The 259,936-nt window shown below is 39.5% G+C and overlaps 1 protein-coding gene across 2 annotated transcripts; it reads left to right on the top strand.

Moving 5' to 3' along the window:
* The first annotated feature begins 16,499 nt into the window (after nucleotides 1–16,499).
* Nucleotides 16,500–217,200, top strand: FER (FER tyrosine kinase). 2 transcript variants are annotated; one of them, XM_075079858.1, is made up of 20 exons: nucleotides 16,500–16,564; nucleotides 30,231–30,338; nucleotides 33,083–33,341; nucleotides 37,527–37,700; nucleotides 41,122–41,221; nucleotides 68,638–68,821; nucleotides 71,329–71,466; nucleotides 72,404–72,523; nucleotides 78,817–78,939; nucleotides 83,321–83,510; nucleotides 108,976–109,068; nucleotides 115,930–116,133; nucleotides 119,965–120,087; nucleotides 147,980–148,036; nucleotides 153,248–153,363; nucleotides 154,938–155,032; nucleotides 173,580–173,703; nucleotides 208,199–208,353; nucleotides 211,871–211,993; nucleotides 214,607–217,200. In XM_075079858.1, the coding sequence occupies exons 3-20, from the start codon at nucleotides 33,135–33,137 to the stop codon at nucleotides 214,747–214,749; spliced, it is 2,469 nt and encodes an 822-aa protein (XP_074935959.1). In that variant the 5' UTR covers nucleotides 16,500–16,564; nucleotides 30,231–30,338; nucleotides 33,083–33,134; the 3' UTR covers nucleotides 214,750–217,200. The 2 variants fall into 2 exon arrangements, with proteins under 2 accessions (XP_074935959.1, XP_074935960.1); XM_075079859.1 differs by lacking the exons at nucleotides 147,980–148,036; nucleotides 153,248–153,363; nucleotides 154,938–155,032; ... (2 more) ...; nucleotides 211,871–211,993; nucleotides 214,607–217,200 and adding an exon at nucleotides 126,019–128,997.
* The last annotated feature ends 42,736 nt before the right edge of the window (nucleotides 217,201–259,936 follow it).

Below are 259,936 nucleotides of genomic sequence, written 5' to 3'. Positions count from 1 at the left end.
GTTGACTGTCCTCACTGTGAAAAATTTCCCTCACGTGTCCAATCGGAATCTCCCCAAGAACAACTTGTGTCTATTCCCCCTTGTCCTCTCCACGGGACTCCTTGTAAAAAGGGAGTCTCCATCTTCTTTGTAGCTACCCCTTAAGTACTGGTACATGATGATGAGATCCCCTCTGAGCCTCCTTTTCTCAAGGCTGAACAAACCCGGTTCTCCCAGCCTGTCCTCATATGGCAGCTTCCCAATCCCTTTGATCATCTTGGTGGCCCTTCTCTGGACCCCTTCCAGCCTGTCCACATCCTTTTTGTATAGAGGGGACCAGAACTGTACACAGGACTCGAGGTGTGACCTGACAAACGCTGAGTAGAGCGGGATGATGACTTCTTTCTCTCTGCTGGTGATGCCCTTTCTGATGCAACCCAGCATCCTGTTGGCCTTCTTGGCCGCAGCAGCAGCACACTGTTCGCTCATGTTGAGCTTCCTGTCCACCAGGACCCCCAGGTCCCTTTCCACAGAGCTGCTCTCCAGCCAGGTGGGTCCCAGTCTGTGCTGCACTCCTGGGTTATGTTTTCCCAGGTGCATGACCTTACACTTGTCCTTGCTGAACTTCATATGGTTCTTGCTGGCACACTTCTCCAGCCTATCCAGATCTCCCTGCAGAGCAGCTCTCCCTTCTGGAGTGTCTACTTCCCCACTCAACTTGGTGTCATCAGCAAACTTCATCAGGCTACACTTGATCCCATTATCCAGATCACTTATAAAGATATTGAATAACATTGGGCCCAATATTGATCCCTGGGGGACTCCACTAGTGACCGGTTGCCACTTGGAAAAGGAGCCATTTATCACCACCCTTTGGGTGCGGCCTGTCAGCCAGTTCCCCACCCACTGCACAGACCACTTGTCTAGGCCATAATACATTAATTTCTCCAGGAGGAGTCCATGGGGGACTGTATCAAAGGCCTTGGAGAAGTCCAGGTAAACAATGTCCACTGCCTGCCCAATGTCAACCAAGCAAGTCACTTTGTTGTAGAAGGCCTGTAATATTTTATGCACTGGTGACGTACAAAGAAATCCAGTTATAAGTCAGCTAATGCGTAATTTAAATTTTATGAATAACTAAGTCATATGTGAGACAATTCTTACAGGAATTCATTATGGTAAAGAAAATGTGGCCACCTGCATCCTCTTTCCCTCCAGCGCTTCTGCAGAATACTTGCATGTTGGTGTCATGTAATTTTGCAGAACGATATTCTTCCAGTGAGACAATGATCTAAATGAGACCGGTCATATCAAGTTTTTTTCAGTGATATCTTTCTTCCTCTAATTGTCCTTGCTTTTTAAAGTTTCTGTGACCATGGACACTTTTGGGTACCTTGGGCATGCCTGAAAGGGGATCTCCATGGCATTACAGAGGAGGGTCTTAATGAATTTGGATTCAAGGACTGGATTCTCTTTTCATAAAGCAATAAACTTACTAAAAGCCATAGAAACAAATAAAAAAAGGCCAGATTTTCTAGCATCCCCTGGACACTGACCTCAAATATATTACACAGATTCAAAAAATCCAGTAGCATATAGTTTTTCAGAAGAACTTATGTCTTGCAAGTTAATTCAATCACTTTGTAAGTTTTTGTTTAATTGTGTGAAATGTAGAGCTATTATACTCACTTTTTTTTTTTTTTTTTAACACACCATTTTAAGATGGATGGAAAATTGATTGGTCAGAATTCCTGTATGGGAGGTTCTCGTACAGCAGGTGACAAGACTAAGCATCGTACACTGGTGATCACACATAATAAGTTTCACAGCGAAATTTCTTCCTGGTATTTCTCATGCATACAAAAGCTGCCATAAGATACAGCATCTCATTCATATGATGGTACCGTGAAACAGCACACAGATTATATATCCAGCAGGATGCATCCCTTCACAGAGATCAACAGTAGCTGCTATCTAAATCTGTCAGGTAACAGGTGGTATCCAAGGAAAAAATTTATAATTTGATTTCTGAAGTGTAACATGAGGTATACTGTCCTGAATCTGTCAATCAGAGAAATATAAATTTTGCAAACACACATCTAGAAAAACAGTACAAATTCTCATAAAAATGGATGAAAAGTACTTTTCTTAAAAAAGAAAAAAGTCCAGGAGTGACAGGAAATATAAAAATCCTCTCATTACCATAAAATACTGTTAGTTACAGTAAGACAGTGAACCAACAATATCATTAGAGCGCAAGCAAAAAAAAGATCAGTGGAAATTTAGTACAAATATCAAGCTTGGAAGAAGTGAAGCAGAAGGTAAAATAAAATCTAATAAAGTAGAAAATTAAGCAGAAAAAAGAATTCAATTGAATGATACTTTCATGATATGTCAGTGGCTGGAAAAGTTATATCAGCAATAAACAACAGCATAGCTCTGGGTATGTTATGCCATCAGACTGCACGGCCAAACAGCAAATAAATTTCTGCAGCAGAATGCTCTCACATCATTGACACACAGTAATCCTTTGCTCTTCCTTACCTTTTCAATTTCACTTAAAATATTCTTCTTTTGTATCAGAATTTGTATCAGAATATGATATTCCTTGCTGGAATTCCTTGCTGTGAGAAACAAGAAATGTTCTTATCGTCAGGGATAAGAGGAATAAAATAAGTATGGAATGAAATGGTATCAGAGATTTTGGAAGAGACATTTTGTTACTAATATATTTCTGGTTGTGTGATTTAGTGCAAAATTCAAAGGCAGACACAGTTCAAGGGTACAATTTTCAAAATGGGGCACAATTCAGCTTGACAGCTTATTGTCAGTGAAGGATCCCTGACAATTTTTCAAGACATCTAGTATTAAAAACCATACTAACCAGTTTCCAGTTTGAAATTCTTGTTAAAAGCAGATTCCCTTTTACAATTTTTAATAAACCTCTAAGAATTCTTCACTTCTTTTCTTGAAGTGTTACTGCTACGTGTAGCTCAACTGTTCATTTTGTTTAAAAGGAGCCATATCGAAGAACGGACTAAATAATTCATAACTACAGACCTCATTCCCTCAGGTGTAACACAAGAAAAACTTCCTAAATCAGATCCTACTCTGGTTAAGATGGCCTTGGCTAATCTGGTAGCGTAAAGAAACTTAAATTTCCCCTGGACAGGTACTTCCAGTCCTATGACACTTCTTAACATCCCAGTATGCGGCCATGGGAAAAAAGTACGTACTTCAGCCACTGGCTTCTGGAACAGTCCATTGGGACTATGATCCAGAAGCCTTATTAACAAATGATGGATGGAGGGTGAACCCTACTGACTCAGCTGTGTCCAAGCAAAACAACTTATAGTCAACTCTGTCATCACTATTAGTATTATCTGCCCTCAGTAGAAAGCCTGTAACACATCAGAGATCTTGAGCATCATACAGTTTGTATGTCTAATGTTTTATGAAATGTGTCATATACCAGCATGCAGTCAGCATTGGGCAAGATGATTTCTTCTGCCTGAGTGATGCTGACACGCTGATGTTCTTCAGCGGCTGCAGTGTTAGCAAATAATGACGGAGAGCAATGCAGGTAACTCTTAAGGGGCTCATGGCCTGGGATATATTTAGGGAATTAGTAGTTAGGAAGTACTTTTTATACTACTCTGAGGAGATCATTGTGACAAGGGGTAAGTTTTAGGTCACTTCAGCATGCACAAATTGGTGCCCCTTTTAGAACAAACATGTGAGTGAGAAACCCTCTTCCCTTTCTCCCACCCTACAGATGTGAATGTACCCTGAAACACCATGGAGTGCTACTCCATGATGTCACTCCATGATGCCAAGTATACTCAGAGGCTTCATCCACACCGGTAAATTAAATGTGCCAGGAAATGTGAAAACTGTCCAACTGGCACAAAATTACTGCAGCTATTCTAGAAGAGCCTCTATGTGGGTCTCCAAAAGAGGGGCTGCAAGTAAACTACCTGTCAGAGAGCGGAAGGCCCCCATGAATTCTGACTGACAAATCACACCTAAGGATAATTTTGGGCAATGTTAGGCACAGGACAAAAGTATGCCGGGTAATATACTACGATAGGCATATCCAAAGAGTTTAGTAGCCTTAGGATTTAATAGCTGTGAAAGTAACCTTCATGGCTTATCACAAATTACTTTACCCACAGATGTGACTGAATTGCTATCACTGTGAGTCAGAAGCAGAAGACTGAGTGCGCAGTTTTAATAGCATTTTTTGTTTCTGGGGGATGATCAGTACTATATAATTTTGGAGATTTTATTAGTAGGCATTCCAGTATTAAAAGTATTCTAGAAAGCATTACATGATTTATGCAGTCTTAATGCCCGAATTCATAGCTATCACCTACGAGCTTCAGAAGAAAGTTGAAAAATTTAATATGCAGCTGGAATGTGGGGCATTTATACTGCTAAATCAGAGGTGGATTCTAAGCTAAATTTCATCTAAGCTAAATTTCATCTCCTCTTTTCTCAATAAAAGTGTGGGTGATTTTATGTGAAAATTAAAAGAATGGCTACCTTTTAATGAAAAGAAGCAATTTAGTAGGTGAACAGTTGGAGTTTGATAGTTGTCTAAGATGGTGACCATTTTACAGTTTCATGGTCTTATTGCCCATTAAACCTTTACTCACTCTCAATTTGTTAAATTACAGTTAGGAAAAACACTTCTGAGTCATTACTTTTAATCCAGTTCACCAGGTAGTAATTTTCAATTGTAGCTGTCTACCAGTTTCTTCCAGGGATAGAATAAGAAAGATAAAGCAAAACCAAGATGAATATAACACGGAACTTCGGAGGTGTTCTAGAGAAATGTTATAGTCTTTTACAAGAACAAACTTCTCAGTTTGCTCACTGGTGAGATTCAACATCCAATATCTACAGAAGCCAATTTGTGCCAAGTGAGTGATGAGATTCCAGATGAAAACAACAAAGGATTTATTCCTGGATTTGATGATTGCTGCATCTCTAAGCTATCAAGTGAATTTAGATTTAGGGATGGATGTGACTCGGTAGCTTATACCAAATTACGAGATTCTCTGCAGTGTCATCCTGTGACAGCTGGCCACACGCAGATTTGAAACTGGACTATTAAATATTCATGTGGCATTTCAAGATGAATGTGAGAAACATTTTTAGATACTGCTATTGTTTTAAAAAGCTGAAGAGTGGGGAAAAAAACAGAAAAGACACAGCTATTACTGCTTATATTTAAAGTTACAAAATGATTTCTGTACTGCATGAAAAACAGAATTGCAGGGAAGAGAAGAATTTAGTGAATTTAGTGAAATTATGTTTAATTGCATAGAAAGACTATCTTAAAATAAACTCATTAAAGTTGCAACATCAAGTACTCATCTTGGGCTAGTACTTTTTAATATCTTCATCTACAACATAGACAGTGGGACCGAGTGTACCCTCATTAAGTTTGCAGATGACACCAAGCTGAGTGGTGTGGTTGACACACCTGAAGGATGGAATATCATCCAGAGGGAGCTGGACAAGCTTGAGAAGTGGACCCGTGTAAAACTCATGAGGTTGCTTTGAGCAACCTGATCTAGTTGAAGATGTCCCTGCTCATTGCAAGAAGGTTGGACCAAATGACCTTCAAAAGGTCTCCTCCAACCCAAACCTATGATTCTATGATCCTATGAAGTATCAAGTTCTTGATTCTCAGAACTGCTGCTAACATGCGGACACAACATAAGGCCTGCATAAGAAAGGCAGGGACAGAATTCAACTCCCATGACCAACATTCGTTTGTCTTAACCTTTAAATTTTGGAACTGCTTTCTACCTTTGCAGTTTGCTGCTTCGTTCACTGACTATATTGCAAGCGTGGCAAGGCTTTGAACACCCTCTCCAGCAATATTCTTGTATCCAGGTTAGGGGGTTATGGATGCAACAGCTATCAAACTGGGGAGCAGCTCTGCTGGAAAAGAGCTGCAGGTCTTGGTGTACAGCAAGATGTATATGAGTCGGTTGTGTGCCCTGGCAGCAAAGGCCAACAGCATCCTGGTCTATAAAAACACAAGCATGGATTAAGGGAAGTGATTATCCTTCCTTACACAGCACTTGTTAGAGCACAACTAGAGTACTACTGCATCCAGTTGTGGACACCCAGAACAAGAAATGTTGGCAAACTGGAGTAAGTCAAGCAGAAGGCCAGCAAAAGGGTCTCCATCTCCCTCAAATATCCCTTCTTGGTAATCTCCTGGTAGGGCATTAGTTGACCTTAGTAGCTCTGATCAGCCTCATATGGGACCCTCACCCAAGATATGAACTACCACCCTCCCCCACAGGTCTCCATTTAAGCTCAGCCCTGGGCCTTTGGCCCCTACCCAGGAGTGCTGGTCTCCTGCCACATCTGCCCATAGGCCATGCCACTGCTGACCTGTGGGCTGATTTCCTGGCTTCATCTTGGACCTGCCCCATCCTCATAGATTTGTGAGATGCCCTGGACTTGGGACTGCCCTTCCTTCACCACCCCCAGCACCTGCCCTGCTATCTTCCTGGGGTGGTAAGATGGCTGGAGAGACTCCTGCCTGGCTAGCCCTGGGGTTCCCCTTGGTTTCCTGGACTCGGAGATACTGACCCTTAGAAGCAGCTGGCCTTCACTGTGCTCTGGCACCTGGCTAGTCATGATTACATTTTGAGGTGGCTTGTTCTCTGCACTCACGTACAACTCAAATGCTTAAATATAGGTGCCTGGGAACAAGGCGTCTAACCTTGGCATTCACAGTTCTCCTAATTATTGTAGAGAGGGTTCAAGATAATAACACTGTTGTGTCTTGCTTGAACTGAGACAGAATAATAATGTGAGACATTGATAATTACAAATGTTTGTTTGGGTGATCTATAGAAAAGACAACAATGGAAATCTTGGATTATTTATTTAAAGATCCAGTTAGTCTTCTGCAATAAGTAAACTCTCCATAATGCAGCAAGACCAGTCTTACTACATTCATTCTTTTCAAGGTTAGGCATGTTGTTGCATTTATAAATTATATAAAAAGAGACCCAGCAGAAGCAAACAGAATGTGTCTTTAAATGTGCTAGCCCAATTATCTAAAAGGATCATAATAAATCAGATCAAAGCAATATAGTAGAAAACAATACAGCAGAAAAAGATTACTTTTTAGCTAAGCACAAACACTGTTACAGATATTTAATATAAACTAGCCAAGGAATTTTTGTAATTTGATATTTAACAGTAAGAGAGGAATGCTGATAAGCTACAGACATTTTATTATTTGCACTTACATCAACAAACTTTAGTGCAGTTTCTACTAAAATGGTTTCAATATAATCCTAGAATACCTATTACAGCATGGAAAAGTGTTATGTTTTACAAGAAACACTATTTATAATTATATACAATATGAATAAAACAGAGATGAGGTTAACATTCATTAAAGAAAGCAAACTATTTTGATAAACTTTTCCTTTTAAATATCTTTTGCTGACTTTTGCATTTAAATAATGAAATTGAATCAAGTCAGAAGCTTGTCTTATCCTGCTTTGGATTCTAGAGGACACAATTGATTTACTGTAGCCGATTAGACAAGGGCAAAAAAGTAAAAACTACTAATCAATTTGTTACAGCTTCACCTGCAGGTGTTCAAAGCTGGAAGATGGATATCTGCCTGTTTTTCATTTGGTGTGTATTGCTGCAAGCTGTGGAATTCATAGTGTTGGCTGTTGGATGTGCTCCTACTCCACCGATGTCGTTACACATTGGCTTCAATGTACAGGGTATCAGTACCTTACAGGGAAAGCTTCCCACTATGTGGAATAATGATCATTGTTGCATAAAACTCCTGTTTGTGAGTCATACTGCTGGTTTCAGTGAGGTTCACTGACCAAAGGTCCCATGAAAAAGTGTGTGTGTGTACTTGCTTATCCTTAAAAGATTGTGTAGGCCTGCCAGGGGCTATCTAAACTGTATAAATGTGGTACAATCTGCTAAATACTCATCGAATGTCCAGTGGCACAACATGTTAGATCTGCCAGGAAGCACCAGCTTAATTTCGAGGCCTATGAGCTAACCAGGTTGCTATGATTTTACCAGCAGCATTTAGTAGTTCAAGAGTTTTTATTAAAGTCTGAGAAAGCTATTGATCTCTTTCTCTTTTTTTTTTTTTTTCCCCCAATTCACTTTCTGAGAGAATCTACTTGTTAATATATGTATGATTATTCACAGACCTGACTAGCTGGTCCTTCCAGGCAAAGAAGGTGTGAGCTCTTATGTAGTTGGAAGAGGTTTGGGATGGACTCTGAGAGACAAAAACTGTGTGGCAGGTAGCTCTTTGTACTCAGTTATTATTGCTGTGCTATGTAATACTTAAAAGACAATTTCAGTTGTGAAATACACTCTGTTTCAGGAACAGTAATGATGTGTAAAGTATCCCAGGAGACTGAGCTCCAGAAATCTAAAGCAGTTTCTGATAAGAAGAAATTCCATTTTAGAGACCTTCTAACAGAAGTTGCTGTGTCTCTCCATAAAAGCTTCAAAGTAAATAATGACAGAATTGACATTTTTTGCCCCGGGAACTCCACTGTTGTCTCTTTCTAAACTCTCCTGCTCTGTAGTTTGCAATGACATGTTGACCCTCCAGGTACTGTAACTAATAGGTACTGAAGAACATTGCCAGATAGGACAGTTCCATTATGAAAAGACATGGGATTTTAATGAGGTGTTTCTGCCATCAGGGCAACAATAATACTTTGGCTTTTTCCTTAAGCTCTATTTAGGTAGCAAAACCAAAATTTTAAAATATGGGGCAACTTCCACCCCACTTGGAAAAAAACCTCCAGAATACAGAAATGAGAAAGTGAGGAAAAGATTTCTACGGGTTTTAATACTGAAATTAGCCTTGGCATCGGACGAAGGTTGAAATAAAAGTAATTTCATTCTACAAACCAGATGTGTGCAACTTTGTTAGGTCTAGGGAAGAGATTCAGCGGAAGGCTTAGATGTATTGGTACAATAACTCTGAGAAACACCTCTCTTTGTCATTCACCCTTAAAGATGTCAAGTCCCTTAACCAGCTATGGTGCTGTGGATACCAAATCATACAAACTCTTCATCCTAAAAGTTTTTCCTTAAAAAAAGAACACCTAAGAAACATGTAATCTTATAAACTCTCCCTACTGTTTCCTGTCTGCCTTCTTGGGGTTTTCAAGTTAACCAAGATGCTGACCTTTATATTCTTCTGCTGCTTACATTTTAGAAAGACTGTTGTCCTTCACCATAACAGATATAATCATAACCCATTCAGATGGATTAAATTAACAACCCGTTCTGAAAAACATGCTGATGTCTCAAGGCAAAGGCTCAACTTCTAGATCATGGACTAACAAGTCCTGTCTTAAAGATTTTTTTGTTTGTTTGCAGGATTTTATTTAGGCTTCTTAGTTTTGTTCACAATATAATCCTACCAACAGTTGTGTCAGCACAACCTGGTGGACTAGCATACTGTAGCATGGGCGAAGGAATGTGCATTGTGGTAGAAAGGCAGAAGTACCTTAAGCTGGAATTTGTCCTCAAGGTGTTTTTTTTTAATACACTGACAAGTGTTTTGAAGGCCATGATTTATTTACACATGTAAGTAGCTTAGCATGTGAATTACACTATTATATTGTCCTCAGAGCAGACATGGCAGTGACCAAATACACTGAAAAAGAGGTGGATTTCCTGTCCCAGGCTTGGAGGGCTTGTATGACACCACTAAAGATATAATCTCAGCCTGCTGCTTCAGGAATTGTGCTCTTTAGTGGCAATAGTAGACTGAGGTATTGCTACATTCATTCCCCCTTCCCTGACTGCTCATACCTAGCCTTGTGTGGCTGAGTTGTGCTGGCCCAACTAGTTGTCCGGCTGTAGTGTTAACCAGATAGGGAACACATTTGTTTTAAAAAGCACAACAAGACTTGTATGAATATATTATGTGTATTTGCAAATAATAGCAAGACTATTTTTAGCTGGGTCATCTCCCTTATCTACTTTGCAGAACAGTTGCATAAACACTTCTGGGGGCAGAAGTGAGGGAACATCATTCTGAAGACCGAGGAGGGGAACACATGGTAGTGGAAGGGTGGCAGAGGGAGCAGTACTGACTTGAGGTATTGCATCCAAAAATTTCACATCATGGATCTGCAGTCTGACAGAAATCTCAGTGTGCTTTTACTTAGGTAGACCAATGTATAGCTGTCACGCTTTCTTGTGGTTGGAAAATTAATTTACCTTAGCACTGCTGAACTCTTTTAAGGTGGCTTCTGTACTGTGTGAATTGTAAACGTTCACACCCTTCTCCAATCCAGGTAAGCAAGCAGCAAGATAGAAATCCCATGACTTTCAAGGACAGAACATTTAGCTGAGACATTATTATTCTTCAAGCTTAAAAGTAGTAACTAGCTCTTCAGTCAGCAACTGAAGGGGAATTTGAAACAAATTTTCACAGCAGACTGCACGTATTTTTTTACCAGTCAGGAGCATAATATTATGGATTAGCAATGCTTGCTCCATAGACCTAGAGGTAGGAAAATGAAAACAGTGTCAGTCTGTAATGCCATCTGATGTGCAGGATGAAACAAGGACTTGTCATATTAGGAATGCAGGCCCAGTGTTTGTAATGACTTTGCATAGACTCTGTAATTATTTTTCAAATTGGTCTAAGTCCTCAGGAACCTAGCTGTGGGACTTCTGTCCCCACCTGTATCTCCAGTTGGTGCAGTGCATCATTTAGATCCCACATTTAGATTACAGTGTGTCTGCTCCAGCACTTGAGCAGCATATCTGTGACCACCTATTAGGTTGCAGCCTATGACCCTAACTAATGATAACAGCAGTAAATTTATCAGGAATTTATATAGTCTTAGGCTATCAGAGATTTGAATGCTTGTCCTTTGCTTCAGATTATGAGTGGCCTCTCCATTACATGCTTGTTTTTTGTATTTGGACAAGGATCAGTAGCTCTTTTTAAGAATGAAACCATGACTTGAATTCCCTCACATGATTGGTAATCTTTCCTTACATCTGCTCAGTTTTAATTCATTATTTTACAGTTAAACAGAACTTGCTAGCTTCTTTTACTTCTCTAAGAAGTTCTGTGCCAGATTCCAGCTTACACACAGCTAAAAACCAAATTGTGTATGCGCACATATACATGTGCCTGCCTATTTGTATATATATAGACACATATATATGTGCCCATATATATATTTACATCTATGGAAAGACCAACAAATACGCTTCCTTCCGTTAATCCCACCATCTTCTATTTAGCCACCATGCCCCAGAGAGACAATTATTCAAAGTAATGTGTACAGGGATAGAAAAGCAATGGCAGGTACTAGGATTTAGGAATGGATATATGCACCATAGCTTATGACTGGGAAAACCCTGTCAGGTTTTTCTAAGGAAAACTCCAGGCACCTTAAACACAAAATATGTAGTTTTAAATAGCACAGTGTGTATTTGCAAGGGGTCTGAAGGCAGCACTAGTCAGATCGTGGTGTTGTCATGGCAACAGACATTGAAATTCAAAATATGTAGTACAAAATGGGGGCGGGAGAAAAAGAAGGGTAGAGAAGAGAAAAATAGCAAGTAATAATGAAAATCTGTATAAAGAATATGAAAATTAGACTTCTGTACCCAACAATAGAATAACCAAAATATCCTTATTCTGCATAATATTATTTTCATTTTTTACCTTTCCATACAACAGTTTGAAAATGCTGTATAAATATTAGCCATCTACACCTTCAAACATCCCTCAAGGAAATTATTGATGTTGCCATTTACAGATAGGAATACTGAGGCAGAGAGAGCTTTGTGTAAGTAGAATGTCTATGGCAGAGGTGAAAAGAGAGTTCAGCTGTTTGCTGAGCTCTGTGGTCACATACTCTTTGTTTCATTGCATTAACATGCCTGACTTTTATGATGTTATTATCTAGGTATGTAATAGAAGAACCAGAGTAATTTTCGTAGTAGTCGTGGTAACAGTATTCTCTTTCTGACACAAAAGCTCCAGTGCTTTAATACACAGTTTGTGTAGTTATTTAAACTTTTATCTATTTCTTTACAATAATAGCAATAGTAAATAGGGAAAGAGTAACATGGTAAACCCTAAATGTTTTTTTCCAAAGGTATACAATAGTTTAGAAAAAGATACTCATTTGTGCCTAAACTCATCAAGGAACTGCAGCAGATCTAACTCAACAGGAAGGAATTAATATGCCCTTGTTGGGGATTAAGGAACCATATCGTTGGTCAAAAGCCTGAGATCACTGGGAAATTTTTTATCCCTCACAGGCATCTCGCTGCAGTCTTTTGTTCTGAGTATACCTCTATAATAACTTTTCTGTGTTTCTGACCTGTGTATAATAGAATTGTTTAGTGTATCCAGGAGGGTTTTTTTAATGTTGGATTTTGCAATGACTCCCGTTTTACTTTAGTGTTTTGAAGGAGTGATAATGAGGAACTTTCCTTCTCTCTCTTTCCTACATTTATATTTCCCCTCCAGGCATGTAATTTAATTTAAAGTTGTTATCATTCTTGAAGTAATATAGAGCTACAGTATCTGTCCCCTAAGAATAACTTTAAGGTTTTTCTACATGAGTATCAGCAGTATAACACAGATAACTTGCATGTCACATCCAGTAATTTCAGGCAACAAGCCTTAAACAAAGAAATTAGATAAAGGTAGAAAAGAAGTATTCAAAATTATGAAAATGTGCTGCCTGAATTATAGACTGGTAGTGTACCAGAAGAGTTGCAGCAAACAGAATAAAAAAAAGAAAAGGGTCCTTGAAACCTAGAGCTTAACTGAATAGGAAAAGAGCTTTAACAATTTAAGGAGCAAATCCTCCAGTATTTCTAGGGTCACAAAGGTGCGCGAATAGATTATGACAGAAAGACTGAAAATTCTCTGGTAGTTGGGAAGCCAGCAGGAATTAAAGGATGAACTTATAGAAGATGGCTCATGTGAGAGCAGAAGACAGACCCAGGATACTAAACTGATTTTTTCAGGTATTTTTACTAGACAGCTGCTATTGCTTCAACTAGTTGAGCCTTGAAGTGATCTGCCTGGTAGGTGGTGAGGTGTTGCGCCACAGAACTCGGCACGTGTGCAGGTGCTTGCCCAGTTTCTCAGAAGGCAATTTTGCAATAGGGTCTGAAACAATGCTTCAAAGCCACCATTGTCCAAAACAGCAGGTTTAAAGTACTGATGTTGATCAGCTTTGGTTGATCATCTTTGGCTGATCATCTATAGCATGAAGCTATAGATGTAACATGCAGGATTTAACATGCAGGAACAAAGGGGAGAGCGTGGGAGAAAGTATCTCGAGGATTGACAGAATGTGCTGAAGCAAAAGCATGTTAATTTTCCTGATCATTTTAATCTCCTTTGGATACTTTTAGGACTCAGCCTCCCCACTTCTGGAGTTACAGAGTGGGCCGTGGGGCAGGCCAGGTAGGAATGGGGCAGAGGAAATAACTTGTGGGGCTGAGTGGAGGAATGTGTGCGGAACCAGAAGGCAGGGGCAGGGAAGAGAGAAAAGAATTAGCATCTGCAGCCTGGTATAAATAAAGTGGTTAATTTGGCTTTTAATTGTAAGTGCTAATGTACTTTTAAAGCTTTTCATATTAATTTACTAATTGCACTTTCTAAATAAAATTACCAATTTGATTTTCAGAATAGTTTATGTATGTCTACACCATACTGCAGTGACTACAGTATAGTCCTACCTTTTTTATCTTTATTTAACAAATATCTGAAAGCTTTGGGAAAAAAATAATTTTGTATAACAAAGAACAAGGAATCCTTCCTTCCTCAAAAGTCAAGCAGGTTCATCAGTAAAGTTTAAAAAATTCTAATCAGAAAACTAACGAGGAGAGATTTTTCTTCCATTGTCTACCAACTAGTTTTCATCAGGTTCAAGGGTCTCAAGGCCAGCTAAATTACCAAACCATAGACATAATCATAGAAGATCTTCTTTAGGCAGGTGAACAGCTTGACTGATGAGATGTCTGTCCCATAAAACATGTTATGTTTGACTATAGCTGAACCAAGACTGAATCAGGCTATTTGCACCTGCACTTGCCATAACCATGTCACTGATGATTTCTTATACTGAATTTGTTATTTGCATCTAAGTTAGGATTTTTTTTCCCAAATGCAGCATTGTTGAAAAGTATTCAAATGTAAATTACATCCTAAAAACCCACTTCCTATTACAGCTTAATAGCTTTTGGCTTTTTTCTCCATTGACCGTATAGTGTTATGCAAACTTGCTTCAAATTGTATACAGGTCTCAACTTGCCTCAGGGTGCATATGGATGAGTTACAGAATCACAGAATCACAGAAATGGTAGGGGTTGGAAGGGACCTCTGGAGATCATCTTGTCCAACCCCCTGCTTGAGCAGGCACACCTAGAGCAGGGGGCACGGGAACACATCCAGGCGGGGTTTGAATGTCTCCAGGGAAGGAGACTCCACAGCCTCCCTGGGCAGCCTGTGCCACTGCTCTGGCACCCTCACAGGAAAGAAGATTCTCCTCATGTTTAGCTGGAACTTCCTGTGTTCCAGCTTGTGCCCATTGCCCCTTGTCCTGTCATCGGGCACTACTGAAAAGAGCCTAGTCCCATCATCCTGACACCCACCCTTTAGATATTTATAGGTATTGATGAAATCTCCCCTCAGTCTCCTCTTCTCCAGGCTGAACAAACCCAAGTTACTCAGCCTCTCCTCATAAGGGAGATGCTCCAGTCCCCTGATCATCTTGGCAGCTCTCCGCTGGACTTGCTCAAGCAGTTCCCTGTCCTTCTTAAACTGGGGAGCCCAAAACTGGACACAGTACTCCAGATGTGGTCTCACTAAGGCAGAGTAGAGGGGGAGGATAACCTCTCTCGATCTGCTGGCCACACTCTTTTTAATGCAGCCCAGATACCGTTGGCCTTCTTGGCCACCAGGGCACAGTGCTGGTTCATTGTCAGCTTGCCCATCAGCACTCCCAGGTCTGTCTCAGCAGAGCTGCCTTCCAGTAGTTCAGCCCCCAGCCTGTACTGGTGCGTGGGGTTGTTCCTCTCCAGAGGCAGGACCTTGCACTTGCTCCTGTTGAATTTCATGAGGTTCCCCTCGGCCCAGGTCTCCAGCCTGTCCAGGTCTCGCTGGATGGCAGCACAGCCTTCTGGTTGTATCAACCACTTCTCCCAGCTTGGTATCCTCAGTGAGCTTGCTGAGATTACACGCTGTCCCATCATCCAGGTCCTTGACGACTATGTTGAACAGGACAGGACCCAGCACAGACACCTGGGGAACACCGCTAGTGACAGGCCTCCATCCAGACTCTGCCCCATTGATCACGACTGTCTTTTACAAAAGAAAGTAATACTATCTCATTTGATAAACAAACAGGTTAATAAAGAAAATTATTTCTATAAGATGTTTTGGAAGAAAGAAGCATACATGGCTTAAACAGATACAGAAAATTGCACACTGCAAAGTTTCACTGGTGTTTTTTAAACACTCTGGTCTAAAACCAAATTCTAGCTTAAGACACTGTGGATTGGAATATGATTGCTCTGCCCACACCCTCTTTTTTAGACTCCTTCCTAAAACCAGCAGCTGGCAACCCCTTGAGAAAGGGTATTGGTCTGTAACTCTAACCTAACCCATTAAGGGGTTCTTACGTTCTTATTCATGTATGAAATGCAATGTGGTGTCAGCCTTAATTCAATTGAATTTTTCATTTGCTTTAAACCATCTGTTACAAAATACAGTATACAACACTTTAATATTAATGAAGTTTCCCTAAACCTGTTAAGTTAGTGTAACAATAATAGGTCTTGTTTTCCTTTTTCCTCTTTTATTTTTCCTTTCTTTTCTCTCTTTTTATTTTTCTTATTTTACTTTTTCTTCTTCTTTTCTGCTTCCCATTCCTGATGCTGAGTTGGCAATGTAGCGAAACATCAGACTTATTGTCTATCTGTCCATAAGCTGCAACGAGGAGAGTTATTTTCTCAAGATTTGTCATTTTTCAGTCTCACACATTTCTGTTAGGTTCACACCTACATTTCCATAATCCAGTGATAACCGGCACAGAAATGATACAAACGGCGTAGGTTGTGTCTTAGTGCTGTAGCTATGCAAATATTCCTTACCAGTAATTAAACCGTGAATATAACCTCCTGTAACCGCTCTCCGCTATCCCTAACGCATTTCTAGGCGCGCCTTTTACCACAGGTAGCTGTGCACGAGGAGAACCGTTGCTGGGAAACGGACGCAGCACGCGCCAGAGGCGGAGCAGAGTGGGGCGGAGAAGCCCCGCCCCCCAACGGAGCGCAGCGACTCCCATCCAATCGTGCCGTCCCTCCCACCCATCCTAGCGAGGGAGGCCTCGCTGACTGGCCGACCCCTGCAGCGCGTCACCAGGAGGCGGGGAGCGCCCGGATAGGCTAGGAGGGAGGGGTGGGCTGGCGCTGATTGGCCCGTGCCGGTCACGTGGCACTGGTGGGGCCGTGACGCCCGTGGTGGCGGAGGGGCTCGGCTTGTCAGGTAGGTGGGTGGGTGCCGCGCGTGCCGCCGCCGCCGCCGCTGGTGCCTGCGCCCCGGGAGCGGCGTCTGGGCCGGGGGGGCCGCCCCGCCCCCGCCGTGCCGCCCCCCGCCGCCCTCCGCCGCGCTGCGCCCCGCCCGGCGGGCGGGCAGCCGGTGCGGGGGGGCGGGTAGGCCCCGCGCGGGGATCTACCTGTGGGTGCGCAGGGCGGGGCGGGTACCGGCGCCGCTCGCGCTGTCTTCTGAGGGGGCGGCGACGGTGGCGGCATCCGGTCGCTTCCTGCGGCGGCGGCGCGGGCGGGCGTCAGGGGCGCCTCTCGCTCTCCCAGCGGCGGCGGGGGCGGCTCCGCCCCGGCAGGGCAGGCGCGGATCCCCGCCCTCGGGGCTGCCGCCGGGCCGGGGGCGCGGGGCCCTGCGCGGGGTCGGGGCGGGCCGGGCCGGCGGGCTGCGGGTGGGAGCGGGAGCACGAGCAGGGTTGAGCCGGTCCCGTTCCTGCGGCGCCCGTCCCCGACGTGCCCGCTCCTCCTGCGGCCGGGCCGGGGCTGGGACCGGTGCCGCCAGTCCCGGGAGGACGCGGCCGCTACCGCCGGAGGCTTTGCCGTGCGAGGCCCCCGCCTCGAACAGATGCGACGCCCTGGCTTTGGTTTTGTTTGTCCCGGTCCCCCCCACCCCACCCCACCCCACCCCACCCCGTGACAACGCTGCACAGCTCCGCGACTTCAGTAACTCACCCGCTGGAGTCGGAGCCTCGGTCGGCGGGGCCTTCCGGGTGCGACTGCCCGGCTTCCTTCGTGTACGGTTTTACGCCTTCGGGGTTTGGTATCCGCGGGGGTCCTGAATGCTGGCATATTTGGTGTTTGAAAACGAAATACATAGAAGTGCATTAAACATCCCTTTTCATGTCGGAGTATGTTTCTGTTTTGTTTGAATTTACATGAGCATACACCCTTGGCAGTGACACGTCCAGTGTGATGAACACCTAGGGTTTTGTTTTGCTTTTAAACGGGCCAGCTCGTCTTCTGTTTGCAGGAAAGCAGCAGTGCTTTCCCGGTAGTTGATGTAGCTTTTCCCCACTTTGTAACAAACCTGCGCAAAGTGACTTTGATGCGATGCTGTATATTAATGCAGCTTCTTTTAGCAAGTTGCAATGTAAGAAAAAACTGGGTAACATATGAAACTCTTTGAGCAAAATAATTTACTGGGTGTTATTTTCAGTTAATTGTACCTACTAAATAATATATAATAGAGATGAGTGATACAGTTTACTACATGTACGTGCTAATCTTGAAAGACTCAGGGAGGTGGGGTATTCACCCTTCTAATCCGCTCACAGAGCAGAGTGCAAATGATGGGCATATAGGTTGAATTACAGTACTGATTATTGTTGGTGGGACAGATGTGTCCGTTTATGAATTCCTTTTTAATGTTTTGAAGCAAATTGTTAGTACTATTACAAGTTTAAAATAACACAAGTGGAACACTAACCCCAGAAGATTTGAGCTTTGGGATGTTTGAAGGAGAAGATTGCGTCTTGTATGTACACAGTTACTTTTTAACTGAGCAAAACCTCTCTTAACCATCTCACCAACATAATTTCCTACAACTATATATCACGACTGAATCTGTCAAAGGAAGGTTCTTTTTCAGTTGATATTTTGGATTGCCTGTGTATAATGTGATCATGTAGAAGCCATTCTGAGGAGGCACTTGAAAGTAAAGACAGGCTGAAGAAGGGGCAGGAGGATTTTGAAGTAGAGTGATATAAAGGAAGATAAGAAGGGTGTTCTCTGAGAGAGGGGGAGAGGTAACAGTTGCTTCCCTGGAATAAAGAGAATAAACAAGAGCAAGCAAGATTCAGCTATGTGGGGCTGCGCTGCAGTTGGGTAACAGAGGATGTGTGTGTTCAGAGTTCAGTTCTCCATGCGACAGAGAGGAGAGGTGCTTTGCTGATGCTTAACGCTAGACGCGAGCCTGGGGCAGGCGTGAGCCGTCTGTCCTTTGTCCCTGGTGAGACCCCCTCTCCCTGCTCCGCTTGCCCCCTCCGCTTGCAGCCGCTTCTCGATGTTCTTTCAGCTGGGAAGCACCGGGGTGGAAGAGGAAGGTATGTTGCCCTGTCAGCCTGAAGGCGGAGAAAGCTGGCAGCAAGCCCGGAGTTGCTCCGTACAAGGAGATGGGCTAGCAGCATGAGGTCATCACTTCACAGGGAGGAGGGTTTTTTTCAGTGTGTGGGAAGTGGGCCTAGGAAAAGGAAAGGGGATTCTTTTGCTGGGGGCGGGGAGGGAGGAGCAGCCAGGGAAGAGAGGAAAGGCTGAGTTCAGAGGAAGTAAACTGTATATATGCTTCTATCTTAAGATATAACTGTCCACTTAGTGCTCTCTTAATTACAGTATTGATGTCTTTGCCTTATAAAAGTGGAATTTGAAAACTTAGCGGAGAGCATTATTGTACAGTAGTGATAGTCTTGGAACTGTTGAGTATTCACTGTTTTATTAGGGAGTTAAATGGTTTAAAATACTGTGCATGTGAATATGCAGCAAGTTTCTGCTGTATAACGTTTGCATGAGGTAACTAGCATTTCTGTGGAAAGAGGTATTCTGGAAACTTTACAGTAGTGAATCAGTGGAATTTTTAGCTTTTTTTCTGGGGTTTGAGAGGAGATACCTTTCTTTTTAAGAGCTACATGTGTGGTCACATACAGTGCATAGGACATTTTGGAAATGGTTCTTAAAAAGCAACAAGACTGCTTCTGAAATTTTTTGTGTGTGTGTGTGTTTGGGTTTTTTTCTCTTTTTTCTTTCTTTTAGACAACTTAATGGGATGGAGTTTTTTAATTCCTGTCATGTCATAGCATGAAATCATATCTGAGTATGACTTCCAATCTTTTCTAACGCCTCCTGCAAATTTAAATGCAGAGTTCAGGTTGTTTCTGAGTGTAATGAGTCTGAAGGGAATTTTTCAGTCCCGCGTATTTCCCTGATGATGATAAAAATAAATTCCCAATAAATTAAGACTTAATGCTGTTATTAATCTAAGTGAGTGAACTGTACTTCATAACATCATTCTACTTTGGATCTCAGATTACCATTTGCTCTATAGTTGGTCGCCAGCTTCCTTTGCGTTGCTGCCTTTCTACACTTGAGGGAAAGTGCCAAATGGTTTAACTACATAAAATTTCAAACTTTCTTTCCCACATCTGAGCTTGTTACTAACTGGCTTGCAACACAGAGATGAGTGTCATAGCAGTGTGTAGAGACAGCTCTTCATACTTTAACCATATGGTGGTTCAGCGACTGTTTTCTGGCCAGTTTTACAGGTTTGTCAGAATTCCTGATCTTTGAAATGTATTAATTGGCTTGTTAGAACACAGCTCTGGTTGCTCAATCTTGTCTATGTTGTCAGCTTGCACTGTGAGTAGTGAGAGTATTTCATCAGGCTTTCTGATGTGGTTGCTCTTATTTTCTGCTGAAGGGGGAGTTACTACTTGGCCTGAATCTTGCCCTTACGTTGTTGATAGGGTTATTGTGGAATAACAGCAGTGGTTGTGTACTGTGAGATGTTTCTGTGATGTAGCTCTCCATTGAGTCGATCACATGACACTTGAACCTGTTAAAGGAGGAATAAAAACATTGCATGTGTACTCTTAATCTGTCCTTTGGGTATGCTTTGCAGTATTGCTTGCACAGTACTGTAGTCCATTTGGAACTCTGTCTTATTAAGTGCTAGTAATGAAAATACTTAACAAATAACTCCTTAACAGTTTATTATGTATAAGGCATTTTTCTGTATGGTATTCAAATCTAGGTCTGAAGACAGTCCTTTCACAAGCTCTCTTATAATTGTTATCATTTGATCTTATTGTCTCACAACCTTTTTTTCATATTATGGTTTTGGAAGCAATTTTTTTTTAACATGAGGAGCGGAGATATTAAGACATTAAGCTTAAGCATCGAAATAAATTACTGTAATTACAGCCCAATGAAAAATCAATTACCTTTTAAGTAGGGGCAACCTACAAAAAGTTTGTGAATTGTTGCATATTATGTAACCACTCTGCCAGAAGCAGAATCCAGAATAGTGTTAAAGTGCATTAATCACGAGCCCTTTGTTCCCTGAAATTGCCTGTTTAGAAACTGGGAGACATACAATTACAGCAATGAGCGTGACAGAGTCGTGAAGATGAGCCCCACTGACAGAATGCTGAATCATCCCCAGAGCACTCAATCCTCTGTAATAAATGAGTCAGGCATTTATGGAGAAAAGCACTGTGGAAGTAATTACATGATCACATAATGCATATTCCAAAGAGGGTGACATTTATGTTTTCATCCTCAATTTGTGAATCTCTTAATTTCAGTACTTGATTTGTCAGCTTTGCTGCTTATCTCCAGCTCTGTTTATGCCTTACTTTTTGCTTTAGAAAAAATTGGAAAATCCTATTCCGTACGTTGACACCATATTGTAATTTACATGGTTCATCAACACATTTATGTTTGCTGTTTGAACTGAGAATGGCAGTAATAAGTTGTTTCTCTCAGTACAAAACAGACCAGAGTGGAAATGGGCATGTATTTAATGGTGATTTAATAAAGGCAGCAATAATTTTATTGAATATTTGGTGCTGCAGTGCTCAGAAAGATAACAGCTGGTGGAGGTTGTTAGCTGCTGGGCTAGTAGATCACAAAATTCACCCTTGGTGAACCTATAAACAAATAAGAGTAGGGATAAACCTTCTTAATCTTTGAATCTCCAAAGCTTGTCCTATCTGCTATTAAACTGTATAAGTTTGTTAAAATCTGTTTAGTGTAGTGTACTGCCACTGTGTCTGTTACAGTACAGCTTTTGTGAATTAGGCAAAAGATTTCTGCTATGTTTTGGGTTTCTTTCAGATAACATCTGACTTCCTGGCTGTGGCTTCTGCTTTGAAATGTTCACGAATGTAAAATAGTACCCCACAGTATTTGTATCCCAAATAAGTTTCAGGAATTCCAGATAAGGGGTACAGTCAAGTGAAATGCTAGGTTTTAAAAATGTGACAACTTCAACGCTGTAAATAATGGTATTTTAAACCAATTTTGCCATCCCTTCAGCAAAATGATGGGAGAATTTCTTTTGTAGCCAGTTTTAAGGAAACTCATATAACTTTGGAGCACCTTTTTACTGATTAAAAGATATGAAGCACAGGATCAGCAAAACGCACGTGTTTATTGTTGAGTATATTTGTTGCATGTTGATGCTGTGAATGGTGTTTCTCCCAAGGAGGATAGCTTTTCCATAATTTCCACAATATTGTTGTTTACCAGTTCAGCAGCTGCGATAACTGAAGTTCCCCAGATAGAAGGAAATGCCTGATTTGCCAGATACAGAACAATGTTAACAGTTGAAGCACGCAGTCGAAAAACCAAAGAACTGTAAAGAGTTAAAGGTCTATGAGGAAGATAGAGGAAGGCCTTTTAATACCTGGTTCTGCTTTTTGGATTAGGTGAATGTTGAAATTGGAGTGGGAAATCTCTCAACAGTGAACACGTGAAGTAAATCGGAAGCTACTACTTTAACGAATTTAATTGGCATCTAGATAATGTAATTTATCGAAATGATTTTTTTTTATATGAGGAGGTAATTACACATATTCTTACTGAGGTCAAAATCTCAGTTTGATTTAATCTTTGTCTTCCTCCATGGCCTTAGTTTTCCATGCTGCATGCTTTCTATCTCTGCTTTTCTGGAGCCAGCTGGTGCCCTCTGAAAGGAAACCTGCCCACATCCAATGGGATTGTTTTCTCCAGGCTCTGCTCCAGCCACAGTATGGACGCACACTGCAGCAGACTTGTGTCCTATGCAGAAGAGTCTTCCAGAGGCACCCTACCCCTGTATGCCTTGTGTCTTCAAACCTGAGGTTTCATGTTTCCACAAAGGATGCAGTGCCTACCCTGCATATGATGCTGCTAAAACATCATTCCTATGAGCTGTGACATGGTGATCTCTTGTGCTCAACTCTTTAATCACCAAAGTCCCCCCGGCCAGTCTTGGGGAGCCTAGTGGAGATGCAGGGCTTTGCAGTGTGGATGTGGTTACTCTGCTTTCAGTGGGTGGGAGCTGCCATTCCAAAGCAGTGATTAAGCAGGTGGTTCTTAACATTTGTACATTGCAATAGGATGGCTTGTGTCCCTTTGTAGAATTTTTTCTCATATTAAGTTGGAATTTCAGGTTTAAAGATGCAGTCAAATTCCCTTCAACTGTCTCAGAGTTGTACACTAAGGCAAGAATTCTGAGGGACCTAAATAACCCTTGCCTACAATGCAAACATTATTATCACCCTTAATGTTTTTTTTTGTTTAAGAATATCCATGAATGGTGCTATGTCCTGAAGAGCATTGGCCTCATAAATGAGAAGTTAGCTGCTTGGTTTCATTTCTGGAAAGTAAACTTCATACACAGGATGAAAGACTGGGGATAAGGAGAAAAATCTGTTGCTATAAAGATCAGTTAGGCTGGATCTTATCTATGCAAATAAATTTCCATGTGAAGCGTCCAAGTGTACATTTTTTTGCTCATGTGCACTTCAGTACCATTTTTCCCAAGATGTGGGAGGTTAAACATCCACAACTTCTATATGTTTGTTATATCATCCGTTAATTAAAGCTTGATCTGTTTTTATACATTTTCAAATGAGAATAATACCCTTCAGAAGGAGTGTTCTTTGTAGCTGGGAAGGCTGATGATACCCAAACAAGACTGACTGGATCTAAAAAGAGGGGGTAGGTTTCTTCATGTATCTTGAAAAGTTAGCACTGGTATGTATTTGTAAAATGTGTGTATTAAAATTCGTTATTCACTTTAAGTATTTAAGAAGGTGCAGATGCATAGTTTAGTCACTTGTCGTTCTCATGACTCTATGTGTATAGTGAGAGTAACTGTATCCCATTTAACAGAGAGGGTTGTTACAGGGAGTATCTTCTAGGATATGGAATGTATGAAGGAGAAGTCATTCAGCTCAGGAACACCAAACAGACTTGAGGCAACATTTTTCACTGAACATTTTTCACATCATATAACATGATACGTTATATGTCCTGCAGTAAAACAGTGTGGAGTATCAGCTGTTGGGGAGGGACAGGACTCTTTTCCTCATGGATCAGAGTTCCTCATGGTCTGGTTTGCTGTACAGAATACTGCGTAATCGAACTACGTTAAATGTGGCACTGCAGTGGTGCCAAGGAGATACGTGACCTGAAGAAGACTGAATGAACACTGAGTTAACTAAGTAGGGGGTTTAATGAACCAGAAGGATGTAATTAGTTTAATGAAGGAGGAAAGAAGCAGCAACACCCTGATTCTCTTTGAATTTCTTTTTGAAGGGTGATAAATACTTGGAACTGTATTATGTTTCTCCTGAGGAGACCAGTATTGTCATATATTACAGACTAATGGCAAAGTTTTAATCTAATTGTTTTGGCTGCAGTGAGAATTTCTGGCTGATGTCAGGTCATAGGAAGGAGCTAAACTGCCTCTAGACTTTCAAATGTTTCACATTCTGTGGATTTCTGGTTTTCTATGGTTGTCCTTAAATCTCAAGAGGTAATACAGAGCTTCTAGAAGAAGCTCCTAGCAGTGGTCTGGATTTTTAAGTGTAAATGTGCAATGGCGCAGATAGAAGAGTTTTGGCACCTGAAATCTTTCCAAGGAGGAGTCTGATGTGATGTTTTGTGGTGATGAGACATGCTCAGTACTGTGTCATTATTGTCTCCTCCTCAGTTTTCCTTGAAGAGGTACTTCAATAGGCAGCCTTGGGATTGAGGGTTTGTGCTTGGATTTTTTTTTTTTGCTCTGTTTCTGTTCATTCTGACTTGCCATATATTTATCTCAAAGCAAATGGGTATCAAGATATGAAACATTACTTTCAGAGGTTTGGGGTTTTTCTCCAGATAAGGAAGATTGCTTCCTACCTTTGAACTGGAGAAGTTGGCCTCTAACTGAATGAAAGAAATCAACAGAGAAGTTAACTGTGCGTAGACTAACTCCTTAGTCAACAATGTTATACAGCTACTTCTTCATTTCAGTGCTGATTCTTGCTGCCCCTTTTCCTAGCAGTTGTTTCTGACTTCGCTATTCATCTAAGTTAAGAAATTTCTTGAAAATGCAACACTGTAGTTGTCTTTTGTTGCTCTCGTTTGCTCAGAAGTTTCTTTATTATGCTATATAATATATACTTTAAAACGAGCCTGAGTCAGTGATGTGCGTTTGTAGGTTTTTTCAATTTGTCATTTTAGCATTGCACGTTTCTTTGTAATTCTAGGAGAGTTATGTCCTTTAGCTGGTAGAACTTGTAACAGGGTTGAAGTACTGGAGTGCAGTGCCTGCCACATGAGAATCATTTTTATCAGCCTCATCCTGCTTATCTGTTTTTCTGTTAAGATCTAGTGTGGAGGTAAATGTTGCGACACTGCAGAATTGAGAGTTCAGTGAAAATTCGTTGATGAGGTACTCTTTATTGAGGCTGTGCTCTTCTTAGGCTTTTCTTGCAGGTTGGAACTTAATTTAAGAAAAGTTTAATTCCTGGAAAAACACAGGAAGGAAAGCTTTCTTCACCTGTAAGCACATGGAAGGTAACAAGAAACTAGGTGCACTTACTCTTTCAAAGCAAGGGTGTGTGTGTGTCTACGTGGCACTGCCTGTTTCAGAGTTAACAAGAGCACAGTGCTGAGTCCTGAGGCATGGTGGCAGAGTGTGGCTTGTGCCAGCCAGCCTAAGTCTGCTCTTCCTAAGCTTTAGCTGCCCTCACCTTCTTGTATTCTTCTGCCTGGTGAGATCCAGTCTTCAGCATCTGCCTTGCTATTTACCTGTGACTGTGAGGTAGAAAATTCTACAGGATGGAGGCAAAACTGCTTGAGTAACTGTGCCTAAAGAGCACTTACCACAGGGTTCAGTACTAAATGGCAGCTCTTCCTGCGTGTTTTTCACGGGAGGCCTGAGATGATAAAATAAAGGGCATGCTGAGGAAGTTTTCAGGCCACGGTGAGCTGAGAACAACCGCAGGGTGTGGTGGAGAATGAGATTACTATATAGAATAATCTTGGCAAATGGGAGACATTATCTGGAACAAAGCATAGTGTCAGTGAGCATGAAAGCAACATACTGTCTGTAGGCTGGACTGCATGTGTACCTGATGTGGGAAGAAACACGGTACGGTGCAATTCTGTGGAAAAAGACCTGGAATTTTTGTATCATAAACCTAAGGAGGACACTGTATGATGCTGTTGGGAAGAGGTTAAAGCACTTGGGCAGTAGCTCAAAAGTAATTTGAAGTGATCTCTGTTCTCAGAGTTGGTGGGTCCTACTGTAGTCCACTAGTTTAGGTTCTGAAAGCTAAATGAGATGGGGAACAATTGGAAGGTGTTCAGAGGACAGCAGCAGTCTAGAAAAATGATTTAAAGTGAAAGATTGAAATTTCGAATTAGAATTGGTTAGTCAAAATAGGATATTCTGTTTGCAAAGAAGTGGCTACTCTCTTTTGTCTGTTCCTCAGTCATGGGGTGGGGATGGTGAGATTTGATCATTGAGAAACTTTTTCCTTATGCTAAGGGCAGGGGAATACTAAGATACCCCAAGAAGATCAAGTCTTGACGAAAATCTTTCTGCCACAGGTAACCAGATGTGGTTCTTTGGTGTAAGTGGAAAGAATTAGGTGGTGCATTTAGATTCTAAGCCTTACACCTACGTGATTGTTACCGACCTGCTTCTATCATGTCTCTTACCCATATTTGCACATGTGAAAAGAATTCCAGCAGGTAAATGAAAACTTTGTATATCCAGAAAAAGAAATGTGTCTTGTAATTCTAGGCAGAGGGTCTGAGAGTTGTTTTCTGCCCTTTTTATGTGGTTTATTTTCTGTTTATTTGCTTTTTTTCCCTCTTATACTACTGACAAGTGTAAATCCAATTCTTTGATGGAGCTCAGTGCTTCTTAGTTGCATGTATTTTTAATAAGATCATAGCTGAAAGAGCTGCTAGGGAAAACTGGTCTCCATGCAGCTGCAGGGGTAAGAAAGTGAGCGTGTGCTGTGTGAGGATGTTTGTATGTGACAAAGTGAAGTCTGTCTAGCTCAGTACTTGCTACTGTCAGATAAGGGGCTGCTGGCACAGATGCAGAATAATAGTTCCTGTCCTGCTTTTGCAGTTTAGAGACATCTGGAGATTGAAATTCTGCTGTTAAACGGATCTGTTTTTTAAATGAATTTTTGTAATAATTTTTGAACCTGGTTGTTTCTTGGTCTCAAGAATGTCTTTAGGCATAGAATTCTCTCATTTAATTATTTACTAGGCAAAGAAGTACTGAAGAGCAACTTTTTAAAATTTCACTTGATGCTCCCATGTTCTTCTGGGAAATGCTTCAGGCATCTGACATACCATGTCACTTTGTGCTATCGTGATTATTTTGTTGTGTACTTTGATCTGACATCCTGTCATACTTATCTGTTTTGTGAGTGAAAAAATTCCTTTTACTTCCTTTGTGCAAAAGCTGCTCCATAGTCTGATCAATATTACCTATGCTTTTTTGGTGCTTTACATTCTTCATGAGATAGAATCATTTGAAGGTACAGGAACACTGCAAATGTATCAGCAGTGTAAGAATATGTTATGATCTCTCTTCGCTTCATTAAAAAAAGAGTCTGATATTCTGGGTGGTTCCTAACCTGACCACTTCAAAGCACTGGACAAATGTTTTTGAAGACATGTGTTCAGAGACTACTAGCCCTTCTTCTGGTAGTGGCATTAAGTAACGTAGGATTCTTGCTTCCAGTGTGTTACATTTCATTTACTGACATGTGACTTCATCTGCTGTTTTATCTGCTTGTTGCTCAGTGTTCTGGGGTTCTGCTGCAAATTTTTTACTGATGTGTCAGTTTGGATCGCTCATAATAGTTTCATAATATTTGCAAACTTAAGCACAGATGATATGTGAAATGACAGATATCCAGGTGACCATTCTGAACTAGCAGCCCCAGTCCTCGCACAGATTCTGGTGAGACATCTGGCGCTCTCTTCTGTGAATCTTTTGTCTCTTAAATCTTACCCTGCAAGATCAACAGCTTCCTATGAGACACCTCAGCTGAAAGTCTTGTTCACTACTGCTTCCAATACCTTTATCCACAGGATCCTTCATTTCTTCAAAGAACTCTTCAAGTTGTGAAGCATGACTTTCCTCTACAAAAGCTGAGTTGCTCTTTTTTTCTCCCTATTATTCCAGTCTACAAATTCTGCAGTATGGTTTTAGCCACCTTGCCTGGTGTGGAAGTCAGACTGTCTCTTTTGTGCTTCTCCTGATTTCCTTGTCAAGCTCTGAAAAACTTGATGTATTTTCCACTCTCCATTCCTCTTTACTCGGGTAACCTTAAGCTGAAGTTTTTGCAGAGTTAATAGTTTGGCGGTTTCATATTTGATGCTTTAACAGTTCAGCTGAATAGTGTCTGGCTTTGGTGAATTCTTACTATTAATCTGATATTTTTAAATGCCCCTCTGATGCTTCATTTTGGGAGAATGCCTTATATATCCCCAGTCTAAAGAGGATCTGGGGTGGGATTGGCTTTGACTGTCTCAGCAGTAATTTCAGAAAACAACAGATTATCTAGGTTTTCTACTCTGTCCTTACCTCCCTTTAATTCTCTTTTATATCTTCATTATTTAGTGGCTTATTGCACTGAGGTAGCAAGCTGTCTGTAACCATCAGATTCTACTATGTTTGAGCTCAGAAATAGCAACAGGAATTTGGTAATATTTTATTTCTCTCTTGCAGATGGCTGTGTAGTTCGCTGGCAAGCTTTTACTATACTTCCGCGTACTAGCTTGTATATGCCTATCAATTAGACCAGTATTGGACTTGTATTACCAGTTTTAAATTCTACTACTAATTCTACTAATGATTCTACTTTAAATTCTACTAATGTGCAGATGGAAATATGCACATAAAAAAAGTCAGTATAAGTTGGAATTCTGAAGAGAAGTTGAGTTTTTATTTTGTTTTAATATTGACAAATAAAATTCTCCTTTCTAATATATGTGATAGAGTAGCTCTTTAAAAAAAACAGGTGTGCTTTTTGTCTGTGTGCAGAGTAGAAGATACAGCTTGTCTGTGTTTAAGTGGCTCCAATCTGTTGTTTCATTTAATAAATGGAATTTTCACAAGGGGTTCGTTTTACCACGTGCAGTTTTTTAACATCGGCTTGAAATCTGAACATGCCCAGGTGCTGGTGGTAGCATGTGTTTTACTTTCATGAGTCCCGTTTGAACCGCAAAAGGGGTTAAAAATAGTGTTCCTGTCCAGAGATATTCTAGTGTTTTCAACTGGTTCGTATTTGTGATGGGAGGACTGGAGCCAAATTTACTATAATGTTTTTCTCTTGCTTGTAATTTTTTGCTGGTGAAGACTTTCTCTTGGGCTTTGCAACAAGTATTTTTGTATCTGTTATTAAGTGTGGTGAATTTTGTAATGCTTCTAGCCTGCTGCATTTTTTTCCTCTTTTCGTATCTGCTTGCATAGCTGCTGTTTCTTTGCTATGACTGAATGTAAGCACCACAGTCTTTTCTATTTTTGGTCATGCAGAATGGAAGTTTTGTATTTATATTAGGCAGCACTTCGTTTCTAGAATGTCACTAAGTAACCAGAAAGGAATACTATATAGTGTCTGCTTGAATATGAACTAAAACTATCCCTTTGTGAAATGTTATAAATGTGTTCATGATTAGAGCTTTCTTTTAAATAATGGAGATCTTCGAAATAGTTACCCTTTCATTACCCTTACTGTGTCTGTTTTTCAATTTTGCTTAATGTGTGTTTTCTTACAAGGGCATTGCTAATCCAATGTTGAATGTCTCATCTAAAGGTATAACTTTAGATGAGGCATTCTGGTATGAGGTCGTGAGTGAGCAGTTAACATTGGTCCAGATGTAGCTTATGCAGTATACCTTGCACTTGTAAGCTATATGCAAAGCCTGTTTCTTATTATTTTTTATATATGACATACTTTTTTCTTAATATAAAACCGCAAAGATCCAGCCTTGTGTTGCAGTTTGCTTCACCCAGATTGCAGTTCAGAGTTACAGCCTGAAATTTTATGCTGCAGTCATCTTACCTTTCTGACCTCATACTATTCCAGATATTGGAGTAATTAAAGCCATCCAAGAAATTTCTGTCTTGATCAGTCCCTTTGTCATGTTGCCACTTGTTTTCTTAGTCTAGTGAAAATACCACTGCTAAGTTTGTCTTTCATATGATGAATTTTGGTCTTCCATCCTTTTGTTTTTGTTATTAATAGGCTTCCTTTTTGTTTTATCAAAGGCAAAGTTCAGAAATAAATGAAATTATCTAATTTTCTGGCTACAATACACTGTGTCATAAGAAATTCCAAGAACTTAAAAAATAAAATCTTCGGTTACGTATGTGGAGACAAAATTATTTCTTCCCTGAAAATTCTGCGTATGAAGTGATAGTGTACTACTACTTGCAGTCATTTGACAAGTCTGCTCTTTTGAACTCTGTCTCCTTTTAAAAACACCTGTCTTCTGGTAATAATATGAAAATGCAAAGCAATTTACCCAAGTTTAAGTTTTGCAATGTATTTTAAAATGCTGAAATAGTAAAAAAAGAAAAAGTTTGATCTCTTTTTCTTTCACAGAGTCCCCAGAAAATAAAAAGCTATATCAGGAAGTGAAAATCAGAAGAAGTAGCTGTTGAAATAAAGAGAAAGATACTAAGGATCATTTCTTGAGGAACATTTTTTAAGGTATGTGGTATATATATGGCATCTGACTGCACTGTTGTGGTGGTGGTTGAGACAAGTCACAAACTTTCTTCAGTAACTATGCTTAAATTTAGAACTTTTCAAGGTTTCTCGTTTGTGTTATATTAGTAAATTTACAATGAGTGTTTACTTCCTGTCAGTGATTAGTTTGTTATTTTGAGAATGACTCTAAAAAGAAAATAAGTCTTACTTTTGTGGAATTGGCTCTGAGACATATATTAACTGTTAAAGCTTACCAAATATTGATTGGCTAATTTGATATCCAGTAATTTTAATAGTAACATGTGTGTGTATCTCACATTTCAGAATAAAAAAATACACTAGCTGAAACTGATTTGTGCTGTTTGATGCCACTGAAATTTTATTGTTTTCACAAAACATGCTAGAATTCCATTTGAGAGTTCACTGGCCTGTCAAATTATGCAAGCATTGTTCATGTGTGGAAAAAGAGATAGACCTGACGGGCATCTGCCAGAGCAGGAAAGAGTAAGCAATTCCTGAAGGTTATTTCCTGGGTGAATTTAGCATATCATGTGTTCATTGTGTTGAATTCTCCATCTAGCTACCTTAAAATGTGATGCCATCTGTTTTTTTACCTTTAAGATAAAATATTCTCTGGTGGATTTTTTGGGAAGGATTTTCTCCCCAGAATATCTTTCACACTACGTTTTCATCTTTTCAACATTGGAGTAGAAATGGAGTATGCTTGTGCCTCAAACTTCCCTTATCTCCTACTGGTTCCACAGCAGATCTTCTCTGTGTTCAGATTTTCTTGCACTAGTCAATTTTGCCAGTAGTCTGTGGCTGCAAAATCTGGATGGAAATCTGTCTGTGTCTTACATGTTCAGTGTGAATGTTGTAATGTTGTATGGTAAAGCCAAAAAACGGGACTATTAGTATTTCTTCCATAATCCAGTAGCTGTAAACATGGGGAAGCACAAGGAGGATCACGCCACAAATAGCATCCCAACTTGCTGTTTAAGGACAGCAAATAACATCTCCCAGTGTCACGGTTGGAGACAGAGTGCTCATCTAAATGGATCATTGTCCCCAGATGGTTGTTGTAGGTCCCTTCGGACTGAAATATTCTATTCTATTGTTCTGACCCTGTAGGGCAGCTGTCAACTCATCTGTGCACACTAAGCAGGGAGATAGTGAACGTGAAAAATACCTGTCTGTATTGCGGCCAGATATTGTGCCTTTGGACACTGGCCTTTTGAAAGGCCTTGACTTGTCTCTATTGTATAGATGCATAGTAACATGGCACTATTCTTATTTTCTTTATAGGATCTTTGTTTCTTTCATTAAGTAGCATGGCTTGTGTTTTGAGAATAAACATGTAGTGGATGAGGCTTATTTCTGTAACTTATGGAAGAGCTAATGGAGGCAGGGAACTGCAGAATCTTCTGAAATTTTGTGTGGTAACTGAAGCCAATAATACTTTTTTTTTTTCCTGCGTGCTTAATATGCTGAAAATCCTAGGCACTCTGAAAAGTCTGTCTTTAAGACTTGTACGTACCAGTATTAGCTGGTACAATGTTGACAGTAGTTTGTGTCTCACTTCTTGATGTAAAATAAGATTATTAGTCCTGCTTTGCTCTGTGAGCTGTTAGGAAGATAAATCTGTTAATGTTTGTAAAACACTCTGCGAATTTAAGTGGCAATTTAAAGCAAATGAAGAAATTGGTACTTCTGCGTTCAAAAGAGCTAAGACTTGGCTGGAGTGCAGGAATTAGTGAATAACCAGTACGCAGGCTGTGTTTGCTCTGCAGTCCAGAGCTATAATTGCAGCTGAGGTAAATTTATCTTACCTAGTTTGAACCTGATTAGTATAGGGACAGGTTAAGAGGGTTCGGCCCACATGACAAAACCCATGTAAGGGTGTGGAAATTACTTGTATGTGTGGGTTCAGATCTTCCATGATGTGGCTGCATGTTTTCCAGTGGCAGATGCAGGTGTTTTAGACCTAGCTCAGACAAGTGTCCTTGACCTGCAGTTGCGTTACAGGATTTTGTAAGGCAGCATTTCTTACCTGTTTATCAGATGTTGTCCATTTGGTACAGTAGGGGGAAAACTGTGTGAAGTTAAGGACTCTGCCCTGATGTGTGTCCCAGGGGAGCAATGGGTAGTTGCATGGGAAACCTGATTTGGGATATTTTCTGATTTCTGGGAGGTTGAATATGCAAGTTTACTAGCCTGCTAACACAGTGTTTAGGAGCAAACTAGCTTCTTACTAGTTGTCGATTTATCACAGATGCAGTGCCGGAGAGCTGATGTTTTATTTGGATTTTTCTGAGCTCTTACGAGAGTAAAAAACCAGAAACAAATGTTTTGGGTCGCCAGGTGTGGAACAGTGTTCTTGTCTGGAGATACTGTCAATTATAGTTATTTGATTAAATGTGTGGATTGGTCTTTAGTATCTGTCTTAGATGCTTTTATGTGTTCCTTCTTAACTACACTTTAAGTTAGGGAGGTACATTTTGCAGATGGAAATTGGAGGACAGTTCTGCGGTTGAGATCTCTTCTGAGAGATAGAATCTCCATCTGAGTCACAGGTGGGTGTTCAAAACAGTGCTCTGACCCTCCTTTCGGTTTATTTTGAGGAGGTATATGTATGTGGTTAATCTTATGGTTAAGTTATTTCAGGGTTTAGGCATTAACTGTTGCTCTTTGTCACACTAGAAGTTTTTCTCTTATGTATCTCATGAATCTTGTTCTGCTTTCAGATGTGGTGAAGAGCCTGTATTTTCCCCTGTGTGGTATATAGTGCCTTAAAAAATGGGGTTTGGAGGTGACCTGAAGTATTCCCATGATGCTTTATTAAAACTACAAGACTGGGAACTACGACTGCTGGAAACGGTGAAGAAATTTATGGTAATGCGAGTAAAAAGTGATAAGGAGTATGCTTCCACTTTGCAGAATCTTTGTAATCAAGTAGATAAAGAGAGCACTTGTCAGTTGGATTATATCAGCAATGTCTCCAAGGTAAGACTGAAGTATTTTAAATTCGGAATATTGTTGGAAATAACAGTGCTGGATTTATTTTTGTGTGTTTTAGTTTAAGTTGGATTCCTGTTCATTCAGCTTTTTGAGAGTTAATGTTGCCAAAGTATTTAAAGTGCGTTCCTTCTAGTTCCTCAGTGGAATATGCAGAGTTTGAGCTCCAGTCTTGCTTTGAAAATAATAACTGAACTAGAATCAATCCTGAATTCTGAAATTCAGTATTTTAGGTTCCTGTGTTGAGCCTGCTACTTTGTTTAGTGTTTTGAAAATAGTATGCTATAGTAAGCTTTTATTTTAAGACAGTTAAATTGAAACTATTGTTTGTTATATAGAATTTGTGACCAAAGTAGAAAAACGCCAGGAAACCAAGCCAAAGCCTAGCATTCCAGCTGTTATTCACACTGCAGTGCGTGTTGTAAAAACAAAACATGAATTTATGATATTTCTCATAATTGTGAAGTTATTTTGTATCAAATTTAAAATAACTGTGTTGACTTTTCATAAAGGTAAGGCTGTCCTTCACCCGAATTATTACTTTTCACATTTAGAGCAAGCCCAGTAAAGGTACCGATGAAGCAAACTTCCCTATTTCACCTGTTTGTAAGCTTCACTCCTGACTTGGAGTAGTCCCTATCTAGAGAAAACAATTGTGTTTTAATGGCTTATTCAACCCTTGGCTCTTCTGCTGTAGCAGTGGTTACACAGTCCCTTCAGTCTGGCATGAATCCTGATCTCTCTGCAGGAAAACACCCTTTCTGGGTTAGGCTGAATTTTAGACAAAGCAGTTTTTATGTAGTGGGATTCTGGGGTGGCTGCCTGAATACTAGCTATGGCACAGCATTAGGAACGTGACTGCTCCTTGTGCAGCAGTCTAGATTTGTGCTGGATTAAAATGGCAATGTGTGTGATTTGAAAGCTGCGCTGCTATACCTAGCTTGCTCCAGCTGCCCCAAAAGTAACACTGCACAGTGTTTATCTATAAGAAATTCTGTTGTCGCTTCCCTCTACCACAATAATTCTTGTCTTGTGAATTCACGTACTACTTTTTTTCATCTGCATGTTTTGGTGGTGTATTTGAAAAGCTTTTCACCCAATTGTGTTTCTTATAGACAATTTGTTATAGATTTTTTTTTTGCTATTTAAGTTGTGATGATTTTGGTAAATAAACATTCAAGCATTGTCATTAGACTAAGATAGGCAGAAGCCAGGTGTTGTCTTTAACCTTTCTACTCTTGGATCCCAACATATTGTACAGAATTATTAGTGATAGACTACTAATTCTTGCTACTGCTGCCCCACTAGAATTGTTCTTATGTGCTAGCTAAACTGTCTTGCAATTCTTTTAGGCGATGAAGCAGAGCAGATTAGGGCTGGAACAGTAAAGGACCATTGGCATCAGAATATTTAACATTATAAGGTATAAGCAATCCTTAACCTTCACGTAGCTAGCTCAGTCTAGCATGGTTCACGTCAGTGACATGGGAAGTTCCTGTAAGCAAACGAATTTTTAAAAGCTGAAGATCTGACTTAAGCCGTGTTCTTTTTGGATTGAAGAGAGGCACATGTGTCGCATTTTGAAATCTTATGTTGGACATAGGCCCTCAGGTTGTTCTTTCAGGATTATTTTTGTTCCTTTTTTCTTTTTTTATTCTCTTAAGAGGTGCCATTTTCCTCTCAAGCCCCATCCCTGATCTCTACATCTATATATAACAGCAAAAATGTTCATATGCTATTGACAGATCTTTTGTAGGGGCTTGCCTTGAAATTTCACTGTCACCTTGGATTTTAAAGTTGTGTAGTGACACATTGTCTTATTGGTTTTGGCAGTTAAAATGTCTGAATTATTGATTACTTAACTCACCTCATTCTAATTTACGTTACTATTTCATGATACTTTTTCTCGCTTCCTGACATTTTACAGAATCAAAGTATGACCCAAATATTACGGAACATAAGTCTAGTATATTACGTCTCCTAAGATTTAAAATACCTGTATATTAAATTTTTGGTATTAAGTGGCATCAAAACCAAATACCAGTCTGTCTAATACTTCATGGGTTGGTTTTGGTTTTGGTTTGGGTTTTTTTTTTTTTTTTTTTTTCTTTTTAAACTGTACAGTAAGAGTGAGCACTTTGAGAGAAATGGTGTTTAGGAAGATCTGTCCCATGTTTTGTTCATGCAGAGGCAGCAAACTTGCTGGAAGGCATAGTGGCAGCAACCACTAATGCCAGAAAAGCAGTATTTTTGAGTGCTTCCCAACAGCTCTTGTGTGTGTATATGTCTAAAAAATATTGTTAAACCAAACAATATTATATTTTGTTGCTTTTGATGGATTGTGGTTATTTTCTGTGAAAGGAAATGCTTTGCCTTTTCTGCTGTCCCCACCCACCTACTTTTCTGTCCCATATAAATTTAAACTTTTGAAGTCTTTCCTCAAGTATATATTTTTTGCTTTAGCTTTTCCTATTCTAAAATAATAAAATATCATACAAAACACAGAAATCTTGTTTAACTGATGTTTTCACAGTGTGTAAAGAGAGATGTAAAGCACATGAAAATGTGCAAATCATTTTTTTAAACTGGAAAGAGAAGTTTTCGCTGTGTTTCTGACTTACTCAGGTTCATTTGGTGAATTGTAAGCTAAGTATTTCTTTACAGTACTTGTCCTGTTGCAAAATGTTTTTGCTGTGATTTTCAGAGTTGATTGGAAATAGTACTTGTCTCATCACTGACAAATCAGTCTTAAAGACAATGGAGAACTGTGAATACGTTTTTACTTCTGAGAGCACTCTTATGAACTGTTCTATAAGCACAAGATGCACTCCTTGCAGAGAAGTATTTAATGATGTTTTTATCCTGTGCAGCTTTGGTTTATCCTATGCATCCTATGCTTGTGATGCCATTTGGAAAGTGTACTTGTAATGGAGACATGAAACAGTTTTGAGCCATAGCTGGGAAGCTTTAGGCTGTGACCTTTTACAAAACCACACTTGAAGTAGTCTGAGATAGCTCTGTACCAGCCTGTGGGATGCTTACAAGCTAAAGGAAATGTTAAAGATGGTTTAGTATGTTCAGGAGTTAACTGTCTTTTGTTTCCTTCTCTAGAATGCAGCTGGGGTTGCAGCATTGACATGTAGAGATGGAAATATGTATGTATGTTTATATATGAGATGTAAGGAAACCCCAAAGCTACCAAATAAATTAATTTTCTAAGTTTTGATGATCTAAAGTAGATTTCTGTCTTTAGTAAGAATAAGAGAAATGCTACTAAAGCTAGCATGCTAGCGGCCTTCAAAACCTGGTAATTGTACGGCAGGTAGCCTTTCTGATATTTTAATATAGCATAGCATTCAGTGTCAGGGAGTTGTCGTTAAGGAATCCAACACTGTTGCCATCAACAAAGTGTGACAGGGATCTTTAGAGTAACAAATGCCTTTATTTGAACTGAACTTCAACTTTGTGTTCCTATTTGTGATGCATTGGAAGTCTCTCTGTTCACCTTACAGTTCTTAATCAAAATTCAAAGCCACACAGAGTATATTAAACTGTCCTGAAAACTGACTGACAGAATGACCAAGGAAGTTATTAAAGTAAGGGTAAAGAAAGTTGTTGGGTTACTAAGACAGACAGCTTGTGTCTCTTAACCTGTTATCACCTTATGCTTTGATACTGGTGGCCTGACTTTGATGCTGTCCGTTTATGTGAAGCAGCTCACGAATGGTATCATCTTAAACATTAACTACTCAAATGCATATGACTGTGATGTATTTAGACAAGGGCAGAGAAGTCAACTTGAACAGATAACTGTGGCTGGGAAACAGAAGAACAAAGGACATGGGAAAATGCTTGTCAGGGGTGTTGAGGATGTATTTCAAAAAAGGCTGTAAAGCTTTAATACATGTTCATAAGGTCTAGGATAGTGATGGAGGGTGACCACACAATATAATACTGTATTTTTTACTCTGGTGCTTTTTTATGACTTTGAGTGAATTCAAGGAGTGATTTTGCTGTAGCAGGAAGAACTTTATTTTACAAGATCTCAAGCCTAAGTTGTTACTCGATTGTTATAAACAGTGATGCATCTTTTCCCACAGCTAATGTTCATCATTTGGTTACTTGTAAGCCAGAATAAAAAAGTGCTTTTCTGTTCTAACTTTTTTTTTATAGTCTTGGTTGCTCGTGGTACAGCAAACAGAACAGCTGAGCAAAATAATGAAGACGCATGCAGAGGATCTTAATTCTGGGCCTTTGCATAGGCTTACAATGATGATCAAAGATAAGCAGCAAGTTAAGAAGAGTTACGTAGGTGTTCATCAACAAATTGAAGCAGAGATGTACAAGGTATTTTATTCAACTGTGCTTTATAAATTTATTATAGTTCTGTATGTTTAAAAAGTAATATACTGAGAGTGGATTTTTTTAGTTCCTCTGCTTTCGTTTGTGCTATGGTAAAAGTAGTGATTTGTGATATGTAGAATGACTAGTTTAAATTTTAGTTATTTTCTCCACATTTCCTCTCCCCTGCTAGCTGACAAGGCAGAGATAGAAAACTTTCTTCTATATGAATTTCTGTATGGAAAAGAACAGATAGCACTGGAAATGCACTTGTTCCAACAGAGGATGATTCTTTGTGGCACTTCTCTATTTTGTCTCCCTTCCTGTTCTCATTCCACTGTACACATCCCTCAGACCAGGGCACTGAAAACTTTTGTTAGTGAATGCTCTTGACAGTCCAGGCTGTTTTGGGTGGGGACAGGATTTTAGTCCCTATTCTAAAATATAAATCAGGTGTAAACCAAACATTAAGGCCGCAGATGGAGCTCTTCAGGGCCTTTTCTGTTACAAGCTGGTTGTCCTGCTTATGTTGAACGCAGGGTATCTAGTCAGTAAAGCTGGAAGAAAGATGAACAGTTTCGTTCAGGTGCTCTTGGGGAAGTTTAACTGCAAATGTCAAAAATCAGACTGATAGTCTGAAAGGTCTGCTGACAGAAGGAAAAGCACTGTTCCTTCTTTTTTCCAGTAGAGAATTTGATGTTTGGAGTAGCGTAATTAAAATGTAACATCTGACTAGTACAGTACAAATGTCATGGACTGATGCATAGAAGATTCTTGGGCAGGTTTTGAGAACTTTAAACTAATACTAAACATATATTAAGTTAATGTGTTGGCTGTAATAGGACTGCTTCCATAATATGCTGGGATCTTGGCATCTTCCCCAGGTATTGACTATGGGGAGTACATCCTTTTTGATGCATGGCCAGTAGGCTGTCTTATCTGATAAAATTTCCAAGCCAAATAATCACTCACAGCCACTTATAGATTGGTGCATCTGAAAGCAGTCAGGATGGAAGAAGAGGATAAACTGGTAGCATACATTAGAAATAATAGAGGTTAAATATATAGAGAATTGGAGAAATGGAGAAAGAAAGAAACATAATAAAGAGAGGCTAGATGAAACAAGGCTGCTGGAAGTTCAGGTATTCTTTTAAAAGACACTGAGCAAAACTTGTTTTTTCCTGTTAACTTATTAACTTTAATAAAATCTGTAATAAAACTGTCTGTTCAAATAAGACTTTTTTTAAAAAATACGGTGCATATTGAGCACTCCCCAAATGATTAATTACAGACCATGTTGATTTTCATTAATTATGGGCTGCATGGCCATGCAAATATTTTGCATCCTGATGAATAAGCTTGCATTATTGTTTTTTTTTTTTCCTTCCTGATTTTCCTAAGAAGCATTTGAATAGCATTCTGATTAGATATGATATTTCATTGTGAGCTGACATTGTTTGTTCAAAGGTTTTGTGTCACCGGAGCACTTACAGAAGGGTTCCCAGAAATGAAAAATACTTCTCATGTTCTGTGGTATTATTTCTGCTTTTGTTACACACAGACACAAAATACTTATTATTTCCCAGGACATTATCCAAACCTTGTTACTACTAGTGCCTGCCCAGACCAGATCTTTAGGATACAATGGCAAAAAAAATGTGTTTTCCTTTAGGTGAAATGCATATGTGTCATCCTTTCCTATTCCATTCAGCTCTACAATGAGGAATCTTTTTGATAAAATTCCTAAGGACAGTGAAATACCATGCCTTTTACACAAATGTAGTAAAACTTGTATCTTCTAGATTTATTCCAATTCCCATTAAGTTATTGGATATTTTTTCTTTCTTCATGAAATTTGAGGAGAAACAGTACAGTTAATACTAGTTAAGTGGGCAAGACTTTTTGATGTAAAAACTGGGTTTAAGATAATCCTTGACTATCTTAGTTCCTTAAGTGTTATTTGGGGACAGAGGTGCCCTTGGTTTTGTTTTTGTCTGCTGGAAGAACACAGTCTAAGAATCACTAAAATACATTTTGCGATTATCACAAAGGTTTCTTAATACTAGTGGCCTATCTTTTATTTTCCAGTTTTCTGTAAGAGAAGCAGTTCCTTGCTATTCATGTCTTGTCTTCACTACTTCCTAATTTCATCTTTTTCTTCCTTTTCTCACGGTGTCTTCATAATACAAGTTTGTCACAAAGTTATTTTTTCCTGTATTAACTCTACTAGTCTATGATAACAACAGATGTGAGTATAGTTTACAGTGTGTAGAAATATGAGATGAGAGTATGGGATTCGTGTGGTGAAAAGTTCCTGCCTTTAAATTAAATCTTTATACAGTTGGCCCAGAAATAGAAACTGGTGATAGCACCTTGTTGGCTCTTCGAGGAATTCCATTAAGTTTCCAGATGTTCTTGAGGGTGAAAGTAGGGATATCTGGGCGTTACCTCATGAGAAGAGGGCAAATTGTGAACTCCAGTCTTCTTCATGCCAGCTGCAAGAGGAACAGTTTTTCTGTAGAGTGGACTTTCTTTTCTGCACATTGAGTGAAGGGAGCACTTCTGTTAAATTAAGTTCCTCTTCCACAATTGCCCATTGTGAGTGTATTTTTCTCTTTGTCATACTTTTTACTTTTCTTCATTATATATGTCACCTTTCTGGTATTTCAGTGGCTGGTTTGTTATTAGCTTTTGTTTGCAAGTTCAAGATCAGTGATTATTTCTGAACAGTGCACTAATTTTGTCACACAATGAGTGAAAGTTGAGGATAGAATAGACAACTTTATCAATTTTATTTTAATTTTTTGACCAAAAATATCATGTTCGGATGTCTTGTTCATTGGAGCTGCTTCCACTACAAAAAGATTCTTCAGTGCTGTATTCCACTGTAGTTTGTGGTTTTTTTTTTTAATTTGTTTGTTTAGTTTGGTTTCTTTTCCTTTGTAGGGATTTGTCTTACATCAGATAGATAGGTTCATACACAGTTGCTGTTTCTAAGCTGCTTGTGTGAACTGTAATGTCTAGAAATTCTTCTACTTGCCTTTTTTTTAGATGCTAAAAGAATTCCTATGAATAGAACTTTTTCATCTAGTATGATTTATTAAGCATCTTTTTGGTGCTTTGTTTTTCCTTGTCATTGAAATGGAATAGTGTTTATGATTAGCTGGATTTCCTAAACATATTTTTCATTATACTGATGTGAATGGGGATTTCTGTTTCAGGCCTCTTATTTTATTTCATGCACTTATTGATTTTAATTCTGTTACACTATGTAATAACCTATTAAGATTATCTCGAGCCAATGGGAAGTGTTAACATCCTTATTTTGGAAAATAAATCAGGTTAATTCTATTTCACTAATACTATGAGGTTTTTGTATGTTGAGGGTAAGTATTTTTAATACTTTTTATATTTCTGTTTTCTAAAGGTTACAAAGACAGAGCTAGAGAAACTAAAATCTAGCTACAGACAACTAATAAAAGAAGTAAATTCTGCCAAAGAGAAATATAAAGAAGCTGTCGCTAAAGGTATGACTGACTTGTTTAACTTCATCTCTTTATTAGTGCCTTTTTCAGACCTGCTAAAACTCTAAGAGTGAAATGGTAATATTTTTACTTTGAGCAACTCAATTACAATATAAAAGCTCATTTAATATCTTAAGACAGTCTAATTGTCATCATGTGTGCTTGTTGGCACTTGTTAAAAAAATCATAAAGGGTAGCCCTTCTTTTAATAAAAATGGTAGTCCTTTTAAGTTCTACTATTATTCCTTCAAAGGATGTATTTGAAATGTAACATTACTCAAATGAACTGTTAATAGTGGCAAGTGGGTTGCAACTCCATCTCATTTACATCGTAACTGCAGCCTACTTGCGCGCTGTGACCTGTTATGGTTGCTGCAGTGGCATCAGCATCAGTTCTTGACAGTATAACGGATCAGACCTTTGTCAGCCTTAAGCAAAAGAGGAAAAGAATTAATTTGCACACTGAGATATCTTAAAGATTTTCTGGGAATGACGTGTCCAAACTGCATGGATTTTGTTTGCTGTTAAATTCTGCGAACGATTAGGTAAAGGAGAGCCTTTGTTCTATAATGTACTGAAATACCTTGTTAATAATTGTTCTTACCTGCCTTTCTAAGATTCTTTTCTTTCTTTAGAGAAAATTAATTGGATGGCAGTATATATAAATATATAAATTCCAAGATCCATCTTTAAGTTTTTGTATGACTGCCTAAACTGGCAGTTATTTTCCTTGATTTTGTTACACTGTAATTCACAGTGTAATATAGTAGCTATCAGTGCTCAGAGGAAGATTGTTTCTTCCCAAATTTGTCTGAAGTTTGGAGTGGTAGCCAGTAGGTGAATATAACAACAAACCAGCATGGGATAAGAGAAACTTAGCACTGTTTAGCTTCAGCTTTTTATTTTTTTACTGATGTTCATATTCACTTAAAAATGTAAATACTTAGTTAATTTTGCGCAGTTCCCTAAGATTTTGCTACCTGTCACTTTAATTTGGTTACTTGTTTTATCCCCAAGTAACCACTAAACATGGGAACATATAGTAAGCGACATGGAGAATATAATAGACTTCTGTGATCTTAGTATGTTCTTTTTATCCTGTCTTCCTGTTAGAGCTCTGATCATTCTCCCTTCCTTTAGCACCAAACATTGCCATTGAAATCAAAGGGTGTTTTGGCTGTCAGCAGCTGTAATGTTTTGATGTGGTTCTGATTAAGTGAATTAATATTTCTTCAGATAGGCAACAAACACAAGCTGTTTTTAAGACACTTACTTCTGTGGTTTTCCTTGACCTTCTCTTTCGGGCTTCCACTTAGTATTTATCTTATTACAATTAGTGCTTAATTTCACTTTCCCTTTCTTAGTGTAAATCTGTTTTAACAAACACCGATCTCCATAAAAATGTTGCAGGTTTTTCTCCCAAAAATTGCAGAATTGCTTCTCCCCTGTCGCATCTCGGTTCTTGTTTACAAATATTTGTGTAGTTGGTGGACTACTACAGCTGATTTTCAACTGCAGGTCAGCTGAGCGGTTTGAATTTTTAAGCCATGGTATTTTCGTAGGGTTTCAGAGCCCCCAAGTTGTCAAACTGGTTTATGAAGTGAACAAGTTAGGGAAGTCTTAAAATTGTAATGCTTCATAATTCCAGGCACTAGTTCAGTAACTAGTGGTTATTCAAATTATATGGTATCAGGAAATATGACTTTTGTTAATACACAAACTGGTTCAGTTTTTCAGGATTTCAAGAATTATTGAAAACAAGTGAAGGAACAGTGGGAGGGCATAACCAGGTATTGGAAATAAGGTGAAAAATGTTTTGTAAAGCAAAAAAATGATAATCATTGCAGCCCTTGTGAGAAGTGTGTTAAAAGAGCCAGACCAAGTCCACTTCCATAAAATGCTGTTCTCAGAAGGCTCTGTTGCTCTGTCAAACCAAGTTTCCATCACAGCGTCTGGCCCCACCTTTCTGGAATGGAAGGAGACAACTACTCCTTAGGACGTACTATTTTGTCTTTGTCCTTGGGCTTGTGCATGCTGAATTTCCTGTAAGTTCGTGTACCTGTACAAGCTGGTCAACGTGAGAAGAATGCAAGGCACGCAAAGGAATGACTTGGAAATTCCTCTGTTTTGCACGTGTAGTGATTTTGAAATTTAGTGACTTTTGTTCTGTTTTGGAATAGCAAAGCCATCTTCTAGTGAGACAGTAAGTTTACCAGAGCTGCTAGTGAATGAGGTGCAAGTGGTTCTCTAGTTTGGGAGGAGAATTCTTTTCTTGTTTTTCGGTTGAGTTGCTAAAAGTGATGTTAAATTCTGGGCTAAACACACACAGTAGAGGGTATTAACTGAAAAGGGTAAAGCCTGGCAATGTTACAAACAGTGGAAAGGTCTTCTGCAGTAGTAGTTATTTTTATGTTTTTCTGCAGTCATGAAGTATTCTCAGGTAAACTCAAATTACTGTATGTCATACTTTCCACCAGCTAACAAGACAGTCACTTTGAATCAATTTGTTGATGCTTTTATGCAGAGTTATGGCTGTTTTCACTTTTTGCTGAAAACACTAAGAGGACATGTGGAAGGAGTAATAAGAATAAGGGTTAAGCACTGAATAATGGTACTGGTTAAGTACAGGTTTTGTTTGTGTTAGGGCAATGGGAAGGCAGCTGGTGGGAATTTTTGCGTAGTTTTGTAGTGAGGAAGAGGGAACTGGTTTCTGAAGGGTGCAGGAGCTTCATTATGGAAGGCTTTGTGCTCTCCAGATCTGGAGATAGACGGAAGTGTCTGACATGCTGGCTCAGGAGCTGTTCTGGGGAACCCTCTGCTAGCGCTGCTTCTGCTTGGACATCAGGGAAGCAGTGGGACAGTTGTGTTGCAGAGGGTGCACCACTGAGCCTTGGCTGCCACTTGGTCCTTAGGCTGGATTGCACTGCCCTGTTGTGGCCACCAGTGTCTGCATGTTGTCTCAGTCAGAATTGACTGATTTATCTTGTTCTAGCCCTTACCCCATTTAGTCATGCGTTGCTGCTCCTTTCTGGACCAGTGATTACCATGGAAATCACAAATGCAGTCTGGTTGGTTGTTCTTGGGCTTGGGGACCGCAGGTGTCAGACAGTCTGGCTTGTGTTGCTCAGTTGGTTGGAATTTTTTGCCTTTTTTTCAGTCCTTAATTTTTATGTTTTTTTTTGATATATGGTGAGAGTAAGCAGGCTGAGAGGGGATAAAGTCAGCAAGCTGAACTAGTCCAGTGCATCTCTAATGAGGCATACTTCAGCAACTCGGACTATGGACATATTGATTCCAATAGAATGCTTTGTTTAAAAAAAAAGAAAAAAGCAAAGTATGTACTGAGAATGCACAGCATGTTCCTTTGCAGAATTGGGATATTAGGGCATGGTGGAGTCACTGGAGCAAAATATAAGATGAAAGCTTTCTAGACTGTTTTTCCATAATGAAATGGACAGCCCTCTGAAATCCTTTGGATGTGTGATATTGAGAAAAAAATGGTGGAAACTTCTTAGAACAGTGGTTCAAAATAACACTCACAAATTGTGTACAGCTCTGAGCCTCCAATGCTGTGCCGACTTCAGTGATGCTGGGTAACAAGGTAAATAGAGTGTGGCATGCTGCTGTTGCTGCTGCAGGAGGACACATCAAAACAAAATTTATGCCAAATGATAAAAGACAGTGTGTGACTAAAGAAGAAGTCACAGAGCTTCTAAAAAAGTTTCATAAATAATGGGTAAATAATACAAAATGGAAACTGTAGAACAGTTGTAGATATCAAGTGTGATACCTCATTACTGTTTGAATTTCATTTGATTTGATCGGTAACTGCTTCCACTTAAGTTGGCTATTTCCACAATTATTTTTGCTTCTGCAGAATTGTGCATCTTTGTTAAGTGGAGTTCAGAGTGTGTCTGGGGGTGTTTCTAATGTTTTCAGCCTTGGTTTTTCTGGTTAAACACTACATATTGCTATATTAAAAAAATTAAATAAGGAAATTATGAGTACATGAAATCATAATTAATAAATTACTGTTTTCCTTTTTTTAAATTGAAAAGTATTAATTCTTAACAGTTTAGCATCTATTTTTGAGGCTGATTTTGGTGTTAGGTGTTTAAATGTGAAATAGTTGCTCTTATATCCGTTAATATTGCAGTTGGAATAGAGCCAGTGTAGCTTTGGGAGGTTCATACTGAATATTAATACAAAATAATCTTCAGCAAAATTTACAGTTTTCCTGTAAATACGTCTGTTACAGGTATTTATTGTGTTCCTGTTACTAGTTAATTACTGATTGAATGTAGAAACCATGTTGCAACATTCTTATGTGACAGAATGGACCTGAAGTAAATAGTAAAAGAAAAATATATTGATTTAATATTACAAATTTAGTAAGTATTTAATTTCATAATTTCATTTTATGCTGCTAGAGCAGAATAAAAAATATTGTGCCAGATTTCCCTAGGTTGGCTCGCGTTTCCTGACAACGTTGTGATTTAGAGGAGACTAGAAATATTAACAGTACACCTAGCACGTAGTACAACGTTGCATCTGCTGGAAGAATGTTTTCCGATCCCTGCCATTCTTGTGATTTAATACCTCAGAATTGATGTGACTTCTGTGGTACCTACTGAAGATGCATGACAGCATAAGCTATAACTATGATAAAAAAGTAAGCTGTTGAAAATGCTTTCATTGAATCAAATTATTGTCCTACTATCCTTTGTAATAGCTAGAGTGGCCAGAAAATACTTTTATTAGGTAGCTGATGCATTCATTCTGAGATGCCTGTAAAATTGTGATTATACTACTGTATTTCCTGGTGGCATGTGTTGCCTTTAGTTGTTGCTGAGATCAGAGGAACTCCTAGTACGGTATTTTTTGAGTTTATTTTTGACTCAAACACTCACATTGTTAAGACAAAACAATTAACACTGGCTCAAATGGTCTGTCTTATTCACAGATGTCAGCAGGCTGGATGTATTTCAAATTAATACCCTATTGTAAGCATTTCAGCGCATAGACACTAGCAGTGCTTGCAAGGGCTAGAGTTGTTTCTTGCGTGTAAAATAAAGCTTCTAGAACAGGAAACCTGGTGGAGTGCAGAGCCAAGAGATCTTTTGACTTCTTGTGAAGTGTGGGAGTAGCTTGGACATATTCTTTCTGCTGAACCTGGAGGCAGAGCCCTAGGATGGGCTTTCCTCAATTCTCACAGACCAGCACTCATAAGTCTCAGCGAATTTACTGGTGGTGCATATTAGCTCAAACGTCTGACAGCAGTTCAAAAGATTGCACTTTAAATTCTGCCATTTCTATACTATGTTATTTGTTTATCTTAACATTAAGCAGACGACTGTTGAACTAATTCTTAACTCAGAAGTTTATGTTTGGTATTCTGTGATTTTGGAATCTAAGTATACACAAATAGGTTCTGTCCATCGGAAAACTACATTGTTCTTCGCAGTCACTAATTTGTAAAATAAGGTTTGGGAAAAACTACTTATCCTCTTCTTAGAAATAAGATGAGTGGAAGAGGGAGTGGGTGATTATATTTGCTGAAGAAACACATTCATGAAAGCCTCTTGCAAGACATAAAGGGAAAGAAGACCTTAGAGATTAAAAGCGAAGGTCCTATCTTCTTCCTGACTATCTTTATGATTTTGGTCTTGTAAAGCCCATGTTAATTAAGAGCACTGCATTTGTATCTCTTTACGTGGGGATGATGATAAGGCTGATCACTCAATAATTTCCAAGTTTCCTTCCTGAGACAGAACTAAGAGTCATAGCTATCCTAGTTTAGTTGCAGAAATTTACATAAAAAGTACTTTGTAGATCAGTATCAATTCTATTTAAAGTCTCCTGACTTCTCTATTTGGATGCAAGCTTTGCTGCCCTGGTCTGCATTGCTCTGCCCAGCACTGGGCACTGATGGACGTCTCTTCCGGGGGACGGGGGGAAGGTAGCCAGGCTCAGACAGCCCGCCTCTATCGCCTTTCTCTCCCTTCCCAGGCAACAGCTACCAAGGGTGACAAGCTGCTGCTTCTCCTAGACATACACAAGTCTGTGGGACCTGATGAGATGCCTCCCAGAGTCCTGCGGGAATGGGCTGATGTAGGTGCCAATCCACTGTCCATGCTATTTGAAAAGTCATGGCAGTCAGGTGAAGTCCCGGGCGACTGAAAGAAGGGAAACATTGTGCCCATCTTTAAAAGGGGTAGAAAGGAGGAGCCGGGGAACTCCTGACCTGTCAGCCTCACCTCTGTGCCTGGGAAGATCGTGGAGCAGACCCTCCTAGAAGCTATGCTAATGCACACGGGGGACAGGGAGGTGGTTTGAGAGAGCCAGCATGGCTTCACCAAGGGCAAGTCCTGCCTGACCAGCCTAGTGGCCTTCTATGATGGAGTGACTACGTAGGTCAGTGGACAAGGGAAGAGCAATGGATGTCATCTGTCGGGACTCCTGAAAGGCCCTTGACACGGTCCCCCACAGCACCCTTCTCTCTAAACTGGGGAGATACGGATTTGATGGGTGGACTGTTCGGTGGATAAGGAATTGCTTGGGCGGTCGCATCCAGAGGGTAGTGGTCAATGGCTCGATGTCCAGATGGAGACCGGTGACGAGTGGTGTCCCTCAGGGGTCTGCAAAAGCCAGGTCCCTCGGCCTCTCTTTGGGTGCTGCGTGCCCCAGACCAGAGTCCTGCAGGTACCAATGGCCAGCAGCATTCAGAAGACACAGAGCAGGACCTGAACTGCCCACAGGACCAGTGAACGCCCCTGCAGAGACGCTTACGTGGTGAAGGCTGAGTTCTGGAGACTCCTTTCATCATCTTGGTGGTCCTTCGTGGGACCACGTCTCCTCCGGTGTGTCCACGTCTCTCTTGTACTGGGGAGCACAGCACTGGACACAGGACTCCAGGTGTGGCCTCACCAGTGCTGAGGAGAGGGGAAGGATCACCTCCCTCAACCCGCTGGCAATCCTCCTCCCAGTGCAGCCCCCGACGCCGTTAGCCGCCTTTGTGGCAAGGGCACGTTGCTGGCTCATGTGCAACTTGGTGCCCACCGACACCCCCAGGTCTCTTTCTGCCAACCTGCTTCCCAGCCAGGCAGCCCCCAGCCTATGCTGGCGCCTGGGCTTGTTCCTTTCCTCCCCAGCTGCAGGACTTTGCGCCTCCCCTTGTTGAACATTGAGGGGTTCCTGCCCTGCTGCATCGCCGCACCCGCTCTCCCACCGGGCTGACCCCAGCGGCCACAGGGCCCAGCAGACACACGAGGAAGCGGTGGCCGTAGCACCAGAGGAGGGGTAGAGAGCAGCACGGCTGGCGAGAGCAGTGCCCACGGGATTGAGAGCAGGACCGAGACTACTCCTGCACTTCTCATGCTTTCCTTTGCTTTTATTGGGTGCTAATTGGAGCTGAGGGGCCAGGATGACAAGGGGCTGGTGTGTGCCCCAGCTGTGGCTCGGCCCCACTTTAGCTGGTCCTTGAGGCACCTTCCCAGCATCACCGACGACGGGGTGGCTTCCTGGGGGGCTGGGAAGGGTCCTCGGAGTTGCCGGCCCTCCTCTTCGGGGCTCGTCGGGGTCCCCCACGGGAGTGCTCGCTGCCCCAGCTACGTGTGGAGGGCCCGGGCACAGCCTCCTCTGGGTCCTCCTGGACCTCTTCTTGCTCCCCATGGGTGGGAATGGGAGCGGAGGGGGTGCTGCCGCTACCCCCACGAAGGGCTGGGCTGGGGGCAGGAGAACCCCCTTGGGAGGCAGCGGGGCCGGGGGCAGCCGCAGGGCTTCCCTCCCGCTCCTCGGCTGCACGAGCCTCCCCCAGCTCCAGCACACGTCGGGCCTCCCCGCTGCACCGGCGCAGGACGGTGGCAATCAGCCGCTGGACAAAGCTCCTTGTGCGCCTGCCCAAGGAGGCCCGCAGCAGCTGGACCAGGGCCTCCTCATCCAGGCCAAAGTATCGCAGGCTGGATATGGCGAGGCTCTGCGCTGCTGCTGCTTCCTGGGCATCGTCAAGGAGCTGCCCCAGCTCCTGATGCAGCCAGGGCAGCAGGGGTTGGAGGACAGCAGGGTAGACCCGGAAGAGGGATGCCCAGACCGTGGCATGGAAGCCGCCCACTGGAGCCCAGGGCAGCGGCCCCGCGGCTGCTGGCCGGGGTCCTGCCGGGTGACGGAGGCTGTGGGCGGCTGGCTGTCCAGGAGCTCCTGCTGTTGGCTGGACGACGACTGATGGTGCTGCAGGCGGTGGGATGATGTGTTCCGCAAAGTCGTCGTCCGCCCGCACCGAGTGCACGATGGAGCTCACCCTCCTCTTGCAGAGGGGGCACTCGGGCTTGCTCTCAGCCCACCGCAGGATGCAGGTGTAACAGAACTGGTGGAGGCATGGCACCACGTAGCTGGCCCCCTCCCAGCTGTCCAGGCAGATTGGGCAGCGGTTCTCCAGCTCCGTGCCCATGCTCTCCACGTGCTGCGGTGGGCTGCGGGGAGCTGGTGGTGACAAGCCGCTCCCTCTCACTGCCGCTGCAGCAGCAGGTGTCAAGCTAGGAAAGGAAGAGAGGACACAGTTGTTGGCTGGCCCGACGAGGGGCGGAAGAAATGCCCAGGTCCCTCAAGAAGAAAACCCTCCCAGCTCCCCAGGGTGAGGTTTCCCCGTACAGCTCACCTCTGCTGCGGTGCTGCGGTGCTGCGGGGAGCTGGCGGTGACAAGCCGCTCCCTCTCACTGCCGCTGCAGCAGCAGGTGTCGAGCTAGGAAAGGAAGAGGACACAGGTGTTGGCTGGCCGGACGAGGGGCAGAAGAAATGCCCAGGTCCCTCAAGAAGGAAACCCTCCCAGCTCCCCAGGGTGAGGTTTCCCGCACAGCTCACCTCTGCTGCTGCGAGCGCGCCTCCTGGGTGCCCCGGCTGCCGGAAAGTGGCAGGGCCGGGGAAAATCCTCTGACGGCTCTGGGGTCGGGCACCAAGGGCTGCACTCAACAACTCCCTGGGCACGACCTCAGCACCAACCACAGCCTTGCACGACACTCCAGACCTCGCGTACTCGCTCAGCCGGAGTGCAGGCACGAGCCGGCGGGCTGAGGCTCGCTGCCCGGATATAAGCACCGAGGGACACCTGGTCACAATCCGTCGCTCGGGGACATCAGAACCCCATCGCTCAGTGACGTCAGCGTCCGTTGTGCGCGCACCACGGGCCATCCTTGCCTGCGGCACTCACTGTGGCAGCGCTCTGGCCCCAGGGGCACACGTGCCTGGGGATACTGCAACGCCACGGCCCCTTCCATCCCCCATCGCTTCTCTTGTGCTCAGCATCGGTGCGTCACGCCAGCCACCGAGGCCTTGGACGTGTCTTGCCGGGGCCCCGTCAGGTCGCTCTGGCCATGGCAGGCGTCGATAGGCTCACGTGGCAGGAGGCTTCCTTCAATAACACCTCCTGCCTCCCTGGGAGGGTGCAGGACAAAGTCACACAGACTCTCTCCACGGCCCAGCGTTGCTGGCCAGCCCTCTGGGATCCCCGGCTTCCTCCCATGGCACACCAAAGGCAGCACTTTGATGGCTCAACGAGTAGGAGAAAATCCCCAAACCAATGCCCCCAACCCCAAGCTCTGGGAGTCCATTTGCCAAAGGAGGTTGCACCCCTCGCCCGCCATGGAGACACCACAGGACACGGTCACTTCTCCAGATGGGTTTTTGTCTTCATTTCCTGCCACACCGTGGGCCAGGGTGGACGTAGTGCTGGGGCCCCAGCTCGGATGTGGGACCGGATGGGGCCCAGCTTTCCCCAGTTGGAGTCTGCAGGGGGATGGGGTGAGCACTGAAAATAAGAACCATACTGATAGACCTTGGGCTGCCCGGTGCTCTGACTTGGAGGACCACAACTGTGGGAGTAGCGCCTTTCCGTTTGTGGACACCGAAACTGTAAGGGGCCAGTGGTACCCGTTGAATGTTCCTAAGTCCATGGGGCCAGATGGGATTCGTCCCAGAGTACAGAAGGAGCTAGCGGGTGTTACGGCAGGACCCCTCTCAATCATCTGCCAAAGGTCTTGGGAGTCTGGTGAGGTCCCACTGACTGGGAGCTCCTCAGCATTAGTCCAATTTACAAGAAGGGCGTGAGGGAAGAGCCAGGAAACTACAGCCCTGTTAGTCTCACCTCAGCACCGGGAAAAATTATGGAGGAGATGATGCTGGGTGCTGTTGAAAGGCGTTTCAAGGACAATGCCGTCGTCAGGCACGGCCAACAGGGCTTCACAAAGGGAATGTCCTGTTTCATGAATTTGATATCTGTCTACGATAATGTCACCCGCCTGGGGGATGAAGGCAAGGTGGTGGATGTAGTTTTTTTGGATTTTAGTAAGGGTCTGGACACTGTCCCTCACAGCACCTTTCCGGACAAGTAGTCCAGCTGGAGGTGAGCAGGTGCATGGTGCGCTGGGTGAAGAACTGGCTGAACGGCAGGGCTCAAGGGACTCTAGCGACGGGGGCTACCTCTGGCTGTTGACTGGTCACCAGCGGTGTTCCCCAGGGCTCAGTCCTGTTTGATATTTGTATCAGTCACCTGGAGACAGGAGTTGAATGCACATTAGCAAGCCTGCTGTTGATACTAAACTGGGAGGTGCTGTTGACTCTCTCGAGGGGTAGGAGGCTTTGCAGGGGGATCTAGATAGATTGGAGCATTGGGCAACGATTAATGGGATGAAATTTAACAAGTCCAAATGCCGGATTCTGCACCTGGGAGGGAGGAACTCTGGGCACAAGTGTAAGTTGGCAGAGGAGCGGCTGGAGAGCCGCCCTGCAGAAAGGGATCTGCGGGTGCTGGTTGACAGCAGGCTCAACAGGAGTCAGCGGTGTGCCCTGGCAGCCAAGAGGGCAAACCGCATCCTGGCGAGCATCAAACACAGTCACAGCCAGCCAGCCAAAGGAGGTGATTATCCCACCGTATTCAGCGTGGGAGCGGCCTCACCTTGAGTGCTGTGTGCGGTTCTGGGCCCCGCAGTTCACGAAGGGTGCGAAGGCACCTGAGTGTGTCCAGAGGAGGGCAACAAAGCTGCTGGAAGGGCTGGAAGGCATGTCCTGTGAGGAGCGGCTGAGGACACAGGGTTTGTCTAGTTTGCAGAAAAGGAGGCTGAGGGGCGACCTGATTGCTCTCGATGGCTTCCTGAGCAGGGGAAGCGGAGAGGGAGGTGCTGATCTCTTCTCCCTGCGATCCAGCGACACGACGCCTGGGAATGGTTCAAAGCGGCGCCAGGGGAGGTTCAGACTTGACATGAGGAAACACTTCTTCACCAAGAGGGTGGGCAAATTCTGGAACGGGCTTCCTACAGAGGTGGTTGATGCCCCAGGCCTGTCAGCATTTAAGAGGCATTTGGACAATATCCTTAATAGCATGCTTTAACTTTTGGTCAGCCCTGAAGTGGTCAGGCGATTGGACTAGATGATCAGTGTAGGTCCCTTCCAACTGAAATATTCTTGCCTCATCTAGTCTTATGGAAGTCAGAAGCCAGGCTTAGCATGGGAAAGAGGATATTGAAAAGTTGTGTCACCGATTTTTTTCTTGGGATCATTTTAAAGTATTGTATGAGGAAATGATTTTCATAATCACTATGCCATTTAGACATGCCTAGCATTTTATGATATAATGGGTTTAAGCAGATCATGTGGGTTAGGAATGTCCTAAATTGAGTTAAACAGGTAATGTAGAATAATTAGATTTATAGTGAGTTCTACAAGCTATCTTTCCTATTCAGTGATGAAGACTGGTAAACTTGAACGAAGTATTAGGAAATGCTTAATAGAACAAATGGATATTTTAGAGGGTAGGCTCTAAAAGCAGGGGGCAACAAATTTTTCTTAGGAATACATTATAAATTGTGTAACATAATCTTTATTATTGGGAATTAATTACCCTGAATATACATAGTTACATTGGCTTGATATATATACCTACTGTAATGGTAGTCTTTTACTGTGTCGTATCTAAGTTCTAATATTGTTTGCTTTTATTTAAGATGTGCTTAGTCCGTACCAAAATTCACTCAAAAGAAAGATGATGCGGGTTCCCACTCATATCCGCTCCACTTGATTGTCTGTGGAAGCAGATTTAAGACAAGCTTAATATTTTATTACTTTAAAAAAATGTTTTTAAAATAAGATGTATTTGAAATCTTTGATCACCTCATTCATGAGTATAAAGAATGTTCAGTAGAATAATGCAAACAAATACTACAAAGGAATATTATTTTCCAGGCACAATGAGATAATGCTCTTTGAAAATGTGTGTCTCCAGAGTAGAAATAAATAAGGAAGTGACTGTACAGGAGGTTTTTTATTAGTAAACAAATGTGGAGACAGCAAAATATTCGGAAATTACCTCTGTTATCAGAAATAATATGTGGATGAAAAGATAAATGCAGTTCTGGGAAATTACTGGGAAAACTGCTATCATAAACATTGGGAAATGTCTAATAGATCACTATATGCATTGAGAGCTTTATACTTCAGTGCTGGTGTTTACAGGAGTAAAAGATTCTAAAGCAAACCAAGGAAGAAGTGGGTTTTTTTCTGTCTGAAACTTTATTACATGTTGAAGATTTACATGGTTTCTCAGAGGAAGATTGTTGCTTCATTAAAAAAAAAGAAAAAGAAAAAAAAGCAAAAGCCGTGGTACTCCCATCTTTTTTTCCGTTTTAAAGTTTTCTGAAATCAAATGCTGTGGTACTCTAGTGAGGTTATAATACAGAAAATTAGAACAGCTCTGAAGCTAAGCTTCATGGCTTTTCCTGGAACCTTGCCTGTACTCTGTTTAATCCTAACCTATAAGCTCTCTGTTGGCTCCTTGCCCAGCCCCAAGGAAAGCTTCATGTGCTCCACCTGCCCTCTCACATAAAGTGCAACTCCCTCTCCTGTCCTCCCAGCCTGCCTTTTCCCAAGAGTCTATATCTCTTGATTGCAACACTCCAGTCATGGGAACCATCTCACCGTGCCTCCATAATCCTGACAAGATCACAGCCCTGCAACTGCACACAGATCTCTAACTCATCGTGTTTATTCCCAGGGTGCACACAGTAGTATACAAGCGCTTAAGCATCGCACCCCAGCATGTTGAGGTCCTGGAGAGTATTTGGGGGTATTGGTTTTCCACAGTAGTTCCTTGTAGGAACCTCCTTGCCCACATGCAGGTGCTGGAGCCGACTTCACCCAAGCCCCATCTTGTTGACTTCGTGATCCCTTCCAATCACACCGCTCCATGCCCTTTGCTCAGCAGTCTTGTACATCAGTCCCTCAGGGCTGTAGGTCACCCTCTCCCTTCCCTGTCATTCCCAGTTTAAAGCACTCCAATGATGTCAGCCATCCTATTGGCAACAATAGTTTTACCCTGCTTAGTAAGGTGTTTCCTATCCAAGCAGATGGTCTACAACCCTCTGGTCCAGTGGTTGTAGAACCCAAAACCCTGTTGCCAACACAAGGTCTGCAGCTGCTTATGGACCTGTATTGTCAGCGCCCTCCTCGCACATTTTCCCCTCACTGGCAGGATTGAGGAGGACACCACCTGGGCCCCCATGCCCTTGACAGCTGCCTCCAGAGCTCTGTAGTCACTTTTGATACTGCCCTGGTTTCCTCAGCACTACCATTGGTGCCCACATTTATTATAACATTGCCTCTGCTATTTTTTCCCTCTATTTATCCATTCCCAGAAATTTGAGTGGGTTTGTTTTTTGTGCTTCCTGAACTAGAGAGGCAGTTATGAGAATTCTTGACATATGTTCTTGTCCTCCAAGTTTCTCTGGAACTGTTAGTCGTAGTTTTATTTATATATTAAGATTTTCTTCCCCCCTATTACTCATGTGTAGATTTTCAGATTGCCCTTCTAATTTTCATTTTGTTTGTCCTGTAATTCTGCTTCCACAGTTCTAGCATATTTAAGGCTTCTCACTGTGTTTCTATTGGGGGTATATAATTCTCTATTGTCATGTCAGGTGTGTCTGTGCCTGCTTTTGAAACTAAATTAAATTCATTGTCAAAAACTGGACTTGTGTAATAAAATTATATTCTTTGTCAGCTGGATGTTATATTCATTAGTGTTTCTTCATGGGACAGCATTCACTGTGCACTGAAGCCAAAGGTCATGTTTCAGTGCCAGGAGCTATAAATCCAGGAAGTTAATTCATCAGTTGTGAGCTATGTCTTGTTGTGGTTTAGCGGCAGCTCAGCCCCACACAGCCGCTCGCTCACTCCCCACCGGTAGATGGGGGAGAGAATCAGAAGGGTAACGCTCGTGGGTTGGGATAAGAACAGTTTAGTAATTAAAATTAAAAGAAACAACAGTAGAAATGCAATGTAAAGGAGAACAACGAGAGGCACAAAGCCCCGGGGGAGGGGGAAGGGAGGGGAGAGGGGGAACGAACCGCCGAAACAAACCGCACGCGCCGCAGCCGCTCGCCGCCCGCCGACCCGACGCCGCGCCGCCTGCGCGCTGCCACTGCCCGCCCTCAATATCCTGGTCATGGTGTCACATGGTATGGAATGAACCTGCCATTGGCCAGTCGGGGTCAGCCGCCCCCACCATGGCCCCGCCCCTCCCAGCCCCCCCGCCACGCGGCAGAGCGCGGGAAGCTGGAAAGGTAGCCGACCCCCACAGTGAGGAGAATTAACCCCTTCTCAGCCAAAACCAGCACATTCTCCACCCCTTATTCCATACCATTTACACCATGCCCAGGTCCCATATGATGCAATACAACCATACCAACCACCACCCCTCCCCTTCCCATCCTTTAACATAATACACAGACATCATTCCCTTAGTTCATGGACCTTCCCTGTAAAATGTCCTTTAAAATGTCCATTGAGTTCACTCGGTCCATGACTCTGGGCTCCATCTGTCGTATCAGTCTTTCCGGGTGGGAGAGATGGTGTGTGTGGCGTTGGGTTGCTGCATACCGAGTCAGTCATTGTTCCATCACTGCTACACTTAGCTTGTTTCACAGATTATCTTCCATGGGTTGGGCGACTCGTACTCTGATATCATTGATACAACACAGAGGTGACACACAGTATTATATAGCAGTTCACATTGTGCCATTCAGTTCATTGACTGTTTTCACCCAGAATCAAATCCCCTTGAGGCACACATTGGATTTCTCCATCCTCCCGCATCACCCACCAAGTGCACGCAGGTCCTCGAGCAAAAGCAGTCCCACGAATGGGTTTGCCTTTGCCGGAGGCAGGAAGAACCCAGACTGTTTTGCCCAGCATACTTTTTGTGTGCACTACAGTGACTCTATCCCCTTCCACAGTATGTAGGATTTCTGACTGGGCAGGGCCAGCTCGGTTGGCAGATCCCCTCGTGTTGACTAACCACGTGGCTTTTGCTAAACGTGTATCCCAGTGCTTGAATGTCCCACCCCCCCATTGCTCTCAGTGTAGTTTTTAACAGTCCATTGTACCGTTCAATTTTCCCAGAGGCTGGTGCGTGATAGGGGATGTGATACACCCACTCAATGCCATGCTCTTTGGCCCAGGTGTCTATGAGGCTATTTCAGAAATGAATCCCATTGTCTGACGCAATTCTCTCTGGGGTGCCATGTCGCCACAGGACTTGTTTCTCGAGACCCAGGACAGTGTTCCGGGCAGTGGCATGGGGGACAGGATATGTTTCCAGCCAGCTGGTGGTTGCTTCTACCATTGTAAGCACACGGCGCTTGCCTTGGCGGGTCTGTGGGAGTGTGATATAGTCAATTTGCCAGGCCTCCCCATACTTATATTTCAGCCATCGTCCCCCATACCACAGAGGCTTTACCCGCTTCGCTTGCTTGATTGCAGCGCATGTGTCACATTCGTGGATAACCTGTGCAATAACATCCATGGTCAAGTCCACCCCTCGATCACGAGCCCACCTGTATGTTGCATCTCTCCCTTGATGGCCTGAGGTGTCATGGGCCCACCGAGCTAGAAATAGTTCACCCTTATGTTGCCAGTCCAGATCCACCTCAGCCACTTCAATCTTGGCAGCCTGATCTACCTGCTGGTTGTTCCGATGTTCTTCAGTGGCCCGACTCTTGGGGACGTGAGCATCCACATGACGTACCTTTACAACCAGGTTCTCTACCCGGGCAGCAATATCTTGCCACAATGTGGCAGCCCAGGTGGGTTTGCCTCTGCGCTGCCGGTTGCTTTGCTTCCATTGCTGCAGCCAGCCCCACAGGGCATTTGCCACCATCCAGGAGTCAGTATAGAGACAGAGCACTGGCCACTTTTCCCGTTCAGCGATGTCAAAGGCCAGCTGGATGGCCTTTACCTCTGCAAAGTGGCTCGATTCACCTTCTCCTTCAGCAGTTTCTGCAACTTGTCGTGTAGGACTCCATACAACAGCCTTCCATCTCCGGTGCTTTCCCACAGAGTGACAGGACCCATCAGTGAACAGGGCATACTGCTTCTCATGTTCTGGCAGTTTGTTATAGAGTGGGGCTTCTTCAGCACGTGTCACCTCCTCCTCTGGTGATAATCCAAAATCTTTGCCTTCTGGCCAGTCCATGATCACTTCCAAGATTCCTGGGCGACTGGGGTTTCCTACTCGAGCCCGCTGGGTGATCAGTGCAACCCATTTACTCCACGTAGCATCAGTTGCATGGTGTGTAGAGGGGATGTTTCCTTTGAACATCCAGCCCAGCACTGGCAGTCGGGGTGCCAGGAGCAACTGTGCTTCAGTACCAACCACTTCTGAAGCAGCTCAAACCCCTTCATATGCTGCCAATATCTCTTTTTCAGTCGGAGTATAGCGGGCTTCGGACCCTCTGTATCCCGGACTCCAAAACCCTAGGGGTCGACCCCGGGTCTCCCCTGGTGCTTTCTGCCAGAGGCTTCAGGTAGGGCCATTCTCCGCGGCTGCCGTGTAGAGCACATTTTTTACATCTTGTCCTGCCCGGACTGGCCGAAGAGCTACTGCATGAACTATTTCTTGTTTAATCTGTTCAAAGGCTTGTCGTTGCTCAGGGCCCCATTTGAAATCATTCTTTTTCCGGGTCACTTCATAGAGAGGGCTTACGATCAGACTGTAATTTGGAATATGCATTCTCCAAAAACCCACAACGCCCAAGAAAGCTTGTGTTTCTTTTTTGCTAGTTGGTGGAGACATGGCTGCTATTTTGTTGATCACATCCATTGGGATCTGACGACGACCATCTTGCCATTTGATTCCTAAGAACTGGATCTCTTGTGCAGGTCCCTTCACCTTACTTTGTTTTATGGCAAAACCAGCTTTCAGAAGGATTTGGACTATTTTCTCTCCTTTCTCAAAAACTTCTTCTGCTGTGTTGCCCCACACGATGATGTCATCAACGTATGGAAGGTGTTCTGGAGCTTCTCCCTGTTTTAATACAGTCTGAATCAGTCCATGGCAAATGGTAGGACTGTGTTTCCACCCCTGGCGCAGTCAATTCCAGGTGTACTGGACACCCCTCCAAGTGAAAGCAAACTGTGGCCTGCACTCTGCTGCCAGAGGGATTGAGAAGAATGCATTAGCGGTGTCAGCTGTGGCATACCACTTGGCTGCCTTTGACTCCAGTTCGTATTGAAGTTCTAGCATGTCTGGCACAGCAGCACTCAACGGTGGAGTGACTTCATTCAGGCCACGATAGTCTACTGTTAGTCTCCACTCTCCATTAGACTTCCGGACTGGCCACATGGGACTGTTAAAGGGTGAGTGGGTCTTACTGATGAGTCCTTGGCTCCTCAGTTGGTGAATGAGTTTATGGATGGGGATCAGAGAGTCTCTGTTGGTGCGATATTGCCACCGGTGCACTGTTGTGGTGGCGATTGGCACCTGTTGTTCTTTGACCCTCAGCAACCCCACCACAGAAGGCTCCTTTGAGAGACCGGGCAAGGTAGACAGCTGTTCAGTTTCCGCTGTCTCCAAGGCAGCTACACCCAAAGCCCACCTGTACCCTTTTGGGTCCTTGAAGTACCCTCTCCTGAGACAGTCTATGCCAAGGATGCACGGAGCCTCTGGGCCAGTCGCAATGGGGTGCTTCTGCCACTCATTCCCAGTTAGGCTCACTTTGGCCTCCAATACAGTTAGCTCTTGGGATCCCCCTGTCACTCCAGCAATGCTGATGGGTTCTGCCCCTGTATAGTTTGATGGCATTAAGGTGCACTGTGCGCCGGTGTCCTCTAAAGCTTTATACTCCTGTGGGCTGGATGTGCCAGGCCATCGGATCCACACAGTCCAGTAAGCCTGGTTATCCCTTTCCTCCACCTGGCTGGAGGCAGGGCCCCTCTAGTCGTGATCATGGCAGTCACAACTCACTTCCTGTAAATGTGAATCAGGAGTCCCTCTATTACACTTAGAAATAAAATCTGCGCTTCTACTCCTCTGTCTGGGGACTTGCTCGCTGGAAACTGGAGCAGCAGCTTTCCTGGAAGAGCCTCCCTGAGTGACTGTTCTTCCTTGCAGTTCATGTACTCGTGCCTGTAGGGTCGAAGTAGGCTTGCCATCCCACCTCATCATGTCCTCTCCGTGGTCACGCAGGTAGAACCATAGGGTGGCCCGTGGTGTGTATCCCCTTCTTTGAGCCAAAGGACGCTTATTCCTAACAGCTGAGACACTGCTGTGTCGAGGTGGGGAGTAGGACAGATCTTCTTTGAGTTGCTGGACCTCTTGGGATACTTTCTCCACAGCAGAGACTAGCGAGGAAGAGATATTTGTGTCGTAATCCCAGAGTCTATCTATCACCTCTGCCACCGTTGGTGTCTCATCATCTTTCCAGGACATTACTCCAGTGAGTTTGCATGTGAAGGTGGTGCGCTCCGTACAAACTTCCGCCACATGGGTTGTGTGCACTCGGCTTCATCTGGATCTTTGGATGACCGTTGATTGTCCAGGTCACCATAAATCACCTCAAACACAGCTAATTCCCTGAGATACTGGATGCCTTTCTCCATAGTTGTCCATTTTCCTGGGCGATATGCAACATCATCTTTAAAGGGATACCTTTCCTTCACTCCAGACAGGAGTCACCTCCAGAGGCTGAGGGCTTGTGTTTTTTTCCCAATTGCTTTGTCAACGCCCCCTTCCCCAGAAAGGGATCCCAATTGTTTGGCTTCTTTTCCCTCTAGTTCCAGGCTACTGGCCCCATTATCCCAGCATTGGAGCATCCAGGTGACAATGTGCTCACCTGAACGACGGCTATAATCTTTTCGCATATCTCGCAACTCGCTTAAGGACAGGGATCGGGTGGTCTCTATTTCATTTATTACTTCTCCCTCCTCTCCCCGCGATGGCCCTGGTTCTTCATCATCCCGTTCTAAACGAGTTGATGTCCGCTTCCAGTATTTCCTCTTGTGTATGGGGGCAACTGATACTGGTACGGGTTTATTTTCTGAGCTAGCTCCGGTACTTGTTGTGGGGGTTTGAGTGGCTGCAGTGCCTGTCGTCAGGGCTGGATTGTCTACAGTGCCAGTCACTTTGCATTTCAACCCAGAGACCTTCTCTTCCCCCTGGGGGCACTGAATACTGTTGAGCAGGGCTCGGTATGCATGGGGCAGGCCCCAGCACGTTGCAGTTATCTGTGTCTCTCTGGAGTTCCCAGGGTAACAACATACTTTCTCCAAATATTCTACTAGTTTTTTAGGATTCTGCACTTGTTTGGGGGTGAAACTCCAAAACACTGGGGGTGCCCACTGCCCTAGGTATTTGCCCATGCTATCCCACATGCCCTGCCACTCGTAACTATCAAGCCTCGGGGCAGATTTCTGGGTGATACTCTTAAGTTGCTTAGTCAAAACCAAAACAACATGCCCCAAAACTAACAATAAGTGCACCTTAACCACCCAAGGATGTTCAAGATACAAAAAGGTTGTTGTAACAAAGGCACAGACATCATAGAACAAAGTTGCAGAGGTACTATGCTGTATTTCCTCCATATAAAGTCTCTCCGAGGAGGAGGTATAATTCCTAATTGCCTCAACAAGGTGGTATCCAAAGTACAGTAACGGTTTCAGCAAAAACCCCAAATACCAGATAAAGCTGAAAACGAGTGTTTGCATAACAAATATGGTAGGCAAAACATCACTAATCACAGCAGAACACAGCAGACTCAACAAACCAACACCGATTTTTAACACCAACTGCAGAAAGGACAACACGGTGCTGTGACCAGCAGCTGTTGTTATCTCCAACCCTTGAGCCCCAGGTTGGGCACCAAAAAGACTGTCGTGGTTTAGCGGCAGCTCAGCCCCACACAGCCGCTCGCTCACTCCCCCACTGGTAGATGGGGGAGAGAATCAGAAGGGTAACGCTCGTGGGTTGGGATAAGAACAATTTAATAATTAAAATTAAAAGAAACAACAGTAGAAATGCAATGTAAAGGAGAACAACGAGAGGCACAAAGCCCCGGGGGAGGGGGGAAGGGAGGGGAGAGGGGGAACGAACCGCCGGAACAAACCGCACGCGCCGCAGCCGCTCGCCGCCCGCCGACCCGCCGCCGCGCCGCCCCCGCGCTGCCACTGCCCCCCCTCAATATACTGGTCACGGTGTCACATGGTATGGAATGAACCTGCCATTGGCCAGTCGGGGTCAGCCGCCCCCACCATGGCCCCGCCCCTCCCAGCCCCCCCCGCCACGCCACGCGGCAGAGCGCGGGAAGCTGGAAAGGTAGCCGACCCCCACAGTGAGGAGAATTAACCCCTTCTCAGCCAAAAGCAGCACAGTCTTTACAATGATCTCCATTGCCTCTTTTGTGAACACGTTGTCATCACTTCTGAATGGCTGAAGATCATTGGTATCACTGAAGTTCCCAAGAGTGCGAGGCAAGGGGCAGTCCTTCTTGAAATAGTGTAACAGTGGACTCTAGATAGACTTTTTCTGAGGTTTATGATAACTGAACAGGAAATTCTTTCTAACTGTAAACATTCCAAAATGTGCCTAATTCTGACAGATTTATGTTGTTTTTACAACCTATTTAGTACTTCAGTTATGCTTCCTCAGAAAGCAATTATGACATTTATTGTCTTTTAAGAGCAAACACTTAAAGATGCAAAGATTTGAGAGAGCATCTCAAGTATGAATACATGCTTAGACTTTGACAAGTTTTTAGCTTTCTGTGTCTTCTCAAGTTTTATTCTTCAATTTTTTTTATCTTTTCCTGTCCTCAAAGGTCCCAAAGAAACAAATCAAATAAAAGCAAAGCAAACTTAAGAACAAATAGCTTCATAACTGATACTTCTAGGCGGTCTTCTAGACCTTCTAGACTGAGAGGAAAGAATGTAATCTTTCTGAAGAGCAGGATATCATTGGTATAGGGTTTTGTCCAAGCTGAAAGGCTGATTTGTTACATTTGCAATGAAAAGGAAGTTCAGGGCTTATGGTAATGTGTATCCATGGAAGTATAGTGTTGAGCTTCTTTGCTGGCAGCTGATCTAAAATGCAGACATAAAGAAATAACTTCTTGCGGCTTTCAGTTTTGGAATCCTTTGTGACATCTCTCTGCATTTAACCAACCCAAAATGTTTCTCGTTGAGCTTTTGATTTTGAGGGGAAAACTTTGTATTTCATGTTAGTCAAACCTGAGTTTTTCACTGTATGCTGCTTCTCTTTGAAAAGGTCTTTAAGAAAATAATTTTGTCTTTTGACCATTTAGTTGCCCATAAGATATAGCAGAAGAGCTGTAACTACAGCAGCTTAACCGGATTTTCTGTTGCAGAAACGACGTCAGTAGATGTAACCCTCAGTCATTAGTTTAAGCTATGCTCTCATGAAGCTGGCTTTGAAATCTGAACAGCTAAACTTGTACCAAGTCTTGACTTGAGTCTTAGATGTCACGCTACAGGTAACATTCAGGAGGTGAATCCATGTCCTATGCAAATTAATGAGTGCTCTATACTGTATTCCAAAGTCAGAATTTTGCTGTTTGAATAAAACATCAAAATCTATACCACAAATTTGAAGACCTCAGAAGAGTTACATTTTACTGAAATCAGTGATAACTAAATGCAGTGAACATACAAAAGAATATGAGCCTTGACTTAAAATTTTTGACCAACCAGAAAAAGTTTTAAGGAGTTAAAAACCTGAGCTGCTCAGTATAATTATTTCTTTTGATCCAAAATATGTATGAAAATTTTATGTATTTGCAATATTTATTTTCTGAAAGACAGTTTCTTTGAGGCATTTGCACTGTACATCGGTGCTTATTTAAAAAAAGAGGAAGTGAACATTATCAGCTGAAATTTTCCTCAGTTGGTCTCGGTTGTCCTATCCAGTTTCTGTTCTCCCATCCTAGGTGAATATGGGGCTACAAGAGACTAATACGATTGTAAGAACTTTGGGATAGTACATCTGCCTTTTTAATAGAAAATGCCCTAAATAATTTGTTCTTGATGGCTCTGTGTACTGCATGTAGTAAGTTCTTAAAAGAGTTTTTATTAGAAATTTAAATACTTGACTCTCTAGAATGTTTTAAACAGAATGCCAGCTTTTTCTTTGCAAATGTCAAACTTTCATAATCAAATTTTGCAAGCTTCATAATACTGTTTATGGTGTGGCATATTGTATACACAGTTTCTATAAACATTAAACAGTTTTGTCAACAACTGATGGCAGTAGAATTATAATTAGATCTATTTATGAAATTCATTATACAGGTAAAGAAAATTGGATGTTTTCCTCTGTGCTAATTGACATGTAGAACAACTGAGTACTCTGCCTCACTGCATTTTGATGCTTTAAAAAATAAAAGGCAATATGGAAATAATACTGTAGCTGTGTTTCTTGTACTAATTATAGGTCCAAAGGCTGTACTTAAAAGTTGAGTGTATATGATCATTTGACTTATTTTGCAATTGGTTGAGGTGTTCTGTGGAGGAATAGTGTATAACAAAGGAATTTAGTCCTCAAGCAGATGGGCAAATGGGATAATTTAGCCATTAATGAGGTTTCTGAAAGGGAGATTGTATTGATAAATCTCTAGTTATGTGGTTGTGATAATTTTTAATGTAAATTTTCAGTTTAGTTTAACTGTTGAAGGCTGTTTTTTGTTGTTCATAGGTCAGAAGCCTGTAGTGCTGGTACACGGTATAACTTGACATATGCTGATTTTTGGTAAGCTGTAAGGTGATAGGGGATGTATTTTAAAGACTTGCATGGGCAAGTTGTAAGTTTTAAGCTCTTAAACTAGTGCACATGGAGATAATTTTGAATTATGTAATCTAGGGCATGCTTGAGTAGGAGTGGCCAAACATACAATAAACCCAAGAAATAATCCAGCATTTCTTCCTCTGCTACCACGTTGTCTCCCTCTTCTGTTTCCCTGGCCAGTGTATCTCCCAAGGGAATGGGCCAGGACAAGCAAAACTTGGTGGTTCCAGCTCTTACTTCCAACTGCCTCATTCTCTCCTCTTTCATCGAGTCCCTATACTGTAACTACTACTTGACCTCTTCCCCTCCAAACCCTCTTCAGTCACCTTCCATTATTTCCCCATGTTCACGTGCCTCTCATTTTCCCGAAAGCTTATAGTGTATATGTCTTGGTCTGCAGGTGGTCAGGTTGACACTGTAGCCTACTGTATTTAGAAATTGAGTGTGTATGATACTTCAGTTTATTCTGAAATTAGCTGAGGTGTTCTGCTGTGGACTAATGTATATAGGGAAGGAATTCAGTCCTCAAGGAAGATGTGAAAATGGGATTGTATACCATCCCATTATATTAGTACGTTGCTGTCAGACATGCACATTTTTGGTGGTATCTAACTTTTGGGCTGTTATTCTGGGCATGATGTGTTAGATTCCCCCCCCCCATGATCTATATTTAATTAAGAAATAAATAGTGTGATGGTTTTATGTTTTGGGGAAATAAAAAAATTACTGTGTTCCCATGAAACATGAGTTTTGACTGTTTGCTGAAGACAAAACCTGTTATCTCTGGCAGAAGTTATAGAGTTGAGATTGCTGTCTCTCCAAAACAATTTTACAGAAATTTTAAAAGTTTCATTAATACCTGAATGAAAAAGACTTCTCTGGTGACAGCTCTGGGGAATTGTTTTGCCTTTGTTGTGCAGAGTAACTTTGTTCGTTTAGTTAAACTATAGTGTAAGAAATCTGTTCCTTCCACATATAAAATTAGGTCAGCAGTTAGATTATTTCCAGTTAAATGACAGACATAATATCCTTGTAAAGTAATTTTTATTACTGTGTTTAAAATGTAGCTGACAGTGGTTAGGTAGCAAACGTCTAGAGAGCCATATGAGGGGACAAATAGACAACTGTTTCAATTTCATGGTAATTTGTTAACTAGGGAGTTCCTGAGTCGTCTAAGTACCTCTTCAAGATTTTTTGGGTGTACACATGTCCATTCACTATTAAACCATGTAAGTTTTTAACGCTTACAGTAACTTTGACCAAAAAGTCATAGGTTAGCTACATGCTAGCTGAAGAAGGTCGTTTGTTTTTAATGAAGTACATACTATTTCCATATAATGCCTTACAGTTGTTACATTGAAAGAGGCTGGGAAGGTGTGTTAACTCTGTGTTCCCTCACACATGTTGCTCCTCAGTCTCGTCGTGCTTCAGAAGTCCTCAGTTTAGTCATTCCTTTTGGATTCCTTGTGTTTCCTACCTTTCCGATGCTTGATGCCCTTCTCTAAACCTTTTTTCATTTCAAATATGTCCTCCTTGAGGTGAAGGAACTGCATATTGTTTTATGTGGGTTTAGTCAGTGGCATATAATGCTGTCTAGTCCTTTGCTAAATAACATCATGTCCAATGGCTGCTGAACACTGAGTTAACCTTTCCATCGATCTTTCTGTACTAAGCCCTAGATTTCATTCCTGAGTGCATTCAGGAAGCATGGATTACTAAGCTTGAATAGTTTTTTCCCTGTATGCATCTCTTTAAATATCCACACTATAATTTACTATTTTGTAATTTAATCAGTGCATCTTAAAAGTTTTTTTCTAATTCTTCACTTTTTGTTCCCCAATTTGCTTCCTTCACAGAACATGTTCATCATCATCTCTATCACCTCATGTATAAGGGCCCAACTGATATTCCTGTGGCACTCCATTGACTGCCTACTTCTTCCTGTAAAAACTAATTATAGTATCTCAGCTAAAACTTTGTCAAGTTCCTCTAAAGTTCCAAAGCGAAACACCATCCAGTCTTCATAACTTCTTATTTCATTTCTTCTCTAACCTCTTCCTCTGACACCTCAGAAGAGAGAGATTCATTGACTCTTTTGTAATGAGGCATTTCAGCCTGGAAACCTCTGAAGGTCTTCCATAGCAAACACAGACGCAAAAAAAATTTCATTTTTTCCTACCAGCTCCTTTTATGTAGTGACTGTCTTTTATGTCTTCTGACAAGCTTGCTGACGCCAGTGTGTATGGAAGAGGATTTGTTACTGTTTTACAAGTTTTTCCCTCAACTTTTTTTTTTAATGTGCCTTAATGTGTTTCTGTATTTTAATTTATTTGAGTTCACAATCCTTTGTGTATTCCTCATATGACACAATTTCAGTTTTTCAAGGTCTGCTCTCAAGCCTCTGTTCTGCCGATTAGCTATGAATGCCTCCTTTTTTCTGAACTACTTTGAGATAGGTGGTAAGAAAGTTACAATAGAATCTTTTTTATTACTTACATTATTTTAAGATTATAAGAAATGTAGCGGTCTGAATGAGATTGCTTTAGTTAGTGTACATTTGTCTGTGCAGGTAGTTGATAATCTGCACTTGATAATCGCAGTCACAGGATTAATTTAAAATGCCTTTAGCTCCTGAAAAAGAAATGAGACAATTCATAAATATCAAGAAGACAACAAGGATATGAGTAAGAGGTCATGTGTCTCAGTAAGAAATCTTTTCAAAATAATCTCATATTCTTTTATGACAAGGGCAATGCATGATCAAACTGAAAATATTCTAGTAGAGGTGCAAAACTGTTTGCATAAAGCTGCTTGGAGAAAGGTTGTTAATGAGATCCTGTTAGAATAATGTATGCTATGGGTCATTGCAGGATGTGTGTTGAGGTTAAGTTTGGGTGTTCTTTCAGTGTTTCATTACTTTGTTTCAGAGTTTATTAAATTCCCAGGCATCACTATGCCTTGAAGAGTTTAAAAGTGTATTGGAGGGCAGCTGTAGAGTTAAATATAATTTGATAAACTGAGAGATGAGTCTCAAAACAATAGGGCTACTTGGCAGGATCAGATACCAGAGCAAAAGTAGTCAGTGATGTCACGTTTGTATGGTGTTCAAAAAAGATATGCTTTTTTCTTTTTCTTTTAAAATTTTTTTATGGGCTGGAAGTATGTAGAATGTAAAGTTGTTCTTTGGCTTTGAGCCTTGACTGATGTTGCATTTCTGTAAGTTTGTGAACGAGTCAACTCCAAAAAGACAACAGGACTTAAACAGGAGGACCTGTAGGTCTGTTAGTAGGAAGTTTAGAAGATTGGGCAGAAGAGGAGAGTATGTAATCTAATATATAAAAGATGGATGGCAGAGGATGGTATTTTTCATACCCATTTCATGTATGAAGCAAGTAAGTAAGAGTTTAAATTAAAGCAATAAAGATTTTTGTTGGAGAGTGAAGGGACAGGTTGGTGGGGGAGTGCTTTCAGCTAGCATAGCAGTAGCCGTGAATGGTACTAGGACGTTGCAAAGTTATCTGTCATTGAATATCTTAGGAAAATTATAAAAACATGTGCCACATTGTTGTGCAGTTACTGTGGCAAAGAATAGAATAGGTGACCTCTAGAAGTACCTTGTAGCTCTCGGGTTCTTCAGGTTGAACTGGTCTTGCCAGCATGAACTTGAGCACTTCTAGTCTCTAATGATGTAGATCTGAGATTGTGGAGTCAACGTCCTGGTTAGGGTACCGACAGTGGTAAGGAAATGTTAAGCTGTAGTAGAGAAGCTGCCCATTTTGGACAGGAGTAATAGCATGAGAGTTCAGCTATTCATATGTAGACTGCAGCATTGCTTTATTGAGATGATGTGTAGCAATAGAATTTTTGCTCACTATATGTGACAGATTTTAATGAATCATGGATCTGGCCTAGTAGGACATCTTTTACTTTCTTCATGAAAAAATGTTTATTTGCTTGGAGGCAAATAAAAGATTAGCTTTGTGATAGTCGTGTGTATGAGTTCTCTTCTTTATTCTTCATTGTTATTTTTATAACTGTGCCTATAGTGGTTTTCATACACTTAAAGAATTCTCATGTTTCTGCTCAAAATACAGCAGTTTTTTCTTAATTAGGCTTTTAATTAGAAGACCAAGATATTTGGTCTTACTAATGACCTGAAAACAGTCAGATTTTACATTCTTCAGAGAAGTATCTTCGAAAGACTACACTAAAGATGCAAACTTATCATAAATCTACTAGAATTATGTAATCTACAAGTTTGTATACTTTTAAATCACCACATACATTTTTCTATTTTGTTTTCTATTAGGAAAGGAGACAGAGAAAGCCAAAGATCGGTGTGATAAAGCCACTATGAAGCTTCATATGTTGCATAATCAGTATGTGTTGGCACTGAAAGGAGCACAGTTACATCAGCACCAGTATTATGATACTACACTTCCTCTGTTACTTGATTCACTACAGAAGATGCAAGAAGAAATGATTAAAGCCCTGTAAGATGTATTCTTATTTATTTTTAACTTGTGGAATTTTATATGTGTAGTATTCTAATTAATTTATAGGATTATTTGAAAATGATAAACTGTGATTAATTAATTGTATGTCAAAGAATAATGGAAAAATGCTTTAATCTTTCAATTGACAATAATTGTGCATAGAAAAGTCTATCCAAATAATGCAGACAGTAGTTTTGAGTGGTTACTTAAACATTCTAGCAGGACACCATCTTCTCATAAAACTTCAAAATGTTACAGATTAACTGCAGTGTTTATAGCTGAGCTCATGCTTTGTCCATCAGCTGGAATACTACGGCAAGCTTGTTGCCTCTCTGGTAGTCTTATTTTTATGAAATTCCACTGGCAATAAATCTGGTTTGAACTGATCTGCTGTCTTCAAAGCCATTGTGGAGAAGGGCCAGGCAGATGAATGGTTAATCATTTGTGTGAGAGAAGTATAAACCTGATCTCACTCTAAGGTATCCAACCTTAAAAATACAATTACCTTTTTCCTGAAAGATAATTTTTTACATCATTACAGATGATGTGCAAACTGATGATCTCGGAGAACAGACCATGAGAACTTTAAGCCTTCTTTTCTGGTTTGTAACCACCATGCTGCCTCTTTGTTTTTCCTGAAGAACGGGAGTTGATTAGGGACTCTGTTCTGTAGGTCTTTTTCAGGGGGGTTATTTAAATCACTTAGCCTAAAAGAAAGAACAGTTACTTTTTTTGGTAGGTATTGTTTGTTTAGATGTAAGGCACTCTTTAACTCATTTTCTTACCTTGTCTGATGTCACATTCATTTTGACTTAAGCACACAGGAAGTGAGGGAGAGTTGGAGGTTTCACGCGTAACATGCTTACATGGTGCAGGCACTGTTAGCTGCCCTATGCAGTATCATGTTACTTCCTGTGATTCTTCTGCAGGTATTGACATGAAATATACCTTTCCAGTAGCCACTATACAGTCCTTTTAACCTAATTTTCTGTTTAAAAACACAGCAAAAGGCTACAGTTAAATGTGTGTTCTGTAATTAAGGTGATTTTTCAGAATTTTGAGGTATGATAGTGTACTGAAGAGTTTTGTGCTGGAACAAGAACCTATTGAACCTGCTCACCTTTGCTATGTCTGCAGTAGAAACCTGTAAAAAGTATTTTTGTTACTACATAGACTTTTTTTGTGAGCTCTGAATGCATTTGAAAATTACTTCTTTCTAGTATCTTCGGTGTACAAAAAGAGGTGGTGATTTCAGGTGCAGAGCTTGGTGTAGCCATCTGTGTGAAACATGCTTCCTTAATAATCCTGATTTTGAAGATTAATTAGTTTGGTAAACTTGAAGAAGTACACATTAACATTGCTAATGATTTTTTTTTTTTGTAATTGACGTGGATTCCCTTTCTTTTCGATATGGCATTACTGTAGTTGATATTCGCTTATCTTTTCATCACGCTCTTTAACCTGTTTTGTGGAACCTTTTCATGCATGTTGTTCACAGGCAAGTCAAGATTTAATGCCTTCTCTTGTCTGTTTTCTCCTCAGAAAAAGTATTGAAAAAATCCAGTCATATATCTTTTTTTTACAGAGTAAATGTAACTTGAGATCTTATCTAGAAAAAAATCTATTGGTACTTACTTCTCTGCGTGTTCCTCTGGGTTGGCCAAAATTCATCTGTACTTTAAGAAAGCTCACCATACTTCAGAGTCTGGCAAGCTAGCAACTTTGTCAAGGATACAAATGAAGTAGGAAATGATTATGAGGGTTTCTTTATGGAAAGCTAAAACTTAAAGAGAATAGGAGGGTGTTCTGAGGATGTGTCACTGGATGCTATTAAGAGTAGTGGCACAATATTACCTATGCATTTACCATTCCCTATTGACTTGGGTTTTCACACTCAGAAGTAGGTAAAGACAAGGTACTTTATTACTGGAACTTCTTGCTTGATTTTGTTTCTTCTTGTAAATATATACTAACTTGTGATTTATGCTTATTTTTATCAGAATGACCAAATCATAAAACAAAGATATGAAAGAAGAGAGTTAAAACAATAAAGAAAACCAGTTTTTAAAGGAAATGCACACTATTTTGTGGCTCGCTTTGTCTTACGCCAGAATATATTTATTTTGTTGGAATATGAAAAGATTTAGTTTAGGTTATAACAAGCATGATAAGTTCTTTTTGAAGAACAGCGTCATCAATGAGCTGTTTATATTCCTTTTCCTTGTAATTTCTACAAATTTTAGTTTGACTACCCTGTATGTAGATGCAATGAAATCAATACAAGGAGCATGGTCTTAGAGACTTCTCACTTATAGCCAATCTGTAAAGAAAAGGCCACAGTTGATCTGTTATTTCTTTGAGTAATATATTGTCTTATTTTTTCCCTTGTTAGCCAGTTGCAACAAGAGTTTGTAGAAAGAGCAAATTGAAAGTTTGAAGCATCTTCAATGCCATCTATACCTTCAGTGCCATGTTATACACTAGAATTTTTTTTTCCTCTCTAGAAAAGGAATCTTGGATGAGTATAGCCAGATCACCAGTCTTGTAACAGAAGAGATTGTGAATGTCCATAAAGAGATCCAGACCTCGGTTGAACAGATAGACCCTAACTCTGAGTATAATGACTTCATAGATACTCACAGGTATACATTTTTGTCTTGGTGTGCATGTTCATGTTTCTTCTTGAGAAAACCATGCATTAAACTGTAGAACTGCTTAAGTGATCAGAATTGAATTTGTTTCTGTTTGGTTCCTTTCACATTGTTACTTCTAAAGCTTTTTCCTCGTTTGAAAATCATTCTACTTGCATGTACAGAAAGGTGGCTGAACATCCAGTTTTTAACCTGACTGTTTCTTTAACCATCCATCTCTGTGGCTGGCTCTAGAGAAACAAAATTCCAGTTACTGTTATTACATGTGGAGAGCCATAACTTTGGTACTGACAGCAGACTATATGTGACAGTCCAGATTCAGTGTGAGCTAATTTACTGTGTATTTGGATGCAGTTTGTATTCTGGGGTAATCTTAAGTTTCTCAGCTTTATTTCTCTTATTGTCCAAACTCTAGTTTAAACTAAACTCTGTGTACGCTGCAGTCATTGCAGGTCAAGCAGTGCCTGAGATACAGAGTATGCAGATAATGCAAGAAAGTCTATTACTTTTAAAATAAACTTTATTTGCCATTTATTGAACTGTTACTCGGTGTTAGTATATGGAGAAATAGTCCTAAGACTTCTTGCATTACCTTTTTTGTTGTTATGTGCGAATTGATAATTGTCATATGCAGGTTTATAGCAGGGTCAGCTAAGAGTGGAACCATTCACATTGATACCCCTTGAGGACCTGGGTTATGCTATGACCTTGATTGGAAGAATTTTATGCTATTTTGTTATCTGGTATGATTTTAAGACTGTGTTCTTTATTCAAAGGAAGAAGAATATCCAATTGCTACATTTTCTTTTATATCATATGTAATTTTAACTATATACTAGTTATGAAAATAATTCAAAACATAATGATTTGCATGATGATGTACTCAAAGATACATGTTAATTTTGAAAATATTTATTTACTAAATTAGGTCATCAGAAGTTGTGGAACAAGAAATAGAGTTTGATACATCTTTACTAGAAGAAAATGAAAACCTTCAAGCTAATGAGATCATGTGGAATAATCTAACAGCGGAAAGTTTACAAGTCACGTAAGTCTTTCTTTACAAAGCTTTAATCTTTTGGAAATGCTGTTACATATTATCTCTAGGCTCACTTGGATCATTGCATAGCTGTATCCTCATTTTTAAGGTCCAGTTTCCAAAAACAATATTTTTACACTACAGACACTTTCTCCTGCTGGTTTTATTGTTCGTTTGCACTAAATACGCCTCCCCCATCCCCAAAAAAACTTGCCAGCACTTTCAGTATATGTTCCTCTCCTTGCCAGTTAATTTATGCAATGCCCCAAATCCATCATGAATCCTCCTTGGGAACTCACTGATTCATCTTCCCAAAAGTGTTTCCACATTCAGTACTCTAGGAAAAATACTGAAATATTTTGATGAAACCACTGAGTACAGTGATGCAGTGATTTAAATTGTGGTAGAGAAGATTTTCATGAATATATTTATTTCACTTGTAAGTGCTTGCTTTCGTTTTCCAAAGGAAATTCATATTCATGATTACAACCTTTAAAATTCATTAACTTACTAACACAGATGTAGCTGTTATATTGCATTTCATGGAGCTCTTAACGATTCAGGTTGATAGACTACCTCTCTATGTATTTTTAAATATATTGCCTAATTAAATCTTTTCATTACTTCTACCAAATTCACCTTTAATCATTTGTTACTTGGGAACAAATCTCCTGCTGACGTTATTATGTTATTACATTATCAGCCTCAACTTACAGTATGAAATGGTCCAATGCAGTCACTTGTGAGATTGCAACTATTAATTTTATATTTAATTTTTGATCATTGATCATGGCACTTTAAAATGGAAAATTCAGAATTCCATTGGTTGATGATGTTTTTGTTGTGTTTCAGTCCACCTTTACTAATTTGAAGTTTTCTTCCTCTAGAAAGCATAACTGTCGTTAGGGTTTTTTAAGTTTTTTAAAAATTTTCATGTGCTTAATCAAACTATGAACCTTATTTCTTGTAGGTTTTTCTGAAAACCAAAATAATAGTGAGTCCCAATAGCAGTGAGGTATTTCAAATGTAAATACATTGCAGTGTTTTTTGCAGATCATTCTAATCTCTGTGTTTTCTCAACATGACAGAATCGCTCAATTTTATTAATGGTTTTTCAAGGTCATTAATCATCCTCTCTTTTTTGCTGTGCAATCTGATTACTTTTCATAAATTTATTCCTTAAAAGGTGTTGAAATAACCTTTTTAACATGACATTTTAGCACCCTTTGTCAGACTCCTCCTTAGTCCTGAAGCAGCTTCATTTTTCTTATGAAAGGATCCCCTGATAATTAAACGTTCTCCCTTCCATTTAAACATGATTCTGTTCATAAAATATTCTGCATCATTACTAAATTGAGATTATTCCTGCTTAAACTATATAAGTGTTGTATGATTAGATATACTTTAGCACAGTAACAGGAGAAAAAATAAACACTAAATCTCCCTTTTCAAGAATGTATTATAATTTTTCAAAGATTATGCCTTCCATAACTCAAAAAGAGAAATAACTTCTTGTTTGGCTTCTCTTCTGTATCCCATTGTTTAGAAATAAGACATCAGCATGTCTAAGCGAAAGAGGTGAAATGCGGCTTTTCTAGTAAATTATTCTGATGAAATGCATATTTGTGTTTATAAATGTGTGTCTGCATATTGCCTACATATATACATTTTCAATACAATAACCAGTGTGTCCTGTTACAAATCTTAAATTCATCCTCTTTAAGTTCTTTTCTGAATTTGAGAGCGAAATATTATGGTGTGATATTATTTTTGGAACAGGAATCAAATAGCTCTTTTAAGTGTTGCTGTCTTCAGGGTGTTCACTTTCTGGTATGGATCATAGAATCATAAAATGTCCTGAGTTGGAAGGGACCCACAAGGGTCATCAACTTCAGCTCCTGTCCCTGCACAGGACAACCCCAAATTCACACCATATCTCTGAGGACGTTGTCCAAGTGCTTCTCGAATAGTGTCAGGCTTGGTGCTGTGACTGCCTCCCTGGGGAGCCTGTTCCAGTGCTCCACCACCCTCTGGGGGAAGAACCCTTTCCTAATATCCACCCTAATCCTCCCCTGGCACATCTTCCTGCCATTCCCTCGGGTCCTGTCATCGGTCACTAGAGAGAAGAGATCATCACCTGCCCCTCCTCCTCCCCTTGTGAGGAAGCTGCAGACCGCGGTGAGGTCTCCCCTCAGTCTCCTCTTCTCCAGGCTGAACAAAGTGACTTTAGGTGCTCCTCATACGGTTTCTCCTCTAAACCCTTCGCTAAATTTGTGGTCCTCCTCTGGACACTCTCTAGTAGCTTTATATCCTTAATGTACTGTGGTGCCCAAAACTGCACACAGCACTCGATGTGAGGCTGCACCAGCTCAGATTAGAGAGGGACAATCACCTGCCTACAATCACGTGCCTGCAATGCAGGGCTTGATGCACCCCAGGACACATTTGGCCCTCTTGGCTGCCAGGGCACGCTGTTGGCTCATGGTCATATACTAGGACTTGGCAAAATAATTTAACTGTATTAGGTCAGACCGAAGACCAACTTAACCAACTTTATTCCTTCTTACATTAGCCAACAAGGAAAAGTCTAGGTAGGAGAACAAGAGCATGATGATCATGCAGTGCCATTTCCTCAGAATAATATCTCAGCCTGCCATGATTTTTAGCTCAGAAATGTTTAAGACAGAAGTAGTATTTGTTCATAATAGCCTTAGAGGTAGTTTGTTATAGCATTAGAGGTTTTTTTTCTTTGGTAAATTTTTCCAGTCAGTTTCAGTATGTACAAGTATCTGCTGTATACATAATTTTAGGTCAAGGAATTCCAGAGATCAACTTCATATTTATGAATTTGCTATTTCTTAGTTTCATTTTATGGCTCTTAAGCTCTTGTTGTGGAATAGAATAGGAACAATCTATTCCTTTCCACTCATGATATTGTAAACTTCTGTCATACTCCTGTAGCTTTAATCTGTCCCTTCACAAAACTTACTCATATCCTTTATCAAGCTTATCATCTTTATTTGAGTGTGTTCAAGGTTACAGTTTTGTTTTTGAGATGAATGACCAGAATTGCTCAGGTAATCCAGGTGCATAGTTTAGAGAGAGGCATAATGAGGTTTCCTGTATTCTTGTTTTGCTTTGTTTTTAATGAATTCCTAAAGAGTCATTGTTTGGTTTCTCTGGCCACTGCAGTGTATCAAGCCAGTGTATTCTTACTGTCTTTGACCTTTTTTTAAATTGCTTTTTAGTGCAGGTGAGAACCCTTCCTTTTAGAACTGCTTAGCTCTCCCTAACTGCCTTTGTCTATGTACCTTGTTAACTGCATTTTAGATACCTTTTGTTATAGTCTTGCTTTAAGACCACTACAGCCAAAAAAAACCCTCAGGTATTTGCACCAACTTACTCTGTATGACTAGAAATTTGCAAGTAAGATAAGTGTATTATATGCTTTGTCCATAGATTATGACTTTTTACAAATCCATTCTGTATGTGCTGAATCAATAGAAATTTGACTGTTGATCTTTATATTGAGATCATGGCCTTGGATCATCAAAATACTACATCATTATGTTTCCGCAGAGGGGAACTACCTTCAGTATCTACCAAATATAATCAGTCCAGTATACCTAGTGGATTTATTTCATAGACTTTTAATAGATTCCAAGATGTATATTAATTCAGAATCAATAATTTTTAGTTGAATCAGCTGTTTTACTGAGTATGTGAGGGAAAAATGACAGATTTACATACATTACTGTCTAAAGGTTTTCATAAAATATTTTTTAAGGGAACATGATGAGAAAACTGGCTTAACTTTTACATTTTTAGGTAAGTTTATATTTATGAATAAAGTTTTGACAGAGGGAGATAGGTAAAGGTCAGTGTTGACTAGCTAACCATTCTAAGTAATGAGAGAGGTATGGTATCTCTTCACAAATATTGTTGATTGTCACTGACTAATATTGAGATATTCTGAAAAGTGTAACAGTATGCTTTGAAGATCCATACATTAAAAACTGAGAGGAGGCAACCATAATGAAGTAAGAGTTGATCAGTGTGCGTATGAATTAATAGTCAAATAAATTTTAAAAAAATCTCCTGAAATATAAGTTCTGTAAGGGCAAGCATTTATTTTTATTGATACTTGAGGCAGAATGGTGCTAATGACTGAAGAAATACGGAAGGTAGCTTTCCAAGTAGTCAGAAGATGTCTGCTTTCTAGATTTTTTTGGTCTTGCTTTATGTGTTCTCATGCCATTGAAACCTGACAATTTGGGACAATATGGTTGTTAAAACTAATAATGATTATAGTCACTAGCTGGTTAGTAATAAAACCCCTTTTGTAAACTGATTTTATCCAGGAAACAAATACAAGGCCACAAGAAACTTCCTTTGACAAACCACAACCACGATGATTCAATGCAGATGCAATGTCAGGTCTAGCCAGTTTGAATGGAAATTATTGTTTAAAACAAAAAATAAAGATTGAATAGAAGGGGGAAAGTTAGTTTAGTGGGTATTTGATTGCTTTGATTTGTTTTCTCTAAGATAAATACAAACATCCTAAGGTATCTCACAAGTTTTAGGGAGAACTACATCAACTTTCTGTTTCACTCTGATGCTGCAATATAAAATCTGATATTTTTGAATTGATAAAATATTTTAATATGTTGTTTCTGCAGGTATACACTCATACCTTTCAGTGATGAACAATCTTATTAACTTGGTTTTGATTTCTTGAATATTGCTGCTTGATCACTGCTTCCTGTAAAGCAATTGTTAAGCCAATTCTATGTTGATTAAAATGTTGCTTAGAAAGCTGTTCAGAAAGCAGTATCAGCAGTTAAAAATTGCTAATTTTTTAGCAAGATGTTAAAAGTGTTAGTTGATATTAAATTGGAGAGTCAGTGTAAGAAAATTGTAATTACTGAGAAGTTCAGCATAAGGATTGTGATAGCCTAAAAACAATAAAAATGTTTATTAAAAATGGAGCTGTGCAGATATTACCTTTGAAAGAAATATTTTAATTGTTTCCCTTACTTCAAAATAAACACTTGCAGATGATTGTTCATTTGGGAAATAAACTTTTATCGTTCCCTATATGGCTTTTTGATAGTAATTCAAGTCTTCCAGGAAAAGATCCAGGACTGCCTGAATAGAATCTGTTTAATCAATACTGTATAAAATATAGCAGGTGGAGAGAGAACTAATTCAAAATTTAGAATCAAATAATTCAGTTTTGTATATATGGACATGGACCATGGCTCCTCGATATTTAGAGTCCGTGTAAATTACTCTCAGTTGACCTTCTTTGCTACTCCCAATCTGGAATGGTTTTGGGCTATAGATCTGTGTAGTGGTAAGTACTATATGTATGTTGGCTTTTTTCTACTTACTTCAGTAGCTTCTTTATTAAAATTGGGCTTGAAAATACAGGGGAACCAGAGTAAAACAGTTAAAGATGGATAGATGAATGCCAAGAAGGAAATGAGGTGTACATATTTATTTATTTATTGATTGATTTTTAAAAAATGTCCTCCTGGCTTAACAGTTGCTTGAAGTCAACATGTATATTTTGATATGTACTTTAGAAGCCATCATTATGTGAGCCATTTATCCGTATTGTTCAGAGTGCAGATGTTATTGTACATTTGTTGACTTTTTGGTTATTGGAATGTTTGCCAGCATAATTGCAAAGTGTCAGTAATGGTTTTAATGTGCAATAACCCCTCTCTCTCAGTATTGTGTGTTCTTGTACAAGTTTTATCTTTCCTCTGAATTAACCATTACCAAAGGTTGTGTGAATTTAAGAAAGTTAATTGTAGAGAAAAATATGCAGATCACTCCTATAACAGAAAATGCCAATTTGTGTTTTTGTTATTTCTAGAGACAAACACAGCCCAGCTACTGATTCTATGTATTTATTTAATGTGTACTTCAGGAACTGGAAGGCTTTTGTCTTTCATAAAGCATCTCATGAATTAGCAATGTACTAGGAAAGCATTAATTCGCAGAACTCATCACACATTCTGGAAAAAATTTTCTTGGTGGAAGAGCCTGCAGGCAGCAAATCATTCTGTAACCTTGTATGTATACAGAGGCTAGCATGCGATCTGTAAAAATAATTGTGAGAATAATATAATCTAAAGGTATATCCACCAAAAAAGATCACCAAGCACTGAGTAAAATAATTTAAAGAGTAATGCTCCTTTTCATCTTCAGGCAAAAAAAAATTAGAATGTTCCAAAATATATATAGTTTGTGCATTCACAATGTCGGTTTCTGAAATTTATGTCTTACAGGTTAAAAACAGTAATAGAAGAACTGATTCAGACACAGCAAACCCTTTTGAGCAAAGAGGAACTTGTGTTGGAACTAGAGAAAAAAATAGAAGAGTCCTCTAAGACTTGTGAAAAGAAGTCAGAGTAAGTCGCAATGAAATTTCAGAATATAATAATTTGAGGAATTGTATCTATAATGCAGTTCCTAAGACTTAAATAAGAAATAACCTCTACTAATCTTGTTCTGCTTTTGTGAGAAGTGATAGTTGTGAAAAGTAACAATAAGTTAGTTTACCATATCTAAAATTACCTTTACTCACTGCAGATCCCAATTTATTGGAGAACTGAGCAGCTCCATTAGTTCAATATAATTGTCATAGTGTTAGGATGGCTTAAGAACTGGGCCTTTGGTTAGCATTAAAACTTCAGCTTGAGGGAGGAAGAGGAGTGTGCTGGTTTTGCCTGGGATAGAGTTAATTTTCTTCACAGTAGCTGGTATAGGGCTATGTTTTGGATTTGTGCTGGAAACAGCGTTGATAATGTAGAGATGTTTTAGTTGCTGCTAAGTAGTGCTCACACTAGTCAGGGGCTTTTTCAGCTCCCCGTGCTCTGCTGGGTGCACAGAAGCTGGGAGGGGGTGCAGCCGGGACAGCTGACCCCAGCTGGCCAAAGGGATATTCCATACCATATGACGTCATGCTCAGTATATAGAGCTGGGGGAAGAAAAAGGAAGGTGGAGCACGTTTGGAGTGATGGTGTTTGTCTTCCCAAGTAACCATTACATGTGATGGAGCCCTTCTTTCCTGGAGATGGCTGAACACCTGCCTGCCCATGGGAAGCAGTGAATGAATTCCTTGTTTTGCTTTGCTTGTGTGTGGGGCTTTTGCTTTACCTATTAAACTGTCTTTACCTCAACCAACAAGTTGTTTCACTTTTAGCCTTCCAATTTTCTCCCCCATCCCACCGTGGGGGAATGAGCAAGTGGCTGTGTGGTGCTTAGTTGCTGGGTAGGGTTAAACCACAACAAGGAGTCAGTTCAGATTGTCTCTCGGTTGGGCAGAGTTCATTGTGTAGATATAATTTTGTGAAAGACTTTTTCAGAGTCATGTGCAAGACATGTACTCCTTGTGCAATAATATGTTTGGAACTCGTCAGGCTAATTCATTGCATTTTCTTTAAAAAACTGAATGTAGATCCGATACCCTGTAGTACTGCATTGTAAATAATGAAGGTGAGGGATTAATGAGTGTTTTACAGTGCCATAAATAAAAAATTATTTTAAAGAATCATTCCTGGGCAAGTTCTTCAGGGTTTTTTCTACCTCTGGTTAGCAAAAATATTCGCATCCCAGTCTAAACTGAAGTTAATACAAGAGATAAACCTTCTGTCTGTGTTGATGTTTTTCTGATTCTTGTTGCAATCAATCATAGCCTTACTAACTTGGTCATAAATACTAGTTTGCAATACCAGTGAATTGGAATGCAAGTCCTCAAGTAATCCTGTCTTCATTCACTGAAGAAGTCTTGAAGCTCTTCGTTGGAGACATCTTGTTACTTGATACATTGGACAGTATTTCACTCGCATCCAAAACTTTATATCTCTCTATCTCTCTATCTATCTAATTATGATATCAATGTGTTAATTAGATACTTTGCTGTTCTTTCTTTGGTGAAGTTCACATCTGCTCACAGTATATTTTCCAATTTATTGGTTCTTGACCTACCTTTCTTGCTACTCGTTACTTAAAGCATAAACTGTATTTGAACTAGATGAGTTTTCTGGTGTTTTTTTTTCCCCCACCAGTATTGTTTGTGCCATTTTCAACTTGTAACTGCAGTGCAGAGTGATCAGGATGTTTCTGCATGTACTTATGGTCCTTAGAAGATCTCATCCAACTGTTGTATGTTCTTGACCGCTGTAATAGCATATGGCACTGCCATCAGTGCTGCAAGGCAGGGTGAAAGGTCAAGGTAGTTCACCAATAAATGAAAGCTTGCCTCTTGAGCCAGAGGCCATTCTATTGGTGCAATGAAAGTCTATCATCATGTTCACTCCAAATGCAAGAGCTCTAGACCCTATGTTATTGTTAAGCCTCATCCAAGGTGCTGAGCTTCACACTTCAGTGCTGAGGAAGTCTCCTTGTCTGCTTTATCTGGGCAAAATGATGGTAAAAGTCTGCAAAATCATGTTTTCTGTTTCTTCCTTTGAACCGGTTTGGACTTCAGCTGTCTCTCCACTACTTTCTGACACAGCTTCAGTACCACAAGTTCTGAGTTGTTTACTCACTTTGTAGTGGCAGTCTGAGTTGGGGCATGGAAGCATTTCTCTGTGTCTAATTACAACAACACTACAAATAGATCTTTGCATGTACTGCACTTTTTCTTAGGCCATGCACAGAAGTGTAACTCCAGGCCTCTGATTTTGTGTTCCTCCTCAATATTTAGCTGTATTGGTGCTATTATCCTGGCCCCAATATACCTTTCTGCCTGAAACACAGAGTGTGTTTTAATTATATTTTATTTATATATGTGTATGCCAAGCATACCATCTGTCCCCCTGACATGATAGCATGTTGAATATTTATTTTTTGGTTTGGTTCACCTTTTTACTGCTTCCCAACCTGATGCCCTCTTCTGGTCTTGCAAGGATTCTTCACAAAAGATCTCACTCTGTGATGTTGCTAGTAGCTCTTGCTAGCCACAAGGACTATAAAGTTTGCCATCATGCAAGCCATAGGCAGATAATTTTATTGGTTCTAATTCCTCATGCATCAATGAAATGGGGAGCATTCTGTGCTGGATTTGGGTAAATGGATTAAGCAATTATCCATGTTGCCACAGTTCGGGAAAAAGAACAGCTTGTGACCTTTAACTTGCAGGGTGTGTCTTGTTATCTCTGGATCATGAGTTGAAACCATGCAGCGTTTGGGATGTTGTCATTCTAGCCAGTGTGTATTCACCAAAGCCCTGCTGATGGTGGAAGGCCTGAATTTTCACAGGGTGATCTCTTTTTTTTTCTCTGATAATGAGGACCAGATAAAAGAACATTATCTTGAAGATCACTCCAGGATAATTGTTCATTTCTTTGTGTGATGCTCTTAAATGTGTGCATTCTCATGCCAAACCTCAGTTTCAGGTCCTCTAATTATGTTTTCATACATCATATTTATCCTTTTTAGATGAATGATAATTCTGCTAGTTGTAAGGAGTTCTGTTCTTTGGTTACTTAGTAAAATGCTAGGGATATGGTTTTTATCTTTTCTTGCCAATGAGGATTTTATGATAGATGGTTCCCTGATCCCCTTAGAACCTGTTTAAATAGTCATTTGGCTCAGCATCAGTTTGTGAAGGAAGAATCTCAGTATGAATGACTTCTAAGTTTCTTTTTTTTCTCCAAGGGTAGGGCTTGCAGGAGGGTTTGTCTTCCAGGGATTATCCTGAAGACCAGAGTGACAGAATACTGTGATTTTTTTCTTCACGCTGTCCTCATTCTTCATAGTTTTGGTCCCTCTACCTCTAACATATGAAGGTCCCTCTACCTCTCTAACACACGAAGGAGTCATATGTTCTTGCAGATTGTAAGAACTCTGTGTCTCTTTATGGACCACATGTTGCTGGGCTCCCGCTGAGTGCTTTTAAGGGTGTCTGTATGGTACTGTGGATGATTCTGTCTGTTAGGCAGCTTCTGTCCTATTTGGTTTTGGCAGTTCTTGGGGATAATAGAGTCATGTAGGTACATGTAGATATTCTAAGTAGTCTGCTTGTCCTTCAGTAATGCTTGAATTATGACTGTCTTTGAGTATTCAGGGATATAAGGGATATGAGGGGTATTCAGAGAAGAGCCATAAAAACATGCAGAAGACAAGAAAAAATAGCTTTTAGCTCCTCATGGAGTTAAATTTATTTAGCTTCATACAAAAAATACTAGATTGCATTCCAGAAATCCTTACCCAGTAGAGGACTTTTCAGTCCAGAAGAGAGAACAGATATCTCTAACTTGACAGTAGATGAATTTATACTGGATGTGAGGTGAATTTAATAGTGCAAATTATTATTAAAACAGTGTGGATTGCAGAGGATCTCTCATCACTGGAAATCATAAGATAACAATGTACTTCTGTAAAGGATGAGGAATCCTAGTGTTTATAAATTCAATCAAAAGTAGATGAAAATAGTAGTTTCATCTATATTTATTACAACATCATTTTTATGATAGATTGAGAAAAGAGAATTGCAAAGTATGTGTTTGCTTGCATTGTCTTGTAGCTTTGAAAATTTTCAAAATTGCTTCATGTGCTTATACCTTTGAACAAATAATTTGGTTGAGGAATTTTTATGCTTTTATAAAGTTTCGTAAAATTTTCTTTGTTATATGAATGGATAAAGTGAAAAAAAGAGAAACCAGATTCCACTATTGAAATTGAAAATTTTTTTTGTTTGTGTGTTTTTTTTCTTAGGTTTTATGAAACAAAGTATGTATTTTAAATAATGTATAATTTTAAATTGTATGTTATTTTTCTTTACAGTATTGTACTCTTGCTGAGCCAAAAGCAAGCTCTGGAAGAACTTAAGCAAACAGTTCAGCAATTAAGATGCTCTGAGGCAAAATTTGCAGCCCAGAAAGAACTACTGGAACAAAAGGTTCAAGAAAATGATGGGAAAGAGCCACCACCTGTAGTAAATTATGAAGAAGATGCCAGATCAGTCACTTCTATGGTAAGTTTTACATCTGTTTTACTGAATTATGCTGCCTTGCTATTGTACGTCAGTCCTGGGATCAGAGTCTCAAGATAAACTTCACTTTGCATCTGTGGAGCCTTGTTTAGAAAAACAGTTCAGTTGTGTGATTTTTTAAAGTTGCAATAACTTTTAACACCCTATGTCTGTGGACTTAGTTTGGTCTTCTGCACAGCTGATGCCTAGATTCTCATTAGGTTGTTTTATAACCACAAGTGTAAATCCTTAAATAGATTTAGTAAACATGACTTAGTAGCTATTGGTAATTTCATTGGCTTTGTAGATAGAAGACTAACAGTAAAAGCTGTTGGAATCACTACACACATTGTGTAATTGAGAAATTAATCCTATGGACTATAATTACTCTTTTCGTTAAATAGAAACGAACATGGGTTTCTTTGCAACTTAGTTTTAAGTGTTTACATGCTCTTAATAAAAGGAACTTTTTGTGCTATTGATGGGACCCCATGCAATTTAAATGAGTACTTTACTAATGTTTTCTGCGTTTTCCTTTTCTCAGTTGCATGCAGATATGTGTTGAGATAGTAGGCTATATAAAAAAGGAAACAAACAGTAGTGTTTGCTTTTATGGATTAGGTTTGACATATATGAGATGCTTGTGACTTGTTTTCTTCAGAGGTTTAGCCTGCCATTTCTTCTGGCCCACAGAGCAGTAGCTCAGTGAAATGATAATGAAATGGCAGTATCTGAAAGGAATTGTTTTTTCTTCCATTCTCATTTTACAGTTATACTTAATTGTCCGTTTTCTCTTGCTTCCAATACTACTGTTTAATATTTACAAGGCACTAGCAGGTGGTTGCCATTTTCAATGGTACAAAACATTGTTTTACAAACCTTATATGCATTTCATGATCTAGGAGGAGTTGATAAAGTACCAAAAGATGAAGGAGAAAAAAAGGATCAGGATAATGGTTGCGAAAGATTAGGAGGCTTGGAATCTTTTGGGGGTAGGCTATCTTGTTGGTTATTTAATGTATTATCCTGTCGTTGTGCTAGTGAGTATTGTGTGTAAGCGTTAGTTGAGATGATGAGTCTAATCAAGAGAATGGTATTGTTCCACCTCAGTTCAAGATTGCTAAAGTCTGTCTCTGGTGTCCAAATCTCTGTTTCAATGGGTGGTGGAAAATAATCCTTGTGTATATGTACAATACACAGTGAAGAATTCTGACATCTTAATTTTTTTTAAATAAAAGTCATCTATGATAATTTATGGATTCTTTTGCTGGAGGAGGTACACACTGAGATTTCTAGAATGATGCAAGAAATACATTTTTGCATATATTAGATGTACCAAGAGTAAGAGAAATTCCAGTATTTTGGCTTCAGAGGATTTAGTCTTATAATATGTATGCACCATGAAAAAAATGGAATATGACTTAAATGCTGGGTGATTTTCCTTGAATAAGTACTTTAACACAGGCAAATACCACTTAAGTGTCATTTAACTATTAAGTTGATATCCTGTGCTAGTAAAATTGCCTAAAAAGCAGTAGATGCAGCTGCAATCTAAATTAAACTTTTTTAAAAATGCTGTGCCTTGAGAGGGCAGTCTTGACTGTATTTCAAGATGAAAAAATAATACACTGATGGGCTGTTCATATAAATAAGCATCCTGGTGATTTTTCTAATTGGATTTTTTTTTTTCAGTAAAACTCCTTAAAATTATACAGTAGCTAAATGACAAGAAATTAAATGTTCCTGCTGCTGATGGTCGTTCTGGTATCATTCAGGAGAATCATTGTTTCTTCAGCTATAAATCTGTTTAGGTTTCTCCTCTTTATCTAAAAGCAGTTCACCTAAATGTTATATGATACTGCATTTGAATATGGTTATTTATTCCTCCTCACAAATTAATTGTAAACACTTGTTTTACAAACTCTTTTCCTAAGAATGACAAAATCACATCAACTTGTGCTGTGAGCATGCATATGAAGTACATCTTCACGCATTCAGTCAGAAGTGGGGTTTTTTTTGTAACTTAAAACTAAAAATGTGATATACAAAACAACTCTGTAAAGTTTCATGTCTCTAAGTATTTATATGGTATCATATAAAACCAGCTGATTTCATAGTGGAATAGTGTGCAAAATGTTTTATTTTCCATCTCTTACATTAGGTAACATTACAATAGACTACTAACAAGAAATTGAATTCTTAACTGCTGTTTGATGTGTTTTTATAGGCAGTGTTATGTTACATGTGTATTATAACTTCCTTTGCTTCCACATTCTTTTTTGTTTCTATCAACTGTAGGAAGTTTCATATTTTTTTAGTGTCTTCAGTATGCTTTGGTTTGGTCAATATATTTTATTGTTTGTAGACTGTTAGCTGTGTATTGCTGTTTTCAGAAGAAAAAAGGAAACTGCTGGATGATTCTGCTTTGTTCAATCATAATAGCGTAGCAAGGAGTTAACACAGTTCTATATTTGGTTATTCCTGAATATTGCATTTAACAAGTATGAGGAAGATAAAATTTTTTTTTGTTTGTTTCTAGCAGTTATACCTTTCTACTGAGATAAACATGCAAGACAGATAATTTTAATGCTGACAGTGCTACAAGTTTAAGATAATGTTTTTGAGCTCTTTAGAGTTATGCAGTTATGTTACTATTTACTGTGTATTCAGGAGAATTATAGTTCACTTTTTCTTCTACACTTAGATTAAAGTAAGGAGATAGATATTAAGAAAAAGCTGATTATTCCTTGTAAACAGCCGGGTTTTTTCCAAAATGCTGTAGTACCCGAATTGTTCTATATTATGCCACTTTACAGAAGTTAATCAGCTGGAAGCTTGAACTAATTTTTCAGTGTTTAGGCATTCAGTCAATGGATGTATGGCCTGTCATTTGTCTTAAGAGACATACGATATTCTTGCTATTAATATGATCAACAGAGCATGGCAGTAGTCCACCATAATTAGAACAAAGAAAACAACAACAAGAAAACTTTTATGTGTCTAATGATCTGATTAGAAATAAAAACATCAGGAGTATTTGAAATATTACAGTGCCAGCTAAACATTTACTCAGGTAATTAAGTACAATGACAGTGGTTTGCATTTCATAGTAAGACTTCAAAATTACAGCATCAGTATTGACATGGAAATTGTTACAGAATAGGAGATATTCAGGGGCTGCAATAGTTTTAGTTACTATCAAATAGCAATTCATTTTGTTCAGCAACAGTACAGTGAAATCTGTATGCCGCATTAATATGCCTTTTCCTTTTTCCTTACATGATAAAATCAAATATTATAAAGCTAAAAACCCATTATTTTTAATAATAGGTATTTAAAACTGTGTGGTTTTCTCACTATAAAAATGTTTCATATAGATCTATTTTGCATACTGCAGCATTATACTGGAACCACTGATGAACCTGAGACTAGGTATGCAGGCTCTGCAATACTTGAAAGACTTGTCGGCAGGTGGAGCTCAGTGCCAGAAGACTGGTTATGACTGAATAATGAAAATTTCTCATCATTACACTTGTTCAAAAAAAGCGTATGAGACACAGAAATGCAGAGGGAAAAATGTGTGTTCTCAGCTATCTAATGTCTAAATAATCGGAAGTGGTGGTTTGGTTTTGTTTTGTTCTGATTTTTTGAGTTCTTTTTACAAATAATAAAATACAACAGTAATGTAGAAAGCCCCTAATGCATGGTCTTCAACAGCACATAAGCCAATTAAAAGAGCTGTGCAGCTGTACTACCCATGGAGCAACGGTACGAAGTCACTGTTTGTTCTCCATACCCTCCTTAAAGGACTTCTAGTCGAGCTTGGTTGTCTGGATGGAAGGTTCTAGAGAACAGAAGAGACAGGATGGGAGACAGTAATGTCTCTGGTAAAATGCACTTATGAAAGGTACACAGGGCAAAAGGAAGCTGGAGTATCATGGTATCATGATACAGCCAGTGGATGGGTCTAACTATTAATGCACCATTCCAGGAGAGTGCCATGCTTAAAACTGTGCACAGTGGGGTAACAGAAAATGGCTATTAGTAAGAGGCTTTACATTTCTGAATTCCAGTTTTATCTGTTGTAGCAGAATTATCCAAAAAGAAAAAAATATAAAAGCTCACTGCATATGGAATTGGTTTTACTATTCGTCATTCCTTTTTAAAATACTTCAGAGATCCTATTCTCAGTGATTGCTTTAAAAGTAAGATAAGCCAGCTTTTGGTGAAGATTGTGGTAAATAAAAAAAATCAGTTTTCAGTGGTTATGGAAGAAGAAATGTTAAGTGCATGAAACAGTGCTAAAGTGCCAGTTTCATTATTTGTAAATTATTCTAAAAGTACTTCTCATTTTCCTAATGTGAATGCTTTATATTTCCATCCCTGCTTTCAAGAATCTGTGACTTGGTGCTGCTTCTATAGTGTGATCAACAAATCAATAGTCTTAAAGGCTTGCTCTGCAGGTTTGGGCTTGAGGCAAATATTTTCAGGATTCTCACTAAAATAATAGTAATTGAGAAATCTAATCAATTTGTACATTTTGAATTTTTTAAAGTCAGTTCCATAGATATGAAAGAGCATTTTCGAGAGTTTGTTATGTGATTGTAGATACTTCATTAATTGCATTTTAGATGATGTATCATAAAGCCCTGAAACATAACCAGCTGAGAGGTGTACCCACACTCTAGGGGGTCTCCTTTTCCCATGCTGACTCAGGCTCTATAGGATCTTTAGTTTTCAAACAGATGCAGGGAAATGGTTAGTTTCTGTGACAGCCCATTGCAGCAGTAGCAGAAAGCTTGATGGTAGAGATAATCTTTTTTTTCTCACTGACTCAGAAGAATTGAGGCATTCCTACACTTCATAATGCATCGCCAAATCACTTGTTTATCTGTCCATGTAAGTAATGCCCTACTAATGGGTGGCTCATGACATTAATATAAAACTAAGATTATATGAGGGCATGCATTCAGAAGTGGTAGAGGAGCCGTTCACAGTTAATTGATATATATATTTATATAAACTTTGTAGACTTCCACTGTGCCATTCCAAGATTTTAAGCTTCTTGTCAATAGAAACAGGGCCAAAGTAAGTCTGTGCAGCACTGGTATCCTTATCCTTTCTCTTACTCTTGTCTCAGCAGAGTAAACACTGCTAGTGCAGTCATGTTGTAGAAATTGTGCCTATTAATTCATAGCAGACTTGGAAATAAGTAGTTGTATTTGTTGGATGCCTGGACAGCTGAAGTTCAGCTAAGTCATCTGTACTTTGGGCCACTTCCCAGGCTTGCTGGCTGGGACCTGTGTTTCTGGCTTACAGCCAGACCTTAATATGGAGCAAAAATGCTCCAAATGTCGGATGCTTCTAGGAAGTGTGGAGGGTGAACTCTGTTCCTCTTTCTCTCAGAGAGTGTGTTCTAGCTTCTGTTTCTTCTCTTTGTAAATCCTACTTGCCTGACAGAAATCAGAGGAAGAACAATCCAAAAGATACTAAGGTAACAGATAAATTTGGCCATACTTTGTCCCGCATGGGTATAACTGACTGGTCCAGAATTTGCAAGAAGGGAGGTCAGTGGAGCTGTCAAGCCTCTTTTCAGTGAACATGCCTGGAAACTTCTGAAGTAAAAGATTCATGTGTCATTAATCTTTTCATCGACAAAGGCTCAGAAATTATATATTTCTTAAGTTTAGCATATGATGTAACAAAAAGTATTAAGCAATAGCCTAGTCTTGGGAAAAGGCAAAACTAGAAGTGTGAGAGAACTTCAGGAGGAATTTTGAGGGATGTGGCTCGTTCAGAGTAAACCAAACTCTCAGAGTCCTTTAAGTGCAGAATCAGTGTACCCTTTCTGTATGAAGGAGGGTTTATGTACTTGAAATAAGTACATATGCTTGTCTCAAACTGCCAAAAATATTTCAAGAGCTTTCAATATTGAGGAAGAAGGCTTCATCATAGTAGTATTGCAGCATTGCATACCCACTTGGGATTTATTATTTCAGTCAAAATCTTCTCTGTGAGAGCTTCACTCAGAAGTTTCCCTTTGATCAGAAATCACATACTGGTATCCAGCGTGTGTTTCAGTGTATGTTGGAATGTTTCTCTGTGTGCTGGGAGGAAAGTAGTAATTCTCTGCCAGAGTTGTCACCATTGGCTTCTTGCATCTTTTTTCACAGCAATGGGACCGAATTAGTGTGATTATTAACTTCTCGTATTCTCTAGGCAACACACAGGAAATAAAGTGATAGTATTTGGCTTTAAATAATCTCTCTCCTTTTCTTTTCTTCTTCTTTAAGTGGCGGGTTAAAAACAGCCATATTCTTAAAGGCAATTATTATGCTTCTAAAAGTCTTAAAATCTACTATAAAATATTTATTGGAAATAGAATGTATGGTTTTAATCTAGTGCCACTGATAGTTTATTGCCAGATTTGAAGCTTATGATTTTATGGTTTGCTTTGTGGCTTCTGCTCTTTTCTTCCATTTGGGGAAGCTCTTCCTTGCTATGGACTGAGGAAACAGAATGGCAATATAATCTGTTTTTCAGACCCCAATGCTTAAGATACATACCAGATAATTTTTTATTCTCCTTTTTGTTTTTTACTGTTGGTGATCTTTAACAGTGCAGTAAATGAAATAGCCTATTTCAGATATCACTGTTTTTTTTCTCTTTGGGTCATCTTGCAGTAAGATAGATGGAAAACATTTCTGGTAAACTTGTGATCCAGGTGCCTGAACATCAACATTAATGCCATTTTTAGATTGCTTTTTAGAAAGTATCCTGCATTTTTAGAAGGTATTCTGCCTGACATCAAGCTGTGACTCATTTATGCCAGTCCCGTGTAGATGTATTGGATAACATAAGCCATAAAAAATATTGGATACTAATATCCAAACAGGTGAAGCCTATTTTCCAATGACACTTTGAATTTCTTGGCTCAAAAAATCTTTAACAGTAGGGAAAGCAAAACTCCCATGTAAGATGTGATAGTCACTGTAATCCAGTAAAAAAAATCCTGAATTGCTTACCTCAGCTTCTTTTTAGGGAGGGCTAATGTCCTTAACCTAAACAGGAAAGCAGGTTTGGAGTATCACAGCCAAGATTCATGGAAATGTGTCATTCCTGAAAAAATTATTGAAGGCTTGTCTTTTGGAGTACTTCTGGAACTCTGATGAATTTGCTTGTTTTCTGGAAGTTACTGCATAATTTTTCTGCAAGCAAAGTAATTTTTTTAATCCTCCCACCCCATCCCAAGCTTTTTAGTTGCAGAAAGCAAGAGTTTGCTTTCTGGAAACTGTGTTGTAGATCTCTACAACTCAGAAAAAAAACCCAAAACAAAGTAAGAAAAAGCAACAACAAACCCAAACAAAGAACCAATGAACAAACAAAAACACCCAAATTAGGGAAATTAGGGAAAAAAAGAAATGTCCTCTTCCAGAATTTATGATGATTCCTCAGCTAGAGAGAAAGCAGAGGAGGTTGTTCTGAGGGAAAAAAAGTTCAAATCTAACATCTGCAAGATGCTGAATTTAGATCATCTCTTTACCAGGTGCTCCTAACTGCTACTTGGTTCCTGATCAGCATTTATTTGAGTGAATAAAGTTCTTTGTCAAATAGTTTCTATTAACGCATCAGGGAGTTATTAAAACCAGTTGGGACAGGTATTTCATCTGACTTCTTATTAACCCTTGGCAGCTTTATTAAGTTTCATAAAACTGATATTTTGAGAGAAATGAGATTATAGATATTTGGTGCCTCAGTGTATCACAGGAACTTGTGATATATGTGTGTGGCGGGTTGACCCTGGCTGGACGCCAGGTGCCATCAAAGCGGTTCTATCACTCCCCTCCTCAGCTGGGCAGGGGCAAGAAAATACAAAAGAAAGCTCATGGGTTGAGGTAAGGGCAGGGAGAGATCACTCACCAGTTACCGTCACAGGCAAAACATACTCAGCTTGGGAAATTAGTTTAGTTTATTACCAATCAAATCAGAGTAGGGTAATGAGAAACAAAAACTAAGTCTTAAAACACCTTCCCCACCCCACCCTTCTTCCCAGGCTCAACTTTACTTCCAAATTTTCTACCTCCTCCCTACCCAGCAGCGCAGGGGGATGGGGAATGGGCATTGTGGTCACTTCACCAGAGGGTGAGAGGGAGATAGAGTGGTGGAGCCAAACCCTACCATCACTGGGGCCAAGGCAGCAGATGGAGGCTCCACAAGAAGTAGCAGAGAAGGACCCGGGGGTGTTGGTCGACAGCCAGCTGAACATGAGCCAGCAGTGAGCCCAGGTGGCCAAGATGACCAGCAGCATCCTGGCTTGTGTATCAGGAATAGTGTGGCCAGCAGGAGCAGGGACGTGATCGTGCCCCTGTACTGGGCACTGGTGAGGCCACACCTTGAATATTGTGTTCAGTTTTGGGCCCCTCACTACAAGAAGGACATTGAGGTGCTGGAGGATGTCCAAAGAAGGGCAGTGAAGCTGGTGAAGGGTCTGGAAAGCAGGTCTTATGAGGAGCGGCTGAGGGAACTGGGGTTGCTTAGCCTGGAGAAGAGGAGGCTGAGGGGAGATCTGATCACTCTCTACAGCTACCTGAAAGGAGGTTGTGGTGAGGCTGGTGTTGGTCTCTTCTCCCAAGTAATAAGTGATAGGATGAGAGGAAATGGCCTCAAGTTGCATCATGGGAGGTTTAGATTGGATATTTGGAGAAATGTCTTTACTGAAAGAGTGATCAGGCATTGGCACAGGCTTCCCCTTGCTGGAGGTGAATATGTCAAAAAATGTGTAGATGTGGCACTTCGGGACATGGTTTAGGATGCATGGTAGTGTTGGTTTGATGGTTGTACTTGATGATCCTAGAGGCCTTTTCCAACCTTAATGATTCTATGATTCATCACACGTTGTCTGTGTTGCTTCTTTCTCCTCAGGGGGAGGACTCCACACACTTCCCCTGCACCCAGTATGGCATCCCTCCCACGGGAGACAGTCCTCCATGAACTTCTTCAACATGACTACTTCCCATGGGCTACAGTTCTTCACAAACTGCTCCAGTGTGGGTCCTTTCCATGGGGTGCAGTTCTTCAGGAGCAGACTGCTGCAGTGTGGGCCCCCCATAGAGTCACAAGTCCTGCCAGGAGTCTGCTCCAGTGTGGTCTTCCCACGAGGTCACAGCCTCCATTGGGCATTCACCTGCTCTGGCGTGGGGTCCTCCTGGGGCTGCAGCTGGATATCTGCTCCACCGTAGACCTCCATGGGCTGTGGGGGGACAACCTGCCTCACCATGGTCTTCAACACAGGCTGCAGGGGAATCTCTGCTCCTGTGCCTGGATCACCTCCTCCCTCTCCTTCTTCTCTGACCTTGGTGTCTGCAGACTTGTTCCTCTCACATATTCCCACTCTCTTTAGCTGCAATTGTGCATGTTTTTTTCCCTTCCCCCATTCTTAAGTATGTTATCCCAGAGACACTCCTACTGTTTTTTATGGGCTTGGCCTTGGCCAGTGGCAGGTCTGTCTTGGAGCTGCTGGCATTGGCTGTATCAGATATAGGGGAAACAATGGGCATCTTCCCAGAGAAGGCACCCCTGTAGTAGCCCGCCCAGCCTACTACCCAAACCTTGCCATGCAAACCCAATACAATGTGAATAAAATTGCAGGGAAGAAGTTTTCACAATTTCTTCCTTTGAGATTTGATTGCACTTTAAAATCTGGCATAGGTGGTATCCACAGATGTGATAGGAAATGAGTCCTAAATGGTGGTTGGGGTGCAGCAAGGGCTAGCAGCTCAAAGAGGAGGGGTGATCCAGAAGATGAAGGCGACCCCAGGCTAGGCAATGTCCTCATTGATGAGTGCCATCCCACAGAGTCTGAGCACACTGACAAAGCCAGATGTTAACAGAGTCCATGGCCAGCTCCAGAGACAGCAGAGCAATGAATCAGTTTCAGAGTCCAACTAGGAGTCCAGTCACGAGCAAAAGGAGAAGGGATCAGAGGCAGGGCTGAAGACAAAGCTATAATGTGGGTCCATTCAGGACACAGGACTAAATACAGGACTGGAGAGAGCTACAACATACATATGAGGATCCATCTAGAAGGCAGGGCCAGAGACAAAGCTGGAGACAAGTACCTATGATACAGCTCAGGCCAGGACTGAAATGGGGCTGGTGGGCCCATGGGCAGGGGTGGTGTGAATTTCCATGTGAGGCTGATCAGGGTCACGGAAGCCTAGCGGCGCCCTCAGGACCCTGATGTTAATATTCCAATATATGCTTACTTACTTGCCTAATGAAATAATTGCTTTAGTTTTTTGGTCTAACTTTGGATGAGAGGATGAATGAGAGGATGAGAAAGTGGAGCCAACTTGACAATTTCAAGATGTATGTGCTTTTTTACAGGTTGTCAGTGTTAGTATAGAATTTACAGAATCATAGGGGTTGGAAGGGACCTCTGGAGATTATCTTGTCCAACCCCCTGCTTGAGCAGGCACACCCAGAGCAGGGGGCACAGGAACGCATTCAGATGGGTTTTGGATGTCTCCAGGGAAGGAGACTCCACACCCTCCCTGGGCAGCCTGTGCCACTGCTCTGGCACCCTCACAGGACAGATTTTTTTTTCTCATGTTTAGCTGGAAGTTCCTGTGTTCCAGCTTGTGCCCATTGCCCCTTGTCCTGTCATCGGGCACTACTGAAAAGAGCCTAGTCCCATCATCCTGACACCCACCCTTTAGATATTTATAGGTATTGATGAAATCCCCCCTCAGTCTTCTCTTCTCCAGGCTAAACAAACCCAGGTCTCTCCGCCTTTCCTCACAAGGGAGATGCTCCAGTCCCCTGATCATCTTGGTAGCTCTCCACTGGACTTGCTCAAGATGTTCCACATCCTATATATATATAATTCATTGAGAGAGAATATTTCCATGAGACTGTGGCTTTGCCTTTTTCAACACATGTTGCCGCAGTGATGTGTTGGGAGCTAAATCAACACATGAGTAGTATAATCAAGAAAAATACAGGATACACATGATGTAGCCTGAAATTTAAAGCATTAGTAGCTATATCTTGAAATGTTTGCTTTTGATGTGCCTCACAATTACTTGTTTTATTTCCAGATCTTGGCTTCAAGTACTAAGGTAACATAAAATCATTCAGTGTTTGGTTTTATAAGTAATATAAACTTCTGTCATTCCCCCTTTAAATTAAGTTTACTTAGTTTTGCCAGAACTTTGTGACGATGCGGACTTTCACAATGGCTAACAAAACTGAAATTATCTCACTCTGGAAACCTGTATTTAAAATTAGTCAGTGACTGTGATAAAAAAGAAAACAAAGAACTGTAGGTAGGAGAGAGAAATGGAAACTTAAATATATTGGGGGTGTGTGTGCTAAAATGGGATGATTGACAGTCTTCACAATTTCTGTATCATGGTAACCTGAAGTTTTAATCTTTTGTGCTAACAGCTCTCTAGGGAAGCTGAACTTGTTAATTGGTATACTGGATTCATTCTGGGTGAGGAAAGAACGTTGCAATACAGGACAAGCTGATGTGAATGAGCAGGCATTACACTGAGGTGACCATATACCATTGTACTAAAACAGGATGTGAATTTTGTATTACTTTGAAGTGAGAGAACATATATTCAAAGAATTCTACTACTAAAAAAAAATTTAAAAAGTAACTTCTGGGTTAACAAAAAAGAAACTTTTAGGTACACAAGTTTTTCATTAGACTGAAAGAGAAGTCCCGATCCTCAAGGAAAATGAAGGTTCAGAACAGCTGATATAAATCCAATTTTCTTATGTTAACTACTTTTCTGTAAAAGTTAGCTGCTGCTGTAGTGTAAAGGGGAGATGTTGTCTTGAGGAGGGACACAAAAAGACAAACCTGCAGGTGGGAATTGTGAGCATTTCCTACCTAATAGGGTCTCATTACAGTGTAATTATACTTGTTTAGTGATCGTTGATGCCAGTCCCCAGCTACAATAATATGTGACTACTACATAACTACTACTAATGGAGAGATGGTTTGTCTTCAAGTAATTTTTATATGGGACAATGAAGTAGCTTTTTGAAAAATATGACTGTTTTATTCTGAGGCTGTTCTTGCTGGGATCATCGTATCTACAGTTCAATCTTGGCATTCAGGTGTCTCAGGAACAGTGTAATAATGAAATGTAGCTTTACAATATGTGATGAAAATTAGTGAGGAAATAAGGATTTGCAACAAAGATAACCAAGATATCATCTCAGTTACTTTCTTCAACGTACTTATTAAGACGTTGATGCATTGAGTTGCACATAACTATACCCATAATGTGTAGAAATTATTGATTCCTTTTTTGGGGTGAGCAAAAGAAGTTTCTTCTGTAACAGGGAAGACTGGTCTTTGATTTGACAAGAAGCTTGAGGATGCTTAATGGGTACAACTGATGAATTTTGAGGAGAGACCCTTTAGTTGGACAGTCCCCTTTTAATGAGTAAGGACTAAAAGATGTGAAAGACTCCTGTTGACCACGGAGCATAACAACTCAAAGTCTTTTTGTAACTCTGCAGGAGAAATGCTGCCTAGTTTATTTTGGCACATTATGCTTGATAGAATTTATGAACTGCATCTTGTATAGGATTGAAATCTGTAACTCTCTGGTACCGTTACTGAGACTTGCATACTGAGTCTTTGCTCCTTGATGTCTGTATTTTCAGAATAGTCTTCTTTATGTTTATGATTTATACAGCTGTGATCTGAGCTATGATGTGAGTTTAGTGGACCACAGACTTTAGTCAGAGTAGAATCTGAACACTGCCTATTTATTGGGTTTTCATTTTTGTTCTTCCATTGTTTAAATTGGCAGATATTTGTGGTGTTGTTCACTTAATGTGTAAAAATGTCTAACACTATGTGGGTTTGCTGTTTCCTTTATTTGAAAAAGTAGTGGTCATTTGTGTATTATGCATGCCTGTTCTGAACAAAAATACAAGTATAGTTCCAGTAGTTATGCATGTATATATCATTTATAGAAATAAAAACTTAATTTTAAATTGGTACCCTAAAAAGATTACTCATTAAGTCTACCTCAGATATTCTGCTAAAGTTGTGTGCTGCAGCTGTCACAAAGTTGCTTTATCATTTTATCTGTTAATATGCAAGCTGATTTTGTTAATAAACTGATGCAGGGATCTGTGAAACCAAAAGCAAACATCACATTCTGACTGTGTTAGCTGTCAAGCAGAAATACCTGATCAAATATGAATCTAGTCGTACTACAAAATCTTTCTGGTTATGAAAGCATCAGTTTTATTCTTTAATACAGCTAACGTAAATATGGATCTGGCTAAGAACCCATTCTGTCCCATGTGACTGAAGCTATTCCGGGTTAACTTTGTAAAGCTTTAGTTTACTGTGAAACAAATGTATCCTCTCACAATGTAATTTTTAAAACAGGATACAATTGCCAGTCGGTATTTGATAACGCTATTCATTGAGGGAAGATGAAGGCTTTACATCCTGTCAGATCACATAACGCATGTGATGCTATTTCACGTCGCTTGCTGTAGCATTTGCCAGGGTAGCTTCGTTAGGGCCAATCAATGAGTCATAAGAGGGATCTTCATTGATAGGTGCTGGTTTTTGGATGGCAGTGTGGAGAGAACAGAATCCCAAATATTACCTTAAATGGGTGAGAACAGTATGGTAATAAACTTACAGTCAGTGCACCTCTGGTGAGTCCATGTAGTGGGTAGCTCGGTGGGTAGCTGGGGAGACCGGTTTCTTCACAGGCCTCTGGGAACTTCCTTTGAGGTTAGGGGGAAACTTGAGGGTTTCCCCCCTCCCCCAGTGGAGTACTGTCTTCTGTGAGTTGGCACTGACCTCTGCTAAAGTTGGGTTGCAAGTCCTTGCCTACAGCCTGGGAATATGCAGCTATTCAGTTCTTGGTGTCCTGTGAACCCTGGAAGGACTTACGGTTATTCATGGATTTCAAGGTCATGCAATATAGAGAGGATGTTCTTGTTCTGTATTCCTTCCTTACATGGTGACTTCTGGCCACTGTTCCCCTAGCAGCTTTTGGCACTTCAGAGTATAGCTGCTTCAGTGCCTGTAATCCTTTCCCAGGGACCAGACTTTCTTGGGCTGAAATGCCTAAAATCTGGGCCCCACCACTAGATTTGTCAGGCACGCTTATTTAGCAAGCATTACTGTGTCTATCTGTGACTAAATGCAACCAAATCAAAACTACATCTTTTTTAATATATATTTATTGAGATCCAGAAAGACTGTCATTCCTTCTGTTACTACATAACACTTTCTAATCAAAGCAATTGACCTGTATTCTATGTGCAGTCACTAACACCATGCTGTATTCAGTTCATGCTATGTTTATAAATACCGTCTGTGGATGTCTTCTGGGCCCAGGTGGCACAGTGCTCTGATGCACAGACTACTTGCTCCTGTAGCTTCAGTTTTCACTTCATGTAGCTGGTACAGCATCCAGTTAGCTGTTGCAGTTGTCTGTCAATGCCTTGTCCTTTGGATACAAAATGCTCAACTCTAAAAAGATGTAGTCCTCCTCAGAAAACTTCCTTTTGGAGGAAACCTTTCCTTGAGTTAAGGACAGGTGAAACTTTGATTTCAGTATCTCTAGGAAGAAACGCCCAAACCGTTCTTCTTATTGATCCCTTACTTTTGCTCTGTATTCACTGCATTTTTCTGGAATATCCTTAGAATAGCCTCCATGGCAGCAATAATTCACCTGCTTGTAGCTGTGATTTTTCTCCTTGCTCCCTTCTAATCCCATCCATATAAACCGGCAGACAGATTTTCTGTATGAGAGATCATGTTTCATCAGGATATTGACGCCATTGTAGTCAGTGGGGCTAGAGGAGTTTTGCTTGTGCAGATCAGGAATAAAGGATTGAAAACAGAAAACAGTTAATGCTTTGTGCCTTGCTGAAATCTGGCTTGGCTTCCTATCTGGAATGTTCGAGGTTTAAAATAACCAGAACACAAGTTTTTGCTGGTACTGAGAAAAGGAGAATGTTTCTTAGTGTGCAGGGTATGTAAGTATACATAGATTTCTGGCAAGCCTGTTACTGTTATTTTAGGTCTGTGGTTAGTAAAGATAACTTCCAGTTGCAGTTGGCATTCTTTAGTGCGTACGCTGCTCTCCAGGGATTCACCAACATGCTTGTGGTAGCTGTGGTTGATCTTCATTGTTTCCTTACTTCAGCTACTGACTGTTGCAGGGACCATTAGGAATTGAGAGTTTTGGCCATTCTGTGCAACAGTTTCCTGTTCAAAAGTCTGGATCCTCACATAAAAATGCCTGGAAGTTGTATTTATATCTGCTTAATCTGCTGGGTCCATTGTGTAGTGCACTGTATGCGTAGTTTTAGTCCTTCAGCTACCTGCACTATAAAATTGTTCATGGGTCACACAAAATGTAACCTAGGGGTTCTTCACCTGTGGCTTTGTACTATTAGCCCATATAGCTGTCTTTCACCAAATTTTTCGTCTGTTAAATTGCCCTGTTTTGATGTCTCTCCTGAACATAGGTTAGCAGGGATGACTCTACCTCTTTCTATTTGGTCACTGGTTGTAATGAAGCTCTGTTAGTACTTATGTGATATTTATCAGTTTGAAGAGCTAGACGTTAACTCTTTTGAAAGTTAAGCTGTCTACTAGCCACCTAAAACTTTACCATTCAGTTGAGGAAGTGCTATTATGCAATATTGTCCTTTGTGAATAAGTGCCAAAACCTGTCTGCCTTTATACTTTATGTGGAAAATTGAGTATATGAAAACTACAGGACATAGAATTTATTTTCTACACTAATGTCCATCTTCAGTGGAGGAAAACTGATCAGTTGATGTTTTATCACAATTTAGTCAAATAAAGATGAAGTTTTTGAAATACTAGTAGTGCAGCATAACAAATGCATGTATTTTAAAGAAATCCATTTCTTCCGTTACCTTATCAGGAATTTTCTTTCTAGCTCAGGTTTTGGTTTTTGTTTATTAGCTTGAAAGGAGGATGGCAAGATCAATCTCTGAGTGTGTGTGTGTGTATGTGTGTATATAACCACTTTTAAAACTTATTTCACATTGAAGACTTCGTCGCTTCAAAAGGCAGCTATAGTGTTGATCTTGATTACAACTCTGGGGCAGCAGTTCTAGCATTACTGTATTTCTCTGTTCTTCTGTAGAATTTGGGTCATCTACGCCTGAAACTATTTCAGCTGGGTGTATACAGTAACAAAGTACAGAATAAAACAAGCCTCTTTGCATCAAAAATGCTCCTAAGAATTGTTAACTTAAAATGATTTGTGGATGCACATGTATTTCTAGCTAATAAAGCACCTGCTTTTCATAACCATCTGACAAACTGTAATGTTTAGGTGATGGAAATATAAAATTTCCTCACAGTTGTTTTGCTTTGCATGTTTTATGATCTCTTAATATTTTTTCTCTAACATATTTTGAGCTTTACATTGTTCTTAAATTTATGGTTATATGCTTGAAATTTCAAGTCACATTCATGAAACCTCGCTGATTCACTGATTGCTTATTCTGATGTTGTTAGTATATATAACTGCCAAGCCATAAATGTTGGTTTCTAGGCTAAAAATTATATCTGTCTTAGGAAGATGAAAATGTTTGGAAACAGGGAGACTATTTGAAGAAACGTAATACATTCCCACTCCATTTGTATACTCTTACCTCACATCCATTCCTGACTCTGGTTCAGGTTGTTGTGGTCACGTCTGTGGAATGGTGGCAGTAAGTTCATTCACTGCTCTTTGGCTTTTTGTGGTTCTTGGGTTTCTCAGTGGCAGCACAACCTGAATGTTGGGCAAGATGTTCTCCTGGCAAATGGTGACTTTGACTAGCAGCTAGTTCATTGTTTTGGTTTTTTTGGATGGTGAGCTGCCAGAGGTTGCGAGAAGATGCACGTTTTCTTGCCTTTGTGAATATTAGGTACTACGGTACAACTAGGAGCACTCAGTACAGTCTGTTTTATGTTCTCCCATTGCAACTACAAGGGCTTACACAGAATTATAGCAAGAGAGGCCTTGTGTGTATATTCGGGAATCTCTTACTGTGATGCGGCAATGACAGCCCAGGAGAAGAAGGATCATGTCATAACCAGGTACTTCCCTTGCAGCTTTAGCAAGTACAGACTGAAATTTGATCATTTTTGATTACTTGAAACTAGTAAAGTGATAGTGTAAGAATTAACAAAATATTTGTAGATTCAGTTAATAATAGAATTATTGATTAATAAGTGATGTTGAAATCAGTGAGACAATTCTTATCTGCACATTTACGTACCAACCTGAGGTATTTGTAGGACAGAAGCCACCATTTTCCCTGTGACATATTTCCCCAGTTATGTAAGATAATGGCATTTAAACTTAATTTTTTAAAAATATGTATTAATTCTAAATTTGTCTATAAGCTTTCAGAAGTCTGAATTAGTTTGTTTTAAATTGCCTTTATTGAAATAGCTTCTTTATTTGGCATCTTTATACAATCAGTGGATGGAGATGTGTTAGGATTTAGTGGTGTACGGATACATTCATTAAGCAATGCAGGAATTCCTTACTGAATTTCAGGGACCTCTGTGTCTGCCTTGCAAAAACTTTTGTCTGGCTACTTCTCCTTCCACAAAACCAGCTATTGGACAGGTTCTCAGTGCCTCATCTTAGGTGCAGTACATTTAGTCATCTTTTTCTCTAGAGCACAGTTAACATTCTTGATGATAATTAGGTGAAATCAAAATCCTATCTTTCTTTTAAAAATGAAAAGGCTGTTTAATATGTAATAATTAAAGTGTACCATGTCCCTGGAAACAGTATTGCTAGTCCCCATTAAGAGGTACTCTACTTCCTTAAAGACCTCTAATACGTGTGTTTGGAAGATTTACTAATCATTTCAAAGATGAAACTGACATTTCCCTGACATTTCATACCTAGCTTGAAAAATTGGTCCTCTGAAACTCTAATTAAAACAGAAAACAGTGCAAGGAACTTGACTCTACATTCTGTTCTGATATATAGTAATTTGAAAAGAGAGCAAAGGGTCAGTCATAGTATTCAAGATCCTTTTTAAAAAATTAATTTATTTACATAAAGTGTTTGCTGAAATCTGAGGCTTTCCTAAGTAAAATCTGCCAAAGACTTCCAGATTTTTGTCTTCAAATAGCTCACCAATCTCTTGTTTAACACTTATTGTTATTGCTCTTTCCCTGAAAAACAAAAAATTACTTTCCAGCCTCTGATGCACCTTCAGAAATCTGGAATATAGTTAATTGTATGCATATAAGTTATCACAAGATCAGGAAGCTTTATCTGGAAATAAAGCAAATATTTTTTGATGGTAAGTTGAGTGAATTCCTTGACTTGCTATAAATGGTATGTATTATTTGTAAAAGCCTTTTTTTTTTTAATATTAGCATCATATTGTGCCATTACCTTCCTGCAGACCAGATTGTAGTAACAGTGCTTGATTTTACATATACCAGTAATGAACTCTTACTTACCACTTGAAATAATAAATGTTCCTGAAGATATCAGGTCATTATTTACTTAGTGATCAAAACTAAAATATATGCTAGAAATTTTCAGGACAGGAACAGACAGTAGAGAAGAAAATTACACCACTGTGTAAATTGATGTTCACCTGCTTCCCAAATGCCGTAGAACTGCAGAATTTGAATTGGAAGAGAGATCAGGGAGGCCATCTCGTCCAACTTCTTGCTCAGAGCAGGGTCATCTTTTATGTTGTATCAGGCTGCACAATGCCTTGTTGCAACTGAGGTTCTAGCAGCTCCAGTGACAGAAGTCTCTCTGGGCAACCTGTTTAGTATTTTATCAGTGTCCTTATTGTGAATCTTTTTTTCAGTATCTAAATGGAATTTTTCTTGATGCAGATAGCATGCCGCTGCTTGTGCTTTTGCTGTGTACCACCTAGAAGAGTCTGGTTCCGTGTAGATCGCTTTTATTTTCAGCTCTTTAAAATACAACCTTGATGTAGGAGCATTCAGAAAGGCAAAACGATGCTCACATACCTGGAGGAGCTTCTGCAGAATTAGTGAATAAGTAGATTGTGCTTTTCAGACTTGAAAAAGCAGACTAAAAGGGAATGTGATAAAGATGTATACAACGTGTTGGGTGTTGGGTGACATGGAGAAAGTGTATAGGGAGTAATGATTGTTCACTGTTTCTTCAGAAGCAAGAAGCAGGGACCATCAAATAACTACAGTAAGCAGATGATTCAAAGCAAGCAGACAAACATGTTCTTCAGAAACATGTAATTATATTGTGCAGCTGGTTGCTACATCAGTGGGTTGTAATAGTTTACATAGATCCAGAAAACAGCTGAATAAACTTAGTGAAGGAAAATCCTTCCATGACTGTTACATGTAGAAACATCACAACTTACATTACTAAAGCAGATTTTATACCACAGATCTTCAGAGGACAAGGGTGTGGTCTGAAGAATTATCATTCTCCTTTTCTTACAGGCCATTAATGCCGCTGGCATGGCCTGGGATGTATCTTTGGTCTGAGAAAATGTAGCTGTTCTTAAATTTCACACCAATAAGTCTTGTTTTTCAGGCTACCCACTGCATTTCAGAAGGTGGAACATTAATTTACATCCAGTGCTGTGTTTTACAATATGTGTATGTCAATTATGCATCATTTCTGCTGCTTTGGCAGGTGTTACTTGTGTTTAAAAAAGAAAATGTTACCTTATCAAAAGTTATTTTTGAGTAGCTGTGTTGTTTAATTGGTTTCACTGTGTACCTGAGATATTTTTAATTAGCTTGGAATGTTTTAATTTTAAATAACTCTATGTTACATCTTCATGGCTCTGCACAGTGCTGCTCTCATTTCTAGATATCTACAATAGCAAACTAAGAAAAAGCATATTATAATTCCTGGGAAGTTGCTCTGAAGATAGATGATCTGCTCAGCTCAAATAATCAGCTCAAATTCAGCAAGCAACTCATTTCCTGTGTGAGTGCCATGTTAATAGTTTAAAATACCCTGTTTTGCTTGGTAGAGATAAGATTTTTTATCTGGTTTTCTACATGTGGTCTTTCTGAGATACCCAGTTCTGTCATGGATGAGAAAAAAAAAAAAACAAAAGCCACGTGAGGTATGAGATTAGTCCTATTTTTGAAATCAAATCATAGACTTAAGGGACATCAGGTATGTTCTACTGTATGTTCAAGTTTTAATATGTGTCAGCATTTACATGTCCTTTAGTGTGTGCTAATACCCACAAAACAGACACACAAAGATGTTAATTGCTCTGGCAGATACTGTCTGGTATGTCTTTTTGACCTCTGAGTTCATGGACACATAGAATCATAGAAAGGTTTGGGTTGGAAGGGACCTTTGAAGACCATCTAGTTCCAACACCCATGCCATGGGCAGGGACACCTGCCACTAGATCTGGTCACTCAAAGCCCCATCCAACCTAGCCTTGAACACTAACAGGGATGGGGCATCCACAGCTTCTCTGGGCAACCTGTTCCAGAGCCTTGTCAGGCACAGAGGTGAAACCAACTGCCCTGTGGTTCCCCGGGTCCTCCTTTTTTCCCTTTTTAAAAACTGGGGTTACGTTTCCCCTTTTCCAGTCAGTGAGAACTTCACTGGCTGCCATCACATCTCAGATATGATGGATAGTGGCTTAGCAACTTCATCTGCCAGTTCCTTCCAGACCCATGGATACCTCTCATCAGGTCCCATTGACATGTGTGCATTCAGGTTCCTTAGATGGTCTTGAACCTTATCTTCTCCTACAGTGGGCGGTTCTTCATTTTCTAGTTCCTGCCTTTGCCTTCTCTGACTTAGGCACTGTGGCTTGAGCAATTGCTGGTGAAGACCGAGGGAAAAGGGTCGTTGAGTACCTATTTATAACAGCTATATATACATGTCTGGCTAGGTTTTTTAGCAATATTCAATATATGCTGCATTGTCCATTGTCCCTCGTATTGCTAATCTTCCACCTTTTGATTAGTAGAGATAGTGTTACTATCTGCCTGTCCCTTAGAAGCATTAACTGTTTTATCTTTATCTTAGATCTCTCTTCAGCTTACTTCCTTTCTTTTCTAAAAAGAATATAGGTTATTTTTCTTCTATAATAGCATCTAAGATACAGCCATTTTCCTGGATTTATACAGCTAAAAGGCTCGTTTGGGATTTTTAGTTATGCAGTTTGATTTAAGCAAAATCTTTTGCCCTGGTGTCTTGCTCACATTCATTCAAAATACCATTGTGAATTTGATTCTTATGGCCTGTCATTTTGATTGTGTCACTCTTCTGGGTGGATTGTGTTATTTTTCATACACTCTATGTCTGGCAAAAGGCAGATTTCTGTCCACAGGACCCTAACAGTTGTAGTGCATGACCACAGAAGCTAAATTCTAGTGGAAAACCCATTAAAATGGACAGGATGTCATGTTGTATAATATTGCCCAAAGCGAACATTTAAAACACAGAATCTCAGTTTTCTTTATATCACATATAAAGATGCACCTGAGGAAAACCTCAAGCAAAATAGGGAGTGCTTCACTTGCATTTTTCAATTGGCCTGAATACTGTGCTTCTTTTTGGGTTCTTGTGCTTTGTTTTTCCTCTCTGCATCTTGTCGGAACAGAAAAATGGAAAGTGAAATTAAGAGTGCCAGAGTGATTGTCTTCTGCTGTGACACCTCTTTAAAAGAGCTAAGGTAATTGTTTTAAGTATTAAGAAGGAAGAAGAGAACTGGAATGAAAAAGCTGACTGAGGTGTATACAACTAGGAACAGGGTTTCAGCATTCCTTGTTTTGTGGTAGAAGAACTATAACACTGCCGAGTCCAAAACCAGTTGCTCGTAAAATATAACAGACCACTCTAATCTGATGGTTACAGTAGTTGCTGTCAACCAGTTTCTCAATAAAAGAGTTATTTGGCTTAGTAAATCCCTTCTATATTATTTGGAAATAAAAGCAGTAGTGCTTTGCATTATTTACCAAAGGGGTGAATAACAAGAAGTACCATCCATAAAACAGCTGTTTGTATTCCGTATAGATGTTCATCAGTCTTGCATCATTCTCGGGTAAGTAGTTGGAGTTTCAGCAGTTTTTCCAGGTGTACCTGTCCAATGGATAGAAAATTTATGACCTGTTCTAAGTGCCAGTCTCAAGTCTGGTGGAGACTCATTTTAAATCATTCTGGAGAGTGATCAGAAATATGGCTAGTCCTAAAACGGAATTATCAGTCAATGCATTCTTCATAATTCCTTGTATGATGTGTTCTTGTGCCATGGAATCATTTAAACACAGTCAAAGAAATAGATTAAAAATGTTCTCTAATGACAGTATATATTTTCATACATATCTAGCTTCTTAATGATAAACTACAATTCATTCTGCAGTAATTCAGTCATTGCATAAAATATTATGGCTCACAGATTAGTTTTCTTTTTAATGAAATTGGAGTAGTATAAAATAAAGGAAGTGACAAATCGTGCTACCATTTTGCTAATATCTCTGAAAGTAATTCATTTAATCTAAAATGAAACTGAATCAGCTAATATGTTTTAGTAGCTGCATCATGTATGCTAGCAAGTGTACTACTCCATAATGCTCTCTACAGCATCCCTGACACAGAACTGCTAATTGCTTTCCAGTGTCCGTCTCAAGTTTGTTAGTCAAATAGTAAGGTGTCTTACAAGTTTGACTGAAGTGTACATGGTGACTGCCTAGCCAGCATGGTTGTGCTGTTGGGTCAAATGTTGGATGTCGTTGGAATGAGTAGTGTGGAATTATAATGAACTTTTCTTCCTGAGGGTGCAGAGAGTTTCTGCTCTTTGTTGGCTTCCTTCAGACATTTTAAATAACTTAATATCCTGAAATAATCCTTTCTTCTACTAAATCCTTTGCTAAATTGTAATGGCCTTGGCTGAGATGTTCAGAATTTAGTGTGGCTAGGGTGGAGATCACTGAAAGACAGCCCTGATGTGCATTCCCTTTTACTTTGGAAAGCAGACTTAAAATAACACCCTGACTTATCTAGTAAGACCATACGCAGACACACATCTATATATATATAACAAAGTAGATGGGCTGTTCTGGTTTGTATTCTTGTACTAGTTCAGGAAAAAATTTAGACCTAATATGCATAAAAAAATCTCTTCACATGGTTGAATATTCTATTCTATGTGAAAACTGGTTTCCTGCAAGATCTAATGGGTCCTTATAAGGTTGTCTGCAGCTGGGCAATGGCAAAAAAAAATTCAGTAAAAGGCCACTGTTGCTGCTTTTCAGTTTTATTCAGGTTGCCCTAAAAATACTTAAATGAAATAAATAACCTCAGTACAGGCTGCAGTTATGTTTGTCATGGGTTTGATAATGCCTGCTGTGCAGACAAATTATGAGTCTTCATTGCTGTAAGATACAGAGTAGTTTCAGTATGTCAGAGCGAAAATGCTATGAATATACTAAACAGTGCTTATAAATTGCAGTTTGAGCAGGGCATGCACTACATTTTGAACAGAGCCAACGTTTATCCCTTAAATCTACATTTTAAAACTCATTCTATTTAATGCAAATATTAGCCTCTATATATCTTTCGGTGGTGCTTATCAAAATCCTCTGGTGGGGTCCAGTCCATGAGTTTCTCTGGTACGTTGAGTCAAACAAACTTCTTGTTAAAATTTTTTTTTTTGATAAGGAGAAACTGATGAATGTAGAACCTTGCTTGTAGTTTGATGTTATCATTAGATAAGCATGCTATTATTGTAAAATAGAAAGAAAACTCGAGTTTGTTTAGGGGAAGTGTAGTGGAATTCATGCATCTTTTGGTAATTTATTTTTTCCTGTCATATAAGAAGTAAACATTTAATTGCAGTTAAATCTCATGGCTCACTTCTGAAGAGATGTGTGAAATGAGTAGATCATTCCACACCCAGCAAGCATGCAAGCAAAATTAGTCTCTGTGTCCCTCTGTTGTTAATGAGATTTTTTTTGGCGTGTGTATAGCCAGATGAATTAATCAATATTATAAAAACAACAATCAGGACTCAGCACCGTGTTTTTAAATAACAAAATCAGTTGGCATACAATATTACTTGAGTGTGATAAAAGGAATAAAAATGTTACTGGTGAGTAAATAGGCACATAGTTAATGAGTATTTCAGTGCCTAGTGAACTCCCTATTAGGGTTTTGACTGTTTGACTGGTTTTTGCACTCTTTTTTCACAGCATACAAATTAAGGCACATTGCAGAATTTTGCTACCAAATAAATAAATTTATTTTACTAAGGCAGTGTTTAACCTATATCCTGCAAGCTAAATTGTATTTGGGAGTAATTTTCAAACACTGGTATATTCTGTATACAGAATAAATAGATTTTGTTGCTTGTTTGGAAGTCCAGGAATAAACTGAAGCTGTATTTATGGCATTACCAGATTTTCATTTCCTTCAGTCAAGTTCCAAAACTTGGAAGCATTTTTTCTTTGAAACACTTCCAAACAGTTGTAGTCTGCCTCCATTATCAATTCCTTAAAGTTTAGGTAACCTATAGCTAATTAGAATGAGATTGTTAATGTATGGTCTCTCTGCTTCAGGTTTGATTACTTCACAAGTGTTCACTAAAATATTCTGTCTGTTTATGAGAGTGATTTACAATAAATAAGCTAACTTTGTCAGTGTTAAAAATACTTTTTTTTTTTTGGGGGGGGAAAGATTCTTTGATATTAATTTTGAGAAACGATGGTAAGTCAGAGATTAAGAAATATATAGTGTTTGGACTAAGTCAAGTTATGATAACCTTGGAATTTACGTTGATGTATGCTGAACTAGAGATGCTTAAAGGCTGTTTCAATGTTCCAGTTAGAGGACTTGTCTTAACAGATTTTAAAATCCAGACAGTGGCTGCTGCTAAGGTTTAGGGTAGTGCCAGAAGTAAAATGGATCCTATAATTTGCACTGCTTGGTACTAATATTTACAAGTAGTGTATTGTTAGAAAAGCACATGTTACTAAAAGGGAACACCACCCTCCCCACCCCCCCACCCCCATTATAAGTAAGGGTAATGTACATATGTATTTTGAGTTTTACTGTGTGGGCTTTTTTTATGATATGGTTTCAAATCAATGTTCTTTCAAAAAAATAGGTATTTCAGAAGAAGTGAGAAATATGTCCTTTGTTTTTAGGGTACAAAAGAATTTGAGTTCCCTTTACAGTTAAAACTATAGAGATACTTAAAAGAACGGAACAAAATATTTAAGGAATTATAGAGTTTGTCAGCAGTTAAGTTGATATGAGTTAGCTTAATCTCACTCATGTTAACACTTACTGGATTGTATCTATAGAGGCTCAGCCCCTATCTTTTATTTAAGTAAAATCCAGGAGTCTACATTCCACATTCTTCAATAATTCAATTACCAAACTGATTTGCTTGTTTTCACTGGAGGTACTGCTTCTTCTCCTAGGACAAGAAGGACAAAGTCTCAAGGTTTGACACTATACGTCATTCCATAGCTGGAATTATAAGGTCTCCAAAATCCATGTTGGGCTCATCGTCGGTGAGTAGTATCAATAATGTAGTGTTGTAATACATTCTGTTATTGTTACAGCTTAAATAGGATTTTTTTCCTGAAGCGTCATGCATTTCCATCTATACAGACAGTTACATTAAAATAATGTTATAAAACCACTGTTCTTATGATGATAGCTTGGCATAATAGTATGTCAGAACAACTGGTTGCACCTTAAGAAAAAAAGAGAATTTTTATGTTCTTTGCAGCTCTCAGACTGGTGCTATACTTTTAAGAGTACTCTTCCCAATGAGTCTGATTTACTGGAAATGCAGTACATAATGATATTCTAAAGTACATCAGATGGTCATGTGTGTTGTACCCATTGTTGCAATAATTATATTCCCCATATTTGGTATAAAGGCACCAGTATATAAGAAAATTATTATTACTATTACTACTACTTCCTCAATAACTGGTACTATTTAAGTAATTAAGCATTATACATCTTGCTTCAACCGCAACTAAAAATGGTTGTGGAGTATCTCTTACTTCTGGTTGGCTTTTGTTAACGATCCTTAAGGGATGGAGAAACTTTTTTGTTCCTTTTGCTTTTGTATTACCTCTGTTCGTTTTCATATAGAAGCTTGCAAGGCTCATTGGAATACTTGAACACCTGCTTAGGAAGGTGTCAGATTTTACTTGAAAACCTTTGTCCTGTGTTTTCCTGAAGTGGAACAGGTGATCATCCCAACCCTCTCAACAACAAAAAAGCAACCATAAAACCCAAAACAAAAAAGGAAAAACCAATTAAAAAAAATAAAACACACCAAAAAGTTGGGCAGAATTTTTAAAACTTTTAAAAATTGCCTTTTAATTGTGATCTTGTCACCTGACACATTACCTCAAAATAGCATTTTTGAGAAAACTGTAGATAGAATGGGCCTGCTATTTTATACTGCAGGATTGCATCCAAGCACCCATTAAAGCACCCAGTAAACTTTATTTAAGCTAAACAATGTTCAGAATGTGTGGAAGAGATTACAATTACATATATAGATATACAAGTATATACATATATATACATAGTAAAATTCTATATGGTTCTAAAGGAATGGAATAATAAATATGATAATGAGATAAAATTAGGACAGGAAGGCTTTTACTGTGAAAAGTAATAGGAAAAACCATGCTAAAATTTTAAAATGTCCCTGGAGATGAACAAAATCTCCACATCATGATCTTTGGTTTATAAAACTTGTAATTGATGTGAAAATGCAACATTTCATAATAAAAGCATATTAAAATATATATTGCTGTGACCTCTGGTCTTTGTGTAGGTGAGACATAGCCTTCAACTTTGTCTATTTGTATGTGTTATACAACTTATGATTTTTTTTAAAAAATAAAACTACCTAAAAGTGCTTCAGAGAAAAATCAGAAGAGAAAACAATTCAAGAATGGGATCAAGATAAAATGTGTAAGATTAAATCAGGGGGAGTCAATGTCAAAATTTTCATTGGCTTTGATTAAAGTGTCATATTCAAGTGTCATTATTAATTCCATGGAAGTTGGTATAAACCTGGGTGTAGATTTATGGTAGGAAGGATTGCTGAAGCATTGGAATATGTTTTGAGAAGTAAGATCGGAGTTGGGTCGTTTGAGGCAGGAAGCGAAATCTGAGTAGCAAGTGTACTCTTGATTACTTAAATGAGCTTCAAAGTCAGAATATATGAACAAATCAATTTTCAGTTTTGCTTTGTGTTTTGATTTAATGATTTCTTGTGTGTTAGAAAATCTAACTGCACATACACAGCTAAAATTGCTTCATGAATTAGTACTTAGCTCTTAAGGTGGTCAGCTGCTCGGGTTTTTCCTGCTGACAGTTACATAACCATGCTTATTACTAGATGTATAAACGGGTACTTAAAACTTATTATCCATCAGCAAAGAATACAGTGATTACTGAAGGTATATTATAAAATAATAACAACATACATAAAAGAATGTTATTTTTTTAAAACAGACCAATGCAAAAAAGTATCTCAGAGCAGAGTAGGAAAAGGACCAGAACTGATTGTCTTATAGATTATAATCTAAAAATATGATGATAAAAACCTGTTTTCATATTATATGTTTTAAGTATATTGAAACTTTAAAAGTGGAGCCATATCTTGGTTTAAGTGTAGTGCTATTCTAGAAACACTGTCTGATATTTAATTGGTGGTAGGAGTTGAATTTTACGTGTAATGAGAGAAAATGATTTTTTTGTGTCATCTGAAGAAGGTCGTAGAAAAACCCTGTGCTTCCAAAAGTAGCCAGGAGTTTAACTGTTACTTATGTGTTGGCACTTAAATAATTTGCATGTCCTCAGAATGAAAAGTTAAAAGGGTAATATAGGGAAAAAGTATAGTTTGAACACAAAACAGTGAGGTTAGCGGTTCAGGTGGCTTCTTTTGGACCAAGCCCGTTTATATAATAGCAAGAGACATAAATTTAATCAAAAGTGGAAAGAAAACAAAAGAGAAGGGGCAAGTTTCATGTACCTGTAATTGCAGTGCTATGAATGAACTGAATGAGGACTCTGAATGACTTGGATATTGAATGCCAGATTCTGCCCTTCTGCCTATTTTTTTGCTACTGAGGCATTTGAGCTTGGCACAGATATCTGTTACTGCTTATAGGATAACTTTTTTATCATTTTTAGGATAATAGGTGGAATTAAAAGTAGTTTCATATGTGTATTAGCACGTGGGAATGAGCCAGGTACACTGAGGCTAAAAGCAGCATCTTCCATAGGGAATCGTCTCAAATTATCAACCTGAACATATTGTTTCAAATATCAAATCACAAATTATCAACCTGAACATATTGTTTTCCTTTTCCATCTGTGTCTGTGTCCCTCTCTTACACTGGGAGAGACAAAATGTCTTGGAAAAATGTTTTGTTTGATTAAAGGTGGAAAATAACAAACCTTGAACTCAGAATATATGTGAAAATACAGTAGTGAGTAAGCTACTAGTTTAATAAAATATTATTCCCATTATTATTTTCTTTTCAGTGTAAATACAGGAATAATATCTCATTTTTTTGAGTTAGAAATAATACACTGCTGTTTGCTCAAATTTTCTCTTGGGATAAGGGCAACATCTGGGGATTGGTTCATTTTACTGTTGGAGGAAAACTGGGTTGTTAAATAGGGAGAGAGAAGGGGGCTCAATAAGTAAAGAGGACAGTAATAGGTCCATGAGGAGCGTGATGAAGTACATAAGTGCAGTTCCCTCCTCTCAGAAGGAAAAGGGTGGTGAAGTATATAAGGGCGCACATCCCGCACCTCCTACCTGAAATAACTCGTGAGCTAAATATGGCAATAAATTGAAATCTTGAAGGAAAAAGGCAAAAAAGGAGGGGGGTGGGAGGGAGAGTAGAAATTTTGACAGTGTGAGTTCCTTTCCTTCTGTATGATTTCGTTAATTATTTTTAGCTTCCAGTCAAATTGACAAACAAAAAAACCCTTAAAAAATAGTTCTTTCTTTAAGCTGTTGGATCACTAACTGGTTCTGTAAGTGTGTACGTACAAATGAGCAAGAGATCTCATCCCCCAAGAGAAACTATAAAACATTGAGTCCTAGAAATCAAACTTGGTCTTTCAGGTATCTAATTGGTCATATTAAGTTACTTACTGATTTTAAACTCAGTAGAGCTTAGAGAAAAGATATGGAATTTAATTTTGGGCGGGCTACTTTTTTTCCTCCATCTTCTTTAAAGGCTAACCTTTCTTGTATTTAAACCATCTAATTATAACAATAAAATGCAGTAGAAACATTAGCACTAAGTGGTGTAAACTGAGTTGAAATCAATCTTAAAATCATTATATATCTTGCATTTGTACTGTTCTGGGCTTTCATAGCCAGTCAGGGTGAATATTGTATCATACAGAAAATATGCTGGAGTTGGAAGACTTGCTCATAAAAATAATGCCATTTTAATGACATTCAAAACATGAAAAATTACTTCTTGTTTCATCAGAGAAACTACCTTGATTATGATTGCTCCATAGTGTATGACAAAAAGTAAAATAATGTAAGGTAGGAGACCATCAGCAGAGGGTACCTTTGGAATTTTCATAGTTTCATTCTAAAGTAAAAACTATTACTTTAACCAAATTTAAAAGGGGAAGATTGACATTAGTTTCATAAACAATGCCATAGTTAGCAAGGTCTAAAATGCTCTTTTATTATTCCATAAGCTTTTTCTCTGTCATAAAGGCTTTTAAGATGTTTTATTCTGGGATATGATCATGGTTGTCTGAACTCAGACTTGACCCAGTTCAAACATAAGCAGGTGTTACTATCTGGTGGCTTCCACTGTAGTAAGCTATAAAATGAGTTGCATGTCAAATTTTTACTTTTTTTTTAATCTTCCTTTGTGAAGACTGTGAAATAATTTATTGAAGAGACTGAGAAGAGATGAGAAGACTGAAGGCAGACCTCATTGTGGTCTACAGTTTCCTCACAAGGGGAGGAGGAGGGGCAGGTGATGATCTCTTCTCTCTGGTGACCGATGACAGGACCCGAGGGAATGGCAGGAAGATGTGCCAGGGGAGGATTAGGGTGGATATTAGGAAAGGGTTCTTCCCCCAGAGGGTGATGGAGCACTGGAACAGGCTCCCCAGGGAGGCATCACGGCACCAAGCCTGACGCTGTTCGAGAAGCACTTGGACAACGTCCTCAGAGATACGGTGTGAATTTGGGGCTGTCCTGTGCAGGGACGGGAGTTGGACTCGACGATCCTTGTGGGTCCCTTCCAACTCAGGACATTTTATGATTCTATGATTGACCCTGAACTGTCCTTTTATCCTTAGAAACATTTCCTCTTAAGCAGAAATATGTTTCTGTGGCAAAGGCTTTGCTACTCTGAACCCCTTAACATTTTTTGATAGCATAGCAGAGTTCTGGATTTTCTGGCAAATCAAAATCAGCATCTTTGAACAAGAAACGTTCAAGTAAATAACATTCTCTAACATTTTGAAAGCTTACTTTTAGAAGTTTCTGAAAGAGAATGAGTTAGTGTCATTTAACAGTGGTAGACAGCTCTGATCTGAGAAATAATTTAACTGTTGATGAAATGGAAATATATGACTACCTTCTTGGCCAAACAATATCTTGGGCTTTTAGTAGTTCACTGTGGTGATAAACACAGTACCTTGGAGTATGTCTTTTGCTCCTAAGAACCCTGACTGCGCTTTGTGTTCAAGCTGTTGTTATTTCTTCATGGCCCTTCCTAGCTCTGAATCTGTAATAGAGCAAAATCTGTAACAGAACATATTGCTCTTTCTGATGATGAGTCTATTGGTTACAGTACTAGCCTCAAATCTCATGTCTGAAATGATCCCTGATACAGGCCCAGGGCTCTAGATCCCACTATCAATGTCCAAGAATATGAGGCTCTGTCAGGCTCTTACATATGTTCTCCAGTTTTCCATCAGTATCCTGGACTAAACTAGACCTTTTGAGGTATAACTTAGAAAAGCCCCCAGGGACCCATGGACAAAAAGTATTTTTTGTATCAGAAACTTTACTGTGAAAGTGCTAAAGACTTACACATACTTGGAAACAAGGAGTTCTGAGTAGATTCCCTTTCCTGAGTCTACTCATTCCCACTCTGAGATTATTCCTAGTGCTTTGCTTAGGTGAATTATCTTAACCTAAGTATCAACCCAGGAAGACCTTAAATGTGCAGATGGCCTCCACCATGCCCATAGCTGCACCATGTCAAATTTTTCCCTTGCATGTACCAATGGAGAGTTTCCTTTCTCTTTCCCCATCCCCAAAAGGGAAATGTGATATCATCCTTGATGATATGAAGAAAACCCTTTTTTTGTAATCAGGGCAGAGCAGTACAAGAGGTTAATTCAGAGGTTAATTATATGCTATGTTTGTATTTGTTTGATCGTGGTTAACTGAGGTGTGGGTCTTCAGGCTGTTATGTAATATTCAGTTCAGCAGGCTTGCCTGGGACACATTCACGTATCTGTTCAGCTCGCAATATGATATGCTCAGTGTTATTTTGTTCAGGGCTTTGTCACTCTGGCAGTGACAATTTCTATGAGCTCTGGCACTAATGATTTTGAATGACATATAGCTTAAGTAAGGGCTTGTCTGTCTAGCCATTACAAATAAATCTGAAGTGATCATTAAAAAAATAATAGGTTTTCCCCAGCATTTTCTTAAACAATGTAAGCTTGTTAAAACTAATATGTGAAATTGTAGAATAAAACTCATTACCTTCCATTTATAGCCAGTGAAAATAATTTCTTACAATCTTTGTGCCTTCAGAAACTCTGTGCTAAAGTTCATAAGCACAGTACACCCAGGTGTATGTTCTATGCTACAGTGTAAATGCTAGGAAGAATGTCTCAGCGAGCTATTAATTGATTTGGGATGCAATTGACAAATTCTTGAAAACAATTTATCCAGTTCAAATGCTTTGTATAAATCCATTTCCTATGTTTTTATGTCTGAGAAGTTTCTGCCTGGAAAAAGAAATGGTTCATTTTGAATTGTTATTAATAGCATGTCAGAATGTGTGAGAAAGAGTTGGTCATGTGGCTTAGGAAAAATAGCAGGCCAAGTGAAAAACATGACATGGTTTATGGACATTTCCATAAACTGCTTTTTGTATATTAATTTTTAGGTATAATTAATTTTTGTATATTTAATTTTTAATAGAAAAGAAGGTGATCACTATGCCTTTTGTGTAAATGTAAGAGCCTTGATTTCATTTGTTAATAGAAATACATTATTTAGATAAAGAAATAAAAATTATTGTTTATCATGCTTTTCATGTAAAAGTGATCTCTAAAAATGTACTGTTATAATAACATTTTTCTTCACTATTTTTCCCAAGTTCTTTGATGTAATATCAACCACTGAGAAACCATTGGCTGAGCAAGACTGGTATCATGGTGCAATTCCAAGAATAGAAGCCCAGGAGCTGTTAAAACAGCAAGGAGACTTCTTGGTGCGAGAGAGCCACGGGAAACCTGGTGAATATGTCCTTTCTGTGTTTTCAGATGGACAACGGAGACACTTTATCATACAATATGCTGATGTACGTCTCTGATACAGTACTGAATATTCAATGTTAGAAAGTTTATAATTTCAGCTAAACAATTTAGGATCTGCATGGCAAATTTGCTTTAGCCTTTGTATGAAAATAGGAAAGCAGTTGGAAGTATTTCTGTCAGTGATGAAATTGGGGAAAAGGTCATTTTGGGAAACCAAAGAAAAATATGAAGTATGAGGTTATTCAGCATCTTTTATACTGAAAAGCCAAGATATTTCTGTAAATGTTTTGAAATCCAGAACTTGCTACTACTGATTTATACATGTACATTTATTTATTTTTAAATGCATTTTCATAGTTGGTGCTAATTAGGCTACTTTTAATTCAGACTGTAAGGATTCCATTGAATCTTCCTGAAAAATAGAAACATTTTTGGATGAAAAAATAATCTATGCTGGTTTCTATATATTTGGGAATTGAAGCCCCTGCTACACTGGAGAAGCTTATGTTATTTCTAGCCCTATGGATATTGCTTTGTTCAGTATAACACAAACACTTGTGGATGTTGCACAGCATATATGCTTCTAAGGACCAGAACTGATCCCCGTGTTGCTCTAACTTGGGAAAAATTGGTCATTTTAAACAGAATGTTAATTTTTATATTCCTTTATCCAATGTATTTCTTTTTATTTTTCTTAATGCATTACTTTTTTAATGTATGTATTTTGCTTTTTACTTTGACTTTTGACTTCAAAGTCATTCATGACAGTTATGATAACATTACTAGAAATTCTTCTTGAAGTATGACAAAGCAGCAAATCATTCTTAGTTTTGATTCTGTAATGCTGCCAAAACATATTTCAGTCTCTTGTGATAAAATCTCCCATATACAGAAAAATACACAAATTTAGTTGCATAACAATGTTTACACTGAGGGAACTTTCTCATCCAAATCCCCACCTGATGCAGCATGCCTGGGAGAAGTCAATATTGTGTACCTGGTTTATTTTTTTTTAATGAGGGGCAGTGTATTTTTCAAACTTTTTAGAAGCTGGAGGGCTTCTATAGGATCAATGGTTATGGACACTTGTCCAGCTGGAGCTTTCATTAATTTTCTCCTAGAATTTTCCTTGTAGAAGTGAACCTTTACATGAAGTCAGTGTTTATTTTATTTTGATTTTATGACCTTAAAGTATTTTGAAGTGTCAGAGTGCTGAATGAGAAAATAAGAGCAGTAAAATTACCTGTACCCAGACACACCAAATCTTACAAGGTGCTTGGGAGCTCTGTGATCCCAACCCAGCAGAAATAAATGCTCATTGTATACTTGGTGAGGATGAAATAATTTTGCGTAAATCATTGTATGTGGCAAGTAGATCTTCAAAAAATGTAGATTGGACTATAAATTCAGTTAAAATAGAGAGGTCTTTTTTATAAGTATTACTTGGATGCCACCCCTACCTGTAAGCTGACCCTTTTTTGTATTGTTATTTTAAAAAAATAATTGTAAAATGCTATCTTTGTTTCTGTAATTTCACTACTTTCTTTTAGGAATTGCACTTGAAATGTCAGATTCATAGTGTTTAATATTGCATAGCTTGGACAGTCCAGACATTGTCAGGTCACTAGATCTGTCTGCCTGTACATTCAGGAATAGCTCATTATGTTCATCTGCTCCTGGGATTCATTTGTGGCAGATATGCTTGACAATCATGGAAGTTAAAACTTTTTTCTTAAAGAAATGCAGGACTTGTTATGCATGTCTGTGGGGTGAATTTTCTGCATTTACTGTGAAAAAAAAGCATTAACAGTAAAAAGAGAAAAAGCTTATTAAGCTCTAAAAAGGAGTTAGTGGATGGTGGGACTGTCATATAACAAGAGGGTCACTGTTTAACATTTTGGTGGGGAAGTTTGAGGAGAGTTTAGTGTGACGGATATTTGTTTGTTTGAGTACGTTAGTATGAACAATGTGGAATTAGGTCTCTGTGAATGGTCAAATCATGCTCTTGGATCACTGACAGGTCCCCATATGGAGGCCAAACTTGGTTTCCATATACCAGTTTTCATCTGAATCAGATACTGAAGGGCAGAGTGGGACATATACCTATTTTAACTGTGGTCCTTTAATTGTGTTAAGTGTCCTCTCTCTGGTTTTACTGTTATTTTAAAGGCTAATATTACTAAAACTATGTGTGTGATAAATAAGTTCATTGTTCAGCTTTAAGCGTCAAAATTCACTGCTGTCATACAAGGCTACTGTTGTTTTTCACTCCTGCTATGCGAGGCTGTGCTATTTTCAAATTGTTGTTCGTTAGTGATCTTAATCGTCAGGATCCTGTGTAAATACACAGAATCAAAGAACACTGTTTGCCCTGGAGGTCTTACATAGATGGCAGCAGATGGGCACGTGGCTCAGTCTGAGATGAGGAAATAGTAGGCACTACTGGTTATTATTGTGCTAGGGAGACTCTTAGGACATAAGGTTTTATGGATCATCAGCACAAAAATAGGAAGGAGCTTATTTGAAAAGAATGAGAGCTAGTGTTACTGGTCAGTCAAAGGTGAGTCACTAATAAGTGAATGAAGTTAAACAACAAATAAACAACAAAAAGTATTCAGAATATGAAAACATTTTTATCATAGAGAACCAGGAATGTTAAAAATAGGTGACATGACCAGTCTGTCATTACTAACAGCGGTAACACATTTCAGGAGGTTAATGCCTTAACCCCTAAGCAAGAGAAACTTATAATGATTTGTGCAAGGAATTTAACCCTGAGGGCTAGAAAAAGTCTGCAAGCCAGTGGTAGAGGTTTTCATTACCCAATTGTGTAAATGAACTTGAATCACTGCCTGTGCTTTGAGTTTTTTTTATTGCAGTGCTTGTTTATTGTTGCCATTGTCAGGCTGACTTACGGCAGTTCCTCTCATGGGGAAAGAGTTCTCTAACTGTAGATGCTGAGTCTCGTATAGGCACAAGACTTCATCCTGTTTCCTAATTAGCTGCAATGTGTAATTTAAGACATTCAGGAGGATGAAATAAACATGTCTACTATATTTTTCCCCGTCAAGTGTATGGGCAAAGATAAGCAATGAAAATACATTTTTTTCCCCTTAACACCTAAAAGAATGATATGTCGTAACAGTCTTTGCTAAGAAAATGTTACACGCCTCTAAGAAAATATTAAGACACTTAATTGTTTCAATTGTGTTAAATTATGTATATAAATAGAAATAAATTCATGAGGTGGGGGAGAGGAGGAATTTTGTCTTGCCCAGCTTCTCTGTGAATTATACATGACTTGCCTTTGTTTTTAGCTGCTATAGACTCTTCTGGTATATACTGTTTATTAAAGACCAATCATGCATCTTATACTCTGTGCCAGGGATTTATTAATTTTATCAAACATTGGTAAATGCAGTAAGATCCGAGTAAGACAGTGTTGCTTATATCCTGTTTATTTGATTGTGAGATGTTTATTTTTTAGGTTGCTTTCTGTAATTCGTAGACCTTTAAGTCATTAGGAAGTTACTGTTGTTTCTTCTGGTTTATAATATTTTTATTTCACTCTGTCAGACTTTTAAGTTTAACTGTCCTATCTCTTTAAATTAAGAGTTTAAATAAAATCTTATCATGTTGCCTGAAATGACTGATCCAGTAATTTTATGTTTATTAATTTATCATATTCCTAACTATCATTCCATTTAATTCAGTAGAAATGCTATTAAATAGATCAGGAAAGAAATCTAATTCTGTAAAAGCAAACATTTCTTTGTTTTATTACTACCGAGGGAAGCTTGGTGACGCAATTTTGCAGTTTCTTGTTCAAAATATTGCTTGTAGACCAACAATTATTTTCTTTTACCTCCATACAGAATCAGTATCGTTTTGAAGGAACTGGGTTTCCAACTATTCCTCAGCTTATAGAACATCATTACACAACAAAGCAAGTTATTACAAAGAAATCAGGTGTTGTTCTGCTGAATCCTGTTGTTAAGGTAATGCATACATTCCAAGAACTCCAGTTAACAAAAGAATTTAGGGGGGTTGTATTGTTACTAAAAATGTGTTCCTATGCAACTTCTCAGAAGGTTTTTCATTCTTGCTTGCTTTGTGACTCTTTTTCTGAGCTTTTCCAACCTTCTCTGCTCTGTGCAACACATTCCTTTAAAATAATGCTCCACCCTGATTCTTATAATAAATCTTTACTACCTTGAAAGAAAGGCATTCAGCATCTCACAAAATATCCTCCTGCTTTTCTTTTTGGTTTCCCATTTGGATTTCACTACTCCTAATTGAAAGTAGTAGAAGTTCATTGCTCATAAAGTTGTGATGAAGAAATTTTTTTGATAAAATGGTATTCTTTAGGTGGAGGAGTTTCCATGAAATTTGGAAGGGTTATGACAACTCCACTTTGTCTCTGTTTTATATATCAGATATAAGTCATACAGACACAGAATAAGCTAGTGTCTTTCCAGTGTCATTGCAAATTTGAATTAAAATTCTCTTTTTAATGAGTAAGCTGTTTTCAGGAGGGAAATTAAAATGGATGGAATTATTAAACTATATCACTGTTTAGAAAGCTTAAGAGTCTCCTTGGCTTCTTGCAGTAGTTTTGCAGGTAGTATCTACTTAGTTGATATTTCATTCATAAGCCAATTCTTTTCCATTTAAATCTTTGCACTTTAACTATAAGTAAATTTATCCATTTATCCTTGATTTTTTTTTAAAAAAAAAGACTAGTTTCAGGCATGTATAAAGCACCTTTTGTGTTTTACAAAACTTCAGGAAGCATAACAATTTATATTTCAGTTATATTCCTACTCCCATGTCCTAGTTCTTTTCTGCTAATAATCCTAAGAAATTAAAGCATAGCATATTCCCTTTCTCAAAATTAACATGATTTTTTTTACAATTAATGTGCTACCTATTATATGTAATTTTAAAATTTAAAGCATGGGGCTTTGTTATACACATTTTATGTTAATGTCTTGCTGATTACCAAATTGACACTTTATTGAATGTAAAACATTTCATAAATTCATTGTAGAACTTATGAGAAAGCGTAGGGCATTATTTCTGATGTGTGAATATTTGGATTTTGATATATAATACCATATTTGTATTAAAAGTTTAATAGTCTTTCTGCTTCCTGGCTTTTTTTTTTTCTGCCTTAATATAATGTTCATGAGAGCAGCCCTGTTTTAGCAAATATAAAACTATAGTGCAGTATGTTAATACATACTAAAGGATAACAGAACTTATTCTTAGTTATTCTCTGTTAAGATTAAACATGAGAACATCATCTGGAAAGCACAGTTTCTTCATTCTCTGTTGTTTACTTTGAAGACAGGGAGTTTCCATATTCCTGACATTTTTGTTTCATTTTATACTGGATTTTTATAAAGTTACATTTTAATTTATGCATAGTTTTGTGTAACTATGTATGGTCAAATACTCTATGGAAGAAATATGGACCCAAATGACTTTCCTGATCATTTCTCCGTTACTGTACTTGATCTCATGTCCTTTCAGGTGAAAATGCACATAGGGATAGTCTAAAATCCCTTGAACCATGCAGACATGTATGACTATTTGGTGGGTCTTTTGAGGGCTTGAATCCATACCACTACCACTACATTCAGATGTATCATAACCTCCTTACAAAGTGAGGGAGGACAATTGTTAACACAGATTTTTTAGATTTCTTACTGCCACTGGTTTCAAAGTCAGTTTTTTGGTTTGCTTATTTTTAGGAATAAAATGCAGTGGGCCCACTCCTCTCTGGACTTCTTGATTCAAATTAGTCATAGTATTAACTAAAATTAGTGGAAATATCAGTATTTCCTCTAGGATCGTGCTAGGTTTATGACCACTGGGTGGTTCATTTGAGCTGCAGTGAGAAAGAACTACTTTGACTACTAGGTTTCCTAAAGTGTTGCAAGTAATGGCATCTATCCATAAAATCTAGTCACACAGGCTCAATTCTTCATATGACTGACTTTGTCTGGTGTGTGTCAGTCTTAATATTCAAGAGTATTTCCTCTAGGATTGATGGACTTCTCAGCTTCCATTCTGATAGGTTATGTGAAGCAATGGAAAGGCTTTCCATGGTAATACTGACTGTTAGCGCTATGAAGAGTATTGGGTGACAGGAAACTTTATTGTATAGGGTTTTTAAAAATATAGTTATTACATATATTGTATGTAGACTTTCAAGAATTTATGGAATATGATCTGTGTCCAATAGCTGCTTACACTTTGTGTAAACTAAAACCGGTCTATAGTGTACTTATGTACACTATAGTGTACTTCATGACCAGCAATTTGAACCAAGTAAGACAGTATTGGAAAGGGTGTTAGTTAGATTATTTAAATTGTTATAGAGCAGCTGTTTTTAAAATCTTTAAATTGTTTTGTAATACCTTTCAGTCTGAGCTAGGATTTTATGATGAATTTAGTTCTCCTCTCTGATAAAAACTGGTGGTTGGAGAAAGTATTTCAGAGCAAGGAAAAGAGTGTTATGAGCTTTTTTTTGTAATTTGCATGGAGCTCTGCATTTCATATGGGCAAGTAGAGACATCGTAAGTTATTTTCAGAAATAGCATATGCACTCTGACACCTAGTGTTGGGGGTGTTCTATGCATTGTATGCTATTAGAATATCTTTGATCATTTCCTTAAAAATCATTTGACATCTGCGAAGACTGTTTTTTCTTTGTTCGTATTATAGCTGCAAAGCAGTCTTTGACTTTTCATGCTATCTTTAATCTTTCTATGCAAATTGCTGTCCCTGCAATAACCTATTTAGAAAGTGAAAGTTAAATATGACAGAGAACTTAACAGAAAAAAATGATGCTATGTAGTTTGTTTTTGCTTTCCTTCCTTCCCACAGCCATTCATCCTCGTTTACCATATTAGTAGCATTAGCGTTCACCTTCTGTGACGTTGCCCTTGAAAGGAACGTTCTTAATTGTGCCACAAAAGGCCTGTCCCACGTCCCATTTCATGTAGACCAAATCTGCCTGCTTGGAATTTTAATGACACTGTAATAATAGAATTTAAATTAGAAAAACTGAGGGCATTAAAAAGATATCTGCAGGTGATTTCCTTAATGGAAAAGTCTCTCATATTTATTTATAATCTTTTAGGAAAAAATGCACGATATGTTCTTCAATTTATTATCAATGGAATGACTGGTACATAAAGCCCCTGAGTAACCTCAATACATAGCCAAGGACTTTATTACTAGAAATGCTATTTTAACCATGTTAAATATATTTTAACTTTCTAATAACTTTGACCTCATGTTGTGGAATTTTTTAAATTTTCTGAAATATATTTTTTGCGTTTAAGAAATCTGTAGTAAGTTGTGGATATGATTCAATTTGACTACTAGAAAAGAGAATTATCAAGGAAGTAAGGAATACCATTTTTATTTTGATATATCTGCATTACTGCCTTTGCTTGGATCAGAAATACACCTTTGAAGCAAATCTACCCAGTGCCACATAGGGTGCTATGTTTCCATCACTGAGCAGTCTCTGAGGATTCAAACTTTACTCCTTTCAGCTGAAAAATGCCAGGAAGATGCACAACTGCTGATGGGAGGGAGTTCAGTAATACTGCTTTTCCCCCAGAATGTATGTTTCAGGTCCTCAGCACCAACTGTTTCACTCTGGAGATCTGATACTATTCTACTAGTAGTAACGTAGTCCTAGTCTCTGGATGACAGCATCACAGAACGGTAGGGGTTGGAAGGGACTCTGGAGATCATCTCATCCAAATGTGCTGCTTGAGCAGGCACACCTAGAGCAGGAGGCACAGGACTGCATCCAGGCAGGTTTTGAATATTTCCAGAGAAGGAGACTCCACAACCTCCCTGAACAGCCTGTTTGTCTGCTCTGTCACCCTCACAGGAAAGAAGTTTTTCCTCATATTCAGGTGGAAATTCCTGTGTTCCAACCTGTGCCCATTGCCCCTTGTCCTGTCACTGGGCACTATTGAAAAGAGCCTAGTCCCATCATCCTGACACCTGCCCTTTAGATATTTATAAGTATTGATGAGATGTCCCCTCAGTCTTTTCTTGTCCAGGCTAAACAAACCCGGCTCTCCCAGCCTTCCCTCATAAGGGAGATGCTCCACTCCCCTGATCATCTTGGCAGCTCTCTGTTGGACTATCTCCAGTAGTTCCCTGCCTTTCTTGAAGTGGGGAGCCCAGAACTGGACACAGTACTCCAAATGTGGCCTCACTAGGCAGAGTAGAGGGGGAGGATAACCTCCCTTGACCTGCTGGCCACACTCCGTTTGATCTAGCCCAAGACACTGTTGGCCTTCTTGGCCACAAGGGCACATTTCTGGCTCATGGTCAACTTGTTGTCCACCAGCACTCCCAGGTCTGTCTCAGCAGAGATGCTTTCCAGCAGGTCAGCCCCCAATCTGCACTGGTGCATGGGGTTGTTCCTCCCCAGGTGCAGGACCCTACACTTGCTTTTGTTGAATTTCATGAGGTTCCCCTCGGTCCAGCTCTCCAGCCTGTCCAGGTCTCGTTGGATGGCAGCACAGCCTTATGGTTTATGAGCCACTCCTCCCAGCTTGGTATCATCAGCAAACTTGCTGAGGGTACACCTTGTCCGTTCATCCAAGTCATTGATGACTATGTTGAACAGGACAGGACCCAGCACAGACCCCTGGGGAACACCACTAGTGACAGGCCTCCATCCAGACTCTGCTCCATTGATTACGACCCTGTGAGCTCTGTTGTTCAGCCGGTTCTCAATCCACCTCACTGTCCACTCATCTAACCCACAGTTCCTAAGCTTACCTATGAGGATGTTATGGGAGACAATGTCAAATGCCTTACTGAAGTCAAGGTAAACAACATCCACTGCCCTCCTTTCATCGACCCAGCCAGTCACGCTATCGTAGAAGGCTATCCAGTTGGTCAAGCGTGATCTCCCTCTGGTGAATCCATGTTGGCTACTTCTGATAACTTTCTTTTCCTCTGCGTGCCTGGAGATGACCTCCAGGATGAACTGCTCCATCACCTATGTGGGAATGGAGGTGAGGCTGACTGGCCTATAGTTTCCTGGGTCCCCCTTCTTGCCCTTTTTGAAGGCTGGAGTGACATTTGCTTTCCCTCCAGTCCTTAGGCATCTCTCCTGTCCTCCATGACCTTTCAAAGATGATGGTGAGTGGCTTGGCAAGAACATCCACCAGCTCCCTCAGCGCTCACTGGTGCATCCCATTGGGGCCCATGGATTTGCGAGGATCCAGTTTGCCTAATGATCTCTAACCTCAATCCTCAATCAAGGAGAAGTCTTCTTTTCTCCAGATTTTCTCTCTCTCCTCTGGGGGCTGGGATGCCTGACAGCCAGCCTTAGCAGTAAAGATGGAAGCACAGAAGGCATTCAGTAACTCAGCCTCCTCTGCATCCTGCATCACCAGGGCACCCACCTTGTTCGTAAGTGGGCCCACAGTTTCCCCAGTCTTCCTTTTACTGCTGATGTATTTGAAGAAGCCTTTCTTACTTAACCTTGACATCCCTTGTCAGATTTAGTACCAAGTTGGCCTTGGCCTTCCTCGTTGCATCTCTGCATAGCCTGACAACGTTCCTATATTCCTCCCAAGTGGCCAGTCCCTCTTCCCACATACTGTAAACCTCCTTCTTCCACTGGAGTTTTTCTAGCTCTTTACTCATCCATGTGGGTCTCCTGGCTTCTTTGCTTCACTTCTCTTCCTCACAGGAATGCACCGATCCTCAGCTTGGAGGAAGTGGTACTTGAATATTGACCAGCTCTCTTGGACCTCCCTGCCTTCTACAGCCCTAACTCATGGGATTCCTCCAAGCAGGTCTCTGAAGAGGCCAATGTTAATTCTCCTGAAGTCCAGGGTTGTAATCCTAATTGCTGCCCTGCTTCTACCACACAGATTCTTGAACTCCACCATCTCGTGGTCACTGCAGCCAAGGCTACCCCAAACCTCACATCCTCAACCAGACCTTCTTTGTTTGTTAGAGTACGGTCCAGCAGCACATCTGGCCTCATTGGATCCACCACCTGTGTCAAAAAGTTGTCCTCGATGCTCTGCAGGAACCTTCTGTATCGTGCATGTCTTGCCATGTTGCGCTTCCAGCAAATATCAGGGTGGTTGAAGTCCCCCATGATAACCAGAGCCTGCGGTTGTCAGCCTACTTCCAGCTGTCTGTAGAAGGCCTTCCTCTTCCAGATCAGGTGGTCTGTAGCAAATGCCCACAACAGTGTCACCCATATATGCCTTCTCCTTAATTTTTCCCCACAAGCTTTAGACTCTTTCTTTCTTCACCCCTAGGAAGAGCTTGATACATTCCAGTTGCTCCCTCACATAAAGAGCAGCTCCCCCACCTTGCCTTGCTGGCCTGTCTTTTCTAAAAAGCATTTAGCCATCCATGACAGCATGCCAGTCATGTGAGCTATCCCATCTTGTCTCTGTAATTGCAATCAGATCGTGGCCCTGCAGCTGCACACAGACAGATCTCTAGCTCTTCTTGTTTGTTCCCCATGCTGCATACGTTGGTGTACAGGCATTTCAGAGAGATAATTGACCATGCAGGTTTCCCTGGAGGGGTGCATGAGGACCCACTATAGCCATGCACACCCTTGAGGTGGTTGGTCTTTTGATTGTCGTCTTGTGAGGCAGCTAAGGCACCTTTGTTGCTGCTCTGGTTGGCCTGGCTTATTCCCCCATTGGATGTGATGGCATTGGCATGGCCACTTTGGACCTCACCCCAAGTCCTTCAGTTTAAAGCCTGCCTCACCAAGTTGGCCAACCTGCTGCCAGAGATTCCCTGCCTCTTCCAGAGAGGTTGTTTCCATCCCTCCCTAACAGGCTATGGTTCACAAAGAATGTCCCATTGTCATAAAAGCCAAAACCCTCGCGACGGCACCAGCCACGTAGCCAGGAGTTGATGTGCATTATTCATCTATTACTGGCTGCCCATTTTTCTCCAATTGGTAAAATGCAGGAGATGACGACGGGCACTAATAGTTTTCACTTACTGCCCCAGGTCTTCCTTGGTTCTGCCTAGTCTCTGGCTTATAGCATAATTTGTGCCCACATGGAAGAGTAATAGCAGGTGCTCTTGACAAGTTGTGACACCATCTCAGCAATGTTTCGGATCCTTTGTAGTAAATTCAAATTCTGAGGTCATGAAAAAAGAAAACCCACTAGTCTATCAGAAGGATTAGGCTATGTATTTGTTGGTAGTAACTTTCATTTTAAAATCTTGGATCTATTTTGATGTGATAAAGAAGCCTATGATATGGCCTCAAACATTTTCTGTCCATGGGAAAATTATGAACTGTAAATAACATTGAGTGAGGTGAATAAAAGTGTTAAAAAAGATGTATTTTGTAGTAGTGGTTCTAATATTGCTGAATAAGTTTGCAAATGACATGAGAATTCCATGTGGATCTGGTGCTGTCTTGCAAGATATGAGTATGTTAATGAGTTAGAAATTGAAAGAAATGATGGAGAGAGATAAATTTAAATGAGAAGATAAAGGTAGAGAGATTCTTTTCATGAAAATGTACTCATAAAAATCTGACATGACCCTGATTTTTCAGCCACTGAACCTATTTGAGCTATAGTTTGTGTTTAGAAGTTTTTGATCTCAGCTTTCAACGACGGAAAGCATAAACAGTGTCTCTGCTTCATGTTTCAGCTTCTTAGTATCACAGGAATAATACTGTCTCTCTTAGCAATTAATTAACATACACCTATCCATGTAAAGCTAACCAAAAGTTGTTTTCCTGGTTTTTGGCTCTGCTTAGTGTTGACTGGTTTTGCAGGTGTTCTATTTGGTTTTGCTTTGATTTGCAAAACAAGCTGAAGGTCACTGTTGTAGACAACACGTGCTCATGGTGCAGGCAGTGCGTTTCTCAGGCCAGCAAGGCTGACATGGAGGAATTGAAGAAGGTTGCTGAATAGCCTTGCTTTCAGGCAAGCCTTCTTAAGCTCGCTGAGAGAAGTTGGAGAGAAGCAAAGAAACTTAGCAAGGAGGCTTTCAGGCTGAACACAAAGTAGTCCTGTCACTTAATTAGAGATTCTCATCTTGTGACAGGAAAAAATTAAGGTGCTGAAAAGGGAAGCAACTGCAATAATTGGTGCTGCCTTTTGGAAAGATCATCTTGCGTTTGTCTGACGTGAAAACAGCTCTTCAGGAGCAGAAATCTCAGCTGAAAGGAAGAAACAGACTCTAGCAGTGAGTGATTCAGTTATCACAATTTTACCTGGCTAGGTCTCTAGCTCCAAAGAGGGTCCCACTGTGAATTACTTGTGTGGTACCCTCGCATCTGGCGGTTATGTCTCTATGTTGATTTTTGGCCCAAAGCTGTAATCCTCATGAGCATGATTAAAGTCTGAGATATGCTTTTTTAAATTTTAAAATATATCTTTTATTTTCTTCAAGGAAATTAAATCCACAGTGAGAAGTGAGGATTTATGATAAGTAAAAGATGTACTTACAGAAAATTACTGTATTTATTGCGTAAACATGAAATTAATCTTTTGCCACTTATTTGCCAGTCAGTATTATTATGATCATGCAGACAGAAGGCCTGTGATTCATATGTCAGGGAAATTGGCAGTACTGTTTTAGTATAATAGAAGAATTTAGGCAGATTTTTAGTAGGCTCTTTAGTTTTATTCTGGAATCTGAAGAAAAGCCTGCAGCTATTGGTATTTGGTAACAAGAGTTTCATTTCTTAATACAAGAGATGCATTTCAGTTATGTTCCTATTTCCTCAGATTTTAGAGGTGTTAGAGGATTTGCTTTTTAAGGTTTTGTAGCATAGAGGGTTGCAATATTTTTGTCAGGCAACAAAAGGAATACATCTTCCATAATGGTGGCCTTTACTTGTCAAGGAGTTGCATCCTAATAAGAAAAGGGAAAAAGAAAAGTAATTTTCTCTTCGTGTTAACGAAGTACTAAATTAGATTTATGTATAATTTCAGGTATTTCAACTACTTTTAAAATTTAGAGGAATTTTTTCTCAAAAAATCTCTTAAAAGTATGTTGTAATAACAGAGGCATATGAGGCTACCTGAATAAAGAGTAACAAAGATTGTTTTATGTCCAGTGACCAAAGCCTTCTCTAGCTTTTTTCTAAAAGCTATAGCATTAAAAATCTGCTCTAATGAATGTTTCTGGTTCAGTCTTGTCTTTATGGTAGTTCTTCCCCTGATGAGTTTTAGAATAAAATTGGAAGATAAGCCTCTTAAAGGGTGTAAGCATTAGCTTTTGCTCAAACCTATAAAAAAGTATATTTTATCAAGTATATGAATTCCATTTTAGTAAACAAAGTATCATTTTTGAGCAATCTCTTAATGAAAAATATCTGTGCTAGAAATATTAAATGGGCATCTGATTTGCATGTTCATTCCTGGTTTCTGTACATTCATATAAAACATTAGAGAGCACCATGTCGCTGTGTGGGGTGCAAATTGAGCAAAAGGAATTACCTCATCAAACACGACTGAAACAGTAGGAAGTAGAAAGAAGAAATTTATGAAGCGGGAGATGGAAGTAATCAATTCTTACTAAAAGGTAAAAAAGTATGTTTTTAGGGGGGAGGGAAAATTATTAAATGGGAGATTTCAGAGGAAGGAGTTTTGACCAAAACTGATGACTAGGAAAATAAACTACTTCAATGAAAGCAACCTTCAGCAAAGATTATTTGGATTTACCAGATTTTATTGCTAACATTTTGTATATACATGTGAAAATCAAAGGATTGACAGTGTTCTGTAGAATTATGGGCCTAAGTCACACCTTTACGGAACACTTATAAAAACTGGGGCTTTGCACTGTGCCTTTTCAGTGTCTTTATCAGAAGCTTTATAATCAGATGTTAATACAGCACAATAATAAAATCTTACTAGAATTGGGTAGGATTGCAGTAGTAAATTGCTTTTCTGTTGAAGTAACATCCTGATTTTTTATGGACTCTGACTGCTTCCCCAGATTTGGAATTCCAATACTCTGTAATAATTATTTTTTATAAAACTGTGCATTACAAATTTGTGTAGGCCTCTAATTATAGAATCATAGAATGGTTTAGGTTGGAAGGGACTTTTAGAGGTGATCTTGTCCAGCCCCCCTGTTTTTATTGGTGCATTCGGTGTGACTTTAATAGAAATGTTTTCAATTTACAGTATTTTCATAGGATGTGGCTGCCAAATATAAACCTTACTTGAACATATGCTCACAGGTCAGAAAAACCGCAGCATAAATTAGAGTAAGAATCAGAGTCTGTGCTCTTAAATACTTCTGTAGAATTATAGTTATCACAGAATCACAGAACCACAGGTTGGAAGGGACCTCAGGGATCATCTAGTCCAACCTTTCTAGGAAGAGCAGTCTAAACAAGATGGCCCAGCATCCTGTCCAGACGACTCTTGAAGGTGTCCAATGCACAATGAGGTACTGTGAAGTAGCTCGTGATTGCCCCCAGCTATTTTAGCCTCCACCACTTTAAGTGGAACAAAATGTTAAAAAGGAGTGAAATGTTGTGAAGAGGAACCAGGGAGAGTAGACCTCAATCGGCTATCAGTGACTTACAAGTCAAAGCTACTGTAAATTTTAAAATAGTCATGAGATTGACTGTCACTTTTTCTACAATGACAGTGCAGCAAAAATTCATACAGCATTTTTCCTCTCTCTAAGGAAAATAAAATAATTGGTGTGTTGTCTTTATATGTGTTTTACTACAGGTGAATAATAGCATATGGTCTACACACACATTGTCCACATTGTGCAAATTATTCTGGGGGAAAGAATAGACGTTATTCCTTAGAGTTTTGAGTCAACTTTTTATTTCAAGGCTCAAAAGAATGTCCAAGAAATGTTTTGCATTCTGATAATGAAAAGATGATTAATATGGGCAGATTCTTTCTACAAATCAGCAGAAGACATACATAGTATGCAAGCTAGGCATTTTGCTTTTTTTTTCCTTTTAAAACATGACCAGAAAACACTAGGAAAACACAAGAATGTTGGCAAAGGTGGTAGTAAGGAATATAACATGGGTTTTATTCCATTTTATTTTTTCAGACTGTTTTGTCATGAAGAATTTGCCTTTCCGATCTATTCTTTTTTGGTACCAGATGCCTTCATCTTTGTATATGGCATTGTGTAGATACTTAATAAAAGAAAAGAAGTCTTATTTTAGCGGCAAAATTTAAATGCAGATCTATGGCTTGGGATATTTTTGTTGTTGTTCATCAGGAATGTAATTTTATATAGGTTTTATCAATAAGTAAATACTTGTGTTGAAATAGTTTATGATGTGTATAACACCAAAATCTGCCAGATGCTTAAGTAATATGTTGTTGACATGTTTCTACGTGGGCAGAGGAAGACTGCTGAATAGTTGTTTTTCCTAACATTAGAGCTGTTAAAATTGTTTCTTATAGTAAATTAGTGCTTAGGCTGACATTGTTAAAATTGGAACTCTTTTAGTATTAAACGCTTACTACCTCCCTACATGAGTGTAAATTAGTTTTTGTGGAGCTTCATGTGATTGCAGGATATCGTGTCTGTCATAGTTGGCTCCTTTGGATTTCATAGTGACTTACATATGTGTATCTTCATGTGAGGTGTCCACCAGTATGTATTGGAAGAATAAGATAATGATAGTTACATAGCTTGCAGACTGACAATGCTGAACATAAATTGGACCAGCAGTTCCAGTATGCGTACCACAAACTGAATGCGTTATTCAGATCACCCTAACATAAAAAGATCCTGCAGTGCTTTGGAGGCCAGCATATGGGTTCATATGGAATGGTAAGATGGTGCATGTGGTTCATGGATTCCCACCAAAGTCCTTTCCAAGAAACTTGCATGGAAGGTGATGGCATTACAGCAGACTTACTTTCCTGTGGTTTTCCTGGGTAGGAAAAAATAAGAGAACAGATGTCTGTTATTTCTGTAGCTGCCAACTTTAGTGTACCTACATCTTCCACGGAGTCACTGGCAGATATGTACCACTGCCCTGTAGCATGTCATTGTCTTCTTTAGATGCAAATTGTCTTCTCTATTCACATACATGGAAGGAAACCTCATGAATATGTAGTTTTCACTTTTGCGTGTGTGTATGTGACTGTGTGTAGAAGGGCAGTGGACTTAAGGCTTGTCTATTTTAAGCATCAAGAAAAATCTTACTATTGAATTAGATTTCATATACAGACTGCTAAGAATAAACATCTCTGAAGATTACTAATAAAATAAACATTATAGTGATCAAAATATATTTAGCAGTGTATGTGAATATTGGAAGGTGTTTTCTCTATGTGTACCGTATATGGCTATTTGCTTTCATAATGGGCTGCGTAACGTTAAGCTTTAAGTGTAGATATTGGGTGAAAGTAGGTCAAGCTGAAGCTGAGTGTTAAAGTGAAGGAGTGTGTCCTGTATTAACCATTCCAGACATGGAATGATCTTGTGTAAATGTGGAAAACATGATAAAGAGAATTAATTCTGTATTGACAGATACAGAATCAATTGCTGTGACAGACATCACAGCAATAATTTTGTATTCATTTTTAATGGTCCATTTACTTTTGGGCTTCATTTTCCAACAGGACTTTAAAGAACAGATTGATTCCTTTCTATGTTTGTATGAGTGTCTGTTTTATTCATTTTATTAAGAAAAGATGGTTGGATAATACAAGCTGAAGGATAGTCTTTGTAGCTCAAGAACAGGAGCTTAAGGGTGTGACTTACACATCAACCTCTAGTGCACATTTTTTGTGGAGCAAGTCGTGGATGTACATAAAATATTTCAGGAGTCCTCCAACAAAAACATCTAGAACCACAATTTATTCTTTACTCAAACAATTCTGAGTACGGTATGTATGTGCTAGAATTATATATGTTACCTAAATTTTAAGTCTGTTTTAAAGAAACAGTCTTAATGTGTTTTGGAAGTTAACGGTTATTGGAGCTGACCCTGAGAGAAATTACTTGCTAGTAACTGGGGCTTTTGCCAGTGTACTGTCCGTTGTACATGCATAAGGTTCCCCAAACGGTTGAGCTGTGGGGCTTTTTTGTCCTAGCCTTCTGTACATAGCATGCGTGCATCTCACCTTCCCCATGTCCGTTGCTCAGGGGATGGTGGGTACATATTCTTCCTTTCTTCAGCATTCTTTCACCAACTTTGGTTGCTGGAGTCTGCAACGGAGCAAAAGGTAAGCTGCAAGTAATACGCATTTAAGGATGGGAGAGCCTCAAAAAATTCTACCCGTAAACATTTATATATAGCTGATTTTTATACATATTGTACTGCGAGTGATTCCAAAATGAGCAGTTCAGCTGGAAATAGCTATTGAGTTCCTAAATAAAAGGCTACTCTTCTATGAAACAAAGCAAGCTCTTCCATAAGTATCTACAATGGCTTAGGGCTTGTTACAGATGCATGTGCATCTCCAGGAGCAACCTTGTAGCTGCTGCTAAAAATAAGATAACTCTTTATGGATTGCTTGCACCTAAGTTTCTTGGCAGCTCATTACAGAGGTATGATATTATCCTACAAGACTGAGCCACAAAATAATTAAACTTATTTGGTGAAGTCCATTGTCTTCTGACATTTCAGTTGTGGGGAAGCAGAGGGTACCCAAAGAAGAAGCATGCTAAGAAGTGTAGGGCTTTTCTTGCATCAGGTGTGTGCATCAAATATATGTAATAGTGCCTGAATTCTCAGGAAAGAAACTGGATGTTTGAGAGACGTTGATTAAGGAGGAATTCAGGAGCCAGATTAGGTAGGACATCAGAATGCCTTATTTACATGGTAAATACTGTATTTAATGTACTATTTAGGGTAGTGCATTGATCTCATAATCCGTTCATTTTGAAGTAACTGCTGTTATGAGTTCTGTCTTTTTGGTCACTTGGAATCCTAAAAGAGTTGCCACTGATTTACATAGTGTGTCCACTGTGAGTACTATGCTCAAGACAATCCTCCAAGGAGGGTGATAGGAGACATGGCATAAATTCTAGCTGGAGGCCAGTAACTAGTGGTGTACCCCAAGAGTCAGTACTGGGTCTGATGCTGTTGTACATCTTCATTAATGAGCTAGGTGATAGGGCAGAGTGCTCCCTCAGCAAGTCTGCTGGTGACACCAAGCTGGCACGAGGGGCTGATACACCAGAGGGCCGTGCTGCCATCCTGAGGGACCTGGACAGGCTGGAGAAATGGACCAACAGGACCCTCATGCAGTTCAACAGGGGGAAGTGCAAAGTCCTGCACCTGTGGAGGAACAACCCCAGGGACGAGTGCAGGCTTGGGGCTGCCCAGCCGGAAAGCAGCTTGGCAGGAAAGGACGTGGCGGTCCTGCTGGATGCCCAAGTGAACGTGAGACAGCAACATGTCCTTGTGTCAAAGAAGGCAGATTCCTGGGCTGCATGAAACAAAGCATTGCTAGCAAGTCGAGGGAGGTGGTCCTTCCCCTCTACTCAGCACTGGTGAGGCCACACCTGGAGTGCTGAGCCTGATGCTGGTCTTCCCAGTACCAGAGAGACTTGGGCATACTGAAGAGAGCCCCACAAAGGGCCACCAGGATGATGAATGTACTGGAGCATCTCTCTGATGAAGAAAAGCTGAGCAAACTGTGAATGTTCAGCCTGGAGAAGAGAGGGCTCGGGAAGATCTTATCAATGTATGTAAATACCTGAAGGGAGGGTGCAAAGAGGACGGAGCCAGGCTCTTTTCAGTGGTGCCCAGTGCCAGGACCAGAGGCAATGGGTCTAGACTGAAACACAGGAGGTTCCTCCTGAACATCAGGAAGCACCTTTTCCCTGTGTGGATGACCAAGCACTGGCACAGGTTGCCCAGAGGGGTGGTGGGGTCTCCATCCTTAGAGGTAATCAGAAGCTGTCTGGACACGGTCCTGGAAAAGTGGCTCTAGATGGCCCTGCTTGAGCATGGCAGGTGGACCTGATAAACTCGAGAGGGTTTGCAGACCTCAACCATCGTGTGACACTGTGGAGTCAAATTGAAGGACTACATCTATGTGAGGGTGAGGTGCTTGTGAATGTTAAAACACTACTTTCAGTGGATTTCTTTTTCTACAATTGAGCAAAGTGAAAAAGGTTGGTTCTTTCTGAGGCTGTTTCACAGAATGACCAGCAGAAAAACATGTAGGCTTACAGTACTTTTCAAGTAAGAAAAGCAAGGTAAAGAAGTTAAATGGTAGACATAGATGTTTTGCCCTTATCTCCTGGTGTTCAGATTTTAAATTTAAAAGTATGACTAGTAAATTTGTTTGCTTAATTATAGGCCTGTTGGTCCAAAGGAGTTCTGATACATTGAGGAGGACTCTGCATAATTAATTTTCAGACTTCTGAGTTTTAGAAAAAGATACAGTAAGATGCAACAAAAAATAGATTGCCAAAGACCACATAGGAAAATTTTGTAAAGCTGAAGTCATTAACAGAGGAGAAAAAAATACATTTGCTGAATACAGCATTCAGAAGAGTGCGTGAGTGGTAATAGAAGCTGCTAATATTTAGCAGAGCCACTTGGTGTGTCTGTACCACTTCACTCTGTGTGTCCTTCATTGACTGGCTTTTTTTTCTGCCACCAGAGATTTCCCAGAGCTTTTGCTATTCCAAATAATGATTTAGTGGGATGTGAGAAGCTAGCAATATCTTGTTAAAGAACAAGGTGTGTCTGATGTAAAAAACTTAATGCAACATGCTTCCTTTAAACTATTGGCATTTACATAATGTTGTACGACTTCTGATTCAAAGCCATCATCTGTCTCGGTTGGAATGCAGGCGAAGCTTACTGATATTCACACTAAAAAAAAATCTCATAAATTAAGGCTGCAGTTTCATGTTTTAGCTTACTCAAGGTTGCTGGTGCCAAAAATGTATGTACGTGTGGGAGGGGTGGGTGTTCTCACTCACTTTTCCACCCTGTGCAGCTTTGCCTTTTTCCTGTTCTTTCTCAATCACTAATTAAGCTAATATAACAGTTTATTTGAAATTTTGCCAGGTAAATTCTGTTCCATTTCTGTGGTTTTAACATGTTACGTGAAGATTATGAAAACTAATGCAAGATGAGCAGATGTGGCTAGGAAGGGATAGGATGAGGGATCCTAGGCTTTTGTTTTAAACAAAATATTAATTTGGCGGAAGCTGTAATGTGTAACTGCAGCTCTTTGAAAGGTATTGCATACTAACCACTATAATTTAGAAATTATTTTGGAAGGACTGTTGGATATATAAGGGAAGAGTCTTGCAGAGAGCATACCTTAGTGTGTGGATATTGCCAAATAGTGAGTTAAATGTTTTATCTCCTGGGGAAAAGAAACCATCTAACTGGAAACAAAAAAAGCTGGATGTTTTGAAGTTAAGTCAGGATGGGACCAGTACGGGCCTAAGTATGTTACATAGTTCAAGGAGACTCTCTTGGACATTTTTATATACATCTGTAGTCCCCAACCCCAGCTGTACATACTTCGTGTGGAGGTAAAAGTTGCCTGTATGGAAGTATTTTAACCTATTTTAACAATTTGAGTGTATTTATGCATGTGTGCATAATATGACTGTGCTTTTGCATTCCTCTCACTTTAAATCATACAGGAATTTTAAATTAAAAACTACGTTATCATGCAGTTTTGTTTGCCTTTGAGTGTACAGACGACTTCCACTGTTTTAGAGGGCATATCTGATAAAGGCAGATAATTTCTCTCCATATATTTGGTTAACAGGTGATTCAGAGTACTTCAGTTTGGGAGCTGAATTTACTCTATTGAGTAGAGAGGAATACTGTAAGTTTCCTTAACATGTTTGAAATATAATGGTTTTGATATAAACTTCACTTTCCTTTTCCAGTGCTTAAGGATTTCACATTCTATGTCTTGTTCCTTCTCAGTTTTTTTTTCTCCTTTATTTTTCTTTATTTCCTGAAAGATCCTCAGCATCTTTCTAGTCCTTTGATGAATGAGAGAATATAAACGTAGGGAAATACTGCACATCCTTCAAAAAAACAGTGAAGAAAACTGGGTTTGTGTGTTGACTTCTATGGTCATTTTGTCTATTGATTTTCAAGAAAGAATGCTCAAAGAAAAGCTGTGCAGTCAATCTGAGGTTATGCTGAATAGTAGTTTATGCAAATCTCAGTTCTATCCTCTTGCTTTATGGGCATTTAGAATTTGGTTTAGCAGAAAGGTTGAACTTCACAGTGGTTTTTTATGGAACAATAACAAGTCAGATGAAATAGTACTTTTTGCAGGGAGGTAAACCTATCTGCACTATTACTCTGTTTTACAGCTCACATTGATTTTCATCAGTGTGGTTTAATACTTTGCTGATAATAATACAAAACAGCTTCTATAACAATTTTTACAGCTCATGAATCTTTATTCTGAAACAGTTTTAAAGAAGTTGTCAGTGGGGTTTTTGAAAACCCCTTCTGTAAAACTCAGTTGTTCTTATGAAAAATCTTTTCCACTCGCTACCTTTATTTCTGTACTTAATCTGAAGTACTTGAAACACAGTTTATGATTCATGAAATTGATATGCACATTAGATCTACTGGCATAGGTGGCGTCAGAAATAGTACTTCTTCAAGAGGTAATTTCTTATCTCCACACTGATAGGCCCTATAGACATGTACACAACTGTTGCTTTCCTTTTTCCCTCTGATTCATCAAGTTCTGATAAGTGGTATTTGAACACCCATGTGACAAAAAATTATCTGTGATTATGATTTTCCCAGCCGTTAAAAAGAATCTTAGTCTAATTATCCTTAATACTGAAAATGAAAGATTGACTTTCCATTTTTGTTGTTGTAGAAAAATTGCTCTTAGCTGCAGTAATTCGTACTATTGTTATTTTCTGTTTCAGTTGGAAGAAGGAGAGCAAATACTGCTTGCGAAAAGATTTTTCTGAATGCAATTTTTTTCTGCTTACAACGTGAAGAAACAGGCATAATGCATGTTCATGTGCCATACTCATAAGATGCTGACAATATTCCTCTGTTTTATGTTTTTTTTTTAAGGGGAATGTTAACGTAGAATTTACTGAGGTGGGGAAAAGGGGAGGGATATTTAGGCTTTTTGGTAAATTCTCTGTGCTATGTTCAGATAGACTCTTAAGTTGGGAAGTCTCTTGTTTTCTTTTCTCTCAAAGCAATGTTTTGCTTTTGGTTGAGTCATTTTGGTGTTCCCTAAATCAATTAAAGTTTACCATTTCTAGAGGTTTTTAACCTATTTTGCTTTCATTACATCAGCTAATGATTAAAAGCAGTGGCAGAATTTGCCTTCAGATCCTGCCTTCATTAGCATTATGTCATCTAGCTTTATGATTTTGGTATGGTCTGAAGTAGCTTCAGTAAATAATGTAGCAGAGAATGTGAGATAAGTAAATAACAGTGATGATAACGTAGAAGTCTTACCTTTTCATACTGTCATGGAACCTGATCAAGAGTTGCTCACTCTTCCTCATTTACATATCTTCTTTTGGAGTCTGGGTAAGAATCTTGTTTTTGTTTGATTGTAGACTGTAACAGAGTATAAGCACAGGTGGCATTTTCTTTTTAATCCTTTTTCTCTTTCCTGTTAGAAATGGTAAGATTTTTAAAACAGAGTGTTTAAGCTGTGGCTCATAAATTCTTATATAATTCCTAAAATGTCTGTTTTTGAAATATTTAGTATCTAACTGCCTTACTGCTGGTTGTTAATTTGAAAAAGAACCATTTTAGACTTCTTTATGATTGAAATTGTTACCAAAAATTACAGAAAAGTAATTTACAGAATTAAATTACAGAAAAGTACATCTTCTCATATCCACAATACTTTATTTTAAAAGTAAAAAGAGAAATTTCTGATTATTTTTGGAGTATTCTTTTTCACAGTTGAAGGCTTAATTTCTTTAATTACTGGTTTGTTTGGGGTATTTTTTTGCGAGTTACAGTCAACTCCTGAAATAACTGTCCTGTTTGAAAATGTTTGTCTTTGTTGAAAAGAAACAAGTATCCTGGATAGCCTCAGAAAGTCTGGAAAGGTACTCACTACCAAACTGTTGGTTATATAAACCTTCAGTATCATGAATGTTAGCTAGTACCTGAGCACTGGGGAAGGGTAGCAGTGTCAAGGCTGACCAAGTTCTCCACTGTGTAAATTGCCTAGTTGACAGCTTGCTTCTCAGTATTTAGGCAACAGTTGGTCTAGCAGTATCTTCAAAGGTTAGATATAATGACAGGACTCCAAACATGTTATTAGTCAACAGCTAGCTCAGTAAGAGCCCTGAGAGCATCCCTACTCTGGGCCAGAGCTCAGAACCAACATACGATAATGCATCTGAGGGCTGCTCTGTCCAGCCTTCAGCTGGATGTTCAACCCCTTGGGGTGAAGGTCTCAGGCAGGGCTGAACCCCGTCCCATGGGAGCCACTCTCGGCTGAGGCTCTGCTGCTCAGCCCCACCCAAGCCCCAGCTCCTGCTGCCTCACAGCCCTGCCTGTGCCTGGCCACATGCCCCGTCCATCTGGTCCTGGACACTGATCCCTGGCTGGCTCCTGGACTGACCCTGGCACTGCCTCCTCACTATGAACCTGCCCACCGGTCATGGGGCTGTGCCTGACGCTGGTTTCTCTCACTGACCTTCACCCTGACCCCAGCCCACACGCTAACTTCCTGCCTTGACCCCAGACCTGCTTTATCACCTGGCTGATCTGAACTTGGGGCTGTCCCCATGACCTATCCTGCTGCCTCTCTGAGGGCAATGTGGTGGGTCCTGGCTGGTGAGCCCCAACTCTACTGGCCAGGGATCTCCCATGGCTGCTCAGCCCCAGAGAGGTGCCAGCCCTCACTACACACTGTCACTCCAGCTGCTTAGTAACTAATGAGGAAGAATAAGCAGGGAATAGTAAAACAATTGAAGAAAATTGGTGGGAGGATTTGTCTTCAGAAGACAGTGATGCCTTTCCCAGCTGGGGAACAAGGAACCCGGTTTCCTGCTGTGGAAACAACCGTGTACTAAATGGGGCAGTCTCAGTAGGGTTCTTGCTTTCATCCCAAGAAGTCTCCACCTTGAGGCGGTTCCTTCCTGTGTGTTAGTTATCTTTGTCATTTCCCTCATATTCTTCCACAGAGAATCTTGAAAGCATGCTTTTGCCAAGTAGCAAAAAAACCCTTGATAAAGGGTTACCTCCCAAGAGGCAATGAAGCTTTATGCAAGCTGAGCCAATACAGTTACTGTGCTTGGCTAAGAAGTATGGCATTCATGTAATTCAATTTCCCCTCCTAGGGGAAACTGCAGGACATAAAGTAGAATATGGTAAAGTTTCTGGTTTTCTTAAGTAATCCCATTTGGAAATAAGGTATATCATTAAGATAACAAACAAGTGTGCTCAAGCACTAATTTCTGTAACTGGATTTGTCTGAAGTGCTTTTATATTCTGCGGTCCAAGATTAACAAAACAAAAATCTGAGCAAGCATGAGGTAAACAGATTTATACTGGTGTTACAAGAAGAGGACAACATCATAAGCAGGTTCCTTCTGGGCGGGGAATAGTAATGGCACTAATAGTCTCAATAGTTCTGTCTTCCTCTCTCGTCCAGATTAGTTTATGATTAGGTACAGAATTGTGGTGGATTTGCTCTATTTGATTTAGAAACAACACTCTTGAAATGGAAGTTTCTGTGACTCACACTGATGGGCATTACAGTGTCTGTTTATCTATAGATACACTATAGATTATTTAAGATTTATATTTTTATAATTTATATTTTTATGTTTCATATTTATATTTTTATATATTATTATTTTATCTCCCATTTTGTTGTCACATTTGTAACTTTTATTATCTTCTGTACACATGATTAATCTGTAGAGTAATAGCATTTAACAACTGGAGAAATACATTCTATTCACAGTCAGAATTAAACACTGATCAGAAGATCATGAAGTTCATGATCAGACAGAAAAAAGACATTATTTCAAACTTTTATTTATGATATGCAAATATGCATCTATTCCTTTGTGTGCTTGATTTATTTCATTATTTGCAGCTATCCAAAAATATTGAATGATGACATATTCGATGCAGTGCAATTTGAACAGAATTAGCGAGACAACATACTTGGAGTAGAAATAGTCTTGTCCTTGTTACTGTCCACCTTGCGATGCTGTTCATATTAGAGTTTATTAACTAAAGGCAATTATCTGAACTAGTGACCCTTTGTTTCAAAACAGTATTTAAATGGATATTTAACATATTGTAAATTAGAAAATTGGGTTTGTTTCTTTTTTAATGTCAGAACTGTACACTGGTATGGTATAGACAAGAGCATCCCTTCTCTTAGATTATTTACTATCTGCTGAAGAAACTGCTTTGGTGCGGTTTAATAGCGGTTGTATTATTCCACAAGTGCCTTAAGATATTAGATAAAACTGTACTGCATGTGAAGCTCCAACCTTTTTTAACTTATTATTTCTACCTGAAATGCATTCCTCAACTTGACTAGTGCTGTGGGACAGAGGGACAATCTGCAGCTTCAGAGTTGAACTCATGGTTGGACTTAGTGAACACAGTTGGAAGTGCTTCACTGCCATCACAGAATACAAAGCCCTGAGTTAGGTTTCAAGCCTCTCCTCGTAGTGCATGAGGACTCATGTACCTTATGAGGAAATTACAATCTGAGGAGAAAATTACAGGCTTAGCTGGTGCTAGGGCTTAAGCACTTCTCTATGCGTAGGGTTTACAGTGTTAAATGTGTCCTGCAGCACCTGAACTTTTCAACTTTTTTCAGAAAGTAATCTCAAGTGAATTAGTTTACTTTCCAAATAAAGGAATAGGGTGTGGTATGAAGGCTGCCTTCTTTTATCCAGAAGTTTGCAGGTGACACCAAGTTCGGTGGGAGTGTTGATCTGCTGGAGGACAGGAAGGCCCTACAGAGGGACCTGGACAGGCTGGATCGATGGGCTGAGGCCAATGGTATGAGATTCAACAAGGCCAAGTGCCGGGTCCTGCACTTGGGTCACAACAACCCCATGCAGCGCTACAGGCTTGGGGAGGAGTGGCTGGAGAGCTGCCTGGAGCAAAACGACCTGGGGGTGCTGGCTGACAGCTGCCTGAACATGAGCCAGCAGTGTGCTCAGGCGGCCAAGAAGGCCAACAGCTTCCTGGCTTGTATCAGGAATAGCGTGGCCAGCAGGAGCAGGGAGGCGATCGTGCCCCTGTACTTGGCACTGGTGGGGCCATACCTTGAATGCTGTGTTCAGTTTTGTGCCCCTCACTACAAGAAGGACATTGAGGTGCTGGAGCGTGTCCAAAGAAGGGCAACGAAGCTGGTGAAGGGTCTGGAGAGCAGGTCTTATGAGGAGCGGCTGAGGGAACTGGGGTTGCTTAGCCTGGAGGAGGCTGAGGGGAGACCTGATCACTCTCTACAACTACCTGAAAGGAGGTTGTAGCGAGGGTGGTGATTCTATGTTTCTTATCTCAATAATAACACTTACACAAAGTGAAAACTTTATAAGGGGGAGGGGACGGAGGGAAGGAGAGTTGTATTTTAATACTTTCTAGTGGGGAAAAAATTGCTCTTTTCATAGTCCTTAAGGCTTTCACTAAACCTGAGAGAGAGATACCTGGAGGGAGGAGCATAACAGAAAAGCTTACGGGTAAGCAGAGATAAATTAGATAGAAGTTCTGGGTTACAGCTTCTGTTCTGTTATTTGTGTTATGGAATGTATCTTCTGCTAATCTCATGTGGATAGTCTGGCAAATACTCCTGGTTTCAGAATATGTTGTAAATATACAAGTTAAAAGACTAAATGGATGATGAGAAGTGCATTCAAAAAGAAGGCAATGTGCCAAGGATAGCATAATTTTCTCTAGCTGTCTGCTTTTGAGGTCTGTGCAGATGGTGTCTGATGAGTAGTAAAAGAACAGTTCTGAAGAGAGTCCAGCTAGAATGAGAAAGGATCACTGGAGCAGCACCTGCCTCCTTTTCAGGCTGCTCAGCCACGTAGCCACAGGAGTGACACATGTGATACGTCACCTAAATTTAAGATGTAGTTTGTATATCTACAAAAGCAATTAAATATTTCCATTCATAGAAAGCTCTCATAAGCAGCAAACTATTTATATACCATTTAGATGCATATTCATTTACTGAACCTTGTGAAACTGATACTAGCAGGGCAACAAGAAGAACTTCAGTAAGAAAGCCTATCAAACTTTGAATAATTGTTTGATTGTGAAAAATCTGGCAGAACCATGATAATGTGATGGATGGGTTACACTGGTATAATAAATGACAAAGTTTTAATAAGAAAAGTACAGGTAGTGATTAGTGTATTGATATGGTGATAACAAATGCTTCAACAGATCATTTGATTCCCGTTTGTGGTGCCATTTTCTTTAATTAGTTCTCTAAAGGATTATGTATCATATTTTTTCTTCATAAACAAGCCTTTGAAATGCCATGTTGTCAATATTTTCAAAAAGTCATTCACTAAAGTACTGAATCCTTGGAATTAAGTGGTAATAAATCCATTAAATATTAAGTTCTGTAACTTTTTGGCTTTTACAGTACTTATTTCAGGGTTAAAAACCATTATGTTATTACCTCCAAGTAGTAATTTTTGTGCGGTTTTTCATTACAGCTTTCTTGCAAGTTATTTTCTTAAACCTAAGTTTTACCGGTAAAGCAAATTGTGCAGTTTGATGGCACTTCCTATCTGTTTATGGTGTAACAGCTTCTGAATGAGGCATCCAGTCAGCAAAAAATATCTAGAAAATCTTCAGTGGACAGGACATTTACGATTTTTAGCAAAATCAAAAGGAGGAGAGGAGGGAATTACGTTGCTTATGATATCTGATCTTTGAGGCAGTAGTTTTAATGAAGAATCTTGTTTATAGAAGAAAAGTCAATTGAGATAGTTAGTTACTCGCAAGTGTCCCAATGCCACACCCAGGGAAGAGGAATGGCAAAACGTGGATCCTATCACAGAGCATGGTGACGTACAGGAATTCACATGATGGGGCTGACAGAAGTTGTGTGCTGGAAGTTTGGGTGAATAAAGGCATTCAGAGAGTCTCTAGAATATGCACTGAGCACAGCTTACAGGGTCAAGGGTCTGTGTGGTTTTGTGACATAATACATAAGAAAAAAGCCCATAGAAATTGCAGTAGTACTGATTCCCATCCCCCCTTTTTTCTCTGCTGAATTGTGTCCTTCAGAAAATGTGAGGATAGTAATGAGTAGCCGCCTTCCCAGCAAAGAGCACTGTGCATCATAATTCTGTACTCCTTTCATTCTTTCAGTTACCAAGAACATCTCTGGATTATGGGCTGGATGGTTTTCTCCTTGCAAAAAGAGGGAGCCATGAATCAGTACAAGCCTCCATCTTCCTTAGGAGTTGACAGCAGACTTTACTGGTTGTGTAGGTCAAAGAAAGTAGTGCTGATTCACAGTGCTGTCTGTGGGAATGTTTTGTTAAATATTTAGCCCCTATCTGAAGGAGAAGAATTTTCACTGTTTGAAAAAAAAATTCTATATATTCTACCTTCTTTTAAGGTGTTCTTAAGATTTATTGTTACAAAAAGGTCCTTCATGAAACTCAGTACTCAGGTTGTACTCAGTGTTCTGTACTAGTGACCTAAGATTCAGCCACAGCAGGGGATAGGTACATAGATACATAGATGATTTTTTAAATGCGTTTCTTACCTGGAGAGGCAAAATTTCCCTTTTTGGTTGTCTGTCTCACTAATAACTAAAAAAACAATAATTATACATTCTGCATTTTCTTTTAAATTTGGAAGTGTATTAAAGACAGTGATGACTGTTGCAGTGACTTCTGTTAGGATTTAGTCTTTGGCAGAAAACTTTTTAACGTAATACCTGGTTCCTGGCAGATAACATGACCTGACCTAGCATACTACAAGCCAGCTGTTCCTATAACAAGAGAACAAATTCCCCACACAACGTCCATGTTGCTGAATTAGAGAGAGATGGGTTTGATGGATAAGGAATAGGTTACATGGCTGCATCCAAAGAGTTACAGTGAAGGGCTCAATGTCCAAATGGGAGATCAGTAACACATGGTGTCCCTCAGGGGTTCGTACTGGGACTGGTAGTGTTCAATATCATTATTAATGACATAGACAGTGGGATTGAGTGCACGCTCAGCAAGTTTGCAGATGACACCGAGCTGAGTAGTGTAGCTGATACACTTGAGGGAAGGTATGCCATCTAGAGGGACCTTGACAGGCTTGAAGAGTGGGACCTACTGAACCTCATGAAGGTCAACAAGGCGAAGTGCAAGGTCCTGCATCCGTGTCAGAGCAACGCCCAGTGTCAGTACACTCTGGGGGGTGAATGTATTGAAAGCAGCCCTGAGGAGAAGGACTTAGGGGTGTTGGTTACTGAGAAGCTCAGCATGACCCAGCAATGTGCACTTGCAGCCCAGAAAGCCAACCATATCCTGGGCTGCATCAAAAGAAGCGTGGCCAGCAGGTCAGAGAGGTGATTCTCCCCTTCTACATCACTCTCATGAGACCCCACTTGGAGTTCTGTGTTCAGCTCTGGGATCTCCAGTACAAGAATGGCATGGACCTGTTGGCCATGAAGATGATCAGAGGCCTGGAATACCTCTGCTATGAAGACAGGCTGAGAAAGTTGGGGTTGTTCAGCCTGGAGAAGTGAAGGCTTTTGGGAGACCTTATTGTGGCCTTTATTGTGGCCTTCAATATTTAAAGGGGACTTACAAGAAAGATGGAGAGAGACTTTTTGCCAGAGCCTGTAGTCACAGGAAAAGGAGAAATAGTTTTAGACAGAATTAGGGTAGGTTTAGATTGGATACAAGGAAGAATTTTTTTTTGTAATGCTGGTGAGACACTGGAACAGGTTGCCCAAAGAAGTTGTGGGTGCCCCATCATTGGAAAGTTCAAGGTCAGGTAGGATGGGCCTTTGAGCAACCTGGTCTAGTGAAAGATGTCCCTGCCCATGGCAGGGTTAGACCTAGATGATCTTTAAAGGTCCCTTTCAAACAAAACCATTCTGTGATTTTATGGTTTATTTACATACAGAAGGTTTTTCTCTGTCTTTGAGTCAAAGGCTCATTTAGGTTGGAAGGGTATTCTTGAGATTCTCTAGTACAACCCCCCATATTCAGGCAGGTTCAACTACTGTTGGTTTCCCAGGACTGTGTCCAGTTGGGTTTTGAATGTCTCCACAGATAAAGACTCTGAAATCTCTCTGGGTAGCCTGTTTTGGTCTTTGACCACCCTCACACTAAAAACGTGTTTAGTCCTGTTCAGAATGAATTTCCCGTTTTCTAATTTGTGCCCATTGCTTCGTGTGCTGTCACTGAGCACCACTGAGAAGAGTCTGGCTCCAATTTCTTCATTGCTTGCCATCAGGTATTCACACACATTGGAAAGATCCCATTTTGCACCAGGAGGTGCTGTAAGAAAAGCACTCAAGAGTCTGTAAGGTATAATTTAAAATACTATTAGAACTAACACCATAAGAAGAGAACAGTATAGACAATCTTGCATCCCTTTAGACAGTGGAAGCCCTGTGTGGGTGTAGCAGTGAATGGGCCACTGATCCACATGAAGCATGCTGGCAATCCCTGCCTGTAGCAGAGATTCTCACATTTTGGTAATTCGAGCTAAACCAGGACTTTCTTAAAAGGAAACAACTGTTCGTTATTTATGCTGGCAAAGAGAAAGGACATCCATGTGAGAACTTCTTGGAGCACTTGTAAATTAAGGCAAGGCCATGCAGGTGGCATAATTGCTGGTACCCAGTAAGAACTGCCTGCAGCCTCTGTTGCAGTCTGCTGGCTGAGTTTATCCTGCATCCAATGAAGTTACACAGCTCAGCACAGGCCTGGGCTCACTCTGGTTACCTCTTGTGTGGATCACTAACACTTTGATGTACGACAAGTCTTCCACTTCAGGATTACCTCAGGTCCTCCATGGTTCAGAAAACCTAGTAATCCGATATACTAGGTGTTCCTCAAAGCCAGCATGTTTGGCTTGGTTTTCTGTGAGCTTTAATGAGAAATTATTTAATGTGCTTTTTTAGATATTTGCCTTTTCCATTAGCAGTGAAGAATGCTTAGGACATGAATAGTAATAATAGTGTTTGTGAGGTGATAATTAGATGAGGTGCTAATAGAGAAATAAAATGGAAAAGTAGTAAATACGGATTAGATTTAAAATACCCTACTCTAACATTTCAGCTAAGTATTTATTAAATATGACTGTGTAGCAAGAAGTTTATAATTGTTTTTGATATGTCTTTAGGCTGTCGCAGAGTATTTGCTGTATTGGTCATCAAAATTGAACAGATACCTTAACTGGCAGTTGTTATGTTGTCTTTTCAAGTAGTTGCCTGTAATATTTCAAACTACCGCAGAAGACGTAAGACACAAATATGTGTCTTGCTCCTAAGGAGAAAAATGAGTTATTTTTCATGTACAGTGGAGAAAAAAGTTTTTTTGATCTAGCAATAAATTATTTCGTACACTAAAATGAACTTTTCTCATCTGATTTTGATTCAGGTAATTGTTAAAAACGAGGCACTAGTTGTCATTTCCAGAGCTTGTGTGAAAATTTGCATAGTGCTCTATCTACATACCTACTGTCATGGTGTAGTCTTAATCTTCTGATAGAAATTTGCTATACGATATATTTAAATATTTTACAGTAAAATATTGCCATACTAAACTCCATTATATAAACACTTAGATTTATTACTTCCTGGCATGCTTTTGCTTGAGCGGTCTGAATATAAGGCTTCTTTAGCTAAATTTCTGCCGAAATACATATTATAGAAGCTATCTTACATATTTGCACAGACTGAAAATCCTTCTTTCCTTTCTTTTCCATAGGATAAGAAATGGGTTCTCAATCATGAAGATGTCACACTGGGAGAATTACTTGGCAAAGTAAGTAATCAAGTGAGGTAAATAACCTTTAAATAAATACATATTAATCATTAATCCTATACATTTCCTAGTTCCCTTATCTTTTAAATTACTGTGGTATGCAATTTTTCTATCAATTCCTTTAATACACAAGAGACAGCATTGTGCTTTAAACAAATGTAAATCACATTTACTGTTAAATGATATAATGTGTGTGCTGAAAGTGTTTAACTAGCATGAACATTTTTCTCTTTTGGAAGGCTTTTAAGCTACCTAGCTATCGATAAAGCAAAATGTGGCTATTATACATTGTGTAGTCTTACAAAATACATTGTTGCAAAATATAAATAAAAAACAGATTTATGTTTATGCACTTAGGTATAAAACTTATGTATCTATATATAAAATTTGGTATAACATGATGATTAAATCAATATTTCTTAAAATAAATGTTTGTTGCTTTTGTATGATTGTTGACTTCCAGAGGGCAGACTTTGGCCTGTTCAGGACACTGGTTGACGGAGTCCCTTGGGGGACAGTCCTGAAGAGCAAAGGGGTTCAGGAAGGCTGGGCACACTTCAGGAAGGAAGGCTTGCAGGTGCAGGAGCAGACTGTTCCCATGTGCCGAAAGACAAACCGGCGGGGAAGACGACTGGCCTGGCTGAACAGAGAGCTTTTGTTGGAATGCAGGAAAAAAAAGGAGAGTTTACCACTTTTGGAAGAAGGGGCAGGCAACTCAAGAGAGTACAGGGATCTTGTTAGGTCATGCAGAGAGAAAATTAGAAAGGCAAAAACCCAGCTAGAGCTCAATCTGGCCACTGTTGTGAGGGATAACAAAAACTGTTTTTACAAATACATTAACAAGAAAAAGAGAGCCACGGAGAATCTCCATCCTCTATTGGATGCATGGGGGAACATTGCCACCAGGGATGAGGAAAAGGCTGAGGTACTTAACGCCTCCTTTGCCTCAGTCTTTAATAGTGAGACCAGTTATGCCCAGGGAATTCAGCCCCCTGAGCTGGAGGGCAGGGACAGAGAGCCAAGTAAACCTCCCATAATCCAGGAGGAAGCAGTTTATGACCTGCTGAGCTGCGTGGATACTCACAGGTGTATGGGGCTGGGTGGGACCCACCTGAGAGTACTGACAGAGTTGGTGGAAGAGCTCAGCAAGCCACCCTCCAACATTTACCATTAGTCCTGGTTAACAGGGGAGGTCCCAGATGACTGGAGGCTTGCTGATGTGACACCCCTCTACAAGAAGGGCTGGAAGGAGGATCCAGGGAACTACAGGCTTATCAGCCTGACCTCAATACCGGGGAAGGTTATGGAGCGGTTCATCTTGAGTGATCTCACCAAGCATGTGCAGGACAGCCAGGGGATCAGGCCCATCGAGTATGCGTTCATGAATGGCAGGTCCTGCCTGACCAACATGATCTCCCTCTATGACCAGGTGACCCGCCGAGTGGTTGAGGGAAAGGCTGTGGATGTTGTCTACCTGGACTTTAGCAAAGCCTTTGACACTGTCTCCCACAGCATCCTCCTAGAGAAGCTGGCTGCTCATGGCTTAGACAGGTGTACTCTTTGCTGGGTAAAAAACTGGCTGGATGGCCGAGCCCAGAGAGTTGTGGTGAATGGAGTTAAAGTGTGTTGGCAGCTGGTCACAGGTGGCGTTCCCCAGGGCTGAGTTTTGTGGCCAGTCTTCTTTAGTGTCTTTATCAGTGATTTGGATGAGGGGATTGAGTGCACCCTGAGTAAGTTTGCAGGTGACACCAAGTTTGGTGGGAGTGTTGATCTGCTGGAGGACAGGAAGGCCCTACAGAGGGACCTGGACAGGCTGGATCAATGGGCTGAGGCCAATTGTATGAGATTCAACAAGGCCAAGTGCCGGGTCCTGCACTTGGGTCACAACAACCCCATGCAGCGCTACAGGCTTGGGGAGGAGTGGCTGGAGAGCTGCCTGGAGCAAAACGACCTGGGGGTGCTGGTTGACAGTTGCCTGAACATGAGCCAGCAGTGTGCTCAGGCGGCCAAGAAGGCCAACAGCTTCCTGGCTTGTATCAGGAATAGCGTGGCCAGCAGGAGCAGGGAGGCGATCGTGCCCCTGTACTTGGCACTGGTGAGGCCATACCTTGAATGCTGTGTTCAGTTTTGTGCCCCTCACTACAAGAAGGACATTGAGGTGCTGGAGCGTGTCCAAAGAAGGGCAACGAAGCTGGTGAAGGGTCTGGAGAGCAGGTCTTATGAGGAGCGGCTGAGGGAACTGGGGTTGCTTAGCCTGGAGGAGGCTGAGGGGAGACCTGATCACTCTCTACAACTACCTGAAAGGAGGTTGTATCGAGGGTGGTGTTGGTCTCTTCTCCCAGGTCACAAGTGATAGGATGAGAGGAAATGGCCTCAAGTTGCATCATGGGAGGTTTAGATTGGATATTAGGAAAAACATCTTTATTGAAAGAGTAGTCAGGCATTGGAACAGGCTGCCCAGAGGGTTGGTGGGGTCACCATCCCTGGAGGTATTTAAAAGATGTGTAGATGTGGCACGTCAGGGCATGGTGTAGGAGACATGGTAGTGTTGGTTTGATGGTTGTACTTGATGATCCTAGAGGTCTTTTTCAAACTTAATGATTCTATGTTAGGTCACTTCTCAATGACACATGTATTAAATTAATCCCTATGTGGTGTAGTTTATTTCACAAATTCTGCTTAGGAGCTGTAAATCTTTAAAATCAGGTAAACCCCATATGAGAGTTATATTTTTAGCACCTTTACACCTACCGAGAGAGTTGCGGGTGTCACTCTGGACAATGTTCCAGAAGATTTCCCAAAACCTGGAAGGTAGGCTTAAACGAGGAGACAAATGAAAGCAATAATTACAGTCTGACTATGATACACACTAAAAGAATTTATAAACTGGTCAAGAAATGGGGGACTTAGATACTGTCAGAAAATTCTGTTACCCAGGATAAAATCTCTTTGGAAGTGTAAAATGACAAGATTTATTATCTGACGGTAGAGTGAGCTGTGTTTTCATAAAATGCAGGTACTATGACAGCTTCACATCCTTAAACAGAGTAGTATCAAGGGAGAAAAATAAAGATGTTGAAGGCATTAGAAGAGTTTTGTCATGTTAAAGGATAAATATAGATTAGTCTTTATGAGTAAAGTCAGTCAAAGCAATCTGAAAATTGATTAATTCATTAAACTGGATTCACATGTGCATTGTATGTTTTTTGGCACAAAGCATTTTTAACATTCAGTAAAGACATCTTAGTGCTTAAAAGTGAGGTTAGAAAGATATGTTCTTTAAAAAACACAAAACAGGATAAAAACTTTCTTGGAACACAGTATATATCTGTTTTGCATCCATCTCTAAAACGATATAGTCAAACTGGAAAAGATAAGATTGACGGACCATCACCATCCCTATCAGAAAATTGTGAATAAACTACAACCATTCACCACGGAGGTGAAAAATCTTACGGTGTATAAAATCTCGAGTTGCCTGGAAAAGATGAGTAGGAAAATCATGAAAGCTTAATGCATAAGAGGATACAAACTTTAGAAAAGACAAAGATTTTCCTTCACCTCAGGAGTGATGGTCTGTTTATTTACTAAGTATTAATTTTATCATACCCTACAAAATGAAAGTTGTATCAAAGGAAGATGTTAAATTAAAAATAATATATACAATAATAATTAAGTATCTCAAATAAAGAAAAAAAGCATTTGCTATACTTAAGTAGTCCCTTAAGTAGGTTCAGCTTTCACTGTTAAAGACTTCTAACCGGAAGGCTAGAGGCAAAGTGTCTTGGGGGTGGCTTGGCTTCCTACCTTTGGGCACCTTGTGCCATTTTAGATATCAGAGGTAGTGTCCTGGCCTCTAGAAGTGCTATTTCAGGAGGGCAGATTGCTATTATAGATCCTGTGCCTTGCTTGCCAGCTATATCTTACTTATCCTAGGGTATATAAAATAATAGTGGAAACCTGTGTTTAGGCCTAAATTTCTTACCTTGTTACTAGCAGTGTGTTACTGTTTTCCATCTGTGATTTTCTGTTTTTCATTTTCTGTCTTCTTCCTTTGGCAATACAGTATTCAAATGCATGATGTAAAGAAATCTTCATCACTCAGGAAAGAAAGAAAAACATTTTCAGCAGAGTTTTGGTGTTTGTTGAAGTTACATGCAGCTCCAGATACCATGACACAGAAGTGAAATCATGTGGAGATTAACCAGCTGTAGATTTAAAATTGAGTTGTATTTATTCTTTGGGAAATACAAAACTTAACTAAAAGTATGAGATCTTAAGTTTTGGGGTATTTTTCTTCTCTTGGGTTTTTTCACTGATACCACTGTTCTGTTATATAATGCACAATTTCCTTCTTCCTTCTATTTGTATCCTAATTAATTTTCTTTTTGTTTTTATTTAAGTAAATAATACATCTGATGGAGGTTATTCTATGGTCTTTATTATTTCAGTTTTCTTCTATGAAAGCTAAAAAAATAAACAACTTAACCCTGTGGGTATGTTGCTGAAGACCTAGACAATATGACTATAAAAGGAGCTAGTTTCTAAAGTCTTGTCCAAATGTGAGGCCTTATATAGTTGCCTTTGTAGAGCAGTACTTAGCTTAGCTTTTAAAAAAATTGTGGATCACATAACTTTTTATTCAGGGTAGACACAACAATACATTTTTTGGAGTGGTTTTAATTTAAAACCAAAAGTAATATGCAGTGTTTTCATTTTTCTTACTTTGCATTTTTTCTTTCTTGTATATGTGAGAATGCTTGTGATATTTTGATGTGTTTTGTCCTAGTTTCAGAGATCATCTTTTGGTCTCTTACAGACTGCAAATTAAACACTAATGGTAAAATACAAGAGTGTGAATACAAAAGAATGCAGGAGTAAGATTAAGGAAAAAAAATGTACTATGTTGATTCTATTAATCAGTGTTGATTTTATAAGTTACTAAGAGGTTTTATGAGAAAATTACAGAATTCATGTATGTTTTTCTCTTTCCAGCAAGGTCAAAGTAGAACTCATACTCCTGTTCATATATTATACGTACTATGTCTATGTGAACTGTGTTGTGTTAGGGGTAGACACTGGAAGAAAACCTCATTTGGCTTCATAAACACATTTCAAAGTTCCGTACTAGTTACATTAGCTGTCTGCATTATTTCTCTGGAGATTTGTGAAGATTCCATTTACTTAGAATTTTTTTCTTCCTGATTTCAGGGAAATTTTGGTGAGGTGTATAAGGGAACATTAAAGGATAAAACTCCTGTTGCTGTAAAAACTTGTAAAGAAGATCTTCCTCAGGAATTGAAAATAAAATTTCTGTCAGAAGCCAGGTAGGTTCTCTAAATTTAATTGAAATATATACTTGTTGTGGTTTGGTTTTTTCCCAACTTTTATTACTGGATGGATTTAGCCAAATTTCTTCCTTTTCTTCTTTCCTTCAGTACATTCCACAACTGTTGTCCTGGTAACTAAAATGGGCCTTTTTAATGTGTGAATGCACTAGCATCTTTACTTGCTGAGACTACCTCTTCAGAAAAGCAAGCTATGCCTATAAAACACAGTTTTGTTGTTTTAAGTGTTTTCATTTAGAACTTCTTCTGAGATGGACCATGAGGATTGGGATAAAAGGACTTGGAAGATGCTGTTAATTTAAATGTGATTATACCAGTCATAAATCCTACCTTACATGCATGACTAATAGAGCTGATCAAATGTGGCTAGTTTACCACAGAGACCCCATTTAGTAATTTTCTCTTTGTAAGGGTTCATTCCCATAGAGGTATTTTATGCTGGCAGCACATGATTGCATACTTATTTTTCAAATTACAATCATGCCACAATATGCAACTATTCTGAGTGTAGGCTGATGTAGATAGGTGGGTTCTGAGACCTCAGGATAGAGGGGTTTATTGAGATAATTTCACAACAGTTTAAATTAACTTGATCCCTCTTGCTGTGAAGCTTCATATGTTTTAATTTTTACTCCCAAACTACTATGATCAGTATTGAAAAGTAAAAGATACTATCTACATTTAGAGAATGAAGATCAGCCACTGTATGTATTGAAAAATTTTAAACAGCTCGTTAACTAGGCAGCAGCAGGGGTGTTTCATTTGTTAAGCACCCTGCCACTAATGGAGCAGTGTTAGTCTGAAAAAAAAAAAGTGTTATTTCTCACTAAATATATATGTACCAGGTGTGTTAGTATTTTACTCTTGATCCTAGAAAAAAAGGGAAAAAGAGGAGGCGCTTCAAGTCAGTAAATAGTAGAAGAAACATTCAAGTTACAAGGTCTCTGTAGAATTCTTCCGTGCCGTTCATTTCACTTATAAATCACAGCATGCTGTTTTAGGCTGCAAATGTTCTTATTAAAGTATTGTGTAAGAAGATGTAAATATTTTTGTTTAATTCCCAAAATTAAAATTGCTGTCCTTATATTCTTTTAGAACTTACTATATTAATTAGTCTTTTAAAGTGAAATTGAAGTGAGTGTGCATTTGAAAAGTGCAGCAGGCAAGTGTAGAGACATGCTGTGCATGCCCTTTTGATGTAGCTCTGCTTCTGGTCCACCACCGAAATGCTATTTAATTGCAAGGGTTCTTGAGAAACTGGAAATCTGTCAGGCCATTTTTAGTTATATAGACAAATCTTATGTAGACAAATGGTGAAATTACAGTAAGAATAATATAGTGTTCAGTCTTGATTTGTTAGTGAATCAGCATGCCCTCCATTTCAAACGGAGTGATGATTGATCTGTTACATTGATTTGTTTTTTCTTTATGATAACAGTAATGACATGTTCCATTAAAATAACATTATGGAGAGAAGATATTTTCCTATAATATTTAATCAGTTTTGTACAATAAAGTTTATTAATATAATAAATTTACTGTGTGTTTTACAGAATACTCAAACAGTATGATCATCCTAATATTGTAAAACTTATAGGAGTTTGCACACAACGACAACCTATTTATATTGTTATGGAACTTGTTCCAGGTAATTGTTTTCCCTTTCTTTCAGCATATTTTCATAAGTATTATTTCCATAGTGTGAAGTATATTGTTTTCTATTTGTCTTTATCTGCATTCTTATGACCGATCTCAAAAGTCACCTGTGTTGCAAATCTTTGGAAATACTAGGTTCTACAGGCTTCAGGGTGGAGCGAGCTCCACAAATCTGCTGTGAGTTTCTCTGTAGCCATTCAAGACAACACAATTTGCAGAAAATTATCCCAGGTCTATCTTAATTTTCCTCCTGACAAGATATTACACGGTACTTCCTTTAACAATAGAGTTATATAGTGAAAGTTAAGAAGTTTGTATTTAAAAAAAATTCATGGCTGGGTAATGTTTCAATTTTAGTAACTCAGATTTGGATCATCTGTGGTAAGATAAGAGTTTTTTCTTTACCAAAATATATTGTTCCATTTATGGGTTGCTCTTGATTTATTTTTGGAGTTTTGAATTCATGTTAGAAAATTTCACATTGTTGGGTTGATAACAGCTTTTGGGTAATTTTGCCTCTCTCTTGATTTTCTCAGAAGATGGGAAATATGTGGTTTTTCTAGCCTCTGGTACTGCTTAATATGCAACACTGTATTTGTTTTATATATCACTAATATATATTTGTCTTTTATATATTGTCTTTAAAATTATACAGCAAGCTGTTTTAAGAAACATTTCATTCATGAAGACTTAAATTGTTTATAATTCTTGAGTGCTGGCTTTAGTACAAGAGCACCAATGAGACCTTTGACCTATTGGAATTTTCTACCTTTATTCAATTAGATTATATTGGATTATTTGTATGTGTGATTAACTTTATTAAAATGAAGACTAAAAAGCAGTGTCCTGGGTTTTAAGGCATGCTTTGGTAACGTCCAGACATCTCTGAAGATAAAAATTAATCCTGGTCTTTTAACACCTTGATCATTCAGCTTCAGGGTTTTTAGAACCTAGGACAAGTTGTTGAAACATACTAATACAATAGGAGGAGGAATTAGTGAGAATCTTTCTCTGATTCCCATGCCTGTTTTGCAGTCCAATTCTATCCAAAAATTATTCTGTCTCCTGGCTTTGGATTTGGAAAAAAAAAGTCTTAATTCTTACTCTGTTTTTCTGGTAAGTCCTCTGGATAGCTTCTGTTCTTGCCTGCCCTCATAAGCAATGCACTATGTCCGAGCCATCACACTTTTTCATATTCTTTTAAACCTTAGCTAGCACACCATGAGACTGACCAAATCAACGAGAAATGATAAGGATGTCAAGTCTGAAGAAAATGGCAGAGGAAAGATGAAATGCTTATTTGGATAAGTTCAGAGAAGCAGTGATTCTGATGTTACTGCTTTTCTGTTTTCTAATGGCAAGTTTGGATGAGTTTACCTAAAATTATAATTATTAGTGCTCTGACTTTGTATTTAATGCTGCCCTTTGAAGAACAGAATAGTGGTAGGCTTGTTGACTTGCGTTCAACACTCAACTTCCTCAGTGTCTGCTTTGTCTGTGTTTTGTCTTGAACGTGTTTATGCTTGAAGGTGTTTAAGCAGTTTAACGCTGACATTCTTTTTAATAACTAAAAATGGCTTGTTGTAGCTCAGAATTGTATTCTGTAAATGTATGGCTGAGAAGGCGTATAATTAATAAATGTCTGACAGTTTTTTCCCTGAGGAAGAAATTAGAAACGTCTCCATAAAATGTGGAATTTCTCATTTGTTCCAGATTTCTCATTTTATTCCAGATTCAGATTTCAATTCAGATTCTTAATTTGTTCGGGTCTTAAAAATTTATTTTGAAACTTAGCACTTTATGTAGAGAGGTGCTACTGTGTTAGTGATTCTGCCATAAACTGTCTCTGCAAAGAAATCTTTTCCTTTGTGCAAATGTAAATGGGAGTAAAAACTATGCATCTGGATGAAGTAATCAGTGAAAACAATAGAGAACATGCCTGATGCATATTTAAGCACCTGTGCATCCATTGTAACATGCAGAAATAACCCAGATGTTGCCAACAGATAACAGAGAAATAAAGCAAGTTGTCAAAGACAATTATCCTTTGCAGGTTGTTCCCTTTTCTTGGTGTGCATGTTAACATAACAAGTAACATGTGTCCTAAAGTAAGAATCACATTGATAAAGAAATTTCAAGATGGGTGATGTAGCAAGGATTAACTGAAATAAGGTAAGAGAGCTTGTTGCAGATTGTCGTGGTTCAGCCTCAGTCGGCAACTAAACACCACGCAGCCGCTCGCTGCCAAAGTGAAAAATTAGATGAGAAATTATGTATGTTAATAAAAAAAGAATGATCATTTACTTACTATTCACTTACTTGCTGTTGGTCTTACTGATTTCACTGTATAAGTCCACCCAGTGTCAATCCATCATAGACTACTCCAATATGGAAAGACTTGGTTATCTTTTTTGCAGTCCATCACATGTCAAGAAATGAGGAAACATCTTAATGTAACGCATACATGTATTATATAAATTCTCTGCAAGGGATGCGTGTGTGAAAATACAGCCTATCTCCTTGCTGTTGGCTGAGTTGATAGGGGCCAGGTCTCGTTCTTCTCCTGAAGGTCCTTCTGCAGGAAACTCAACAGGTGGGAAAGAGAGGAACATTCTGTAAGCAGAATGTGGCATCTTTTTCTAGAGTTTGTTGGGATGAGGTTACTCCAGTCCTTCTAGCTTCTCATACCTCTAATGAAAAAAACAGTCCTTTAAACTGAGAAAGGAGAAGGTCTGAATAGACAGAACTTTTTTTTTTTTTTGTTACTGTAAACATATCTTTATGAAGGTAGCATTGTTGATGACATGAACTTAAGATGCTTTATCCACTAGATTGGAAACATAGGTGTAAGACTCTCAATGATTTTTAAAAATTAAGCTGGGCATGATTCTTATATCAAGTTAAGAAAGTCCAATAAACTGGTGAAAGACAACTTCTTCTGAGGACTCGAAGATCATAAAAAACATTTTAACAAAGCTGTGTTTTACAGTTGTCTAATAAAATACGCCCAGAGACTGTCACAAATTAAGCTTCTTTTTTACATTTTAAAGAATGTATGTCACGCAACATAAAGAGGTATAATAAATAGCTTCCCTAAATAAAGGAGAGCATATTCTGCCAACTGTTTGTTATTCTTGGTGATACGTATAATACAGATAAAAATCTCAGTAAGTTGTGGTGGCTGCCTAGTAATAAGAAACCCCCAATCAGTATTCCCAAAAGCATTATTTGGGAGGTACGCATTTCTAGTTTGTGTAGGACACTATTTATTTATTGTATAATTTAGATCTTTGGAAATACTAGACTCTACTAGCTTTGGAGTGGAGTAAGCACCACAAATCTTCTGTGAGTTTTTCTGTAGCCATTCAAGACAACAGAACTGTACTGGCTTTAGTACAAGAGCACTGATGAGATCTTTGACCTATTGGAATTTTCCGCCTTTATTAAATTAGATTATATTAGATTATTATTTTTGTATGTGTGATTAACTTTATTAAAATAGAGACTAAAAGCAGTGTCCAGGGTTTTAAAGCACACTTTGGTAATCAGCTACTCCAGACTTTGCTGAAGATAAAAATTAATCCTGATCTTTTAAGAAGCTGATAAGAAACCCCCAATCAGTATTCTAGAGTTATTTGGGAGGTATGTGCTTCTAGTTTGTGTAGGACAGTATTTATTTATTGTATAGTTTAGATTTATTATTGCTTTCTAAAAGCTTCTAATTGATAAAACAATAATGAAAACACTGCCTGTCATATATAAACAGGAGCTAAAATGCATGTAGCAGCAACAATATCCTTCTTGTATATACACTAAGTTACATGTATAGAAGAGATGTGACATAAAACTGCCATTCAGGATTTTATGATGAGAGGTACTGTAAAATAAAATGAATTATTTTTGAAATCCCAGGCAGATTATTCTGCCTCTTCTCCCCTCATCTTCTCAAAATTGGCAAGATAGCCTTTGAAATTCAGTCAATGAGTCCTTAATATTTTTTATAAACATTTTACTTATTTGTAAGTTAACAGAGATCTCTAGAAAAATCTTATTTGCAGGCTTAAATTTTGCTAGCTAGCTGCTGTGAAAAATCAATTTAGCAAAGCATATGGTTTTAAAATGTTCATTTGTGATGGCGTAATGAATACATTTGTAGTAACATTTAAAGCATTCCTGCAAATAATTACATTTATTCTTTTTTACCTAAATGACATTGAAATATTAACTAAAAAGAACTAATGCCCAGATCCTTAAAAGGCCCCAATGCTGAAGTTGCTGTGTGACTCCTCAACTACCATGTAATAAAAATTAACCTGAATTTTACAGTGGCGTATCTGTTTTCTGTGAATTTTAAGACACTAAGAACTGAGAAAACAACTCTATTTGAAAATGATCTTTGTAGTACAACATTTTGTTAATGAGAACTTCTCATAGAGATTTCCTCTTCTTCTTTGGTAGATATGACTCTTTCTCTAGGACACCTGTAGTTACCAGAGTGAAAATACCAAGACTGTTAGAAAGAAAATTTGACCAGCACAACGCCCGTGCATTTATATGCTGATTGTTCTGCATGCATTTTGTGTTCTTAATAGAAGTAGGACTTTCATTTCTCTTTTGCTGTGTGCTTACCTTTGCTCATATTTTCTGATTTCATATTGCTAGCTTTTACTCTTCACATTCTATTTGGACTCTTGATTTAGGATGGGCCTGAACAACGCATATTCATATGCCCTCTGCCCTCATGTGGTAAGTCAGATGTGCTGGTTGCTGTTGAGATTTCCTGGATACTGGATGTTAGTATAGAACCTTGAGTTTATATGGTCTGGATGGACAGTCAATGGACTTGACTAACCTGACTGAAAAGTAATGTAGTAAAGGTGGGATACTAGTCTTAAAATTCTTTAGTGAGGGTTGCTGCATATTTGAGACTGTGCATGCAATCTGAAGCCTTCACCACAGGAATCTTCTAGTGGAGACATGCCTTTGTCAGGGATAGTTTCCAATATAAGGAACAGCAGAACTTTGTGTGAAAGTATGGTTTATAATACTGTGTAAGAAAGCATGTAACTTTTCTGTGATGCCACATCAACCTAAAAAATTGAGCATTTAACTCATATTTTCTGGGTTAATTTATTCATTCTTCTTTGCTGTGTGCCTGTTTTCCCTGTGGGTTTTTTGTACTTTATCCAGTGTTGTTGACCTTAAAACTGAAGAAAGGGAAGTAATTATGAGGAGCTGCTTTGATATTCAGAACAGGAAAAGAACAATTTGCCAGTGTCTCTTAAGGACACACAGGGCATAAGGAGTTTTCATAACAGCTCATTTTTAGCAAATTTATATGGTGATCAGAGAGATTGCCTGGAATACTGCTAGCATTATCTGTAAGCTGGCCAGGGTCCAGACTGATAACTGGAGGCAAATGGATGCTGGATTTTGATGGGCTGTAGAGACAATTGTCAGGAAAATGGTGAATGGGTTGACATAACCTGCTTCCTGGTCTTTTCTCCTTTCTAAGTGAACTCAGCATCTTTCATGGAAGAAGACAGGAAAAGAAGAAACTAGAATACCCTTCACTTTTACCCTTTCTCACTATTATCTTCGTGGTCCCAGCTTCTCTCTTAGTGATCATGAATCTTATTATGGTATTTCTGCTTTGAGAATAAGGGATTTTAATTCACTGAAACACTCAGGATCACTTAATTCTGTTTTCTTCTGCTCTTAATTTATCACGCAATCTCCCACGTAATCCAAAACAAATTCCAGAAGTCCCTTTAAACTTAGAATATTTTTTTCTCTTCCTAGGTTTAGGAGAAAAACTAACCAAAATCAAATGTAATCTGTAAGATGTACAAGGCCTTCTTCTTTATGTTGATTTCAATTTATTTGAATATTGGCCTGCCCTTAAAGGAGAATTCAATTTAGAGAGAGGAACATTGCATGTTCATGAACTCTGTGTTCTAGAGTGGGGCATTTTGAAGATAGATGTTTTACCTTGTGGTGCAGTTTCCACTTCATGCAACTATGTCAACAGTTTATCTTGTAGAACCTTCAAAGGTGCCTTTGCCTCCAGCAAAAAGAGTCTGCACAGGTTGTCAAGATAAGCTCTGTCACACCTGCACCAGCTCTGTCTGGAAGGATTTGTCTAACTGACATCTTTATGTGTTCCAACACTTGATTCAAGGTGGTAGAAGGAAGCTTGTAGTCACGTTTTTTTGTGACCTACTCCTTTTAGCTGTTTGACTGTTTGATCACAGCTGAAAGCCTACTGTTTCAGGTTTCTGTATATTTAAACATTTTTATAATCAACATAGTTAAAATTACATCCCCAGAAATATTTTGAAATAATTTTCTTTTTACTAAGTCAGGCAATCAAAATGAGGCAATTCAGGAATCTGGCTTATCTGTTGAGCCTTAATTTAGCTTCCTCTAGCATATATATTGTGATAATATAATACATTATGAGTATATTATATATTGCATCCTATTATGATATTATGAAACCTAGATCCCCTTTCTATACCAGATCCTTACCTCATACAGTTCTGAACATTTTTCCAGGAGCTGTTTCTCATCTCCAAATCCATTCTGTGGCCATAGGTCTTATTTAGTCTATGCTATCAGTGATCTGCTCTGAGTATGATTCCCACACCCCCTCCCCAGTGGGCATTTCTGGACATCCTTCACTCTAATACTGAATGCATTGTTGGTATTTCTCTGGAGTACTAGCGTGCATTCCTGATACCACCATAGAATTCCTATTTGATAATGGATATGTGGTTGCGAAAAAAAGCAACCCCCTTCTGAACTGGGCATGGTGTTTATGTTCCTTGTTTTATTTAGGCTCATGCTGACATACATTAGAGTAGATTCACTGAACAGTTGCAGCTGGTAACAGGTTGAGCTATGCTTTTACATATAGACATCTGTGAAAACATTCAGTAATCTAATAGTATGGGAAGTGTGTCTGAATTAGGTTTCAACTATGTATATTCAGCTTATATCTGGACATTCATAGCTGGCTTTCAAGGTGGAATTCACCAAGGTCATAACATCCATCTTTGCAATTGAATAAAGTAACCTATTCAGATCTGTACTGAATCATTTGGGATGCAAATTGCCTATGCCATTGATGCAGAAGGCATTCAGAGGCGACAGGTTTTATTAGCTCAAGTGCAGCACTGCTTGATTTCAGCTACGCTGGCTCCCAGGCACGTTCAGAAAGAGCATAGTCATTTCTGTAGTGCCTGTTACAGGTTCTGATAAACCATTCTTAATCCAACCTCCGGAGTTACTTCTGCACCCTGTTCATGCTATCATACCTGCAGTTGCCTTTAGCTTATGTACTCAGTCTCTTCTGAAATTAAGGTGACTCCATTGCTACTTTCTGTATGTTATAGCACTTCCACAGGGCATATTATGTCAGGAGCATTTGCCATTAAAGCCCAGTATTCTGCCTGACCTAGCAGGCCCTGGTTTTGGCCCCTTATTATTGGAAAAGAGGGCTACACAGCATAAAGTGAAGAAATACCCACAGATCCGTTATAGCTCGTGCTGAGTTAGAGCTGGTACAACCTACTAAATCTTAACTGACTTTTGCGGAATTACTCATATTTCCTGTATGTAGTGATACTTTAGGCTATAGCACCAAATCACAGCTGACTCCATGTATTTATGCCGTTAGTTGAATCAAAGTCTCAATGCTGAGACTGAGGTATGTACAATATCCATATTATGTGAGCTTTTCTGCTAAATGAGTTACCTTGAATAAAGGAGAGCTGACGCTAAGAGTAGCTGGCATAAGTGTACACTATGGCTTACCTGACCTTAAGGTTAGCCCTACTGTCTCTAAGATGCAGCTGATTTCATACACAGGCCTGGATTGCTGAACAATGCCGAAAAAAAATGTTAACTTTTAGTTACATGTTATGTGATTCAGCTGCTGTGTTTTCTATGGTGGTTTTATTCTGTGTCCTGCTTCTGGAGGCAGTGAGGTCTCTATAGAGAACATTTTTCCAATTGCTTCTCTGTAAAGATCCCTTAAAACAAGGGACAACACAGCAGGATATAAGCAATCCAGGAGGTTCCTGGAATGCATTGATAACTTCCTTCTCCAAAAGATAAAGGAGCTAACAAGGAGAGGAACTATGCTGGATCTTGTTCTCACCAACAAGGAGGGGACGGTGGAGAATGTGAAGCTCAGGGGAAGACTTGGCTGCAGTGACCATGAAATGATAGAGTTCAAGATCCTTAGGGCACTGAGGAGGGTGCGCAGCAAGCTCACTAACCTTGACTTCAGGAGAGCAGCCTTTGACCTTTTCAAGGATCTGCATGGTAGAGTACCATGGGATAAAGCCCTGGAGGGAAGAGGGGGCCAAGAGAGCTGGTTAATATTCAAGGATCACCTCCTCAAAGCTCAGGAGCAGTGCATCCCAACAAAGAGGAAGTTATGCAAAATAACCAGGAGGCCTGCATGGATGAACAAGGAGCTTCTGGACAAACTCAAACACAAAAGGGAAGCCTACAGAGGGTGGAAGCAAGGACAGGTAGCCTGGGAGGAATACAGAGATTGTCTGAGCAGAGATCGGGTTAGGAAAGGTAGAGCCCTGATAGAATTAAATCCAACCAGGGACATCAAGGGCAACAAGAAAAGCTTCTGTAGGTGTGTTGGTGATAAAAGGATGACTAGGGAAAATGTGGGCCCTCTCTGGAAAGAAATGGGAGATCAGTTTTGAGATCATCTAAGGAACCTGAAGGTGCACATGTTCATGGGACCTGATGAGATGCATCTGTGGTTCCAGAGAGAATTAGCAGATGAAGGTGCTAAGCCACTATCCACCATATCTGAGAAGTGATGGCAGCTGGTAAAGTTCCTACTGACTGGAAAAGGGGAAACATAACCCCAGTTTTTAAAAAGGTACAAAAGGAGGACCCGGGGAACTACAGGGCAGTCGGTGTCACCTCTGTGCCTGGCAAGCTCACAGGGCAGATCCTCCTGAAAACTCTGCTAAGGCACATGGAGAACAAGGAGGTGATTGGTGACGGCCAACATGGTTTCTCTAAGGGCAAATCATGCCTGACCAACTTGGTGGCCTCCTACAATGGGGTTACAGCAATGGCAGATAAAGGAAGAGCAACTGACATCATCTACGTGGATTTGTGAAAAGCATTTGACACTGTCCTGCATGACTTCCTTTTCTCTAAATTGCAGAGACATGGATTTGATGGATGGATCCCTCATTGGATAAGAAATTGGCTGGATGGTTGCACTTAGAGAGTTGCAGTCAATGGCTCAATGTCCAAGTGGAGACCAAGTAGTGTTCCTCAAGGGTCGGTTTTGGGACTGATGCTGTTTAACATCTTTGTTGGCAACATGGACAGTGAGAGAGAGTGCACCCTCAGCAAGTTTGCTGATGACAAGCTTAGCGGTGTCGTTGATACTCTAGAGAGAAAAGATGCCATGCAGAGGAACCTTGACAGGCTTGAGGAGTGGGCCCATGCAATCCCCATGAAGTTCAACAAGGCCAAGTGCAAGGGCCTTCAAATGGGTCGGGGCAATGCCCAGTATCAATACAGGCTGGGCAGAGAATGGATTGAGAGCATCTCTGAGGAGAAAGGCTTAGGGGTGTTGGTTAATGAGAAGCTCGACATGGCACAGCAATGTGCGCTTGCAGCCCAGAAAGCCAACTGTATTTTGGACTGCATCAAAAGAAACATGGCCGGCAGGGCAAGGGTGGTGATTTTCCCCCTCTGTTCTTATGAGACTCTGCCTAGAGCACTGTGTTCAGCTCTGGGGCCCCCAACATAAGAAGGACATAGACCTGTTGGAATGAGTCCAGAGGAGGGCCACAAACATGATCAGAGGGCCTCTGTGAGGTCTGACTGAGAGTTGGGGTTGTTCAGCCTGGAGAAGAGAAGGCTCCAGGGAGACCTTATAGCAGCTTTCTGGTACCTGAAGGGGACCTACCAGAAAGCTGTGGAAGGGCTTTTTACAATGTGTCCTAGTGATAGGACAAGGGGTAATGGCTTTAAACTGCGAGAGGTTAGGTTTAGTTTAGATGTAAGGAATAAGTTCTTCACTGTGAGGGTGGTAAGGCACTGGAACAGGTTGCCCAGAGAAGTTGTGGATGCCCCATCCCTGGAAGTGTTCAAAGCCAGGTTAGATGGGGCTTTGAGTGACCAGACCTAGTGGAAGGTGTCCCTGCCCATGGCAGAGAGGTTGGAACTAGATGATCTTCAAAGGCCCCTTCCAACCCTAACCATTCTATGATTCTAAGACAACTTTAATAAAGTTTTGCACGATCTGCCCCGTTGGTGGCATTGTGCATCTTCAGTAGCTGACTTCTGCCAGCAAATTTCGCGTGTGTCCTATCTTGTAGTCACATCCTGAATCTTTACTGCACACTGTCACAAATCAATGCAACAATAACAAAAAAAAAAGTCAAATTCTAGATGAATTCAAATTGGAGATAAGCTGCAGATTTTTAACAGTGGTAGTTACTGTCTGGTTTTATTGTCCATTCAGCTCTTCTTTTTTCCCTGGAAGATAGGCTTTAGTCAAACAAGTTTTCTGGCTCAATACCTAGCTGTTGCTAAAGCCACCCTGTGTCTGCCCTACAGTTTCTCTTCACACAAATATAAACTTTGTCTGCTTCTCTAGGTTTTGTCTCTCTTACTTTATCCTTTCCTTTTTACTCAACTAAGCTTCCCGCTTCTATTTTTCTTTGTCAGTACTTCTCTGCAGCCTGCCATGCTTCTGCCTCTGCCACCTTCTCTCTTGTTCCGCACATCATCCTGTGAACCAGATGCCACCCCATGGATTTCTTCTCCCCATACAGGTCTGACTTCACCCTGTCCCCCTAGCCCTCTTGTAGTACACATGCACACATACAGACCCCATTTCTTCTTCCTCCATTCCCTTTTTCTTAGTCTTGTACATTCACATGTGCCTCTGCCTTCCTATTTGCTGCATGATTTCCAGCTGTGAGAAAATTAAGAAAAGAGGGGGAACAGTGAAATTCCTTTGTTGGGGCATAAAAATTCTTTTGGCTCAGAGCTTGTCTATTTGATAAAACAAGACCAAGGCCCCACTCTATAGTCTTCTTTTATTGTAACATTTGAGACTGGAGTTTGATTTTTATCTTTTCACAGATATTTTAGGCTTTGATGATACTATATTTTGTATCAAGATTGTACCAAAAGAAATCAGCAAGTAGATGAAATTAGAAAATCTCTTTGAAAACGGAATGAAAAGAACCAAACATAAAAAAATCAGCAAAGTATTTTGGTAGCTGCAAGAACTTCCGTATGCATCTTATTTGTTGGTATTGCTTTGCATTATTATTTTTGCTTTACCTAGAACAACTTTTAAGTAAAAATATTTATTATTTAATGTGTCTGCATTTAAAAAAAAATGTTTGTTGTTTCTCTTTAGATTAAAAAGCCCTGTTCCTCATCTGTGTTCTGTTTCACATGGGCTATCACTACTTTCTAATGTAGAATCCCTTACAAGGGATTATTGGTTTTGAAGCATAGTCCAATTATAGGAATTAATGAAACAAAACTGAATGGCAGACTGCCTGGGGATGTTGATTTTCCTTTTAGTTGATTTCTGAACTAGGTTGTATCTACCCACTCATAGTCATATATCCTCGTAGCCACGATACCAAAACATAGAGTCCAAGTAGCCTGAGCAGGATTATTTTGTGCAGCACAGAAGACAAGGGATGCTGTCTATTAATGTCCTGCTATAATTTCTGCTTTTTTCTTGACAGATGTTGTCAGACTTGGGTTTGGACAGGCTTTTCTGCTGTTCCGGAATAAGTAGTTAACGTGGTTGGATCATTGACCTCACACTCTAGCTTATTTGATCCACCTTAAATCTCTAAGGCAAGGTTGCTGACCTGTCAATATTTTCCTCAATTTCAATGTCTGTAGTCTGTCATCCTACTAAAAAGAAGTGAAATAGCACATATAATGTGTTGTGACCTTCTTATCATCATTGCAGTGTAGTTATTCTGTGCTAGTGAGTCATCTCCATTGTGGTCTCATCACAGGTCTTCTGCTAAAAAGTCATCTGTGTCACAGTCCTGGTCCAAGCAACATGGTCTCTGTGTTTGCCTATGTGTTACTGCAAATCATGTTTTTGGCTCTCAGTGCACACCATTCTTTTAACTCTTGTTTTTTTCTTTCATCTTTTGTTTTCACATACATGCATTTCCACTCGTACTTCATTACTACCATTGTTAATCTTACTGTGGTAAAACTTTGCATGATTATAGCAACTCTACGTGCATTGCTTAACAGGAAAAATGAAGTTTTAACTGCATTTCACAATAGTACTCTGTAGGCAGTTGAAAAACCTTGGCTTTTTTTTACAATTTCTGTTACTACTTACATAAAATAAAAAAAAAAAGAAGTGGAAGGATGGCGTTACACACAAATGATCCATTAGTTGAACAGTGAAGGCACACTAAGGAAAATGAGTGCTTCAGCATTTCTAAACCCTTATATTTTTAATAGTTTCTCAAAATGCTGCTTACTTTCTTAAAAAACTGTCTTCTAGAATTGCTACAGATGCATGTTTACTATTTTAAATTCATAGTTTTAAGTAGCTGTGTTTGGGTTTCCTTTGTTGATAAGGTATATGTGATTAAGATATTGGGCAGTAAAGAAACTCTAAATTTCTTACATTAGTCAAAAGACTGACCATATGAATCCTCAAATTTGTAAATACTTACAGCTGCAGATAAAGGTCATTTCAATAATATTATAAGAGCGTATAAAACAATTATGAATATTGAATCATGGACCTCCTGTGTGTTAGGTGACCATTAAGTGGGATGGCCAGAAGCATGCTGCATCTGCATGATTAATGTGTATATAAATGTAAGAAGAATTAAGTTATTCTTTAAATAAACTGCTACTTAACAAGGCTGTTTAATAAAGGAAATTCTCCCACTTTATTAAAGCTAGTGTGTAAATAATAATATATATCATTCCATACCATTCTTAATAATTACTGTATTAACACATTTATTAATATTTGTATAATTATTATTTATAAAATAACACTATTAAAATGCATGATACTACCTAGAGATACATAAATAATGTATGTCTATATATCTAGATATCAATAAGTTGGAGATTTCCCACCATAATTTCAAAACTATATTTTAATTATGTTCAATATCAATACTGGCTGTCAGAATAATGCAAAGAGTGCCTAGGACAAGTGGGTAGATACCATTTTGGGCACCAGCTCAGGAGGACACTGAAGTACATACTTATAGTTCATTATAAATGCCCTTAAAGTCAGAGTTTACCATAATCAGTTGTTTTATAAGCTGATTTAACATATTTTTTTGCTGTTTCTTCCATTTTGATTTTTTCTCATAGACCACAGTTAGGTTTTTTTCTCTTGCAAGACATCAGCTTACTTGTGTGTGCACCATTAAGTGAACTGTCATATTGCTATAAAATACTGCTTAAGACACAGCATAAAGTTTATGCTATAAAGTATGGCCAACACTAGGAAATGCTGATATGTGGTATTTGCACTCTCTTAAAATTTCTGCGTATAATGAGAAATACTTCACATTCACAGTGAAATACATGAAGGGCTGTTTTCAGGAATCCAATTATAGCAGGCTGCTCTCACGGAGCTTCTGCTTATGCACTACATTTTGTCATCTACTTAGTAAAATAATTCTATCATATTAGGCAGATGCTCCAATACTGTTATTTATCCTCCTGTAAACCCAAAACAGGCAGTCAATTTCTGCTTGGTGATAATACTATAATGGTCTAATTATTTCTGTAGTACTCACAGTGGTTGGAGCAGACCTCATTTCCTGGTAGTGTGTTCCATAATATAACTAATTTAACTGAAATAGCAGGTAGCCGTGTGGAATACAATGGAAATTGCACATATAAGAGAAAGCATTACTTACTATTATGTAGTCATCTAGTTTTGTTTCAGTTGTTTCTTAGTCTAATTGGCCTGTTTATTTCATTTTTATCAACAGCTATTATAGTGGAGATAATGCTCTGACGCTGTGTGCTGCAAATAGTGAATTAGGGCTTTTTATATTTAAAGTTGTTTTAAGAAGCCCATAAAGGTATTATGTAGCTACAGTTCTATGCTGAAGGGTTTGCAGTGAAACCCTCTTAACTTAGCTTTGAAGGTATTCATGTGGATGCTTTCCTGTGAAAATGAATAGCTGGAACATTGGCCACAGTAGACGGTAAAAGTCAGAGTTCTGAGTAATTCTGTTAGTTAAAAGACAGACACTTAAGCCTACGTTGGTATCACAATGATGAGGATAATCAGATTTAACCTAAAATGACGTGTCTTGTACAGAATGAGATGTATATCACTTTGCTCTTTTATTTTGTCTGCAGCTAACAGTGCTTTCAAATCAATATTGAATAGAGTATTTAAAAGACATTTTTGTCACCTCTATGCAAGGACAGGTACAAGAAAACAGAACTGCTAGTGAAAGCATACCTTTGCTGACTTTATTCTATTGAGGCTCTGAGACAGATTAAGATAATTTTATTAGAACTGTGTTTTGATGACAGGCATAAAATACACTGTATACAACTTGAGGTATACCATGTTGGTTTTGCTGAAAACCATAGTAGTTCATACAGTACATGCCAAACACTAAAAATTAGCAAATCTAAAGCACTTCCCGATGCCATGATTGCATTGGGAAGTTACAGGCTTGTACTCTGTGAGTTTGACGTATTCTGATGTAAAGAACTGAGCAGCTTTTAATCTTGTTCAGAAACGAACTGATGAAAATTAGGATCCTAATGGAATTGCCTGAGCATATTAGAAACAAATTGATAACATGTTCTTTCTAAATTTTTTTAATGGATATGGTTAGCTTTTGTTTTGATACCTTGTAATCATTAGTAGCTTGTTATTTGAGAACAGATTTTTTGCGGTTGATAGTGAAGAGCAGTAACTCATTTGTACAATGAATTTATACAAACTGTGAGGAGTATGGATTTAGACTGACACTGATGTTGTTATAACAGTTCTTATAAATAGACCTTTCTCACTTAATACTTATTCCTTCGTTTTTAGTATGACTGTGTGAGAAGTCGTATCAAACTAAGCTTATCTATCTTTTCAGTTCTTCCTGCAGTAAGTTCCAATATTGGAATGCTGGCTGATTGAGGGTAGGATTTTTTAGGTTAGTCTTATACATTTCTGCTGTAAACTTCCTTGATTTACTCTTCTTATTCAAGTTATGCCACAGTTTGCCAAGATTGGAAGACTTTCATATTCATAAAGGCATGTAATCATACTTCCTAATTAAAAGATTATTCCTATGTACAGAGCAGTGAGTTCTCAGTATATAAACAGAATAATTTTCATCAGCTTGTTTGTATGTGTTGGAGGGGGAATTGTTTAAAAATTATTGTTAACTGTCTGCTGTTAGAATAATTCTGTTTACATGTGTAAGAAATGGCACATATTTCAACAGAGTGTTTATCTTCCTTCTCTCCGTCAATATCTACTTTTTGCCAGTTAGCAGACTATGTCAGTAAGCACTCAGATTAAAGGAAGGGTGGTAGCTACCCAGTCCAGTTTGCAATAGTATTCTCTTCTTTGTAGATTTCATACGAATTTAAAATTCAGTATCCCAAGATTCATCCAGTCAGACATTGGAGCTGTGATGTGTGTAACTATCTCTTACAAAACAGAGGGTATTTCAAATTGGTTTTAGTGTCAAGGGCATCCAGGCAGCTCTTGATTTTCCATCTGTGTTACCTAGCATTTACACCCAGGAGTAAAGGGCATCGAGGACTTCGTGCATGCCAGTAGCACTGTTGCATACTCAGGATGCAATATTCGCTTGTTCACCTGAGGGGTGATGGTTGGCCCAACATGAGAGCATTCACTGCGTTGTCAGCAAAAACAAAAAAAAAAATCATACACCTTTGCTTTCATCCTTGCACTTTATCAATCTGTTCTGGCAGTCTAATTTTAAATACCTAGACGGTCCATGGTTTTGGATTATGTAGTTATACAACCCTTTTGTTACTCTTTCAAATTAAAAACAGACTGTATATGCTTTAAACAGACTGTGTTTTGCTGTTATGTGCACTGCTTCTTAGAAATTGCCAGAAATTTATCATTGAAGAATGTATCAGATAATTTTATTCACCTGTTTAAATGGAATCAGAATATTAAGAATTTTGGAGATCAGTAACTGGAGGTGTACCCCAGGTATCAATACTGGATCCAGTCCTGTTGTACATCTTCATTAATGAGCTAGATGATAGGGCAGAGTGCTCCCTCAGCAAGTCTGCTGATGACACCAAGCTGGCACGAGGGGCTGATACACCAGAGGGCCGTGCTGCCATCCTGAGGGACCTGGACAGGCTGGAGAAATGGACCAACAGGACCCTCATGCAGTTCAACAGGGGGAAGTGCAAAGTCCTGCACCTGTGGAGGAACAACCCCAGGGACGAGTGCAGGCTTGGGGCTGCCCAGCCGGAAAGCAGCTTGGCAGAAAAGGACGTGGCGGTCCTGCTGGATGCCCAAGTGAACGTGAGACAGCAACATGTCCTTGTGTCAAAGAAGGCAGATTCCTGGGCTGCATGAAACAAAGCATTGCTAGCAAGTCGAGGGAGGTGGTCCTTCCCCTCTACTCAGCACTGGTGAGGCCACACCTGGAGTGCTGAGCCTGATGCTGGTCTTCCCAGTACCAGAGAGACTTGGGCATACTGAAGAGAGCCCCACAAAGGGCCACCAGGATGATGAATGTACTGGAGCATCTCTCTGATGAAGAAAAGCTGAGCAAACTGTGAATGTTCAGCCTGGAGAAGAGAGGGCTCGGGAAGATCTTATCAATGTATGTAAATACCTGAAGGGAGGGTGCAAAGAGGACGGAGCCAGGCTCTTTTCAGTGGTGCCCAGTGCCAGGACCAGAGGCAATGGGTCTAGACTGAAACACAGGAGGTTCCTCCTGAACATCAGGAAGCACCTTTTCCCTGTGTGGATGACCAAGCACTGGCACAGGTTGCCCAGAGGGGTGGTGGGATCTCCATCCTTAGAGGTAATCAGAAGCTGTCTGGACACGGTCCTGGAAAAGTGGCTCTAGATGGCCCTGCTTGAGCATGGCAGGTGGACCTGATAAACTCGAGAGGTGGCTGGCAACGTAAACAATTATATGATTCTGTGAAAAGAGTGTTTTCTGGCTTTCCTGTAGTATTACTGTATTTATAAAAAAAATTAATTGAGCAAAATGGAAACAGTGGTTTTTATCTGTAGTTTATCAGGTGATTATTTTCTGGGAGTTTTCATCAAGGGGTACTCTGTAAAGCCATCATATCCAGATTGTTTGCACTAAAAGAAAACTAATCCCAGGCAAAATGAATAAACAAAGCCATTGGCATTTAAGGTGCTAATCTATTTTACAATTACTCCAACATAGTACTTGAAGGATGTTACGGTTACCCTTCATAACAGCAGACTTTTTTCGTTAGTATTCTCCGGTTTTATACCTTACAGTATGAAATACAAATAGAAATGGCCCTCTAAGAAAATCCTGTATGAAACATATATAGTGTCTTTACTCATTGGTAAGAAAGATGGTTTATAAAATAGTATAACAGTGCATTACTTGGAGGAGTGAATTCCTATAGTCAATTCAGTGCAAAGTGAAAACAAAGGCCAGAGCAATGGCTAGGTACACACTAGCAAATAAATAGTGTGGTGTGGAAAGCTCCACTGTTATTTTTTGTCTTTGCCTGGAACAATAAAATATATTTTAGAAAAAAATCTTTAATACGGTTATATCAGTCAGAACATGGCATTGCAGTGTTTGTATAATGTGTCCCCTGCTTATCTTTGTCTGAAATCAGTTTTTCAGAAACATTCTTTTGCAAACAGATTCCCCTTTGGAAATCCACCATACTGACCCCTTCCCTTCCGCAGACAAGAGGACAGCAACTTTAATTCCTCAAGGCAGAAGGCTGTGAAGTCACAGTAATAGTTGTTTGCCGTCAGTTGCCAGTGTCAAATATGCAGTTAGCATTGCCCAAGAAGTAAAACACTTTGTTACCCCTCCAAACATATCAGTGTAGAATTTGAGAAACACCACTGCAAATGATCAGCTAAAAATCACTCTCATGTAACTAATAGGAACTAACCTCTTTATTCCCAATTTTTATAAACACCTACAGCAACCAGTCTGTGATTAGAGAAGTGTATTTATCACAAATTATTTTTGTGAACAATTTTCATGTAAGTCTATTTAATGTACACTGGTGAAGATTTTGAGTATATAAAAAACGTGCTGTGCAGGTTTCACTTCTAAGCACCTACTATTTAAGGGAAGTTAGGGAAACTGCATTTTGAAAGGTCAGTTCCTTTCTTTTTCTTAGGCTAACCTGAAACTGATGGGTTGAGGAGAACAGCTAATAGCTGCATTTTGTTTGGTCTTGCACCCCTAATGAGAGATGAATGTGAGTATCCTATCTGTCGTGTCTCATTGTCTGTCTGTCTGTTTTTCTAGGGGGTGATTTCCTGTCCTTTTTAAGAAAAAAGAAGGATGAGCTAAAAACCAAACAGTTGGTGAAATTTTCATTAGATGCTGCTTCTGGTATGGCATATCTCGAATCAAAAAATTGTATACATAGGTAAGGAAGATATTTTTTCTCACTATTGTAGTTTTGATCATTGGCAATGCTAGCTGTTTAAGTGTATACGGCACTTATTATCAACAGGAGTGATGCCGACAATTTAAGAAAGGCTACACTCCTTTTTCTGAAAGGAGGTCGTTATTGCTTGTCTAATTCAAAACTGTTCTGTTCATTTGGATAAAAATAAGTACTACATTTTTTGATCTGTATAGTGTGTTGCTATTAATAGAAGTTAATAATGGTTTTTCACCATAATAATTTGCATTATAAGGAGCATAATTCATACGGTAACAATGAATCATGGCAAAAAAACCTCTGTGAGGCTTATATCCTGTCTGAAATTTACTGATACTTGCGTAGCCAACAAAGAAGTTAAGTTACGGCTGAAGTGTGTTTCAGAAAAATCCACAGGTTTCTCAGATAAATAAGGGAGAAAAACTGTATATTAAAATATTAATTTCCTGGACTACTTTGTCTCAAATATGGGAGATTATCAGGCATTATGCTGCACCCTATTTCTGTTCCTACTGTCCCTTTTTGTTGTTTCTTCTCCAGTTTGACCCTGCCATGTTGCTGCCTTTACTCAATGTGCATCAAAGGGAAGGTACTTAATTTCCACCTATTTTTCTCTCTGAGCCTCACAGTATATACCTTGCTACGATATAGCTGAAATATGAGACATAAACATGTTGATCATCCACTTTACAGAAAACTTATGAAGAACAAGTTTTCATTTGTAATATTGATGACTTCAACTTTGTGTTGCAGAATGTTTGTAGGTGACCTGTGTGCCTCTTCACTTACACAATCAGCCCATTTCATATATAGCACCATTCTGATGAATGCTGATAACGGAGACCTGAGTGGCATCTCTCTTAGATTTTTATCAACAGTGAATTGTTCAGTTGTAATCATGCAGGTCAAGAAGCAGATTTATCTTTAAAAACTGTTGCGACAGGAGTAAGCTCAAAACCTATTTATAAAATCTTACAGTATTAATGCAAGTGTCATTTATATATTTTTTGCTCTTCTTTGTGTTCAACTTGATTTAAGGAAACTTAAATAGAATACTAATCTTATGCTGTTTCCAGAACTTGGAAAATTATTCTGAAACGCAAGTTAATTGAAACACTTCTGCAAGATCATAATACATAAGAAACACTTAAAGAAAAAGAACCTAATTCGCTATACAAAACTATGGAATATTCCTTCTGGGAAAGCCCAAAAAAAGCATTGTAAGCACCATGGGGAAAAATAGAATTAAAGTCCTAGTGTTCTGTTGTGGTAGAACGTGTTTCAGCCTGGCTCTGTTTGCCAAGAAAATAACGGCATAAAAATCAGAGGAAGTAACAGCATTAGTGTTTTACACTAGCCTTATAAATGCTCTAGTGCTCAATGCTTTCTGTAACTGTCAGATCAATGTTAGAACTCCTGTGTTCTTAGAAAAAAAAAACAAGGGGAAAAGTAATAGCTGAGTAACTAAGATTTTTTTAGAACTGTATTGTGTAATCTCTTAGTTGGTAATTGCAATTACTGAAGAAGAGTATGGTATTTATTCATTAAATGATAGTGTGATGACTGTAAATATAAATAATTTTAGAAGCAATTATTTTTGGAGAAGTACTATCCCCACCTCCCCCTCTTTTAAAAAAAAACAAACCTCTGGAAAAAGGGTATCTCTGCTCATGTATGTGGATTAGTACCATTCTAACTACTATAGATGACAAGGCGGCTTCAGTGTATCTCTAAAAGACACACTGGCAGTTAGTGGAGAATAGGAGGAGCTTTTGTTAAGGTGTGTTTACAGAGATACTAGTGATTCAGATAATATATTTTAGAGAGAAGATGTATGGTAGCAGTGTCTTACCATATCAGAATTTCATTGTTTCATTGTTTTAGGTTAGAAAGCTTGAGTACAAATATGTCATAGAGATCTCAAGTCAGGAAAAAGAGCTGTTATCTAATCTGTTTTGTTAGTGCCATAGACTTGCCAGTGCACACAGCCTGGGTTACACAGACTATGGTACAAGTAGGAAAAAGGTTCTTTCTCCCTGTTTACTTTTTAAATTTCAAAATCGTCACAAAATTTGTTTATCATTACAACAAATTGTCACAGGAGGCTATCAGAGGTAGATACTACTTTCCTTAAAGGCAGAAACAAAATTTTTAGTAAACACATCCTGAAGAAAACAGCAGTTTTAAAGTGCAACCAAGCAAGCAAACAGTATCTTCAGGAAAACTGCTTACTTTTATGAAACACATAGATTAATAAACCAAAATATGCAGTTCCAGTATTATTTTACCAATCTTATTTTCTGGAATATTCAAAATTATCTTTGGTTTTATGTGGATGGCCATAATATGTGCTTATTATATTTATGGGCTAATTTTTCTGAATTTGATAGGTAAACGTAATGAAAATTTCTGAATCAGGTCAAGAACCAATGAAGTTTAGTGATACTAGCAGTCACGATAGAGGCACTTCTGGGTGTGGGGGGTAAGTTACTAATACAGGCTAATTGGCAAATGCTTACTCTAGGAAAGTTGCTCATGAAGCTTTAAGACGCGTTTTACCAAAGGCTAAACTGCATTTTAATAGGATTAGCGTACATAAAATTTTTCTAGGTCTGTTCCCAGTTTGAGTTGTTGTGTCCAGGATATCTGGGCACCCTGAGGGATGGCTGGAGATACATTTGTCTGGAAACCCTGTCCGCCACAGAAGCACAGCGCTTCTGTTGCTTGCTGGGTGCTTTGAACCTGTTGCACACTAGCAGGTACAACATGCTTGGTGCTATGCTGCAAATGCAGTAAACAAGGGAATGACATGCTAGCAGGGAAAAGTCAAACAGTCTAGTGATTTGTAAGCGAGCTCTTAGGTGTTCAGGACTCAGAACCCCACTGGAGTTTCAGTCCCTTCTTACCTGAGCACTGAAGGTGCAGCTATGTGACTGCATGGCCTGTACAAGGAATTTGGGAGCCCTGTTCTCTCATTTTTAGGTCAGGTAAGACAAATTAGTCATAAGTAAGTTTAATGTTGAGAACATGTAGATTAGAATAGAACAGTTTAATTCGTAGTAGGAAGAAAATTTAGCACTATGTAAAAAGAATAGTAATTTTTTGAAAGAACAATAAACTTTCTTTTTTGTCAGAAACTGCATCAACTGAAAGTGGTTCTCAGGTAAAAATAAGTAAGAAAATTAAGTAGAGAGAAAATGGTTTAAGCAGTGGAATGTTTTTTATTTTATTTAAAAGTCCGCAGGCTTTGATTACTGTTATCTAAGATGGATCAATAATATATAATTAGAAATAGTTTCTATTATGTAGGCTGCAGCAAAACAAAGCTGTTTTACTTCATGCTGTTGTTTTTCTGCAGTATTCTATTTGTTGTTTTAAAGATTTGTTCAGAATCCTCACATGGTTTTTAAGTAGTTCAGGTGACCATAATATAGTACCATGTACATTTGACTTGCTGTTAATGTGAAACTAAAGGCTGCTCAGCAGTTTATTAGAATTCTTTTTAATACAACTTTTTAGTTGTAGCTGCATTCGTTATACTTAGCCTTTATATTTTAAAATTCTACCTAAATCTGTAGTGGCTTTCTGAAATTGCTGTACAAGTCATACTTTGACTTAGACTTTCGGTAGTGCAACCACTAATCTGCTCTTCATTTTCTGTTTTTGTGTGTGCTATGCTCTTTCAGTAGATGCAAATACAAAGTTAAATTTGTCAGACTTAGAATGCTCAATGCATGTGAGTGATTATTTGATCTGCATTTTCATCTCCTCTAGCATCCAGGTATCACTTTTTCTTTGCTTTCTCTTTGTTGTGTTTAAAGAGCAGAAATGAGTGGGCAGAAATGAAAAAAAAAAAAAAAAAGCTGCATGAAAAGATATTATTAAAGGAAATAAAAGTGGTTGAACATATGTGGAAGAATGTAGTAATTTAATTTAATTAACATGAGGCTGAAAAATTGTTTTGTGCTTTTCATTGTTACCATATGATATTGTTTAGATAGTTCCATATTTTCTGTTAATTATAAACACAAGATAAGGATGGAGATGTGATAATTTCAGCTGGTTCAGTAAACATTTATGAGTGGTCTTCTCTTCCAGTATTTGATTCGCACGTGATGAATGAATTTGTCCATAATTTATGTTTAGTTTCCAAACCAATCCTGTGGGAATACAGGAGAGAAGCTGCAACTACCCAGTTCATAGACTTGGACGTACCTATAGCTTGTTTTATTTTTCCCTCTCTTTAGCACCATCATTCTGTAACAAAATAATACAAATTGTGGTAGAACTCAATTGGGAAAATATTTTAATATTGAGAGAAGCAATTATGTGTAGAACATCCTCTTTTATCATTTGATAGTAAGTACAACCTTTCAAAATCAAAGACACAGTTAAGTCTTGAAAATATTTCTGTGTGGAAAATTGTGTTGCAGCTTTATCTCCAAGTAATACATATATAATTCTAATTGAAACTAACAAAAATATATTTTTTCAGTTAGCTACTGTGCTCCTTGAGAGTGTTCTGCGCACAGTTTCAATGATTTACTTGAGAAGTAGATTGGTTTTTACCTTGTTTGAGAGCTTTTACAGCTTTTACAAATACATTAATAACCAGTTTATTTTTTTTTAATTATTTAATGTGAACCTTATGAGGTTCAGTAAGGCCAAGTGCAAGGTCCTGCACCTGGTTTGGAGCAGTGCCCAGTATCAATACAGGCTGGGGAATGAGTGGATTGAGAGCAGCCCTGCAGAGAAGGACTTGGGGGTACTGGTGGATGAAAAGCTGGACATGAGCCAACAATGTGCACTCACAGCCCAGAAGGCCAACTGTACCCTGGGCTGCACCAAAAGCAGCATGGCCAGCAGGTCGAGGGAGGTGATTCTCCCCCTCTACTCTGCCCTGGTGAGACCCCACCTGGAGCCCTGCATCCAGCTCTGGGGTCCCCAGTACAAGAAAGCTATGGAGCTGTTGGAGCAAGTCCAGAGGAGGGCCACAAAGATGATCATGGGGCTGGAACACCTCTGGTATGAAGAAAGGCTGAGAGTATTGGGGTTATTCAGCCTGAGGAAGACGGGAACGACCTTGTTGTAGCCTTTCACTATACAAAGGGGGCTTATAAGAAAGTCAGAGAGACTTCTTTACCTGCAGGGACAGGTAGTGACAGGACAAGGGGCAACAGTTTGAAACTCGGAGACGTTTATACTGAACATAAGGAAGAAATTCTTTACAGTGAGGGTAGTGAGGCCCTGGAACAGGTTGTCCAGAGAAGCTGTGGATGCCCCATCCCTGGACATGTTCAAGCCAGGTTGGATGGGGCTTTGAGTGACCTGGTTTAGTGGAAGGTGTCCTGGCCCATGGTAGGGGGTTTGGACTAGATGATCTTCAAAAATCCCTTCCGACCTAAACCGTTCTATGATTAAACAAGATGCTTTATTAGGTGAGAGCTATAATAAAAGTTAGAATCTTAAAAGTGATCAGTTATTAAACATTTTCAAAGCAGTAGCCTTCAACTACGCATCTGCTAAATGTGGCATAAAGTTGGTATTCAATTCAAATTACTTGTTTTCAATATATGCACTATGTGTGTGAGAACAGACGGACTAACTGTAATCAAGATATATTCCTTAGTCAAGTTTTCCTTTCAGTCAATGCATTTATATTCTGGAAGTCTCCCATACTCTGAATTAAAGAAGATGTGTTGGTTGGTAAGATGATCATATTCTGTGGTCCAGTTCTTCCACTTTGAGTCATATTACTACTGCTTCTTTTTGCCTTAGTTTTCTAGCCATTACAAACCCCACCTTAAATTAAAAGTAGCTGCTTCAGCTTCGTGCTATGAAACCCTGGCTCTGTGGATATTAATTCAGGATATCTATAGTTTTCATGAGTTATATACCATTTATATTAATTACATATAAATTACCAGGGAAAAACTTGCTTCCCTGTTACTAATCTTCTTTACCTGATCTACTTTGCCCCCAGAACTTTTTTTCCTCTTCTGTCTGGTAACTGCTAGTGTAAATGCTAATTTTGGAAACAGGTGTCAGAACTTTTTCATAACCATGAATGCTCTAAGAACTACACTATATAGTTAAGTTAGTCTTTCTTTTCCTGTGAGCCTTCCATTTCTTCCTGGGACAATAGTTCAGCTACCACAAAAAGGACAAAAAGTGATCACATTCAATTTAGCATAGGGGTTATTCAGTTTAGTGTGTCAGCAGTGATTCAAGTCTCCTGTGAGCAGGAGAATGATGGTTTAGCTCCAAAACAGAGGTCTCCTTCCTAAGGAGAGGGAATAACCTGCCTACTTGATTTCTCTACCTAAATCCAGTGGAAGACAGGAGCTAAATACTTGCCTGTGTCTGCTTTTGGCTGGCACCAAGCAATTCAGTGCTCTGTGGAACGGCTGCTTTGGTTCTCTTCCAAAGTAGCTTATTCTTCTTGAGCACAATGTGTTTATCTGAATACTGCATTTCCTCCTGGGCAATTGCAACAGCTAAGGCCTTTGTTGTAGATCTGTAGTATTCTGTGCTAGTGATGGCGTATGAAGAATGAATACATTATGGTGGAATGAGTTTGTCTTTCTATAAACTAGATAGACTCTTCAAGGTTTATTGTGCAAGCATTAATTTGCCATTATTAATTAGCTTTTTATGATTCATTCAGAACTGTATGTATAAAATTAAGTGATAATGCTAAATTCCATTTCTATAGCTTTTTTTCATAGGCAATATTTAATCATTACTGAATAAAAAAATTCTGTACTGTTATGTTAATAATAATAGTTGATCATGCTTCAACGAATAAGTCTTTCAGAGAATTATCGTCAGTTGTACAGCTGAAACACCGTATAAATCTAATGAGTAATCATAATTTCAAGCCTTATTTATAAGATGATGACTCTGTTTTATATCAAATGATGTTACAAAGCATGTTTTTAAAAATATTTCCATTCTATTTAAAGTTAAAACCACAAATGGGAACATTGATGAAGAAACATTACTTTTCTGTAGGCCACTTTGTATAGGTACGTCATTAGTGTTAAAAAAAAAAAAAAGCCAGGAAAATTTATTCTGTCATATCTATAAAGTAATTTTTAGTCAAACTTTGAATTTGATTGGCATATTACAGTACCATGTATTGAGCTTTTATTTCTTAATATGGGCTTGCTATACTGTCATGGTTTTGGCTGGGATAGAGTTAGTTTTCTTCACTGCAGCTGGCACAGTGCTGTGCTTTGGACTTAGTATAAGAATAATGTTGATAACACACCGATGTTTTAGTTGTTGCTGGGTAGTGCTTGTACTAGTCAAGGGCTTTTCCAGCTTCCCATGCTCTGCCGGGTGCACAAGAAGCCGGGAGGGGAGGGGGCACAGCCAAGAGAGTTGATCCAAACTGGCCAACGGGATATTCCATATCATGTAACGTCATGCCCAATGTATTAACTGGGGGGAGTTGGCCAGGGGAAGCAGTGACCACAGCTCGGGGACTGGTGGCGTTGTTTGGTGGGTGGTGCGGGTTTGCACTTCTGTTTTTTTTCTCTTTCCTCCCACCCCCTGGGCTTCATATATCTCTCTCTTGTTAATTTAATTTTCATTATATTATTAATGGTATTATTGTTATTACTATTTTTTGTAATTATTAAACTGTTCTTATCTCAACCCACAAGTTTTCTTACTTTTGCTCTTCCAATTCTCTCCCCCATCCCACAGGGGTGGGGGGGTGAATAAGTGGCTGTGCGGGGCTTAGTTGCTGACTGGGGCAAGCCACAACATTTATGCAACTTTTCCTGTTGCTTCCTAACTAGTAAGCTTTTTTCCACTAAAACCAGTGCTTCCACTGACCTTATTAGTATAAAGATACTGCGCAATTATAGCATCGTGGGTTTTACACAGGTTATTGATTATTTTTTATTTGGTCCAGTGGTCGTAAGAGGTACTAATGGAAGAACCATTACAAATGCATAGCATTTATTTGGACAAATGATCCAGAATGCAAGCATACGGGAAGGTTGCAGAAGCCCTCCTTCTCCCAGCTCTGTTGTGGGTAGCTGAGGATCTGCCTGCTAACTGTTTCCAACAAACATGAGTTCGAAGAGCGGCTCTTGGGACTCAGAGTTGTTGCTAAGCACATTAAGGCAGTGTTGACTGTTGCCAAAATAGTGGTGCTGCTCCCCTTGCCAGACTGCTTGGCACTCTGCTGCTGAGGGAGGAAGGGGATGCTATACCTGTCTTAAGGCTGCAGTGTTCACTGAAACTCTGCTAATGCAGCACTAAGGCACTTAGAATCTTCAGCCTGTCTCTGCTCTCCAAGGGTGTGATGCTGTTGGGGTAGTCAGTCTGCACAAGATCCTTCTTCATCAGTGGCTATCAAAACTGCATTCCGGACCATAACATTTATCAACACAGATGTGTCAGTGCTTTCAAACACTCCAGGAAGTTATTGTTCATAGTTTTCACACTACAATGTTTCTTCAAAATGCGGTATTTCCAACCCTAAAATAACTAATACGGTGCTCTTCAACTGCTGTCATCTAGGAGGAGAGATGGGTTCACTGCTATGTTTCACTCTGCCTGCCATATAGGAATAGATTAGAGCGTTATCTACCACGTTTCAGCTTTTGAAAATAGACTTTCAAAGGTTTTGCCCAGGGCGGGGTCAGGGGTGTCGGCAATTTACAGTCATCTTCACTGTCACTATGGTAAACGTGGTTTGATTCCAGAGAAATCCATTTATAATTAAAGTTGAATGAGTTCTGAATTGGGACTTCTGGTTGTCTCAAATCTTATTTGAGCAACACGATTATTTTTTTCTTTAATGAGCTTGTATGATTCTAATCTGAAAGTGTTAAAGAAAAAAACGGGGGAAACGTAATTATCCAAACCCATTAAATAAAATATTATGAATATTGTATACTTTATACTCATTACCATAAATTAGATTATTGAATTCTAAGTATGCTGTAATGTAAGTGGATGTGAACTATGATGAAGAGCTGCTTCTGAATAAAAGTGAGCTTCCTTCTAATCTATTATCTGTTTCCCTAAGCTATTGAATTCTGGCATGGCTGAATAACAACAGATTTTGAAATGGACAGGAATACGTTTTCCCTTGTGGACTCTATGAATTTGTTGTAGAGGTTGATGCTGCTTCCCCTTGTGTGCTTTGTCTGAAATTCACCCCAACCTCTATTAAAAGCAAATTTGGTATCTCAGATTTAGCTTTGCCACAGCTGTAGTAGGCTTGTGATTAGAGTAACAGATGCATGGATTTGTATGGTCAGAGTATAAGAAATGCCTGAATACATTTTTGTTTACTGTACATCTGAACTATCATGCTGTCTCAGTAAGACCACCCTATCTTTCATATATTCCTGAATTATGCTCAATGCAGTCCTGTTACGAGAGGAGTCAGTGGTCACAGTATGTAGGAAATATATATTTTAATTGTGTCTTTTCGGTGTTCTGGTGTTACATAAATAAGCAGTAGACTACACATATGATTATATTAACTTAATGACTGGCATATTAGTAATAGAACTGGAAGTTCTAGTGTCTTTTTTTTTTTTTTGAGAATAACACATTTCTTTGCTTAGCTGCTATTAGGACAGATTTTGTTTGCCATTGGGAATTTCCAGCACCAATTATCTCTACCATTTGCTACTCTTTTTAAATATTAAATTATAAGGCATCTATTAATACAAGTGCAAAACAAAGTTGTTGCATAACTGTGGTTGTTCTGAGGCTAATATTAATAATTAATAGTTCTCAGAGGCCAGTTTAGTATAGCAGATCAGATTCTGCTGTTTCTCAGTTTGGAATGGCAAATTGAAGTCTCTTCATATGAAATAATTAGAGAGAAATTAACTTTTTCTTTCCATTATTGAATTTTCTTTTGATAAGGCAGTTATAACATTTCAGCTTATGTAATTGAAATTTCCTTTATGTTTTGTCTTATATCTAACCAACACACAGTGTAGGCATCAGCTGAACAGCATCAGGGGTAATCCACTATGATCAGCCAAAGATAGTTCTTTATATTAATGTTTTGAAGTGTCTGTTAAAGGTTTCAGTGAGGTTGTATTTATTTTGGGGTAAACTTTCCCTACACTCCCTATTCAGCTTGTACTTGAATATCATCCTTTATATGTCACCCATAAGAAGGGGAAAATATCCAGTTATTTCGGACCTCTGAGATTTCAATATATCACTTTTCCTAGCATGGTGATTTAAAATGTTGGGTAGAGTTAAATTAAAGATAGTAATAGATAAATTTTTCGTCATGTTATTTTGTAGACCTGGTTATTTTTTAAAAATGTCCATATTTAAGATAAACTGTTTTAATAAAAATATATATGGTGATAAAATTCACCAATCACTGCTAATACAGGGAAGGCTGAAAATCTATTATTTTTCACAATAACTAGAAATGTATAACAGGTTCCATTTTTGCTTTTTTGCTTTCTGTTTTGGTACATCTCATCTTTCAGTTAGCACTTAGAGGTTAGACTTACCATTGGAAGGTAACTTCTTCATTCTGATCAACTGACTCTCTGTATTGTTATTTTTAAGGAACACAAGTGTCTTCTGTTTTTATGTATAACTTAAATGTGACCTGAGACCTTATTTTAACACTTGCAGATTTTGTGCTTCTGAAAGTAACTAATATAGCAGCCCTGGTGAGTGAGATTCTTTGATTGGGGATGAAAGCAGAACAAGGTTTCCACTCAGACTGCCCCTGACAGCCCACCCCAACTGATGCCTTGTCCTGTCCTGCGAAAGACTTCCTTACATTTCAGGGCTTCCATCGGCACTAGAGTTTCTTGGCCTCTCTGCTCTGTCTTTTCATTAAAGAAAGCATAATATATTGTTTGTCATGTGGGGAGTGGCAATGACACTCACTGGATTTATATTGGATGGAAGTTACTATATACATCGCTTAACTGGGAGTATCCTTTTGTCTCTTTCCAAACTGTTCTGCATTGAAATGAATGACCTTCCACAGGTGGTATCTGCAGCTGAAAACACTAACTCAGGTTTTTTTAATTGGGGTGGGGTGGCAGGTCATACCTTGGGTTTTCCAGTTAGTGCATTCATGGACACACTGCCAGACCAAAATTTACCTAATGTACCTTGATATGATTGATGAAAATAAGAGTAATAAAATTGAATTAATAATGTAACTATTAGCATGGTATCCAAGTTCATTTGTAAATTAAATATTTTGCAGTATTAACTAATTTTAAAGAATTACATCCATATTATCTGCATCCTTGTTCTAATGAAGTGGTCAGCTTTCCTCGTTCAAGGACCTCAATGGCTGAATGATAACATGACTGAAAATCACTGAGATATAATCAGAATATTTGGAGGGAGGGAGCTAGGAGTTGTGCACGGATGGGAGATGATGATAACTCTCCAGGTGTTTGCCCAGTCATCTGTGGGACAGAGCGAGGCAGAGCATGAAGCTGGGTTCCTGGTCACACAGAGTGGGAAGATGGTTTGGCATCACGAAGGAAGGACATGAGAAATCCTTGCTAAGGAATATACATTGTATGCAACTATAAAATGAAGTAAATGTGCCATTCTTTTAGGAGAAGGCTTATTTTGTACCCTTTCTTCTAAGACAGCTGTTCTTATTGTGTGTAAATCAAAATAAAGTTCTTGCATTAGAAAACAGTGTTTTATAGACAGTGGGGAGAAAAGTTAAGTGTCAAAAGATAATTATAGAAAGGATTAAATTTATTGTAAGAAATCAGAAGGAATTCTTAGGTTATAAATAACTCATAAGAAATTTCAGAAGAGGTTTAGATTTCTTTCTTGTTACAGAAGATACATCTTATGAGAAATATTTTTTTGCCTTTGTTGAGTTGAGTCAGTGTATCTTTTCCTTATGAGATGTCTCCGATACAGAAAATTCCCTTCTGAAAACTGAGTAAGTTTTTCTAGAAATAAAGCAAATGGGATTGAAAGAAATGTAAGTTTTCTTAGCCTTCCTCATTCTATTTAACAAGCTGTAGCATTTTGAGTGTCATGGTATTGTGTTAGGGTTGTTTTTATTTAACTGCAATACCACCTTCTTGTTGATAAATATTAGGAATTTACAAGTATTATTCAGACAAAATCATTTGAATAACATCTTTTTATAATAATAAATCTACTCACTGCAGGAGAGCAGCAGGCTTTCTCTAAGAAGTGAAAAGTAAGAAATGAGAGTACAAGATATCAAAACTAAGATAAAAATAACATAGAGCTAGTGTTTGTGAAAGTTATTGTAGTGGTCATAAAGCCAAATAGCTTTCCTACGTAGTATAAATAATATTTTCTCTACTCTCATAGTCCTGGTGCAATGGAGATGAGTGGATGAAATGTAATTATTTTGCTATGGTAAATGTAAAAAGTTTAAAGACATCTACTATTTAGAGAATTAGCAATCCTTAAGTTCATGGTCTGTGAATTTCTGTCTTGTGTTGTACATGTACTCTGAAACTCTTGTCAAAGGACATATCTATATACTTTATGCAGAAGCAAGTACAGAAGAGAGAATATTATACTTTTGTTATGTGTGCAACACTAATTAGGTTACTATCATCTACAACATCTAGACATTTCTACCTCATGTCTTCATTTGAGTTTCTGGGGATTGATTTTTAACAGTTCCACATTCTCTTAGCTTTCATTAATCTCAAGGAGAATTTTAATTTCTGTGACTTACTATTGAACTTTTAAGGGGTAGAACAAGTTCCAGTATGCCATCAGACATGTTTCTCCAAATTTTGCTAGTTTGTGTTGACTAGTTTGTTTGAGTAGGAAAAGATATTGTGGAAATAATTTTGAAATTGCCTTATCTCTTCCCGAGAGAAAAAAATGCATCCTAATGTTGGACGATGTAAACACTTTTATACTCTTTCAGGAATAGCTCTGTTACTCACTTTTTTGTATTATCTATCTATCTATATCAATCCCTTAAACAGTGTTTTTTAAATGGATTTAAAAGTAAAGTTTGGAGAATATTGTAGCTTTAATAATACTAATTAGGAGGAAAATATAAGGTGCGAATCTGAAAGTATCAAGAGATATCAAGGGAAATCATTGTTCAACCAAGGGTCCTAACCTCCCACTGAAATTCACTAGTAAATGAAAAGCTGCAACTTTTTATAGCCAGATGAATTTTTATTCCATTACTTAGAAGTAAATTAATTTTTTGTTATCACTGGCTAGCTGGTTATTTAAAATAAGATAGTGGTTTGCTTGCCATCTTTGAAGTAACAATTTTACTATGAAATTGTAGTGAAAAATGAACCGATCCCACAGAGCAAAGTCTATGTGCAGAACCAGTGTTGTGTGTTTACATAAGTGCATTGAATACAACTTGCCGTGCTGAAATCAACAGAAAAATAGTCATTGAATCAACTGGAAGAGAAGTAGGACCTGAGATGATAATGACTGGTTTTGCTATACTTCAATACATGTTATTTAACAAGTTGTTGTAGTCATTGGCATGAAACTACAGCAGTAACTCTTCTCCATTTACTGTATTTTGGAGTTCAAAGTTTCATATAAAATCTGCTCAGGAAGTTCAGACACCTCCTTGTCAGATTGAGTCAGATACTTTATAACCAGGAGAATGCAAACCGTGTTTGTGGCTGACTATACCACTGGTGGTGTTTCCACAGAATTTTTAAACTATGTTTTTGATAATCTGTGCCAGAAATAAAGATGGACTGCAGGATTTTGTTTTTGCAGTGAGTAAAGGAGGTGTTAGTGGTAGATAATAAACAACAATTTAGATTATAAGATAAGACAAAAGCAGAAGAAAATTAATTGGGGAGGAGAGGAAGAATATAGTCAAATAAATGCTAGTCACCTCAGAAGTGAGGTACGGGATTCTTCTTGGAGCACAGATCATTGACCAGAGGATAAGTGTCAGTGTTTGTTTATTAAAGCCAAAGCATACTTTTCTGTACAGTTTTCTTTTCTTGAGGGTGTAGAACTTTTTCTGGTTTATTTCTTAGAGCAGAAAATTCTAATTAATGTTTCTAGAAAAGGAAATGTATGTTGCACTAAGATATAATGTATTGGTTCATTATTTTATTGGCTTCGTGTTACTGATTCTTGACATTCCAAAGAGGAATGTACCCCAGTTGTCTCAGACAGGAAACTACTTTCATTTTAATAAAAAGTTCTTAGGCTGTATGTCAGTGGTAACAAATAATAAATTCTCAAATTGCTTTCCTGAGGAAAACAAACATATTTCCATTTTCTAATTTTTATATACATACATACATACATGTATTTATATATGCATACTAGGTTACAGCTGTTTTGTGGATTTGACAAAATGTTTATCCGCTATTTTTTCAGGTAGTACTGGTGATGACATACCTTACTCTAATGTAGTTCTTCCCAGTGCCTCAAGAGGTTTTTCAGAAGTGCCTCTGAGGTTTACATTGCTGTAGTTTTACCACTGAAGAATTACATTCAGCGTAGGTGTGTGGCTGTGTACATAGTGCAAACCAGATGAACGAAAAATGTAAAATGGGTTTTAGTGTGTCTTCATGAAAGAAGTTAGTTTTAAAGTTTGTGCAGCTGAAAAACATTATGTTTTAGAGAATATATTACTTCTGCATGATCATAGATGTCATAGAGTTCTACATATCAAATAACGAAGAAAATGCTGTTTTCCAGCTTATTGTTATCTTTCTTTGAGAATCAAGACATTTTACTCATAAAGCTGAGAGAAACTTAGGTGAAGGTACGCATGTTCAGCTCAGTTTGAAGGTAAATTCAGTTCCAGTAGGTCCTGCTCACAAAAAAAGATTCTGAACAAATCTAATGCACCTTAAAGGAATCACAGTTGCTGAGAATAAGTAAAATAAAACATCCAGTAAGCTAAGTCCATGTTAGGTTATCTCAATTTTGTCATTGCTCTGTAGTTTTCAGCCTCCTTCTATCCCATTTGGGAGAATTATAGTGCAGGAATATGCTTTTATAAAACATTTTTATATTACTGAGTATTGATTGAAATAGGACTTATGCTTTGTCAAAGGCTATTTCAAAATCCCATATGCAAGGCAGCAGGCAGTGAAGAAAGCCTTATCGGCATGTTAACTGATTTGGAAGATTGAGGGAGATCATCAAGGTACATGGAGCTGTGAGAACTGTTGAATCAATGTTACAGTATTTTGTTGGTCACAGGTTTAAGCTGAGTCACTCAAGCCTGACAGAAAAAGCTCCTGGCAAAGCAGGATGTCAGATACTTCATCAAGTCTCATGGGTTCTGGGAAATAAAAATAGATCAGTGAAATAAGGGCCAAGTCCTAGTTTTGAAAAACTATATATAGGAGTTAGGGTGGCAGAATAAGTAAAAATACTTGACTGGAAAGGCGTCCTGCTTTTGGAGTAATTTCTGGGCAGGATTTTGGAGATCAGTGTGAAGAGTAAGCTTACAAATGCTAAAACGAGTTTTTAAACTTTGCTGCTATGAATATTGCTTCTTAACTGGTTATAAACATCTCCATTCCCATTCAGTAACAAATGGATTGACTGTCCTTCCTGTTCCATATCGTAGACCTTCCTGACTTCTCATTCACTTCCAGGAAACCACACTTTCTTTTCATTATTGTTGTGCATTCTGTCCTCTCTTGCACACGATTATCGGGACTAGTTCCTTACCTTCCTTGCAGGGTCATGGGGGAATAATGAATTCCCACTCCCTCCTGGTTTTCCTTTACTGAGACCACCCTTTCCTCCCTTTCGTATTGAAAATAATCCTTATGGGAGCTAGTGTAACTGCTTACATAAAAAACTAGTCATAGATATGAGTTTAATATCTCTCTAGCTTGAAATGATCAGGTATTATCATGTTCCTGAATGGAAATTCTGAGTATCATAAACAGATGGCAAAATTTTGATGACAGGATCTCCCATGCTGCTATTGTCATATTTAACTGATCTCAAGCTAAATATAATATTTCTTTGGTAACAGATGTATTTATTTATCCTGGTTATTTATTAATGTATTTTAATTTCAAAGGGTTTGTTTAACTTCTTTATATATTATTATTCTTCTGTAACACAGCTGTACTTCGACTGTAAATTGAAACTAGTTGTTTGTAAGTTTGTAACTAAATAACCATCTTTCCTACCACAAGAGAGCATTGTAACCTTCAGAGAGAGTCAGGCAGACAGAACTCTTAGAGACTGTAAAAGTTATGGAAGGTTATTCTATGTCATATTTTTTTCCCTAAATGGGCAGTGGTTTTATTGTTTTAACTATTAAGTAGTTATCAAATTTAAGTGCTTCAGCTTCCTTTTGGGTAGTATTTTATAGCAACTGATAACAGTGCTTGGTAATTTTTATATTTGACAGTGAGCCAGTATTTTTCTATGATAGTTCCAAACTATTATTTAAAACCATACAGTTCATCTCTACTGGTGTTTTGAGCCCCTTGCAGTAGATGTTGTGAAAACCTTGAGCTGGAAGGTAGGACAGTCATCAGGTAACTCAAAGATGCTATGAGGAGAAGCAGAAATAATGAGGAGTCTTCTGTGAGCAATAGTGGCAGAGGCTCTGATGTGCCACTGATGTGTTGCTGACATTGGCATGGCATAGGAGAAAGGACAAAATGGTGCTCCTAAAGAAGTCTGCAGCTGAGGAAGCCAAAATTTGTATGGTAGCTTTGCTGCACACAGTGTGGGACCATGTTTGGCACATGAAACCAGACTATATCTAATCCCAAGTAAACCTCTGCAACTGCATGTAATGGAAACCTGAGGGGCCTCATCACCAGCTCCTTCAGTCGGTTTATCTGCTTCTCTTGTACTGAATTATTTGCTGATGTAGAGGTACCTGTTGGACGCAGTTCAGATCCCCACAGACTAAGTTACTAACTACACATACTGACTTAATATTTAAAAAACACCTTGAAATATTGTTCAAGGATTTCCTCTAAGGTTATGGCATATATACACAACTTCCATTTCACTGATGAATCATATGCTTCTTTTATATTCATATGTATATTCAAGACAAATTCATTTCATATCTAGTGTATTGTATAATTTGTATCTCTTTTGCAGAGATACTTAAAGAGGTGCAATAGTTATCCACACACTAGAAATAGGCAGAGAAAATAAAAAATCTGCCCGTCTGTAAGGGAGCAAGGAGACACATTGAAGAGAACACTGCGTGCAGCTCTGGACACGGTTATTAGAAAGTGGTAAATAAATCAGTAACTCAGAAAAAAGCAAAAGGATAAGCAAAAATTATGGACAATTTTTTGCTGAAAAGAGAAAGCTGAATAACAAAAATGAAAAGGATAAGAAGTGCTTGATTTAAATTATCCAATAAATGTAACAAAATCACATTGTGAATAGAAGTAAGGAATGTAAAATAGATTATCGGTTGATCTAATAAGAGTATTTTGAAAACAGAAGCTGAAGATTCTATCACTTGGAATCTGTATTTGTGAATATATGGGGAGGAGTATGTAAGGTAAACGTGAGCCAAGTTAGGGAAAACTGGTATTTAGATTTGGATAACATGTTTCTCTTCTTATGATGCTAGTTGCCATAGTTGCTATGATTGCAGCCGACAAACACTAGCTATGGGCTTCTAAAGGAGGCTGATATTTTTATTCTTTAAGGAAAAAGGGAATTTACTTTGCCTTATCACCAAGACAATTTTTGAGTGCCCCTTTTCTATTTGTCAGTCTCCTGTGTTAGTTCATATGCAGAGCAGTTTTGCAGAATTTATCTCAAGACACTGTATCTGCTTTAAGAAAAAACAAATAAAGCTGGAAAAAAGTATCGTCAAATATTTGAACAAATTCAGCTTAAAAACAATGGTTGAAATCCTAATTCCATTAAGCTAGTTAACTTTAGTAGAACCAGGATTTCACACTGTGGCTCATATTTACAGGAAATAGATAGTTAAGAAACAAGCATTGACTGTTTTTAACTCTATGCAAAGTACTCTTTTCACTTTTTATTTATATACATGAAGACTTGGCTCACAAGGCCAACTTCATTATCTGTTCATATTCCAGCTTCATCTCCTTCAGACTTTCTTCTCTGTAGTGAGCAAGCAGCTGGTCAGTTTCTTCCCAGGGCTTTGTTTTCATCACTGAATCCAGCTTTAATGATGGTTTAAGCAATCCTACTTACAGTTGACTTGCATATCCAAATGACATAACTTTAGTCCTGTGGAAATTGTGTATTGCAAAGTATTTTCTGCACACTTCACAGTGCAGCAGCCAGAGCTGCTGTTTGCCCTTCTTTCCCCTAAATATTCCATACACTCTAGCTAAACGTTTTTCAAAGAAACAGAGGTCCAGGAGAAGCAGGCAAATGTTTCACCAGTAATGTAATTATAAAGTCCAGAAAAGGCTAGAAGGGTAAAATTAAAAAGTAGAAATGCAAGAAATCTGTCTCCAGATATTTTGATTTGAAGCGTGACAGCTGCAGTCAGGGAAGGCTTCCTTTAATGTCAGTAGATACAGGAAGTGATCTCAGGCTTTCCTGCTGGACACCCCACCACCCCCACGGGATTATAAATTTTGAAAACCACAGAAGAAAAGATAACTGAAAGATTGTGAGGTGTACAGTGGAAAGGAAATCTCAGTACTCCAATAGACACCTGGGTCACTTTGGCAAATGCCAAGTTTCTGTAGAGAGAACCATCTATGAGAAAATGAAAGAGAATGCTTCATGTGAGCATATAGAACTGTAGAATCAACTGATCTCTCAAAATTTATTAATTATTAATTCATTACAAACCAAAAGCCCAAATTTTTACAGACAAAAAGGTAAATAAAAAGGATTTTAAATGAATGCACTACCGTCTTCTACCTTGTAAGGTATAATAGGCTAAAATTTTATCTCTAGACCCTATTAAAATTGCTATTGTCCTTCTAAATGTCACAGGCATTTGACACATTAAATAATTGTTGTGGAAGTGTTTACGCTTTTGTACATAAAAGGTGATGCTGGGATGAATGAATAGAAGAATTCCTTAACCTCAGTTTATGATTCAGTTCTATTTAATTTCAGGAGGTGGGGTTTAGAGGTTTTGTACATACATACACCTTTCACATTATATTGAACTGCAATGCTAACTGACATATTTGCCTTGATAACACAAGGGAGATAAGCATTTAAAAATCATGCCTAACAAGATATATGACCTATCTGTCTTTTTAGTTTCATATGCATACCACTTTGAACTTGGGTTTATTCTTCTTGCCTTTAAGAAACAGTATTGAATGTTATTTCTTTATCTGTGATTCCAGAGTGTCACCAGCATACCTTTAAAGCCTGTGGAGAAATGCTGAAAACATACATTGTTCATAGCTGTACTCTTCTTATTGTTCTGAATAATTTAATTTGTTATTTCTTTGTTTCTTGCCTTATAAATAGCTTAATAATAATAATAATGCTCTGGACTTTCTGCTTTTAAATTGTACTTACCTACCTGATTTTTAACATCGGTGCTGCCCTTCCTTTTATCTTCTATACTTTTGTTTCCATTTTAGTTTGTTTTGCTCTCTCTTACTGTGGAAGGCTCGAGACCTCTGCTGTTTATACGTAGAATAATTATAGGAAATTGTGTTAATGAGCAGGAGAAAGTCATGTTCCCAAGTCAAAGCTATAAATAATTATGATTACCTTTGATGATACTGTATTACTACAATTACTTTGTCATGGTTAAGATTGCAGACATGCTTAGTTACAACAGGAGGACAAAATATTTCTTACCACCTTCTGTAAGTCCTCTGTTCAGGAGCGTGTAAACTTTTTACATTGAAAAAGAAGTCAGCAGAGCTAGTCTGTGTAGAGGGAAGGACCATTTGCTACCATTAAGAACTGAAGTTACTGCTTTTCTTGGTGAAAGGAGCCATAGCAAACTTGCTGAGGTGCACTCTGCCCCATCATTCAGCTCATTAATGAAGATTTTCAACAGGCCTGGACCCAGTATTGCCTGGGGTACACCGGTAGTTACTGGTCTCCAACTATCAATGATCAACTCACCCAGGGACCAGCCTTTCAGGCAGTTTTCAATCCACCTCGCTGACTGCTCATTCAGCTCATATTTCAACAGTGCCTTTGTGAGGATCTTGCAGGAGGCAGTGTTGAAAGCCTTAGGCTACTGAGGTAGACAATATCACCTGCTCTCCTCTTATCTACCAAGACAGTCATTTCATCACAGATGGTAATCAGGTTGGTCAAGCATGACTTGCCCTTGGTGAATCCATGCTGACTACTCCTCATGACTGTCTTCTCCTTCATGTACCTGGAAATGGTTTCCAGGTTAAGCTGCTCCATAACTTCCACAGGGAACAAGGTGAGGCTGACCAGCCTTCAGTTCCCTCAGTCCTTCTTGTAGGTAGGAGTAACTTCTTCATTTCTCCTGTCTTCAGGCACTTCTCCCAGTCACCATGATGGATAAAAGATTATTCGAGAGTGCCCTTGCAGTGACATCAGCCAGCTCCCTCAGCACTCGTGGGTGCATCCTGTCAGGGCCCATGGACTTATCTAAGTCCATTTTGCTTAAGTATTCCCAGACCAGATCCTCTTCCACCAAGCATATGTCTTTCTTGCTCCAGACTTTGTCCCTGGCCTCTGGAGCCTGAAATTCCTGAAGACTGGTCTTGCTAGTAAAGACTGAGGCAAAGAAAGCATTCATCCTGTTCCATTACCCCAGGCCCTTTGCTCATCCATCCTGTTCATCACTCCCTCACAGCATTGCTAGTGACTCTCTCTCTCCGTCTTTATTCCTAGCTGAAAGTTCTCATTACCAGGTCAACCATCCTATTCTGAAACAGCTTTGTCCCACTTAGTGAGATGGACCCCATCTCTCCCGAGTAGATGCTGACCTGTAAACACGGTCCCATGGTCATAGAACCCAAAACTCTGTTGGCCACACCAGCTCCACAGCCAATTATTGACCTGTACTATCAGTGCCTTCCTCTTCATACCCTTTTCCCTAACCAGCAGAATGAGGACACCACTGGGTCCCCTGTACCCTTGATCACTGCCTGCAGAGCTCTGTAGTCACTTTTGATACTCTCTAGGTAGACTGTGGCAGTATCACTGATGGCCACATAGAAGAACAAGAAGAAGGAGCGGTCAGAGGGTTGAACAAGCTTCAACAGTCCCTCCACAACATCATGGATCAGGCCCCCATCAGGCAGCAAACCTCTCAGTGATGGGTCAGTTTGGCAGATGGGTGCCTCTGTTCCCCACAGCAGGGAGTTGCCCATTATGATCACTCACCACTTCTTCCTGGGGGTCTTGCATGGTTTAGGATCAGTGGTCACCTTTACTTGAAGGTGCGTCTGGCTTCTCTTCCACTTTGAGGGTGGTGACCGTATTTTGTTGTTGTAAGCCCTTATGTAGGGTAGGAGCATTCCTGTTGGAGACAGAAGTCATGAGCTGCATCTTCTGCAGAGGCTGCCCTTACCTTAACACTAGGGGTAGGCACTGCCTGCATCTCTACTGCAGGTGGACTCTGGGACTCTTCAAGCTGTTGCACCTCAGAGAAGATCCTGTCATCTCCCTTTTATCTTCTCTGATGCTGCCTAGCCTGCTCACTTCCTACTGTCACGCCTCCACTTGGTGGCGCAGATTCTCCACGACAGCACTGAAGGACAGAGGGCCATCACTCCTGGGGCAGACAGATGCTCCAGGTGCCCCCTGCAGCCTGGGGCTTGGAGGGCTGCATCCACTAGCCAAAGCTCTGTCTCTGTGGAAGCTTTACTTTAAGCGTTAAGGTGTCTCTCTTGTCCTATAATTTCAATGACCTTTCAAACATGCCCTGTTATTAAATATCTTAGATTAAGATCCAAAATAATGAGAATGAAAACCTCCATCTTTCAAGTTCCTGTTTCATCACCTCCTTGCAAATAACACTGAGAGCAACTCATGATGAGGTCTTGACAGTCTCTGACTGTATATGGGGATGGCACACTCTGAAGCACTAATTGCCAGTACACACTTGCTGAACTTTCTGTAGGTTATGGTCAGTATTGTATTCAAGTTGACAGTGGAAATTCACAAAATTACAACCACATAGCTCAGCAGCTTTTTTAGAATTGTCTAGAGTTTTTAGTGTTTATGTTGAGTATCCATAAATGGCATGCTTTTGGTAGCAGCAAAGTTCACATCAGCTCAATATTTGAATGGAGGGACTGCATTACAGTAAAGATGCAGTGCTTACAGGCTTTGATGCAAATGATGCAGGCAATGTAGCGGTGATTTAAAATTCTGACATCTGACTTTGTAGGAACCTGCCTGTACCCAGCTGTTTTGCTGTAAGCTGCTAGGAATTCATGTTGTAAGTGGAAAAAAGACACACTTCAAACCTTTTTTTTATGAGATACAGAGTTTGCTTGTGGGTGACTGGTTGAAAAAGTCATGTGTTCATACATGATAAAATGAACAAATGCACTCATTCAGAAAGCTTCTTGAGGTAATTTCTAACTTGACTGTTACGTTTTTGTTGTGTACTGTATACCTGATAGTATAATAATAGATTCTAGGCCATCTGACAATTCAAATGTTTATTCTAAATCAATAAATAGTTGTATTAGCTTATTTAGGCCATCTCTTTGAAACTGACATTGGTCTGTATACCTATGTAACTGGTTTTGGTTATTTAAGTAACTGCATTAAAAAAATAGGATTTCTTAATTTCCCTGGGCAACTTTCTCACAATCTCATAGATATTGGGCTTTTATTTCCATAAACTCTATTTAATTCCATTACTTGTATTTAATCAGAGTCCATACCTGTTATTTTTTTCTTTTCTTTCCACATGATTGCTTAGTAGTATTAGTATTTTACTAAATGTCTGTATTTAGGCATATTTTTTCAAAATATATTAATTTATGTTTTACAAGTTAAGTCTAATTTTGTTGTTTCCAACAGACATTTCTGCATCCTTCCTTTCTTCTGTTCTTATTTCTTTGCCCTTACTGTTGTTCACAGCAGCTCCTAATTTGATATCATCTGGAAATCAAATTAAATTGCTGTTTGACTTTTTCTTCAGATCATTAACAAAGCTGCTAAATGAAAACAGGCAACTTCAGTGTGTTGCCATGTATTGTAACACTTCCTCTTATCTTTTAAGACATTTTGTACCTATATTCTCTGTATGCAAGGAAGATTTTAGGAGTTTAGCAAGTGATTAGCTAAACTGGTTATTTTATAACCTTTGTCCATAGCAAATGCTAAAATAAATGTAACATGTTAAATAGCAAAGAGGATCCTATGTATCTACTAGGCAGAATGGTTGTGTGGAAATATTTCAGAATAAATATAGTATAGTAAATCCATAGCTTTGCAGTAGTTTTTTAATAGTTCATTCTATTCATGGCTTTAGATTAAGCACAAAAAGGTCCTTCCTGCACCTCCAACAAACTTCTGAGTCCCCAGAGGACACAGAGGAACTCCAGATCCATAGGCAATCAACACTATACATGAGTGAGCGTGCTTCAACAGAGACAGATAATAGCCAGAGGCAGGGTGGCTTCTTCTAAATACTGAAGTCTGGATTCTCCAGGGGAAGGACAGATGTAACAGATGACTTCATGAGCATGAAGTTTTAATAGAAGAAAAAAGATCGAGTTCAGTAGGTGATGAACTCAGCCCCTGGGCTTATTAACATGTATTCGTTGACTTTTCCAAGCTATAAAATCTTATCATGGTGAATGTGCATGTACATGTGAGTTCTTCAAATTTCTGAAAGCTTTGTCAGTCCTGTCTCCTCTGATGCTGTCAATATGAGATGTTATCGTGATCCTTAATCAGCACACTGTCATCTCATGTTTCTTCCACATTTCCTACTGCAGGTACCCCCCCCCCCCAAATGGTCAAAATCCCATCACTGTCTTCTTCCTCTTGTGACTGAAAAAGTGCAAAGTTTTTTCTTCCACCTTTATGTTTTATTTTTGGGTAGAAAACCTACTGTAGATTTCAAGTAATAGCAACAAACAGAGGGAGAGAAGTTCAGTTTATTTCCTAACTTGTTAATTTACAGAAAACAAATAGGTCATTTTATTCCTTTCAAATTTCTATATATAATTCTCTACAATATCTTAGCACATAAAATTTTGTAGGTATTTCTTTAAGCTAGATGCAAATCTTACTTAGCTGTCTACAACGATTAGTAAATTATTAGTCATCTTAATTTTCATGCATCTTTGCTTTAGATTCCTTTATGACAGTTACAAAACAGACTATTTTTAGAATACTAAAATATCTTAACATGTCAGTAATCATTTGTTGATAGTCTTTGATTAAAAGTAGAGTGATATTTTAAGGTACAAATTACAAAATGTTTTTTACTCTGATTAGAAAATTATGAATTAGTGAACTATTATTAAGTATCGTTGTCAAATCGGTTGCCGTTGCTAAGAATGCTTTGCTAGCTTATGCTACCTGTGCCATCCATTTAAATGTTTCCCTTCATAAGTAAGAAACACCTGCAGTGTAACAATTGCTTTAAATTGTGGATGATTCTTCTCTCTCTCTTTGTTATTCGTTTTATTTATGATTTTGTCTTTAAAGTTCACGAGGTTGGGTTTTTTTTCATATTCTAGCCACAAAGCTTTGGACTACAGCATAACCCTCTTGTCTAGCACTGTTCAATTCTACTATTTCTCTGCTCTGTCTTTTTCTCCTGAGTTATAATCAGAACTGATTTATTTGTTTTCTTTCTTATTCTTTGTGTATTCTTTTCATGAATATGTAGTCTCTTGTACCTTAATTATGCTGGATGCTTCATTTCTTCGTACCCTGATTATTAGCTTTTCATTTTTTAACTTAATTAAATAAAGTTTCTTGGGATCTGGTGCCTATATAATACTTTATCTGCTAAAAAACCATGAACTTTAGCCCATACTTATAATTTCTTTTTGAAATCTTAATCCATGCCTGTCTTCTGGTAGGAGCAGCAATAGATTTAAGTGACAGGAATGCATTTAGAGCTAACTTGAACTATTCCAGAATACAACATTGCTGGTGTTAGCTGTTGAAAAAGCAGTAGTGGCTAAACTCGTTGCCTGCCTCAGCTGAACTTTGATATACACCAGCTGTAAGTACTTAATTCTCACCTGAGAGGAGAAAGATTTTAAAATATTTCCTTTTTCCCTGAGTCCTGAAAACCCTGCAAATACTATATGATTGTCCTAGCTTGTTTTATTCTAATGAAAAAAGTGGAAAAGACTAACCTGTATTATAATTATCCTTATTAATTTTTCAGTTCCATGTGCTTTTGCAGTATTTTTGTCTGCTTCTCATGCTCTTCATTATTTGCCTTCAACTGTTTTTTAAACTTAATACAATGCGTAATAATATTAATACTAGAAAATGGGCTTGTTTAATAAAGTGAGAAATTTATTTTCTAAAAAACATCATTAGAAAGTCAGTGCTAGAAGCTACTCTGCTTTACACATATTCTTTAAAGTCAGCATGCAAGCTCTTCTATCACTGATGTATAATGGGCAAGTGAACATCATCGACCAAATCTGGTCTTTCTCTTCAGATGTTACCAAGTCTGTAAACAAGTTAAACCAATATTTAATGCCTCTGTACAGAGAAATCAATGACATTTTGACCTCGTACTATAAAATAGGATAAGGAAGACACTAATTCAGACCTAAATTTGGAATTAAGAACTAAACTGAGGCATCCTCCTTGTATAAAAGAGCAAGGACACTCATTGTAGAAAGTTTTGTGTCATCACACAGGTTGAGTAATGCCATAAATGTATGCTTGCTAGTAAAATTGTGTGCTCTGTTATGGTGTTTCATTTTAGTTACTTCTGTGAATGATACAGTACTTGTGGAAATTTTTGCTTGAAAATGTTATTTTCCTTACTCTGAACAGTACCGTCTATTTGTATGACTGGGTTTGGAAATGGAAGACATCTGTGATTGTGAATTAAGTCCACTGCAACTTTCTCGAGCACAAAATGTAAACTTAAGTTCTGGTCCATCTTGGATAATTACTTTTTGGAGACTTATTTTCCCCTATAATTCAGTTACTATTAAGTAGATTTTTAAGGAATATTAAAAATCGTACGTGTATCAGAAGTGTATCCATATTTTCGCCTCTTATGTTCTGTAATGTTTCTGTCAAAAACTTCAAGAGCACAGAAGTGGTTGCATGGGATCCACCGGTGGTATTATTCCAGTTTATGTCATGTCATTGGGGATTTCTGGAGGGTGATTTCCACTTTCCAGTTGGCCTAATATTGTAGTATTTCCCTAAAGTTACTTATCCAGTCCTAGGACTATCCAGACCCTTTTTTGTCATTAAGATGGTCACTAACATTGCTTTTTGTAAATTTTTTTTTCTAGAGTTCACTCTCATGGTGTATACCATTACTTTATGAGTATTCAGTAGACTGAATAAGTTGCTGTGCAGTTGTACAAACTTAATTTGTAAAGGGCTTTCTCAAAGCTGTAAAATGGATGCTATGTAAATCTTTGGTTCCCATAACTTTAGAAAAAAAAAAGGTTGAGCATTACTATAAAACTGCAGGGAGTAATAATGTACTCTGTTAAGTTATTCAAATTAGACAAAGATAAGGTGAACTTTCCTGCCAAACAAATGAAATAAATCAGCACACAAAAGAAACTGAATTGCAAATCTTTGTTTCAAGATAAAAATTAAGTGCAAGGGGGAAAAAAAATTAGACATTCTTAAGTCTCACAGCTGGAAGCCATTGTGCAGCAGGAAAACTCTGATACATTTCCCATCACTGAAGCATGATAGGATGCCTTGCACAGCTGAATTGCTGCAATGGATGGCTATAACCTCTTCAGAAGGGATAGACAAGGAAGCAGAGGCAGTGGGGTGGCCCTGTATGTTGAGGGGTGTTTTCCTTGCCTAGAGCTTAATGATGGCGATAATAGGGTTGAGTGTTTATGGGTAAGAATCAGGGGAAAGGCCGAAAGGGCAGATATCATGGTGGGAGTCTGTTATAGACCACCCAGCCAGGATTAAGAGGTAGATGAAGTGTTCTACAAGCAACTGGCAGAAGCCTCACAATTACTAGTCCTTGTTCTTGCGGGGGACTTCAACTTACCAGATGTCTGCTGGAAATACAACACAGCAGAGCAGTAACAGTCTAGGAGATTGCTGGAGTGTGTGGAAGATAACCTCGTGACACAGCTGGTGAGAACCTACCAAAGGAGGTGCCTCACTTGACCTCCTGTTCACAGAGAAGCACAGGTGGGAGATGTGGTGGTCGGTGGCTGTCTTGGGCTTAGCAACCATGATGTGATAGAGTTCTTAATTCTTGACAAAGTAGTGGGGGGTCGGCAAAACCACTATCATGGACTTCCAGAGGGCAGACTTTGGCCTGTTCAGGACACTGGTTGACGGAGTCCCTTGGGGGACAGTCCTGAAGAGCAAAGGGGTTCAGGAAGGCTGGGCACACTTCAGGAAGGAAGGCTTGCAGGTGCAGGAGCAGACTGTTCCCATGTGCCGAAAGACAAACCGGCGGGGAAGACGACTGGCCTGGCTGAACAGAGAGCTTTTGTTGGAATGCAGGAAAAAAAAGGAGAGTTTACCACTTTTGGAAGAAGGGGCAGGCAACTCAAGAGAGTACAGGGATCTTGTTAGGTCATGCAGAGAGAAAATTAGAAAGGCAAAAACCCAGCTAGAGCTCAATCTGGCCACTGTTGTGAGGGATAACAAAAACTGTTTTTACAAATACATTAACAAGAAAAAGAGAGCCACGGAGAATCTCCATCCTCTATTGGATGCATGGGGGAACATTGCCACCAGGGATGAGGAAAAGGCTGAGGTACTTAACGCCTCCTTTGCCTCAGTCTTTAATAGTGAGACCAGTTATGCCCAGGGAATTCAGCCCCCTGAGCTGGAGGGCAGGGACAGAGAGCCAAGTAAACCTCCCATAATCCAGGAGGAAGCAGTTTATGACCTGCTGAGCTGCGTGGATACTCACAGGTGTATGGGGCTGGGTGGGACCCACCTGAGAGTACTGACAGAGTTGGTGGAAGAGCTCAGCAAGCCACCCTCCAACATTTACCATTAGTCCTGGTTAACAGGGGAGGTCCCAGATGACTGGAGGCTTGCTGATGTGACACCCCTCTACAAGAAGGGCTGGAAGGAGGATCCAGGGAACTACAGGCTTATCAGCCTGACCTCAATACCGGGGAAGGTTATGGAGCGGTTCATCTTGAGTGATCTCACCAAGCATGTGCAGGACAGCCAGGGGATCAGGCCCATCGAGTATGCGTTCATGAATGGCAGGTCCTGCCTGACCAACATGATCTCCCTCTATGACCAGGTGACCCGCCGAGTGGTTGAGGGAAAGGCTGTGGATGTTGTCTACCTGGACTTTAGCAAAGCCTTTGACACTGTCTCCCACAGCATCCTCCTAGAGAAGCTGGCTGCTCATGGCTTAGACAGGTGTACTCTTTGCTGGGTAAAAAACTGGCTGGATGGCCGAGCCCAGAGAGTTGTGGTGAATGGAGTTAAAGTGTGTTGGCAGCTGGTCACAGGTGGCGTTCCCCAGGGCTGAGTTTCATAGTCAGTCTTGTTTAATATCAAGGAATCAAGGAACAGATGATGCGATAATTTATTGCTTCATTTCCATCTTCATAGTCTACTGCTTAGATTTTCTTCAGGAAATGCTCATCATCTACTATGCCCATATTTATCTCTTAAAATAGCTGGTACAGAAACCTTGTCCCAGTAGGAGAATGGAGGACATGTAGTAACTTACCTGAATAAAACTCAAAGAGATGAAAGTTTTATAACATGTCAGTAGATCTATGTAGTCCCTTGATCCATCTCTGGGTGCAAACAATAAGTTCACAATTTCTTACTTTTCCTGTTATTACCTCTGTAGATGACAAGTGTCATATAATGTGTGACAGCAACCTAGGTTTCTTCCTAGTAAAAATGTATGCAGAGCAGGCACGTGAGAAGGCTCTAAGACGCAAGAGTGACCTTGTTGCTCTTCAGAGCAGCTCAACTCTCTATATAGAATTACCAGTCTTGTTGTTTAAAAAAATACTGCATCACTTAAAAATGCAGAACATTCAGAAAATAGGAAGCTTGGGTTTCTTTTATTCCTCTTTGATCTCCAAATTAATTTCCAGTGTCTTCTTCACAGTCATCAAACAGGTTTTTTTAGTGAAAATTGAGATTTATACTTACCACAATTATTCAGCTCTAGGAACTAGACCTCTTTGTATCAAACACCAAGTATTCAGAGACCAGAACTAGAACTGTGAGAAGTGATAACATTATATAGCATTTGTGCTTCACTTTTGTACCGCCAAAGGGACACTTTATACCCTTTGAGGTATGAGTTGTCTCCGTCATGGTGAAGAAGCAAAACAGAAAGTTTGGCTCAGAAACATAAAAACATATTGGGGAAAGTATTCTATTCTAAGTCCTAAAGTCAGTACTGCTACTCCTCTACAAAAATAATTAAATAATGTGTCTAACTTAGTGTGCGCAATATTTGTACTTACCTTGAGATATACCTTACTGTAATTGTGTGTTTGTTCATTGGTAACTGATCATTTTGCAGACTATAAAAATGAATATAGTCCACTGATTCTCATACTATACTTGCTAATCAGAAATTACTGTATAATAAGTAAATTTTTTATCTGACTTTATATCTTAATTTTAGTTTCAAGCATTTGCAGTAACAAAATGTGCTACAGAAAATGTGAATATGTTTTCTATATGGCAGTTCATGAAGAAGTCTCTTCTTGCTGTGTTTGTACAGTCCAGGACAGCTGTCACTAGTTCAAAAAATATAGCCATAGGAATGTAAATAGCATGAAGGTTTGTGGGGTGGGACTGAAGGTTATGGTCACTGTACGTGGTGGTTTCCTTACTGATCTGTGCTGTCCTCAACAGATGAAGCGATATGGTTTGTCCTCACGAACCAAATGCATCCCACTCTGCAGTTCCGAATGGGATGCTGTAGCTTTCTATCATCTACTGCTGTGACCCATGCCACAATCTGTCACATAGTGAGCAAAGCATCTAGGGAAAATCAGGAACATAGCAGTTACCAAGTACATTTTTTGAGGGTGAGGATGACAAGAATGCACACGTTTGGAATTTTGAATTAGCCATCTAGAAAGTGTCATGATTTACTATAAATATTTAACACTGGAGTTATCTGTAATATTGACTCTTCATAGCTGTTTTCAGTCAGCTATTTAAATTTTCTTGTTTCCCCTCCCTCATGTCATCTATCATACATTCTTGAATGAATGCCCGTTGTGTGTATTTCATATGGAAGGCTTTTTAATAAGCCCCTTAACACTATGATACTAGAACTCTTTCATTTTATCTGTAGCAATTTGAAAATAATTAGAAACCTGGAAACTGGAAGGAAATTAAAGCTGTTGGTTACTAAAGTAAAGCAATGGAAGTAATACTTTTTGATGCCCCTTCTTTTCAGATTCTGGCTATAAATTCTTTAATAAATCAGAGTGATCAAAATGCATTTTTGGTAATTTTCTCTTGCATCTAGACTGAAAAATATTAATATCCTTTTAAAGGTGGCTGTCAGACATGAGGAGAAACAGTAAATAAATTAGCTGAAAAATATTGAAAGATCTTAACCAAACCCTCAGAATAAAAAAAAAAACCTTGATGTAGCTATAGCCTTCAGTGTAATAACATTTTTAAAAATGCTTTTAAACATGCAAATACATATAAAGAAATCTGGAAAATTCAGCAAGAAATCACTGAGGATATGAAATAGTTGTAAAATGACAGCAAAAATGCTAAAAAGATATTTTAACTTTTAGGATATTTATTAGCCTGAGGAATGAAATAATAAATGTTAGTCAAGTAGATGTTGTGACAAAATTGCAAGTAAGAGAAGAGGGGAAAAAAAAGAAGCTGAAAAATACTGGCTGTAGCTGAATGTAACTGCAGAATCTGAAGTGGCTGGTGGTGCAGCACTGAGAATGAAATTGTACTCTTAATTTTTCACCCCACTAAATGACAAGTTTTTAAAAGTGCAAAGTAACAGAGGTTTTGGCGGGATTTAGCATGACATTTAATATCACCAGATCTGCTAATCATTGTTGGTTTTTACATATCCAAGAAACAACCCCTCGCAAGAGTTGTGAAAACTAAGTGCCTAAAGGACTTGCAAAAGTCCTTTAAAAAGACTATGACTCAAGTGAGGAAAAAGAGAAAGAAAAGTTCACATCTAAAGTATTTTCTAAATACGTGAGAGAAAGAGCCTCCCTTACACATGATAAAAGAAAAAAGTAAATTTGCTTGTCAGAAGTAAACATATTTAGTGCTCAAAAGGCTTTATTAACACCAATGATGTATTAAAAGTAATACATAGTACTATGGCTTCAAATATGTGAGAGTTTTAGCTAAATGCAGAAAAAGGTATTAATACTGTGAGACACATAACCAGCACTACTATATTTACTTTGCTGTTTGTAGCTTTATTAGTAAGTTAAGTTTTATCATAATGCATCTTCTTTTATCTTATTGTTAATAGCTTGGTATTCACTATTTCATAAAATTTTATTGAAATTCTGTGGAAGATGGCAAAGAAAATTTTTCGCTATTCACTACAAACTGAAACAAAAAGAAAGAAGCAATTTGCCTGGAAGGATTGATGGTGGACTTGACAGTTGTGTCCACCCACAAAAGTTGTGGGCCATTAGCTAACCACTGGCCCATGATCCCTCCCTTGACGCTTGTGTGCCGCATGGCAGCTTGAATATTATCGTTCTGCAACCCACTGCCAGATAATAGACAGCTTGAAAACCATTGTTTCATGAAGCAAAGGCTTTTTGTGTCTGTGGTCTTTCAAAAGATCTAGTGTTAGTTTATGTATATCCTGAACATAATATCACAGTCTTTACCAACTTTCTCAAATATCAGTTTGATTTTCATGGAAGTGTTTTTGTAAATTTTCAATAATGATGAAAACCACTTCCTCTAGATGACTCTGAAAGAAAAATAAAACTGTCCCATACAAAACAGAAAAAAATTATGTGAACTGAGTGTAATCTTTCCTTATAAGCATCATACTGTGTACTATTTAAGATATTATTAGGCAAAATGTCAGACTTAGGTATGAGGAATAAACCTAAGGCAGCTTCAGTATATAGCTTTTTCTTAATCTGACTCAGAACATGTTTAAATGCTAGGTCAGGCGCAGGTGGGAAGATGTCCATGATTTTAATTAAATGTGTACATTTTCTTTGAGATATCAATTCATTACTTTTTCCACTCCTTATGTACATCTGTCACAAAATCTAGACCATAAGTGAAACAATAAAAAGCCCTAATTACTAAAGTATGATTCGAACCTGAGCCATAAGTTCTGAAGTTGTGTGGTGATACCTTTTAGAGACTTGAGTATAAGCAATAACAATTTGATTTGGCTTTGCAGCTCTCTTACTTTCACCAAACGATACCACATGCTAACATCAAACCATGTAACATAGTGTATATTAAGCTGTTCTGTATATTTGTGGTATCTTCAGCTAGAGGCTGTGACTTCAGGCTTGTTTTTAAGCGGTCCGTCTTCTGTAACTGCAAGAACAATGGCATTTATATCACTGTAGCATCAAGCTCAAGAGCCATAAACATTCTTAGTGGCAGAAAAGTTGTGTGAGTCAAATATGTTAAAATTCTTAAGTTATAGGATTTACGCTGAAGCACAGGCTCTGTCTCCTTATCAAATAATGTAGTGCAATATCAGTATGGATCAGTTGATCAAAGTAGTCGTAGATATACAAGCATTAACATCCTTATAGGTGGCTCAAGACTTTTACTTTAGACTAAATGTAGTTCAGTCCTTTGTCATTAATGTCCCCAGCCTGCATAGCATTTGAAGCTGTTTGTCATTGGTTCAGACCTTCCTTTCTGCATTAGCCATAGAAACAAATTCGGTGCACACTGTGGGCAGAGTTCTTGGTTAGTTTCTTCCAGGAGGAATCTAGTTTGCTTGCACCAAAATCATTCTTCAAAACCAATGAATGTGCATTACGTGCTCAGGGGAGTCACTTCAAAACTATGCTGCTGCTTCAATCCAAAACATTCAAGCTAATGTAGTTATTCTGGAATATTCACCTAAGTAGAGCAATTCATGAGCATATTAGTTATATAAGATGAAAACAAATATTGTAAATTTAGTTTAAAAAGTACTTTACCTATGGTGTTTCTAATGTTATAGATTTAATTCTGTTGCTTAACATTTTCCTCCCTTTAAAAATTTCCTGTATTTTATTACATTAAGATGGGAATAATAATAATATGTTTTATTATGTAGTATTTTAATACATTTTGAAACAATGAAATGTAATATACATCTAGTATGTTAATAATCCATTATTAGTCTGTATTATTATCCTAGATGTATGCTGTAGAGAAGCCACAGTAGATCTTTTATCAGGTATTACTACAGACTGTCTCCTAATCTAAAAAAACATGGAGGGGAAGGAAGGCTGGTGATTTTCTGAGTTTCTCATCCATCATTGAGCCAAAATTCCTTTTACTGTAATACTGAGTAGCTTTTTATTTTTGATGGAAACTCTAATGCTAAGATAAGATGGGCAAGGAGAAGGTGGATCCAGTTCTCTGGTTTCTCACTGTCTTTCATAATTATGGGAATATGTTTCAGGGTCCTTCTTCAAATTCTGTTTCATTTTGCATAATATCTGATTTGTTAATCTGCAGGTTTATTTCTGTGATGTCAGAGGGTAGTTGTGGGGGATTGACTTTGGCTGGCTGCCAGGCACCCACCCAGCTGCTCAATCACTCCCCGCCCCCCACGAGGACAGAGGAGAAAATAAGACAGAAAAGTTTACAGGTCAAGATAAAGACAGGTTCACTTACCAATTACTGTCACAGCAAAACAGACTCAACTTGGGAAACATTAACTGAATTTATTGCCAATTAAAATAGAGTTGGATGGTGACACATAAAGACAAAAATTGTAATACCTTTCCCCCACCCGTCCCTCCTTCCAAGGCTCAGCTTCACGCCTTCATTCCCAACTCCTCCACCTCCTCTCCTGCCAACAGACCCAGCAGGATGGGGAATGGGGGTTGTGGTCAGTCCATAACAGCTCCTCTCTGCTGCTCCTTCCTCCTCACACTGTTCTCCTGGTCCAGTGTGGGTCCCAGCAGGGCTGCAGGGGAAATTCTGCTCCAGCACCTGGAGCACCTCCAGCATCTCCAGCACTTCCTCCCCCCACTTCTTCATTGACCTTGGTCAATGGTCCAGTCCAAAACAGGATTATTTCTCCCACTTTTTTTTCCTTCCTTACTCCTCTTTTCCACAACTGGTGTGCAGTGGTTTTTTCCCTTTCTTAAATAAGTTTTCTGAGAGACACCACCAGCTTGGCTGAGGGGCTCAGCCATTTTACATGGATTCAAGTACTTTCAAATGTGTAAAATATGGGGGTTTATTTCTTGTTCTAACTTAGAGACCTGGCTGCACGGAACTGCTTGGTAGGTGAAAGCAACATTTTGAAAATAAGTGATTTTGGAATGTCCCGGCAAGAGGATGATGGTGTGTACTCATCGTCAGGTCTAAAGCAGATTCCTATCAAGTGGACTGCTCCAGAAGCTCTCAACTATGGTAAGGCCATACCTGTATCTTCTTGCAAAGAAAAAATGAAAAAAAAAAAAAAAAAAAATCAAGATTAGCATAAGAAGTTCCAGGACTACAGTGTGGGCAAATATTTGAGTATATACACATATTCCTAGTGCCCAGCTGACATCAGTAATGTTTAAAATAATTTTAATATTTCAGTCTTATTTAATTTATGCATAAATACTGTTTTGCCTTCATAAAGAATAAGGCAGCAACATCAAAATTGCTATTATGCAGCAATAAAATAGTGCTTTGGTTATGTTGCTGACTCGTTCGTGTAGGCTAACTAGTCAGTCATCTAAATCATAACGGTTAGCAAAATGAATGGCAAGTTCTGCATATTTATGGCAGTGATTGTTCTAGCACCTCCTTGAAAATGGTAGAAAAAGTTAACATACTAGAACACTCTGTTAGATAAATCATTGCACTGAAGAAAAAGTACAGTCACTGATTTATGCTTTTTTCTTTACCTGCCTTTATATATATTGCTAGATTGTTATCTTGGGGAAAAAAAATCTGTTATTTCTGATTGAGCGAAGTGGTCCATACTATGTGGGTGGTAGTTCCAGAACAGAAACAGAAGCTGTTGTATTTAGCTTTTTAGCTTGTAAGAAACCAGAAAAATAAGTTCTTCTAAGTAAAGAGGGCTGTGAAGAAGCAGCATATAAAACAAAGGATGCCATGTTTTGGATATAATTCTGTCAACCAGTTCTTTAGTTGAGTACTTAGAAAAAAGTTGTTCTAAATTCTTCACTGGAAGTGTCTATAAATATTTCTGCTATCTCTTAAAGCTTTTTGTTTAAATCATGCATTGGAAATTATAAGTTTTTGACTTATGATTGATGGCAAAATTCTTCCTCGTTAGCACTTCTGCAGGAGTTAATGTCATAACACAATAAAGCAGATCTTCCCTTTGGAAGGCTAATAACAAATCTAGTTACAGTAATTGATCCTGTATTATCAATTATTATAAGAGGTGTTAGTGTTTCTAGCATTCACTAGGAAACACACTTTTCTATGTTGGGTGTTTGTTCCACTAAAAAAGGTGTTTTGAAATTTTATTTCTGTTATTTCAGAAATGCATACAGTTTATTTGTTATGTAAGAGAAACCTACACAGCCATATGCAGTCCAGTGGACTACGTTAAGCAGGAGACAGGCTCTTTTAACAACTCCTTCACTTTGTACTTTTGAGTCTTTTTTTCTGTGTAGTACAGGAGAGGAGGGGATAGTTGATTAACATCTACTTATTTTATGTTCCCTAAAATCCATACATACTCAAACAGCTTTAAGTGATTTTCTGTAGTGTTTGGAAAATAAGCTCCCTCAAACATTTGTTAATGTGTTTGGTGGTCTAATATTCAACTATCAAAATGTTGTAGATGGTTTCTGTGTGTTTTTGAAGGTTCATTTTTTCTGCTCCCTTGAAAGATGTGAGCAAAAATAATGGTTTTGTGTTTTGCCATTTACCATCCTAATAATATGGTTACAAGTATTTAATTAACTTTTGTAGATGGGGCTGATATTATTTAAGGATATCAGAGTGAAATAGAACTAAATCTGCAGTACTTCCAAACCAGTTGGCCACCACTGTTCATGTCAGTTCTCAGTGGCAAATTTTAAGGGTCGGAAGAAAATGAGAGATAGGGTCATTTGACCATTACATGAATGCTACAGTGCTTAAGAAGCTACATACAAGTTCATTTTTGAGTCACTTCTGGATTCACTGTATTTGACAAATTAATAGCAGTCACAAAAAAAAAATTAAATTAAAAACACGCAAGTTGTGAAGTCTAGAAACCAGATTAGGACAAATGGAGTGGTTAGGGAGTTGTATCTGAAGTATTCAGTGAAATCTTGTTGCTACTGAAGCTTGTAGGATATTGAACCATTCATTCAGTGGGTGCTGTTCAGTGCCATTCCATACTGTTATTTTTGCTGGGAGCTATATGATTTCCATCACTTCTAGCAAGTGGAAAGTGTTTGAAAAGTTCCTAATAAAATTACATATTTAGGCTGAGTGTTGGGTATTTTTGCTTCCTGTTCTCTCTAAATTAAAATGCACATTTAATATGTATGTTTTTCAAGCACAACATTTTCAGTTGTTTGTCATGTTAATAAATTACTGTGTGGAGGGTTTTTTTCCTAAATGAACAAACCATTTTTTTTGCCTAGATAATGTCACAGTGGAAAAGATAATTAACTATGCAGAACTTGTACTTTCTTTAAAAAAAAAAAAACCTAATCACCTATCTTGTATCTCCTGAATGATTTCAATGAAAAGTGTTAAATTACTGGATGCCAAACTCTGAAGAGAGTTGATGCATAGACAAGAAAACTAATCTTACTACAAAGAGCATAGTGAATGTCTGTAATTGCCATCTACGAGGCACACAAGCTAATGTGGTGCAGCTGGAAGTGATACTTAGTTTAACAGTAAACTGAACTTTCTGGCGTCAGAACAGTTGTCGTGTATCACCAACTGTCACTATAATTTACAAGTATTTTCCTTTTTTCTAGTCAGAAGTAGCTTAGTTTGGTTTGTTTAATGATTAAAGATGAACAAACAATCCTTTCACAAGCATGTGTATATTTTAAAGAATAAAGACATGTATATACAATGTAATAGTACAGAACAATGAAAAACAGTCATGAAAAATGTTGACAGTAATGTTGAAAATGGATTTTTAAGGTAACATTTTCACAGATCTTACTGTAAAGGGCTAGGAGCCTTAACTTCCTGATGTGAATCCATCATTCTTAATGTGAATCCATCAGGGACAATAGGAAAATCTGCTCCAAGATCTCTCCTTCTCCCATAATATAAAACTTTCATTACACAAGGAGGTTTGGAATTCAGTTATGTATCAATTATCTGTTTTGCTACCTCTGAAGCATAGCTGAAGAGAATGGAAATAGCAGGCCAAATTAAACCAGCAGGGTCCAAATCAAACAAGTTGAAGCAACTACACTTTCATTTTCAGAGAATGGTTTCTCAAAGCACGAAACCCAGGCCCTCTTCGCAGTGACAAATTGTGTTGATGGTAGCTCCTCTCAGAATACTCATTGCCATGTTATCTTAGGGAACTGGGAAAGGTATCTTTTTTAAAAAGTATCTTTTGAATTGAAAGTGACTATAAACAAAGAGGGAAGAAAACTGACATTTTTCTGTCATTTTGTATTAAAAAGCAAAAAAAATATTTTTACATTAAGAAGAAAAGAAATTCCTACCTTGCATGAAGAATAACTGATGTGGTAAGGTCTGTCAAATTGGAGAACTTTAAGCTAGTTTAGATTCTTCCTAGTTACTGACCTTAAGATAATTTGTTTATCATTTGAAATACAGGAGACTGTGATATCTGCAGAATGTATTATTAGTAGCTACAGCTTTGTTCTGCTTAATGCTTGCCAACGTAACACTTTACAGAAAATTTGGGGCCATAATTACCTGAAACATTAATATCTCTGTATGTTAAGCTGAGGGTTTTCTCTCCTTTTCTTAGGAAGATACACATCTGAAAGTGACGTATGGAGCTTTGGAATCCTGTTGTGGGAGACCTTCAGTTTAGGAGTATGTCCGTACCCTGGAATGACCAACCAACAAGCACGAGAACAAGTTGAGAAAGGTAGATATTCTTAGGGAGTGAAAGAAATGCTGTATAGATCTATAAGGATGTAGTACATACAGTATATAATAGCGAAGAAATAACGTACGAGCTATCCAGCAACTTTAGCAAGGATATTATGAGATTTTTTAATTGGTGAATCTAGCTTTCCGGGAGGAGTAGTGCCATATATAGGCTTCCTGAAAAAAGGAATATACTAACCAGTGACTTAAAGGACAGAATACTTCTAGCATGCTGACTTTTGGTGTTGCAGAACTAAAACGTGAGATGGAGAGGAGGGATTTACTACTGTGCAAAACAGAGGCTTGACCAGAATGAATTATTGAAGATTATGATAGTGCAAGTTTAAATATTCTAAGCTGCCAGAAGAAAATATCTGTGTCGCTCCATCTTCTCTATTAAAACATTTCAGACAAAAATTTAGCAATTACGGTGGAGAATGGTAAGCTAGTTGATTGTTGAAAGCCACCTTTCTCTTTTGCAAAATTATCAAAAAGCTTTTATTTAAAGTAGCAAATAACTGTGAGCAGGATTTCAGGACTTTGATTTATTTTCATCATCTTTAGTGGTGTTTGAGAACTGTTCCTCCTCTACATAGTACTACTGTGTAACTCATTAACAGGTCCTAAACTAGTAAAACTGCTAAATTATTAAAAAATAAAAACAACAACAGCAACAAAAAAACTAGTTTGCTGTTTTATACAGACTGCCAATGTTTGTTATAAACACTGCGGATGACCACCAAAGTTTCTCCTTAAAAGGCCAAATCAAAAAATCTGATGTTTTCCAGAGCAGAGGAGTGTTTGTAAAAACAAGTCTTACTACCTAAGTCTTAATCCACTGAGAATAATAATCTCTTGACATTTATAAAATCTGAAGATTTAGAAGTAAGTTTATGCTTTTTCAGCTATTTATACTTGAGAAAATAGTCCTGTTGGCCCATCAACAATTCTTTTCCTTTTTTTTTTTTTTTTAATGGAATTTTCACTTCTTTTATCAGCCTTTTTTCATGGTTTTCAGTATATAATAGCTCTTCTGTCAGGATAGTCAGCCAAGACAGTCCAAATCCTCTTCCTGATTATATCTATCTCAATTACTCAATCAGTAAGAGCCTTCAGTGAATTTAGTCACTTGAATGCTTTCTTTAAACTAGGATAATTTCTATAGAATCACTTCACTTTAAGGACAGAAAGTAGTTCCTGCTGTCACTGTTTTGAAGAACTAGTTTCTAGGAGAAACTGTGAATGAAAGGATTTTTAGATGGTTTCAGATTACCCTGTCTGTAAGTGTTCCAGAGCCCAGCCATTCTCCTTTGAAGTTACATGCATTAATCCAGTACCTAGAGCAGATGCATGCAGTTTAACAAAGGAAAAATATTTCTCAAATTTACCTGTTGCATGAGGCCAGTGTCGTGTATCCTCTGCTTTAGAAAGAGAGATGCAGAGACCTGTGCAGTAGGTCTGGAGTCACAGAGCTGCATTTTTTCTGTAGAGTCCTGTATATGCCAACTCACTTTGGTATCCACTGCCTGTCATTTGCTCAGAGAGCTACGTATGGTAAAGAGTTCATGGAAGCACTCTGAGGCAAACACTCACTGAGGCAAAAAGAGCATTCAGTACCCCAGCCTTTTCCATGTCCTGTGTCACCAGGTGTCCTACCTCATTCAGCTGTGGGCCCACATTTCCCCTATCTTTCCTTTCGTCACCTATGTACTTAAAGAAGCCTTTGCTATTGTCTTTGACATCCCTGGCCACCAGGTTCAATCCCATTTGGGTTTTAGCTTTTCTAACTTTATCCCTGGGTGCTCAGACAATGTTTCTGTATTCCTCCCACATTACCTGTTTTTGTTTGAATTTGTCCAGAAGCTCCTTGTTCATCCATGCAGTCCTCCTGGCATTTTTGCTCAACTTCCTATGCATTGGGAAGTTGCCTTCATTGCTATGAGTACCTCTCTTTGGTCCAGGGTATGGATGATATGCTGGAATGGCCATTTATCTGTGGCTTCTGAATGACTACCTGCTAATTTACTTAACTGATTGTTCATTCTCCTGCTCATCACCAAGTCAGAGACCTCCTTCAGCTCATGGCAGCAGAGACGTGTGGAAGGCCACTGCCTATCTAAGCAAATCAGAATAGTAAGAGTTAAGATGATGAGAAAACACAAAAATTAAGAAAACAGGAGGGAGGAGAAATAAATGGGTAAAGTTCAAGTGGGAAGAGAACTTCTTGAGACAAAAAAGGGAAGAAGCATGAGAAAAAAAGTTGATCCATTTTGAAAAAGAGCAAAGAAATTTACTCCAGTCTTAATGTTTATTATTGATTTCCTCAGTGGGGGTAAAAAAGGGAACACAATTAAAACCTAGAGGGTAGCTACTTCCTAAGATACAGGAAACATATCTGTGCAGGTTTCTGTCCTTAGGGATGAGAAGCATACTGACAATTTACCATGCCCATCTTAAATGTCTTGTATAGGTTATATATTGAAGACTTTCTCGTATTGCCCTGAAGATCTTTTTTAATGCAATGATCTTGAACTTTGCTCATTTGTTTTTAGATTTGTCAATATGCATCAGTTTTCAATACTAAACATTTTACCCTTTTTTTGTGTACCAGGCTACCGAATGTCAGCACCACAAAAATGTCCAGAAGAAATATATAAAATTATGCAGAGATGCTGGGACTACAAACCAGAAAACCGGCCAAAATTCAGTGAGATTCAGAAAGACCTGTCTTCCGTCAAAAAGAAAGTGACATAGTGATAAACAAGTGCCAAAATCCATGTGTGGGACTTTATTTTCCAGTGAAGTAATTTTTTCCCCTCAAACAGTATGCGTTTATACAACATTATTTGCAATATTCTTCTAGGTTTACTTTGAAATTAACTGGTTTTTTATATACATGTGTACCATCTTGAATGATGCATTAAAGACATATACTGCAAAATGCTATATATCCAGTCACAGTAATATTGTCATTTAGGTTACATGTAAATAGAGAAGCACATACTATAGATTTAAGGGACTGTGGCTTCTATCTGTTCTACAGCAAGTAACTGCTAGTGACATGTTTCAGAGATTTTCTACTTTAAGCTGTGTTCTCATTCTGCTATCCCTGTCCCATATGTCAACACCAGCAGCACCCTGAAGTGGTGACTGTTGTACATGTTGGCCTTAAAACTGAAGACAGTTTTGACAAGTATTTCAACTAGAAACGTTTATATTTTTTTTAATTCTTTCTGCAACTTATATTTTTAAGTGATACTTTGTTTTGAGGATGATGGTCAGTTAGATTCTGGATGCAAATGTGCTTACTGAACCATGAAATCCAGAATTTTCTTTTGTAGAAAATTGAGTTACTTGTGCATTTTTTACTATACTGTAGCAAATACTTCTGACTTTTGATGTGATTTACTTAAGCCACGTCTTTTCTTCCTACAAAGCCATCAGAATTCAGTAATATGTCTCCTTTACATTGACCTATGTTTATTTGAGAAGAAAAAAAAAAAAAGTATCAAGCCTTGATTACACATGTTAAGAAATACTGCAAATCACCTGCCTTCCAAAGAATATGTAAAAGCACTAGGCCAACAGAAAGAGGTTTACTAATGATTGCAGGAGATAACAAATATCATTGATCTTATAGGAGTTAAAGAATGTGAATTGCTAAATTTGCTTTTGATCCTGATTTTTTTCCTTAAATTGGTAATAATTCTGAGTGCAGCTGGAGCCTACAAACTTTTACGCTAAGCAAAAGTACATTCCATGCATAGTGTGGAGTATATTCTATGCATAACCTTCTAAGTTCTTTAAATCATTGCAATCAGACTTCAAAGACTAAGGCAGGCAAGTTTTAAATGCCACCAGAAATAAAAAACTTTTATGTGTAAAAAAAAAATCCACCAGAAAGAATAAAAACTTACTAGATAGGGTAGGGAGGACAGGAACAGTTTGTTACTCTGGCTCTGGGTCCTCTTTGCAGGTGGAATTATCTTCTAGGGCCTTACATAGGAATAGGAACAAGTTACAGTATCCTGGTCTGAGTTGCAGAGTTAAGGTGCTTAAAATTTTCTAAGTATTAACTAAAATTTTCTGATCGAGGAATACCAGCTCCTGCTAATGCAAGTAGGAAACAGGAATTACAAGTAACACAGCATCTGGAATGTTAATTAGCCCTATATTTAATTGTTACAGTGGCATTGAGATGTAGTGAAGTCAGTGACAACATTACATTTTTATTTCTGTTAAGGTGACTTTTCTATTGTCCACAATATTTTTGCTCTGTAAGGTGTATTTATAGTAGTACTGAGTGGTAATGTGTAAGGGCTATGTGTGACCAAAATATGTGTAGTCTAGAAGCGTTTGTTACATTGGAGTTAGTGTCCAAATAAAACAATGAATGATCGTGCTGGACCACGTCACCTGCATTTGAGGTGGAACTGTCAGCATCCAAATATAAGGAATAGTGAGTGCTTCTTGCATTTCCTAAGTGATTTTTTTCTTGGAGCTAAGGAAGCATCTACATACCCGTGAAGGTATAGTGCTTGGAGAACTTGGGGGCATAAATTTAAACTTCCTTATAAGCATACAGGATATATTTACTTAGTTCTGTACTTCCAAATAACCCAAAGATATTTTTCAAGAACAATGGGAAACATTCTTGTTAGTTTGTATGCTTACTTTAGTAGTACACAAAGTTTGTGCCCTAATTTGCTAGTCTGCTAATGCAAATGCAAGTGTACTAAGATTTAAGGAGTGTTTCACAATCATTTGGAAAAATCCAAGATTCATCCAACTACAGTTCCTTATGTATGCATCACTAAAGTCTGCAAGTCAGGATAACAGTGTCTCCTCTGTCAGCATTCATAGCTTCTCTGGAGAGTTAATATTCTTCTGCTATGAAAGAGATTAACTGTTTCTTTGCTATATGCCCTCTTGACAGCAGAGAAATACCGGTTTACTTTTATATAATAAATCACTGTTTTACTTGTCTTAAATTAACCAGTCACCATCCTGACTCTCATGTAAAGATAAAAATCATGCTCATATTTGTATTCTGAAATAGTTAATATTTCTAATTCATATCACACTTCTGTTTAAATTTAAAGACTTTTTAAAACGTGGAATTTCTACAGCGGCAAGAAAATGTATTCTTATTCCTGAAGTAGGGATCAGTTCAGTTCAAAAATAATAACCCTTCGGGAGAATACCAGAAATAAGTTCATAGGTCTAGAATAAATTTAAACACAGGTACATGTCTCTTCAAATATTTAAACTCTTTTCTTATCATTAATTTGGCAGTTTGTGGCAGAACTTGCTCATCATGTCTTACTTGTAATTACTGCAATTATACAATTTAGGAAGTGGAATTCATACTTACAGATAGTGATTTTATTTTTTGTAAACTCCTCCCGGGGAGTTCACAAACTGCCATACAATGAAATTTAAAAGAAAGACATGGAATTCAAAACCAAATCTGCCATATCTGATTTCTGTGGGCTTTTGAAGACTTAGTCTTTCTGTGTCTCTTAAGAATCTCTCCTGAATAAGTCTCTCTTTCATTAGCCAGATACTGGTCATTTGGCTTACGTACTGTGCTTATCCTAGAGAACTTATCAAACAGTTAAGACTCAGTCTCGTCTGCAAGTGTAGTATTCCAGGTAGGTTCTTACATCACCACTGCCCCAACCAGGGGGAGCCTGAGGGAATCCAGAATTTTTTATGCTGTTAAATGGGAGAAACTCTGAATACTGTTAAGGGTCAGGTAGAAGTACCTCAACCTGTTTCGTGAGATGGACTTCAATAGGTTATCTTATTGTCATCTTTTTCCAAGGAATTGCATTCATCGTTTTAAGAAAGATTCTTCTGAGGGCAAAAAATGTATCCTTAAGTTTGTTTACACTAGAAATTAAGCACACATGTTAGCCTCAGAGTTCAGTTGTTAGTGTAATCATGAGGATTCCTAAGGATTTCAACTCTATGGAAAGTAAAATAGTGAAAACTGGCCTGTCTGAAAGCAAACCTTGCTTCCGCAGAGCGTGGCCTTGTACAGTCCCACAAAGACATTCTCTTTGAAATGTACATTTGCGTTGGTTTCTAATGAAACCAATGAACTAGTTTTTTTCATATAGCAACTACAGTTATATTGCATTTAACAAAAATCTGAGTTTTTGCAGAGTTGCCTAATATTTTTATTGGAAGTTGTTGTTGGAACATGCATCACCAGAAGGCTGTCAGTAAGAACTGCAGTTTGTAAAGTAAGCCTGGTCTTATTGATGAGAAACAGAAAACTGCTTAAGGAAATACTAGGTTATTCATACTTAAGTATTTTTTCATCCATGTCTTTGACCACCTGTTATGCTTACTCAAATCCTACAAGCACAACACTAAAACTTACTGCACATTACTAAAACTAAGAAGGTATCCATTTCTTATATCTTTTACTCCTTTTGTACCCTTTGTAAAGATACTAAAGAAAATGCACTTTCCTAAAGTTACCGAGTAACCAACTCTTAGAAACATTTAAAAGTGTCTCCCCCCCTCCCCAAATTTTCCCAGATGTGCTGCTGCATGGGTATTAACAATAGTGATTAGCTACTAGCCCTGTTTCCACCGGTCTTGCTGTCATGTCCTCTAAATGGCGGTGCCACTGATGCACTTGAAACAGTGAAATATTTTAATATATGAGTTACTGTGTAAATAGTGTCATCAAACATGATATTCAAGAGCAGTAGTTCTGAAAATCGTTGTCACAAGTAATGATAACTCATTATAAAGGTGGAATAAAAAGAAAGAGGCTAATTGAGACAATCCACTTTCTCTAACAGCTGTCCTGTTTGTAGGCAATAGAAATGTTTGTTATGCCAGTGCACGTCAATTTGTAACATTTTTATGACTGAGCATAAAACAGCTTGCTAGTAAAAGAAGAGTTCACCAATTAATTTTTTATTCCTCATGCACAAAAGGGCATGTGATATTGCTGGTAGCATTCTTGCTAGGCAAGCCAGGATATGTGGCGGGAAGAGTACAGAAGGAAGAATACCACAGGGTTGATATTTTTTTTCTTCTTAGAATCATATTCATGTGGTTCACTTTCAGGAATACAGGACTTTAATTAGTAATTAGAAAGTACAGGCCAAGTCCAGTATTTCTGAAGATCCAAAGAACCATGAGTTTTTCAGAGTGATCTGGTAAATGAGAGAAAGAGCGCAAGCTTAAAAAGCTGAGAGCTCCAGATGGAAACAGAAGAATCCTTTCTCTTGTCACATTCTGAATGGTCTTTCAGGTATTGCTACAGCTTTTTCCTGAAACTGGTAATGCAACTGTGATTTCCATGTCTTGCATACTTTTCAGCATTGCATATTTGTGCATTATTAACACCCAAATTTACTTTCAGACCAAGGAAGGAAAGACTCTCGTTGAAAAGAACAGCAAGTTCTGTCTGGTAGCTCCCACATTTTCCTTAACTTCCACATTCAGTTACCAGAGTCATTGTGTTCATTATAATAAGCACTGGATAGAACAGTAGCTGGAAGCTAGACAATGCCTTTATATCAGCAGCTAATCCTCCAAAATTTCACAGCTTTGACTTTAGAAGCCAACCTGGGTTTGATTCTGTGTCAAATAAGCAAAAGCAATTTCTGTATTTCAGCCTTACTACTAATGTATAAAATAGGAAGGTTGAGAGATATATATACTGCTCTCTCCAAGGGAATGCTACCTCCACCAATAACTGTAAATTACCCTTATGTCCCTGATATGTCCCTGTCTTTTTGACATAAAATTCTAACTGGAATGTATGTCCAGGTATAGAACTTGGATATTAACTCTGAGTTGTTTCATTTTCAGGAAGTTGTATATTATTAGCTGTTTTAGAACACCATTTTCTCAGACATCATGTAGGCAGGACTTAAATTGGAATTTTCAGATGGTTTGGGGATATTTTGTTTTGTGAGATGAAGGACTAATTAGATTGCTATCTACATGCATTGTTGTTTTGCAGATGTTCCAGATTAAAGCTGTGAGCGAGTAGTTCATTTATAGATCTCAGATTATGTATGCCTTCTCTAAATCAAAACCTGCTAAGCATACTTAGAAGAAATGGGTAAACAAAGTCTTCGAATATAGTTGACTGAGGTTATAAAGTGAAAAGTTCTTAGAAGAGCCATGAACCACATTCTTTCTTCCTCTACCCTTCCAGAATTGAATGCTTTGTAAACAAAACCTGCAATAACTGGCTTTGTGTTTATAGATAAATATAAACTGTGAACCTGTATGATAGCCTAGGACTCACATTGCTAGTAGCAAAGAGGGCTTGGAAAAAAATGTTCCTAAATTGCTACTATTTGGAACTGTTATCTAGTTTTAGAACTACAAATGCTTATAGGCAAGTACATAAGTTTTGTAAGCATGGTAAGAGAGCGCATGCTTCTCCATTGAAACTGTTCACCAATTTAAGGCAACTATGCTTTCTAAAAGAAAAATCAGACTGATCAGTGATCCCTTCTAGACTACACGTGTTGAAAGTATGAGCCAGAAGTTTCCACTGCTAAAAAAAGAAAGATCCACACCACTGTCTTTATATACAGCCAGCTCAGTCTTTCTCAAGATATAAAGAATTCCATAATTGTTAAACACAGTAGTAATAAAAAATCCTTTGACTACTGATATGTAAACTACTTCACTCCGATCTTTTGCTTCAATTATTAAGGAATCTTTCTGCTCTTTAAAAAGGGCTGCAGTAAGCTTACAGCTCTAGCTGAGCTCTGCTGTAATAATCTGGCGTGTTGCATCTCCCAGACATTTCCTAATTCTGATGGTTCCATGTATCACCGATAGTGCCCTTTCACTTTATTAAAAAAAGTTACTCTTGTAACAGAAAAGTTCAAGTATATTCCTGCTTTTGTTTGACTCAAAAACATTGTAGTGATGTTATACCTTGATACCTGTGGCAATGTGTTTGTATGAAAATTGAAGTAACTGTGAATTAAGGTGAAGCACATTGTTCAAATCATGTTTTTAATCAAGTTACAAACCCTAAGTATATCATTAATTGTCCTTATTGTAAAAGACATCAGAAAAACAACACTTCTGACTGCCTGGTTTATGATACAGAGCATCCTGCTCCTACTAGGGAACAGTACAAAGCTAAATATGCTCCTTGAAAAAGGAATTATTCTGCTGTCAGACCAGATCCAAACAATATCTTTAAAATCAACAGCAGTGACTTAATTCCAACTAAACCTTATTGTAAACTTCCTTCTTCTTAACAGGCCTTTCCAAATAGTATTAATTTTCATTACTGTCATCCATTTTTCTTTTAGAAATTTGAATTCTGTACATCATATAACATTTACTTACATTGGTAATTATAGCCCCACCACCACGAAGTGCTGAGACTAGCCACTTCAGAAGATAAGCATTGATAAGTCCGTAAAAGTCTACAGGGAACTGATCTTTCACTAGTTGTCTGAGCTTATATGGCTTAATGCATTTTAAATATCACTAAAGTAATTGTTTCAATTAAAACCTGTTAGGCAGTTTGAATGGCAGTATTCCTTGCTCAAGCTATCTCTGCAATAGTAATATTTGTATTTGACTTGAAGTCAAGAAGGTAGAACTGTACCTTCCTTTAGTTTATCAGGGAAGAGAACTGCTGAGTTCAGGTAGCCAATTCAGGTGCCGTCAGCAGTTCTGATACGTAGCTTGGATACAGCCAGGATGACAAAGAGAAGGTCTTGCAGTCTGCATGGCTGCTCGTTATAGTACCCTGTACTTGCTACAAGTCACTAATAAATCCTCTGGAGACTGGAAGTTTGCTGTATCTCTGAGTGTGGCTAATGCCTTAAATCACCTGAAGTTGTAGTACTTAAGGAGAAAAAGTGGCATTTTTTTCTTTGTTATTAAATGCAGAAATGCAATATGCAATGGGGATCCTCTGCATTTTTTTCCTTCCTTCCACCTCCAGCTTGGTCGTGTCACAGTTTCAAAGTCTTCAATAGACGGAACAACTAGATGAAACATGTCTGTTTCTGCTCTTAATTTTATTGTTCCTTGTAACTGATAAGTTAACTTGTCTTTTTTTCCACCAAGCTTCCTGTCTAATTTTCACTAAAATGCAAAAGACTTGTAATAGGAAAAAACTCATGATGTAGGCTCATCACACAGGACACAAAAGGCAGGCAGACTCCTACAAAGAAATTTTGAGGACTGAAAGCCAACAATAAGCACCTGTCTTGTCCCTTCTGTTAAAGGAGTGTGTAGTTATATGCATGTTCAAATGACTTCCAGAGATGAAACTTGGACTAAGATTGGTAGGACTGCTGTTTTTTCAGTTGCATGTGTTACTTTTCCTCTGTATAATTGTAGGCATCTGGAAATGGAGGAGGAGTGTTGGGGAAGGAGGGAAGGTTGGTTCACTGACCTGCTAGCACACACACGACTTGACACCAGTAACCTTGAGTGGGGCACAGGTACTGTTTGCAAATGTGTTTAGATTTCTATTCAATTTTGTGCCAAAGTATGCACCAGCAAGTTTAATATCAGGTAAAGCACCTTTTATACTCTTTGTTGTTTAAAAATAATATATTTGTGAAACAGATCGATAATTCATGACACTGGAAATGGGTGCTTCTTCCCAAAAGTACACATGTAAAAAAAAAAAAGGAAACAACATTTGTGAGTTTATCTGGCTTTTAAGCAAGTCTGAAAATGATAACTATGTAATACAGTTGCCATTTGTCTGTCCTTTATAATTTTAAATAGATCTGCATTTTAACTTTATTTATTTGCCAATTTTTTATATACTTTAAAATTACACTTTTGAACTCAAGCTAACTTGTTATTTTCCCGGGCTGTTACAGTTTTCTTGTAAACTGCAGACCATTTTTGAATAGTCCTTTGTCTTTTCTTATGGACCAGTTACCACTAATGAGTCTGCAGTCCCCTTTTTACTGTACTCTTCCAATAAATGTAAAATATTTGTATCAAGCTGTCTCATTTTATTTGGTATTTACAGGTTGTCTTTATTCACTTGCTTCTGTAATCAAGTGGAAGATCAGCTCTAATAACATTGCTCTTGGGAATAGCTACAATTCAAAATACTCTGTTTCCCAAAGGAAAAAAAAATCAATTTTGTTTGAATTTTTTTGGCAATTTCCGCAGTTAATATCTTGTTATCCTCACTCACAATTTGGCTGGCAGTTGTTTACCTTTTGTATATCAGATGGCCTTGAAAGGAGTAACCTAGTGGGCAGAAGGAAAAGGGCATGTTGAAACAGGCTGAGAAGTTTGGGGCTGGAGCTCTGCAGTTTTGAGGATGTTAAACCACGCGTGCTTTTTCAAGCCAGAAGTGTGTAAGAAGCTAGACACTGAAAAGCAAACATGCATATTCTGTACCCCAACAGCAAAGCAAAATCTACAAATGGTTCCATATCCAAGTTCATACTGTTTCTTTTACATGATCTAGTGCTCTGTATCCTTTTATTTAGCAAAAAAAATCATATTACGCATATTCTAAATGCAAGTTGCATTTTAAAGCAGTCTGTTTAAAGCTACTTTACGCTTTACTTTGAACGAAACCAATCTCCATAATAATTGCCATTATCACCACACTTCGATGCAATGTATTTGATTTTCATAATCCTTTCTTAATATAAAGACTGTGATACCGAAATTACAACTGAGGTAAAAAATCAGAATTAGTATGCCTTAAAAATTTTAAACAAATCTTTTGAGATCTCGTGGCTAATGTAAAGTATAAATACCCCACTGAAAGAACGTAGTCCACTGCCTTATACTCCCTGCAGATGCACTTTTTTTTAACATCCAACAATTGGTAAAAGGACAGTTTTTTGTGTATCTGCACCCTTAAACAGTGTCATTAAGCACACTGTGCTGGCACAGCAATGTGATTTGCAAGACCTGGTGCTTGACTGAAGAAGGAGTTAGCAAAGAAGCAAGTTTATGGCACTGGTTCATAAGTGGGACTAAGGTAGTTTTCCTCGCCATCTCCTAATAATCATTAGTGGGGGGGATGTAAGTCCAAAGCTCATCCCCTGAATTTTCTAGTATGTGTTGAAACAGAAGACAACACAGTATGGGACTGCACATAGCTCTGGTACAATTGTGCTGAGAGACTAATTTATTAGCAGGATAATTTTAGAAAGGTTACTGCAACTAAATATGTTCTGCTCAGTGATGCCTGGCCTCCAAATAATAAAAACATGTTGTTTGAAAACCTGCTACTGCCAAACATTGAGCAGCACAGGGCCATCAAATTTCCTCATTTGAAGTGTCACAGCAGTTAATTAGGAATGAAGCTAAAGAAAGGACCCTTCGAGGTGATCAGGGCCTTTGTACAGTCCTACATTTTTTTTTTTTTACAGTTTATAAGTAGATTTGGAGTTTAAAAGATCAAGTTGATAAGAATTCTCAGAAGAGCCCAAAGGACATTAAGCACCTAAGGACAACTTCAAATGGCAGATCACAACATTTCCATATTCTTGAGATGCCCGATCTAACCACTTAGGCACATCTTCCCCTAAGAAACTTAACGATCTGCAGTAGCAAAATGGTCCTATGCAGGAGAACATATGCCCCAATTCCAACACAACCATAACACTTCTTCTCATATTTCAGTTCAAGTTTTACACCTGGGACTTTTCCTGCCTAGCTGACATGTGAGTACAACTGGCAAAACTCTGCACAGAAGACATCTGGGAACGGAAGTGTTGATACTGGGTAGCACTGCTTGCATCCATCCAATTTTTTATAATCACCCAACGTTTACATTTCAAAGCTAGATCAGTTCTTCTTCTCTGCAAGTGATAAGACATACCTCCCTCCCGTTTAGATCCAAACACTGGGCATGCAAAGATGTTTAGATACTCAGGTACAAACCTTCCCTTGAAGTTTGGTAGAAGTATTGCTTTTGTTAAATGAGGCAGAGACATTAATCTTACTCAGAGACACAGAAGAGGCTCACTGCTGAGGACTCCAAGCAGAAGTATGTGCCTCCCTTCAGCCTGATGCAAGGGATTTGGGGAGTTAGTGGAAGAGCAGGGAGGGAGAGAATTATTTTGTGGAGCAGATTTTTTTCCTTTCCAGCATATTCAATTCAGTGGCCCACTGGTCTGCTGACTTCCATCAGAGTTGCTCTTGGGTCCCTAAATCTCCACTACCTCCACACTCTGGGAGCTTAACTCAGGCCAAAGACTGTAGAGGGCTCAAAAGCTGAGTATTCCCATATTTAAAATGTTTGGTGGATCTACCCCCAAAACCAAACAGGAGTGAAGAAACCTGCGATAAGTCACACTTGCTCAGCATGGAGCCTGAGTCCCATCAAAAGTCACTGAGTATTAAGTTCCAGCAGTGCCAGAATTACATGTTTCTGATATGAAAATGATTTGAAGGACTGCTTGGTCTCCATCACACGCATTCAATGAGGCTACTCTGCAGCTAGGTTTCGGTTGTCCTTCAAGTTACGGTCTAGTCATAAGAAATGCAAAAATACAGTAACATGACTTATGAGGTCTGAATTGCAGCTGTACAATTTTCACCTCAAAGGACATGATGCAGACAACCACAGAGAAAGTGAAAGTCAATAACACATGCAGACACCACTAACCCTGCAACACGCAGAGCTCTTCAATGCACTTTCATCAGTATTCATCGCCTCCTCCAGCCTTGCAAGTTCCCCCTCACTTCCTTGCAAGTATGCCACACTAAAAGCACTGCTGCTAAACAGTCTTCAGAAGTGCATCTGGACTAAAGAAATAGCTCTGTGTTGAGAATACAGAATAAAGAAACACTGTGCTCTAATTTTCTAATAACTGAGCTTTCAGTGACCTAATATTCTGCACACAGAAGTCAGAGAAGAGTTAAATCAAACTATTATCTGACTTTGCATCCTCAAAAGAACAGACCGGCATTTGACCATGCTGTAGTGGAAGGAAGCATGCATCTTCAACGCACATTTTTGACTCATGATGTATTAGTTCTCTGACAGCTGAAGGAAAAATGAAATTGCATTAGCAACATCTGGAGTATATTGAAATATTTTTCTACTTTCTCTCTTAAAAGCTTGCATTGCCAAGTGTAACTCACTACAGAGAAAGCACAGAGAAGGATAAGTAGGATAATCCAATTGCTAAAAGTTAGTCTGTGCAATCAGCAGCTGTAAAGCCCATCCTGTTAACACTAACAAATACAAGTTACAGCCAGTGTAAAGTTAGACCAACTCATACTAAGCTCTTACGTAAAAATTTTGACTCCTAAGGGCCCTTTCTCATCTAAACTTACAGCCCTGTGGGTTCAAAGAAAAAAAAATCCTTTCTAATACTATATAAACCTGAGTTGGAAAAGAAAAAAAATGCAGTGGCCCAGACCTAACTAGATATAACTACAGCACCTTCTGATATGATGGATCTCGACAGGCAGTTTGCATTTCACTCATAGTTATGGACCCAGAGGGACAGGTCTCTAATGTCTGGGCCTGACTAGAGGTCATTTTTCTGCCATGCAGCTCATTTATTGAAAGATACCTTTACCTTCTGTATTTCCACATGTTTCAGGTAGACCTGACCCAGGGGCTGGGACCCAGTGGTGGTTGTCGTGGTTTAGCCGGCAGCTCAGCCCCACACAGCCGCTCGCTCACTCCCCACCGGTAGATGGGGGAGAGAATCAGGAGGGTAACGCTCATGGGTTGGGATAAGAACAGTTTAATAATTAAAATTAAAAGAAACAACAACAGAAATGCAATGTAAAGAACAGCGAGAGGCGCAAAGCCCCAGGGGAGGGGGGAAGGGAGGGGAATGAACCGCCGAAACAAACCACACGCGCCGCAGCCGCTCGCCACCCGCCGACCCGACGCCGCGCCGCTCCCGAGCTGCAACCTGCCCCCCCTTCATATCCTCGTCACGGTGTCACGTGGTATGGAATGAACCTGCCATTGGCCAGCCGGGGTCAGCCGCCCCCACCATGGCCCTGCCCCTCCCAGCCCCCCCTGCCACGCCACGCGGCAGAGCGCGGGAAGCTGGAAAGGTAGCCGACCCCCACAGTGAGGAGAATTAACCCCTTCTCAGCCAAAACCAGCACATTCTCCACCCCTTATTCCATACCATTTACACCATGCCCAGGTCCCATACCATCCAATACAACCTCAGTAACCACCACCCCTCCCCTTCCCATCCTTTAACATAATACACAGCCATCATTCCCTTAGTCTATGGACCTTCCCTGTAAAATGTCCTTTAAAATGTCCATTGAGTTCACTCGGTCCATGACTCTGGGCTCCATCTGTCGTATCAGTCTTTCAGGGCGGGAGAGATGGTGTGTGTGGCATTGGGTTGCTGCATACCGAGTCAGTCATCGTTCCATCACTGCTGCACTTAGCTTGTTTCACAGATTATCTTCCATGGGTTGGGAGACTCGTACTCTGATATCATTGATACAACACAGAGGTGACACACAATATTATATAGCAGTTTGCATTGTGCCATTCAGTTCATTGACTGTTTTCGCCCAAAATCAAATCCCCTTGAGGCACACATGGGATTTCTCCATCCTCCCGCATCACCCACCAAGTGCACCCAGGTCCTTGAGCAAAAGCAATCCCACGAATGGGTTTGCCTTTGCCAGAGGCAGGAAGAACCCAGACTGTTTTGCCCAGCATACTTTTTGTGTGCACTACAGGGACTCTATCCCCTTCCACAGTATGTAGGATTTCTGACTGGGCAGGGCCAGGTCGATTGGCAGATCCCCTCGTGTTGACTGACCACATGGCTTTTGCTTAATGTGTATCCCAGTGCTTGAATGTCCCACCCGCCCATTGCTCTCAGTGTAGTTTTTAACAGTCCATTGTACCCTTCAATTTTCCCAGAGGCTGGTGCGTGATGGGGGATGTGATACACCCACTCAGTGCCGTGCTCTTTGGCCCAGGTGTCTATGAGGCTATTTTGGAAATGAGTCCCGTTGTCTGACTCAATTCTCTCTGGGGTGCCATGTCACCACAGGACTTGTTTTTCGAGACCCAGGACAGTGTTCCGGGCAGTGGCGTGGGGGACAGGATATGTTTCCAGCCAGCTGGTGGTTGCTTCTACCATTGTAAGCACATGGCGCTTGCCTTGGCGGGTCTGTGGGAGTGTGATATAGTCAATTTGCGAGGCCTCCCCATACTTATATTTCAGCCATCGTCCCCCATACCACAGAGGCTTTACCCGCTTCGCTTGCTTGATTACAGCGCATGTGTCACATTCGTGGATAACCTGTGCAATAACATCCATGGTCAAGTCCACCCCTCGATCACGAGCCCACCTGTATGTTGCATCTCTCCCTTGATGGCCTGAGGTGTCATGGGCCCACCGAGCTAGAAATAGTTCACCCTTATGTTGCCAGTCCAGATCCACCTCAGCCACTTCAATCTTGGCAGCCTGATCTACCTGCTGGTTGTTCCGATGTTCTTCAGTGGCCCGACTCTTGGGGACGTGAGCACCCACATGACGTACCTTTACAACCAGGTTCTCTACCCAGGCAGCAATATCTTGCCACAATGTGGCAGCCCAGGTGGGTTTGCCTCTGCGCTGCCAGTTGTGCCGCTTCCACTGCCGTAGCCAGCCCCACAGGGCATTTGCCACCATCCAGGAGTCAGTATAGAGACAGAGCACTGGCCACTTTTCCCGTTCAGCAATGTCTAAGGCCAGCTGGATGGCCTTTACCTCTGCAAACTGGCTCGATTCACCTTCTCCTTCAGCAGTTTCTGCAACTTGTCGTGTAGGACTCCATACAGCAGCCTTCCATCTCCGGTGCTTTCCCACAGAGTGACAGGACCCATCAGTGAACAGGGCAAACTGCTTTTCATCTTCTGACAGTTTGTTATAGAGTGGGGCTTCTTCAGCACGTGTCACCTCCTCCTCTGGTGATAATCCAAAATCTTTGCCTTCTGGCCAGTCCATGATCACTTCCAAGATTCCTGGGCGACTGGGGTTTCCTGCTGGAGCCCGCTGGGTGATCAGTGCAACCCATTTACTCCACGTAGCACCAGTTGCATGGTGTGTAGAGGGGACGCTTCCTTTGAACATCCAGCCCAGCACTGGCAGTCGGGGTGCCAGGAGCAACTGTGCCTCAGTACCAACCACTTCTGAAGCAGCTCAAACCCCTTCATATGCTGCCAGTATCTCTTTTTCAGTCGGAGTATTGCGGGCTTCGGACCCTCTGTATCCACAACTCCAAAACCCTAGGGGTCAACCTCGGGTCTCCCCTGGTGCTTTCTGCCAGAGGCTCCAGGTAGGGCCATTCTCCCCGGCTGCAGTGTAGAGCACATTTTTTACATCTTGTCCTGCCCGGACTGGCCCAAGAGCTACAGCATGAACTATTTCTTGTTTAATCTGTTCAAAGGCCTGTCATTGCTCAGGGCCCCATTTAAAATCATTCTTCTTCCAGGTCACTTGATAGAGAGGGCTTACGATCAGGCTGTAATTTGGAATATGCATTCTCCAAAAACCCACAACGCCCAAGAAACCTTGTGTTTCTTTTTTGCTAGTTGGTGGAGACATGGCTGCTATTTTGTTGATCACATCCATTGGGATCTGACGACGACCACCTTGCCATTTGATTCCTAAGAGCTGGATCTCTTGTGCGGGTCCCTTCACCGTACTTTGTTTTATGGCAAAACCAGCTTTCAGAAGGATTTGGACTATTTTCTCTCCTTCCTCAAAAACTTTTTCCGCTGTGTTGCCCCACACAATGATGTCATCAACGTATTGAAGGTGTTCTGGAGCTTCTCCCTGTTTTAATACAGTCTGAATCAGTCCATGGCAAATGGTAGGACTGTGTTTCCACCCCTGGGGCAGTCGATTCCAGGTGTACTGGACACCCCTCCAAGTGAAAGCAAACTGTGGCCTGCACTCTGCTGCCAGAGGGATTGAGAAGAATGCATTAGCGGTGTCAGCTGTGGCATACCACTTGGCTGCCTTTGACTCCAGTTCGTATTGAAGTTCTAGCATGTCTGGCACAGCAGCACTCAAAGGTGGAGTGACTTCATTCAGGCCACGATAATCTACTGTTAGCCTCCACTCTCCGTTAGACTTCCGCACTGGCCACATGGGACTGTTAAAGGGTGAGTGGGTCTTACTGATGAGTCCTTGGCTCCTCAGTTGGTGAATGAGCTCATAGATGGGGATCAGTCTCCGTTGGTGCGATATTGCCGCCGGTGCACTGTTGTGGTGGCGATCGGCACCTGTTGTTCTTTGACCTTCAGCAACCCCACCACAGAAGGCTCCTTTGAGAGACCGGGCAAGGTAGACAGCTGTTCAGTTTCCGCTGTCTCCAAGGCAGCTACACCCAAAGCCCACCTGTACCCTTTTGGGTCCTTGAAGTACCCTCTCCTGAGACAGTCTATGCCAAGGATGCACGGAGCCTCTGGGCCAGTCGCAATGGGGTGCTTCTGCCACTCATTGCCAGTGAGGCTCACTTCGGCCTCCAATGCAGTTAGCTCTTGGGATCCCCCTGTCACTCCAGCAATGCTGATGGGTTCTGCCCCTGTATAGTTTGATGGCATTAAGGTGCACTGTGCGCCGGTGTCCACTAAAGCTTTATACTCCTGTGGGCTGGACGTACCAGGCCATTGGATCCACACAGTCCAGTAAGCCTGGTTATCCCTTTCCTCCACCCGGCTGGAGGCAGGGTCCCTCTAGTCCTGATCATGGCAGTCACAACTCACTTCCTGTAAATGTGAATCAGGAGTCCCTCTATTATGCTTAGAAATAAAATCAGCACTTCTACTCCTCTGTCTGGGGACTTGCTCGCTGGAAACTGGAGCAGCAGCTTTCCTGGAAGAGCCTCCCTGAGTGATTGGTCTTCCTTGCATTCATGCACTCATGCCTCTAGGGTCGAGGTAGGCTTGCCACCCCCCTCTCCTCATGTCCTCTCCGTGGTCACGCAGGCAGAACCATAGGGTGGCCCAAGGTGTCTATCCTCTCCTTTGAGAGAGCTGAGACACTACTCTGTAGAGGTGGGGAGCAGGACAGATCTTCTTTGAGTTGCTGGACCTCTTGGGATACTTTCTCCACAGCAGAGACTAGTGAGGAAGAGATATTTGTTTCGTAATCCCGGAGGCTATCAATCATGTCCGCCAGCGTTGGTGTCTCGTCATCTTTCCAGGACATTACTCCAGTGAGTTTGCATGTGAAGGTGGTGCGCTCCTTACAAACTTCTGCCACATGGGTCGTGTGCACTCGGCTTCATCTGGATCTTTGGACGACTGTTGGTTGTCCAGGTCACCATAAATCACCTCAAACACAGCTAATTCCCTTAGATACTGGATGCCTTTGTCCGTGGTTGTCCATTTTCCTGGGCGGTATGTAACATCTTCTTTAAAGGGATACCTTTCCTTCACTCCAGACAGGAGTCGCCTCTGAGGGGCTGAGGGCTTGTGTTTTTTTCCCAATTGCTTTGTCAACACCCCCTTCCCCAGAAAGGGATCCCAGTTGTTTGGCTTCCTTTCCCTCTAGTTCCAGGCATCGGAGCAGCCAGGTGACAATGTGCTCACCTGAACGACGGCTGAAATCTTTTTGCATATCTCGCAACTCACTCAAGGACAGGGATCGGGTGGTCTCTATTTCATTTATGACTCCTTCCTCCTCTCCTCGTGATGGCCCTGCTTTTTCATCATCCCTTTCTAAATGAGTTGATGTCCGCTTCCAAGATTTCGTCTTGTGTATGGGGGCGACTGATACTGGTACGGGTTGATTCTCTGAGCCAGCTCCAGTACTTGTTGTGGGGGTTTGAGTGGCTGCAGTGCCTGTTGTCAGGGCTGGATTGTCTACAGTGCCAGTCACTTTGCCTTTCAATCCAGAGACCTTCACTTCCCCCTGAGGGCACTGAATACTGTTGAGCAGGGCTCGGTATGCATGGGCCAGACCCCAGCACGTTGCAGTTATCTGTGTCTCTCTGGAGTTCCCAGGGTAACAACATGCTTTCTCCAAGTACTCTACTAGTTTTTCAGGACTCTGCACTTGTTTGGGGTGAAACTCCAAAACACTGGGGGTGCCCACTGCCCTAGGTATTTGCCCATGCTATCCCACATGCCCTGCCACTTGTAACTATCAAGCCTTGGGGCAGATTTCTGGGTGATATTCTTAAGTTGCTTAGTCAAAACCAAAACAACATGCCCCAAAACTAACAATAAGTGCACCTTAACCACCCAAGGATGTTCAAGATACAAAAAGGTTGTTGTAATAGAGGCAGAGACATCACAGAACAAAGTTGCAGAGGTACTATGCTGTATTTCCTCCATATAAAGTCTCTCCGAGGAGGAGGTATAATTGCTAATTGCCTCAACAAGGTGGTATCCAAAGTACAGTAACAGTTTCAGCAAAAAACCCAAATACCAGATAAAGCTGAAAACAGGTGTCTGCATAACAAATATGGTAGGCAAAACATCACTAATCACAGCAGAACACAGCAGACTCAACAAACCAACACCAATCTTTAACACCAACTGCAGAAAGGACAACACGGTGCTATGACTGGCAGCTGTTATTATCTCCAACCCTTGAGCCCCACGTTGGGCACCAAAAAGACTGTCGTGGTTTAGCGGCAGCTCAGCCCCACACAGCCGCTCGCTCACTCCCCACCGGTAGATGGGGGAGAGAATCAGAAGGGTAACGCTCGTGGGTTGGGATAAGAACAGTTTAATAATTAAAAGTAATGAAAGAAAAACAGAAATGCAATGTAAAAGAGAGCAACGAGAGGCGCAAAACGCTGGTGGGGGGGGGGAAGGGAGGGGGGAAGGGAGGGGGGGAAGGGAGGGTGGAGGGGAATTACCGCTGAAACAGACCGCCCCACCACGGCGCCGCCCCCCCCCCCTCCCCCCGCCACGCGGCAGAGCGCGGGAAGCTGGAAAGGTAGCCGCCCCCCCATGGTGAGGAGAATTAACCCCTTCTCAGCCAAAACCAGCACAGTGGTCAAGTCCACCTGATGTCTGGGGCAAGACAGAAAGTCAGTCTCTCAATCAGCTGCACAGCACAAAAATAGGGCTATTCATGGAAAAGCAGGTGCAAAAAAAATCAATCAGCAAGCAATTCAGTTGGAGTAATTTCAAGTTTTTACCCATATATGGCTTGGTAATAGTCTAAATTATGTGCAAATTCTAAATTTTAGTTGGGATAGGGACTGAAACCAAGCTGCTCCCTTACTTAGAAGGCTTAGTGATTGATTTTGCATTTGAAGCAGGATTAAGCTGGTTTTTATATAAATCCAAATTTACAGTTTAGTCATTGGATCTGACTTTACCCAGTCTACTGCATCCAGATTTTCCACCAGCAGAGATACAGCAAGCCATCTAGGTTTTCATTTTCAGGGACTCCCAGGCCCTCCTAGTGCTTCTGAGATGAGACACATCCCTGTATCTCTCACCTTCAGGACTAACCCCATGGTGTTTTCAGAGCACACCTCCTGGGTGAGCCTCACCCGAAACACAGCCCGGAACATGACTTCATTCTCCTGCTGCCACATACATGTCACATTGCCACACTCTAGCCAGCTTCTGGCCTTTCCCTTGTGAAAGCTGCCCTGATTTTGGGCTGAGGACTGGGTCTCCCACACCATGGGGCCACCAGCATCTCTCCCCACCTGTGGACATTCAGGAACAAAGTCACCAAGAATCAAAAATCACAGCCTGTTTTACACAGGAGTGTTCACTGGGCTAAAAATCAAGCCAGCACAAAGCCCAGGGTAAGAGGCAAGGAATATCTTCAGTGTGCTCACTTCAGAAGTGGGTGTGTTTTTAGAACGGCTTTTTCATTCTAGTTCACAAGTGCACATCCAGAAGCCCTCTTGTGGCCAGTGCAATGCCTTCCTCCTCTTGGAGTACAAAGCCCACGGTGTCCTCCTCCTCTCAGAGTACCAAGCCCTCACTAGCCATTGACAGTAAATGGGGAGGACAGTGAGCACTTCCATTATATCAAGTTTGAAGTCTGTAAGAGTACTTCACCACAAACAGACAACCAACACACTTCAGACATACTCAGATCAACAGCAACAGGCCCAACCCCAAAACCTCTTTTTGTTTTTAAAAATAGGAGAGCTTCACATCTGTTCCCCCATGACACTGCTGTCCCAGCAGAATTTCTTACAGTGCCCTCAGAGACAGACAATTTTGCTTTCTTGCTGTGATGTATATAGCAGGATTCCTGCTTGATACCTGCTTCAGCCAGCTCTCTCAGACTCTGCAGCTCTGTCAATCCTAGGATGTTTTATTTTTCTATTTTATTTTTTTAAAAAAAACAGCAATAATGTTTAAGGAGGAAATGTATGAAAAACCCCTGCTATTAGAAACAGTTGGCCAGCTTTGAAGAGGCTGTCAGCTTTGGCTGCCTTTTCCTGCAGTAGCTGATATTTCATATACAAGTGATGCTTTTAATAGTTTCAGACAGAGTTTCAATTGTTATTTGTACAAGCTAGCATGTTTCACCTCCACTTTTTCTTCAGAGGAAAATAGGTTTACCTTGCATTCCAGGGCATAAAGTAACTCCCATTGGACTTGTGCCTAAGCACCTGTCTTTTGATCCCATCAGATTCACTGTTAGTACAGGCTTTTATATGAGACTCCTGGAACAACAAATGTGTGTTTCTGACAAGTGTTCAGCATTTTACAGTAACCAGTTATGAGGTTTCCTGAACTAGCTGAGCAGTGGAGAGTTATCCACAGACACCCCCAGAACTCACCGGCTCCCATCCCCCCTAATTACACTTGTACGTGCAGATCATGCAGGGCAGGGGCTGGGTATGGCACAATCACCTCCTCCTACAACCACTCAACAGATATAATTAAAAAAAATATCCAGGGCAAGGTACCCTTGAAACCCTCTGCTCTTTTAAAACATGCTGCGCTAATCCAGGCAGGAACAGAGCTGTTGACATCTGCCCTCCCCTTTTTTCATTTTTTGGAAAGTCAGACCTTTCAAGAGAGTATGCCAGCCTTCAGCTACCAGGCTTTCAATACAGGGAACACAGAGACATTTTAAATATGAGGCAGTGCACATGAAGGTGGGGCTCAGGACAACAATCACACTTTCACTCTCTGGCCCCATGAATCTGGAATTTTTCTGTGTTGTGCAGAAGCTGCACAAGCTACTGGTTGAAAGAAGCAGAGAGCAGGGTCATTCCTCAGATAGGGGTAGAGAGATAAGGGCTGCACCAGCTGCTCTCCCAGTGTAAGCATCCTGTAGGTGTTTACATTAAACAGTCATTGGAGTGAAACACAAACGCTAAACATTCCTGGGACACCCACCAGGCCTCAAGGTTAACCAGTCCTCCCACAATCACTGACATTCCTCTTTGGAGGCCCAGCAAAAGAACCTCCCTCCTCTGGTCCTGTGAAACTTTTATTTTCACAACCAGGGGAGGCAGGTGGGGAGAAAAGCCCTTGCCTAGCATTTGTGACCTTGACTTTCTCAGCCTCCAGAGCTGCAAGGGAAGATTTACTACGGCCTTGTGAACAAAGTAAATCACCACTCCTTGCAGACCCAGTTTCAGCTGTGATTACTGAACTGGGGAAAGCATCAAGCCCCATTTTGCAGCTTCCAGAAACCTGTGTGAGACACTCTGCTAGCATGAAGGCAGCACTGGACCTTTGCCCAGCAACACTCAACATTGCCCTTCAACAACCTATGTCTATAGCCATCAGCATCCTGCACACCACTGCCTTGGACCTTGGTGGCTCCTGCCCAGCGTGCTGCATACTTCCACATGTCTGTCCCACTCTCCTCCTTTCACCTTTCAGGTGAAAGACACCACCTGAAAGCAGTTCCTGAAAGCCAGAGACTATAGATGACTTTGGAAAGCATAAACAACATATACAACAGTCTGTCACTCAGGGATTATTAGGTTTATTTCGACAACTCCTCTAATTACAAGATCACTGTGAAATACAAGTGAATTCAGTGATTTTAAGAGTAGGAAATGGGAAGGAAAAGCCGTGCAGCCTTCTAATATTTCTGCAGTTTCTTCACAATCCACTTGTAAGCAGTATGTGCTTTGCAGTCTGAGGTTCATCTACACTGGTTTACAGAGGAGTAGAGAGTAGTTCATTAAGGATATGTGTCAGAACAGAATTGTGTCATACAATTGCAGAAGAGCCAAGGTTCGGGCAGTTTTATGCCCAGCTATTCAATATGATAGAGAGAATACTAGATTGCTGGATCTTGCCTTTCATACAGTGTTATCACTACCAATTCATAAGGCATTTTAGGCCCTGATGGTTATCTGTAAATACACCATCCACCTCTTAAAGTCTGATTTCAACACTCAGTCCTAACTGGAAGAGGGGCTGGGGTCCTAGTCTGTGTCGGAGGTGTTCACAACACTACCAGGTGGGCACGAGCCCTTCTCCTCCCATCTTCTTTCCAGCCTTTTTTCATCAGAGAAAGGCGATGTGCACACTCAGCTCAAATGCCATAGTCACAGCCAGGTGGGGGAGGATGCCAAGGATGCCCTGGCGCCTGGTATGAGGCCCTGGCACCCCGAGACAGGCATCTCAAGTGGCTTCCAATACAGCTTCTGCCCGCTGTCCTCAGCCCTGCCTGCAACATCTCCCTCTCCCCTGGGACTTCACACCTAAAAGGAAGTGCCTGATGCAGAGCAAGGTGAATGCTCTTTCCCCTCCATTTCCATTTTACACTAACGGTGAAGTCAGACTGAAGCAACAGAATCGAAGATGCTATATTTTATTACTTGAACCAAGAACCTGATTATTATGGGGAAAAAAATTTAAAGCAGCGTAATTAGTACCTTCTTTCACAATAGAAGTAGCCTTTACTCTCCAAGACATCTTAGGGTGCTCCTGCTGCAACAGTAACAACAGCTTACACACCAGAAATGCATTTCCCTAAAACTTTCTGAGACAAGCAAAATTTGATAAACAACAAAAATCAGAACAAATACTCTTGGTTATTATTAATATTCTTCTGCCACAGGGATATCAAAGTCTTTGGCAGCGATGGATGCAATTTAGCTGCTCCCTAGAGATGGCTTTAGAGAATGTGTAACCAATTTTATAAACGAGCAGCTGGCCTGCATAGCAAGGTGCATTCTGCATTTCACCAAAATGAATAAATTTCATATGCTCTGCATTACAAAGAAGTTTGACATTCCTCTTAGAAACTGTTTAGTTTCTTTCTTTCATTAGAATCTCATTTCCTTCACATGTTAAAAGACAAACTGATGTCTGGTTGCTGCTTAATGTACCTAACTTTTACATGCCATACCCATGCCCAGGCACCAACAAAGACAGCATGTCTTGGAGGTGGCTCCCAGACATGGGCCATGGTCAGACACCCAAGCCAGAAGCAGCTGTGAATATTAGTTTGCCCAGACTCTGTGGAGATTTCAGTGGTGACACCCATGATAAGTTCAAGGCTCCAGCCTTGGACTTTGTCCTTTACTGGCTTAACAAATTTATAATCTCAGCAGAATGGCAAGTATTTATATTGAACAAAAATATTTCACTGCAGGAGGAGAAAAACAAATTCCAATGCTGTGTCTATTTTCTTTCAAACTTAAGCTAACAAAAGTTAGCTTAGGCCCAAGGGCATTTTGTTGACTTTCCACTGGCCTTTCTGTCTATAATGTGATTTCTCAGGTCTCTGTGTGGAAATGATTTGTGAGTCTCATATTCCCATTGAGAATAGCCCATCCATTATATAGCCTCCAGCAAAAGCTGCACCGTGACAGGTCTTCTGAGGTCAGATAGGCTACTGTAATGCTTCAAATGGGCAGGCATGTCATACCTACATCTCTTGTGGTCCTTGCAAAGCAGAGAAAGCAAACAGAAAAGAAAGGAAGAAAATGTGGAAACTATGAAACTGCGTACCCACCCCACCCTCTTTACAGGGGCACATTCACAGTCAGATGTACATTTTCTTCTGACAGCACAGTCTCTGAGTAAATCTCTCTTCAGTTGCCTTCCACCTTCCCCTAAGAAATTCTGTCCTTCCCCCACCAAATGCCAGGAAGCCTTTACTGAGGTTCTTAGATGTGCCTGATTAGATTTCACTGGCATTTACATTTGGATTTCTTATTAACAGACATATTTGGAAGACAGCAGGAAGGGAACAAGAGTGTCATCATTGCTCAGATCTGGCACAAAGATGTCTCTGGGTTTTGTTTTTTCTAATAGTGTTGGTTTCATTTAGGAGAGAGTTGTGGCAAGAGCAAAGGAGGCTGTGTAGATTATACCCAGCAACAACATAAGCTAGGAGAGAAACTGCACCCGTGGGAGCATATAGAAATACTGCTAGGCTTCACACTCCGTGTATGCTGCAGGAATTCAGTACACAGCCCCAAGTCCCATGACATTGCTGCAGGCCTGCCATGTCCCTTCACTTTTTAATGAGTTCAGCAAAACAGCTATAATCCTCTCTGCACAGGTTTTAACACATAACCACTTTTTTGGGCACTTCAAGCTTCTGATCCTAGGAAGATGCAAAATTAAACACAGCACCCAACCATCCTGTTATATCACTGTTCATATTGTGGTTTCCCTCTTTTCACTACATGGGATGTGATAAAGTCAGCAAGCATCACATCTGTATATAAGCCAAGACGACCATGCAGAATCTTGGCACCTTGTTCTGCTTCCAGTACTGAGGCCATAGATGGCAACACCATGTGGAATAACACTGGTTCTTCAGGTCTCCCCAACACTTGAACAGCTATCTAGTAATGTAGTTAAGGGTCCTGGCTGTTGCCAAAACCTTGCAAGACCTTTCTGGGAAACAAAACTTAATGCTACTGTCATACCTACAGCTGTAACCCCAAGCAAGAGCAGCAGCTGTTGTAGTGCCAGTTCCCAAACTGGCAATGACCACTACCCTCCAGCTGGCAGTCAACCTTGATGGCTTGGCCAAAGAGGTGTAAAAGTGACTGCTTTTTAGCTCTGAGCATCCCTGCTCATCCTCTTGTTGACCTAGGTATGAAGACAAGGGGCATGGGATCCAAACACAGGGTATAACAATTGCTCCTGCCAGAAGGCACAGAGCTCTGTTCAGCACATTCAAGGCATGGATCTCATTTGCCCCGTGGTACTGAAAGCAACACAGAGGTGTTCATCGCAGTGGGTAGCCCCTTCACTTCTCCATTCTGCTTCTTGATTATTCAACTGTTCTATTGCCTACCAATTTTTTAACATCTAAACTTCTCAAGAATGCCATGAAGTACTTTGCTTCTAAATTTCTAAGCAAGCTCATTCCATGCCTACTAAGTAATTGGTCTTAAAATATATTTTTAAAGGGAGCTGTAGACAAGAACCAATCTGCTGCTAAATCTTGAAGATTATTCTTCATGTGGGAAGCTTGCTTCCCTTCAAAAATAATACCACAGCCTCATTAGAAATGAGCTTTTTCTTTCTGCGTTTTCTGCTTAGCCTCTGGAGAAATGGTCCATAATCTAGAATGAGGAGGGCAGTATGGTACTTACATGTCACTGACACTCCATAAGCACCGAGCAGTTATTTGCATCATTCCTTTTAAAAGCAAGGTTGTTTTCCCAAGGGAGACCAATCTGTCATTCAGAAAAAATATTTCTAAGTGTTATTCTCCTGCTGTTGTTTCTGAGAATAGACAGTACACTGCAGCATGTCAAGTGGAAAAATTACGGGAGGCTGACGTGCTGTGCCATTCGGATCAGGTCACACCACAGTGACTCGGCTGTGGCAGCACTGCCAAAGGGAATGGCTCTCTGGCAAAGCCAGGACCTCACTGAGCTGGAGAGAGGAGATTGAGTCCTCAGAAGAAAGGACAAAATTATTCAATAGCTAGAGATACCTAGGAACAGGTGCCTGGGTAGTCCTCCTGATCAAAATGTTTCCCTGTGTGGTTTTTATTCCTCTCATTAACAATAAGGCTGATTAGCCAGCACTAGTCCTTAATACTTATTTAGGAAGCAAACTAGTGCAAGCTAGTAAAAGGCATTATGCAGGACCTGAAAATTAACAGCAGCCTCACCTTCGCAATAAAATGTGAAAATAGATTCTCTTTCACCATTCTATCTGAATGGTGTAATGAATAAAAGAGTTTGTAGTCCCCCCATATTCTTCTTCAACTGTATAAATGCAAATACCCACAAAAAGAAAAAAAATCTAAAAACCCACTAAATTTTCAGACATTTGAGATGTTTACTGCTTTTACTTGTTTTGAAGAAGGAGCCATTACATGCCTACAGTTGTTTATTTATCCATCTATGCAAACTCTGAGAAGCAAAAAACAGCCACCAACTGTCAAAGGTTTGCTTAGTTTTAAAATATGACTTTATTTTACTAAGTAAATGAAACAGCCTATAGACAGGCAGCTTGGGCACAGATACAGCTGTAAAGAAAAAGGGCTGGTAGTGTAAGTAACCTACAGTGCATGGGCAAGCTGAATGCCACACAGGTCTGTGAGCCACAGACCGCCTTGTAAGACCTGCTGCTCAAACCCAGTTTCCATCTGCACAGCTGGTGTGTGTTGAAGGGATGGCAGGGCAGAGGGGAAAAAAACACACATGTGGCACTTTGCCCCCCAGGGCAGCAGACCCATTTTACACCAAGCACATCAAGAAGCTCATAATTAACCACTGAAGAAAAACTCCTGACTACCCTGCCTCTGTGTGCAGGAGGTCAGCTGTACTCCGCTACCTTTGATGGGTGGTATGCCATATTATGTCAAAGGGTTTAGATGGCCCTGTAGAAAATGTTTCTGGTAAAAGCTAGGGGAAAATATTCCAGCAACATGAGAAAACAGAGCATTGCAGTAAGGACCTATACCCCACCCCTTCAAGACGGCATCTTGATGCTTTTGTTAATATTTACGTCTTCTCCTCAGAAGTCTGCCTGTATCCACCACCAATCTTTTCCTCCATAATCAGCAAGAAGTCTAACCAGTTGCAAGCAGCAATTAATCTTTTCTATTACTGAGAGTTTTCTGGTGGTATACCAAGTACACACTTTTTTTTTTCTAAGAAGGCAGTCACCAACTTACATGGTTGTGAGAGGAAATAAAACAGCAAAATGAAAGTGAAACCCTGTATTGAGTTGTAGTCTTTACTAACAATTTCTTTATTTTTCCTAATAAAAATGTTAATGCTTTTTGGTAAGAAATAGGACCAACTGTCCAGTTAAATCATCATGTATTACTTATGCATTAGCAAAGATCATTCCACAATTCAGTGCAATCCTCACAGTCAGTCTTAAAATAGAGGGAGAATACAAGACAATATATCATTTTCGGGTGAAAAACAGTAAACAGAGCTCTTGTTAGAACTACAATCACAAGAGATGCACTTGACAAACCACATCCTAACTGTGCTGCCCAAGGGATTTACAGTTGGTTTCTGTGAAACATTCAATCAGGCATTTTTCTTCTGTGGGCATCCTGTAGGCAAGCACAACCAGGAGGGACAGGAGGCCAGGGTTGTTACAGCCATTACCTTTCCTTCCCTCCCCATAACTCTTTCTTTCCCCCTTGTTATTGATTACATAGTAGGCAATATATTGGAGGCTTTTCATTGCTAACTGTGAGCTCAGTGACTACTGGAGCCTAAAAGGAAGGCGATTCTGTTTCATGGGGGTAGATAGGGGGGAGTTCTCAATGCCAGAGCACAGCCCTCTGAAGCTCAGACCTTCTCAAAGCCTGCAACAGAACAAGTCTGGAAGCACCTGTGTGAAATTGCATTGATGTCCCACCCTCCTTCCATAAATCCTCCCCATCTCAACTGCTTCCTTGCTTGTCCTCTGTTACAAAAAATACATGAACACTCAGTAGAAAATATTATTCAAATCTTCAGACACAACAATTTTTGTCTATTCTTCTTTCCCAAAACACAGGCACTGTGTCTCTCAGAAAGAGATTTCACCTCAATCTCCCAGTTTATTTTATATGCATTTTTTCATGCAGCTCCTCTTTCAGTCTCTGCTACAGTGCTTGAGCCCTGTGACAGCTTATTATTTCTGTTTGAGAGAAATCCCACTCACACAGAGCATGGCTGTCATCTTGCTCCATATCCACTTTTAAAAAAAGGCATAAAGCAAATTATTAATAGAGGTGAGCAAGAGGAGACGGAGCTTCTTTAATACCCTCCTGTCCAAACCCTAACATTTTAAAATCAAGCTGACATGATTGGACTGTGCTTCAGTGACACTGAACATGGCTGTCTGGGAAAAATGTAACCATATAAAGATTTTTTAAAAAAATAAATAATATTATCTTTGTACTTCCTGCCTTAATTAATCTAGGCATGAACAGAGCTGTTACTACTAGTGTCCAACAAAGGGCAGTGCCACTGACCAGCAGCATACACCAAATCAAGGCAAGGAATGGCAAAGCCTTTACTTTGGGTTGCCCCAGACAGGATGGCTCAGCCTCCCACCAGCCAGACCCCTGTCCAAGGTCTGCCCAGGGCCCTTGGAGAGAGGCCAGCCTGCAGAGCAGGTGGGGCTAGCAGGCAGCCAGCTCTTGCCCATTAGGGCCACCCTGGCTCAGAGAAATTAGGTGGCAGTCTGGTCTCCAGACAGTCCCATGGCTTCATCCATTGTTCTTCACCACACACCCTTCACCGGTTTGTAAAACTTGTGGGTAGAGATTTTACAGATGTCCAACTTCAGCTGCAGTAAAATAGGGCTCCAAAGAGTAGCAAAACACTTGCAGAAAAGGAAACTTAATGAGGAAGAAGTTTTATGGTAAATGCCCTCTGCATCTTGTCCTTTTTTTAACTTCTTGCTCATGAAGATTGAAGTTTTGTCTGAGGAAAGCACTTCATTCGAGTTTCCTAGTCAGCTCTGGCTCAGAGATGCTTTAAAAAGAAGTCAAGGGGAGGGGAGGGAAGGTGCGACTCTGTTACCACTTCTGTGTCACCATTAAATTCAAATGGACTAGTTCAAATATGGACTAGTTCCCACCCTGAGATAATGTTCATTCTCTGATGCTGCAAGCTAAAGACACAACTCTTCTTCAAAAAATGCCATTACAGTTTAACTGCTTTTGAATTTAGAAAAGGGTAAATTTTGTACCACCCTCAAATGCAGTAGCATCCAGGAATTAAGGAGGTTTCAGGTGAGTCTTCAAAGGGTGCTGCCTCCAAGCTGGCTTAGGTGTAAGTGGTGCTGCTAGCAGGGAATCTTAGCCAGGCTGCCTCTTAGTGTCTTTCTCTGCCGATGGAGCAGATGAAACAGCTGAGGTCAGGAGGTCGTTTACACTGGAAATCTGCTTTGAATCAGGCAGAGCATTCAAATGCAATGTATCTGGTGACTGCCAGAGTTAAGTAACCAAGTGGTCGTCTATCTCTGACTCTCTTTAACTGTCCCTTGCTGCCAATGGAATTGGCCTGGCAGTTGATGGCAATTTATGTTGATGGCTTCTGTTGCCTTCAGGCTCCAGTTTCAAGCCTGCCAAGTACATTACAGGTTCCTCTTAGAGCTCAGGCAAGCCAGGGCTCTGATTTGCAAGGACCCTGCAAGGCAGTTGATTTGTCACTACCCCTGTAACACCCACCATATCCCATCCATATGTGCTAGCACCTACCGATGGTACCAGAAACCAGTTTCCTTGCAAACAAGAAACTCCTTCCTTCCCATATCCAAGCTGCATTTAGACAGGTACCCAAAAGACACAGAAATTTTAAATATAATTTTTTCAAATGGATACGGATACCATCAGCAAGTGCTAACCTTCACAACCATGCCTTGCTTCAGCCCTATTTGAAAGCTCTCAGATCTCACACAAATAAATTGAAAAAACAGATTTACACTGCTAAGACTAGAGAGAGTCTACTGAAAAGAACATGTTAAAATACAAATCAACACCCAAACTACAGTCAGTGTATTCCCTCTTTCATGCCTCCTCTTAATGATAGTGCTACCATGGATAAGGTATTGAAATTCTTTTTGAGTATTTGTTTAAACGCTGTTTATAGGGTTTAGCGTATTCATTATGAAAATTGTCATGTCGTTCATGGTTTCAAGTCCTGCACAATTGGGATATATCTATCAACACCATCATAAAACATATACCTGAACTATAATCAAATCCAAATATAAATTGTAACAATCCTTTCCAACAAAATACTATTATGTGCACAGTTTGGAAATCTTAAAAGGACACACCAGTCTTAAAACCGCTGCACTGAAAACACAAAGAAGAAGAAAAAATCAGGGCCCTTCTGACTCTGACTTTCAGGTCCCACATACATGAAACATTAGTTTGGTTCATAAACTGATCAAGATCTGTCTAAAAAAATAAATGCTCTTAGACACCTCACTATTCGTCTTGGAAATTTGTTTCTGAATCTGATGCTCCTAGCTATTCCCCAATTCATCCTCTTTTATTTTTATCCTAGTATTGCCTGTCACACGAAAAAGTTCCTCTCCTCCAACCCTGGCCAGTTTTTTTCATCAGGCTTTGATCCAACACCATTAAACCCCCAGTCAAGAACAGCAGAGAACAGTAGTTAAAGCTCCTGTGTAGGTAATACATTTCCGCAGTATACACATTGCACAGGCTGTAGGAATAAATGGCTTTTGATATCTTGAACACCTGCTCCCTGAAACCTATGCCAGGTCTGTAGCATCAGAGCTACAGTGGTGGACAGGAAAGAGGGCAGGCCCTGTCCTGCTGTCCTTCACAGTCAGATTGATGTTGCTCCTCCTGTGAGCCCAGCTGAACGACCATCCAGCCACCCCCCACACACACAGGTTAAAGGGATGCAGAAGAGCAAGTTGGTGAAAGCAGTGGGTCAGCAGTCTTGCTTAATTCTTTTGTGTTTCAGCAACTAACCTTTTTCCTTTAACATTATATATTTTTTTGAAAACAGACTTCAGACACCTCATGTAACAGCAGATTAAAACAGATCTTATTTAAAAATAACAAAACATTTTCAGATACATTGAAATGGAATTCCTGAAGGATCAGGGCAAGAACCCTGTTACTTCCCAAGGGTAACTGTTGCCTACTAAGAAAACTGGAGCAATGTTTTGTAATAAAGAAAGGAAAAGTGACTCTTTTTTCTGCCATGTTTTTTGCTTACCAACCAGTCTTCCTCCTCATTACACACAACTTACTGCTAAATGGAGGGGTATTTTAGTATTGCATTACTGCAATTTGCATACTTGGTAACATCTACTATTCAGTTTTTGAAAGAACATATCATTTTTGAAAGAAGAAAATGATGAAACATGCAAAAGCCTCAGGAATGTTTGCTATAAATATATGCAGCACTTCGAAAGTACTGAGAAAAAACTTACTCTGAACTCCAGTGCACTGCACAGTCATCTTTCCCAACTACACCTAAAGGCCCTTCTGAAACACTGCCAGTAGCAGCAGCCTCTACAGACCACTGAACTGCCAAAGACTCTCACTGACAAGTGTGGAGCACTGGTTTTCCTTGGACTTTTGCTGTAGCATGCAAGAGACAATGTAACAGTCAAAATAAGCAAGGAAGAGAGGGAAAAGAACATGATAAATTCTAGTTTCTTGCATTGTAAAATACAAATTGCCTGGAAGGTATTAAATAATTCTATTCACCCATTCTGCCCAGTCTATATTTATGGCCACAGTTGACAAGCAACTTCGAAAAAGGAGAAAGTATTCTAGTGTTCTAGCATAAAATGCCACTTTTCAAGGTGTAAAGTATCATTAGTCATTATTGATTTATCTGGAAGTTGAATATGCAAAATTGCAGAAACACACCTACTCTAGAAAGGCATTGCTGTCAGATTCTCCAAAACTCAAAGCAGCAATGGCTTTGTCCTATGTAAATCCCAATTCCTGCCAGGTTATTTTTGTCCCCTGTAGGAGCTCACGCTAATTCACAACAATAATTAGATTCACACCTTTTAATTGCTTTTTTTCTGTTTAGAGTTAAAAGGGCTAGCATTTCTGCATTTCTGTTGGCAGGAAAAAGAAAGCAGAAACCAAATAGGAACCTACCCTAGGAGAGCTGTCACTTGCCTCTCCAGTATAAGCCATATTCCTGCTCTTACGGTGCTCTTCTGGGCACAGTGGAGAAAATGTTCCTGTGTGATTTGGGAGTCACAGAAAACAGATCACCATATCAGGCCCCCCTATGCCCACACGGCGGTGGGGAGAGGAGCTACCACAGATCTGGACTGGCTCACTGCTATTGGGAAGAAGAGAATGCTGTATATGCAGAACCAGGCAGCTGATGCAAACCAATGTATGACCCCCTTTCTACCCCCTTGCCTGCTTTCTCAGGGAAGAAAAATGAACATCATTATAGAAACTAGGCCTAGTCAAGTAGAAAGCAAGGAAGAGGTGGAAGGCAGGGTGTGTAATACAGGGCAGGCAGAAGAAAAATTAAAGTTCAAAGAGTGGGGAAAGTTAAAAAAAAAAAAAAAGGACGGGGAAATAACCACCCAAATTCAGGTGTGAAAAGAGAGAGAAAAAATGCACTGTAGCCACTGTTATGCAGGCATAACTAATCTAGCACTATGTTAGCTGACTGACACAGGTAAAACTTGCAGTCCCACTACAATAGCACAGGCCACAGTCTCTGCTGAACTGAGCATCCCCACTGAAAGTCAACAGTGTCCAGTGCCTGGCACAGGGGTCTGAAGACCCTAGCAAAAACCATGGAATTAAATGTCTTTATTGCCACAGAATCCCAGGAAAAACTGTGAGACATTTTTAGGCAGGGAGAGAGCAGAGAACATTTCAAGCCAATAGGTCTTTGAGAAAGGTTTGAGTAACCGAGGAGAGAGACCAAGTCCTGAAGAGTGGTAGATGAAATTCAAAAGGAAAAACAAAACAAAACACACTTGATCAGCTGAAGTTATCTTTAGATGTGACATAAGAGGGCTGTCAAATGTTCTCCACTCCCAGTAAATAGCAATGATGCACTTAAAAGTGAATGGTAGGCTTGCCCTTATTATAGGAAATAACTTTCAACTTGTGTGCTCTTATACTGTTTTTACATTAAGTCCTTCCACCTCAGTTTTCTTCCTGGGACCCTCAACAGCTTGTTTGCTCCACCACTGTCTATGTTCACATTGAGAAGCCTACATGTACGTGCATACATACGATGTCCAGAGTAGCAGGACATTAGCACTAGGTGTTGAAATAGAAAGAAAATAATATTCCATACACAAAAAGAAATAAGGAAAGCTGCATAGATAAAAAGTTGTCAAATTCATAATATAAGTATACTGAAATAAATTTTGTGCAATCTTGGTTAGTTCTTTGGGATGATCTTTGTAAGAACATGAGAAAGTACTTCCAAGAAGCAAAGGCTTGAAATTGCTGTTGCTATAAGTACAATCTAACTGATCTACTGAAGGTGTATTTTATTTGAAGAAGGAATAAAATTGATATTTTTTTCTGTAGTTGAACCAGGGAAAGCATCCCCTACTATTCTTGAACGATTCCCAACTTTTCTCCATAGCCCAGTACATGTTTTTCAGGGCATGCTTCACCTCTCGCTGCTCCTGCAGTGTCCACAGGAAAGGGCAACACTGGCTACCTGGAATATTTCAGTTCTCACCTCCTCACTTTTGCAAATTAGCAATGAAAATATTTTGCTCATCAAGTTATTTGCATTCTGGTTGACGAAGTTACTTGCTGGTTATCCTCCACATTCTCTTTTCTGGCCACGCATTTCCACATTTCTACCTTCCAACAGGAACAGAATAGATTGGTAGAGAAAAAAAGCATCTCTTCAGTAAAATGCTGCTTGCTTGAAAACAAAACTGAACAAAATGAAAAAAAAAACAAAAAACAAAACCCAAAATCCAGAGGTACAATCCCTTGTAACCAACACAATATTCCAAAAACAACCTTTACCCATCCCTGAAAGCTATAGCATCCCTTATTCTGGACATAGCTGCTGTACACCATAGACAAATGTAGCAATTCTCCAGACATGTACAGGAGTGCTCTGGGCAAACCCATTGCCTGTCTCACAAAACTAATCAAGAGGGCACATGTCCTCCCAAATGCAGCACAAGCTCTGATTAAAAACAAATTTGTCTGCTGATTGTTTACTGTCTAGGAAGATGCATTCCAACTATATTTATAGCCAGCTTAAATTTTAGCTCTGCAACTCAATGAACAATCCTATGGAGGATTTTGGAACAAGATTTTAAAGAGTAAAATAAGAAGGAAGACCAAAAAGCATAGTATGTCACTAACTCACCTGGGAAAAGAAGTTCCTGTTTTGGGTGCAGCAAAGCACTAAATCAAGAGGAGCCAGGGAAGGTTAGAAGGCTGGAAGAGGTAAAGTGCATGTCCACAAGCACAGCCTCTTAGCTTTATTCAATAGTAAATATTACCTCTGCTTAATACTGTGATACTGCCTTTTAAATGTCCTAGTACCTCTTTGAATAAGAGCTGGACCTTGCAAGGACATGTAGCACTGTCTGTGTCTATGAATATTTGTTGTCCTACATCTTTGCTGTCCCTTGTGCTAGCCACATCAGAGCTACTACTGTTACAGCAGAACAAAAGCATTAGGGAAGGGCAGCATGATTTACCTGTTAGAGGTTGATATCTTGTTTTAAAAGTTGTAGTTGCATATTTAGGAGGTATGGCTAAGATATATAAGCACCCAGTTGTCTGAGGGCATGATTAAGTTAGTGAATAGATGTTCTTTTGTGATGTCTCTTTATACCATTATTTGATCCAGATACAGGACAGCTGTGCTGCACAGGATGTTTACAGACATATTCCTGCACAATTTTTCCTCCTCCTCATAAAGTATTACTGGTTTCTCTGACTGTGATGGATGGCCTCTGCTTTTGGTTTCCATTGATCCTAGATTGTAAAGGAACAGTAAAACAGCCTCTTTGCTGGATTTACATCATTCAATGACACATGTCTGAAGTGTTGAATTAGGGTTTCAGGTATTCTTTGTAGCCTAGGGTTTGCTACATCAGTTTAGGGACTTGCTGTATCCAATAACAAAATTGCTCATTTTCTTGCTTCCTAAAAATTGCTTTTGTCAACCTATCCTCAGATGAAGGCTGTTCCATCATTAGTTAGAACAAGCAGGTGGTGTGCTGGAGATCACTGCACAGGGAGGCTGTACTTAGAAGGATTTCTATGCTAATCATCACCCCTAGGCAGCCTGCAATGACTGACAGCATTAAGGCTGCTAGGGTGCAGCTTAACTTCAGTCAATGAACCTTTTAATAAAGTTTGGATGGTGACTGGAATGCTGAGGAAAACAAAAATTGTGCTTTATGAAGAGATTATCGTAATTTTGCTGTGGAAAACAACCTCTGTAGACAAAGAACTAAACCTATAGTTCCTTACAGATCCAGCTGTTAAACCTAGGAAGTAATTGTGCAGGTAAATTGATGAAAAGAAAAGCTTCTACTGCTTTTTTTGATTGTGTCCATTTCAGAGTCAAAAGAAGTGCCTGATGAGCGACACCCATGCACTGAACATCTGGATGCTGCTCTCTGGAAGGCAGCAGCTGGCAGCAGGGCTGCCACTCTCCACCCAGGGGTGAACCCTGCATCCTGGAGGGGAACTGTGAAAAGCATATGATGAGGTAAGGAACCACCAACAAGCTGATTAATGGCAGGCATAAGCTGGACCACATACTGCAGCTGCAGGCAGCCACAAGGTCCCTGAGCAAGGATTAAGCTGCTGCATGTGGCATGAGGAATTTCCTCCTTTTATTGAATTGAATTGAATTTTATTGAATAAGTTAGCTTTTTTTGGCATCATTTGCTGATCACTGGTTCTTGGGCTGGGGGCGGCAGTGAGTGGCTCAACATCACACCTGGCCTGGGCCACCCCTGCTCCTGCAGCCCCACAGCAGCCCTTTTCTAAACCAAAGGGATCTGGCTTCTTCACCCACATCCTGGCTGGGAGTTTTCATGGGAAAAGCAATCTTAACCACAGTTTTTCATAAAAACTCTGCTGACAGAAATATGGCTACCACTCAAGTGGATTGATTGATTTCATTTGACATTTAAATGTAGAAATCTCTTACTGTGAAGTAGTTTAACACTCCACTGTAACACTGCTGTTGTTACAACACTACTTTCATTATGTTCAGAGTAAGGAAAATTCAGAGAGTTGCCTGTCCAACCAACCCATTCCCAGAAAATTAACAAGGCTTGCAGGCACCTCCATTTGGGTAAAATCCCTGGAGCTGCTGCTGGCACCGGTGGCACTGCCTGTGCTTCCCCCTTGTGCTTCGCATCTGCTGGGAGCAGAAGCAAGGGGGACCGATGGGCATTGGGGAGCTGCAGCATGCCCTGGGCAGCTGCACCCAACACCTTGCTCTCTGCCTTCCGCCCCGGGGACATGTTAAAGGGGCAACTCTTCTGCAAGCTGGTTGGAGAGAAATGTTTCAGCATGGGAAAAACAGCTGTTTGGGAAAGAAAAAAAAGATAGTGGAACAGAAGAGGAAACACTGAGAAAACAGGAGGCCCCGAAAAGAATCTTATGACTAGATACAACACAGGAAGAGTGGAGAAATAATCAGTACCTGACTGGAGAAATATCCAAAATAATAAATATATAGCGCAGTAGTTGCCAAAACAACAGGTTAAAGCAATGCTTTCCTCTCTGCCTTTATGGCAGCACTGGTCCAACAACTGTCCACTTATCCACAGCTGAGAATAATATATTTTATATGAGGATTAATATGAGGATTACATTTTGCTTCTCTTCACTGTTTCTGAAAAAATGATCTATATCCACCCCAAACGAATAAGACCTACTTTTCAAATCCTGAATGCATTTTCAGGAACCTTATAAGGAAATCCAATATTGACAATTGCAGCACTGTACAATATTGTGGAAAGATGGGAAGGTTAGAGGACAGTGAAAGACAAATAATATACCCATGTTCCCACCATCTTATGACTTCCATTTTTCCTGAAAGATCGCTTCTGCTCTCAAAAAAGTACTTTCACCTCATACATGGCTGAGTGCTCAGACACATTATAATAACCAAAGGGTTAATATAAAGCATTTAACTTTCTGCCACTTTTACAAGGGTTGCAATAGGTATGTGCTATCTTTCATTTTTATTGCCTGCAGCAAAAACATTTTACACATTTCAGCCCAATTATTTCTTCCTTTTCTTGATGGTGCTCACCACAGGACTGTTTCTGATAAGGACAGTATGATCTCTCTTCTACACCTGCAGAGACTAATTTTTCTAGTACATAAATACACAGTGCATTTCCTGGACATAATATGTCAAAACAAACTAAGGATATGCAGACTGAAATCAATACAGTTAATGCATGGCTGAATTTGGTTCAATCTTTTTCATTTCATTACAAATATAAGAAAAATTTATCTAAATTCTATTTTAAGATTAACCAGACCAATGCAAAAACAAAGTTGCAGTAGGCAAATAATAAAAATTTTGTATCTTGTGCACTCTCTATTTAAAAAAAATTTATTTCATTTTTTGTGGGAAAGCACTTCCACATATAAACAGCAAAAAATGGGCATAGGTACAATGAACAGAACACTACAGTCACATGCAAAATAATAATAACATGGAAAAAGATTATGTATTTGTTAAAGATTACAGTTATATTTGATACGTATCACCTTGAACCATTATATATAACATCTCTCACTGGATGAAATACTTGTAATATTTGGAAACACACACCAGTGCATGGGATGAATTTGTAGCCCATTGCATTTTTCAGATTCCATGAACTGTTTCTAAATTGGTTCATTCCAAGCAGAAATTCTACTGCAGTTTATTATGAGATTCCCACACACCCCACACCCCCACCTCCACCCCCAACTTTCTTAGTATTTCCTCCTAGGAATCACTTCCACAGCCTTTCACTTTTCTCTAGGATGTTAGGAGAACATGAATGGCAGAGGTAAAAACCCATGGATGCAGAAAGGACAACTGTCTTTTAAACAAGCTATTGAATTTTTGTATTTAGCAATAGATAAAAGAAGGACATTTTCATGAACCTGGGCTTAAGCATCCTGTAACTGTGTTCAGCTGTGGGCAAGATTCCATCACCACTTCTAATCTCAAATTTCCTTTTCTAAAAAAAAAAAAAAGTGGGAAAACAGGCTTACCACAAAGAAGGTCCAGACAGAAGAATATTTTGGTTTTAAAGCTATTTTAAGTGCACACCTTACAGGGACACATTCTTCAGTCTTCAATTTTGTTCTAGCTGATGTTACATCATCTTCATATATAATGCTAACAGGCACCAGCAGTATCATATATCAAAACATCTTTTCAAAAGCAGTGACCACTCAAAATGTGCACATTCCTGGCAGCCCTGAGAGAGGCATATCTGGAAGACAGCACCTTCCTCATCTCACTCTGGTCCGACAGGGTAAATAAGCACCTCATTTCAGTGTCTGAATGAAACTGCTCTGGTCTATGCTAGCCTAGGAAAACAATGGAGAGGGAGAGCAGCCACCCAAGAGGGCTTTGGGAGCAGCTTCTCTCTCTCCACTGAACACGCAAGGAGCCTATGGGGCGGCCACCTGCCTGACTTAGGAACCTCCACAGTTTTGAACCTGCAAACAGTAAGAGACCTGGCCCTTTATGATATTTTCTGCTCATCGTTACAAAACCCATCCATACCTAAGTCCATTTGTTCAAGGAATTCCTCTTGCTAATACATAAATCAGTACCACAAAGCTGAGCTTGAGGTTTTTTTAAGCACTAAAGAATAAAAATGTTAAAGAAGCAGAAAGCATCAGAGTCAAAACCCTGGTTTCTCTTCCCACCCTGTTCCCAGAGTGGTGGTCCTCTTTTAGGTGAGGTTTAAAGACAGTGTTGCAGAGGTTAATGGTCTGAAGGATTAATTTATGCATATGTAAATCTATGCCTCTAAAATGATCTTGTTCTAAAGTAAATAGGAAGAAAATAGATATGAAGCTAGAAAAGAAAGTATTAAGAAATTAATAAAAAAAAAAAAAAAGAAACACAAAAAAAACCCCACCACAAAACAAAACACCAAACTGGAATGATATTGAGTTCAAAATGGCTTTCGGGAACAAGTGGCATGATTTGTTATAATGTTAGGCACAGATCTCAAAAGTAATTTACAGAATGTCACACACCTGTAAAAAGAAGCCTTTTGATTGTTTGTGTGAAACTCTAGATGAACATGATCTGTGATGTCTTGTAGGAATGCTGGTATAATCTACTATAATTCCTGTAGGACCAGCACTGTGCTTTACTTGTTAAAGTAAGCCTCATTAGTCCCATTTTATGGCTGTGAAGGTAAAGGTTATGAGATTTGCCCAGGAAAACATAGCTGAAAAAAATTCTTAGCTAAAGGGGTGCCAAGGTCTTCCATTTGCATTGCTGTGCAGCTTCCCTGCTCTTCAGACTACTTTGAAGCAGTGATGAATGTGGCTTTCAACGGGGAGGAAGAAGGAACCATAGTTTCTTCTCTTTTGGCACTGTTATGAGCTGATACTTGCAGTCTAATATTTCCGTAAATGCAGACCCAATTAACCAGTCAGTTCTTGAGTGATATAAATGAGAATGAAACAGAGGATGAAACATTTGGTCCCAGACAACAGAGAGAGCAGGAAAGGGTGACGTGCTCTCCCAGACCTGGGGAATGAGGAGAGGAACTTACATCAAATAACTTGTTTTATACCCCTGACTTAACAAAGCAATGATTATCTAAATGTATGTGAATTTGTAAAATAATTGCTACATATGTCACGGATTTTTTAATGTCAAAAATCCTTAAAATGTATCCATTCTGTTATGTCTAAAATGACTATGAAAACTTGCAAGTAAAAATAGGTCATATATTGACAACCAAAACCATGTCATTTGGAAAGCCTCTTTTACTGGCAACACGTCACTCTTGTACACAGTGTTAATGTACATGACATTGCCAATGATGCAAAAGAAGAAAAAAGGTAACAAAAGTACAACATCAATTTAAATCTTCTCTGTTGTAACCTGGAATAAGATCAAACTCTCAGACAGCAACTGACCACTGCAATGAGCTTTTAGCCTGGAGCACATCAGTTAGAGCGGTATGAAATTAGATCAAGCATTTTAGCTGGGGGGGAAAAAAAAAAAAAAAAAAGTCCAAATTACAAACGCTAGCCCAGGGTAAATGCTGCTGTAAACCCCACAAATTCAAAGTTAACAGGAGATTCATTCAGTCCAAACTGAGTTATGCAAGAGCTGAAATACATTAGAGTGGAGATGGAAAAATCCCATTGTTGTGAACAATCCTAGTAGAAGGGAGGGCTAAAAGGGAGGTATGGCCTGCTAGTTATTCCAACCAGCCATGATCCTGTGGGTGGAAAGGAGATTCACCAGGACAAACAGGAAGGCGTGCTGCTGAGGCATAAACTGTGGTGTGAGTACTGGGTGGGGAGCAGGTGAACCTAACCACACACCATGCTTATGGTCTGTTTCTGTGAGTACACTGACAGAAAGATTTAAAACCAAAACTAAACAATATTGCTCAGTACCATGTAACAAAACTCATCACCAAGTAGATCTTTTATATTGTCATTCTTAATCCTATAGTCAACATGCCAGAACTGCACAGAACAAATTCAAGCTTGTAGTTTCCTACATTCAAATGCAATTATATTGTTTCAAACAAATACTAAATTCATGCTCTATGACATATTCATTATGAACTAAATTTCTCTCAGTCAAAGTATGGAGTTAGGATTTACCAGTGCCAAAGTGTTAGTAAGGACGTTTTGGGGTTTGCTGTTGTAACTTCCTCTATTACCCTGGTAGTAAAACAGATAAACTAGGTAGTAAAACAGTAAAACTACCTTTCAAAGTTTAGCACCAGGAAAATGCAACTTCCTCCAAATGTTTTCATGTTACATCACTGTGTTTAAAATGCTAATTTTCGTATGCAAAACAATTTTGAAAGAGTTCTTTCAGTTTCTTTCTATTCCTGATGATGCTGTGCTTTCATAAATGTTTATGAATTGTGATGATGTGACCTGTGGCCATTGCATGTTTTCCAGACAGGGATTCAGCACTAATTTCTGGTACCTGTTGTTTAATTTGGTGCAGCAGCGGGTTTTGTTTGCTGGCTTTGCAGGCAAACTGTGGAACTATTACACTGAGTTTCCAGCAGACTGTAAAAGCAGCTTGTCAAAGGGTATGTTGTACATATGCCTGAGGTTTTGAAATCTCTTGAAGACCAAGTTTCCCATGTGTTATCCATGGGTGCATATTTGCTGTTCCATGGTTACCGTTTGCTGACAGAACTGCAAATCACAGATGGTCATTCTTTCAGAGATTCATGAGAATTGGAATTTCATTTTGCCACATAATCATATAAATTAAAATACATTAACAATTATTGGCCAAGTCACCTGCTTTATAGGAAAAACCCAAACTGCATATGACTAATCCAGTCTTTAAGACACATACAGCTGGCAGACATTATCCTTTCTGCAGAGACAGAGTCACCAGGCAAAAGCAGGTTTGTCCTACAAACAGTGCAGTTCTTGCCTATTATTAGTCTTGGTATCAAGGAAAATGCATAGAAAAGAACCTGTCCAATAAGTAGAGAAATCAAGACAATACCTGCTTGTGCCCTCTGTCTGCCATAAATTTCAGTTTCAGGATCTTGCTGCTACTCAAATGAAGGGCCCCCTGTGATAAATACTGAAGTGATGGCATTGCAGAATAAACACATATGTAAAACCCATTTCAAAAATACAGCAAGATGAAGTTATCCCACATATGCTATAATTGTCAAGTATTTACATATACAAGTTACGAGTGCATTCATACAGACTGACACTTAGGTATACACTGTAGCCAAAAAAGTTTAAGCAAGAACACATAAGCCTACTGTATCACAAGATTTTAGTACAAATAAAACAGTTGCTGTTTGAAATTGTACTGTACTAATTTTTCATTTAAAATATAAAATTTAATACCTGCGCTGGTGAGAAAAATTTGAGACTACAGTCAATTAAAAAAAACGCAGATATTCTGAGGGCTGTCATACACATACACCAAATATATATAATTAACAGCAAAATATTATTAGGAATATTTATTCTATTGAAGTTGACAAAAAAATATATTTAAGTGAATGAGCATCTGTTTCCACTGCTCTCATCTCAATGTCAACAATTTACTTTTCTCTCCTGTGTACATACATGCACTGACGCACACTGTACATTAGTAATAGTGCAAGCAGATGCTGTAATTTACTTGCGCCTGTAAAAAAGTAATAAATTGCATTTAGTTGTTCTGAAATTACATTGTCCCCACAGCCATCATAGAATTGCACCAGTTTTTAAATACACAAATATAAACACTAATCCATCTATTTAATGACTTCTAAAACAATACAGTTTACGCATCCGTACAGATATTACAACATAGCACTGAGACAAAACCCAACTTTTTTGGCTTTTAATACTCTTAGAAGGGCAAAATGTTACTGACTGGAAGATACAAAACTGGCTGTTGGCTCAAATCCTTTTTCTGAGCATCAGGGAGCAAAATCTTCTCCTTCCTTTATCCATTCAGGATGTTGATCCATGTGAGCCATCTCCAACCAAACCTGCAGAGTGCTGTTGCACAGGCAGCACTCAGCAGAGGGGCAGCATGGGCAGAAGGACTGCAGAGACCTTGGTGGGTATCCTTGTGGATCATGGTCATATAGCCGTACCCATTGTCATGTGGTCTCCCCCACTGTGCTCCATAAATCCTTCCTTGTCTCCTCAAATGCTAGTTTGGAGATTCTCAAACACATTCAGGGCATGGTTTAGACAGTATAAATGCAATATATTGTGATTCCCTGTCAGAGCGTATTACCCCATAATGAGGCATACTAAGTTCCTAGTGGCTTCCTGCAGCAGTAAAGGCCACCTTTGAGGATCTTTGTGCACAAACCATCTGCTTCCAGATACCAAAGAAAAGAGGTGTGCTAGGGGGACTAAGACAGAATTCCCAACAAGGCAGCGCTCCTTAAGACAATATGACTTAAACCAGGCTTAAAACAGAACAGAATTAAGAATTAAAACAGTATGACTTTTGAAATAAAATATTTTGCAAGACCAAATGCAGCAGCAAATACATGTAAAGCGCACTAGTATGAAGTGCCAGAGAGACTTTGGTCTCCAGCACCAGGATATCTTCTCGTATAATAGTGCCTCTGCAATGCTACCTTTTAAACTCCATAAAGCCTCTGCCTTGTCCTCCTTCACATCCTTCCCGAAAACTGCCAAGATGACTCTACTACTCTATGATCTGATAAAGCAGAGACAGCTGGCAAGCAAAGGCTGCCCATTTTTATGTAAAACATGTTTATTTTGCAGGCAATTCAGTCTCCTGTAGTCCATCCACTCTTGCTGCACAGTTCTTGACTAATGTTTTGTGTATTCCTACACTAAATTATACAAGTATTTAGGAGACGAGATGCTTTTCTTTCCTGAAAGTACTGCTTACAACAATCCCTAATGCTTTACCAAGTATTCTAGAATTTACCAGGTCAAAATTATAAAAGCCACGATCTAAATTTTATGAGTAGATAAAGAAAACAAATAACACATGCCTTTAGTTAGTGGCAAATAAATGCTTTTAGAAGAACTGATATGCTTCTGCACTGAATAATATTGCTGTGAATAAAAATTTAAATATATTTAATATGACTGTAGTTCACTGACTTCAATGGCAATATTGCCTGAAAAGGAGCCACAAAACTGGTAGTGACATTGTTATTTTAATTTCTGGAAAATTACTATGCTTTTCTTTTTCCCTTCCACACTGCAGCCTGTATTTTGTTCCTTAGGGACAGCCTTTAATCTCTTCCTGCTTCCCCACTTTGAACTATAAATCACTACCCAGTTATGTTAGATTCTCAGAAAAAAGCTAACAACAGTAGTGGTCATGGTTAAGAAAACATAATAAGCCCCCGATGACATTTAAAGGCTGGAAGGCTAACGCTTGAGCATCTAACACTATCCTCCCTTCATTAGTTTTTTAAGTAGCAGAGAAAAGAATGTAAATGCTTGCAGGCATATAACTGTCTTTGCAATGAATATGTATTTTAGGATTTCAAACTGAACTTTCACAAAACCTTTCAGCAAGTTTTGCCATTCTAAGTCATACTCCGATGTTTTGCAAAATTAGTCATCACGTCATATGTCAATTTGTCATACATACAGAGGATAAGAGGACCACTGATTTAAGGAAACAGACAAAGACTCGGCAACCTTTTTCCTCCCTCACTGTTCAGAAAAAAAAAAAAGGAGTTTTCCTCTGAGTGATGACGTGATGAGGATGTGTGTTATATAACAGCAACGGCCTTTTGTATTTGGGGACTGCAAAGATATTTGAATTTTATGCATGGAAAGAGTGGTAAGAATTTTGAAGATTTAGGTCTTCATCAGAGCTTAATTTATGTGATACAGGAAGTCATAAATAGTATTTGTTACTAAGAATGATAGCAAAAAGCTGCATGAGAGAAGTTCTAACTGTAGCCAATATAAATATATAAATTTATTTTTAAAGTAAGATTTTGTTAACATGATGTAACAACAGCTCACAACATCTCAAGAAGTTCTTCAATGTTTGATTTATTCGATTTTCACTTGGATAATGCAAATCCTTGAAGGATTTCCAAATCATCCCCTAAGGCTTTATATGAACTAGGAATCCCACTGTATGTTGTACATAGGTGTGATCTCAGTTTTGAAGGCAGATTATTATGCAAAAAGACCTATATTCAGATATTGTACTTAAATCTAGACCTGTGGTTTTATTTCTTAGTATTTAGGTGATTTTCCAGTGAGTGTTGAAATTATGCAGCAAGAACTATGGAAACCTGGAAATGATCAGCACTGACATGCTCCCCTTTTTTTCCCTTAGGAAATAATATCTAAAATCTTTCTGATGTGCTGCTACCCTGTATTGCAGTGTGTTCACTGAAATCATCTGTTCTTCTGGTACTCTAGAGGAGTTGGGACTAGCTAGCACTCTCTAGTGCGCTGCAGCCAACACCATAATAAAGCAACCAGAATGTCAATGCAAGTTAACTGATTGTACTAGCTTGATATCTTCAAAAGGCAGGAGGATCATATAACGATAGAATCATAGAATGGTTTAGGCTGGAGGGCACCTTTAAAGGTCACCTAGTCCAACCCCCTGCAGTAAGCAGGGACATCTTCAACAAGGTCAGGTTGCTCAAAGCCCCGTCCAACCTGACCTGGAATGCTTCCAGGGATGGGCATCGGCCACGTCTCTGGGCAACATGTTCCAGTGTTTCACCACCCTCATAGTAAAAAAATTCTTCCTTACATCTAGTCTGAATCTACCTTCTTTCAGTTTAAAACCATTGTGCCTTGTCCTATTGCTACGGGTCCTAATAAAAAGTCTGTCCTCATCTTTCTTATAAGCCCCTTTAAAGTATTGAAAGGCCACAATAATGTCTCCCTGGAACCTTCTCTCTTCCAGGCTAAGCAACCTCAAATCTCAACCGGTCCTCATATGAGAGGTGTTCCATCCCTCTGATTGCTTTGGTGCCCCTCCTCCTGAACCACAGGTCCATGTCTTTTTTGTACTGGGGACTCCAGAGCTGGACACAATACTCCAGAGTGGAGTAGAGGGGCAGAATCACCTCCCTCGACCTGCTGGCCACGCTTCTTTTGATGCAGCCCAGGATACGGTTGACCCTCTGGGCTGCAAGTGCACATTCTTGGCTCATAGGATCATTAAGGTTGGAAAGACCCTTAAGATCATCGAGTCCAGCCGCTAACCTATCACTGCCAAGTCCACCAGTAAACCATATCCTCAAGCACCACGTCTACCCTTCTTTTAAATACCTCCAGGGATGGAGACTCAACCACTTCCCTGGGCAGCCTGTTCCAATGCCTGACAACCCTTTCGGTGAAGAAGTTTTTTCCGATGTCCAACCTAAACTTCCCCTGGAGCAGAGTGAGGCCATTTCCTCTCGTCTCATCACTTGTTACTAGGGGGAAGA

This window comes from Phalacrocorax aristotelis, chromosome Z (genome assembly GCF_949628215.1).
Source record: "Phalacrocorax aristotelis chromosome Z, bGulAri2.1, whole genome shotgun sequence".
In the NCBI taxonomy this organism is placed as follows: domain Eukaryota; kingdom Metazoa; phylum Chordata; class Aves; order Suliformes; family Phalacrocoracidae; genus Phalacrocorax; species Phalacrocorax aristotelis.
This window is presented reverse-complemented; position numbering and strand designations above follow the sequence as displayed.

Excerpts from the sequence above, each read along its gene's own strand:
- FER (XM_075079858.1), top strand. The coding sequence starts at position 33,135 with ATGGGGTTTGGAGGTGACCTGAAGTATTCCCATGATGCTTTATTAAAA. Across the intron at positions 41,222-68,637 it reads TAAAGAAGCTGTCGCTAAAG|GAAAGGAGACAGAGAAAGCC; the intron begins GTATGACTGACT and ends GTTTTCTATTAG. Across the intron at positions 83,511-108,975 it reads CCAGATCAGTCACTTCTATG|GACAAGAAGGACAAAGTCTC; the intron begins GTAAGTTTTACA and ends TTCTTCTCCTAG.